At 39.3% G+C, this 288,358-nt stretch overlaps 2 protein-coding genes across 5 annotated transcripts; one reads left to right on the top strand and one right to left on the bottom strand.

The window, feature by feature from the left end:
- Positions 1–47,517: 47,517 nt before the first annotated feature.
- METTL15 (methyltransferase 15, mitochondrial 12S rRNA N4-cytidine) lies at positions 47,518–150,015 on the bottom strand. 4 transcript variants are annotated; one of them, XM_080618050.1, is made up of 6 exons: positions 149,985–150,015; positions 147,591–147,870; positions 101,882–102,021; positions 58,119–58,310; positions 55,889–56,067; positions 47,518–48,516 (listed from the first exon to the last, which is right to left on the bottom strand). In XM_080618050.1, exons 2-6 carry the CDS (start codon positions 147,852–147,854, stop codon positions 48,071–48,073), a joined length of 1,221 nt encoding a protein of 406 aa, XP_080474176.1. In that variant the 5' UTR covers positions 147,855–147,870; positions 149,985–150,015; the 3' UTR covers positions 47,518–48,070. The 4 variants fall into 4 exon arrangements, with proteins under 4 accessions (XP_080474176.1, XP_080474175.1, XP_080474177.1 ...); XM_080618049.1 differs by lacking the exon at positions 149,985–150,015 and adding an exon at positions 149,246–149,329; XM_080618051.1 differs by lacking the exon at positions 149,985–150,015 and adding an exon at positions 149,246–149,329 and having other exon boundaries at positions 101,882–102,018.
- A 762-nt stretch (positions 150,016–150,777) lies between these two features.
- Positions 150,778–186,667, top strand: KIF18A (kinesin family member 18A; the record flags this gene model as incomplete). Its single annotated transcript, XM_080617638.1, has 16 exons — positions 150,778–151,617; positions 152,279–152,436; positions 153,537–153,641; positions 154,622–154,732; positions 160,781–160,978; positions 162,039–162,215; positions 163,083–163,157; positions 163,447–163,556; positions 167,859–168,021; positions 168,804–168,968; positions 170,113–170,234; positions 171,491–171,729; positions 181,536–182,019; positions 182,540–182,644; positions 184,701–184,810; positions 186,525–186,667. Exons 1-16 carry the CDS (start codon positions 151,290–151,292, stop codon positions 186,665–186,667), a joined length of 2,793 nt encoding a protein of 930 aa, XP_080473764.1. The 5' UTR covers positions 150,778–151,289.
- Between the last annotated feature and the right edge of the window lie 101,691 nt (positions 186,668–288,358).

Here is a 288,358-nt window from a genome sequence, read left to right as displayed (position 1 = left end):
TCCGTACCTATAACAGCTAAAAAAATAAGCAAGATTATAACCAATAAATGAAAATACAAATTAAAATAAAAGTGATTCCCAGCATGTGAAACAAACAATGCAAAAAAGTAGGCTTTCTAGGTTGGTATAGTAGAAACAGCAGCACTGGCTTTCCAGCCCAGCCAGCAAAGTGCTGTGGAGTTATTTGTTCCTAGAATGGGACAGGATCTATCTCTGTTTTCGCCAATGCTGTGGTCCTGTCTACTGACATGAACCTGCAAGGTGAATGCCAGTAGACATTCATGAACTATAGAAAAAAGAATAAAGACGTTTTGAAAAGGTTTTCCTGCATGAAGTTGGCTCAGTGGCACTCACTCAGATGGGGCTGCTTCACAAAAGGACCACTTGCAAAAAGTTAATCTGAAATTTCTCTTTCAAATATCTGCCATGTCAGCTAAACTGTACAAATTTAAGCTTATATTAATGAGAATAACAAGACTTTCTGGCTTAGGCTAATGAACACAGTGCAAACATAAATACTTTCAAAGTGGAAAGTCATCCTTAACCCTAAATAAATAAAATACGGCCTTCCCCTCACACATATTCAATTGACAAACTTAGAAGCAATGTTGATTTCTTTATGTTCAAGATTACTTTATTAGTAATCACCATGCATACTTGTTAGGATCTGGGTTTTCTGCTGTTTAGCAAACCTCAGCTGAACTTCACATTTCAGATGTTGCCTTGTCTGTCCCTTAAAATAACTTCTAAAGAATTAGAGACAGTTGCCATCACCCTGTCTAGTCTGTCGTCCCTAAGTCTGTTTCAGGTCCATACCGATAAATATTACACTCATTTCTCCTGGTCCTCAATTGGTTTATTTTAATCTAATACAAACCACAGAAAGCTTCACAAAATCCTCTTCATTTTCCAATTTTTCCATTTCCTTGTGTACACTATAGTAGACAAAATTTGGGTTGCAAAGACGTCTGCTCAATGAATGGAATGCTTCTCTTATGATCACTTGAAGGATTGTTTGTAAAGCCTCCTCATTTCACCCTCTTCTGATAAGGATAACTTGCTTCTTACATTGGGTAAAATACCTAGCTGCACAAAAATAGCAGTCATCTTGATTTTCTACCTCACATTCATTTCACATTTTGTATTCAACCTCATTATGTGGGCATAGAATTTTTTTTCTTAGCCAACATTAAAGATATACATATCAAAATACATACATATAAAAACATACACATATTAAAATAATCACGCATCAGGAGAACACAACTATGCCAGTAGTTACTTTTCTCTGGTTCAATTTCTTCAAACACATACAATGAAACATATCCTACTACACGTTAATTAGATCCAGTCTGTGCACCTTTTTTCACATGTTCACAGGCATGTAGCTCTTCAGATTTTTATCCCAGGAAACTGCACTGTACTCAACATGCCGAGATCAAAATGCAATATTCAGAATTTGTATCAAGAGGTGTAACATGGGTATTTTTCCTGTGACCTGTGGTCTCTCCAGTCAGCTACTCCCAATCCACATTCAGCCTACAGCAGGACAAAATCTTAGTCTCAAATGGTCATGACTTCAAGGGAAAAAGACTACTACTGACTACCTCTATTCTTCCAAATTTGTACGGCCTAAATAAACTAAGAAATTATGTTTCTCCAGCACAGAAAAGTTTAATTCCAGAAAAGAGAAGAGGTCATACAGACAGCAAAAAAAATTAGCACTCTGCAGAGCCTTGTTTGGTTTTTGTGTTTTGGTTTGGGTTTTTCTTTTCCCCCCTAAGAAGAAGATCATTGTTGCCTGATGATAGGAAAGTCTTTGTGCTGGTGAGATTTAAAAGACATCTCCCAAACTCAGCTCACTCTAGATGTTATACCTGCAGATTCATGCAACATGAATGCTCCAGCTTCTCCGTGCCAGGTCTCTGCAACATTGGTTATAGGATAGAGAGCACTAAGCTCTAGAGTAAATTCACTGAGATCAATAGACCCATATAACATGAAAGTGGAGTGGAGATAAGTGACAAAAGGAGCAAATCTCACTACTCTCACTAAGTCAACTTTTGTATTTATTTTCATTTAGGCACATATAAAATACAGCATTTGTTCTGTACATATATATGAGGTTTGATGTCAGCTGCCATATTTTTAAGAAGATGTTTAAATATGATATTAGTGTCTAAGAAGAAGTTGCTAAGCCACTGGCCATCATACTTGAAAAATCATGGCAGTCAGGAGAAGTTCCCAATGACTGGAAAAAGGGAAATATAACCCCCATTTTCAAGAAGGGGAAAATGGATGACCTGGGGAACTACAGACCAGTCAGTCTCACCTCTGTGCCTGGCAGAATCTTGGAGCAGATTCTCCTGGAAGGCATGCTAAGGCACATGAAAAACAAGGAGGTGCTTGGAGACTGCCAGCATGGCTTCACTAAGGGGAAATCCTGCCTGACCAATTTGGTGGCCTTCTATGATGGGGCTACGAAACTGATGGACAGGGGCAGAGCAGTTGACGTCATCTACCTGGACTTGTGCAAAGTGTTCGACACTGTCCCACACGACATCCTTGTCTTTGAATTGGAGAGACATCAATATGATGGGTGGACCACTCGGTGGATAAAGAACTGGCTGGATGGCTGCATGCAAAGAGTTGTGGTCAATTTCTCGATGTCCGGCTGGAGACCAGTAACGAGTGGTGTCCCTCAGGGATCGGTGTTGGGACCAGTCTTGTTCAACATCTTTGTTGGTGACATGGACAGTGGTATTGAGCGTGCCCTTAGCAAGTTTGCCGATGACACCAAGCTGTGTGGTTCAGTTGATACGCCGGAGGGAAGGGATGCCATCCAGAGGGACCTCGACACGCTTGTGAGGTGGGCTGATGCCAACCTTATGAAGTTTAACCATGCCAAGTGCTAGGTCCTACACTTGGGTTGGTGTAAAAAGGACATGGAACTGTTGGAACAAGTCCAGAGGAGGGCCACAAGGATGATCAGGGGACTGGAGCACCTCCCGTATGAAGACAAGCTGAGAAAGTTGGGGCTGTTCAGCCTGGAGAAGAGAAGGCTGCGTGGAGACCTCATAGCAGCCTTCCAGTATCTGAAGGGGGCCTACAAGGATGCTGGGGAGGGACTCTTCATCAGGGACTGTAGTGACAGGACAAGGGGTAACGGGTTCAAACTTAAACAGGGGAAGTTTAGATTGGGTATAAGGAGGAAATCCTTTACTGTAAGGGTGGTGAGGCACTGGAATGGGTTGCCCAGGGAGGTTGTGAGTGCTCCATCCTTGGCGGTGTTCAAGGCCAGGGTGGATGAGGCCTTGGGTGGCATGGTTTAGTGTGGGGTGTCCCTGCCCATGGCAGGACGGTTGGAACTAGATGATCTTAAAGTCCTTTCCAACCCTAACTATTCGATGATTCTATGATTCTATGAAATGTATATGTTTGGGAGCAACTAGCTTTCATAGAAAAGCAGTGGGCAGATACTTTGTTTGGTCCTTTGGTAAATGGATATAATTAGGTAGTTTCCATTAGGTTGCATTATAAGCAGATGCAGGTGGCACTGCTTAGGAGGAAGCCACTGTTGTCACTGGAAGTGTGCATTAGTGAAGATTGTATCCATTTTGGAAGCACTGTGCATCTTCATATAGCCCAACACTAGACACTGAAAAGATGGCCAGGTAGACTGAGCTTCACTGACTGTGCCACAAATCCAAGAATGGGTATAAAACAAATTATTCCATTCACAAAAACTCACTTTAAAAACCTGAATTCTGAATAATTAGGGTAGAAACAGAAGGTTAAAACTCTGAACACACTTTCTTTGTGCTTCTTTACCCTCCTTGCTAATAAGCTCAAGGAAGAGTACACAGGAGAACAAATATTACTTTAAAGTGAAGTGACAGAATGAAGATTCTGGAGACTCAAGGTCTTGAGTCATTTCCCAGGTACGCCACAAAATGCTTGTGTGTCCCTAAGTCAGTCACTTTGTTTCCACTGACTTCAGGTAAAAGCTTTTATCTCATTTTGGCTCACTACTTATATATACAGTTGAAGTACACCCACTTTAATTTCTCTGGTTTTTTTCTCTGGTTTGCTTTATATATATCCATATAAAATTATGGATAGATCCAATATTGTCCTTTAGGATGCTTTCTAGTAATACAGTATTTTGTCCAATTCCCTAGTGGTATCATTGACTACAGGTGTCACAGTATAACCCAAGACCTCAGCTGCCACAAAATCCTGTTACAGTAAGCTCTGTACACACTGCAAACGGGTGTTTAACACCCTGTAAAAGGTCAGCAATAAGGCTATAAATAACTCAAAGGACTGACACAAGTTTCTCATAATAACCACTGATACATTCAAAAAAAGCATTATATGATGCATGTCTTACACAGGGAGTGGCACATCAGCAAGTGACTGCTCATCTTTATCACTTTCAGAGATACTGCTGACAGACTTGGCACTAAGTTGACTAGAACTTTCCTTGGAAATCTAATTATCCATCCTTTCTGGATTCATTTTAGAAAGTTTCCAAGGCTCTAGTTGTTTCAATCTGTGATTTCACTCCTGCTCATATTCCATAAGCAGGTCCATCAGCTGGAGACCATACTTGAAACAAGTCATGTTCTTATTATGACATCTCTTGATCTTTACTCACTTGCATCATATTTATGTTCTTAGCCTTACCCTAACACACTCATTTTAAATCAACTGCTATCTTTTCAAACAATGTTATTCACGTGCATAATCATTTAAAGGATCAGGTGCCTGGAGTCCTCAATATATTTCCCATCAACTTCCATAGGGTTTGGGTTGCTATTTTGTAAACGATTATATTTTATGTGTACTTAAAACCAAAGAGAACATTTTGGGAGAATTTGAACTTTTAAAAATGAATACTCTTTGCTCTCATACTAAATAATGTCTCTTACTGGAGAAACTCTCAGCCAAACTCACTGTATGCTAATTAAATTATTGTAAGAAAGTGCTTCATTTTCTGTGTTTACATACATATTGGTCAGAAAGCTTAGAGAAATGAACAATTCTCTATAAGATGAATACTTAACATATGATTAAATTGGCCTATTTACTATGAATCACCATAGAAGAAATACACGAATACATTTAGATGGACTGAAATCTGTAGTGCCACCAAAATGGATAAACGAATGCTTAGGTCATTATTTCAACAAAAACAATCTAGCATAAGCATTTATCAGAAAAAGTTCAACATGTCATTTCATTCTATGAAAGTTTAGTGTAATAGCTGCTTATAAAAGGTAAGTGGCAGGTGGCTTAAGGGAAGTCATAGTAGGTCCAAGACTAAAACTTAGACAAAAGCTTTTGCAAAAGTTATTCTCTATACTAAATGTGAAGCACTATGAGGTTTCTAGGGGATTACAAACTCTTTCTGTTTGTGGGAATCAACCAGCAATTTCAAGCCAGCTGAAACTGGATGTTGCACAGGAAGTCTGGATTGTAACTACCTGTTTTACTTTCACTCTGTACAACAGTGTGCTACCTGACTTGTGATCCCCTAGTCACCTCGAAGCAATCTATCTCTTTTGGTCACCCTGAAGTTTTAGAAAACCTTTTGATGTAAATATTAATGGGAGGTAGGGGAAGTATTTTTGAAGTGTCATGTATTTCAGCAGGCCTGCTGGCAATTCCAAAGGTGTCTGCACTTAAACAGTCTGCTACGTTAGTGCCTGTATCAGAAGCATGCTTCTATTTACTCCACGAACAGTTCTGTCACAAACCCAGCAGAGCAAGAATTGCCTCCAGTCTATTAATCTACCCATTAACGTAGCATTTTTGTGCAGTACTGAGGCAGAATTTATATCTAGAGATGAGTCCAGTCTAGTTCCCTCATCATTTTAAGATTTAGCTTTACAGATACCTGTCTGGAGAGAAGTTGCTTAGACAGCAAGGTATACCCCTCCTGCAAAACCATGACATGTACTGCCCAGTGGGGTCTTTGCCAACTCATTCTTTTTTCTTCTAATTCAAATAGTTCTTATCACTAGATATGCAGGATGCACCCACATGAGTACAAACAGAAGCCAGATACAGAAGATTATTTTTGTGATAAACCATTGAATGTTTAGCTAGGTCCTTGGTTCCATGTAACCCTAGATGCAGAGCTTGAGTAACGCGTGTAAAACAGAACAATACATCCCTGTCTCAGCATGTAGTGCATGCACATTCACTTCAAAGAAGGAACTGTCTTCTGTTCAAAGCTCTCTTCTCCCTGCATTCATACTGAACTAACAGTCTTAAAGAAAGCATGTCAACAACACTCACTGGGCATATTGCATTACACGGCACCACAGTGAGGTTCAAACCTCAATCACTAATGCCTGTATGGCTTTAATGAGCTTTTCTTCGGTAGGTCAGAATTATTATCTTCATGTCATAAATGGAAAACCAAGAAGAGGAAAAGGAATTTCATCTCCTTTGTAAGGTCACTCAACGTGTCGCTGATGAACTTGGGTGCAAACTTGGGAACTTTGTGTAACACACACTATTCTACTGTGGGCAGCAGTGATTCTGACCTCATGAAGAACAGCCTTAACAAAACTTACCAAAACCAAGATTCAGTGCTTCCTCAACACAGAATTCTAGCTAGGGCCACTTACGTCACAGGGTAAGAGTGACTAATAATGAAAATACTGAAATGACAAAAATAGACTTCGTAGTAGTAGAGAAAGTCAATCTATATTTTAACATCCGTGCATTCTACTTGAGACATTTCTAAAAATAATCTCCTTACTGTTGTCATTGCTTTTCTTGACTCATGGGATGCCAAGATAAAGATAACTAACTGAAGCATCAGCTGTGATGGTGCCTTTAATTATTGACGCATGGTTGTTACTTCTCAAAGCTCACACCCAAAATTAACTGCAACAGGATACATCTTTAATGACAGATAAAGTTCAGGAAGGCACTGGCACACTGGTATTGCTTTATACCCAGAAGAGTCAAACTCAAAATGGTAAAAATTGTGGACTTCACAGTCACAATATTTGTTTGTTTCCTGACATTCCTCTTACAAAGGCACAAACAGATGAGAACATTTACGATATCCCAATTCTAGCATCAAATGCTTTGCAAAGACCTTTGACTGTAAGCTTGCGTGGGAGTAAACTGAAGAGTTACTTAAATAGCAATACGGAACTTAACAGCTCATCAACGTGTGAACATTTTAATCCTCATCCAATAGTCAAATCATGGCCAAGATAACAGCACCACAGGTTTATTTTGTATTCATTTAAGGTTTTATGCCAGTAGTGGAACAAAGTCACTTACCGTACTCTACCATTCTTTCTTTCTCCCTTAATCTTAATATCCACCTCTCCCAGCTCTCTAAATTTCCAGTCAGAAAGGCAGAACCTTCATTAGATGCCAAGGACAAAGGCCTCGTGAATCTCTATCTTGTTCAATGTGAAAGACAGTATGACGCTGTCATTGTAAACAGCAATGCTAAAAGAGCTGATCCACAGAATATGATGTATTGAGAAGAAAAGCAAGGAAAAAATTAAAAAAAAAAGAAGAAAAACAGAAAGCAAAGCCCTCATCTTTACTCAGATTCATGAGTGCCCACTAGATTGGTATGCAAACAGTAAACACCGCTTTCCTCTGAAGTCAAGGCTGCCACTTCATGGTGGCTGTCTGTGAACTGTCATTTCACAGCAGGATGCCAGGGACACAGCCATCAAGCACATGCCATGCAGTAAACTAGAAATACATATGCACCCTCAGCAAGTTTGCTGATGACACCAAGCTGTGTGGTTCGGTTGATACACCGGAGGGAAGGGATGCCATCCAGAGGGACCTTGACACGCTTGTGAGGTGGGCTGATGCCAACCTGATGAAGTTTAACCATGCCAAGTACAAGGTCCTACACCTGGGTCGGAGCAATCCCAGGCACAGCTACAGGTTGGGCAGAGAAGAGATTGAGAGCAGCCCTGCGGAGAAGGACTTGGGGGTGTTGGTCGATGAGAAAATGAACATGAGCTGGTGGTGTGCGCTCACAGCCCAGAAAGCCAACCGTATCCTGGGCTGCATCAAAAGGAGCGTGACCAGCAGGTCGAAGGAGGTGATCCTGCCCCTCTACTCCTCTCTCGTGAGACCTCACTTGGAGTATTGTGTGCAGTTCTGGTGTCCTCAACATAAAAAGGACATGGAACTGTTGGAACAAGTCCAGAGGAGGGCCACGAGGGTGATCAGGGGACTGGAGCACCTCCCGTATGAAGACAGGCTGAGAAAGTTGGGGCTGTTCAGCCTGGAGAAGAGAAGGCTGCGTGGAGACCTCCTAGCAGCCTTCCAGTATCTGAAGAGAGCCTACAAGGATGCTGGGGAGGGACTCTTCATCAGGGACTGTAGTGACAGGACAAGGGGTAACGGGTTCAAACTTAAACAGGGGAAGTTTAGATTGGATCTAAGGAAGAAATTCTTTACTGTGAGGGTGGTGAGGTTTCTTTACTTTTTTTTTCTTTACTTTTTTCTTTACTGTGAGGAATGGGTTGCCCAGGGAGGTTGTGAATGCTTCATCCTTGGCGGTGTTCAAGGCCAGGTTGGATGGGGCCTTGGGTGATATGGTTTAGTGTGAGGTGTCCCTGCCCATGGCAGGGGGGTTGGAACTAGATGATCTTAAGGTCCTTTCCAGCCCATATGCCATTCTATGATTCTATGCATGGATTTGGAGCACAGCATCATTAAATAAATTCAGATTAACACTGATAGTCTACTTGGAGGAGGCGGGGAATTAAGAAGGAAAAAAGGAAATTTTTAGAGAAGTCCTGAGGAAAATACTTGCCAAACAGCCTTCATGTGAATCAATTATAACATTAGTATGATAAAGCAAATTGCTTTTTCTCATTCTACTACAGACCTGATGTATAGTAACAAGTTAAATACCTTTCTCATGAGAAAATGGTGAAAACATTAAGCTTTAAAAAATTCAGAATTGTGTTAAGTGTTTTGCACTTATAACTCAGCACATTCATGTACATTTCTGGTACACAATAGTTTCTTTCAATAGCATCTGTGTGTCCAGACTTATGCAAAAGAAAACACCTTCCTTCACAGCACAATGGAATGCCAGCGATTAATTCATACCATACCCAAAAACTCTATTGGAAAAAAGCATCTGTAATTATTTTTGTATTGCATAAGCACAAGAGTGCAACAGAAGTAAAAAAAAAAAAAAAGGCTTAATTTGTTGAGTGTACTACTCTAGCTGCATTTATTGAATTAAAAATTCAAAATTCTTAGCAAAAGTGTGTTATGTTTTACTGTTTCAGACTGATTAATCAATATTTCAGAGTAATATCACAATATTTCAAAATAATATTACAATGTTTCAGTGTAATTTTACAACACAAACATCTTGAACATATGTGAATATTAAACGGGAAATACATATTCATTTCTACATTATTAGTTTCTGTTCCTTCACATGCTTGTCTCCACATTTTGGAATAATATCCGATCTATGTTCAAGTTTTTCCTACAGAGAAGATATTCATTTATGGGAACACAATTCTTTCCATGGCAACCAACCTTCATGTGGGAGATTCAGGATGTGTGAGCTTAATGACAGGTGAACACGCACAGAAAACGTTAATGGTATTGAGATGGAGAGGATGATATAGACCTGTGTAGTTCTTTAAGTGAAAATTACTGTGAAATTCTGTAAAATAGCAGCTTTGGTAAACAGAAATAAAAAATACTTCTCTCATGTTCATTATTCATATAATCGTAAGTCAAAGCACAATACATGAAAAAACAAAACATCTCCCAGTTTATATAAAGAACGAAAAGTAACCTGACATCTCATATACTTTTGTGTGGTGTCAGCATTAACAATCAGGCCCCTGTAAAACCACTTTGACACCAGTGGAAGCCATCGGAGCATTTGAGGTGAAGCCACCTCCAGCTGCACAGCGCCTTGGGCAGCATACAACACCCTCCGCCTTGCACAGGGCACACCAAAACAGGGAACACTGGGGTATTCCAGCTACTTCCCAAATCCACACTTTTCATCCGGCCACTTTCGTTTATGCAGAGCCTGCCGGGGTGTGCAAACACTAGAAGCCAAGAGCAAACCCTGGCAGCACTGAGGACGCTTCCAGTGCAAAGAAGCTCCTCTGGAAAGACAAGTTATGCTACAAACTAAAATAAACATGGAGAAAAGCTTCTAAACCAGTACCTCTGATGAGACAGATGTGTAAAATCTATCAGTGCTAAAACAGCTAATCCACAGAAAATAATGTATTGAGAAGGAGGAAAAAACAACAAACAAACAACCCCCCCCCCCCCAAAAAAAAAAACAACAAAAAAAAAAACCAAAAAAAAAAACCAAAACCACAAAAAACCAAAAATATCTATTTTGGTTTTTTCTTTTTTGTATAATGTTGATATTAATAGTAAATAAATAGAAAGGTAGGTACGAAACTGTTAAATATCTAGAGGAATTCATTTCCCCTTAACACGCCCATCATGGTGCAGGGCTGTGGCTCCACACAGCAGTAAGCCTCTCCGAAGAAGAAAAACCAAACCAAACCAAAGAATTATAATAAAATAATTAAAATCGTACCTCAAAGTCTTCTTACCGTGCAGTGAAGTGCTGTAACTGCTCTTCACCATGAGTCCTCTTCAGGGGCAGCGGCACTGTTTCACTGTGGGCAGCCTGGGACACACAAAATGGCGGCAGCCAGCTGCCCCATCAGCTCTGAGTGCTGCTCTAGCCACAGTCCCGGCAGCACCACTGCTCCTGGACACTCCCTTCCCTGGCACCGTCCTCTGTCCTGCAGCTCCCAGGCACCCGGGTGTGTTCCATGCTGCCCCTTTGGACCCATCCTCTCATGCCTAACTAAACCTAACTCTAAGCCTGGAGCACTGGGGCTAACACACGGGACAGCCCCTCACCTCCACCCAGTGTCAACCATTGTGTTTGGGATGGCGTATTCCCCAGAATTCCAGAAAACAGGTATTAAGTATGCAAATAAGGAAAAACTAAAATCAGCTCAGAAGGTAAATGACTGTTGCCAACTCCTTTGCCTTGGTTTTAGCAGCAACAGAAGTACATGCCCAGCACAGGTCAGTGTATCAGAGAAGGGGTGCAGCACCTCAGCAAACCAGCCCATCACAAAACACTACCAATGAGCAGTTAGCAGCAGTTTTTAGGTGATACATGTGTCAAGGACTTCAAATCAGGAGATGGAGGAAGAAAAGGATGCTGTCCAAAAACGATGCATGCATTTAAAAAATGAGCAAAATGTTTTAGAGGTTTCCTAAGTTTTTGTATCTGTAAAGAGCGTATTTACCTGTAGAGGCACGTAGCTGTTTAAGACAAATACTATTTTAACCATTTTTTTATGTCTTCAGAACCAGAAGCCTGGGATAAGCACCACAAAACAGGAAAACTCCTTCAAGAGCTACATGTTGAACTGAATGATTATACTTTCAACAATTTGTAATGGACTGAAAACTAAACAAGCCCAGAAACAAACAGCCTGAGTCTCAGTTGAGTCGTTGACAGCACCCTATCACAAGACTAGGTCCTATATACTGAACTGCCTTATGAGAAGCTGAAAGAATTTGAGCTCAGTTTATAGCACCTTAGTTTAATATAGATTAAGTGTTCAAAAGCCTGGATTGACATAACCCTAGCTTCAAGCTGAACAGTATCAACTGTTAAGGAAAGTGAAAGTTGTGCCACAAATCTGTTGCCAAATATTCATGCAAGTTTTTCAAGCATACAAACACAATTTATATTCCAGTAGCACAAACCAAAAGCATTCAGTAATACACAAACGTGAAAGAAGTCCTTATAATCATTCCCTTTAAATAAGCAACTGAATTCTAAAACAAAACTGCTGTTTTCCTTCAGCATTTTCCATCTACCCATAAGCACAGCTACAAACGTATTTCATTAAACAGAAGGTGAAGAGCATAAACAGGCAGATGAATCGTTTACAATAAAAAAAAAATAAATTTTGCTCATCTCATGCCCATAGAAGGTGAAAATAAAACGCAGGAAGAAAGAAGCAGTTCAGCATCCTCCCCAGCAATAAGGGGAAATTGCATGTTTCTTCTGGAAGAGGTATTTTAGCACAGTAGGATGTTCTTATGTTGTGACAAGATAATGTGTGTGTAAAGCACTCCTATAATTCAGCTGTCACAGAGATGTGCCTACTCAAGTGCATGTGTGTCAATGGAGAATTAGCTTTGATCTGTAAAATACATCAGATGGTTTCCATTCCTTACGCTGAATCAACTCAGTTTGATAAGAAATTAATCTGACCATCTTTCTTATTGCCATTTTCAGAGTGCCTAATCTCTGAAAATTTTAATGTTTTTTAGCACTTCCCCTTTAGAGCATCCTAGGCATTTCAGGGTCATCAGGGTAACACACCACCCTGTGTAACCCACATCAGATTTTCCTGGGAAGTAAAAAAAAAAAAAAAATAAAGCAGTATTTAATTCTGAATAAACCCTAAACCTTGGAACTCCGAAATACATATTCTCTACTTTTGTAATTTCAGCATTAGCGATCCAGATGTGAAAACAGAATTATTTTACAACTGTGTCTGCCAGCACTATAAAGACTGACTTAAACCTGCAATAGTTTAAGCAGTTCAATACACAGCTGCTACTAAGTTTTTTTCACTATAATCATCCTTCCAAATAGAAGTTAACTTCAGTCTGGACTCTAAGTTCTTCAGCACATGCTCCTTTATAGAAACAGTGAGCAAAAGTGAGACTGATTTTCAGAATTCAAGTCACAAAGAAAGGAAAATAGGATGTGCACTCCGTAAATCTAGAGTGAAAATTTTCATCTATTTTGAGGAGTCAATATGCTTTGAGGCTGATGCTTGCTTAGAGGGACTAGGATTTAAAAGCTGTCTCTTTGCTCATTTACCTCCTGCACAGTCAATGGGATGCACCAAAATACTTCTAAGAAATTCCAGCGTCCTTTCTGGACACTGAGTATGCTTCAGTCTTAAGTTTAGCTGCTGCTGCAATTCCTCTGTAACTTTTCATGTGGCATGTGGGGATAAAAAGGCTAAACATCAGATGAGGAGAAAAAAAATCAGCTTAAATAAGGCCTTCATTTCAAGTATTCCACTCTGCCCTATATGTCAAAGTGCTCCAAAGTCTTACACCCAGGCACAGATAAGTTCTTAATTAGGAATCTATTGACAGAGGTTTCCTACAGTCATTTAATGCAGCATAAAAAAGAGGACCTAGCATGATAAATGAAAATCACACCCATACCTGTTCTTAACTTAAGCACTTCATATGTTTGGCTCTTCCTGTCTCTGACCATTTTACTGTTTCTAAAGACTACCTTCACAGAGTGAAAACATCCATTTTGAGGAATCTAGAAGTCTTTGCTGCCCAGTACTACACTTCTATAAATAAGCATGCCTATAAGTTAACATAATAGATATGGTAATACTTGTGATGGAAAATAAACAAAAGAGAATATCTGCTCACAGATGGGCTATTTCAGCATTCAGTGAAACTCAGGTGATGGTGCAAAAACAGATGAAGTGGTGGCAGTATTCTTTAAGCCTTGCAACTGATGGAGGAGTGTAGAGAAGAATGCGAGCTGTGGTGAATCAACCAGAAACAAGTCATTTGGATAGGAAACAGGAAAGAGAACAACTGAGTCTCTTCTCCATCTCTCTGTGGCCTTATATCTATGTGTGCCTATTAGTTGTACTAAACAGTAGGTCCATCTCTGAACAATAGCTAGATCTTTGAACACTGAAATAAATCTAATTCCCATACTCGCACAGCCTTCCAAAAAATATTCTTTGATGTAAAGAAAGCACAAATTAATTAGTTACACACATTAGCTAGTTACGGTTGTAGTTTCAGCCAGACCAGGTAAAGTAGAGTGATATTTCAAAATCCAGCCTGTAAGATTTTTTTGCAAAGCCACAGGAATCAACAGCTTGTCACCCACCCTTCACCCATAGAATCAGCTCTTCTCTGGTGTTCCTAAGGCAGCTCACCTCTGTTTTCCCAGTGATACCAGCTTCTGCTAACTGCTTATGTGCTTTCCCTCAAGCACCTGTGTATGTTTTTCCTCACTTTGCAGTAGGAACACTCTCCCTTCCTGCAGAAAACAAACTACCACCTCCTAGGCCTCTTTCAAAGTGCTCCTTCACCACTGAGTCCCACTTTGAAACCAGCAGTGCCAGCTCATGATGACCACTGCATTCTCAAATTATTCTTCTGAGATCTTGAACTTCAGGCACATACTGTGATTTTACTACAACAGTAGATGGAATTTGATCTTGAATCTGGATCAAATGGACTGTAAAAGATCTAGTAGTAACAGGCATGCACAGAACTAAAGTTGTGTAGGACGAGATTTCTTGTGAGAAAGTACCAAAGTACAATGCAAACATGAACACCAAAAAAAAAAAAAAAAAAAAAGAAGAAAAAAAGAGAGATGGCCAAAAATGTGTGCATGCGCTTTTGAGTTCATTAAAAATGTAGAATTTACATCACAAAAATTTATCATATACAAGCTGTAGGTCTGTTTCTGGCTTGAAAAATAGAAATTTCCAAAGCCAGAATCTGAGTAGGCAGAATAACTTAATAGATCTGTCCTCAGAATACATTCAGAAAGAAACCTATATACTTTGTTGTCTGAAGAGTTTAATGGCTTTCAGATACACAGTGCTGTTCAATAATCAAACAGAATTAAAGTGCAATTAATTACACAGTTTGAAATTTAATATATTAGTTACTTGATGGTACCATTTTTCTCCCTCATAGACCTCAAGCTGTATAACCAAAATAGAAACTGTAACCACAGCACAGCATAACTTTTTAAAGGCACAGATAACAGACAGTGGCCATTATCTTCCTTTAATAGCTTACACACCAAGAACTCAACAAAGGGTTACCACAAGTATCCAAATAATATATTACAGTGAAGGTGAAAACAGGCACTCCCTACTCCCTGATGGAAAGATAACTGCAGTAGTTGAAAAAGTAACTCCTCATAGGGCAAGAAAACCTGAGCAAGCTACCAAATTACAGAAAACATCAAATAAACAGTGTTTATTTCATGAAGGGTTGAAGCGACCAGACAGAAAAGAGCCAGTCATTTTTTTGCTCCAGAATGCAAAGACTGTTAATTCATTTTTGTTAAGTAAAATCGGTGGATAAAGAACTGGCTGGATGGCCGCACGCAAAGAGTTGTGGTCAATGGCTCGATGTCCGGCTGGAGACCAGTAATGAGTGGTGTCCCTCAGGGATCGGTGTTGGGACCGGTCTTGTTCAACATCTTTGTCGGAGACGTGGACAGTGGGATTGAGTGCGCCCTCAGCAAGTTTGCCGATGACACCAAGCTGTGTGGTTCAGTTGATACACCAGAGGGAAGGGATGCCATCCAGAGGGACCTTGACACGCTTGTGAGGTGAGCTGATGCCAACCTGATGAAGTTTAACCATGCCAAGTGCAAGGTCCTACACCTGGGTCAGAGCAATCCCAGGCACAGCTACAGGTTGGGCAGAGAAGAGATTCAGAGCAGCCCATGAGCCGGTGGTGTGCGCTCGCAGCCCAGAAAGCCAACCGTATCCTGGGCTGCATCAAAAGGAGCGTGACCAGCAGGTCAAAGGAGGTGATCCTGCCCCTCTACTCCTCTCTCGTGAGACCTCACTTGGAGTATTGTGTGCAGTTCTGGTGTCCTCAACATAAAAAGGACATGGAACTGTTGGAACAAGTCCAGAGGAGGGCCACGAGGATGATCAGGGGACTGGAGCACCTCCCGTATGAAGACAAGCTGAGAAAGTTGGGGCTGTTCAGCCTGGAGAAGAGAAGGCTGCGTGGAGACCTCATAGCAGCCTTCCAGTATCTGAAGGAGGCCTACAAGGATGCTGGGGAGGGACTCTTCATCAGGGACTGTAGTGACAGGACAAGGGGTAACGGGTTCAAACTTAAACAGGGGAAGTTTAGATTGGATCTAAGGAAGAAATTCTTTACTGTGAGTGTGGTGAGGCACTGGAATGGGTTGCCCAGGGAGGTTGTGAATGCTCCATCCTTGGCAGTGCTCAAGGCCAGGTTGGATGAGGCCTTGGGTGGCATGGTTTAGTGTGGGGTGTCCCTGTCCATGGCAGGACGGTTGGAACTAGATGATCTTAAGGTCCTTTCCAACCCTAACTATTCTGTGATTCTATGAAAATAACACACATACACACAGTCATTGTAGAGTCAGTAGTGACTAAAGAATTGTGTTGAAATTTCCAAATGTGTCACAGCATCTGAAGTGTAAAGAAATGATACAGTGTCACCCTCCAGCTTCCTTCAAGTAGCACATACAGACTACGCAGAAAAGCTTTGCAGTACAAGTGAAAGGAATAAACTTCTGGCCATCACCTGAGAGCTTTTCAATAGGCTGCGACCTCTTCTGTGCAACCAGGAAGCAACGTTGTTACTCTTCAATCGATTTATTTATAACTGTCATAAACCAGGATTCGATGGGTTTAGAGTTTGATGGAGATACATACCACAAATCTTTTACAAGCAGAAATGTGGTCTATAAATTTGCTTTTCTTCTACAGCTCTTCTAAAAATAACACAGAAACACCATTTTAATACAACTTTTTGAGCTTGCCACTTTTCTTTGTCTTCAAAACAAAGTTTTGCAGACAGTAAGTGCACTAGAAATACTAATTCACTGTTTAGAAAAAGGGTATTCAGTGAGCAAAATGTGAATCAATTACATCAATGTGTATTTCCAAAATTCACACAGACAACAGTGTCACATGTAAATGAATGACAACAAAACCATCCCTCCCCAAATACCCAGAATGATAACTAGAAATGCACAAAAAAATCTTCCGTAATCTTCTAGGCAAATTATTGAGGAATCAGTTCTGAAGCCATTCTTCATTAAGCACAATTAATTGCAAATTCTATGGTACTCATAAGCAATATTAACTAGTAAAATAAAACTGCTATGAAAGGAACTTCATTGTCTACTGTTATATTAGACATACCTACAGTGACCTTAATAATCATAACCTGACCATAAGTCATCACATCATTATAGATTTTAGCTTTAAAAGCTAGAGGTTTCCTTCTGAGAATTACCTTAATGAAACCAGTTACGTATTCTTTTTATCCACTATATACACCGTATCATATGCATGGCCTGTACTCATGACCTTAGTTATGTCAGTTATCACTTGTTAAACCAGCTCTTAGATTAAAAAAACCACAAGCAACAAATCAATCAACAAGATCAAGCTGATGGAAAACACAAGATGGAGACCCAAGGACTGCCATTCTTCCCACTAAGTCTTTGCTTGGCAGCAGTGCACACCATCCTGTTGGAGCTACAGCTTGGAATTCATCATACAAGCAACAAAAAACTGCAACCAATTTAGACTTAAAATTTATAGATTTAAGACAGGGACCCACCTTGGTAAGATCTGCCATTTCTGTGTATGCTTCTCTGCAGCAAATGCAGCTGACTTGCCTCTCCCCCTCAGCATGAAAATAGAGGACTGACTCAGCAGGGTTCTCTCTGGATAAGAGCAATGCTGCTTGCTTCATTATGAAGGGAATTCCTAAATGACCTTTGTGACAACCTTGGTTTGAAGGCAGACCTATGGAAAGTAAAATGTTGAGGCACTTGAAGGCCCTCTGGTAACTCAACACAAAATACTCTCCGCATGGACACAACGAGCTCTTCACACAGCACTTTAGCTCTTCCCTAGCAGCCTTATCTAAAATTCAGTCTTAAATTCAACGCTGTTAGCATTGTTCATGCTTGAATTGTGTATTAGCTATTGTGTTAAAAGCTGAAGCAATGAAGTACTTTTGAAACAAATTTTGAAACAACAAAGCATTTTCAATTTCACTTGAAAGCAAAAATTATAGAGTGAAATGTATCTGTATGATCTGTATGTATGTATGCATCTAGAAAAAAACATACCCTTATAGAGGATCATTAAAAGACCCTCTCAATATTACCATAGAATCATGGGAAGGTCTGGGTTGGAAGGGACCTTAAAGCTCATCCAGTTCCAACCCCCTGCCATGAGCAGGGACACCTTCCACTAGACCAGGTTGCTCCAAGCTCATCTAACCTGGCCTTGAACACTTCCAGGGATAAACATATAGGTTCTAAAGTTCTTAGACCTGAGAACTAAACTTTGTGTGCAGAATGGTGTGTTGTTGTAAAGCCCTACTGAATCAACTGACACATCAATATAATAGTTTGAATTTACCACAATTATTCTCTCTAAGGTTTAAAATCAGACTGAAAGAAAAAAAGATTGAGTTCAGCTGTACGCAAACAGGACAGACCTGAAGTGATAAATACAGATTCCAAAATATCAGTAGAATAGTGTTTTAGTAATTTATAGCTGAAGCACTAAGAAAGAACGACTGAAGCAAAACAGAGGTATGAACAGTCAGTGTTCCCCTTACCACCTTAAGATCTACTGAAGTCAGCCACAGCATGTCCTTGGATTTCAGCTGGCATGAATAGGTTCTTCACAACTTCATGACTTTGTTCCCAGATGGTGACTCTTCATTAATTTTTAATAAAACAGTAAGATACAATAAAATGAATCACAGTGACAGTGAGATGCAAGAAATAAGTAGCTCCCCAGTTCAAATGTATGATGAAAGCAATGAAATATAAATTTACAACGAATTCTATTACTGAACTTCTGTTGTCATCAGCAACAGGCTTTAATAGTTGGAAATATTTCTTTTATTCATTGTCTTATTTTAAATTGTTCTTACCTTCCCTGGAGTACCTGGACTTCAGAAGGTTCATATTTTATCAACGTCTTTATTGTGAGTCAGTGAATAGCAAGATTCCCAGCTGGGCTCTGGCTTCTGCTCTTCAGCTGGATTTGATCTGACTCTCATGAGCTCAGTCTTACGTCATCCAGAAAAATTATTCAAATAACTCTAGCCTTGAAGTTGTTCACTGAGAAGTTGATTTTTTCCCCCTCTTTACACTGAGAACAAGCTGTGTTCTTATTAGCACAGTGTTCAGCCAGCTTCCCACCCTCCCTTTTAGATTCTGGGCCAAGGTCATTTTTACATTATCTGCTACAGACAGACTTTAAACACACCAGACAGATGTTATTTCCATTTTAAAAACATAGCTATGGCAAGTGTTTTGAATCATAACAAAAGAAATCTGAGGATTCTGGAATAGTTTTAAAGTAACTCAAATTACGAAGGGAATCCACATGATGTTGCAAAGAAGCAGTAAACGATCGGTCATGTTGAAAGTAGAGAGCACTAGAGAGACCAGTAACCCCGAAAATTCTGCAAAAGCATATTAAAATCTTGGGAATAAAAGAAATACGATGACTCCTATATTAGCAGTGTTATTAATAACACTCTAAAATTCCTGTCCAAACAACTGCTTCAGAAGCAGCACTTGCACTTCTTACTTCCCAGAAAAATTCTACCACAGGTTTGTAGTAAAACTTGTCTCAGGACAGCAAAATTATTCTCTTGCTCAACAAGGAGAGCCTTATGTTCACTTGCAAGATCACTAATGAACGTTATGTATTGACAGCTTATTTGAACTATCCTAGGGAATTCTGGGAAGCAAATCATATATTCCATGCATCTCATACTTATTTAACTAACTACTTTGTAAGGAATGGAGTTTACTTTTTAATCTTCTGCCATAGGCAGTCCATGTCAGTGGTGCCCAGGTGAAACCATCCACATGTCAGACCACTGAGTAGGAACGGTTCATGCTTTCCATGCAGATGCAACATCACATTTCTGAATCTCACTTATTTTGACTTTAAAAAGCCCACCCCTATCATCAGGCTGTGGTGTGATCTGGTTATCCAAATTACAAAGGACCTAACAATTTTCAATCCTTTTTCCTTTGCTGTTTTCAGAGGCTCCCAGAATGCTAATACCTCAGCATCTTGGAAAGCTTCGCTTTTCTCACCAATCTAGAAGGACCAATTTTCTAATTTCTTCCTTCCTACCACTTATCTTCCCTCCCTCGTTGATAAAATCCTGTTGGTTTTTTTTTAATTCTTTTTTATTTAATCTTAGCATCTTTTCCATGGTATAGTCAGGAAAACTTTGCACTTCAGCTCTTCGTAAATGGTGCCAATTCTAGTACTCTTGCATTTCCTATTTGACAGAATTGTCCAGTCCTAGGAAGTGCTGAGGGCTTCTAACTCCACTTAAAAAGGAGATTTAAACAAGAGATTTCCATAGCTAAAAAAAATATCAGGGCTTATCTGCCAACATCACTGCTGAAAAACTCTTTCTGCTTTTCTAAGATTAAATTATCTTTTTCTAAAAAATTGATTGCTTCCAACTGTTGGTTGGGAGAGATCCCTGGCTCATGCCAGCTACTTTGTGTCCAAGGAACTATCAGGGAAAACACTGTCTGACCAGGCCAAACAAAAGAGGCAAGGAGTCTTCTAACAGGAAACAGCATAGACCATCAAGTTTCAGTGCTGGGAAATATTCCCTGTTACTGTTGGACAGGATTTACATCTTGGCACTGCCTATAAACCATAAAACCCTACTTTGTACAACGCTAGCTATACACTAAATATTTGAGGCCCAGATAAAAGCTCTTATAAAAAGGCTGCATGTAATGCTCTCTCCTTTCATTAACAGGACAATAAACAAATATACAGGAAAAATATTATTACCTTCTTTTAAATTGACTTTTCTCTTGAGTCCCAAGCTCATAACAGATCTGAAATAACTGCAGTTCTGTTGGCAGCCTTACATGATTCTCTCAGATGATACAGCAGGGCAAGGTGTACCAGCTCATTCTTCAGTTCAAATTCTCTAAGACTAATAACATTGGATTTCATGATGAAGCCACTGGGGACTGAATGGCAACTCTACCAGATCCTTCAATACAGGAACAGAGTGTTAGTTTCTTTCACTAAAGAAATAAAAGACATATATAAAAGATATAAATACACCATGCAAAGTCATATCTTAGCACCAGTAATTTTTTCTTAACACACTGAGCAGGCATGCACCTGGCTGTGGGGCCCACATTGCATGTTCAACATTTGGGATCTCCATTATTTCAGCATACAGCCTAACCCCCATTTCATCTATGAAAGCCTTAATAAAAAGTCAGGAGGCTGTTCTTCTGAGTCAGCTGTTCTACCTTTTATCCTTCCACTTTTCCATTTCATTCGTGCCTGCCCCTGGTGGGTTACCACCTGTTTTGCAGCTGTTGAGTCTCTTCCTTTGCATATCAGTTTTCAAACCAGACCTTCATTCTGGCACCAGGGAGCAAATTGGGGTCCCACTAAAACTTACTGTCCGACTGCCTTCACACAATCATAGCCACAACCCCAACCACTGCTGTCATGATTCCAAAAAGACAAAAATCTGTAGCAGTTTGAAAACATGCTTTATTCATCCAAGATTTAATAGTCTGTTTGCTTCTTACAGAAGACTACATATTGTGACATTTTGCTCAGTCTAACAGATACTACAAACAACTCTACTTAAAGCTGTGACCCTTATTTTTGTTTGCTGGTTTCACATAATGTGAAAAGACATATTAACAGTCTCTCCAGTAACAGTGAGAATTACTGCAATGGATTTATTCCTTGCCTAAGTATTGCTTCCACATACATGAATTTCCAATGAATCTCGGCTCTATTTTAATAAAAACTCAGACTTATGCGCTCATATTTCTCCTGATCAGGCTTTGATTTCACTTTTATTTTTATTCCTGTCCTCTAACAGCAAATGTTTTTTATTGAAGAACCTTGGAAGGAAACGAGTGTCTTTTCAGGACAAAATGATACGGGCATTTCAGAGATTATTTTTGTGGAGTAACTGTTGTTACCATGATTTAACCTTCTTTTAACAATTAACTGGTATGCCAACAGGCCAAATTGAGCTATGATGACATATACTGAGACATTAAATTTCATTGTATTAAGGGAATGTGTGCAAAACAGGTTTGCAGGTCTGTTGTCCAGCTAAGTATGGAGGTCATATGTTTATGTTTTTATACATGATTTCTAAAGTTTGCTTTTAAGATTTTCATCTTTGAAAAAAACCACAGTATTAGTATCTTTGGATTTCCCCACCAAAGGTATTTTTGCCTAGGATAGCAAATATTGATCCTTGCATGGATGCAATATATTATGACGTGCAAGTTGTACTTTCTTAAAGTGCTTTGTAACGATATATTCTGCCACCTTCATCGTATTTCGTACTTACCTGTAAAGCACTTAAGTTGCGACTTCTTCACAGTTCCATTGCTACAGCCTGTTGATGAAGAGATGCTCACACAATCTGTGACTGAATGTAGCTGGCCCTCTTCCTCTCCATTGCCATCCACATGCACCACATAGCAATCACACTAACTGCCTGCGTATTTCTGTGATGAGAAACAGGAGTCTGGATAGATGCACTGAAATGAAAGAAGCGTTCATTCTGCATTGAGGGAGCAGAGGAAACAGCAAAACCCAACATCAGTGCTCTTCCTAAAGATGTGTGTTCTCTCTACAACTATAAATGCACCTCTCTCCCTCTTTATCTCTCAGTTTCTTTTTTCTGATGCTGCTATTTCTAAAAAGCATAGTTTTGGAGTGCAGTCTGTATGAAAAGTCACATTGTGCTAAGAGGGACAGATCACTGACCCACAAAAGCTTTTGTACAGTTACCAAGCTGCCTCCTGCGCACACTTAGGGATTCTCCAAAGTTATCCAGGCTGAAGAAATCTTATCAAAGTCTTTTGTACTATACCAACTGCAGAAGCTTCAAGGGGAATTTTATGCTAATGATTCTCTTTAATCTCCATATAATTCAGGCCAACTAAAAATAGATCTTTTACAAACAATGAATCATCATGACTTCAAGTGGATGCAGACTGCCACAATAAAATTGCAATCTCTGTTCCACAGCACCTTTCTTTCCTCTCTCCATGTAACAACCACCCAACGAGTCACTGACAAAAATTAATATCATTGGTTTTCTTCTCCCCTTTTACTTCAGCTATCAGTAGTACAACCAGAGTCCAATAAAGAAACTATTCCATCTATCATATTCATTTGAAGGACAATTCCAGAAGATAATTAGAATTTAACAATTTTTATTTTTTAATTAAGAAAATTTGACATAAGATTGTTAAATCTCATGACAGTAGCAAAAGCCAAGGTAATTTCTCTTCTGAAAGAGAGAAAAAAAAGAGCGCCTTATCCCAGAGCAGGCTGTAGTCCTACTTTTACTGCTGTTCCAGCCTCCTGGAATGTGAGAAACCAGAGATACATGCAGTGACTGAGCCGATTTGTATGACTAATTAGCATCCATGTTACCTTGCAGATCAGATATGTTTCACAAGACTTCACACAGTGGTATTCTACATGTAAAGATTTCTCCTGGCATGTCACTACCTGGAGACAAATAGCTTTGCAACAGTATCTCTAAGATAAAGCAGGTCTGTGTGCAGCAAGGAGCTAGCTTTGTATCTCTCCTTAGCCCATTTTACTCAAAGCTACCATCACTGAATGGAAGCAGAAAGACTCATGTTGAAAATGTAAGCAGTAATCCATCTGGCAATTGAGAAACTGCTCACGTCTCAGTGACAGTATTATTGGTTTCCTAATATAATTCTTGTGGATTCCTTGAATTTTAGTAACACCCTTCTGGAATTCCCTTAAGACTGGTACATACGATAAAGGTTTGTATGCATTTTTCTTAGACAGCAGGTGGAATAAATGAACAACTAGAGAGCAAAGGCCAACTATTAATACCATAGAGGTTTATGGCTAAGGGAAATCCAGGTGTTGGCTGATGAAAAGTAACCATAAGACAAGCTGAAAGATTGTTTTCTGGACTTTTAAAAGCCTTCATGCTTGAACTTCTCTGACATTTGCTTTTGGATCTCATTACATTTTATTTTATCCTTTTTCAATGGAAGTTAGCAGTGTGATCCCAGGGTTAAGTTATGCACCTTACTGACCGCAAGACATCTCTCTCAATTTACCCAACTTCCAACCCATGGAACTTCATGGCTCTGATGTGGTAGGGTCCTATAAGTGAATGTGGATGTCAGTACTGGGTAGCACGCTGGAAGCAAGTCCCCATGAGGAACAATACCCCAGCTGCTATGCAATGCTAGGAGAACTCTTTTACCCAGCACACAATCACCAATTACAGACATTTTTAAGACTACTCCATTTTACAAAGCTCTGTTTAAAATTATTACAATATATGCACCAATAAAATCAATGGGTACAGAGGCAAAATGCCAACCACGAGACAATGAAGAGCCATCATGATGTCTGCAGCTAAGCAGACAGCCCAGGCATAGACACACACCCTGTAGGCCACCTGGAAGACAGACCCCCTGCCAAAACAGTGGGCTTTGCTGAGTTCTCCATGATTCTTATGGAATCACAGAATGGTTTGGGTTGGAAGGGACCTCAAAGCTCATCCAGTTCCAAGCCCCTGCCACGGGCAGGGACACCTTCCACGAGAGCAGGTTGCTCCAAGCCCTGTCCAACCTGGCCTTGAGCACTGCCAGGGATGGGGCAGCCACAGCTTCTCTGGGCAACCTGTGCCAGGGCCTCACCACCCTCACAGTAAAGAACTTCTTCCTTGCATCTAATCTAAACTTTCCCTGTTTAAGTTTGAACCCATTACCCCTTGTCCTGTCACTACAGTCCCTGATGAAGTCCCTCTCTGGCATCCTTGTAGGCCCCCTTTAGATACTGGAAGGCTTCCGTGAGATCTCCACGCAGCCTTCTCTTCTCCAGACTGAACAGCCTCAATGTTCTTGAACTGGGCAGCAGGAGAGGCAGCTGTTTGAGAATAGCCATTCTCTGGTCTGCCGTCTTTCCCAGTCTAGAGCACGAAGAGTTTAGTGAGATTGTCAGTACTTTGTACGAGAGTGATAAGAGTGTTTTTTCAGAGACTGCAGTATTTCTCTAGGACTCTGAATTATACCTGAGCAATGCTTAAATTTAACATTTTAATATGTACCTCTCAAGTGAATGTCTAAATCTCTAGGACTTGGTGATTTTTACAACTATGACTAAGAAAATTGGTTTCTCCTATAGAAACATAGTTCTCAGTTCACAGGTGCTCTGAATGTTTGAGGTGTAAGTTAAATTGGAATTGTGCCTTTATTAGGATTCAGGTTTTTATATTTTCTGCAGGAAAGCATTGGCTATTCCTTCTGGGCCAGGAGTAAAAAATCAGTACAGTGCTTTTAGTTCTGAAGGAACATTTCCTATGAAAGCAAATGTACAGAGACAGACATTTCCAGGAGAGAGAAATTAAGATATGAATAGTAATACACACTGATACAGCAATTCATTTTTGTGGTCACAGATGACAGTGGGAGAGAATTCGGCTGCAAGGAGACTGTTAAATTCGAAGTTTCCTACCATCAGTAAAAAGAAAGGATAACAAAGAGTTAAGCAAAGTCAGGACTCTGAGAAAGCATTAAATATAAGCCAAAATAACATTCACTGGTATTTGACAGACTGTGGTCAAAATAAGAGGCTGGCAATGGAGCTGAGAAAAATCATCATCTAAAATTCAAATACAAAAAATCCTCCAAGAGGCAATAGGACCACACGAGCAGAAATATGTGAATACGTAATACAGGCCTAAGGCCATCTTTTCATGTCTTGAGTACTACCTTGCCCCACAAATAAGCATCTTGAGTTTTCCATTATTTCCACTGTACCTGGGGGAAGAGCAAACTCCTAAGAAAGTGTACTGGAATCTACTTATTCTACAGGTCAGAAGACTGGTAACAAGATTTTAAGTATCCATGTTATTTTTCACCTAACTGCTGACTTTTTAATCTCTTCCAGACTACAATCTAGGCTTTAACCTATACTAGGGAAAAACAGACTTCATGTTCCTTGTGCATACTGTTATTCCTTGGAGTTTTCTTTCTCAGCAATGTAACAGACAAATTATCCCTTTACTTAAACTTGCATACAAACTTAAATTTATGCCAGAAAAGTCTTTCCTAAGTGTTTGCTGAAAACTTTCCAGATTTGTATATTTCATCACATTCATACCACAATGTCCATTTTGAATGCCCACAGAGCGTGTTTGTAAAGACAAGGGTTGCGAAACTTCAAAGTGTTACATTTACTGATCAGTTTCTAAGAAAATGAACACTATCTTCACCATAGCCCTTAAGCAAATGATGTTCCATGGTTTTTTTCAAATACTAAACACAAAAGCCATCGATCTGTTTCTCTTCATGCTTCCTTTTTTTTTTCTTTCATAGCCTTTTTACTGTGCTGTAGAAAATAGGATGTATTTTTCAGATTAAAAACTGTTTTTCAAGTTCTGTTTTCACATAATGTCCCATTGTGCAATGAGCTACACACAATCTTACTGCTACCCCAAGAAAGAAAAGTGGGGGGAAAATCCTACAGTACCTTTGTCTCCTAACTTGATTATTTACAATCATGAAATCTGAACCAACTCCCTCTAGAAATATTAAAAATTGATGCACTTTGGTGAATTACTATTAATGCTTTCAACTAAACTAAAGAAAACAGTCATACTTGTTGTCGTGGTTTAAGCCCAGGCTGTAAATTAGAACCATGCAGTCTACTTCCCCACACACACACACCTTTCTTCCCCCTCCTGGAAGGACGGGGAGGAGAATCAAAAGAATGCAACTCCCACAGGTTGAGATAAGAACAGTTTAATAACTAAGGTATAACACAAATCACTACTGCTACCACCAATACAAATAATGATAAAGGAAATAACAAGGGAAGAGAATACAACCGCTCACTGACCACTACCTCGCCACTCACAGACCTATACCGATACCTCATCCCCCACCTAGCAGCGTTCCAGCCCTTCCGGGCATTCTCAGTTCTACCCTGGGCGTGACGTGCTATGGTATGGAATACCTCTTTGGCTAGTTTGGGTCAGGTGTCCTGTCCCTGCTTCCTCCGAGCTTCTCCTCCTCCCTGGCAGAGCATGAGACTCACAAAGTCCTTGGTCAGTCTAAACATCAGTGTTATCAGCTCTGTTCCCAGGCCGAAAGTCAAAAACGCAGTGCTGCAACAGCTACTAAGAAGGAGAAAAAAATTACTGCTACTGCTAAACCCAGGACACTTGTACATTGCTTGTCTGATGGGCAACTATTAACAACAACATCATTACCCTTACTTTGTTGTCCTCTTCATTTTGCAGTTGCTCTATCCTCTCCACTCTAAATAGAAACACACACTGAAAAAAAGAGAAGAAAAGGAATTACCTTGCCCCATAGTTCTCTGATTCTTCTCTGCTTTGCTTTATTGTTCCCTACCATTGCATATACTGGATAAACATTCTTAAATTGAAGAAACAGCAGGTTCCTTTCACTCCCTTTACAGAGGAATAACACAATACCTGTGCAGAAGAAGGGACCATCTTATGTGTTCTAGCATTCCCACACAAGTCGTATTTAACTTTCTTTGAATCGGCTCAAGTACCCATAGGAGTTTCTTGGGCTTTGTGTTTTTAAGCAAAAGGCCCTAGCACTTAGCATTTTGGGAATTATTTATCAATACGTTCCTCAATCCATACATTCCTAGGCTAAAACTGTTACTAAAATGAAAACAGATTTCCCGATAGATTTTTTTTGCCAGACACTGGCATTGATTCCAAACTTTGTAGAATACCATGTTGCCAAAATAAATCATATCAGATCTGCTACTAAGGCATTTTCAGTATGAATGCTGTGAATCAGTCGGCCCATGGGCTTTAAAGAATATGCCCATTTCCTAGGCCTCACCATAAATGAGGACATAACTTCTGAGACAACACAAGTCTTCTCTGTCAGCAGAATTGCACCAACACAACAGACACATGAAATTTGTGCTTCTACTGTTATCACCAGTGTGCAAATATTTCTATAACTGGTATCCTTGTGAGGTTATCAAGTTTACTGTTTTTATACTTTTTCCCTCAAAAGCATATTCCCAATTTTTTGTTACTGAGGAATACTGCATTATTGAACAACCAGGTATCAATCTTTAAAATGGTAGGCTTTAGAAATCTGTAGCATAAAACCAGCTTACATGACTTTAATGGAGTTTCAAAGCACCTGACCAAACCTGAGTAACTCCATTCTCCTTTGGAGATGTCCTTACTACATCGACACAGTGCACAAACTAGTAATACCCTTCTGATTAAAAATCAGAATCATTTCTTTTCTGAGCATTCTGATCTTAGCAACCCAGGGTGTGTACAGCAATGTATTCCTTGAGAAGACAGTAAAAAAGCTACCTTCTTCCTTCTTTCCACCCCCCCAGATAGTAAATATATCTTGTCCATTGCAAGTTTATTTTAGTAACAATTATATTGGTGTGGGGATCAGAGGCACACCACTTACTAGTATTATTTCGTATCAAGATACTAACAAGGCCAGGTTGGACAGGGCTTGGAGCAACCTGGTACAGTGAAAGGTGTCCCCGCCTGTGGCAGGGGGGTTGGAACCAGGTGATCTTAAGGTCCTTTCTAACCCAACCCATTCTAGGATCCTACGATTCTGTTTCAGATGGTCCCATTACAACGAGTTCTAGACATCATCGTATATTTATCTCACTGGCCTGCTAAAACAATGCTTTTTTTGGGGTAAAAAAAAAAAAGCAATCTATTTTTCAAGTAACAGATGGATAAACAGATGGATGGAAAAGTCCATTGAATAGTGTGTTGGCTGCCTGTCACTGCCTGTATGACAGCCAATAAATATCATATGGATTAAACCTGCAAACTAACATGTCCTTATTTAATGAATTCTTTCGGAATGGTACATGTTTGCTTGCCAATACCCATATAAATGGAATGCCACTTTGGATAAGGTAAGGCAAGGAAATCAAACACCTAAGCACCGCTTGTGCTAGGGTTAATAACCAAAAGCAAACAGGGAAGGAAGCCCCATGGTAAAGTGTGTACATTTTTACAGATTGCCTATGAGAAAGCACCTCTTGAACACCTGAAATCAGTTCCTAGAAAGGACTTAACCTTTAGTATGGTTTCACTTTTAAGCAGTGTGAAAACCCTGTTTTCACCTTGCTTACATTTCTTCTTGAAAAGCTTTAATATTTCTGGTTTTCAGACTTTCATAAAGGAAAAGTGCTTAATCCAGTAGGCAGTCATGAGATACCTACCCACATCACACCAACAGTATTCATCCTCTTCTGAGAGATTCTATTTTGGGCTAAGGGAAAAAAAAAAACAAACTACTGACATGACATGGAATTCCATAATTGCTTAGGCATTTCCTTGTCACCTGCATCCTGCATTACAAATAACCACAATGTGCCTGCCAAAGCCAGCACAGTTGTGAGGAATGGGAGGCTTCTGCTCACTTGAGGGTGTTCATCAGAACAGAGATCACCCTGTGTAAAAGGGTAGTTCATTTACTTTTCCTGCAGCTTACTGTCTTAATATTCACTGAGTAATTTCTAGCTCTTCTATCAAGACAGAGTAGATAGATAGTTCTTCCCTTATTCAGCAAACTATTACTGGTTTTACGGAGATACAACTCTTTACAGGCTTGGTTCCACAGGCTGCAAAGTAAGATGGAGAGAGATTAAACAATTTTCCCACACTGCATTGAAAAAAATCTGCCTTGAAAAAGGAGTTCAGCTCTCCACAGCAATGCTCCAATGCCTTCACCACATGGGAACCTCATTCCTGTATTTCTGAAGGGAATACCAGAGCAAATATTCAGGCTGAATAATGACACATGAATTTAACCATTAAAAATATTTCACTTTGAATAATTTTTGGCAGGTAACAGAAATAGATTTGCTGACTTGAAAAAAAAAATAAATCCTTAAAAACAGTATTCCTGAAAAGAAAACGCAGCACTCAATGATGCCATAAAGCGTAAAAAATTTAGTTGTACCAAGATGGAACACAATGGAAAAAGAAAACATAAAACAATTTCATTACAAAATGATAATTTATTAGCTCAATATGAATAGAAGGGTTAATTTCTGAACACGTATAGACAGTTTCAAAACACTGAGAATATTCTTTTCCAACACTGTTTTCAGACATATGAGCAGGGATGTATCCAGCAGATTGGTGTATGACAACAGGGAACTGATAATAATTTGAAAAGGAAATAAAGCTGAGTAGAAAAAACCCTGAATTGGTTCGAAAAAAGGTCGGACCTATGGAAGACATGGCAAAGACTAACTTTCAAAGTTAGTCTGGCATACGAAAGTATTAGTATGAAGAGATTTTTGCCTTTACATAACACCTTTTCCCTGAGGAGCTCCAAGCCCTATAAAGAGGTTAACAGCTTCATGACATTAATTAGTTTAATATTATTCCATTTATATTAAATGGGGCCAACATAACATAATAGGAAGGAAAACTTCTTTAAGAGCATCACAAAAGCCTGTGAATATCCCTTTTATCTTCAGAGTTCCTCACAAGGCTCTAGTACAGCCAGCAAGACTGTCCTGCTGAGCATTCATCAGTCCATGTCAGTGTACCCAGAAACAGGTAACTTCGGGTTTTTAAATAACAGTTGTCATTTTTCAAGCCTCTTTGCACATATGAGGCATGTGTTTGTGAAGACATTACCTAGATCCAGTCTTGCCTAGGGCTGGAGAGCTCCTGCATGGTTGGTTCAATTTTCTTATGCACTACAGCTGCCTCTTGAGTGACTGCACACCTCGAGATCTGACTGAAGAGGTGAATTAAAGGTGGAATATTCTCTTTTAGTGTAGTATTACATGTCTATGGATCTTGCTGTACACTTAGTCATCCCTCCACATGTGAATAAGCCCTCCTGTGAAAGAGCTGCTCTACTCTGGGCATATTAACTATGATAGACTGTCAGAAACCATAGTGAGGTTTTTCCCCTCTTTTCTTTAACTTACTTATAGCAAAGAGTAAAATTTTTAAAGTAGTAGAAAATGTAACAAAACCACTACAAATATAATTGACATGAAGACCAGGCATTTTATTTTTATCTCTCAAAACTGAAGTTTCAAATTTTGCCAAGTGAAATCTTGTCCAAACTTTTTCTTTCATTTTTCTTTATTTAAGCAGAGGAGCCTTACATTGCCAAAATACCTAGATAATTCCATGGAAGCTTAGATTAAAATTAAATGAGGCTCAGATATGTATCTGAACTAATTTTTACTCCGTGGCTTGTTAGTCTCTGGAGTCTTAGGAATGCCTGTGTCCCAGTTATTTAAGGCAATTCCAAGTTCCCAAAATCTGATAGGATCCAAGATTTCAAAATAACATCACAGAGTACAAATTTACTCTACTGAATAAGAGCAATACAAAACAACCAAGTGTTCTCAGCCTTCTGGATACACACAGATTGAAAGCTACTGATGACTTAAGATATTTTCATATCCCAGCAGGGATGGGTTATTCTATGGAACAACAGCCAAAGCAATGCATGAAGTACTTGTTCACAGAATAGCTAGTACAAACAGTGCAGATTATTGCTGGCCATTCCAAACATTTCTCCTCCTATTCTCTTTTTTGACTGATTTGTTCTCAATATCCCTGTTATAATCAGACTCGGTTTTCTCTAGCATCTAGAGGATTTTAGTCACTATGTACCTGACTACTTCATCCTTGCTTTTTCAACATACACTCCACAGTTAGGTGCATCTATTTTCTTCACCTCTTCAGCTTTCAGGCTCATGCACCCCACCTCCAGCAAATTAGACCCAGATCCCTAAGAACTCCAGACATATTTCAGTGACAGTTAATACTGGATTATTATACAGGTTGATGCCACCGTCAGCTGACATGACCTTTGAAATTATTAAGCAGCTACACAGGGAATTCCCCCTGAAACACAGCCATAGAAAACACAGCAAAGACACAGTTCCCACCATTCTGCCAACAGAGGATCATCACCAGGAGTTCCGTATGTATCACGACTCCCCAGGTGGATGCTGTTCATATACATCTATTGCCTCCAGACTACAGCTGACTAGTTCTGCAAGCAGTCTGGAGGACACAGCTTGTCTGTGAAGACAAGTCCAGGCAGGTACAAAGCAGCAGCCAGGTGATGTACAGCCTCATCATAGATATACTGTCACCTCAAAAGTGTACTCTACTCATGTTTGACCCTGAAACATCAAAGCTGAGTTACTGCAGAGAAGGGCTTGACAGTAAGCCACGTGGCAAACCACGGAAACAGGAAAATCTGGCTTTTAAGGCCTACTTTAAATACAATACAACGCTAGCTATCATGATAAATATAGCTTATCATGATAAACCCTTAGTACAAGCATGTTATCATCATTTGGAAATATTAAAACCCCACAGACACAGAAGGATGAGGCTGTGTGCATTTTATTACTGAAGTTGCAACCCTAATGCTGGTTTTAGACCTGAAGCTTTGAGCTTTTTGAGGGAGCACCTCCTGTATGAAGAGAGGCTGAGAAAGTTGGGGCTGTTCAGCCTGGAGAAGAGAAGGCTGCGTGGAGACCTCATAGCAGCCTTCCAGTATCTGAAGGGGGTCTACAAGGATGCTGGGGAGGGACTCTTCATTAGGGACTGTAGTGACAGGACAAGGGGTAACGGGTTCAAACTTAAACAGGGGAAGTTTAGATTGGATCTAAGGAAGAAATTCTTTACTGTGAGGGTGGTGAGGCACTGGAATGAGTTGCCCAGGGAAGTTCTGAATGCTCCATCCCTGGCAGTGTTCAAGGCCAGGTTGGACAGAGCCTTGGGTGACATGGTTTAGTGTGAGGTGTCCCTGCCCGTGGCAGTGGGGTTGGAACTAGATGATCTTAAGGTCCTTTCCAACTATTCTATGATTCTATGACTCTTTAAACAGTAATATTCACACTGAATACAAAAACCTGATCAATATTCTTCTTTGCAAACCCCTAAAGGGTTCAGCATCTAAAGGGACAGTAACCCCCAATACTGCTGGTTTTCTTTCCTTTGTCTTTCTTTTCTTTCCCTCTCCTTATGTTAAGTCATTAAATCTATCTTTTTACAACAAGACAACAAAAACCTGCAGGGAAACAGCTTGTAGGATATGAGCAATGTAGGCTTATACAAGTTTCTACCTCTTATTTAAAAGTCGTGGTGATCTACCTTAAATTACTTACTTTTTTTTTTTTTCTGATCGAAGAAAACCAAAAGAAATCCCAAACTCTGCTATTCAAACACCTAAAAATTAAGAGCATGTGGGGGTTATCAGAGTGTTTAATTTCTACTATTTTTCAACTTATGTAAATGAATAAATAAGTAAAGCAACATAAAAAAATTCAGCTCCTCCTTTAGTTCTCTTCAACTTATTAGTTCTAATTAGAAATGCTGAAAAATCAGGAATAGAAGGCTTAATACATAGTATTTCTGGATTCATTCAAACTATCTAAGAAGGAAAAGGACCCATATAATTCTGAAACTTATTTTGGGGTTCCAAGAGGTTTAAAGGAAAATCTGAATTTCAGTGTGTTGAGCTGAATCCCTCAAAGTTTTCAGATTAACCTTTCTGTGTATTAATAACAAAGCTGTTTAAACAAAACTGCCATTTTAAGAATTGAAGCTAATATTACAAGTACCATGCAATCTAGTCTTCCCAAACACCTCCCATAATAAATCCCTTCCAAGCCTCCAAGCTGTGATTCAGACAGAGAAGAATAGTTCAGGGGTAACAGCACGGTGAAGCCTTGAGTCATGCACACTTTGTAGAAAAAGTTGGCGTATCATTAAGTAGTACAGGAGGGAAGAATAATTGATACGAGCCTAGTCAGCCAAGAGGGGACAAAGCCTGCATTTGTGATGTGTGACTCAGTGCAGTCTTCAGCAGCAGCCTTGCAGACAAACAGCTCTCTGCAGGTCTAAAAGAAGTGGGGTCTTGCAAGATGTGAATCTGGAACTTTTCTTTGTCAATTTCCTGCAGCCCAGAATGTCTCTCTGCAGTATCACTTACGTGTAAATATGAGTTGAGCGTTATGGGAGAGAATTCAAAACCAGCTGGGGCCTCCTTGTTACTTTGGCTATGACATATATACTACAAAGATGACAGACTGGTTTGGGTTGGAAGAGACCTTCAAGCTCATCCAGTTCCAACCCCTTGCCATGGGCAGCGACACCTTCTACTAGACCAGGTTGCTCCAAGCCCTGTCCAACCTTTCCTTAGCACTGTATAAACTAAAACAACCTCACAAAGATGAAAGAAACACATTTTAAGCATCACAGATGAAGAAACTGGAGTTCAGTAACATTATTTGCCATCTCAATTGTCATTTTAATTGCAGAAGTCCATCTGTTTCTCTACATTCCTGTTCATACATGGCTCTTTCAACCAATGACCATGTCACACAGCAATAGAAAATACTGATATTAACTAATGTTGTTTTTAGTTAAATATGAACATAGCTGGGAAACACAGTCTAAGTCCTTCAGCAGAAACAAATTCATAGCCTTCAGGAGTCATTTGTCATTGTAGCACTCTTCATACAGTCATTAATACCTCTGTAAAATGGAAATTTAATCTAAACTCAAATTAAAAAAAAAATAAAACTGAGATGAAAAAATGGCCAAAACCTCACTCCCTTGAATCTGCATCTTCATTTTGTGGTCAGAAGTTTCTTTGCTTCTATTCTAAAACCAATGCCGGGGGGGGGGAGGAAGGAGGGAAGATGTTTGTTTTCAGAAACAAAACCTATTCAACTTCCTTCAGCATTTTGACTGGAAATACTTTGCATTTTCCAACGGTCATCATTTTGAAGAGGTGTCATGTTCTCACTAGGAGTATCGTGGCTTTCAAGAAGCTGTACATTATTTCAGTAATATGAAGAGAAGAGAGGTATAGGATGCAGAAAGGACAAAGAGAGAATTTGAGAAGAAATACTTTGGCTCTTCGTAAGCAGCAACTGAAAGGTACTACCATGTGAAAGCTGATCTGTGTAACATGAGGTGTTTATCTCTTCAGTCTACATCTAAAGACTTCAGCATCAATAAAGACCTTAACAGTGGCAATTAGCACTATTTCAAACAAATTACACAAGTTTGCAATTCATTGCTTAATTGATACATCACTCAACAGAAGGTATTTAATACTCACATAAACCAGGGTTTTATTAGAAATGTGGTGGCTTTTTTATTTTATAGACAAAGTAGCATGCTAATGAATACCGTTATAACTATGATCCCATTCTGAGACTACGCTGGTGTAATGACAATTTTATAGCAGGAACTATATTGGAATTATACTAATGAAAGCTTTCTTGTCAGTCAGCTCTCTATATGCATGCCATTTATAAATAAGTACATAAATACGTAGACCTATACATATTTATGATCCACTTTTTCCCGATCAGAAATTACTCAAAACTATGACTATCATTTAATTAAGAAGCTGAAGGGCAACGGAAGCCTTCTCTTCCCCCTAACAAACACTGGGAGGCAAGGGAATTTCAAAATACTGTATTTGCAGTCTCAGATTAGTTGAAGCTTTGGTGTGCAGCATTTCCACAAACCACGCGACTTCTGAAATACGGATTTAGGCACCTAACTTGTACCATTCCTGGCAGAACATCCCGGCTTACCTGACTTGTTGCCAATCAGCCAGAGAACAGATCCTGAGCCCCGCCCTGATACTATCCTACCCTCTGACCACTGCAGTCCAGTGAGCACCAAACTTCCTTTCATAGTAATCAATACACAATTTACTAACAATGTCACTATATTCTACAATACTGTATTCCCAATTTAGGTATTTTGTAATGCCAGATAACCAGTGAACTGAACAGCACAGCAAACCAGTTCTCGAACTTCAGCTCCACGGAATAAGCTACCACTCTGAGTAACGGTTTGTATTCCTCAATTTGGGAACTGCACTTCCCTTTTGATAAGAGGAAAAGCCTCATTATAGCATACTCTAAACATCTACAGCAGATGGACTGTTATTAACAGGAAGACAAAAATATGTTTACCTAGAACCATGACTCTTGTTTTTAAATACATATATATATGTATTTAAATACATATATAGTATATATATAAGTATATATATATTTAAAAATACAATTTAAATTTAAATAAGGATACCTGGAACTTTACAGAAAGCAGACTACTGAAACAGGTGATAACACTGACATTCTTAAGCCCTGGACAAGCTTAAATAAAGAAAAATATTCATCAAAATAATTGATGAAACTCTGCCAAGATTATAAAAGAAACCAACAATATATTTCCACAAGAACACATTAAACCCACTCACGAACTAATCTTCAAGGAAAGGAATCTTTCCCGAAACAACCACTTAGGTTAAATGGAAGGAAATTATGAAACCGAATCACAAAGCTGCAGGGCTCATGTTCATATTACAGAGAAAAATAATAGGAACCAATCACCCACTCCATCTTCTGTGGTTGCTACTGCTTCTTATTTGTTTATTTTTTAAGAAACTAAACAGGCAAAATGAAACTCTTCTATTAATGAGTATGTGTTGACTCTTGTGAAAAATCAGTGACAACTTCTCCACAACTGTTTACATTAGCTATTTTTAATTCATTGCATAGGCTTAAACAGCCTGAATGACCAATGAAAACATTTAATAGGAAAGTATTGTAAATAAGTTTAAGCTCTTGGGTGTTTTTAATTCTTCAGTGAGTGATGCTGAGAAATAAGCATTCTTCCCTTCTCTAACTTATTGTTCACCAGATTCTGTGATTTGTGAGGATGGCTGCAGCTAGCTGTGTACTGACAGCAATTTGTTTACTGCAAACAGTTTATTCCGTTAAAGCCACCTACGTGTTGGGCTGCACTTGAACATGAGCCCCTACTGATGGACCGTCCTGGCTGTGAACAGCACCAAATGGAACAAAAACACACCTAGAGATATCAGTGAAGTGTTTGACTTCATTCTAGATGAGCTTCAAGGTCCCTTTCAATATAAAACCCAATGCTGTACACGGTAAAATGTATGAGGAATTTGTTAAAATATTTAATAAGAAGCTCATTTCTGCACGCAGACATACACTTCCTCCCACTTCACACACTCCTGGTTGAACATCAGAAAGAATTTCCTATGTGCATTTAACTAGATTCTGGATATTTTTTCATACACATCTGATGATGTGGAACATTTCCAAAATACAAGGATTATCATTAAAAATATAGATGAAATTTTGGGCATCTTTGTAAATAAGATTTCCATCTTACTTCTTCTGCACAGTGGGTCTTGTTGTGGCTCACTACCCACACAACTTCTGCTGTGGAGCCGTAGTGTTAGCTTCCTATTGCGCCCATTGTGACCATAAACCCCCATAGTCACCGAGGGCTTTCAGCCATCCATAACCCCCTGCATTTTTTTTAAGCTAGTGGCTAAATCTTTTACTGAGATTTTGATAGATCTTAAGGATCTGTGCTTTGTCCCTTAGAAACAGCTTTTTAATTAGCTTATTTACTTATTGATGAGTGTAGCTGATAGGAAAGAAAAGAAGAAAGGAGAATACGGAAAGCGTATGTTCCCAACCTATTAACCTCTGCTATTCAATAATGCTCCAAAACCTCCTTAACTTCAATTTTTTTCTCTCTGTAGATGGATAAAGCAACATGTTTTACATCCAGCATGGAGGGCATATAAACATCTTTGCCCGCTGCATTTCTGCAGAAAATGAGCCATAGATCAAGAGATATGTGTATTTACAGACTTCGCCACAGATGATGGATCCTCCAGCAGATTAAACTCAGACGAAATGACAAATAACTGTTGCCACACTGCTGGAGATTGGCTACATTGCCACTTCCCATGAAGGAGTATGGGCTTGCAACAGTTTTAAATTCTTTGGGCAAAACCCCAAACCAACCCAAACTATAATATCTGCCAAAGCTGTCCCTGTCAACCTTCTTCTGAAGCGATTTAATATTGCTTTACTGGTGTGCTCCACTGCTGCTCATCAGATACTACTTTAAATAAGTCTAGAAAGAAGGACAGCTTAAAAAAAAAATTGCTATAAAGACACTTGCTGGCATTGCAAAGAAAAGCGTTAAAGAATTGGCACGCAATGATAATTTAACATGCTTGCAAGTCAGCTGACATGCTGTTAAGTAGAATATCAATGATAAACCCCCAAGCTGCTACAGTTAGTATGTTCAAGACAAGGACAGTGTGATAGACATGGTTGCTCTGTCCCAAACACAGCAAAACCATTTTAACACAACTGTCAAGCTAATGCATTTTCCTCAACAAGGATTCATAACTCTGGTTTAACTATACTGCTTTCATTTCCAGGGCTAACATGTCATCTGCACAGTTATTGAAACAAATTCATCTTGAGTAGTTACAGATTGCATGCATTTAAGTTAATTCATCTTAGGTGAAATCACAGCAAAGTCACGATTCCCTTTCGATGCAAATTATGTGCTTTTCATGAAACATTCAGGCACATAACGACTCCTCATGCCTCACAGACTGTCCCCAAGTTCTTTGCCAAGATAAGGAAAATGGTATTTTGATGCCCCTTCTTGCCATTACAAGCTGTCAGGGCATGCACTGCCCAGGCAGGCAGGCAGGCAGCTACAACTCCCTTCTCCTTGGATTCTGCAAAAGAAGCAGTGGCTGAGGTGAATGGAAATAGAGCTAATAACAACTGTTAAAGGGAGCAACTGGGTACTAGTCACACATTCTAATGCTTCTCAAGTTTTCTCACAATGACACTTTAAAGCCTTGGAGCACTTCAAGCTGCTGGATTTAACACTGGGTCAGACCCCATATAATTGCTAGCTGCCCACTAGTGTAGCATAATTTGGGCAAAAAATAGAAGCATGACTCAGGTGATCTGAATTATTTCTTGACATTAACCACAGAAAGTGATACTCCCAAAGAACTATCTTTCAAATTAAACACTTCTCCCCATTGCAGAAGATATACCCCTCCAATTTAAACTGCCCAAGAAAAGTCATGTGCAGTATTCTTTTTGTGAATGATAAAAATTATACTCCTTCTCCAGTAATAACCTTCGATCTTTATCATGACCCAAGGCTACTTTGAATTACTCAATCACCAATTATACCCTGTACTGTCAGAGGTATCCCTCCGTCTCTTCACTGACTAATCCTTGCAGACTTCAGACAACAGTCAGACCAAGCCACATTCAAACATCCTACTGCTTTGCCACACAGGGTTGCCTTAGGACAGGATGATGAGCTAGCAAGCCATGGTCTCCTTCCAGCAAGGTACCTCCCATTGCTCAGGAAGCCCTTTTGGAATTCTATCTGTTGACTCTGGCTATCAAGACTAAGGAAATTGCCCACTGGGGATGTCTGTGTTTACAAACCTGTATCTATAAATACTTTCAGTCATTAATTTAATTCAGTAATCTATCACCTTACAGGGACATAAAGCATACGAAATACTTTTAAGGATCCATTTGTAAATGTTCGGTTTTGAGAGGCTTTTATGCTTCAGAGTGTAAAAATTAGTGGGTTAAAGATGACCTGCTCAGCTAATTAATCACACATAAGCAGGTCGCGGCAAACAGCCTCCTTTCCTTCCACTTCAAACCGCTGCCGTCACATGTTCTTAACTGTATCATGATTGGATCCATAGATACTAAAGATACATGCCAACTAATACAAATGACTTGGCTCAGATTTCAGTTTGTAAGACACTTAGGAGAAGCCCTAAACATTATATTATGTTCTCAAATTCTAGGTATTAATTTAAAAACAAAGATATCTGATCCCTATCTATTGTACTCCTAAGACAGTAACTAGAATTGTAGCTTTTCAGCAGGCACTGCTCAACAAGAGATAATTGTGCTAAGAAAAGAAAAACCAAGAGCATCTCAAATGGATCAGAGGCAGTAATCTATGCAGGGAACGTGAATTCCCACAGCAGCGAGGTGTGCAATGGCATACCTGGATGTGTTCTGTGCATTTATTTCATTACACAGTTCCATAACAATTCCTTGTAAACTGCTAATTCATAGAATCATAGAATAGTTAGGGTTGGAAGGACAGTGGAGGCTCTGTCACTCTCTGCTATGCATACACTTTCTAGAGTGGCAAACGGAAGGCAGCAGGAGTAGCAAAAGGGCTGAAAACATTCAAAAATCAGAAGTAAGGTTCCAAAAATGAGATGTATTTCCCTAAAAATACCCACAAACATTACCTTTGGTTACCACACAGACTTGTGGAAAAGATAAGGAGCCCCAATTCATTCTTGGAAGTTCTTGGTTTTGTCTGCAGCCATGCAGGCTGGAAATCAACTTTCATATTTCAGGAAATGTGAGACTCTCATGCCCATGGGAAAACATGGAACAACATTAACTACAAAGGTAATGAATGTTGTCAGTGCTGAATCAGATGCAGCAACTTGAACATGGAAATACTTTTTATATGCAAAACCAAGTAAAATTACAAGTGTGGGTTTCACTTAGAGAAAAGAAAACCTTAAGCAAAGTTATTCTATAGCCTTGTTATTAAATTAAGAAAAACAAAGGTGAATGTCTGCTGAGAAACATTGGCTATTCTGTAGGATAGAAGAAGGGATTGGGAGTAAGGTCAGTTCAGGTGACACCGTAAATATTCAGTAGCCAATGTTACTTCTGTACTCCTAATACATAGAGTAAATTACTTCAATAGAGAAATGACACTGAAGTGATTACATCTATATTTCCTCATCAAAGTTAAAAGCAACAAAAAAAAAGGGCAAAAAAATCGAGAGTTTTCTTTGTACAAGCCTGCATTTGAAGAAAGGAATTCATTGCCTTTCCTCAGGAAAACTTAGTGCTTCATTAACTCTTTGTTATACAAAGGCTGCTGAAACAAAACAGGAACCTGAAAACTAAGCTACGACTTGAATAGGCTGAGTGAAATATTTGCCAACTATAACTTATAACTATGGAAGTGGCTGAACTGCAAAAGAGTATTTTCAATATGTTGCTGAATCACTGAACTACTAGGAAATGTGGTATTTACAGAGGACTGTGCTCCCCTTGGGATATAACTGGGTCCAATGGTCACTGCAATTAAATTTATTCATTACTTTTTGTCTCAAAGAAAAACATTAGCTGCTGCTGCAGGATTCCAAGAACGTTTCCCTTCGTTTTAAAAGAACAATAGTTAGCTTGCCCCAAGAGAAAACCAAAGTTCTCCAGATCAAGCAGCAACCAGAAAACACCCTCTGCACTCAGCTTGTAATATGTTTTCCAAACAACTAGAGCTCTACCAATAAAGCATTGGCTAATAAATCTAAAACCCAAGATATTGTAACATTTTAAGGGGAGGCTCAGATTTTAATCTCCATGTCAGTCATCACGCTATCAGGTACAGCCGTGCTCCCACCCAGGTATGCAGGGCGCAGCCCAGCACTGCTCTGGTTACTTAAGACATACACAAGCAAAATTGGCAGGGTCTTGGTGTGAAAGTTAGTGTGACACATCCCTAATCATTCCTTAATTACCTTAGGTTTAGAATACTATTATGTGCAGTACAACGATATGGCAAGGTATTTGCCAAGCTCATTTAATTAATCCACTGTTTTAATTTCACATCACCTGCTCATTTTTAACAGACTAACAGTGATAATTACAGCATGTGTGCGATTTAGGTCTTGAGCCCATGTTTTTTAAACCAATGGGAGCTTTTTATTACCTTTAATAGGGGCAGCAATATATAAAAATACAAATACTGCCCCATCCCTGGTAGTGTTCAAGGCCAGGCTGAACGGGGCTCGGAGCAACCTGGTGTAGTGGAAGGTGTCCCTACCTGTGGCAAGGGGTTGGAACTGGATGAGCCTGAAGGTCCCTTCCAACCCAAACCAGTCTGTGATTCCATCTATTTATATTACATATAAATAGCTTTTTCTGTCACCCTCGTGCCACCCAAGAGAAGCGGTAAAAAAAATATATATAAGCTCCAATTCAAAGGATTTTTTAACTTACTATTATTTTCCTAACTTTGGTATTCTGAAACTCACTGCCATCATGGTTAAACCACTGGGAAATGCAGTGTAACATACACCAGTGGACTTGCCTCCACATCAAGATGTTTGTTAATTCAGCACCATTGTACATAGTCACTACTGTAGGAGCCTAGGCAGTGAGCCTGGACTGCCCAATCTCAGCGGAGCTTCTTCTGCACAGTGTTAAGTCTTTTGTGTTTTCCACCTACCAACCTATGGGACTTGCCTCTGTTCCCTCAGCCTTCATTGCCTCCCAAGATTTCAACTCCCATTTCTACGTCACAACTTTGAGACATATTGGAAATAAAATGTGAGTGCAACAACACTGTACCTATAAGTAAAGGTTGCAAGATCAGGCTCTCAGGTTGCACATGTACTAACAGGAACGCATGCATCATTACTCTTGAGAACAGAAGTTTTGCACAAAACAGTTTTTCTGCTATTTTCATTTTCAGATACTTATCAGTCAGGACCATCAACACTACTTATTTCAGTTCTTCACAAAGTCTATGAGAAATGGTCTTTAACATGAAACTACTTCTGATTGAGAAAAAATAAATATATCATTTACGGGAAAGGTGTGTAGAAATGGGCTTAAAATACAGTTTGAATTTAAGAAGCTTTTCTAGCCTGAATTGCTGATGACTAAGTTATTACTAAGCTTCCACACATTTTCGTCTACAAGTTACACCACAATGCTTTGAGAGAGGATTTTTTTATACTAACTTGTGATATAACCTTGCTCATGTTATGTTGCTATATTAATGTTGTAAGTATAATTAGAGCAAATATTAAATGCTATTAACATCAATAGCCTAGTAGAGACTTTTTCTGAGCTCTAGTATACATTCAGTGCAAATATAAACCATGGCCAACCTCAAAGTGAAAAGCAGATTACATTCTATCAGGATCACGTCCAGGCTCTAACGTGGCACATGAACAAATGACAATGGAGTACACTAAACCCTAAGTTTTTTGTCAGGTATTCTGGCACGTATGAACTCTAAAATGTGACTTACGTAGCGTCATTTATTTTCATTGTGTATCTGTCATATCCCATCATGTTTTACTGTTTACCCAAATTTTTCCACCAACATAAACATTTCTTTTTAATGAATGTAAACAAAACATGAAGTACATTTGCCAATGTTACGCCTGTCAATATTCCATAAGCATTAAAGAATAACTGGAACTTTTATACATATATATTTTATTCTAATAATAAATTACATGTGTGAGAAACATACTGAGCAAGTTTGGGTTGTCGTTTGAATTAGCTATCTTGATCGAAGGGTTTTCAGATAAGAAGATGACTCACCCTTTATTCATCTAAAATTCCAGATAGCATAATTAAAACAACTACTGACCTGTAAGTTACCCACCTGTTTTTATCTTGTTATCTTCGTGTTGACAATAAACATGCTGTTAGTATAATCACCTGCAGGTGCACTCCAAATAGAACAAAGCAGAGGTATTCCCAGGACAGACAGAGGGAGCTGTATCTCCAGTTTTACTGTTTAAAGAGACAGCTATAACCCAGCTGTCACCTTTAAATTTGCAAACATAAATTTCAGAAAACTCCAGCATGTTTTTCAGTGTTACAACCAATCGAAGTAGGTTTTAAAAGCATCAGGAAAAGTGTAATTTGCCTAAAGATCAAGGTGCAATGAAAAGGTTTTAGTTTTTATAAACATAGCTATGTCAGCAAGATATTCAGGCAAATGATCACCTGCTCTGTTTTTTTTAGCTCAGATTTCACATTAACAAATATTTGCTCCTTTCCCTGTCTTAGTGATGTGACAACAATATTGAAAACCATGGCATTTCATCACTAAAATATATGAAGACGACAAGTATTCAACAGCTTTAATTTTAATAAAGTTGGATGGACACGTGTTACAGCTTTCTGAAAAATGAAAGCCCTTCCCTCTCATTCACCCTGGGATAAGCTTACACAGGATTCAGAAAGATAAACACAATCCTAACTGCAAAGGAGACAGAGGGAAAAATATACAGAGCTGGATTTAGAACTGTATATACCTTCCCACTAGAAGCCCTGCTCTGTATCCATGGACGGAGACTGAACTATCATACTGCTGCTGCTTAGCCCCAAACAGGTAAAATCAGACAATGAACAGAAAAGGAACAGAATACTGCATATATGAAAATGTGTTAAAATTGGCTGACAACCTCATAACTTCTTTTTTCCTAAGGTGTTCAAACGTTACTGCTTTTTTCTTTTTAATTAAACGTGTTTTTCTCTTCTATCTTCTACAGTGGCTGGGAGAAGGGGGAGGGAAGAAGTTGTTCTACATTCATTTAAATCAGTTGCAAGATTCACTGTAGCACTGCAGTCTTAATTAATCCAGCTTTAAATTCGGTATACCTTAGGTGTAAAACGACCTCCACATTTGGGTTTACTTCAGAGAGACCTAGAAATAATAACATTGCATATTATTCTAAATTACAGATTAGTTTTAAGCAACTCCTATAGGAAAACATAAATGTATGGATATAGAGACCACCAAACAGTGTTTGCAATCCAGGTGTAAATGGTCCTAATACTACTGAAGGGCCCTTCCTGGAGAGATTTTGGAGCGTAAGTGAAGCAGGCCTGAACCCCTTCATTACCCTTGCTAGAGGTAGAGATGTTAAATAAGATGGGCAGCAACAAATTGGCTTATGAGTTCATTAGTTCTGTTTGCTCAAATTTGTCTCATTTTTCACCTGTACTTTTGTACAGTGATACTCCAAACAATGAGTCAAGACTGATACCTGTTATTCAAAATTTAAATTAATCAAATAAAATCCCCAGCAACCTGTATCTAAAACTGCTTATTGCAATCATCCCACCACTGCAAGTCACCTTTCCTCAGGGCACTGTTCCTCATGTTTTCCCTCATTGTGCTGTCACACTATTAAGTAGTATAAACTCTCCAATTAATACCATGTCTTCTCCAATACAAAGAGTAATATTAGAGCAATTATATGCATCATTAACAATCATATAATTGCAGCCCTGGAAAGCAGCATGCAAAAAGTCCTATCCAATACTTGCTACTAGAAGGCTCACTTGCCAACAGCATTTACCGAAGTATTTTCCCTGTTCACACTACATTAGGAATCTCTCTCCTTCTGACTTCCATCCATCAAATACCAATTCATCTGTACAAAAGTTGATGTTTCAGATTGGGATTTTTCCAAGTCAAGTGGCAATCTCAGCAGGTGTGACTGTAAAAGACTACTGAGAAATTAATCACCTGTAATATTAAAAAAAAAAATAGATAAAAGAACCTGAAAAGATATTAAACCCTGGTATTACTTGAAAACAGTGTGATTAAGCCCTTGCATTCTGAAACAACGAAACGTCCTTTCTCTTTAGGAAGCAACAGGGAAGTAGTAGTTTTTGGTAGGCCCTCGTGGGCTATAAATGTTGCTAATTGTGCTTATACTTTAAAATTATATTTTTATAAAGTACTATGTGTTTACTATAAAAACTTTCTTCACAGGTAACTGTGTCTAGTTTTCAAACAACTACTCTGTGCAAATCCCTACAACAGGTAGGCACTTTCGACAGCATATCAAGTCTTTATGTTCAGTTGGATTAAATAATTAAATCATGTTTTCTAATAATTTTAATGGACAGTATGTTGACAACGCATATGAGTAGTCTCACAGCTGGTTTTTGATCCTTTTTAAAGTTTCCCCACACTCTTTGAAGTACTAACATGAAAAGATACACACTTTAGCAATATGCTCTGCATGCACGTATTGTTTGGCAACACCGTCATCTCTCTACAACTACCACTTGATATTCTCTACAAATATTACCCATATTGTATGTATGTCTCTACTCATTAGGTGTTTCTATATTCCTCATAAACATGGTCTACAGTATTTTTTCTTGTTGATAGATAATCTGGCATTCCACTGTATGAAAATGTAGATAGCCCAGGTAGAATGGCAAATTTCAGGAATGATACACAATTTGTACCTTTACAGCATGACCTGGTTTTCAGTGAGACTAATTCTCCACCAGATACCATCTCCTTCATAAATACCATATTTGATGGTGGTAAAAAAAAAAAAAAAAAAAAGTTTAGTTTTGCTAACATGTCACATATACTATGCTAGGATAATTTAAGTTATGCTACGTACACGTGTCCTGGTAAGAACATGAAGACCTAATAGCCTTCACATAACTTCACCTACTAAATTAAATGCTTAAGGATACAAGAATACTTTGACAGATTCTTTTTCTGGCAAACCCAGAGAATTCTTTATTCAGGTAAGCAGAGGTTACAATTCCAGGACTCTCCATACCACAGGTTTAAAGCTGAAAGCAAGATGACCCTGAGAAAAACAGATCCTCTAAAGAGCTCAATGACTGATGCAGTGACATGACCACACAACTCCAACCCAGAGATAAAGAACCTCTTATTGTCCCTAATCAAGGGAGTATATTTGCAAAACCTGATCTACACTAGGTTCAACAATCATAAGAAACTGCTTTTGAAATCAGATCTGAGAGTGAACGGATTTGAATTATTGTTTTAAACATTAAGGAATTGTAATGTTTTCATATAATTTACGGGATACTGATACTTCTGTTGTAATTGGATGGTCTTTTCCTGAAGGGTGTTCCAGAAGAATGCACAGCATGGCACTACAATTTTTCCAAGCCCATGTTGGACGTACAATTTTTCCAGCTCACAACTGGAGTACATTTCAGTATTGAATTTTAGCTAAAAATAACATTAGCAGTTTATACTTAATGTTTGCATGAAAAAAAATGTCTATTTAAGGTACAGTCTCCTGCCTCTAAGATGTCAACAGTAAGTAATTTTATTTGAAGTGGAACGTTTTATTTAATATTTAACAGCGGGTAGAATGAAACTAGTTGAAAAATATTGAAATTTCAGAAAATAATGAAATGCCCATCACCACCCAACTTCATCTCAATGACAGATATTATCATGTATACCTAAGAACACATTACATGACCAAGGAATTAAACAATATTGAGTCTTTTATTCCTGAAGAGATGGATCAGAGGTCAAAGAAATTGAAACTTACACTATTTTCCGATCCTTTTTAACATGCAAAGACAGCAAAACCATGGTCTTTTATTAAAATATCCAGTTCATATTGACTTACTAAAAAAATTAGTTGTTACATGTCCCACTACCTAGTATAGCATCCAGATAGGAAAATGGGGCTACAATGGGCCTTTGATAAAATACTTCAATACTTACCTAAGTAGCACCACTTCATAAATGATCACCAGCAAACAAGGACACTTCGTAAGACCCACAACGCCTTTTCTGAATGGGTTAATTAGAATTTCATACACACCTAAAGGTTGTACTGGATCTATGCACAGAAGTTAGGGTCACAGGAACAGGCCAAGTACAAATGTGACTGCCTTCTTGTAGTGTCCAAGTGCAAACAGTGCTCTTATAAGTATCTTTTTCCCTCAATATACATTTATTATTTAGAATCCATAATCATTAAATAACCAGGTGATCACTCCAAAAAGTAAATATTTATTTAAAACAAAACCTAAGAGCCAATTTACAAATTCCTGGATAGAACATAACATACAGATACCAGTTTATTTTTTTAAGAACTAGCTCTTTCCCCACAAGCATCCATGCAAAAAGTCAGTTGAGAAACAGAGACTTAGGTATCATGAATTCTTAGGTTAATTTAAACTTACCCTAGCCTAACCAGCCATCTGACTGAGGTGTGTAAAACCCTGTAAGAATGGATCTGTCTCAATCAGCTACTGAGTTGAGATTGTTAATGTCAGGGATTTGAATTTAATCTAAAGGAAACACTATAAATATATGAAACCTGTAATTTCTTTTGTAATTGGTATTCTGTAATTGGCTTGATGCTCTTCTTAAAAAATGTCTTTTTTGTATAATTAGTGACACCCACCTATCTGCATTTAATTTATTTGTTTTATCTTCTGATGCTCTACACTACATCCTACTTTGAAAGAAACACAAAGGTAAGAAAGAAATGTTTTCTAACAGCCTAAAATTTATTTTTTTTCAGTTTGATACTATCTATTCCAGTTAGAATTCTGGAAAACAAAATGTAAGGAAATAATACAATTATACAATCATCTGTTTTGTTTTAGAGTTTAATAGCAGCTCTCAGCTTGGCTGACCTTCCTCTTGGGTTTGTTTGAATATCCTTGGCCTGGGGTGTGAGAACTTTTTTCTGTATAAAAATCCACTTTGAACTGGATTTTCCAGGGGATATTTCTTCCGTATCTTCTTCTTTGGAGCAACTTTTCAGAGCCTGTCTTATCTTCTGTTTTGCACCAAGACTGTACTTCTCTGTCATGTCTATTCCATGAAAAAAACGTTTGATGATACGATCTTCTAGTGAATGAAAGGAGAGGGCCACGAGGCGACCTCCAGGTTTTAAAAACTTTTCAGCTGTCTTCAGCCCTATAAGGAGTTCATGGAGTTCATTATTTACAAATATTCGCAGAGCTTGGAAAGTTTTGGTAGCAACATGTGCAGGTCTCTGCAGCAGATCCTTCCGTGCATACAGTGCTGATGCTGGAAAAGCACCTGTTGGAGATTTTGAAAGGTATATGTTAATATCTTGTTATTTCCACGTTGCTATCCTGACATGAGCCCACGCATATATGACAACTTTAAGGGAAAGCATACTTACAACTGAACCCTGAGTGATGAGCTTTCTTCTTTATAATGTATCTTTTATCTCCTGCTTTGAATTCACATTGCTGAAATTAAACTACATTGAACTGAGCTGGCTGGTGGTTGAGTGCTGGGCCTTTTTCCTAGAATCTTTCATAGCAATTCCTTCCCCAAACACATCACAAAGTTAAAATACAAAATGATGGTTTGATGGTTGAAACCAAGATAGGGAAAAAATCAAGATAGGCTGGATAAGCCTCACTTTACAGCTCAGTGTAGTGAGTGTCAGTTCAGTATTGACGGTGGTTGGTTCTATGCTTTCAAGGAAAAAAATAAAAAATAAAATATATGATGGGAACAATTTTAATTGTTGCCTTTTAAATATCTCTACCTGCGAAGAAAGCGTAGTCAAGATGAAAAGAGCATCTACCTAGTGATAAGTATCTTTCAATGAATTACTTAAAGTTTAAGAGACATCCTTGTTTGGGACTAAAAAAACACCTGTGTGTTTTCAAATGAAATGTATTCACAAAAATACCTTGAGAAATTCAGAAAACACAGCTGATGCTCTTGCTTTTTCAGCTTGAATCTTCAATATCTTAGTATAGATCTGATGGACCAAAGGGACTGAAGTGCAAGAGTCTTACCACATCTCTGAAACCTGAGTAAACTTATAAACTATTATGTGAGTCAGCAAAGGAGCCTGGTAAAGATAAACTGAATGAATAATGCTAGTGCATAACTGAAAAGAACTAATCTTTCAAACAAGAGGGCCCATTAAAGACAAGGAAATACAGTTGGTATGGACATAGCAGAATGCCTTAATTGCATGCCAGTGCTAAACTAAAACAATGCAATGAGTTTAAAGTTAATGCAATTCATAATTAAGTAATTGATATTCCACATAGTGGAGTAAAAGAACATGATACCTCTTAAACAAGTTGACTAAATTTACATCTACACAGGTGATTGAAAAAAAAACCTTGAATAGACACATCATAATCCAGTAAATTGGCACAAAATAATTTATTAGTGGAACTCTCAAGAGTTCTAAGGGTAAGAAAACTTAAAAACTTTTAACTTTTAAAAAAACTTAAAAACTTAAACTTTTGAAGGTAAGAAAACAAATACTTAGGTCAGAAAGCCTAAGTATTTGGCATCACAAGCACAGAAGCAACCACCAGTATTCAGCTAAGGTAGAGGCCAATAATGGGATTTAAAAATCCAGTAATTATTAACTATCTATTATCATGTATGCAATGTATCTAATATGCATTTCTGCATCCTCAATTTTCTCAACTACATCCCCTACCTCTTCTGACTCCAATGCCAACAGTTCTTGAATTCACTGAAGAGACTAATCGTAGCTATGGCTGTTTCCTAGTTCTACACCCTTTCAATATAGAAAGTGGAAACAGGATCAACTTCTCTCAGCAGAAACTATTGCACAGGAACTTTAAACTCTGTTTTACAAAATTCATAAATAAATAAATAATATAATGTTTTACAATAAATAAATAAATACTGTTTTACAAATAAATTTAACATGCAGGAGCTTCGCTCCTCCATCACTTACAAACTCCAGAAAGAGGTACACTAGCTAGCTAATAGAATTTCTGTCTTTGGGAAAACAAAGCTCTATGCGTTTCTGTAAATCATAAAAAGCATCTATACCCTCATTTTAAGAGTATGAAGCCTGCTTTGATTAAACAGCTGAACTAAAAGGAGAACTAAAAGGAGAATCACAGAAGGCAAGATCTCACAAGAAGCCAACTGACACTGAGCTTCTACTACCTGGGACAGTATCTGTTTATGTATTTCTTTACATACCTAAAAATTGACTATTTGGCAATGGAATCATTGAAACGGCCACTGATTGCTACTTGTGTGTGAAGTAAACTGTCTCTTGAAGCCTAACATAACGGAATGTTTTGCTGAGAAAAATAAACAACTTTCTTAAAGTGGTCAACTAACAGCTTACTCACACTAGTAGTATGCTCAGAACTTTTGAATAGTTTTTAAATGAAGCAGCAATGTTTAAAATCATCATGTAATGTATCCAAAACCACCACAGGATATGCACTAAGTGGCTAAGTAGCTTCATATTCTCCGTAAGACCATAAGCATTTTGCTTCAATGGAATCTGAAGTTGAAACATCATATACTCAGGTATCTTTTGAATTCAGTTACAGAATCCTTGAATAAGAAAATACTTACAGAAGATCCTCACAGATCTTTCTCTAACAAATCTCTTTTTCTAAGCCTATTTTTAAAACCATTAAAAGCACACCTCACTCTTCCCCTCCTCCCTTCCAAATCCAAGCCCACTGTTATCATGTTCACTTTAGGAAAAAAGTTGTAACTGGAATTAAAAAGCACCATTCCATTACAAAATACTAGGTACGATAAATTATATTAGGGTTAGAAGACATGCTACATTTTTTCAGTTCAACCTCTAATGTTCCTGCCCATTGCTGAACAATTTACAGCTGTAACAAGAAAAGCATCAGTTTTATACATAACTGTGGGTTGTCACTACCCGTCTAGAGCTGGTGTTCACCCCTCAAAGCAGATCCAGAATTGTTAACTATCATATTTTAGCAGACTAACGATTTCCTAAAAATACTGCCAGTTTCTGGGGAATGATCCATTTCTGATATTCTAAGAGTATGTCAACTTCCCAAAGTATCACGGATAAAAAGGAAGCCAACCCGCAAGAGTACAGAATGTAATTTAGGTACAAAACTGACTGTGCTACTTGACTGGAACCTAACCATAAAAACAGAAGCCTAGGATGAGATCCTTGTTTTAAATTCCTACAGCCAATCTCACTGAAATTTTAGTAAAATATTGCAAGTTTCATCTCCTGCTATTTTCCAATTGCAATGCTGAATAGGTGAGCAAAAGAAAGGAAATACTCAGGCTAGCAGCATGAATGGGACACTACCATGTCTTTGGAAGGATCTCCATTTGTCCTGCCAGGGTTGTTGAGTCCTTCCTACAATAATCCTCTCTGATGATTAACTGGGACATTATCACTGTGAATTAATTTATCACACATGAAGAAAAATAAATTAAAACCCAGCTATATTCTGGATGTATAATAGAACTTTACCGCTCACAGCTGAACGTGTATAAACAGCACTGTGGGCCATACATAACGGTACAGAACACTAATATTCAGGAAACTGGTAAAAAGATGCAGCCAATTGGCAGCATTCTTCAAATAATCCCAAAATCTAACCATTTCCAAGTTCAAAGGCTTACTGGTCTGTCTCCAGAAACTGGGATTAAGTAATAAATCTGTAGTAGTGATTTCTGTCACACTGACCTTCACCTTTTTAGTAAAGACAGTAGATTTTGATCTATGATCAAGAAGTGAAAAATTTTCCTACCCCACTCTTAGTCCTTTGGTATAGTTAAATAAAAACCTATTCGTCCTTTCTGCTAAGGCACAAAATCTCTCACCCAGCCCCCTCCAATTACCATGACACTAGAAGAAAATCCTTCCTGGTAACAGGCTGTACAATGTACAGAAATATAAAAAACTGCATGGGAAGCTTGTAAAATGAATTTCATTCATAAAAACACCACGCTTCTGGCTAGATGACTGGTTTGAAATCCCAGGGAGAAAAATTATCATTCTTAGGTGTGGGATGCCATGACGTTACTCACACTTGTAAAAATCTAATAGATTCACGTGTCGAAATGTATTGGAATTTTAAAGCTTGTGAATGAAATGAACAATGTGCTGTGTCTGTCAATAGGAATTATTAAAGTCCCCAGAGTGTTTGAGAGTGGGAGAGTTTAAAAATTAATTCAGATCGTGCACCTGTTTGCAGGAATCTGTCTGTTGAATTAGCATTGCATTTAATAAGTTTCTGTGATGTAAGGAATGTCCTTTTGTCTAGGCTCCCTCAGTATGGTGCTCATCCTCACCCATCTGAAATTCAGGCAACATTACAAATTCCAAACTGATAATTAAAGTCTATAAATGTGAAGCAGTCTGAGACCGACTTTACCCATTAAAGTTCCTTTTAAACTTTTCAAATGTCTTTAATATCTCCTCATCAATTCTTTTCAAGTCCAAGTGATTACATGACCCTAAAATGATCTGTTAATAGATTACATATGTAAATATCACTGAGAAAAAATTAATTCTGTTAGATAATAAAGTATATTACCCACAAAAAAAGTAAAAAGAGATCATAGGTTGTACAGAATAAGCATTATTAAAATTACATTCTAAAAGATTCACTATTTTAACTGGTTTTCCAGCACAGTGAGTTAAATCCATTGTTTCAAAACAACTCCATGAGCTACAGCAAAAGCCATCAGAAGCACTTAATTGACTTCCACACATCTATTCACAGACCTGCAGCTGAGAACTACTAATCTTTAGCATTTACAGAGCGTTCACCACTGCAGATAGCTGTGTAAAAACTATAAACAGCGACTAAAGTCTAGCTGTGATGCAGGAAGAGATGATATTCACATGATTGAACAAAAAACTCCCCCTTTTTCCCCACGTGAACTGCAGACTGCATGCTCACAGGCATCTCATTATATAAACAGGTCAGAAGCCTTTTTGATAACATGTAGAAAAAAACCACCCACACACACACAAAAAAAAAGCACCAAACTTCCTGTATGTGTCTTTCCTGTAAGATCTTATTCATTGGCACAGTTTCCAGAGAGAGAGATCTTTTAGGCTCTATATTAAGAAATAGAAGGAATTATTTTCTTGAATTGGAACAAAGAAGAGCAAGAAATCCCTTGGATATCTGAGTTAGCCTCAAGCTGTTGTAGATGATCTTGACTTAAAATCTTATTTATATATTTTTTCAATCTATACCTTAAAATGATAATTCTTGCTAATACATGCTTTAGACATGGCTGATTCTGTATCTGGTTTGTTTGTTTGCTTTTTAAATGGATCCTTCACTCTTACCTCCAAATCAATTAGCAACAGCAGTACACGTTCTAACCTACTGGTAAGAAAGACCAGAAGTCTAGGATTTTATATACAGAAATTAATTTTTCCAGTCCAAATCCAGCTGTCTTGGGAGTCTGGTTATCGGCTGGACTGTAACACCAAACTTTTAAGTTCTAGAAAATCTATATAGTAATCTATAAAGAAATATGGACTATACATAAATTCTCAGATACTGACCCCAGCAGAGAAAGAGACAAATACCCAGCCTCAGTGGATAGATTTTTTGCTTGTTTTCTTGCTCCTATACTAGGCAAAATAAAATCCTGTTCTGGAGAGACCCTCATGCCTTTATAGAGTCTGCAAAATCTAAAGTGCAACATTTGATTATTCTAATTAATACTTTATTTTTTAAAGGACTTGACATTTAACTACAGGACATCAGAGATTTTACTCTATGACCTGTTAGTGAAGAGCTTTCTTTGTGCTGTGCCACCAAGAGGATGCTGTAGCTGTGGTCTCTGGCACTCGAGCTCTGGCTTACCTCAATCACTTCACAGGTATTTTACATAAGAATACATATGGATGGAAAATTGTAAGTTAAACAAATATATTATAGTTACCAGAAATTTTCTTAAGGTATAATCAGTTCAAAACCTAGTATGATCCACCACTGTGCTCCTTTACTGGAGGAACCCAATTAAGATTGGAAGAAGTTCTACCCAAACAGAGATCAGTGTAACAGTCCTAAAATCACCCACCTCAAAAATTTGCATATACTTCAAAAATACCAAACAAAACATACATATTTACTGTGTTGGCAACTCAGTGCTGGATTCATTGACTCTGGCATGTGTACTATCTGATGCATACCTGATTCACGTATCAAGGTGGTCTTCAAATATAGAACAGTTTAAAGTGAGAACAAAAAATCCTTCTCGTTGTCACAAAAAGTAACCACTAAGTGATGACCCACATGCAACACATTAAACATGAAGAGATCTTCAGTCCCTGTATTTGATGCACTAGTATTTTGCTTTTCTTAGTTTAAGCTAGTGTACAACATAATTTCAGAAATTACTGAGTTGCTTGTTCATAGCCTACAACACATGACATGTTTAGCATAGTGACGTGGTTACTTCAATCTCAGTAACGGTAGTATTAATCAGCAGTTTTTCAAAAACATGAGATACACGTGTCAAACCCCTGCATTATTTGTTCATAATGTTGATGACAATGACTATATTAAAAATGTAACTTCAAGTTTCATAAAAGACTCACAATATTTAATCTCTTTGTTTCAGATTGTTCCTCACATTTCACATTCACTATATTTACACCAGGAACTTACAACAGCAATCAATGTCTTCAGGTCCTTTAACCATATCATCTAAAAATTGGGCCTTGCTTGACTGGACGTTTTGCTGAAGTATCACAACTTACACAAATTCAAACCTTTTGATTTGTTTGTGGGTCATTAAATGTATGTCCTGTGAACTCCCACTTTAACACAATTTTTTTAAGAATACAATCTATTTTTAAAAGGTCTTCAGGATAATGACACAACATTTAACACTATTCTTCAGTAAATATTAAATCTGGACAGCCATTTTAAAAGTCTGTACTCAAAGGAGTCAGCATCTTGGATTTGTCTGTGACAAGACCCACTAATTTTAATTTCTTGGTTATAAAAAGAAATTAACATTACATATTATAATGTTAATGAATAGGATTTGTGTCTTCAATTTTTTCCTTGAACACTTTCACTTGAGAACACAAACAGGAAGGTTCTTGATGTGAGCACAGTTCCCACGTAACTGCATTTTGTTCAAGTTGTTTACAGTGAAGAGCAAGTAAGATGAAGTGTTTCAATAGTCGCTTCAGGCTGATCTAGTTGGCATTCACAAGATGAAGCAAGCTAGGTATTGCTTTACTTTTTGCTTCCTGGTTCTTTAAGCAGACAGAAAGGAACTGATTTCATTCATAACTGGAAACTTCCTTCAAAATATTGAAATGTAGAAATCTAAAACTGAGAGGTATATGATGCGTTAATATTTGAAAGCTTATTGATAGTGGGGATAAAGGATTCCCTAGGCTCCTGTCAATCTGTGTTTCAACTTGGTTGGCAAAATGATAAATCACTTCATGCAAAATCTATCATTAGGCTAATCATCAAACTATAATACAGAAAGTGGGAGCTGAAAAAAGAAAGAGAGAGTGCATGCTGACATCAGAGCAGAATAGGCAGGATCAGATCCTGTATGATTTCAAGTACAAATAGATCCCTCTGGGACTTTGGGGATTAATATTTTTTTCTCCTCAGCCACTGTGAAGAATTAATGAGGGTACCTGCAACAATGCTTGCAAGCTGCTGAGTCCTGGTGATGGGGTATATGCTGCGTGCCTGAACGATAGCTGAAGCGATTTTCTTGGCATGTCTCTCCTCCCCATATGTTCTCAGGATGGACGCAAGCGCCTGTTGATCTAAAGCATTCACAACATCAGCAGCAGTGGGCATGTCAGGGTACCTACGCACAAGAAGAGCCAATTAGTTCACTGACGTCAGTTTTCATTGACAAGAGGTGAAGCTTCATAGCATTGAGACATAAAGTCAAACAGACACACTGCATACAAGTGCCTTTGAGGTTTTCAAATAAGAGACAGCAACCCTATGAAAACAGAGATAGCTTGAACCTTTTCAATCTTTTCTCTTGCCACTTTAAATGGGGTGTGCTCCTTAACACCAGTTAGAAGACCCAAAACTTCCATATCATAAACTATGCTCAATGAGTTGACAAGAAAAAATACATTTCAGTATGATGGAAATGCTGTGTGACTTTTTATTTAGCCACCTTCAAAATATAAACCTGACCCTTACTGGTTCCTTTTAGTCACCTTGCATTACATGTTATTTTCTAGTCAGAAATGATTTCAAGGATCTTTTCTTTCACATCTACTGCTACAAAAACAATTGCTCATGAAAATTATTTAACTTTACTTTTCAGTAAAAGCCATAAGCATTATATTCAAATACTGTTTTGAGAGAATAGAAATGTCCTAACATTACAAATGACAGGAATTATTACAGTATCAACAGTATAAGCCACACATTTATTGTTTTTTAAATCTCTGCCCCTTTGCTATTGAAATAGTTCAAGGTGTTTTATGACCATCATATGTTGGTTTACCAATCAGAAAAAAAATGACAACCTACTTAATAAATTCTCTTCTACAAAGACATGAATGTGCAGAATATTTTTTCAGGCATTTATTATCCTCCTGTAGTATCTTACAAAAGATAACAAAACTTGGAGGCAAGTAGTATCATAGCAACAACCGTCAGGTAAGGCTTTTGTTATGCCACAGGTATCCTTTGTTCTGATGCTCCTGTGTTCCATGCACGTATTCTCACGATGCAAATACAAGCCTGGAGTTCAGATTCTTGCAATCAGAGGTCTGAATCTCAGGAGGATCACATGAGCTTTTCACACAGAACCGGAGAAAGCGACTATCATGAAATTTGCTGTGTTAAGATTTAACATGAATGTGATAAGATAATTCCTTAGAAGCTGAGGCTTCTCTTCAGCTCTGTGTGAGCAATGAAAGATCAAATGACATTTCTTGAGACTACAGGTTCATCAAAACACAATGCAAGAAATAATGCATTAGGCAATTACTGCATCATCTATACAGCAGAGGTCTCTGGTTGGTCACATGAAAAGCAGAAGCCTACAGAAATATATTGGGTTGTCTGAAGATGAAAATTGTTACATAAAGAAGAAATTATCGTTCCACCATTGATTTTCATGCTAGACACCAATTCTAGCAATTTAAATAAAGGTAATTTATTTAGTAATTGTTAATTTGCTAAGTAAGCAAGCCTGATGTGCCTCCTCCACATAGAATGTGAAAGGAAGCTTATAATATTGCTACAGAAATCTTACAATAAATCTAAGGGCATGGAAGACAACATTATACTAGTGTGTTCAAAGCAGCATTGCTATTTGATTTCAATTGGCAGATATCATGGACGGGATTGATTTTATTTATTTTCCATTACCTTCATTTTAGAGAGCAGTAACTGGGTCAGATGGCCATTGCAGAAAAAGAGGAAGGCTGCTCCTTTCCTGAGGGAGCAACTGAACGTGCTCAAGTGAAGGTTCCACAAATAGTAAGTGTAGCAGAAAAGGAAAGGGACTGCACTAAGGGGTTGTGAGACTACAGACTACGTACAGTCTGAGAAACTGCAGGAATAACAGGGAGAAGACATGGCTCTGAAAGTGAGATCCCCTGTAGCTCCAAACACACTGAAACTTTTAATGGCATAGTCAACAAAAATGTTACTGGTTTAACTACGCATCAACATTCCTCTTATTTCAAAGAAGGGAAAGATGATAACCAGGGTTCTAAGTATTGAGATTGAAAAAAGCTTTGTGGCAAAAGAAAGGCAGTATTCTCCTGTTAAATTAAATGTGTTTTGATGATGAAAATTCTTCATTATAAGTAGAAATTAAATGAATGGGGGATGCTGAGCATACAGTTTTTGAGTTTCAAGGAGAAATATTTTATTAACGGGTACCTGTCCCAATCCATTCTCATGTCCAAAGGTCCATCCTTCTGCAGGGAAAATCCTCTTTCAGGTGTATCAAATTGCATAGAAGAACAGCCAGCATCCAAGAGAACTCCATCTAGAGTCTCTGGCTCTAATCCAGCAGAGATTAACAAAGCCTCTGACTGGCTAAACTGTCCTAGAAGAGCTCGAATCTGTTTCCTGTGAGAAAGCAACAAATAAATAGGCTTAATTTTTAACACTGCAGTGTCCTTTTGTACAGCAGGAATTAGATAGTAGCACTTGCTTGTCTCAGAAGCAACAGGACTATTCCCAAAGTAATAGTTTAAGTGCTTTTCATATGTCAACACTGAAAACTGGTCCAACCGACCCATCAGCAGCTACTTAAGCTCCTTTAACTCTTTACTCCCTTCCTTCTTGATTTCAAGAAATGGAAACCTGACTAAAGCTTCATCTTTTCAGCACACAGGAACTCTAAGGGATGCCTTTCACATTCATCAGGAATGCCACGACCACCAAGGTGCCTGCTGTGCTGAGCAGGGCCCTCAGTCAAGTGAGGCCATAGTGCAAAATAGAATGAACAGTTCTTGGACCTAGAGAAGGAGCAGACAAAATGGAACATGACTGCACAGCCTTGGGGTTAATACCACCTACCAGGAAAAAAATATCCTTGGCTCCTGTCATGGGACAAGCACCTTTGCTTTTACTGGTATTTCCTGTTTCAAAAACCATCGAGCAGATGAGGCACACTGGATTATAAACAAATACTTTAGTGTAGTTTCAAGTCAGGCACCTAGTCACTGGAGTGAGTAGAGTTTTAGATGCATTTTTGTGCTTAGCATTCTTCTCTCATAAATTTAAGGTGGTTCTTGCTTAATATTCTCATACTGGGCAGGGAAAGTGGCACGGCAAGGACAAAGATGACATCTCTGAGGTGCCAAATGCTTTCTTGGGTATCTAAACCTGGACTTAGGTTCTTGCTTATATATGAAGTGACTTACAATTTAATAATTTACCTCTCAAACTGTCAAGGAATTTCACAGATTTGAAAAGACTAACCATCATGTTGCCACATTTTTAAGCAGTACCTGTAAAATTACATATTTCTGTCCCTAACAAGCAGCCAAGTGCTGATTACAGTTTGGATGACTGTTCTTCAGCCCCACTGACTGGCTTCAAATTATTGTAAGATGCACTAAATTAACTCATAGGATTTTATCTAAGTTACATGGGTAGCAGTGAATGGATGGGGAGCAACTCCTTTAACTGTGTCAGCTACAAAAGGACAACTGCCCGTATACCTTTTCACACTTCAACACTATAGCAATTTCAACACAATTTTGTCAACTCCCGTGGCTATGGTTTTAAAATAGTGTATGAACCTATTCTGCATCCATCCAGTTGGGAATGAGAAAATGGTACCAAGATTTTATAGGGAAGAGAGAGAGAGCACGTAAAAAAAAAAAAGGAAGAAGTTATGAACGCAACCATACAGAAGAACATTTAAGCCACACACCGGTATCCTCATTACAGCAGAACGAATCAACCTATTTAGCAGAGCACAAAACCCGAGAAATACCTTGGATGAACAGATTTCATGAGGGATATCACCATCACACATACGCATTTTTGAATCAATTACTGTCCAGCACATAATTAAATAAAACTATTCAGCTTAATGAGAACTGACAGTTCCTGAAAAGCACAATGATCCACTTCACATATTTAAACCAATTTAAGCTATTTAGTTATAGCTTTCAGACACTATTTCTCCTTAATATAATGAGAGGAATTTTCTTGAAGATCTGTACCACTCTGTCCAACAGGGCAGTGTTACTAACTTTAAAGTACATTCATTTGCACAAGTTGTAAAATTCAGTATGTGGCAGATCGAAATAAATGAGATCTGGAAAAAAAAATTACTAATTGCAATTGTCCAGTTCCCCCAGCAGACAGTAATGCATGGACTAGTGTAGTATTGTGCTACCAACCCACCTGAAAAATTACTCTGAACTATCTTTGTAACTTGCTAGAATTTTTATTAGGTTCCTTTAAACAAGTCATAAATAAGTAGATGGCTAAGATGCTTGGGACAGTGCCTTTGATTTGCAGCCTGCCAACACTTTGTGATTAGGAGAAGATAATTAGCAAAGAAACGTATTTAAAGTAGAGTTGAAATTTACTCTTTGGTCAAGAGACACTTCATCTGGAAAGTGTTTTGGAGTTTGCAACTAAAAAAAATAGTGAAAAAGAACAAGATGGACATTTTGATACCAGCCTTTCAGTGGTGAAATTCTAGCTTCTGTTTATAACCTGTTTGTTAGACACAGCATTTCTGCATCAGTAGTGAATATAGGTGTCTCAATGAACCGAGCTCTTTACTAAAACCAGATGCTGCTCATGAGATTATAACAACATTATATTAGAATGTTCAGGACAGCTCTCTGAATTTCTGTTTCTTTGTGGACTAGAGGAAACAATTTTAACCATCTTTGGTATCTCATGCATTTGAATTAATCAAACCAAGCACAAAGCTATGAAAGATTTATTACCTCATGAAAGGATACAAATATCAGCCCCTTTTTGACAGGACAGTAATAAAGATTATAGTGATGGCAAGGACTAATCTATTAAATTATGGGCATGGCACAGTTTTCTATAGAAAAATATTTTACCAAGCAATCAGAAGCATTTATTAGAAAATAATAAAACACTTCCCTTGTCTACTATTCTTTATGCCTATGTTCAAATAATAACTGTCTGCTACACACAATTTTCTCTAAAATGCTTAATTTAGCCTCAATTCCTTTTGCCTTCAGATTTTTAATTTCAACATCTGTAAATCCTGTTTCTAGAGTAACCTAAAATAAATAATAAAACCTGTGTACCCTATACTAAAAATGCTTATTTCCTGCAGTCACATGCCTTCTGCTCTCCCTAGGTACATAGAAATGCTTTTTGCTCTCTTTTTCAGTGTTCCACTGTTACATTCCTTTAGGCATGACAGGATTTATATTCCAGGACCCCACTTAACTAGTGGGAAAATCTGCCTATTACCCTCTCTGTCTTAACATATTAGAGAACCAGTGCACAGTGGATAAAGCTGGAAAGGTAAACCAGGAAACACCCCTAAATACCAAATAAACCAGCCAAGCTTATAGTTCTAAAAGCCCTGAGAAGAGAGGGCATATCAAAACATTACAGACCAAGACTGAAGAGGGGTTTCAAGTTTCTATCAAAAGCTGTTAAGATGAAAAAGGGTCACATAGAGAATATTTTAGTCATTTTAGGTGATCTTTGAAGATTACAATCTAACTAAATCCAATTAACCTACTGAAGAGAAAGTATTTAAACTTAACACTTGAACAGTACTTCACAGATTCAGAATATTCTAGAAACAAAACAACTGTGAAGAGCTTTTAGCCCCTCTCATATATGAGGAAATAAGATTTGCAGGATTTAATACTGAATGACTTGAAGGTTCCTATGTAGAAAGCTAAGAATTTCAGAGATTATGGTCTGAGGCCATAAAAAAAGCAGACAATACCTGTCATATGTTTAGATCTCATTTGGCTTGTGTTTGTGTGTGCAGCAACAGCATGGTCCTTTTTTATAAACTCTCAACTGCTACAGTCAAACAAACTCTAACCGCAAAATATTGAATGTGCTTACTCCCTCTTTATTAATTGTGACATTCTTCAAGAAAAAAAGATTTTAAAAGCACTGGGAAGATGGACTTTTAAAAATAGTAAGTTATTTCAGCTGCTACATGTTGGGGCCTTAATAGATTTTACTGTGCTACAACCTTGAGAGCTTGCTGAGTTCTTGTACTGTTTGCTACTGTTGGAAAAATAACACAGAAACTTGAGTTCAGAACCCTTTGTTCAGGTCATAACACAGCATATTATATTATACTATGACACACAGCATAGTAATTCTGATACATGGCATTGGATCCACACTTCTCAATTATATGAAAGAACTGAATGAGAAAAAGTTTGAAGTCTCCTAATGCATTTCAGGCTCTTCTGCTTCCAGTTAACCTCTGGTATTCTACAACGCTTTATAAAAATATTTCTTTTTTATATTACATGGCTAAGAGGGATGAGCACAGGAACAAAGTAAAGCACAAACACAGCTTCTTCAAAACAAACAGAAAAAGTCTTTCCCCTCATCTAGTTTCTCTCTGTTGTCGCAGAGGTTGCTGTGACACCAATCACCCAACTAATTCCCCAGACAAGTATGATTATGCTTTCATGGTTCAGCATTTTTTATGCGTATATACCCATACTCAATCTTTTACCACTGCTTCCCTTACAAAGTCTATGTATGAATACACAGAAAGTCAGAAAGCAATGATCCTACAAGGATGCTGGGGAGGGACTCTTCATCAGGGACTGTAGTGACAGGACAAGGGGTAACGGGTTCAAACTTAAACAGGTGAAGTTTAGATTGGATATAAGGAAGAAATTCTTTACTGAGAGGTGGTGAGGCACTGGAATGGGTTGCCCAGGGAGGTTGTGAATGCTCCATCCTTGGCGGTGTTCAAGGCCAGGTTGGATGAGGCCTTGGGTGATATGGTTTAGTGTGAGGTGTCCCTGCCCATGGCAGGGGGGTTGGAACTAGATGATCTCAAGGTCCTTTCCAACCCTAACTATTCTATGATTCTATGATTCTATGATCCCTTGTCAACACCTTCTACTCAACCAGAATAAAGTTTCTTTGAGAGAACTGGGAAGAATAAGTTTTCCAGCTAACTCTGGCCAATGCACATCAAACAAGAAGACCAATCTGGTGCTTTGGTTGATTCGGTAAACCCTCTGAGACTGCCAAGAGGAGTGCCAATTAGCACCAGCCTTAATGGGGGCATTGGTACAGACCTGGTTTGATGTCACTGCCTCACTTCACCTTGGTTAATCAGCTGCTGTCAGATAGCTGGGACTATCCCTCACGGCTGCACTGCACCAGGCACACCTGGAAGCACACCATAAGGTATTTCAGTCATAAATCCCAGAACTTTCAGCATCTTAACTGGAAATTGCTGTGCTTATTACTCTGTAACACCCATCATCTTACTCTGCCTCTAAGAAATGGTTAGGATGGTTCAAAACAGTTTGCTCATTATTTTTATATTCATTTTTACTTTTATATAAAGCATGCATTCCACTATTTCAACCACAAGCACAATTTCAGTAAAAACTACTGCTCTAAATTGAAGGAATCATAAATACTGTTTCAATTAAAGGAAAATACCATTATTTAATCAAAAGCACAAATACCAACAATAATTTCCATACAGTACATCAGAAATCTGACCACATTAGACTTCTTTCATAGCACTTATGTCTAATCCCATCAAAAATATATATGAAAATCTAAATTGCTAATGAACAATGTTCTTTGGTTAAATTACACATTAAGGAGGCAATTTCTCATTGAGCAAATAAAAGAGTAATAGAATAAAACTTGTGATTATTAAGGCAAATTTTTAAATTATATGCCTCATCAAAATTTGAGAAAATGTATTTTTGAGCTTCCTAAGTAACACAAAGTTTTGCTGAGTAATAAGAGCAAATTATATTATTTTATGCAATTTGCAGCTAACAAGAGCTAAAACTTTTCTTATAAAGCACATAACATTGTTTGGCACCTTTATTACATGATACATGTAAGATATATAATATTCTGTCATCATTCTGTGCCCATGAAAACAGGCCATTAGAATGTTTTGCTTTTCACCTTGAGGCCTGACAGCTCAAAGTGTAAGAATACCACCCATCAGAGAACCATAAATATTTCTTTACATTTACACTGCCCCATCTGGGGATTTAGTTTGAGGCATGTGTTAGTTGAGCCTTCACAGCAATAGGACAGTCTAGTTTGACAAGGTTCAGTGGACATAATGCAAGAACAGGTGAATACCTCTCAGGTCTACCAAATACTCATGGTGACCCTTAGCTTTATTAGTACTGATTTTAACTTTCAAGCTGACCAGCTTTCTTCACACTCCTGGCTCTTCTACTGGTTTGCATTCCCTCCCATGTTCCCACACAATCTCCAAGGAACACAAAGTACTTTCCCATCTAAATAATTAGAGAAATACATAAAAATCTGTTCATAAAACAAAGGATTATAAAGAAAGTGCAAAATAATCTTGTAGTCAGCTCCCAAGATTAGAATATAGCTATCCAGCTGCCAAGGGTATTCATTCATTAGCTGAATAAAAGGTTTACTTTCTTGACATACTTATCTGCATATAAAACATGACATTGACAGAACCTACACTGATGATTTACAAAGCAGGATGCAATGAACTGCCAAAAGGCTACTCCTACCTATAGCACGCACATTCCATTGTTTTAAAATTAATCCTATTACAATTTGATTTATACGTTGTAAGACTGGTATAAAAACCCAGACATACAGCATGTAAAAAAGCATCTCTCTTTCCTCCCTGCAGAAGAGAGTAGTAAATGAAGCTATTGTTCAATTTTCCAATTTAGCTAACAAAGCAAATTTACACAATACTTTTCCACATCACAAATCCTGGTATTCTGAAGTGGTCTATTCATGAAGAGAGCTTGCTCAAGAGCACCCTAATTGTTGGTTGGACAGACCTGCTGCTACACATACTTGGAAATATATTAACATAACCTTTGCCTGATTAACAAATATGAGCCTGAACCTGAAGGCTTAGTGGCAATATTATGACATAAGAAATGGAAAATAATCTAACCCACAGAAGCTTTTTTTTCCTTCAGCAGCTGACAGTATTGGAGTGGCCTGATAAAGCCCTAGAGGATTTTTATTTCCTTTGACAAACTATTTCTTTGACATAGTAGTTAAAACTTAGAACATTAAGGATGAATACACCTGGCATCAGGAATTTATTACAAATGAAACAAGATTTTCTTCCCTCCTGTCATTCTTATATAAGCTATCTCATAATTAAAATCATAGAATAGTTAGGGTTGGAAAGGACCTTAAGATCATCTAGGTCCAACCCCGCTGCCATGGGCAGGGACATCTCACACTAAACCATGCCATTCAACACCACATCCAGCCTGGCTTTGAACACTGCCAAGGATGGAGCATTTACAACCTCCCTGGGCAACCCATTCCAGTGCCTCACCACCCTCACAGTAAAGGATTTCTTCCTTATATCCAATCTAAACTTCCCCTGTTTAAGTTTGAACCCGTTACCCCTTGTCCTGTCACTACAGTCTCTGATGAAGAGTCCATCCCCAGCGTCCTTGTAGACCCCCTTCAGATACTGGAAGGCTGCTATGAGGTCTCCACGCAGCCTTCTCTTCTCCAGGCTGAACAGCCCCAACTTTCTCAGCCTATCTTCATACAGGAGGTGCTCCAGTCCCCTGATCATCCTCGTGGCCCTCCTCTGGACTTGCTCCAACAGTTCCATGTCCTTTTTATGTTGAGGACACCAGAACTGCACACAATACTCCAAGTGAGGTCTCACGAGAGAGGAGTAGAGGGGCAGGATCACCTCCTTCGACCTGCTGGTCATGCTCCTTTTGATGCAGCCCAGGATACTGTTGGCTTTCTGGGCTGCGAGCGCACACTGAAGCCGGCTCATGTTCATTTTCTCATCGACCAACACCCCCAAGTCCTTCTCCGCAGGGCTGCTCTGAATCTCTTCTCTGCCCAACCTGTAGCTGTGCCTGGGATTGCTTCAACCCAGGCGTAGGACCTTGCACTTGTCATGGTTAAACTTCATAAGGTTGGCATCAGCCCACCTCACAAGCGTGTCGAGGTCCCTCTGGATGGCATCCCTTCCCTCCGGCGTATCAACCGAACCACACAGCTTGGTGTCATCAGCAAACTTGCTGAGGGCGCACTCAATCCCACTGTCCATGTCACCGACAAAGGTGTTGAACAAGACCGGTCCCAACACCGATCCCTGAGGGACACCACTCGTTACTGGTCTCCAGCCGGACATCGAGCCATTGACGACAACACTTTGCGTGTGGCCATCCAGCCAGTTCTTTATCCACCAAGTGGTCCACCCATCAAATTGATGTCTCTCCAATTTACAGACAAGGAATTGACTCCCACCTTAAGCATTAAACTGTCTGCCCATCACTTGGTCAGTGTCACATCTCCCAGCTATATGCTCCTAATAGCGGGAAGCAGAAATGAGAAGCAGAACACAAGAGGAATGCAAATGAGGTCAGAAGTGGAAGTAGGGGCATCACTCAGCTGGAAATTACAGAAGCCACAGAAATCTGCTCTTCAAGGCTCCTTTGCTTCTACTACTCATTCTTGACACAATATGGTTACTTCAGCTTGTTAAATTGTACTTGTTACTTTGGAATTTACAAACTCTGAAAATTTGTTCCAAATTACAAAGCACTTGAAAATTAAATCAATATTGGCCTCTCATAACATTGACAGAAATACACAGAAATTCCATTCATAGAAAGAAAATCATGTACTCAATTCTACCAAAGTTTCTAAGTTTTACATGCATATTTTCATAGAACTGTAGAATGGGTTGGGTTGGGTTGGAAGGGACCTCAAAGGTCATCCAGTTCCAACCCCCTTCCACAGACAAGGACACCTTCCACTAGACCAGGTTGCTCCAAGCCCCGTCCAACACTGCCAGGGATGGGTTAGCAACAGCAACCTCTGCCAGAGCGTCACCACCCTCACAGGAAAGAACTTCTTGAAAAGGAATATTTTACTAGCTCATCAAATTGAAACCTTAAAGTCAGAATTTTCAAATACTGTATCTGAAAATCTACTTTACTGAAAATCTAATTACTAAAATAACAAATTCTTAGTTACACTGGAAAACATTAAGTTCTGAAAACCTACTAAAGTTAGACAAACAAATGGAATTTAAACAACTAAGAATGGTTTCAATTTAAAAAGCTGTCTTAAAGCAGCAATTCACTTTCCCAGCTACTTTGAATGTTTTCTGATTTCAGTTTCAGAGTGCAATCATAAAATTGGTTTGTTTATGAACCATTAACATCTTGCTGCTCTGTGGACACCACGTTCTTAGCATCCCTGTAGAATCCTACAGGCAATTCTATGCTAAATTCTGTTATCTCCTTCATAAAACCTCTTGTAATAACATCTGGAAAATTTAGCTGCATTTCACCTGTGACAGTCTTTCCTGACAATCAGTGTTCTGTCTATTGACATTCTTACTTTATGCAAGTCATTAGATGCTGCATTCAGATGGGACTTTCCTCCTACACAGCAAACATCCAGAATCTGTGCAAATTATTTCTTAAATAAACATAGGAAATAAAAATAGTTACTGGTTTTCGTGAAACACCCTGCCTTTAACCATCTTTGTGGGTTTTTACGTACACAGATCACATGCACGGCCTAGTCACTTGCCCCTGCAGGCAACAAGAAAGTCTCAAGTTGTAAGTATATGAAGTAAGAGAATATTTAATAGATTAATGTTTGGTCCTGAAAGTACACACACAATTTTAAATTACTGCCATTTCTCTCTACTGGGAAAATAAATATATCCAATAGAGATTAAAATAAAAAAGTCCCCCCACTTGTGCAACAAGATATCCAGAGGTAAAACAATAGCGAGTCACCCCCACCAGGTGTCAAAGGGAACTGAGCAGTTACAGAATCAACACTGATTTTCTTTCAAGCAGCCAAAATTAACAGCTTAAGTTAAAAAGACACCATATAGAAGAAATTATATGGAAATATACAAATGTGACTGCCAGACTATCAGAATAGAAGCTGCTGCATAAGTCCATTTAAACTACCAGGAAATATGACCCATAAAAACCCATAGTCAAAAAGTATTTGTAGTCAAGTTTCTATTAACCTAGAAGAGGCAATGTCACAATCTAGTTACAATTGTTTTGAGTACCCCTGTAAAGGGGTACAAAGTTCGTAAAGAAATGGCCAAGGAGAAATGTGAGGAGCTGAACTGCATCACATGTGAAACCTTGAAGTGCCAGAAAAAAAAATGTTGCATGAGCTGAAAGCTCATCATCTGGCCCTAGCCGTGAGGAAAAGGAACGTGAAGTTTTATTTGGCCATAAAATGAACAGTAAACCATAGCATGAATACAGCCATAAAAAGGGAAACAAAATCCTCGGAAGTACAAGTCAGAAATCTTTTCATCAGGAATAGAAAAGTATTAGTGGTAAGACTTCATCCGGAGTATCATATGCCATTACGGGAGCCTTACCTAAATAGAGCAACTCAAAGTAGAACTGGCACAGAGAAGCTCTAATAGGATGACTAGAAGAAATGAGAGCTATTCTTATGAGATAGAAGTATACAAAAAAAAAGGCCTAGACTTGTTGTGCATACAAAAAGAAGGCCAAGAATAGATGTTAATATTCTCCACAGAGTATTTTAAATGCCAGGGAGAAAAAAGGGCTAACAGACATTAATCAACTATTAGTTAATTTTATTCAACTAAAATTAAATTAGGTAACTACTTTACCCGGAAATTTAAAGAAAGTTTCATATAATGAAAAATGAGACTCTGGAATAGCTGGAGCGCTGCATATAGAACTCCTAATTACTTTTAAGATAGAGCACAGTGAAGGAGATTAAATTATGCAGTGGCTTCTAATACCAGGCAATTGGATTCAATGATCTACAGGTCTCTTACAGGAGATTTATGTTTGAACAGCTATTGCAATTCTCCATTGTAAAGTTCACCCCTAAAATGTTTACTTAAAATTATCACGACATATACATATTATACTTGCTACACACGTATAACATGCTACACACGTATAAACATACTCCAACCTAAGAATAACATACACTTTAGGTGTAAACAGGTCATTTTATTTTTAGAAAAACCTAAACTGAATATATAACGTTAGCAGTGAAAAGGCTTCTTGCTCTTAATTTTCCTCAAAGTGATAACCAGAGATTTTTGAATCAAATAGAATTCCAGTATTGACTGCAAACTGCTATTTTCTGGTACCAAACTCAAAAAAGACACTGCACTCAGATAAAATGATTTGTACCTTTCTGAAATTCAGAAAAGAAAGCAACTCCCAAACCCTTTGGCTGCTACAAAAGGATGATTAGGATACCAAGGTCAACAACTTTTGATTACTACTGAAGGAGAAGTCCAATATTTGTTTTTCTATAGAGAGTGACAACATAGTCTAAAGGCATTAACTTAATGTGAGATAACAGGAGAGTTCTGCAATATTAAAAAAACCAAACCAAATCAAACCAAACACACACCAAAAGAAGAAAAAAAAAAAGAAAAAAACACCTGAAAACATAAAAACCACCAAAACCACCCTCAACAAAGCCACAAACAAACAAAAAAAACCAACAAAAACTAAAGCACCCCAACAACCAACCAAAACCAAAAGAAATCACCCCACCATACTGGAACTGTATTTCTTCCCAACCAGAACAAAGGAGAACTGGCTTACCTGAACACGTTTTAACATTCTGCTCCATGACTTCAGACTTTGTAGGCTCTATTTCTCTACATTTATGAGCAGTTTTCCATCTGTTTCACATAGTAGCTGATTCCTCAGACTAGTATTTTCTTTTGTCCTACTATCTTTTCTAGAGGCTAAGATCTTATAAGTTAACTAATTACAGCAAATTTCCATGTAAACCTGAATGCCCTTGGAGATGCTAGAAAATACACAATAACATGATTTTGACAGGCTTCAGAAGACAAGTACAGTCTACTCAAGCATTTACTTAAACTGATGGTTTCCAAAACGAATTCTGCAAGAATCCATTTGATCCACAAATGTTCACAGTGTTACAGAGAACTTTTTTCTGAGGTGTCACCTTTTACTGAAGAATTGCATAATCAGAGCATAATTTAACAGGAGACCTCTGGAGGTCTTCTGGCCCAACCTCCTGCTCAATGCAGGTCTAATTAGATGAGGTTGCTCAAGGCCAGGGCCAGTTGAGCCTTCAACACCTCCAAAGATAAAGATTCAACAAGCCCTCCAGGCAACTTGTTCCAGTAATACCCCCCTTATTGTTATTTCCCCTCCCCTAATATCTTATCAGAATTTCTTGCCTTTTAACTTGTGTCTCAGAAATTCCAAAGGACTCCAGCTATATGCTGGCCCTTCAGGCAGGTAAAAAGCTTTAGTGTAAACTGCTCATAAAGTTGGTAAAAGGTTTTAAACAAGTTAAGTCTTCCAGAACACTACAAATTACTCATCTTGTTTTGTATTCCACACCCCCCCCCTGCCCTGCCAGAATTATAAAGATAAGTCTGATGTTAAGATGAAGCAACTGTGTATTTAGTTCGATCATAGAACCACAGAATGGTTTAAGTTGGAAAGGACATTAAGATTGTGTAGTTCCAATCTCCCTGCCATGTACAGGGACACCTCACACTAGACCAGGTTGCTCCAAGCCCTCTTCAACCTGGCCATGAAAGCTGCAGGGATAGAGCATTTACCACTTCTTTGGGCAACCTGTTCCAGGGCCTCACCACCCTCACAGTAAACAATTTCTTCCTTATATCCAACCTAAATCTCCTTGTTTAAGTCTGAACACATAAAGCCAGCACAGTTTAACACACCTCTGGAACACTGATCCCTGGTTGTGTTTTGTCACACAAAGCAAAACAATTAGTCCTGAACCATTTACGGATTTACTTCATGCTTCGTACAAATTACTCCATCTTTCACATGAGAGTGAGAATATAAGACTCAAAGTTCTTAAGGTTGGATTCTTGGCAGGGTATAAAATAATCACTCATCATGAAGACTTGAAAAATTAAAGAAGCTGGTTCACAGCTTGGTATTTTTGTACATTCTCAAAATAAATGATTTTTCAGTTCAGATTCAGGTTTCTCTTTGGAAGTGTCAGAAAACAACAGTTTCATTGCTCTCCATTTGCTACAATGCTTTTTTAGTAGAAAGAATTTGTTATGGAGAAAAATAACCTTCACTGGAAGAAAGTTTCATTTTTGTTCCTAAACAAATACATTTGTGTTCCTTTTCACAAGCTGGACTACTGACATCAGTATAAATACCAAGCACTTCAAGCAAAAAAAATTACCCTTTTGTTGTTAGTAGATTCCTCTTTGCTGTGGCAAAAATATGGAAAATCCTTAAATTCCTCAAAAGGCACTAGATGGCTCCACTGGCGTTCCTACAACCTGCACTGTTAACGTTTCAAATCTTCCATGGGAAATACTAAATACCTTACTATTCCATTTCAACAATAAAATGTATTAACTAGCGCATACTCTTTCCTGTGGTGGCATACTGTAATACTAAGTGCAACTCCATTTGAAAGACTTCTGTAAAAGAAACTTAAAAGACACAACATTTCCAATAAGGAAATATCAACTACAAACAGAGCAGAACTCACTATCATTAGGAGAAGCAAACTTCCAGTTTTACTCTGCAAAACACTGCCATGAACTTGGCACAGCAAACTCCATGCCCACCACATATCTCCTGCAATACCAATGACCTCTGTGTTAGATTCACAGCATGGCTATCACACTTGTTACAAACTGTGTAGCTCGAGTTGAATTACAAAATTAATCCTCAAGTGATCCCAGAATTATTGTTTTGTCTTACAAAATAATCCAGAAACTACCGCCCAGAGAACCTCCTCTGTGAGTCTAACATTCATCCATTTGGACAGACATCTCCATGTAAAGCACTTCTGATATCATACTGCTTTTGTCCATAAAACCAGTGAGTTACTTGATAAACAGATTAATGAATAAAGCATGATGGAAGACGATGTATGCTCAAAAGATAATCAGAGAGTTCTGGTTTTATTAGATGTTAGATGGGTGGGTAAGACAATTTATTACAGTTACTTTGCATCCTTCTTCTTACAAAGAAGCAGCTAAGCAAAATCATTTCAGGCAAAGGCTAAAATCATTTCAGGCAAAGTCTTAAATCATGTCAAAAATATTTTGGGGTCTTCTCAATATATATGGTCCTCACCATTTATCTTTACTGCTTATCTGATCCCACCTATGTGTGGATCATTGACAAACACGAAGGTCCTGTCTAGAGTGACATACTGCACAATAAAGGCCTAGCACATCTTATACATATATATGTATACATATGTATGTATAGAAGCTATGAGAAGCTTACATACATATAAATGTATGAGAAGCTATGAGCTTCTCTCATAGCTATGAAGCTGGTCTTCCAAGACACAGTCAGAAACATGTGTGGACAGCAGTGACACACAAGCATTTTAGACAAAAGTGGCCCCTCTGATCAATCTTGCTTAGTGCACTTTGGTTTGCATCAGAGTGGCTTCAGCACACATAATCTGAATTCCTGTCCAAAGAATCTAAATATGAAGTGTTTAACGTGCTCAGTGCACTAAGGGGAACTCAGTCCTAGGGATGAGAGTATTCCATTCCAAAACAAAGTGTGTATCTCAGGTCAAAAGCACAACCTCTCCTGTTGTCTTACACTACATGTTAATGCAGGCATAGCTTATGACCGTGGATTTCAGGAATTCAGATTAAAGATTCCATTACAGAAAAGTTTGGGTTGGAAGGGACCTTAAAGCTCATCCAGTTCCAACCCCCTGCCACGGACAGTGACACCTCCCACTCGACCAGGCTACTCCAAGCCCCGTGCAACCTGGCCTTGAACACTGCCAGGGATGGGGCAGCCACAGCTTCTCTGGGCAACCTGTGCCAGGGCCTCAACACCCTCACAGCAAAGAATTTCTTCCTAAGATCTGATCTAAATGTACCTTCGTCATATATGCCCATGTTTCCAGGCAGTACCTATTTCACTTTACAAAACACCTTGAAAACCAAAGATTGGAAAACCAGAATAGAACAATTTGCAGTTTGAAGGGACCTACAATAATCATCTAAATTGAACAGCCTGACGACTTCAGAGTTGACCAAAAGCTAAAGCATGTTATTAAGGGCATTTTCCAAACGCCTCTTAAACACTGACAGGCTTGGAGCATCAACCACCTCTTTTTTGAGGCTACTGACAAACCAGTACATAAGGACAAAAAAAAAAAAACAAACCCAAAACCAAACCAAAAAACCACAAAAACATTTGGTTAAGAAAAATAAAAAATCCAAAGCATGGACCGTGGGTAGTGAATATTGAGTGCAGTCAGTTATAGATCCTGAGTGTTCTGCAGAACATCGTAGCACACTAGGAAGTCATAGTGCATATTTATGTAGTTTAAAACACACCAAACCAGTAATTATAAACAATCTGTAGCCAAGATGGCTGGTAACCCAACAGGATTTTTACAGGCACTAACCTGGGCCTGGTACAAGTCATTTTTTTTATATGCTTATAGAACTGTAAAGCTTCAGAGAATTGGAGAATTGTATCTTTCAACCATCTTTCAAAGGTATTTTACCTTACATAAGAAGATGTAGGAAAAAAGGCAAGTATTTCACATTATAACTAATAAAAGTCTGATAAACAAAATTAAGAGTCAAGTATTTTACACAACAGAACTAACCAGGTATCACCTGAAGTACTGGACCAAGTTTTTACAGTCACTGCTTTAAAAAATAAGTCCAAAATCTGAAAGAGATCCAGGGACCAACATAAGAGGTGGTTAGAAAACATGACTCATATGAAACACCGTCGTGCTCTGTTTTCGTTTTCTTCCTGAATCAAAGAAGGCTGGAGGGGATTTGGATGGTTATCACTACAAGAAGTTGTGAAAGACATCAGTATTCAGTCATTCTGTAGGTCAAGCAAAAGCAAGTCAAGGAATACTGGGCTAATGTGGAAGCAAAGCAGCTCTGCACTAGACATTAGGAAAATTCTTCATGCATAAACCACACGAAATCACTAAGATTATCTACGCAATTCATGTTACTTAAGAAGGTTTCTAAGAACAGGGAAGGAAAACACAATGTAGGAATTCAAGAAGCATATTTGATTTCATTTCAGATCAAGAAAAAAAATCAACCAGGTAATTCCTTGACATCATCTAAACCCCATGTTTCTGATATCCATGATTTTTTTTTTTTTTTCTATTTCTTTGCAAATTATTCAGGGTTGAATTTATTTCATTCCTATGTTTGATCTGGAATTCTGCAGTAAAATGTCAAGTTCGTAACATCTGATCAATTTCTTAGAAAAAGTGACTGATCAGTATTTCGTCTCTGTTGTTCCATTCTCTCTTCCGTCTTATTTCCTGAAACTTCTAAGACTGCACCAGGAGGTTCTTTCTTTTACCACAGATTCATTTCTTTGTGCTAGAAATACAGGCAGAATAGCCTAGTTCATGCCCTTATCTCCTATCCCTGCAGCCAACAGTCTCCCAGGTATAATTTCTGAAAGGTAGAGAACATAGTACCTACTCTTTTCTGCCTGTTCATTAGTAAGATGATATTCTACATTGATAAAACAGATTTTGGATATACAGAAAACTTTCTACTGCAGTCCGCAAAAGTCATCTTTGACTCTCCTTCCTTCATATCATGAATGCCAAAGTATCTTTTGTCCCTCCAATAAACTTCAGTTTATCTAAAACCTATCCAAAAAAAAAAACCTCAGAAAAAAATACAGTATGCAGATAACTACTTGGCTTATCTTTCAAAGGGGTGTAACATATAGAACCCACATTTCTTTTTTTTGCATGTTATACATATTGTTAGACTGCTTCCTGAGAACCAGAAGGCATCACCCACAGGACTTAAATCATCCTTGTTTCCTTTCCTGCATGCACAAAAATTGCATAGATTTTTTTTCAGATTATCTTGGCTGGCCAAATATGACAAGAAACGTTACACAAGCCCCTGTCAATTAAAATCATGGTAAGAAAATATCTAATGTAATTAGACAAAGGCAAGTATTGCCCATTTTAAATGGGGAGTTGAAAATTTTATCTCCAAGCTGAACACAGATGTCACAAGAAAAAGAAGAAACCAAAAAGCAAATAGTGGGTAATTTCCAGGAGAGTCCATACTGTGCAGAAGAGCCGAGTGAGAAGGGACCAGCGCAGACTTAGAAGTGTTTTCACTGATTGATTTCATGCTTAAGTGGCAGACAGGTGTACAGCCACAGTACTCTCCATGGCAACTGTAAAAGATGGCATTATATGCTTTTGATGTAAAGCAAAAAATGGAGCAAGACCGAAATGCACAACCATGCATAGTTCAGGGTTTTTCCCTCTAAACAACAAAACCCAACATGTCTTTCACTCAATACTTCCACCTAGAGCTAGGTACCCTGAAGCATACCCTGAGGACTCCTCTAAAGCTTCTTCTTGCCTTCTCCACAAATTTTAATGACTGCCGTTGAATGGTCAACCTATATTTAACTTCTGTTCTTTGCTATTTTGCCTGTCACGTTCCACATTTACATCTTCTCCATTTATTTCATCTCTGAGTCATTATTCCTCTTAAAAATGTCCTATCCCTTCAATCATGAATTATTCAATTCACTTGGCCTCTGGTATTTTTCTGATGCTCCATTTTTCTCATCAAAAATTACACATAGTTCTTGTCTTCTAGAATTGCTTTTTATCCTTTAATTGCTATATTTTTTCAATTGTCCTCATGTTCCTGAATTTCCTGCTTTCTTCCATATTCTTCCCCACTGTTTCTCCACAAAGGATCAATGCAAGCCTACAAGTATTCTCAAGACTTAATTTCCACGCTGTCTAAACAACGAGTGGACATTCACCACAGCAAATACCCCTTAAAAAGCTTTTCCTATTTACTAGCGGAAAGAAGTCTTGTCTGTTCTTAGGATGCTTATTTCTTGCTCTTATTTCTCATTTACCAAAGTATAACCAAAAAGTTATAAGCCATGCTTCTTTTTACAGTACATCAATACAAATAAAGATGAAATTAAATATAGCCATGTTCATTACAAACAAATCCCATATAAGTGATAGGAAACCACTGAATTTTCACAATTCTGAACAAATAAAGATCAACCTCTGAAGCTGTTTGCGCTTACGTCATCATTTTCCTAAACTGCAGCTGAAGTTAGAGAGCTGGAACACTGAGTTGTAGTTATGACTTGGGTCTGCACAAGAAGCGTGCCATTACAATACCTCACCAATTAGACTTCAAGTAAGTATTCACTCGCGTACCTTGCAATTCCTGTTAAATCTCGTTCCTGATAAAATAGTGAATGTTAAGAAAATAAAAAATATCTGAAATTAATTTGTGGACCATCGCTATTCTGCCATACGCCGTTCATTTCTGTGACAATGAGAATATTCAGTGTCTGAATTAAAGATATTCAGTTACAAAGGTTAATGTAGCATATTAAGGTGATAAAAATTCTTGAGCAGATTCTTCTAAAAGGCTAGCATTTGTGATAAACACACCTGATTTGGGGGGAGGAAATGCTGAGGGGAAAAAAGGAATTAAAACTAGAGTGAAACTGTGCACACATCACCTGTATTATTATTTTAACATATGAGCAAGGAAATCCTGGTTTAAATCCTTCACAAATTCTACTTCAGGGCAATTCCTACATTGGTAATTCCTTCATTCAAGAACCTTATCACAGGATTAACAGGCACTTATAGGTATTAGACATATCCACATTGTAGGTACCTAGATTCTGCAGGCTGCAACAGCCTAAAAATTAATTCATTTTGAACAGTTACTTCAGAACTTTTCAAAATGTGACTAATTTCCTTTTTCACAGGAAATTCCCCAACAGATGATCTTTTCCCTGATTCTTGCATGAGCTGTATCAACAGAAAGCCTACAATCACTGTTCAGATTTCCAAAATGACTGCTCCAAGTATTGCTTAAATATCTGTAGATCATCAGCACCTAGAAAAGGGCAAGAAAATAATTTGTTGCCATTTTAAAGCTGGATTAACATTAGAGTATAATTATTACATTTAAGATTGCAAGTAGTCAGCCTTTTACTCACATTCAGTTAGGTGTATGTACAGAAACAAGGTAATAACTTCAAAATGTGCATATTCCAACGAGCAGAAGACTGTTAATGACTTCTGTCATGAAGCACAAAAGCATAAACAAGCCATCTGTCCACTAGAAAACTTCTTTAAAAAGAATATTGAAAGGATCATGCAGGAAAACAACCATGGTTTTTGATGTTTCAAACTTCAAAGTGTGGATTTTTCTTATGTGGTGGCAGTGTGTACGCAGTTCAGAGTGAACATTCAGACAGATGCAAACAAAATGTGTGCACAGGATAACCAACAAGGCCACTGTGGCTTTCTGAAATGCTTGATGTCGCCTTTCATACAGTTACTTAAGCAATAAAATCCTTTCTCCCTCTCTAATTGCCTACTTGCCTTTCCCAGTATAACTGGAAACATCTCACACGGTTTGCCTGCTCCTCAAGATAAGTTCAACTATTCTCCTTTCTGTTCTAATGGTCTCCAAATACCGTCACCTCTTAGGCAGTCTTTCCATTCAGTCCCTTCAGTTCAGCTGAGCAAACCAACTCCTTTGTCAGTCCTCACAACTATTTTTTCTATCCCATATGTTTCAATAACTTTCTCAGTCATTACTCTGCAATAGTCATGGAATGGTGTGGGTTGGAAGAGACCTTCAAAGGTCTGCAATGAGCAGGGACATCTTCTACTAGATCAGGTTGCTCAGAACCAAAAAAGAAAATGTTTGTCCCTATTAACTTTGTTTTTCCCAAGCCCACCCCCACCACCCCATTTTCCTTTACACCTCTTACATCTCCCCAGCTCTCTCTACCTTAAGTCTTCAGCCCCTTTTGCAGCCTACTGAAGCTACTGGACTGATCTGTGAGCATGACTCAGCTGTAATGACATTAAATCCTAATAAAGGCTCATGCATTTGACAAGGCAGCCCAGGTTAAACCATACTGCTCTCATACATGTATACAGCAAACAGTCAACCTGCTTAAAGGTGTGTAGCTCAATAGCAGGTCTTGTGAACTCTGACAACTTTTATTCCGTTGCTTTTGGAAAGCTACATTTAGCAAGTTATAAAAAAGATCTCTTCCCTTACTTCTATATCGAGAAAGAATCCTAATTGGCCAAAACCAGTCATAAAAATTTAACCATGTTTCTGAAAACACGAGTGCCAAAGGGTAATGCATCGCTAATGGCTGCCAGTGGAATAAATAGCAGTTCTGACGTCAAAACTTTGTTACACTCCAATAACTGGCTCACTTGGGGTTTCAGGTACAGCAAGCTACATGTGAGTTTTAAATAAAGTTATAAAAATAGAATACATGGTGAACCATATTGTCACTATGCAACCCGAAACTACATGATTTATGTCTAATAAAATGTTAACAAAGGTGAAAGATGGTATAAAAATAGTATTTTCTACCTCCTAATATCCTCTTACTTGGATTTGAGAGGGCAAAACAAGGCAGATATTATTCCTCTTTCATTTTTCAAAACACATGGCCAAAACCAGAGTAAGCAATTCCAGATGAAAGTGACATTTTTAAAACATTTCTAGTACCTTTACCCAAAAGACAGTCTAGTAAAACACAAGTAAAAATCTGCATTGCAACAGATCTTTGATTCCCTCTCTCATGAACACATTAAACAGCAAGTGGCATTTCCCTGCCTTTCAATTTCCTCTAAAGAGCAACTATTTAGCAAAATACTCTCTTCACATTTAATTTTGTAAAAGATGCAAACCATGGGCCATGCTTGTTTAACAGCTCACAGGCTCAGTGATGCAGACACCCAGATGATGGACAAAACTATGGTGCAAATATGGAGTGTGGAGCTTAACACTTGAATCCTTTCAGTTATGCCTACGCACAAATAGAGGTTTAGCTGTGCAAGCTGTTGCTGCATCCACAGGGAATGGGCAATGCTATTAAGGTAACACACAAGGCTAGGGATAGAAAGACTGAGAGCAGGTTCCCCAAACTGTTATCTGAGGTCCCACATAAATAAATTACACTATCAAACACTAGCATTAGTAATTAATGGTGAGACACCAGCACAGGTTGCCTGAGAAGCTGTGGCTGCTCCATCCCTGAAAGTGTTCAAGGTCAGGTTGGACGAGGCTTGGAGCAACCTGGTCTAGCGGAAGGTGTCCCTGCCCGTGGCAGAGGGTTGGAACTGGATGAGCTTTAAGGTCTTTCCAACCCAAACCATTTTAAGATTCTATTATATGATTCTATGATTAAGTATTAGTTATCTTCCCCTTCCTACACCTGATCATACAATCTTGCCAAAATATAAATACAAATGACAACATTTCCCATTTCAGGACAGCTGAAATCCTGAGGACTTCCATGAAAGAGGTCATATCACATCCAAAAATGAAGCTGAAATATGCAGTTTTACCAAAATTTTACGATCACTTAATTGAGCGCATCCAGCAGCTCACATTCTAGAGCTGGAACTTGACATGAGATGACAGTGTGAGATACAGCTATGATGATGACTTAGAAGGAGATAAAAGCCATCCAGCAATTAAACCTTCTACTCTGTAACTTGGGTATCAAATGTACATTATCCTGAAGATTGCTAAGGAGGAGACTGCAGGTCCCCTAAGCCTCACCCTGAGATTTATCTCTGGAGTGATGCTTTTCAAAGATTGCCACATGGGGTCATCCTTTTTTGGTCAAGTTATAAATCTCTGAAAACTGCTGTCTCCTCATTGCACAGATGGTTCAGTTGGGGCTTCCAAAGGGCTTAAACCAGGAGAGGAGGCGAGAGGCCTGATCCTCCTTGAGCATATTCTGACCTTGAAGTGGAAAGGGTTCTTCCTGCCATTACTCCTCACAGAGGTCAGGATCCATGGCGCCACCCACATGGAGCAAGGAGGCTGGTCCTTTTAAGAGGACACTCCCCTGAGACAGTGGGTGCTTCTCCTCTTTCTTCCAGCTTGGGCAGAGCCTGTCAATTGTTCATGTAGTCACTAATAAATCTCTTTCACTTGAATGGCAAGTCTTGTTCATCTCAAATCATTTTTGTCTCAAGCACCTTTTTAAGTATTCCTGGGAGAATAGGCATTATTTCCATTTCAGAGATCAGAATGTGCGCTGATTTAAATATTTGTACCATGTTCTGCCTATCTGAAAATACAAAAATTTCTGTTCACAATTTAAAAATGAACAAGATGTTGCTCCAAGAAAGCATGCAGCCAAAATAAACCCAGTTTGTCTGTGGCCCCTGGTAGAACTGATGAATATTTTGTTATCAAGTGTTAAGAAACTGAGTTTTAGACTTAGAATATGTGATCATTTAAATGCCAGTGATACTAAATAATCAAAAACTGTAATGGTGGTAGCATCTAACATCTGTTCCTTTCAAGAAGCAGCAGCATTAGGACAGCACCAACCCAAAGAAAAAACAAGCAACCAGGGAAAAAAACTGCCAAAAGAATTCTTACCTGTTGATTACCATGAGTACCTAATGTGTGGCAAAAACAAAGCTTACTACATATACTTCAAACTTTTCACTGCTGAGTTGACTAGTACATTTTCTGTACTTGATTCTGAGTGCAAGAAAGGTAGTGGCAGCAAAAACTGTCTGCAAGTACCTTTTAAATAGGAAATTACACCCTATTATATATTGCAAGCATTGTTTTTCAGCCACAGAACAGCCCTAATTTTCCAGTAGGTTTTTCCCTCCAGTGAGCAGCAGCAAATATTAATAAGAAAAAAAGAATAAAAAACAACAAACTGCCCTTTCGAAATACAATTCACTGTGAACTGTAAATTTCTTCTCTCGAAATAGGGCAGCTGTTAATTCTTTCAAACACTTTCAAGTGACTGTTTTGCTTGCCATATTCATTTAAATTACAGCACACAACCTTCTAATGTAATTTTGTTTCTGATATTGCAGAAAAAAAAGCTACTTTTTAAACACATCATTGCGTTTAAAAACACAGACCTAGTTTTGTTTGTTTTGCTTTGGTGTCAGGTGCATCGTCTCCCCCCTCAATATGAGCTGATGGGCTTGTCTAGACTGGCAGAAATTCATCTCAAGAGGGAACAAGTGTTTCAGCCATAGGTTTTCATCAAGAACAAACAGCCAGAGCATTGACAGGACCATCTAAGACTGAGCTTGCCAGGAGCAATAGTGAAGCAATGCGTATTTCCTGCCTTGACTACATCCCTGTTTTTATCCACATCTCCAATCTTGTGCTGTATTGGGATTTCTATCTTTTGTCTTCCCACTGGGGAAACACAAGTTTAAATCCTTTCTTATACAACAGAAGCAGCAAAGTATCTCATCACTATGAGTAACACTCCAAAATCTTCATTTGTTTATAAGCCATTAAACAATTACCATTAAGAGGGGAGAGGAAAGAGCTCTAGGGTAGAATGTGGGCAGGAACAGCACTGGTCCCTGCAGCCTTGGTGGAACCCTTCCTTGCCAAGGAGTGAGTGGGCAGCTCTACATGGTACACATCCTTCCACTGCCAAACTACCCTCATCTTCTATGCCATCGTGTGATGTGCTCTTGCCATCACCTGATGTAGCCCAGCAAAGCTCCTATACTTTCACTGCTTGCAAACAACATGTGGCTCCAGAGTCCAAGTTTGGTAAGTTCAATTAATTCTTTCAACTCTGCCCAAGTACTTTCCAGTAATACTCAAAGAAAGTCTGTAACAACCCGGGACAATCCATGATTCATTAGTGTAAGGCAAACACAGATCATCCAAAAAATGTATCTTAAAGCTCTAGGTGACTCCATGAATCACATTATAAAACAAAATAAGCATTAGAAAAGTTGACACAACACCAACTTTCCTCTCCCAGCTGCTCCACTTTGGTCTAAGTTCAAGCAAAGACCTTAGGCAATTAGTCCATTTTCAGGTCAACACATAAACTTCTTCAAAATAAGGCAGGTTTATTCTAAATATATTAAATAAGAAAATCTTCCCAGTGCTGTCTGCAGGTGGTGACTAAATTCTGCCTACAATCTGAAGACTGTTTCAACTTTTCCACATGATACATGCTTAGCCTTCTACCACAACCATGAGAGTTCTTTCACTTAGGAGAATGGGTTGTCCCACATATATAACCTCTTTTAAATACAATTAGCAACTATAGTAACATTTGTATAGATGGGAGGCTTTCCTCCTGGAGTTTCCTTTCTATTTAATGGCACTCAAAATTTACGTGAACATCATAGGTGCCAATCAAACAAAAAATGCTATCTCTCAGTTCTGAGACCTTCATTTTGCTTTTGAAGTTCTTTACTTTTGTCAATCCTTACAATTATTAGGATTTTTTATTATTATTTTATATCTAAGCGAATTTTCCCTAAATAAGGAAAAAAACTATATATATAAACAAAAAAGCCTTTTTAATAAGCCACAGATACTTCACTATGCTATTTTATCACATTATCTTTAAGACAAAAATCCTTATATCTTATGAAGTACATCCTCCATCAAGAACTCTCTTCTTGGATCCAATTTTTTTTTTTTTTAGGCAAAAGAAAATACCCTTTAAACAAAAGACTGACCAAGTTTTTGATACACTGTCCTGGGTTCAGCAGTAGCAGTCATTTTTTCTCCTTCTTAGTAGCTGTTGCAGCACTGTGTTTTTGACTTTCGGCCTGGGAACAGGGCTGATAACACCAATGTTTAGACTGACCAAGGACTTTGTGAGTCTCATGCTCTGCCAGGGAGGAGGGGAAGCCGGGAGGAAGCAGCGACAGGACACCTGACCCAAACTAGCCAAAGAGGTATTCCATACCACAGCACGTCATGCCCGAGGATGTAACGGAGAGTCACCCGGAAGGGCTGGAACGCTGCGGAGTGGGGGTCGAGGTATCAGTCAGCGGGTGGTGAGGTGTTGTATTCTCTTCCCTTGTTATTTCCTTTATCATTATTTGTATTGGTGGTAGCAGTAGTGATTTGTGTTATACCTTAGTTATTAAACTGTTCTTATCTCAACCCGTGGGAGTTGCATTCTTTCGATTCTCCTTCCCGTCCCTCCAGAAGCGGGGGGAAGAAAGGTGGGAGGGGGAAGTAGACTGCGTGGTTCTAATTTACAGCCTGGGCGTAACCATGACATACACCAACCCATTCTCTCTATTAATGCAGACATTTAATTATCAATGTATTCTAACCTTGCAAGGGAAACAGAATGGGTATGTACAAATCGTCAGATGTATTTTGGAGTCCCAACTTTCACAATAGAATAAGAAAAACCACAGTTGTATACTCACAAAAATCAGAGCTCTGACAATATATGAAGATAGCAATATATCTAATGCATCAGGACAGATGATGACCATCAGTACCCCCTGGAAGCTTATATGCTTGATATCAGCAGCTTACTTAAGTGAACTTTTTTTTCAAGGTCATAATAAGGGGAAAAAAAAATAAAAAATAGATCCTTTTTGCCTTTTAACGACTTCTAATGCTATACAAAGAAAGGGAGAAAGAGGTCTGACTCAATTATAAGTAGGATACAGGCAAGACAGTACCAAATCTAAAGGGTAATTTCACTGATCTCTTGCTTCCTCAACAGGGAGGAAACAGATTTAAGGAGATGAGGTGTAAAAAGATAATATGAAAAGTTTTATAAGATTGCTTCTAAAATTAACCATCCAAGCCAATCTTTGGCTGTCTAGGCACCCTATGCCATGTTTCGATGCTTCAGTTTTTATTTCGGTTGATCTTTATGTGATGCTCTGAGCAAAAAATATCATTATAATCTTATTTAAATGGTTATAAGGTAATTTATAGTTTTAGCACTGCATCTGCAGAAGACTTTAACGGGGGCGAGGGAGAATGAAGACAGTGTCTACAGCAAGCAAAGTGTTCTTAAAATCAAGAAACTTTAGGAAAAACAGTTACTTTTTTCTGCTTTACCGCTTAAAGCCAGTACCCAGGCACAAAGAATAATGAGCAATTTCTCATAATGTGAACTAGAGGAGAGATCAGATCAGAACTTGGTGAAGAAATGGAGATTCAGTAGCGCCTTCTCTCCCTGCACTGTTTTCACGGCTTATACAAAAAGGACAGAAAACTTGGAGCAACAAACTGAAAGATCAAGTTTAAAGAAAACTGAGAAAGGTTAATTCAGATTCAGGTGAAGGAATGAAGTAGCCAAATTTAAAAGACAGAGGTAAGTACTCAGGCAATGAAGGAAGATCTTGATTAGTAAGCTTAATATAAAATGCATCAGTTTTCCACATCCTGCGTTTCTCCTGTAATTGCTTTCATTGTTGGAAATCTTGATTATACCCTCATTTTCTAAGGGGTATTTTTCTGCTACAGGTGAAGCACTCTAGTTGTTCCACCTCTCAGTGGCAACCTTTGGTGTCTTGTGGTTACTGTCAAAGCAACACACACTCCCCAGGCATGTCAAGGCCCTCAAGCTCTGAAAGTCTGATTCAAGTCTGCTAATTTGAGCACTGGGTTTGTGGATAGAATGCTTTCTTAGCAAGCAACAGGAAAATAAGGAAGATGCTCTTGATTTGTTGAACTTCAGACTCTTGAACAAAAGCCATGCTAGATAACAATATTTTTCTTTGGCAAAACAGCCTAAAAAAAGGTATGATTCTGTTTGTGCTGAAGATCAGTTCCTGGTCATAGTGTAAATTCATTCAGGTTCACTAAAATCATATAAATACACAATAAGCAGCCCACATTTTAATACTCCTTTCCTAACCTCCAATAAACATGAAGCGCAAGAGCATTTGACTACACAAGTTGATCTCTGAGAGATAAAAACAACGCAACAATGAAAGCTGCTAGAGCCAACTGTTGGAAAGCATTCGTTCCATAATTACGAGCCATAGCATAAGAAAAGGCTAGAACAAACCATATGACCAAAACCACTGTTGACTTCTCTCAAACAGAAACAGGGAGAGCTCATACGGCCAAGAGAAACCCTTTTTACTTCTAGCAGCATTTTGCATAACACTAGGAGAACATAGCTTTATTTTGCTACACATTCATAAAAATTATTAAACATATTGAAAATAGTATTTAAATGTATTTTTACCAATCACATCATGTATCATAATGATCATTCAGAAGATGGTGTGACATCATTATATAAACCGCATATTCTTAGCTCCTAACCGTAGCATGTAAACTTTAATAGACATTTCTAATTTGTTTAGTAAACTGCATAACATGTCACATTAACAATTTATTTACTTTCTGTTTGAGACACAAGAACAATTTCAGAAAAAACAATGACTGCAATCAGAGGACATTTAACTGCTGTAGTTTCAGCTTTGTTCCTTCCTTAACTAAAAATAAAACCAAAATGCCTACTGTTTCAACATTCAAATCATACAGTATTGCAGTAAATGTACAATCTTCAAAGTCCTTTAAAATTAAACAGGAAAAAATGTGAAGAAATCACACTAACTTCAGGTTAGTTTAGGGATAACAGTAGCTGTCATTTTGACCCACAGATTCTCCAATGTTTAGTTCAAGAATATTAATACATACATATTGTTACATTTATCTCCCAAAACTAAGGAAATGCTTGCAGTACTGTGGATGAAAGCTCACATACATGAAATCCCACCCTTGTTAAAGGCTGGTGATGGACTTACAAGTTACGTACACTAAGTCTAAACTTTCAGCAGAAAAGACTTAAAGCTTGTTAAGAACCTGGAGAAGCAGGGAAGTGAACTCAGAACTGGTTTTGCTGCTTTTCTAGTTCTGTAATATTTGAAGATATAACTTTCTGCTGCAATGACAACCTCCAAAGAGACTTAAGAATAACAGAAAAATACACATGTATTAAGACTGATATCCACTTGAGTGAATGTACTTGAGAAAAAGCCATACAGCAACATGTGATAAATTTAATAATCACTCCTTTAAAGAATAAAATTTAGGTTTTACATACAATTACAACAGAAAAAAATATCATTTGAATTGGTTCTTTGTATTCCTAACAATAAACCAAATTGCTATAGTATCAAGTGCAACTAATAAAATAATACTTATTTTGACTTCTATAATTTATTTTCTTTGTTCATCAGCATCAATTGCACCACAGGCTCCTGCTGTTTATTGTCCTGGTCGATTTTAAGCCCTTAGGTGACTTGTTAGCAAATGACTTGGAAATAAAAAGTGACGCAATAAGCTGCGTAAATCCTTATTAATCGTTAACTCACTCTACCTCCAAGCCACCTGCAGTACCTCTTAAAGTTGATTATGGGACAGAAAGACGTCAGAAAGCCAAAGCACTGAGAACATTCTGGTTCTAGTTAAAGGGTGCATTTTTTTTCATATATAGCTCTATTGAGATTGTGATTCAAGCTTAGAACAAAGAGTTTGACTAAAGCACTTTAGAGATGTGTTAAACCTATAACAGGTAGTGACTGGATTGAGTATTGCAGCAGGAAAGAAGAAACAAATTATCTTACAAAAGTTTTTTTTTGTCATCAAAAAATGAAGAAAACACCACAAGAACTGCCTTCCTGTTGACTTAGGATATGACCTAAACCGATCAAGATATACTTCACTTTTTTCTCTCAGTCATGCAATTCTAAAATCAAGTGCAAATATCTAGTCCCTCTCTTATCTGGCACAGAAAACCTTTGAAGATCACATGCTGCTTGAGAGAGGGGCTTCACTTCTGAATACAGCAACGCTTAATAAGAAGCACTGAATCTTGAATCACAATTCTTTTTCTCCTAATTTTACCATAGGTATTAAAGAAACAAAGAACCAAGCAGTCATTCACTTGCAATTTTATTTGTACATAGGAACCTAAAAAAATTTCACCCAAAACCCCAAACACCCCTCTGAATTTGCTGTATGAAAAAATAAGTCAGTCATAATGATTTGAGGATTTGCTGGCATTTAAGATCACAATACAGCTGATAGTTTTCGAAGAACTAGAAGAATGCAGCTGAGTGCAGCTCCACCTCTGACAAGTATAACGCTCTCTGCTGAGTCTCAGCGAAGTTGTCAATGACACTGCTGAGGTAACCTAATCTTAAGAGATCTTTTCAGTAACTGCTGTGTTATGATGTGTTATGCATAGTGTTTATCCTCTGCAATGGCTTTTAAAGGTAAAAATATAAATGACAATTCGTATTTGTCAAAGGCAATTTAAACTTTTCAGTACTAAGAGTATTAGAAACCACATTTATTATATAAATAGAAAATGGAATTGAACTCTTCATGAAATTTAGCAGAAATGGCCTTCCAGATTTTTAGTATCATACGATCTCCATTCTCACATTTTACTGCTTTCTGGGAATCACTAAACTTTCCTGTAAGGAAAAAAAAAAAAAAAAAAAAAAAGGAAAGACTACAACAAATATGGAAGCACATGAAAACTGGACAAAGACTGTACGGCTATGAAGGAAGAAGGTTCTAGGCCAGTTTTATACAGCGCCAAGGGGAATAATTGTAGTAAACTACACAATACCCATACTAACAAAGATATGGAATTGGTAAAAACCTTTTGGTTATCAAAAGAAAGCATCCCAACAATATTTGACGGCCTGAGACGATCTCAAACAGGTTTTGGAGGAATGACAGTAAATAGTGCATTAACAGCTTGCTCTTCATGGAAGGAATAAATCTTTTTAACATTGACACCCTAGATCCTAGGCTAGACAGTGCCATCCCTGGCAGCATTCAAGCCCAGGTTGGATGGGGCTTGGAGCAACCTGGTCTAGTGGAAGGTGTCCCTGCCCATGGCAGGGGGTTGGACCTAGATAAGCTTTAGAGTCCCTTCCAAACCAAACCATTTTGTGACTGTGTGATTCTGCAGGCTAAGACTTCAGGCAAAATTGCTGATGATCCTGCTGGTAAGTGAACACGACACGCAGCAGATGAGAAGTCCAGGATTCAGGAAGACCTCAGCCTTTTTAGGCAATGGGTAAACAGGAGGCCTTGAGAGGCTCTCCTGACACACAAAGGAACTAAAACTGGGAAGGCATATGTCATGAAGACATGGCAGACTGGAGAATGGCACAGATTATACCTAGGAATAAATTTCACTGAAAAGGCTGAGTTAGTAAAAGACTTTGCCTGAGTATTTACTGGACAAAATCTGCTCTTAAGTGCCCACTATCAAAGACTAGGGGGAAACATGCTAAAACCACAGTATAGGGGAACTGAGCAAGATGTTCACATACAGCAGCTGGACATGTACAAGCTAAGACATCAGATGATACAGCCACAAGTGTCAAGAGAGCTACCTAATGCTATCATGAAGCCACTCCCATCAGCTTTAATGGCATCATGGTGAGCAGGTAGCTGATGACTGGAGAAAGGTCAGTGCCATGATAGCTTCAAAAATCTGTCAGGAAGGATTGCCCAGAGAACCACAGGATGGGAGAGCTCACCTTAATCAGTGTGGAAATCATACAGTAAGTCCTCGTGGAAACTACTACCCAGCACATGAACAGCAAGAGAAAAGCCAACACAGATGTACTGAAGGCAAAACACTCCTGACCAACCTAGTTCCTTTCTAAGACTGACTGACTCTGTGGCTAACAGGTAAACAGTAGATTTAATTTGATTTTAATGCAGCTTTGGGTTGGTTTTTTTCTCCTTTATTACTCTGGTAACCAACATGAAAGGTACAAACTGAATGTATGGGCAAAAAGCTGGATTCGAAGGCTATCTGTACAATGGATCAATGTGGGACCTGTACCTGGAACCCTAACAAGAGAGAAGAGCTTTCTTCCAGATCGAAAACTCTGCCAGATTTCCCAGGGGAAATGTAATTTTGAGATGAAATCTTGAGTAAAGTTCAGTAGTAAAGTGTGAACACTACTTATGTGGCTGCAGAATAAAGGGATAAATGCATGTTTGTATGCCATAACTTTATTACATATTAGGCTAGTTCTAATAGTCTTGCTACACTGACTCACTGAGAAGCTTCCAGACTGGCACCCAAATATTGACTTTTCTTTCTGTAGTAATGATTAGAGAGAGGAGAGGACAATACATTTTTAGTTCTGCACACTTCTATACCTCCATGATCAGTATCTTATTAACTATGAGAATTAAAATGGAAACACATCCCTTTGAAAACAAGGAATTCCCCTGATTATAGAATGAGATTGAGTTCTTGTTTCTAGCCTTGGTAATATAAAGGTCTTCGAGCCATGAAACTATTGCACAGAAAAGGACTACAAAATATTAAAGTTTTTAAAATTCAGTAGAATTTAGTTTTATTGATATTTCTAACTGCAATATATCTGCATTTATAATAAACTACTGTCTCAAGAAAACAGCTATTAAAAAGCACATCAAATTAATATCAAAAGCCTACAGCAGCTCCCTTTTCAGTCCATTTGTTACCTGAAAAATATCCAGAGAAATAGAATTCAAGGTTCCTTCAGACACAGTTTTGATGCCCTGTCCATCAGGTATGGGTCTGTACAAAACAATGGAACAGATGAGACCAAGAATAGCATCTTCCATGCCTGCTCCTTATTTTGATTAAAAAAAAATAGAATTATGTAGTCAGACTCCAAGTAATTAATTTTTATGGTCTATGTCAACCACATGCATAATCCTAATGTATCTAAGATAAGAATAAGTATTTGAAGTACAATGACTCAATCAGAAAAATAACCTGAACTCCAAACAACTTTTGTATTTACATTTGTGTCTTTCATACTTGAGCGTAAAGCTCAATACTGACATAAAAATGCGTTAACATATTTTCGTTTAGTTTCCTGTTTTCCTTTTTATCAAATATGAAGAAATAAAATTAAGAATCAAAAGCTATAAGGTTCTGTTTTAGTTACTTAGTTGTCCTGGGTTCAGCAGTAGCACTCATTTTTCTCCTACTCAGTAGCTGGTGCAGTGCTGTAGTTTTGACTTTCAGTCTGGGAACAGCGCTGGTAACACCGATGTTTTTAGTTGTTGCTCAGTAATGTTTACTCTGACCAAGGACTTTCCCAGTCTCATCCTCTGCCGGGGAGAAGGGGAAGTCAGGAGGAAGCAGAGAAAGGACACCTGACCCAAACTAGCCAAAGAGGTATTCCATACCACAGCACGTCATGCCCACTATATAAACTGGGGGCAGTTACCAGGAAGGGTTAGGTGGTGAGTGGCTGTGTTCGCTCCCCTTGCTATTCCCCTTATCATTATTATTATTGGTGGTAGCAGCAGTGATTTGTGTTATACCTTAGTTACCGGACTGCTCTTACCTCAACCAGTGGGAGTTACATTCTTTCGATTCTTCTCCCCATCCCTCCGGGAGCAGCAGGAGGGAGTGGGGGTGGGAGTAAGCGAACGGCTGTGTGGTACTGAGTTACCGGTTGCATTTAAACCACAACAGTTCTTTTTGGTGCCCAACGTGGGGCATGAAGGGTTGCGATAACAACAGATCTGGCCACAGTGTGTCTAATTGTATTTGTGATAAGCATTTATTGTTTTGGATTAATAGTCACTTGTCACAATGCTGACTTACTGGCTCTCAAAGTTGCTGCTCTTGATCTCAGAGTTTCAGCATGTTGTACCTTACTTACAGCCAGTATTTGCTGTCTTAGTGTTTATCAGCTGGGGCCCTTGGGCTAAAGTTCTTGTTTCATTGTACTTTATGGTAATGACTTGTAATACAATAGACTCATTGATCATGAAACTGATCTAGCTTATGTTCCCAGTGTGGTCACCACCTCTATACTTTGGGAGGTATATAGTAGAAGTGTATAGCAATTACACATCTTTTTCCCCTCCTCAGGTGGTCAGCCTATGAGGGAGACATTCCCACACACCCTCGCAACAAGTACAGCAGCTACTCAAAGTCTGACTAGAACAGATAATGCAGCTACTCCAACTCCAAGCACAGCAGCTACACCAACCCCAGTGACAAGTACAGCAGTGTCATTTGAGAGTTCTGAAGGTTTTGAATGGCCTTTGGGTACCCTTGAGACCTGCCTGCTGATTATGATGGGTGGAGATCACCATGGTGGCATGCATACAGTGTGTTTTACCCACGACCATTTTGTCTGATCTCAAAAGTTAATCAGAGTCAGGTTTGGGTCTTGTCTAGGGTTAGACAACGATATAGGAGGACCATGAGATTTTCCCCAAGGCTGGACAGTCATGAATGGCAGGGTGTATGGGAAAGTATGGGCGAGTATTTAGTCTACTGGGCCCTTCCAGTGCTTTGGAAGCGTCGGAGATGGAAGGCAGCTGTGTGGAGTCCTCAACGACAAGTTGCAGAAACTGCTGAAGAGGAAGGTGAATTATTTTGAGCCTGGTGGGCCAATGACACCTCATGCCATCAGGGCAGAGATGCAACACAGAGATGGACTCATGATCGAGGGGTGGACTTAGCAATGGACACTATTAAGAATCCAAAGCTTAAGGTTCTATTTTAGTTACTTAGTAAACAATATGCTTAGCTTAAATACCAACAAGTCTTAACCTTCCCCTAGTAACAAGCACCTTTTTGACCACACATTTATATCACCTCCATCCTCCTATGAAACGCTGGAATCTTCTACTCAAAAATTATGACCTATGTACTGATAAAATGAACTTCTGCCTTCATGGTCTGAAACAAGGAGGAGTATTCAACACATTTTATGTCCTCTCATTTTGTGCAGAGCTCCTCAATGCCTCCTGTTGTATATGTGAACAAAAATATACAGTTCTTGACAAATAGCAAGCTAAAATACTAACTGTTGCTGAGGAATTTGGACATACCATCTCCACAACAGGACAAAAAGATTAGTAGACAACTAACTACCAAGTGCAAAAAACTTCAGATGAGAATCTATGTTCTCTTCCCCTTCTCTCTCTCACCGAAAAAGCAGAACCTTGAGTTTCACTGTCATGAAAAAATAAAACAAACAAAAAATTGAAAGGACTACTGTATCAGTTTGATAGAAAATGGTAACTAAATGGTTATAAAAGTAATACAAAAGGACCCAAGTTACCTGAACACCTATAAGAAACTTTCTCATCAGAACAAAGATTGAAAACTGTCTGAAAAGTCAATGTCTCCTCTCTGGATCATGTAAGTTCAAAAATTATCTCAGCATCCTGATTATTTACTTTAAAAAATGACATTTGTCCCTTTTAGAAAAGACCTACAACCCAAATTAAGCTTCACAGAACTGTCCTCAGAAACACTCTGCATTTAAGAACTAAAGCATTAAACTTTAAAGTGTTGTGCTTATACCACACTGATACAGATGAATTAAAAAAATACAAAAACATACATATATATACGTATATATATATTTATGGACATGTCTGAAAATGTCAAATCACCCACATTCGGCTCCACATCCTCAATTAACACCTAGCGGTTTTTCGTCTGTTTTAAATTATTTCAGAAGCTTCTCATTCCTCTTCATCTACTTAAGAAATAAAGGTCCTCTCATTCTGCAAGGCCAGTTAGCATTTTACAGTTGTCCTGGGTTCAGCAGTAGCAGTCATTTTTCCTCCTTCTTAGTAGCTGTTGCAGCACTGTGTTTTTGACTTTCAGCCTGGGAACAGAACTGATAACACCGATGTTTAGACTGACCAAGGACTTTGTGAGTCTCATGCTCTGCCAGGGAGGAGGAGAAGCTGGGAGGAAGCGGGGACAGGACACCTGACCCAAACTAGCCAAAGAGGTATTCCATACCACAGCACGTCATGCCCAGGATGTAGAAGGGAGAGTCCCCGGAAGGGCTGGATCACTGCGGGGTGGGGGCAAGGTACCGGTTGGTGAGCAGTTGTACTCTCTTCCTTGTTATTTCCTTTATCATTATTATTACTATTAGTGGTAGCAGTAGTGATTTGTGTTATACCTTAGTTATTAAACTGTTCTTATCTCAACCTGTGGGAGTTGCATTCTTTTGATTCTCCTCCCTGTCCCTCCAGAGGCGGAGGGAAGAAAGGTGGGGGGGAAGTGGACTTTGTGGCTCTGATTTATGGCCTGGGCTTAAACCACGACAGTTCTTTTTGGCGCCCAACGTGGGGCACGAAGGGTTGAGATAACAACAGACCTGACCAAGGCACAATGCTGATTTATTGGCTCTCAAAGTTGTTTCTCTTTGATGTCACAGTTTCAGTACGCTGTAGCTTACTTAGAGCCGGTATTTGCTGTGTTAGTGTTTATCAAGTGTGGGCCTTGGGCTAAGGTTCTTGTTTCATTGTATTTTACGGTAATGACTTGTAATATGGGCGGGCTCCGGCAGCAGGGCAGGATGGACGTGGCCGTGGACTCGTACCTGGCCGTCCCGCTGCTCTTCACTGTCCTGGCCCTCGTCCTCGCCTCCATCTTCGTGAGGCTGCGGGGAGCTGAGGGGGAGCGGCCCCGGGAGCCGGCGGCGGCCGAAGTGGCCCAGGAGAGCGGCCCCGGGGACCAAGCGGCGGCGGAGCAGGCCCGGAGGCCGGGAAGGAGGCAGCTGCCGAGGAGGGGAAGGAGGCGGCTGCCGAGCAGCGGGAGGAGGCGGCGGAGGAGCCAAGCCCCACGGCCAAGCCCAGCCCCGCGGTGGCCGAGAGCATCCCCCAGCAGCCGTCTGCCGAGCCCCGTGAGCCCGAGCCCCAGGAGGATGCAGGAGACCCCGCAGCGCTTTCCAGCAAGGCAGAGGAGGAAGATCTGGACTCGGAAAAAGAGAAGCTGGTGGTGAGAGAGCCGGCAAGCACAGCAGCTACACCAGCCCCAGTGACAAGTACAGCAGCATCATTTGAGAGTTCTGAAGGTTTTGAATGGCCTCTGGGTACCCTTGGAACCTGCCTGCTGATTGTGATGGGGATCACCATGTTGGCACACACACAGAGTGTGTTTTAGCCATGGCCATTTTGTCTGATCCCGAGAGTTAAGCAGAGTCAGGTTTGGGTCTTGTCTGGGTTTAGACAATACAGGGGGACGGAGAGGTTTTCCCCAAGGCTGGACAGTCATGAGTGTCACGGTGTGTGGGACAGTATGGGCGAGTATCTAATCCACTGGGCCCCTCCAGTGCTTTGGAAGCGTCGGAGATGGAAGGCAGCTGTGTGGAGTCCCCAATGACAAGTTGCAGAGACTGCTGCAGGGGAGGGTGAATTATATTGAGCCTGATGGGCCAATGACTTCAGGCCATCAGGGCAGAGATGCAACATAGAGATGGACTCATGATCGAGGGGTGGACTTTGCAATGGGCCTCTCCTGCTCTGAAAGACTGTTACAAAGGATGGAGCCCACCATCATGGACCGAATGGACTCAGCAGCTTTATAGGGATTGGTCTGTGCACTAAGATAAGAGTGCACTGAGATGAAAGTGATGGTATATTGAAAATGTGGGATCTGAGCATGACGTGAATGGTATGGAATAAGGGGTGGATACTGTCCTGGGTTCAGCAGTAGCAGTCATTTTTCCTCCTTCTTAGTAGCTGGTGCAGCACTGTGTTTTTGACTTTCAGCCTGGGAACAGAACTGATAACACCGATGTTTAGACTGACCAAGGACTTTGTGAGTCTCATGCTCTGCCAGGGAGGAGGAGAAGCTGGGAGGAAGCGGGGACAGGACACCTGACCCAAACTAGCCAAAGAGGTATTCCATACCACAGCACACCATGCCCAGGATATAGAACTGAGAGTGGCCCGGAGGGGCTAGAACGCTGCGGGGTGGGGGCGAGGTACCAGTTGGTGAGCAGTTGTACTCTCTTCCTTGTTATTTCCTTTATCATTATTACTATTAGTGGTAGCAGTAGTGATTTGTGTTGTACCTTAGCTATTAAACTGTTCTTATCTCAACCTGTGGGAGTTGCACTCTTTTGATTCTCCTCCCCGTCCCTCCAGAAGCGGAGGGAAGAAAGGTGGGGGGGGAAGTGGACTTTGTGGCTCTGATTTACGGCCTGGGCTTAAACCACGACAACAGTTTTCCTAGAAACACTGATGAAAACTTGTGATGGAGGAAAACAGACATTCAACAGAATGTTTCTTTGTTTCTTGATCACTATCTGCGGTCTAAAATGTGTAGTTTCTCAAGCTAGAAAGTAATTAAACTGCTTGGCCTACGTTGCTGTTATCTAAAGATGACTGAGTCAGATACAGGTGTAGATGATCATACTGATTGCCCTGATCTAGCAGTATCTCAAACATAAAGTAAGAAAAGGAATAGAGGGAAGCAGGAACAACTCAGAGAAGCAGAATCACTTCCGCATGCTTTGCGTGACAATCCACTCAACAGAAAGTCTGAAGGAAATGACAACATGACACATGTCTCAATTTAAATTCCATGGACAATATAAACCAATCCAAAACACTATCACATGGTATATGACACCAGGGCCCACCTTCAGATCCTCCCTACCGCCTGCTAGAGACCAGCTCTGCACAAATGTACCACTTACGCACAGTAAGATCAGAAAGTAAATGTATTTTAGAATCCTACTGTGCCTTGGAAAAATTCAAGGCCACCCACTCACAACAGGTTACTACCTACAGTCTAAAACTGTTCCTATTGAACTTGCCTGAAGCATGAGGCTGGAGTAGATGACATCCTAAGATCCCTTCCAATGGGAATGATTTTGATAGTGGGAGAAATTGCCTCAGCCAAAACTCCCATCCAAATTGATAAATACCAATTATTCACAAAACTCTAATTTTCACATAATACTGAAATGTAAAATGAGTCTATAATGGTAAAGAAAAAAATCTGGAAGTAGAACAGTACATTGTTTTAAACTTGATGCTTGTAAACCTTCCTTCAGAGCTTCAAATTCACCAACACCTAACATTTTCCTAATAAAATAATATGACACTGCAGGTTCTCTCAAGACCACTCAAATAAAAATGGCTGCAATTTGTTTTCCTAAACCACTAACATAAATTTGACTCATTTGACTGGAAATTACATTAAATCCAGCACTGGCACATGAGATGTTATGTATGAAAACAGACAAAACCCCAGATTTATGACATGACATTAAAAATAATTTTAATAATTATTCTAACTATCAGATCATTTTGCCAAAATAAATATATATAGCATTAAAACAACTAACTGAATCTTGTAAACAGAATGAGTTGATAGACTGATTAGTATTTAATCAGTCTCCAAATATTTATATTACTAAATAAAAGCTTTATTGGGAATGTGAACATAACCACACGCCTTGAAACTAGAGCCATTGTATATACAGAGGCAGTATTTAGGCATAGCCATGTTCTTAAGACACCTTATTCCTTTAATATGTAAATAAGATGCAAATAAGGACTTCTCTTATGCAAAGAGTATATGAAATTTAAACTTGGAAATAGTCTGTAGCCATCCCACCTCAATGCATGCGCCAGACATATCTCTAGTTAAGCAAGAGTCAGGTCAGGACAGCATTTGGCTGCAACTGAGGCAGAAAAAGTTAGAGCTCTGAAGTGATTTGATAAATTTATGTATTTAAATTCAGCAGATAGAGTGCTTTCCCTTGTCATTCAGCCTTAAAATTCTGCTATGATACAGTGCTAAAAGAATCCTGTGATGGAGAGATAAGAGATGTTGATACAGCATTCATCAATTAATCAATCCTTAACATCCTATACCTTAAGCATAAAAAGCTCTGCTCCAGCCTTCCAAATACACATATTAACATGCTCCAGTGAATATAAATGCAATCTTTCCTGCCCTTACTGACTGCAATGTAAGTAAGAGCTGTATTCTGGCTTGCCAGGCATACAACAATTAACTCCTGCCACTGGAAGTAAACACTAGTTTTAAGACCCACTGCATGGACAATATTGGCACTGAGTTTAGGACCCCGTGCAGCCTTTCCCATACATAACGATGCGGTGGCAACTCACACTTTCACACACATGCCCACCCTGTCAGGTGCAGTGTATGAGCTTTTTCACATCTACCTCTGAGGAAAAGAATAAACATGCTGGAAACTGAATCTGATCAAAGGGGCACGGTCAAATACCACCATGTCAAAGGTGGGCTTAGTACAGCCTGCAGGACAACTTCTAGAAACGTTTCTCCCTTATTCCAGGTAACTCACGAACTTGCTTTCCTGCAGACTTCCCCACCCCCCATAAAAAAGTAGCACAGGACTTTATAGCTGAAAGATACAAAGATAAATACACTTTCAGCTGAGTAACAGACACTACTGAAACAGCAAGGGTAAAATCTTAAGATATTTCGACTAACTGTTGCATCCAATCTTTTCAAGTTTCAGGTTGACACCTGAAGACTGGCAGTCTGCTCAACCACAACAGCCAGATTTGTCATCTTTTTTTTGGCTTTCTACTAGCAACGTCTTCCCAAACTTACTTCTATTACTGAGCTAAACACTGTTTTAAAGCAACATTTGGATTTGTGCACCATTTCTCTTCCATCTCCTATTCTAAGGAGGTACTGGTTTAGTCTACCTCGTCTTAGATTATGCCACATTTTGAAGCTGCTTAGGTGTTCATATATCTATGACTACTTCCGAATGAAATGTGCTCTGTTTAAGCCAAACAAAAGCATTCTGCCCATATGAACAGGCACACGTATTGAACAGATGTAAGGTACATGTTAGTCACTCCATTGCAGCTCCCTGATCTAAAATCCCTAATAAAAACAATAACTGGTCTTTCCCAGCTGCTTGGCAGAGGTATTATTGGTAACTGTGAGTATATGACTGAAGTAACAATTCAGAGTACTAGCATAGGACTGTTAAGAAAATTAAGAAAACAATCCAGTAACATTTAGTTCAGCTAATTAACATGGTCAGTTATTTAAGAATGATGCTGAGCAGTACTGGTATTGCATGGCAAGGTTTTGGTAACATGAGGGCTTCTGTGAGACAGGAGGGGTGAGGGGAAGGTGGATTAAGATTTGGTTTTGTTTCTCACTATTCTACACTGATTTAGTTTGGTAATAAATTAAACTAATTCCCCAGATTTGAGTCTTGTTTGCCCATGACAGTAACTGGTGAGTTGATCTCTCCCTGTCCTTATCTTAATGTACAAGCCTTTCGTTGAATCTTCTGCCCCCATCCTACTGCGGATGAGAGTGATAGCGCAGCTTTGCTGGACACCCGGCACCCAGAAACATACACAGTAAAGAACATTTTAAACAAAGAAACAAAAGCATCTACATATATAAGTCATGCAGCTAGAATTCACAAGCACTTCAAATAAGCTTACTGCAACTGAAAGTAGTTCTGTTTCTCCTAGAACTGGACAAAATGCATTCTATTTTCCCTATAACATACAACACAGAGCTGATGGTTCTATCTCACTTTTCTCATAAACTTAGTGCAACACTAAAAGCTAAACCCACAAGCACCATCACACCTCAAAATCACTTTAAAACTACAATAAAAAGGTAGTTAAATCACATGAGAAATTTTAGACTATTCATCCTTACTTTTAGGGCTCACTTTCTTACTCTGCTCAGAGGATTACAAAGAATATACTGTCTCCTCTGTGTAGGCTTTGCATAGGTTTCTCATACTTAAAAGCTTGTAGTGATATTGGTTAATTGCCAGATTTCAGCCACCTCTCTAACCTTTCCCTTTCAGTGGGCGTGAAAAGGTTTACTTGTAATATATATTGCTGCTGACTGAATTTTATCTTGTTCTCCTGGATTCTCAGCAGCAATTCCCAAGTTAGAGGCTTCCCCAGAAAGCACGTCAAAGGATTCCCACCCACACACTGAATATCTAACAAGCTCTGACCCATTTTCTCCTTATTAAAGCAGCACTACATAGTTTAAAAAAATAATAAACAGAGCCTAAATGAATGTGAGATTTGCAGTTGGAACTCTGCCCTCTTCGGATTTCAGTTCTGACAAAATCACTACCGAGAAGCAGAGACATTTAAAATACAAATATCAAAAGTATTTTCCCTCAGTATTCTCCTTCAGTGACTTATTACTCCAGCTGTCTTTCAGCTAAGCACAAGGAGGAAGACTTTATTTATTAGTTCTAGATATAGAAAAATTCCCTAATTTAGCCATACTTATCTCACCTTCCAACCATATCTTTGGGCATATTTCTACAACTTGAGCTTTAATAATCTTGCAACTCAGTGCATTGTGATACAGGATTCTTAAAAAATGAAGCCTCATAGTGAGTAACAGTTGGAACGATTTGATTTTACTACTATTAAAAATGTTACCTAACCAGAAGAAATAATAGCAATTAACACTGAATATTTTGAATTTTTTCATGTAGGACGGACTACTGCAAATACTACTGCAAAACTCAAAACCTATCATGAAGTTGATATGCTGGAATTTACTAAGATCCCCAATTAAATGGGTACAATATTCTGTTTTAAGTAGAAACAAAATGGGAACAGAAGATTCAGTTTACGTATGACTTCCAATTTGCCCACTGCATTCACAATTTCAGACATAGCAGGAACCAGATTTTACTGGTTACAACTGCAGAACAGCTCTTGTGCCATCAGCTTCAAAGAAAGTGAAGCACTTCAGCAAGTCAAATAACCTCTTCCAAAACAGGAATGTTAAGCAGAAGAGGTAAAAAAAAAAAAATAAAAAATATCAACTGGATGAATTCCCTGAGCTTTCAATGCCAATACAAATTTAAATTAAACTGATAAAATCATGATAAAAGATTTATTTCACACAGTGCAAAAAATAGACAATAAACCCCATAATATTAGATCTTTATGACCTAATGAATACTGAAAGAAAAAAATCCACTTAGGAAAGCTACATGTCTCATAACAAGTAAATCCTTTATGCTTAAAACTGATTTGTAAGCAAATCCCAGCTTCATGTGTTCAGTTATAAATTATACACCTTTTCTTTCCCCCTTTTAATTAAACTATGTTTTATACAACTGACTTTCCAGGTAAAGCAGATTGATAACAAGCACAAATATCATATATGAACATTCTTTTACCTTAATTTTCAACAGAAGCTATTATGAAAAAGGTAAATTTTCCTTCTGAAAAAAAGGTCCACCTGTTCTTTTCAATAGGAAAGTTGGGAGATGAGGGGAACCACCACAACAAGTAAGACTATTCTTTATCTTACAGTAGTACTCAAGTGATATGGATTCATCTTTCAGTGATGAAGACTTTTCACTAACAACACTATGTTATCTAATAATTTGCTTCATTCTAATGATAACTTGTGACTGTAGAGGCAGATAACACGAAGTCTGCAGTCCAAGTAACCAAGTTTATATGATTTTACAACCAAAAGAGGAACTAGGAGACCTCCTTTGTTTATAAAGCCATAGTAACTTACATCCACTGCAATACTCTATTGATTAAAGCTCATCTTTTCCCAAACATACGCAAGCAGAGAATCAACAATGGCAATCAATGCAGAACAGCATCAAACCTGTAAAATCTCTTCATCTATTTAGAAAACAAACTTGCTTAACACCCAGGTGTGCATAGGATACTTTACAGATAAACATACGTTGAATTAGAGGACTCTTCATTGTCTTACATTGTGCGAATGGTTCTGAAAACTTCCATTAGGTATAAGATTAGCTTCAATTTGAACTACAGTTTTTTGGTTTGGGTTGTTTTGGGGTTTTTTGGGGTTTTTTTTTGCTATGACACAAGAACAGAACACTCTACAACTCCCATGACATCGAGTGGAGTGTGTTTGCAGGCTTAGTTTAAAAGAAAATGGACTTTCCTTGACAATTATGCTCTCAACAAGATAATTCTCTGGAGAAATAACAGTTGAGATTGGAATTCCAAAAATTTATAAGTATACACTTATGTCAATTCAGCCCACAGAGAACTGAAAATTTTGAGAAAGACATTTATAAGTGGTCTTACTGAGTAGGATAACTAGAAACTGAGCTCTGATTTCTTCTCACATGCTTACATTTTTCCCACTGGGCCTCCGACATTGGCACTGGAAGAAGCGGATGCACACTTTACCTTCTGCATTGCTTGAACAGTATTGCTGTCACAGAATTTCTTTTTATGTGGGGAAAAAAAAATGATTAAAGAACCAGGTGTTTCTCTATCCACCTCTACCAGTTTTCTTCTTACTGGAAAGATTTGTTTTTCCTCATGTAAAAGCTCTTTGAAATAAATAATCATAGAATCAGAGACTGGTTTGGGTTGGAAGCGACCTTAAAGCTCATCCAGTTCCAATACCTTCCACTAGACCAGGCTGCTCCAAGCACCGTTCAACCTGGCCTTGAACACTGCCAGGGATGAAGCAGCCACAGCTTCTCCGGGCAACAATGTTTTTCTGGGCAATGTTTTCAACCTGACAGTTTAAATTTCTTTAAGTATTATTTCATATTATTTAATTTTGTATCTATGTATTTCTACTTCCTGGTCAAATTTGAACAGCAGCAGTTTCTGAAAGTTCACAGTCCATTTTACAGACTGCACACTTCTGCATGAATGCTCTCTGACTGGGCTGTTTCTTGAATAAAGGAACTTGTATGACTAGAGAAAACTAAAAATTTGCATTTAGCAATTGTTCATTTAGCAAATTCAGCACTCTATTTTAAAAGAAAGTTGAAGCATGAGCTTTACACAAAAACAGTAGCTTATTCAAATGTTTAGTAGTTTCTAAAGCCAGTGGCAAAATAGAAAGCCTAATACTGAATTAAAATTTGTTTCAAAGAAAATATTCATAAGCAATATTTAAATAACCTTATTATTTAAAAGTATATTATTTCATCCTTTTTGATGCAATATTTACCACAAAGTGTATGTTTTGTGCAATCCTGTCATCAGATTAATCTCAAAGCAAACAGAACACATGAGACTTTCTTAAAACAATTGTTAAATATGAAATTGGCCACTTTGCACATACTCAAAATTAACCGTTTACAGAAAAAAATGCATTTAACTCCAAAAATCTCAGAAGAACTTGCATGCAGATATTCCTAAAATGAACTGGATGTCCTATTTAATGGGGTATATACAGCATACAGTACTATTCTACAATAAGCCATTAAAAACTATTTATCAAAACTGTAAAGATACATTCAATTGTGGATATAATACCACAGTATCAATCTTATCTTGACCGTATATGAGACAGGAGAAGACAACTTACGGGTACGATTCTGAAAGCTGCTGAGCTATGTTATATGCTGTGGGGTCCCTGTCCAGTGCATAAATCGTGATGTTGCTTGCTTTCTCTAGAAGAGCTGTAGTGTGACCACCGGCTCCAAACGTCATGTCAAGGAAATGCTGCTGAACGAAAGAGACAACACCTTTACCTTTCAACCACAATAATAATAATAAAAAATGTTTGTTGATTTAAAGCTTCTTTTGCTGATTTCCTCACATGAAGGAAAAGACACCATTCAATATAGTCACAGTGCAGGAAGTCTCAACAGGAGGAAAGGAGAAGCAGAAGGGAAGCTGAGATAAAAACTCTGGAAAGGTGAACGCTACTCTCCTGGCTACGTGCTTTCCATAGGCTCATTCTAAGGGTTTCTGTGGTCAGAGTCTATATGACCAAGAGGCTTTGCTCCTGAAACTTTCCTAAGAAACAATGACCCGGGAAACAGTAATCCCCTTTGAACCAAAGCAGTTTGACTCCATAAACAGGAGAAACAAGAAAATTAGGTAGAACTTAATGCTGGTTTAAGTCTTTACCTGCAAAATTGCAGGACTGTTTGTAGAAGCTGTCCCGTGCACCTTTCTCCTTTGGCCTTTGTTAAGTATTTGTTAAGCACAAACACTCAACAGCTTAAAAGGCAAGAACTATATTGTTAACAGAAATAACTGGCTCTTCACTTAGCAATGAAAAGGTTGCGTGACTGCAGTTCCACTTATAAAATATTTCCTTTCAAATTAGTAAAAAAGTATCTATAATTCTATACCATAGGGAAAACATACTGAAGTATAGAAAGCGACAGAATTTTATTGTTTTATAACTGCATTTAAAACCAAAGTAGAAATGTGACTAAACAGCATTTTCTCTAGTTTCTGCATCTCTGAATAGCCATAAATCTTTTCTCTCGGCTCATTTAACTGACCTCCCTTGATTAGGGGAAACAGCAGACTCCACGCAAGCTAAACTGGAACAACAAAATTCTCCAAACCCTTCAGTACATATTTCTGGTTGGGCTTTTTCTAAATCCTCAAATTACTTTTTGTGTGTGAAACAGTTTTTGAAGACCACTTAACAAGTGCAATCATATTAGATATAGAAATTAATGTGAACTAAACTTACTGACAAAGTCTACACACCCTAAGTTAAGCACCTACAGACCTAAAGCACCTTTTAAGGGAAATTTTGCTACTTATCTCTTGAAAAAATTAATACTCAACCACAAAATCCCTTTGGATAAAAAAGAAATTCAAAGGCAATGAAGACAGACACAAACATTTTTCAAGAAACAGTTTTTAGAGAACATAAATAAAGGCTTTTTAATGGAAATCCTATCATAAAAAAACCTGAATATTTATGAGAAGAATAATAATACAACTCTAATGTGGTTATGAGTGCAAGTTATGATCCTTTCAAATATTTAGGTTGTCACGATTTAATTTCTTTGTTCTATACCTTCATGTTTCCTACACCTATGCTCTAAAAGCAGAACTTTCCTATAATATTTCACAAAGAAAAAAACCTGAGTTGGCTCATCATCCAATATTAAATTGCACCACTCATACAAAGAAATACAGAATGACACAGATTATTTTTTTAAGCAGAAGACAAAATTCTACTACAGAGTATCATGATATTCATATTATATAAATGCTCCCACTATTTAATTAAGGATTCCGATTTATCTTCTGCCATAAACCCAAAGTATATTCACTGAAACCAATTTATAAGCACAAAACTGAAACAGTCAAAAAAGTATGGGTATTTTTTAAAAGACAACTAACCACAAGAATTTAACTAGGTTCTGAAAATACTTACATACATTAAAAATTCCAAGTACTGATAACATACTTTGCCTATAAGCTCTGACATTATCGCTGTTGGTCAGATTCAGAAAACCTCCTCTCATGCCAGAGGCTCCATTCAGTATGGGTTTTTTTTGCACTGTACTGTTACTTCTGCTAACCTTGTAAAAAACCAGTACTAGCTATTAAGTGGGCTATTAAACTAATTAGAAAAATTTGTGTTCTCTCTCCTAAATGAAAATTACTAACATAAAAGTGTAATTGTTAACTCTGAATCTAGCAAAACTTAACATGAAATCTACAAAACATGCAAATCCTCTTAAATTACTATTAAAATTTCCAAAAAAATGTCTCATATTCATTGACTTCCGCTCAAGTTATTTCCACTTAATCCTTACCCGAAGTAAGGTACATGAGCAATAAACAGACATTTCACTTTCATCTGCCATTTCTGTAGATAAAACCCTTCAGGAAAATGTGAAACAACAGTAGAAAATTAAAACCACCTTTTTGTTTCTTGCTTAGGATTAATCCATTTGGAAATGTGGTCACACCAGTCTCAAGTGTCAATTAGGACTGCACTTATTCTGCAACAACATAAAACAATCAAAACCAAAATTACATCATAATTCCTCTTGCAAAAAGTGAGTTTAATCGACAGGAGTAACATCTTCTGCGTTGGGTTTGGTTGTCTCACCTGTCCTCACACACACCTATCTGCCTCTGCTTTCACTAATTTCAACCTTGATAAATTTTAAGCTTGGTAAACCCCTTATACATAATGAATATTAATGAACCATACAGCAGATCTTATAAATAAAAATAAATGCTAGTAGTGCAATAAGTGCTAGTAGAAAGACGAATAGAAAGGACAAAGCTCATTTTACCATGATATAGCGACAAGCTCTCAATATTGCGACAGCATCAAAAAGTTTCAGTTAAGAATTCATGCAAGCATTCACTTTGAATAAACACATGCTCACCAAATTATACTGTCCTTTCTGGAAGAACCAATACAAACCAACCAAACCTTTAAGCAACAGCAGAAAATTGTAACGTTGATCTTTAAACTGGGAGCATTACACAAAAGAGGATACAGCTCTGATTTGAGCAAAAGTGACTGCAGGAGTGAATACACAGCACTGGAACAAATACTGCATCACCAGCATTAACAGAATAGGCCGAAGCGGTTTTGGCCTCCTAGAAAACCTAATTAAGGCTACATTAAGTATATTTTGATATATTTCTGTAAGGTAGCCCTTCCATGGAAAATCTCTGAACTGCACAGATACACATGCCTGAACTAGCAAGCAAGCACTCATACAGATGCCTCACAATTTACCTGTTCCACTCAAAAGCAACACTTTGCACCTAGAACCTAAATAAATAAACAAAATCACCTTAAGTTGTCAAATAATTTTATTATTAACAACCATTTTGGAGCATTGATCACATTTTCAATAACCCACTTTACTATACTGCTTCGTAATATGGTTTTTATACATTCCATTCATCTTTCATGCCTTAAATAAAAGATGTTTCAGTTTTTCTTCCTTCTTCTCTTTTGTCTAGTAGTTTTTAATCAAATAAAATTAAATGACATTTTATCCTCCTGGTCCTATAAATACCGGAAAAGATTATTACATGAATTCCTCCTGCAGTGACTCACCATTCCATAGTTAAGTTACGATAGCCCCATCAGAGTTCCCCTTGAGAATTTTCTAATCAGTTTGTGACTGTGCGTTTTAGAAACCATTTCGCTCCTTCATGACATACAAACAGAAACAAACAAAAACTTTATAGTCTTCATTTTACAACTAGCTCTAAGATCGAGATACAAAAAGTTCATCTTCCTCATTTTTGTGTACGAGACTTTTCACTGACAAGCTACTGCCTAATAAATACCTTTTAGGTACTTCATTTTACTATGACTTAAGTAATTTGTAATTCTACCTGTGATTATGTTCCACAGCTAAAAAGGTTACTCCACCATACCTGGTAGCCTTTGCAATTATTTTTCCTTCACTATGTAGCAAAAAGAGATTGCAGAACTTATACAAAATTGTAACTCAAACATGATGCAAATTGAAACTAAAGGAGACTTACTTTAAAAACATGTAAATCACCAGTTTTGTCATTAGTGCCAGTAATTTCTAGTCTCTGCTTGCTTTCTTTATTAAATACAAGAACTTTGCCATGTTCTTAAAGTGATATGATCCTTTAATGTGCAACTTTAGTTTCTGCTACTAACCTTAATTCTTTCAAGCACTTGATGGTGGTCAGCTGATCTGTCACTAAACATTTTTTTCTTTCTCTTGCAACCCTGACATAGCCTCAAACAGCTCTGTGACAAACTGTACAGAAATCTCAATATTCAAGACATACTGAGTTGGAATATAGTACATGAAGGAGCATGCAAAACAGTCTTCTATCACAGGTCTTTTCCACCATAGCCCATATGGTGGAAAGACAGACTTCTGTTTACCTTTTGGTCTAGACAAACTTTGTCTCAGCTTCTGCATGCTTATACAACACCCAAAGATCATTATTATGTGATTATTAATTCAATTATTAAAGATCATTATGCTGTGATTATCTAATACACATAAAGCATTCCCCATGGCTCTTTCCAACAGACAACATTAATTCCTTCTAAAAACCAAGAGCCTGTTATGCCCTAAAAACTACCTCGGACTGCATTATTTTTTCTTCAACCTCCACTTCTTCTATTAAAAACCCCCAAAGGATATTGTTAATGACCATCCTCTTGGCCTTCAGCAAGTGCGATCACCTGAAACACCTTAATCCCAAATTCGCTAAGGAAAAAAAAAAAAAAAAACCACCAAAAAACCCACCAAAACTTATCAACCCCAAATCAATCTTCCTGGGAAAATGCAGTTCCTTCCTCCAGCCCCATTTCTCACTTCCTCCAAATACTTAACACACACTCACAGAATGGACAACTGTACAGTTAATTCCCCTCGGATGCTCTTGAATCACATTGTTGGTGTTTTTCACTTCTTGCATAAAGAAATCTTTAAGTGGCAATCATTCAAGTATAGCAGGATAATGTACTGAGCACAACATTTTGCAGTACCCTTCAGAGCACATTTGTTGGAGTATTCTCTTCACAAATTAAATGTCCGTCAGACCCATCAAACACACCATGAGGAAATCACTTAGAATGCAATGAAGACAGCTATCATGCCAGTCAAACAGAACAGCAAGCAGCCATGGAAAGAAAAACTGGTACTACATATATTACAATGCATGATCTCTATACAATATAGAAGCAACTCACCTTGTAATTTGCAATATATGTACCAAAAATTGTTCAAATTTACTTTTAAGAGGAAAATGTTACTCGGTAGTAACCCAAATTAAGGGAGAATCCTACCCAGTCACCTCTTTCAGCTATTAGGAGATACTCCCTGACTTGCAAAAGAGCAAGCCAAGAGTCATGCTGATCCTGGAATAGAAAACAATGTGAATGTAAAGTTTACAATACAAGCAGAAGAAAAATTAGCTTTGAAAAACTACAAACTTGGGACAGTACCTTACCAATATTATACATGAATACTATTTTAAGTGTTACATCCCCAATGGAGGGCTTCCCACCCAAAACTGAGCTTCACAAATGATAAACTAGAATCACATAACTTTCCTGTGGGAGTTAAAGAAAAGAAATATATCCAAAAACCCTGCTGCCACGGCAGAGAACACAACTTGTCCCAACAGCCCCTCACCCTCCACGTTCAGTCTTCCAGAATAAAAGTCAGGAGCTAGAGAGAATAACAATTATTAAATCAGCATCTTTTCAGTGCTAGCATAATATATTTGCTTTGAAAGTAAATGGTACTCTCTGCACTTTTTTACAGGCTTGAAAAAAAATATCACCAGAATGCCTGTTTATTTGAAACAAACTTTATAAAGAAAAAGGGAAGAACAACTATCCAGCACCCAAACTATGCCTTCTACCTTTTCAACTCATTAGAAGAACAGAAAATGCCTTGTATCTACTGATGAAGAAAGAAAAATAATACAGAGAAAGACTCATGCAATTGAGGCATCAAACATCAAAATAACAATCCTTCTTGGCCTACTGTTATACTGGGTATTCTAACAATAAGTTCATAAAAATAAATGGCTATGGAATTAGAGCAATAGCATATTTTGATGTTACTAAAGCCACCATCCACAAGCGTATTCCAAGCCAATCATGACTAGGTCATGGCACTTCTCTCTTTGCTCTCACTGATCTTTCTTAGTGGGATGACAAGCCAGTATTTGTCACAATAATGTAGTTTCTATATTTGAAATATGTGCTAGTGTTTTCTTGTAAATGCAGAGGTCAAACTACTAGTACGCTTGTATTTTGAACAGAGATGTTTGTTAAGACTAACAATATTTCATTTCTCACTGCATCACCAGGCACTGTTGGTAGGTATCAAAGTACTTTTATTTCTATCTATTCCATCGCTTGGTGGAAAAAAAAATCCCAGGAGCAAAAAAGTAGTATCATAAACAAAATAATCAACACATTGCAAGATGGTTTTTGCTTCTTCATTCTCCTGGTGTTTCTATGATGATTCATGCTCTTTAAACTTGTCTGAATTTCCTTGTTATTCACAACAGAAATTGCTCATTGTCACAACACAACTTATTTTCCACCCTGCTGTATTTTTAAAATATCAGCTCTAAGTGCATTGAAGTATAAATATACCTGATCTCTTGTTCAAACATCTTGACTTTGCCACAGCTTACCATCTGAATACACTATAATACAACTATTTCATATACATGTAAGGAGAATAACAAACTGAGTTGAAGTGGCGAGCAGTGACAAGGAATTCTATAGGAATCATTTGCTAGGAATGCTTTTTCTTAAAGGAATAGTTGATCTGCTGTGTGCTTTTATTTCCATATTTTTCACAACTAATCACTGCCAAGGTAGGAATTAATACATACACTTAAAAAATAACTACTGGAGTACATACAGGCTATTGTTTGGATACATATTTTAAGGTCCACAGTAGGAAAAGGCAAAATCTCTTCTCAATTCTTTAGACTTTTCCTTCCTTTCTGCAAAGCTCAAAATTCACCAGCTCAAAATTGAAAACTAATGCTGACTGCTGCCCTTTGTTAATACCAACTTCACTGAAGCTACAGTTTCAATAAACAAACAGAAAATTAATCAGAAGTACAAAAGAGATGCTAAGGAGGAAAACTATATACATACCTAAATGTATTTCCTCCCAACTTCCAAAAGTAGGGACTCTGTTCTACCACAACACAACACAGAACTTACACTTCCTACAGAAGAGGATGGGATTCGCCACAGAGACTGCAAATCCTATTCCAGCCAATAGGCTTAACCAGGAATGCCCAAGATCCTAAATGGGCTTCTCTTAGGAGACAGCAGGAAACACTGCTTTAAGGAGGCAACCTTCTCAAAACCACATCCACCCTCTATAGAGAATAATAACACATTAAGGTTGGTATGTATGGAATGAATGGAAATCTCACGTGTGAACAGATCTATTCTGATCCCCACAGACTATCACTAAGAACACCGCCAGTAAATACTAGCTGCATGAAGAACTAAGATTTGAAAAAATTAGTATTTAACAAAACTCACTAATGTTAGAACTGTTCTGCTTTGCAGTCTCCTTTCCAGATAGTAGTAGTAATTGATGAGAACAAATAAATATGGTTCATCATCTTCCAACTCATTTTCTGAACTTCAATAAAAGACCAATTATTACTTCAGTGTATGAGCAAGTATTTTTCCTCCCAAAATACATTTGATCAGTATGACACAAGACAGGAGAAAAGGTTCTGTTGCTCTCAAATCTATGATACTGACCAGAATTAAGTTACAAACATTTCATACAGGCCTTTCTAACAGCAGTTCTGACATTCTTTGGTATACAATAAAAAAGTATCAGCACTTGTACATTGTTGAGGTTTTTCTTCAATTACACTTTCTAATTCAACAAAATGTTTTACAGTAAGAGATTACTGTGAAGGTCCTTATAAAAACCAGAAATTTATGGTCATATTCAAGTGCCTTAATTTTAAAGTAATTGTACAAGTGAGTCAAGAAACAGAAATCTATTCAGAAAAGAAAAAACAATTCTATCCCACTAGAAATAAACTTCCCATGTTGCAAAGTGCAGCAACATAGTACATACTATTTTTCTGTTCCTAAAATTATAATTAATTTCTTTTTGAATACTCCTTTTAATGCACAGGAGAAACAGCCTTTACAGATTACCCTTCCCATTGGTACATGCATACTAATGAACAGGAAAATATATATATATTTAATAATTTTATATAATGCATAGTCCTAGCTTTCTAATCAATAAAGATTACACTAATTCATTTTGTCCAAATTAAAACTTAAGTTAAACCCCTTTTGTTTTGCAAATATTAAACTATGTATGTACATGCATTCTACGCTGCATTAACAAAAATTAACTCAGGTGGCAGAAGCTGGACAAGCACCTGCCATGGAGCTCTAAAGGTCAGCTTTCCCTCATGCCTTAACATGGCAAGGAGATAGCTCCATATAAACCAGTTAAGCTATTACTGGAACCAACACAGTGTATTCCCACACTACCAAAACCACATTATACATATTCCAAGTTATGGAATGTGATTTTTAATTAACAGAAAAGATAATTATTCTGAGATAAAATTATGTTCCAACTATGATGCTTTCATAAGAAACTGAATGGATGGAAACAAAATTTGTTCTGTGTAGCTATTCTAGATGAATGCAGAACAGTCTAGGTTTGGTTGTTTTTCTTCACACCAATATCTGATCCAAACCTTATTTGCTGCTGAAATTGTTCACCAACAGAAGGACATAAACAGTACATTTCTCTTACCTTCTTCCTCCATGTCTCCTTCTTAGCATGCACAATTCAAGCCTATGAACATAATTTCCACAAACTGTTGATTTTTAATCAAATTATGGCAGTGCAAATATTATCCCATACAATTCTCAAAACAATCATCTTAAAAATACCGGCTTGGTATGCCAAATACAGTAATGGAAAGGGCAAACTTACCATATTTTTGTATTTCTTTGGAATTTTTACATTACAGGAAAAAACCAACAAAAAACCAAAACAAACCATTTCACCTGAACACTTACATATTTAATATTCGCACTTCTCATAGCACTTGCCTTTAATCCACTAAATATATTCTGACAATATTTTTTTATGCTAAAGCAAACAACCATTGTGTCATCTTCTTTCACACATGGACTGTGACCCTTCTCAAAGAAATTTTAAGATAAGCATCTGCAAAGAACAGCAAAACTACCATGAGCCTACAAGATATTATTTGAGGTACACACAGAAAACTGTTCTGCAGCTTATCATGTTCAAAGTCACATGTCAACATCTACTGGAGTTATTTTGACAGATCATGTTTATGACCAAGTATAATGAAAAAATTAGATTTAGGACTGTCTTTCCTAACCACATGTGCTGAACAACACAGTCCAGAAAATGGTAACAACCAGCAGGAAGCAAAACTTTCATTTTGTAAGAATTTAGAAGGCACTATTGAGGTATAACTTTGCCAGAGTCAAAAAGGAAGTAATTTCACATCTCTTACATAAGAGTTCATTTCAGGTATTACTTTGCATTTTAACCTATTCTTACAATTATTTATGAACAAATTACAATGATCACTGCATGCAGCAAAAAAAAGAATATAGTTTAAAAGGAGCTTTGAATGGTTTGCCTTAGGTCACTGTTTTAGTGTCACATATTTACATAATAAAAAAAAATGAAAAATGTTTCTTTAAAAACTTGTTTACAAACAAAGAAACAAAGTTATTAATTGCAATGCCTTGTAAATTTGCACATGGATAAAGTCAGTTGCACCATCTCAGTTACACAGAACAATTCAAAATGTCAGCATTGACTTTGGAACTTCTTATTATGGTAACAAACAATCTATTCAAAAGACACTAATGGAAGTGGGATCACTTTTCATCTGAAAGACATATGGAGTCTTTTTCCTGTCAACTGAAGTTCATGGCTGCACTCAATTTACAACTCTGATCAGACTAACATGCTTAAAGTCCTACAACATGTAATAATCTCACAAATGCTCTCTCATCATTAGATAATAATTATGTAGCTTTGTAGCATTACAAATAATAATCTCGTAACAGTTCTTCTGTAATTGTGCCATTATATGAAAATAACTTTGTGCAAATATATGCTCAATTTTGTTTTGAGCTTAACACAGGAAAAAAAAAAAAATAAAAGAGAAAACACACAAACAAACTCTAAGAAAACCCCATGGCATTCTCCAGCAGAAAAAAAATCTCCTTGAAACATTATGTATTTTTATTGTTCACCTTTGGCTGAAGTGCAACCACAAGGCCATAAGTTACGCTTAGCTACTAATTCAACTGCATTATGAATGGAAGTTGTTGCTGTTGTTATGAAGAGTAATCTACTTTCAACATCAAAAAATATACTCATTCAAACTCTATCACTACTTTTCTCTTCATAGTATTTTTCCATATAATATTCCCTACTGGTTAATTCATGGATATTTCAAGAAAAGTTACATGTTATCCGATATATTATTATTCTAGAAAAGAAGGTCAGAAGGCAGTGATCTGAGAAGAATCTCCCATTTGGTTTTGACATTTTTCATACAATAAGCTTATTAACATTTTTTCCAGTAACTAACTCAGCAAGTTCTCTCCTTCGCTGAGCTAGTCCTTAATTTCACTCTTCATAACTCAGATCTGAATATATTAAAAAGAGGTTTCTGAAACTCACCATCCAAAGGTTAATACTTTAATTATATATACAGAAACCCAAAGTAACATGGCATTTGTGATCTGTTAGGAAACATTAGCTCCCAAACATCATGAAGCACTACGTTTTCTACAAACTATGTAAACAGAAGTTCAATTTCATAAGAAAGGTATGAGAAAAAAAAACAATGCAAAAAAAACCCCAACCATAATATTTTGCATCCTCCCTCTCAAGACAGATCCACACTACTACCCTGTTGGATAAAACTGGAAACACATGATGCTTATTTACATACTCTGAACAATGTTACAGAATCATAGAGTGGCCTTCAACTAGACCACACTGCTCCAAGCCCCATCCAGCCTGGCCTTGAACACTCACAGAATTGAAGTCTTAGTCATAGTATGCAAAGGCCACAGTGTCGTCCTTTGGCCCCTTCATTTGTCATTACCAGTTATTTCAGTTGTTCAAAACTGACATGCTCTGGGGTGGTTTTTTATTTTTTAGCAGTCCCCATGGAACTGGGCAGAAGCAAGTCAATATGATTAACAGAACTGATTTTGTTCTTTAGGATACTGAAGCTCAGCTGACTCGCAAATTAAACATATACTCCACAGCTATTTCTCTTTAATTTTTCAAAAAGAAAAAAGTGTATAAAGCAAAATCAGGTTATTCATATTTCCATATTTCACCAGAATTAATAGACAACATTGTCCTCCAGCTGCAGTGTGCTATGTGTTTTTTCTCAAAGACAGCAGTGCTTAAGAACTGTGGGTTTGGGGCACGTTCAGTAAAACATGACATATTACCAGCTTTCCTTCTGATATTAGCGAACCCAGGCTTTGTTACTTCAGCTCTAGGATCAGTATTTCTTTGAAAAGGTCAGGCCTGCCAACTATCTGCTTCCTGCTCAGGATATGAACCGTTCAGGACAAAGCTGGAAAGGAATGCAATGCAGAGTTGCCAAAGGTACCCTGTAATTTAGATTCTTTTCTACTTGCAGATTGTTCAGTTGATAAGCAGAATAAATCATTAGAAGCAGAGTTTGAGCAGCTGTGTGAAGATTTATACCCTTATCACACCAGTTCACCTCAACTTATGAAGCACCATTTGCTTCCATAACACAGGCAAGTCAAACACCATGCTGATAATGCCTCATTTAGATATTGCAAGAATGTAGGCTAAGTGTTATCAAAAGGGATATTCCACTTAGAAGCACAGACCACTGCAGAGGATGCACTGTCAAGCGACTGTCTGTAGCAACAAAACACTGTGCTGTAGGCTAGCATACCCTAAAAGCCACATGAATCCAGGCATCTCCAGACCTTGGCTGATGCTATGTACCTTGCACTGGACACTAATTAGGTCTGCTAATATTATGATGTAGTAAAAGATTTCACATGCCACGATATAATACTATTTTTGCATATGTCATTTTTGTATTGTGTTGATCAACCAGACCTTGTTCCAGCCATTTCAAGATTTACTAGTATCCAAACAGATCACATAAATGGCTATATGAATACAGACTTACCAGCAATCACGTTCAGGGATTAGACCATCAGCCTTGTTTACAATGCTTTTTAGAAAGAGAAATGTGCTGGCTCAAATTCCTACTTTATATTACAGCAATATTTGCAGTATGGCAACAACAATATTAGTAAAGTTTATCCTTACAATTCATGAAAACAGTCATTGCTAAACAGAGGTAAGCTTCTGCTCGCTTCAGTCTTACAACTGACAGCCTAAAGCCAATAAAAGTATTTTCTATAAATCACTTGGTTCCAACACATTTCAGTGTCCTTTCTAGAAATCTTACATTACTTTTAGCAGAAATAATTTCTGCCTGAAGAGGGAAAAGGTCAAATGTGAAGCAGCAAGGGAAGATGAGACACTGCTATTGAGAACGCAGGTTACATTAGTCATCTTTTCATGAACTTAATACAGTATTTTGGTAACAGGGTAGAATTCAGCCATGCTTTCACGAAATATTGAAAAATATTCACAAATAGTTGATTCAATTTTTTATTTTGCATTCAAATATCTCAGAGTTATTTACAATGAGAGATTTTTTAAAAAATACTTTTGTAATTTTGTAAGATGTTTTACAGCAATTGTTTTCCATACTGTGAAAAATCCCTATGGAGTTACTTACCAAGTAAGTGGCTATCTTACTGTAGCTAAACATAGCTGCTCTAAACCAACCAACAAACACCAAACATTTTTCAGTAATTAGAAACGCAGTGCTACTAAACTTCATAGAGCAGAGAAGATTTAATGACCTCCAACACACCGTAACTGGAGATGCTCATATTCTTGTTTAGTATGCAGGTACAATACACTAATACATAATTAAAGAACAGGCAGTTACTGATTTATATTTATGTGAGATCAGCTTTACAAAAAGGAACATACTTCAGACTCACAGGCAATTAAAACCAGATTAATTTCCTACCACATATATGATTGCAAACTCGTAGTGAGAACAGTAAGACTTATCATTTACTTTAATACTCTTTGTTACATCAATACAGCAATCAAAACATAATACAGACCCTGAGAAAAATCCTGTCATTCACCACCGGTGAAAATAATTAGCATAAAAACATTGTAGAACTATACTGTTTTCACATAATTCATTTATTACAGAAGGCACCCACTCTGCCCTTCAGAGCATATAATCGAACACCAGGAACTTCCAACACCTTGTAGAAGCTCTTCATGCAACTGGTTCAATAGTAGTGTAAGAAATCTTAATCAGCAACATGTAATTATAGTAATAAAACATGTTTAAAGTGTTGACATAAGTGACTGAAAAAACATGCATCCACAATGTAGTCTGAACAAGTGTCTCTTTACTTCCTTTTTAAGGCAAAAAACATTCTCAGTTGTGCATTTTAATATAACATGCCATGCTGGAAATGACTGAATACAATGTCATGACTAAATAAAGCAAATTCTCTTTTTGGGGAGGTATTATTTTTAAAGACAACATGTTCAGCTGTCAATTCCAAAAAGAATAGAGGAGTGCATTAAGAACATAATAAACTATATTTTACATTGAAGTTGTTAAACTACTGCATGCATTTAAACATAAAAGTATAGCCAGCCAAAAGCTGGAAGAGGCAGCATACCAAATTCTTCTCTTTCTGACAACACTCTCTGTTTACAAAGTAAGTACTACCTGTGGCAGCATGTTACAAAATGAGGAGCTGGTTTGGCTTACCTCTCTTAGCTCTCATTGGCTAAAAAAAAGCAGCACAGATAGATCACGTCTAACTTTACCTAGATTGTTGTATGTAACAGTAGCTGAATCAACCAGTTCTAATATAGCATTAGTTTGAAACACAAATGGGAGCAATGCTACTCAAAATTCTGCTCTCCATGTAAAAAAATGTTTTATATATCCCTGCAAATACACAGAAAATAGAGAGCTTTTATCACGAGAAGACAGACTGCAAATACAGGAAGCTTTCTTGCTCCCCTTTGTCTATTATTTATTGCCTGCAAACAAATTGGTTTACTCAGTTTTGCTATAATCACGCTTGTATGCCATGATCATTTATTAGAGGCCAAAGCAATTACCATTAGCACAGCTCATTTGCTTTATGAACTGTACACACATACAATACAGATCCTTTGAAAAGAACTTCTTATCTAACAAGACAAGATCAAACGAGTGTGACAACAGTAAGAAAGGCCATACAGATAACAGTAACAATTCCATGTAATTACATAGATTAGTAGTCATCTCCCTCTGAGCAAAGCAATTAACCACATGTTTATCTTGAGACATAGTTTCATTTACCTCCAAAAGACTATTTACTGATTTAACATTATGAGCATCGCCTAGAGTGCTTAGCTGGCTCCACATCAACATGCACAACTAGATGGGGCTGTTAGTTTCACAATTGCTAGCTTCATCCTGCATTCCCATCCAAAAGTTAGTTGCACAAGAAAAAAAAACTTAAAAAGCAATTATAACTTTGAATCCTCTCTTCCCCAAGCAGAACCTGAGCCACCAAAACCTCTCCTTAGATCTAACTCTCTGCACATTCCATCCTGTTGAGCTCCTCAAGACATCAACACATAGTTAACTACCCTTTTCCTACTGCCTGCTGTTGCATACACAAGCTTGCACTGTCCTGTATATAGCAAATCTGATAATAAGGTGCCAATACACCAGAGCAGCAGAGTTACAGAGGAGGGTGGCAGCACAAATTGGAACTACCAACATCTCAGAAACTGTACCAAAATTCACCAAAAAAAAAAGGCAAATTCAAGTACTATTGGTAAAATGGGAGTCACAAAAATCACATAGGTACAGTTGAACAACAATAAAGGCAGATTAGAACTTTAATGAAGGTTCATTTATTAAACCCCATCCAACTCCTAATATCTCAGCTGTTTGAGCTTTTCTAAGAGCAATGCAAAAGTCAGAAGTGTTCGTCACTACAGCACACAATCATGACTGTCAATTTATATGTGAAACTCATTTCCATAAGAAGAATGCATAGGTCCACTTTTCTTAGCAAGATAGTATTTTATACCCATTCTGGGGAATAGTTCCTTTAAGGAAGCTGGAAAATAATCTAGTCCTGAAACACTGAGGACTGGTATTACATCCACAAGGATCTGAAGTATACACTTCACTGAGTACATTTTGACAAAGAAATTTCTGACACTTCAGATAACCCCATTAATCAGCATTTTCTGTTAAAAGTAAAAATTTGGCAAAAATGTCTGTGTCAGATTTTAAAATACCACTAACCTATTTCAATAGGTTAAATTTAAAAATATCCTATTTCAAAAAGAAAGCAAGGGATTTTTTTCTATTCTCCAATCCCATTCTGCTTCCTACAAGAAATCTGAAGTATACATTTCACAACAGAGAACAGTTTGAAGGTTGATTTTAATATGATGCCTGCCTTATTGACATTTTCTGCAGAAAGCATTAAAATGTTTAATTTATAATGTGCAATAAAGACTGAAGGACCTACCTCCTGTTGCTATATTAAGCAGTCCTCAAGTTTAGAATGGCATCAACTGGTGAATAACAGGAAGAAAACTGGACCAAGTCCCATTATCAGCATTCTTTACAGGACACACCATGGAAGGGAGGTAGCCAGTCAGTATCACAGGTATGTCTACACTACGAAGAATTACTGGTAATTCTGCTCAAGAAATAATGTCACACTACCAAAACATTTATACCCCATATCACCCGAAACTCTTAAAGTTACTTTCTACAGCATCAGTGATCAGAAATTTCATTCTTAAGTAGCTGCACAATAGCCGCTCAAGTCAGAACAGAACAGATAGATTTCATCCTACTTTATCTATCTGCTACACTCTATCTGCCTCTATTCTATCTGGATAAGAAACTACAAATTTCCTCTAGAAAACCCAATCAATTTGGTACATCTTCTATTGAAAAACAAAACAAAACAAAAAACCCAAAAAAACCCCAGGGAAAATAACTAATTTTGAAACTTCCGTAAGAACAAAGACCTCAAATTTCCACACTCCAGTAACACAGAAAATGTGCCTCACTTAGATGAAGAGAAGGCACTTATAGACACTGCAAACTGAAGTATCCTGTGTGGGACACAGCAGTAAAGTCTGTGAAGTAACAGGTAAGCACAAATACATTCTCCCAGCTAAGAATATAAAAGGTCAAAACACGACATCTCAAAACATAACTACAATGTAAGCCTGTTGAACTCCTAAAATATCACCGCATACAGAATCTTAGCACAAACAGGTTAACACACACACAAAAAAATCTTCACACCACACAACTTGTAATCACCACCAAACAAAACTGAGATACTGAAAGCAGTGAATGCTATCCTGGGTTCAGTCATTTTCTTCCTTCTTAGCAGCTGGTGCAGGGCTGTGGTTTTGACTTTCAGTCTGGGAACAGCGCTGGTAACACCGATGTTTTTAGTTGTTGCTCAGTAATGTTTACTCCAACCAAGGACTTTTCTGTCTCATGCTCTGCCAGGGAGGAGGGGAAGTCAGGAAGAAGCAGAGACAGGACACCTGACCCAAACTAACCAAAGGGGTATTCCATACCACAGCACGTCATGCCCACTATATAAACTGGGGGCAGTTACCCGCAGCGGCTAGACTGCTGCTCACGTCAGGCTGGGTATCGGTCAGCAGGTGGTGAGCGGTTGTTTTCTCTTCCCTTGTTATTTCCCTTATCATTATTATTATTGGTGGTAGCAGTAGTGATTTGTGTTATACCTTAGTTATTAAACTGTTCTTATCTCAACCCATGGAATTTACATTCTTTCCATTCTCCCCACCCATCCCTCCGGGAGCTGGGGGAGGAAGAACAGGGGGAGTGATCGAGCAGCTGAGTGGTTCTGAGTTACCAGCTGGGCTTAAACCATACCAGTTCTTTTTGTGGTGCCCAACGTGGGGCACGAAGGGTTGCGATAACAACAGACATGACCAGACTGTGTCTAATCATATTTGTGATAAGCATTCATTGTTTCGGATTAATAGTCACTCATCACAAGGCTGACTTATTTGTTCTCAGAGTTGTTGTGCTTGATCTCAGAGTTTCAGCATGTTGTACCTTACTTACAGCTGTTATTTGCTGTCTTAGTGTTTATCAGCTGGGGGCCTTGGGCTAAGGTTCTTGTTCCGCTGTACTTTATGGTAATGACTTGTAATATAATAGACTCATTGGTCACTACCTCTATACTATGGGAGGTATATAATGGAAGTGTTTAGCAATTACACATCTTTTTCTCCCTCCTCGGGTGGTCAATCTGTGAAGGAGACATTCCCTTACCTTCCCAGCTCCCCCACCAGACTATTTACAGCATCATTTGAGAGTTCTGAAGTTTGTGAATGGCCTTTGAACACCCTTGAGACCTGCCTGCTGATAGTGATGGGGATCAGCATGTTGGCACACCTACAGAGTATGTTTTACCCAAGGACATTTCATTTGATCTCGAAAGTTAAGCAGAGTTGGGTCTGGGTCTTGTCTAGGGTTAGACAACGATACAGGAGGACCAAGAGATTTTCCCCGAGGCTGAACAGTCATGAGTGGCAGGGTGTGTGGGATAGTATGGGCAAGTATCTAGGCCAGTGGGCTTCTCCAGTGCTTTGGAACTTCACCACTAAACAAGTGCAAAACCCAGAAAATATAGTAAAACACTTAAATGAGGTGTGGCGTCATTCTGGTCATATCAGAGAGGGACAAATCATGGCAACGTGCTGGGTCTTGGCCTATGCTTACAGAGCCCAGTTCAACACTATCCACCTTCAAAGGGAAAAAGATGTCTCTGGATCTGATGGCAAAGCAACAGACAACGCAGCTACTCCAGCTCCAAGCACAGCAGCTACACCAACCCCAGTGACACGTACAGCAGCTACTCGAACTTCAGCTGCAACAGACAGCGCAGCTACCCCAGCAACAAGTACAGCAGCTACACCAACCCCAGTGACAAGTACAGCAGCTACCCAAACCCCAACAGCAACAGACAATGTAGCTGCTGGTGCTACTCGCCCCCCCAAGCACAGTGGCTGCACCAACCCTGACAACAGATACTGCAGACACTCCAAACACAGTGATAGTCACTGCCGCTGAACCAAAGGACCAATGCGTGCCAATATCGGTTGCCCTGTACACAAGGGGAAACGCAAACAAGAGGAGAACAAAGGTGAAGGATGATCATCCCATGAAAGCTGCAGCTTCAGTCTCTGGTGAGCAGGTTCCCAGATGGAGCGGAAGAGCTGATTTTACTCCAGCTCCTGTGATAACGAAGAATAATCCCTTTCAACACGACTTAAGTGTCCAACGTTGTGATGACTGTTAGAGGGACCCTGCCTCCAGCCAGGTGGAGGTAGGGGACAATCAGATTTACTGGACTGTGTGGGTCAGATGGCCTGGCACATCAGTCCTGTAGGGATGATGTGTCAGGCCATCTGGTATACATCTGACATACAGAAGTATAAGACTCTAGCAGATACTGGTGCACAGTGTACCCTGATGCCATCAAGCTGTCAAGGGGTGGAACCCATCTATATTTCTGGAGTGACAGGAGGATCCCAAGAGTTGACTGTACTGGAGGCTGAGATCAGCCTGACTGGGAGGAAGTGGCAAAAGTATCCCATTGTGACTGGTCCAGAGGCTCCATGCATCCTTGGCATAGACTACCTCAGGAGAGGGTACTTCAAAGACCCAAAAGGGTACCGATGGGCTTTTGGTATTGCTGCTTTGGAGACTGAGGAAATTGAGCAGCTGTCCACCTTGCCTGGTCTCTCAGAGGATCCTTCTGTTGTGGGGTTGCTGAAGGTCAAAGAACAAGTGCCAGTTGCGACCACAACAGTGCACTGGCGGCAATATCGCACCAACCGAGACTCCCTGATTCCCATCCATAAGCTCATCCATAGACTGGAGAGCCAAGAAGTGATCAGCACGACCCACTCACCCCTTAATAGCCCCATATGGCCAGTGCGAAAGTCTAACGGAAACTGCAGACTAACAGTAGACTATCGTGGCCTGAATGAAGTCACACCACCATTGAGTGCTGCCGTACCGGACGTGCTAGAACTTCAGTATGAACTGGAGTCAAAGGCAGCCAAGTGGTATGCCATGATTGATATTGCCAATGCATTCTTCTCAATTCCTTTGGCAGCAGAATGCAGGCCACAGTTTGCTTTTACTTGGAGGGGCGTCCAGTACACTTGGAACTGACTGCCCCAGGGTGGAAACACAGCGCTACCATCTGCCATGGACTGATCCAGAATGCACTGGAACAGGGGCAAGCTCCAGAACACCTGCAGTACATTGATGACGTTATTGTGTGGGGCGATACAGCAGAAGAAGCTTTTGAGAAAGGGAAGAAATCCAAATCCTGCTGAAAGCCGGTTTTGCCATAAAACAGAGTAAGGTCAAGGGACCTGCACAGGAGATTCAATTTTTGGGAATAAAATGGTAAGATGGACGTCGCCAGATCCCCACAGATGTGATCAACAAGATAACAGCAATGTCTCCACCAACTAATAAGAAAGAAACACAAGCTTTCTTGGGTGCCGTGGGGTTCTGGAGAATGCACATCCCAAATTACAGTTCGATTGTAAGCCCTCTCTATCATGTGACCCGGAAGAAGAACGATTTTAAATGGGGCCCTGAGCAACAACAAGCCTTTGAGCAAATTAAACGTGAGATAGTTCATGCAGTGGCCCTTGGACCAGTCCGGACTGGGCCAGATGTAAAAAATGTACTGTACACCGCAGCTGGGGAGAATGGTCCTACCTGGAGCCTCTGGCAGAAAGCTCCAGGGGAGACTCGAGGTCAACCCCTCGGCTTTTGGAGTCGGGGATACAAAGGATCTGAGGCCAGCTATACCCCAACTGAGGAAGAGATACTGGCAGCCTATGAAGGGGTTCGAGCTGCTTCGGAGGTGATTGGCACTGAAGCACAGCTCCTCCTGGCACCCAGGTTGCCCGTTCTGGGCTGGATGTTCAAAGGCAGGGTCTCCTCTACACATCATGCAACCGATGCGACATGGAGTAAATGGGCTGCACTAATTACACAACGAGCTCGAATAGGAAATCCCAGTCATCCAGGCATTCTAGAAGTCATCATGGACTGACCAGAGGGCAAAGATTTTGGACGGTCACCAGAGGAGGAGGTGATGCGTGCTGAAGAGGCCCCACCATATAACAGACTGTCAGAAAGTGAAAAGCAGTATGCCTTGTTTACTGATGAGTCCTGTCATATTGTGGGAAAGCATTGGAGATGGAAGGCACCTGTACGGAGTCCTCGATGACAAGCTGCAGAAACTGCTGAAGGAGAGGGTGAATCGAGTCAGTTTGCCGAGGTGAAAGCCATCCAGCTGGCCCTGGACATTGCTGAATGAGAAAAGTGGCCAGTACTTTATCTCTATGCTGACTCATGGATGGTGGCAAATGCCCTGTGGGGGTGGTTGCAGCAATGGAAGCAGAGCAACTGGCAACGCAGAGGTAAACCCATCTGGGCTGCTGCACTGTGGCAAGATATCGCTGCCTGGGTGCAGAACCTGATGGTGAAGGTACACCATGTAGACGCCCATGTACCCAAGAGTTGGGCCACTGAGGAACACCAGAACAACCAACAAGTGGATAAAGCTGCTAAGATTGAAGTGGCTCAGATGGACTTAGATTGGCAACATAAAGGTGACTTATTTTTGGCCCGGTGGGCCCATGACCCTTCAGGCCATCTGCGTAGAGATGGAACATACAGATGGGCTCGTGACTGAGGGGTGGACTTAATGGGCATTATTGCCCAAGTGATTCACGACTGTGAAACGTGTGTTGCAATTAAGCAAGCCAAGTGGTTAAAACCTCTTTGGTATGGAGGACGATGGCTGAAGTACAAGTATGGGGAGGCCTGGCAGACTGACTGTTATCACACTCCCACCAACCCGCCAAGGCAAGCGTCATGTGCTTACCATGGTGGAAGCAACCACTGGATGGCTGGAAACATATGCTGTGCCCCACACCACTGCCCAGAACACTATCCTGGGCCTTAAGAAACAAATATTGGGGCAACACAGCACCCTAGAGAGAATTGAATCAGACAATGGGACTCATTTCCGGAATAACCTTATAGACACTTGGGCCAAAGAGCATGGCATTGAGTGGGTCTATCACATCCCCTACCATGCACCAGCCTCTGGGAAAATCGAACGGTACAATGGGCTGTTAAAAACTACACTGAGAGCAATGGGTGGGGGAACTTTCAAACACTGGGATACACATTCACCAAAGGCGACCTGGTTGGTCAACACCAGAGGATCTGCCAACAGGGCTGGTCCAGCCCAGTCAGAACTTTTACATACTGTAGAGGGGGATAAAGTTCCTGTGGTGCACATAAAGAATTAGCTGGGGAAGACAGTCTGGGTTATTCCTGCTTCAGGTAAATGCAAACCCACTCGTGGGATTGCTTTTGCTCAGGGACCCAGATATACGTGGTGGGTAATGCGGGAAGATAGGAAAGTCCGATATATACCTCAAAGGGATTTGATTTTAGGGGAAAACAACCAATGAACTCAATTGTATGCTGTTGCCTGCTATGTAGCATTTTTATATCCCACCAACTAGATGTCTTCAGGTCACCAGCGACTAGCCCTGATTTCCCTCCAATCATCATCCCAACAAAGAATGAACTTTGACAAAACTAGACAATCTCAGCAGTGACCAGACAAGTTCCACGGTGTCATCAGCAGGCAACAATCCAACACTGCACACTGTCTCTCCTGCTCTGAAAGACTGTTACAAGAGATGGAGCCCGACATCATGGACAGGATGAACTCAGCAGCTTTACAGTGATTGGTCCATGCACTAAGGAATGATATCTCTCTCTTTGTGTGTGTGTGGTTGTATATGTGAGACAAAAGTGATGGCATATTGAAAAATGTAGGATCTGAGCATGATGTGAATGGTATAGAATAAGGGTTGGATACTGTCCTAGGTTCAGCAATAGCAGTCATTTTTCTCCTTCTTAGTAGCTGGTGCAGTGCTGTGGTTTTGATTTTCAGTCTGGGAACAGCGCTGATAACACCGAAGTTTTTAGTTGTTGCTCAGTAATGTTTACTCCAACCAAGGACTTTTCTGTCTCATGCTCTGCCAGGGAGGAGGGGAAGTCAGGAGGAAGCAGAGACAGGACACCTGACCCAAACTAACCAAAGGGGTATTCCATACCACAGCACGTCATGCCCACTATATAAACTGGGGGCAGTTACCCGCAGCGGCTAGACTGCTGCTCACGTCAGGCTGGGTATCGGTCGGCGGATGGTGAGCAGTTGTTTTCTCTTCCCTTGTTATTTCCCTTATCATTATTAGTATTGGTGGTAGCAGTAGTGGTTTGTGCTATGCCTTAGTTACTGGACTGTTCTTATCTCAACCCATGGGATTTACATTCTTTCCATTTTCTCCCCAATCCCTCCGGGAGGGGGGAGGAAGAACGGGGGGAGTGATCAAGCGGCTGCGTGGTTCTGAGTTACTGGCTAGGCTTAAACCACAACAAATGCAATGAGTATTTACACCAAAACTTGTCAACAGAGGAATGCTGTGTTGAATGTCACCAATAAAATTAAGAAACAGAAGACAGACAAAGACATTTACCACGTAAATCTCTTCGAAAAGGAACATAACTTTTAGCCTTTCTGCCTTTCAGCACTAAGAAGTTCATCATGACCCAGCAGCATGCACTTGCAGCCCAGAAACCAAAAGTGTGCTGGGCTGCATCCCCAGAGCATGAGCAGCAGGTTGAGAGAGAGGATCTGTCCCTCTACTGCACTCTGGGGAGACCCCATGCTGCAGTCCTGCATCCAGCTCTGGGGCAACAACACAAGAGGGACATGGAGCTGTTGGAGTGAGTCCAGAGGAGGCCACGGAGATGCTCCAAGGGCTGGAGCAGCTCTGCTCTGGAGACAGGCTGAGAGAGCTGAGCTTGTTCAGCCTGGAGAAGAGAAGGCTCCAGGGAGACCTTAGAGCAGCTTCCAGTGACTAAAGCGGCTACAAGAAACCTGGAGAGGGACTTTTTACAAGGCCATGTAGTGACAGGACAAGGGGGAATGGCTTTAACCTAACAGAGGGGAGATTTAGATTAAGACATTAGGAAGAAGTTCTTTACTGCGAGAGTTGTGAGGCCCTGGCACAGGTTGCCCAGAGAAGCTGTGGCTGCCCCAGCCCTGGCAGTGTTCAAGGCCAGGTTGGACAGGGCTTGGAGCAACCTGGTCTAGTGGAAGGTGTCCCTGTCCGTGGCAGGGGTTGGGACTAGATGAACTTTTAGGTCCCTTCCAACCCAAACCGTTCTATGCTTCTATGAACATTTGCTCCAATTTAACCACAGCCATGAAAATCTAGCAGGTTTCAAAACTGAGATTTAGTGACTGCTTCCAGAAAGAATAGAAAAGGACAACATGTTCCACGTTCCACATAGGCCAGCAGTACTGCAAGCAAACAAACAAATAAATAAATAACCCACTACACACAACACTCCATTTTCATGTTCACTGCTGTACATAGAAGAATATGAACCCATGACAGGAGGTGATCAGCAATTTTCTAGAACGTACGCTATAAGAATCCAGTTGCAATTGAAAAACAAGAGTGACGTTTATCCCCAGCTGCTCTGATTAAAGCAGAGGGAAACAAAAACAGAACAGCTGATGAAAACTTATTCAGTATGAAAGTCAACGCACAACATAATTCACCTTGTCACATCAACTGAGTGTATTCACTACTGTTATCCTTCAACCCCACAACCTCCTTAACCAGGATATGACTGTATATGCAACCATCTCTAGAATAAAAAAGGTTGTGAAGCATGACAGGTACATAGACATGGCATATTCTTACCAGTGTCTGCTGATAGGCATGGCTGGCTATGACGTTCAAGCCCCAGGGGCTTTACTGAACACTAGTAACGCAGAATGCCTGACCAAAAATAATGGCATTACCATCATTTATAATTATTTACATCCTTTTACTCATAATGTATTTCATTAAAATTATCATGCAGACATTTCTAAACATAGTTTGATAAGGTGACTAGCAACTGTGAGCTTCATCTCCTAAAACAACAGTATGGATACATTTTCTTGTGATTAAGAACCACTGTTTTACACAGCTTTTAGTACTTGCTTGGAATAACTGCATGGCTGATTCTGAATTTGCCCCTTGTATTCCATTCTTTTGATTTTAGTATTTATATATTTTCATATACAACTCAAATAGAAAAATCCTAATGTAAGCAACCTGACTTGTTGAGGAAAAAAACTTATCCTAAACCACTTAAGAAAATTCTTTGCAAAACCATAAAAAAACCATACATGGCTGAGAGTAGCTTTCCAAGTGTACTTCTTGCACTGTTGGTTAATTTAATTATTACAGCCTCCAAAATTATTCTAAAATTGGTACCTTAGTTGTTTCATGCCCCCTAGGTGTCAAAATTTATCTTCGGGATTTTTTAAATGCCAGCTCCATCAGGTTCTAAGCACTTAACCCTTGCCCACTTAAAGTCAGGTCAAGAAGACAGAATTTTTCCGTAATACTTGCAGAAATCAAGTCTTAAAACTAATTATGCTCTCTACCAGCAGCCAAGAGACTAACAAATACTTCCAAGACTTGTGTTTCTCACACCACAGGCTTTGGTTGTTTTTTTTTTTTTTTCCCTTACCTGCCTGGAAGAATGACCTACTCTGATAGAAATTTTGTACAACATTTGTAAAAATAATCCATGCACCAGAGAAAGGCAAAACTATTGGCTGTAACATGCAACATGTCAATGCTCACAGAAGACAACCTCTACATATTTTACTGAGATGTTCCATGAAATTAGAGGAAAAATAACACATATCACCATTAATTGTTTGCTTGTTATAAAGAAAGCGTTGTCCCACACAGTTAAAAAGGCATGACTTCTTAGTGTCATATTTCCTCTATCTAAATATTTCCTCTACCTAATGCAAATGAAAATCCTCCTACTTGTGGGATATTCCAGACTTCCGTACTGAGACACAGAAATCCCATTAATAGGTCAGAAATCTCACTGCTGCTTCTTCAGTACTCTAACTTACAACAGGCCAATTCTGCCCAGCAATAACCTAAGCAAAATAAGTTTGAAGTGCTAAAATCCCAAAAATGTAGGTACAAATGGTGTGTGGGAAACAGGATGAGAGAGAATAGGAATCTATCACCACTTCTAACTCTATATTACATGAGCAACAATACACTTGGTCATGTGATCTTCATCTTCCAAGGAAGAGCCATTAATACTTTACAAGGGAATCACTTCACACAACTTTATCATTGAAGATACTACTACTACTGTTACTGTACAAACCACAATATGACAATTCCCATATTACTGAGTTCAAAATCCAAGCTACAAGCCTCCATCACAGAAATCTTCACTTAAATCTTCTGCAATGAACAAGAAATGTTTAGCTGAAACAGATTTTTATCTGGCTTCATTCTACCCAGAAATTAGATACCTCCAAGTAGAGTTTTCTTCTCCTCAGCAACTGTTTAGGCAGGTGGAAGCTTTGTTTTAAATCTTTGCTGCTTTTTTTCAAATGGAAAAGATGCTTTGAAATATGCTGCATTAATGATTTTATTGCTTGTTGCTAGGACAAATACTTTGGGGACCACAGTCAAAATATCTAAACATATCTAAATATGTTCACAAAGTGAAGTAATAGAATAAATACCTACATGAAAAAGTTAGAACCATAAATCTATTTTAAAATGCAGGCTTTTAAAACACTTGATATTATATGCTAAACCAAATTAATAGGTATTTCAACAAAGAGTAAGTACAATTTGGGAAAAAGGAAGAAAAGCTAGAAAAGGAACTGCATAAAATCAGGATAAAGATGACAGGAAAAATACATGTAGAAAATCCCACAGAAAGGAAGAAGGCTCAATAAGTCTTGCACCCTAAGAGAAAGTTGGTGCAAGGGAAACTGACAATCTAGAAAACCAAGAAAGTCATATTCAAAGAACAAATTTCAGAGCTAAGTGAATGATTGTTTCAGGAGAGAACAGGACCACTTTCATCATTGCTGCTTTATATAAAAGTGGGCTTAGATGAGGACAAGAACAGAGGAAATGTGGAAAAGGAGTCCCTTAGGACACATCTCTCTGGTCCAACACAACATCTGAAGGCTCCAGCAATTTTCTGTGGAGGACTATTAATGTTGCTTTTATACAGCTGTAGCAGATGGTATGATTCACTTATCTCAAAATACAAGAGGTCAGGGAACTTGATGATATTATCAGGCATCAAGTTAGAACAAATAAAAGAAGTCCCTTTCATGCAAATATTGAAACTATGGATGTCACATTGAAGGGAGACGGCTAATATTAAACACCTTTCTCAGAGAGATTAAACTGGGAAAAAAAAACTATGCTAGTCATATCACACAAATACAACTCTTTGTTTTTTTCCTTCCAGGTTGCTCCAAGCCCCATCCGACTCAGCCTTGAACACTGCCAAGGACAGGGCAGCCACAGCTTTCTCTGGCAACCTGTGCCAGTGTCTCACCACTCACAGCAAAGAATTCCTTCCCAATGTCTAATCTAAACCTCCCCTCTTTCAGTTTAAAGCCACTCCCTCTTGTTTTGCCACTACAGACCTTTGTCAAAAGTCCTTCCCCAGATTTTTTGTGGACTTCTGATGTGAACCAGACCTGTATTATGATGGTCTCATGTGACTTAGCAACAGCTTTAAATGTTGCTAAAGAGTTTACAAGAGAAGAAAAACTGTTCAAGAGAAAAAACATACATAACCAGAACATCTTCCCTCTCCTCAAGTCTCTCTCTAGGAAGGAAGTCTCGAGGAAGGAAGTCTCGAGGAAGGAAGTCGCGAGGAAGGAAGTCGCGAGGAAGGAAGTCGCGAGGAAGTCATTTCTTCACCATCTCAGCTTCAGCACTTACCACATACAGAAGTGGCAGGCAGAAGTTCCAAAAGTTCAAAAGTATTGTCTCAAAGGTTTTAAAAATAAAAAACTGAGTTGACAAGACAGCCACCATCCACCCATCTTTTCCCTCCTCAATTCTCAGCTGTAGCAAGTAAGAGTCCTACACAAAGCCAGCAAGGGCTTTTTAACCAATGCAAATAATTAAAAAATAAATAAAGCCCTGGAGGTTTGGGTTTTTTCCCCCCCCCAATGAAAGGCAGATCACCTCAAGACATGTCCTGTTCCCTCCTGCCCCCATATAGCTCTTTGCCTCCTCAAGCTGCATCATGCAAACAAGCACACACACAAAGGCACTGAAGAAGAGGATGGAGAAAGGCTCCAGTGACATTGGAAACCACTGCCATCATCTGAGGACGTCACGCAAGCACTGGGACAAAGAAAAGCCACTCGTTATTATAAAACAGGGAAAAACCCGAGAGGAACACTAGAAATTAAAACTAACAAAACTGAAGACGTAATCTGTAAATTAACACACAAACTACCAATTCTTTAACTTTTAACTTTTAATACTGCATTATACTTTAAAAAGTTGAGGATAAGTGAAAAACTAATTATCAGTGCTAACAGGACAGTTCTTAATGAACTAAAAAAAAAAAAAAAAATCCTCAAAGGACTGTAAACATCTATAAATCCACAGGCAGGGTAAAGAGCATAATTACCAAATATGTGACCTAACAGGAAAAAAAAAGATGCAAAGTACTATAAAAAAAAAATCACAAAGAGGGTAGTAAAAGATAATGGCAATGGCATCTACTCAACAGAAGCAAGATCTTAAACCACACAAATTTTAACAGCAATGAACAATTAATGCAAGTTGCTAAAACAAAAATACTTCAGTGGGATGTCAATCAGTAACACTGAGCTGACAACTGTGCTTTAATTAAATTTGAGACTGTTACCAATTAGTTAGTCTAGAGCACTACAGGCTTCATGCTGTGTATGACTCAGTGCACTGACTCATCCAGTCAAACTTTTCTTACAGAAGAACTAGCCAGGCACCCACAAGGATGCAAGATCAAAAAGGAAAGTAGTTTCATTGACCTTCTTAGCAAAAACCTTGTTTTAAATTTAGATGACCAAAAGTACATACTGACACAACTGCTCAAACAGCTTTATGAAGGACAGAATTTCAGGAGCACTGTTTTAACTCCATTTCAGGTAAAAATCTCAAAAAATCAAAATACGAATAATGCTTTGTACAGTTTGAAGCTGAAGCAGCAGATTTTAGGTCTGCTTTTTTATAAGCTGCTCAAGTAGCATTAATTGTTACTAATAACATATCTATCATTTTTCATTGAAAGATCCTGTCTTCTGCCAATTGAAAGTCCTGAGTAATTTTAACAACTGGCAGCTGAATTTTTTTTATGCCAGAAGTCAGGTCTTCAGCTGATTGGAGGAGGATTGGAAAGAGTGACAAAAAGCCTTCAGCCATTTTCCTGTTCAGGGAAAAAAACATGTTTGCTTAGATTTTACAATCATCATCATGCTAAGCATTAATGGCATTTTCAAGTTCTGAAGGACAAATAATGGGAGGATAACCCTGAGTGAAAAACTCTTCTACTGATATTCTCATGGACCTCCAGACTTCTCTCTCAGTTGTTCGTTGTGGATGCTCAGGCTATGATGTCTAAGCTGCCAAGCTCAGGATCTTGGGAAAGGAAAGCTGTCTCTCTTGCTCTCCCAGATTCTACTGATAGTCCCAATATAGGTGGAACCTTTACAGTGGGTGAGAGGTGTCCAGGCCCAAGACAAGCAACCTATTGAGAAGAATCCCATCAGTCCTTATGTACAAACTGATGGAAACATCTCACTGTTTCTCCAAACAACTGGCTGCTCACTACCATCTTCAGCTCTAGATGCACACAGGCCCTGTTGTCACAGGTTGGACCAGCTTCCTTATTGATCTGAAGACAATTACAAGTAAACTGACAGTTCTTGTGTGAGCTCACTCTATGTCTGCACCACCAGCAGAGCAAGGGAGGAAGGAAAAATGTACATTCAAATAGCAGCATGGGCAGTGCATCTGAGATATCTTGAGCCCTATGGCAAGACAGCAACAGACAAACTTGAAATAGAACTCAGAATTGTATTTTTGGCTTAAAGAGTGGAACAGGTAACGGTCCTGACAGTTAAAATGAGCATGAATGTTGCAATTAAGAGAGATTCTTAAATTAAAGCATGTTTTCCCCAGAACCTACAATAGGATCTACAAATATCAGTATTTAACATTAATTTTTACCTTTGAAAAAGCTGTAACTTCACTGGGAACAGGTATATTTCATCTCCTCACAGCAAAGTCGGAGAACAACAACCTGCCACTGACTAAAGCTATAGTTTCACAAGTACTGAGGGGAGGATATGTGCAAAAAGCAAGCAATTCTGAAGTATATTCTCATGTGCAAGTCTTCCTTCTTCTAGTTAATTTCTCCAAGCACTGGTGCTTACTAGGTACTTAGAATTACAGAATCATAGAATAGTTATGGTTGGAAAGGACCTTAAGATCATCTAGTTCCAACCCCCCTGCCATGGACAGGGAGATCACACACTAAGCTTCCAATTTAACTTAGCAGCATGGCATAGGAAACTCAAACAGAAGGAAAAAGCTGTATTGTTTTCTCCCATATTAGCATGTTTAGCTGATTTGCAGAATAGTCAGGGAGGGACAGGAGCATAGGGCACAGGTAACACAGAGCTTGGGGCACAGGTAAACTGGACTTGTCCCCTTCAGTGGCAGCAAGACATTTCACTGGCTTAGCTGTTCAGCCTGGCTCAGCTGTTCAGCCTGGCTCTTCCAGCAAACCTTGCAGGAACAAATCAACCATTTAAATCCAAATTTTCTTTTGAAAAGAGAAGCAATATCAGAAATTGCAATATACAACATGGTAATTAAAAAATGCGTTCAGCTGATAGATGAACACTGGGAAACTCCACCACATGACTCTCGTGTGATTTTCAGGAGCTCACTAAACCAAGCAGGTAAGTCACATTATTGGTTCTCATTTTTCTGGCTGCAAAGCTCAGGAACTCAGATCTGGTTTGCTGTGACCTCAACAACTGCGAGTGGATGTCACTCCAGTGTGTGCTTTCAATCAAATATTTAACTCAAAATATTAACCTCTTAGGAAAAGGGGCATTTCCACTTGGGCACCTAAAGCATTATTTTGGTATACACCTCTAAGTTCTCCAAAAGAGAGACCCTACATGCATGCCAGTGGGATTTAATTCATTCCATTTCCACTTTGGTTCTTCAGGCTGAATATTTATCAACAGCTGGAGCACAAGGTGCATTCTCAGAATCCATCTCCTGGCTCAGTTTGAAGAAATCCAGTTTGTGCACTGCAATGTGAACAATCTGCTTCAAGCAGGGACAATCAATACATTTTCTTAAAAGCAGATTCTTTACTCAAGAACAGAAATGCTAATGCAGATGAACCCTATATTGTGTTAAAAGCAAAGTGGTTTGGGTTTTTTAATGTATTTTTTTAAATATAACTTTTAAATGTAATCATGCTGTAAAAAATATTTTTTCAAATATTATCTAAAAGCATTTTCCAAAGAAAGCTCACAAAATACAGAAACAATTGATGCAATCTGGGAAACCTTTCAGTGCCAGAACTATAAGTGACAACTAAACCATTCAGATGTCTTCTACTGCATTATTAAACCCCTACAAATACAAAAAATACAAACTGGAAAATAGAGGATATAAATGATGCCTGATGAGCCAAGATCCATGTTTTGTGTGTATAATTTAGTCATTTGTAACAGTTTTATTACACAATACTCCAGTCAACCTTCTTGTGGAAGAGTTAAGATTGAATATAAAATACAGACCACTGTGATGGTTAGACTGGTAGTTGTGTAAATACAGTCTGGAGCTGAACAGCAAAAAGAAAAGAAAAAAAAATGTTCCTCAAGTGCTAATTTACATTCCATAGGCCAGGAAAGCTGTTAAAATGTATCTGTTATAAAAATCTACTGTCTAAGTGCTTCTTCATGTTTTTACTGTATCAGATCAAAATTCTAAGCCACACTCAGATCATCTGCAGAAATTCATATACCAGAGTATTCACAAAAATGAAGGTAAACTTTTTAATGCCTCACCAAGAATTCAAGAAGTACAGCAAATTTTATTACCCAACAGTGCCTGCAACATTCTTCACAAAGGAAACCCAATCAGATCACCTCACCATAATAAAACAATAGAGATAAGGCTGCAAACATTATATAACTCCTTAAAACATAACAATGAATCGTATCTTGGATATTGTCCCAAATGATGCAATTCATAGGATTCCTATTAGAGTTATAAAAGCTGTGTATACTAGAAAGCTTTCTAAAGACAAAAGTACTACAATATTGCGGGGAAAAAAGCCTACACAACTAATTAAGTGCTAGTTGCGGCCAAATAAGAGGTTACTACTACAGGAGTGCTTTACATTCTACCAAGAACAGCTTTTCAACAGGATACGATTTCCCAAGGTCATTTTGTCATTTTTATACCTCATAAGTTCAAGGCCTTGATCAAAAGATTTATCAATCTGAGTCCTTGGTTCCTCCATGACATCAGCATTTCAATCACCAAAATACTAGCACATAATTATCCATGAGAAAATAAAGTTTCTGTGAATCTTTCTCCTCTTCTGCTCTGTCACAGGGCACACCTACTGCTCTGCTACAAGTAAGAGTATATACCTCATGTAAGCTGAAAGATGCTCAGCTTCTCAAAGCCATTTAACAAGGGCTAATTTTAAAAAGCAAAGTCTGACTACCTACTCTAGGTTATTTCCAAAGCATGTATCTATAAGTTTTAATTATATTTCTCAGTTCTAAGCACTGCTTCCTTAGTTGACTCAAGATGTGGCTTACGACGGATAAGGCTCCTGCATCCTTTGCATTTATGCCAAATCCGTTTATCGCAGCTGCCACTATGCCCTATCTACTGCACGTGTAGATCAACCATGTACCATGTAGAGAAAGGGTATCTCTATTTTCACACTTACCTAAGAATTTGTCTTTGATCCCTGTTAAATATACAGGCATTAAGAAGGCATACTTATTGTGTACACCTGCCAAAAGGCAGGGGTTTTGAAATTATTTTAAATAAAATAGATTGTTAAACATTGTGGCACAGTGAGACAGGCTATAAAAGTTGGTTACTTGTGGGACTGCAACAAAGATTTGTTAGTAGAGAAATCTACTTCTAGAAAAATGCTGGAAGGGTTTTAGTATTTCTCTAAATAAATTAAGAAACTGTACACGGTCATAGCTGAAAAAAGAATACTAAAACATACATTTTGCTGTTATTCACATGCAAATAAGAAAAATTATCCTTGAACCAACAAAGATGATCCAAAGTATTCTTGCATTTTTATCAGGATATGTTTATACCATTGCAATTTAGCAAGAAGCATTATTTAGCCTTTAGCATATTAACAACCTTTCCTCCCTCTTATGAGAATTTAAAATATTTTGCAAAGATGTTTTTTCATAAGGTAAGTCAGACATATCTGTTTTTAAACTAGAGAATTTTTTTAGGTTTTAGTAACTGTTTCAACACTATTACCTTACAGAAGGAAAAATATTATTACAAATCTGGAGAATCACAAACCATACACAGACACCTAGATATTCTGAAGCCCCTACCTCCTTTTCTGAAACAACTTACAATTTGCATTTTCCTCTCTAAGGAACTCAGAAAATGAAAGATGACTTAGTATTCCAGTATATGTTTCAATGTCAACTTAACTTCAATCAACAACAAAACAGTGCCATGTTATAATATAAAATTAATTAACAATGAAAAACGAATAAAAAAAGGAACTTCTGGAAAGTTCCTTTTACGGAAAAATAAAAGCATTTATGGCGAAAAAGTGGTCAAGGTTCCCCTGTAGAGCAAAGCAGTCATTCCAAGCTTCCTTGCAGCAAACTCCAAAGTGTTGAAAACATATGCATTTTCAAAACCTACCTATCTGCACCCACCACCAAAAAGGTGATGGTGGTGATACTGCTACGAAATGCATGAGCAGATACATGGTACAGATTATATATTGTATTAGTCACAACTCCCATCTAAACCTTTATCAAGCATACAAGAGCTGAACTTGACAGTGAAAATACCATGAAGAATTAAAAGGTCTTATGCCTTATGTCATCACCTGCCAGAAAATAAAGATGACCAAAAAAGAATAAAAATCTTACACTTCTCTATTTTTGCCAATTGCAATATACTACACCATACAAACCATTTTTTCTGGTATCTACTAGAGAAGAGAAAGCAGCATATAAAGGACACAGCGATAAAGAATTTTAGTTGCAAGCAAAAAATACTTCCTACCAGCACTACAGAGTACGTGTCTTTCATCTACATGAAAGATTACAATTTAAGAAAACAAGGATTGATAAGTGGAACACAACTAGACTGTAATTTTTTCCAAAAGCACCTTTCAGAGAATATGAAATGATGAAAAAGTTATTTACACTCCAAGTCTAACAACCAATGTTAAAGACATCTAAATAAACATTTGGCATTTGGGAAACAACCTTCTCACATAATGCATTTAGTACAATATAAAATTATTTTCCCGTATTGGTCTACTCAACAATTCAACATAATGCAACCGTTATTACCCATTTTTCACATTCATGTCATCAGCACACTAACAGAGGAAGCTACTAAATTATACTAGGATTCAGCTGAAACATCTGTAACATCACTGACTAGGTCTGCACATTCAAGTATTTCAGTAACTTGCATCCGCTATCAATCACCTCTACATCATTCCACACAGAGGGGAAATAGGGTTATGAATATATTTTGAAGCACACATCAATCCTAATCACTCAACAGCCTCAAAATTAATTTCAAAAGTATTTCTTCACAAGGGTTTTATTTTCTGATTACAGCTAAAGATGAAATAGGCAAGATACCCCCCTCTTCACTTCTGAACATTTTTTTCTATAAAGACATGAAAAAAAAGGCATTTTACCTCTTCTCTGTTACTATTTTTTCGCCTTCACTTATTTTCTAACACTGCAGACCTTGATGCTTACTCCACTTGTAAGCGTGAGCAATTTATCTTAAAATACATGACAGCTTTCTTAGCCATCAAGTGTAGGTCCACTATAGGTCCAAAAAGTCCATTTGCTGGTAAACCACGTCATTCCTCATACATCCAGAAGCAAAGCGAGCTGCATCCCAGACCCTCTAGTGTACACCCAAGTGGCATTCCTTGCGTAGTGTGAAACCTGCTAGCCAAACACTGCTTTTCAGGTGAGTGAAGCATTCACAAATATAACCAAGAGTAAATTACTTCAAAGCAACAGAACACACAAGCCCTTTCTCCCTCTCCTCTCAGATCAGAGGTAAGAGAAGCAAACAAAAACCACCACCACCTGCCTTTGTCACCTGCCTTTAGACAGCTCTGGCAGACCTCACTTCAGTATGCATTATTTACTTTACTCATTTCCCTACGAGTAATGTTGTCTGGAATTAGATTTAATGACATTATGACTCAAGCACACCATTAGTAAGATCTCCATAGGAAATTAAAATTTCAATGTCTGAATGACTTCAGCTAATCACCAGACTTTGCAAGACAGAGCCGATTTCCTCAGCTACCTCAGAAGAAACTTTGTTCCTCAATTATAACTGAGGAAATACTTAAGATACAATAAAACTTTTACAAAGGCTCAACTGAACATATAATCCAATCTTTAATATTTATGGTTAGCCAACCCAAAAAAAGCCATGTACATGTTTTTGATAGGTCTTGGCTGCCAGGTGTCTACAGCAATTTGACATTAGATAATGCAACTTTCTATAAAGTGGGAGCCTGGAACAATACTAGTTCATTTCAGTGTTTAAAACTGAAACTATTATTACAACAGTATTTTTCCAAGCTGCTGAGTATCAACACACATCACTGGAATGAAGATGTGCTCAAAAACTCTGGGAAGAAGTAAAAAATATTAAAATAAAATCAGACCATACATTTGGATGATTTTAGATACCTGTTAATTTTAAATATCAAATTTGGTAGTTTAACCTTTTATCTTTATGTAGAACAAACCTGTGCAAAGCTACTCACTACAATGATTATCTTAAACTGAAAGACAAGAAAGTAAGAAAAAACCCTGCAGATATTTCCCATACTTCAATTGTGATCTTAAACTCCCAGTAATATTTTGTGTGGTAGAAAAAGTCTGTATTCCTGTTTGCAAACTTGAATACAAATATTTAATAAGAAAGCTTAGCCAAAAGGCTGACTAAATAAGACACACAGTACTAGATCGGGAGGAAATGAGTAGCTACATTTATTAATTATCACCCTTTCTGCAATCACAGGCTCTCTCAAGTTAAAATTTAAAGGGCTTAGATTACTTTCTGGCAAATTTTATTAGTTTTCCCCAAGAGGTGCAAAGACTAATGCTGTCACAACAGAAAAGAAGAGCATATACAGCGTCATTACAAGCTGAGTCACCCAAAAGCACTGAATCTTACTTTATTATAACACAGCATCTTAAATAGTCTCCTGAAGCACTACCATTTGTTATGCGGTAAGAGTGGCAACAGCAAGCTAACGCAGTATTACTATAAAATGAAATCTGGTGCATCTGCGGAGGTGCTCTCAGTAGGCAGACCAAGTCCCTTGCTGATCTCTTTGGAGAGAGCAGCTGCAGGCTTCCCTTCCTTTACTGCAATCAAGACAGATGCAGAACAAACTTGGTGAGACCCGTCGTCTTCTTGTTGCTGATGGTAACGTTTAGCTATGCCTGCTGAAAGCCATGCTGCAGGTGGGAAGAAGAGGTGGTTGGGCGCATGTCCAAGAATTACAACCGAAAACATTCTTCCCTGTGCAGCTGTAGCCATCGAGTTATTCTTCCCACTTGAACAAATTTTTTAGTTACTTTCTCTCTAAAGAACAAAATCTTGGGAGTATTAAAGAAGTAGAATTGGAACGGACTTCTTCACCATATTTGTATCTTACCACCATTCAGGTCCAATATGTCACATATTTCCTGATATTACAATCTAATCACACAGCAGTACTAGGTTCAAAACAGAAAACCATTGTGCAGTATTTTCAAATATACAGTGTATGTTTCACTTCATCTGTCATTAAAGAATTTGCAATCCCTGTATTTTTGGGGAACCCCCTACAGAAGAAAGCAAAGCAAGAGACTTCTGACAATTAAACAGCATGACTGAACTTGAGAAACCTAAGGTAGTGGAAGGTGTCCCTTCCCGTAGCAAGGGGGTTGAAACTAAACGAGCTTTAAGGTCCCTTTCAAACCAAACCAATCTGTGATTCTATGACTTTCTCCATCCCCTGAAGTGACATTCATGAAAACCATCTCCTGGCTTGTTTTTTTGCCTGTCCCCTTCTCTCCTATCTTGTGATGGAACTCACCCAGATGCAGATATTGTAAAACTTGTATGACATTTGCTGTTATTACGCTGTCAAATACTACTCCTCCTCCTTTGTTACTTTTGATGGAACATCACAGCAAAGAGCCACGGGTTATATGTCAAGGAATTCACGCAAAAGGGGTCTGGTTTTCCAAATCCTCATGGAGACACTACAATCATAAAACCAGGTAATATTACTTTACTTGAAAACTTTAAATGATTACTTTAAATGATAACAGGTATTTGAGGGACTATTTTGTGCATATTAATCAAAACCTTTTTGAAAATGTTTTCCATTTTCATGCATTGCCTTCGAATGCTAACTTCACCCCAAAATATCCCTTTTGAAACATGATTTTAGCCAAATAGTTTAAACAATGCTCCCTATCACATGACATTCTATTTAACAAGTGTCCTACTACACACTGGAGGAACTGAATATACTTTGCATACATATGCACACTACACACATTTCATTACAGATCTCCCTACAAAGCTGTGATCTGAAACGTGGCTCATTCTCTTCCCACATTCACAATATATACAACCAGAAAACAAGGCAAGAGAAGCGTGACTGAAAGGGTACACAGGAACTACATCATCAGATGAAATAACTCTCAATACCTCCCAGAAACACTTAAAGTATCATGAACAAAAAGTGTGCTCTGTAAATCCCAGATTATCTTCAGAATTTCTCTATATTAATTTATTGCCTCTTGCACATTCCAGTATATTCCTTCTTCTAGTTTTACAACAGCTTATTTTTATCAATCACCACATAAATCACTGTGCTGCTGCCACAGAAAAATTGACCGTACAATTTGCATAGAGAAAGACATTTTCAGCATGCTTCCCACAAGCAAAAACCAAACACAAAGTTATCTCTACAACAAAGAACACTACATAAACCATTTGCTTTATGCTACCTACTTGAATTTTACAAGTCCAGTGGAAAACAGGCTAAAATGGTAAAACCAATTACTATGTCCATGGAATGCTGTGTTTTTCCAAAACAAGCATTTCAGCATTTATCTCATGATGCAATCAATATTCCATGCCAACCCTGGCATTTCGGTTGCATCCTACAAAATACCTTGTACAACTCGGGAACTCAGAATTAATTTTTCCAGGTCCTTTTTCAGTTCCTGTTTATCTTGGACACCCTGCAGAAAACTTCAATTCTGATAGCCTTTAGTGTAAACGGGCTGTTCCAATTACAAATTATTTGCAGATGGCTTTGGAAGTACTACAATAAGTACACTGGTCACCAGCATAGCCATGTAACTATTTATACACCATGATACTTGGAAACCCTTCTCACGAAACAGAAGTCCACTCTGCGGGGTGCTACACAGAGAAAGGTTATTTTTGCCCTTAAGAGCTTACACTCAGTGTAAAGCAGAAAAAGAAAAGGAATACTGACATACAGACATGGGTACAAAGAAACTAACACAACAATTTCAAAACAACAGACTTGGCTTTCGTGCACCAGCAGTCTACCTCACTTTTCTCTGAGTGTCATCTAACTAATATCCTGACATCTTGACTAACTAGATCTGTGGAATAGGAAGGAGACAATTATGCTCCAGATCAACAACATCCAACAGTGGCAACAGAATTTCAGGAGGTGAAAGGCTACTGTCTTCAAAATAATTGCAGAGCTGAAGCAGCATTTCAGTAACAAAAGACCAGTATTTGACTGTCAGCAATGTCTTATGCTTCCTCTTGTTATTTGGAAGGCCACGCTCATAGTCTCCATCAGCTGAAAAAGAATCATTTGACATTTGGATGCATGAAAACAGTAGCTGTCCTGCAAACTACGAAATATGTACCTGGAAAACTGGAAAGCTCATAGCAAAGCTTGATGATTTTAAGAAATACATGTCTCTTTCCAGAAGATTATTTCCAAGACAAAGAGGATATCCCATTCAATGAAAGCTTGGTAATAAAAATAATCTGAATAATTTTATAAAGAATCAAAGACAATACTTCTGCAAGAAGTCCTAGCTAACTCAAGATGATGCCAGCCAAAGTCTGGGGAAAATTAACTGCCTTACTTTTTTAGACACTGGTTCACATAATGTGATAAAAACATCATATGCTATTAACTCCATTTCTGATGAACCACTGTAACACTGGAGAAAAGGGAATGGTTCCATTCTTTCTCTCTCACCTCAAGTTTGACCACCTACCATTTAATTTACAGGTATTAAAAAATGCTTTCAGAACTATCATAAACCATATAACACTCCTGGAGCTTAATGATTCTCCATTTTAGTCTATTCTAGATTATATTTAAAGCAAAACCACAAATACATCAGATTACAGGCTTCCCCATACAATCTGAGTACGGTATAACATTTATCATAAAATCATAGAATAGTTAGGGTTGGAAAGGAACTTAAGACAATCTAGTTCCAACCCCCCTGCCATAGGCAGAGACACCTCACACTAAGCCATGTCATCTAAGGCTTTGTCCGACCTGGCCTTGAACACCGCCAGGCAGATTTCTTCTTGTTCTAGTTGGAATTTAAAAATTATACCCAGAAGTGTCCTGTTTGTGCTTGAGCACTATCAAAATAGCTTCCTAGAGCTCTGCAACCTGTAAGAACTTTTGTTATTAGACCCCAATGAGAATAATTAAAATCACAAAGTTTCATCCTCTCTCATTCACACTAGAACACACAGTTAACGAAATTCTTTTTCGTTAGTGGAAGTGATCCTTCGAAGTGGAAGAGATCCACACCTCTAGTTAAAAAACAAGTGACTATTGCAAAGGAAAAAATAAGAAAATGCAAGGTGAAAATTAGGAAAACATGCTTCTGGTTGCGCAAAGACATTCACTCTGAAAATATGCTTGGTTCTTTAAGAGAACAGAGAAAACTCAAGCTGCCCTGACAACTGCAAAAACACTGGTCAAGTACACATAAAGAACACTAGTGGACTGATAAGACTAAAGTGTTGTTTAGTCAATACAGTAAACTTAAAGAGGAAATTACTTGTGCGTGGATTTATTGCAACAGACTTTCCATTGAGAAGTGAGGTACATTGGTAAAAACGAATTTGTACGCATGCTTCAAAGACAGGACTTCTACAGGGACTTTGTAGGAACAAGCTCTAAAGCAATAAAAGATTCAAAGATAAGTGGAAATGCTATTGCTTAAACCCCTGACAAACGGATTCCACAAAGGAAAAGACAGTCAACAAGAACATTCATTAGGAGGGTATTAACATCTTCATCTCAGCTGTGTCTCATTCTTAACTAACATTTATTTTCTTAGGGTCCCCTATAAGTAAAATGAAAACCCCATCGACTGACCAAAACCAAAGGGAAACTATTGTACATCTAATTGGATTTTCTTTATATTGGCGATTCTTTGTCTTAGGACACAAAAAAGAGAGGCCCAAATCAGCTTTTTTACAACAAAGAATATAACCGTGTTAAAACCAAGTAAAGGAAACCTTGGTGTGCATAGAAGCAAGCAGACAAACAAAATCCACGATCAGAATATTACCTTCCCTGCCCACCAAACAAAGTGCTCACAGACTTCAAAGTTATGACTGTAACCTCAAAAACATAAATCGATACAACAGTCCCTGTTGATATGCATTTTAACACAAACTGGTATCACCACTGTCAGTGAGAAACAATCTTAACTTTTGTTTGAAACTTCATTGGTGCTTACTCTATCAAAACTCAGTTAACACAGCACCCTTTTGCAGACTACTTATTTTCAAAACTTGAAGCTTCAGAAAGTGCTGCAAATGGACAATTTACTCTGTCTTTAAAAAAACATGGAAGTGCTGCTTCAGTTAAGCTGGACAGGTTAGTGATATTATAAATGCTTCTGTTCAAGGTAACACACTTGTGCTGTCTTGTATGCGTCATTAGTGGTCCACCAATACCTCAGGAATCTGTAAAACCACGCATACAGAGACCTGAAAACACCTTACCTCAACAATAAGTTAGTTTACATTCATAAATATTTAAATTATCAAAAAGCCTTCAGGGACAACAACAGCTACTCTCCACAGTTCACAATCATGAATAGCTTCTTTTGGAAATTCTGTTGCCAAATAAGTTAGTGTTTTTTTGTATCAACAAACAGTTTATTAAAAGAGTCAATTCTTATTTAAATAGAAACTTACACAACTGGAAAAAATAGCTTCAAATACAGCATCACAACTTGTATGTTCATTTAATGTGTGAAAATTTCATCATAGTTGTAAGATTTGTGAACTCAAAGTTCCTAGGATATTTCACTAGTTCAGGTATTTCCAGCAGTAGGACACATGCTAGAGCAATGTCTGTGTGTCAGTATTTACACTATTCTGATTCCCTTTCATTTTCAAAACTCCTAAAATGATACAGTCTTCCAAACAAAAGTTCTCACAAAGCAACACACAAGATTTTACGGAGGAAAGAAGGAGGCCTCTAACCCAGGAAGCTGAGAAACAGTAACAAAAACAAAACAACAAAAAAAGGAGGAAGAGGACAATTAAAATCAAGGGGCTTGCTCCCAAATCTGTTGTCCCCACCCAGAACCGCTTTGCTGTGCTGCAGGGGGCTGATGAAGAAACACTCGCACCAGAAACAACCAGCTGGTGCACTGCTAAAGAAGATCTTTGCTGGTGCTGCCAGGAAAAAGCGGCGGGTCGTAGTAGTAGGGGACCGTACTTTGAAAGGGACAGAAACACTCATCTGTTGGCTTGACCCAGTCTCAAGACAGGTGTGTTACCTACCACGGGCATGGATCAGGGATGTTGCAGAGAGGCTGCCTGCTCTAGTAAGCCCCACGGACTATTACCCACTTCTAGTGATCCATGTGGGTGCTAGTGATATAGATAGCAGTAGCCTGGAGAACATACAGAAGGACTACAGAGCCCTGGGAGAGGTGGTTAGGGGCTCTGGAGCTCAGATTGTCTTTTCGTCAATTCTCCAGGATACAGGGGAGGACCCCAAAAAGGCTAGGAGGATTGGCCAGGTTAATAAATGGTCAGGGGGTTGGGTGTCTTGAACACGGGACTCAACTTTGTAGGCCAGGTCTACTGGGGGCTGGTGGAGCTGCTCTGATAAAGAAGGGGAAGATTGGTTTTGGTAGGAGACTTGCCAGGCTGGTCAAGGAGGCTTTAAACTAGATGTGTTGGGGGAGGAGGGCATCATTGCATCCCAACACACCCAGTCAGTTGCCAGCACCTATAATAAATGCTTGGAGCAATGCAGAGATATTCCAGCCGCTCCAGCCAATGACTCGGCTTCATTTGGAGCTCAGCTCAGATGCTTCTATACAAACACTCGTACAATGGGGAACAAACAAGAGGAATTAGAGATGTGTGCATGTCTATGGGGGTATGATAAAATAGGCATTACCGAAACATGGAGGGATGGCTCCTATGACTGGAGTGCTGGAATGGAAGGTTACAGGCTCTTTAGAAAAGCCAGGCCCAGCAGGTGGGGAGGGGGAGTTGCTATTTATGTTAGGGATAGGCTGGAGAGTATGGAACTCTGTCTGGGGATGGGTGAGCAGTCAACAGAGTTTGTGGGTCAGGGTTAAAGGGAGAACAGCTACGGGGGACATTACTGTGGGGATCTGTTACAGGCCGCCTGATCAAGAGGAATCTGCAGATGAAGCACCCTACAGACAGATAGGAACAGCCTCACGCTCACAGGCCCTTGTTCTCATGGGGGACTTCAACCACCCTGACATCTGTTGGAGGGACGGTACAGCCCGCCACCAGCAATTCAGGAGGTTCCTCAATTGTGTGGAAGACAACTTCCTTCTGCAAGTAAATCAGGAGCTGATAAGGAGAGAGGTGCCATACTTGACCTCATGCTCACCAACAGGGAAGGGCTTGCTGGAAATGTGACACTCCAGGGCAGCCTTGGTTGCAGCGATCATGAGATGGTCAAATTCAAGATTCTCAGGACAGTGAGAAGAGCGTGCAGCAAGCTCACTGCCCTGGACTTTAACAGAGCAGACTCTGGCCTCTTCAGGAACCTGCTTAGTAAGGTTCCATGGGATACAGCCCTAGAGGGCAGGGGGACCCAAGACTGTTGGATGATATACAAGTGTCACCTACTGCAAGCTCAGGACTGTTGCATCCCAACTAGAAGGAAGTGCAGCAAGAGAGCCAGGAGACCTCCTTGGATGGATAAGGAGCTGCTGAGGAAAATTCGAAGGAAAAAGGAGGCTTATAAAAGGTGGAAGCAAGGACAGGCAGCCTGGGAAGAATACAGGGATGTTATCTGGGAAGCTAGAGACCAGGTTAGGAAAGCTATGGCCCAGTTAGAATTAAACTTGGCTAGGGATGTTAAGGATAACAGGAAAGGATTTTATGGGTACCTAGCGAATAAAAGACAGACTAGGGACAATGTAGGCCCCCTCCAGGAGATATCAGGAGAACTGGCTACCCTGGATTTGGAGAAGGCTGAGGTTCTTAATGACTTCTTTGCCTCAGTCTTCACTGGCAAAGTCTCTGACCACACCACCCAAGTCTTGGAAGGCGAACATAGGGACTGTGAGAATGAAGACCCTAGGCCCACTGTAGGAGAGGATCTGGTTCGAGACCACCTTAAAAACCTAAACGTACACAAGTCCATGGGACCTGACAACATCCATCCACGGGTCCTGAAGGAGCTGGCGAATGAAGTTACTAAGCCACTGGCCATCATACTTGAAAAATCATGGCAGTCAGGTGAAGTTTACAACAACTGGAAAAAGGGAAATATAACCCCCATTTTCAAGAAGGGGAAAATGGATGACCCAGGGAATTACAGAGCAGTCAGTCTCACCTCTGTGCCTGGCAAAATCTTGGAGCAGATTCTCCTGGAAGGCATGCTAAGGCACATGAAAAACAACAAGGTGCTTGGTGACAGCCAGCATGGCTTCACTAAGGGGAAATCCTGCCTGATCAATTTGGTGGCCTTCTATGATGGGGCTACAAAACTGATGGACAGGGGCAGAGCAGTTGACATCGTCTACCTGGACTTGTGCAAAGCATTCGACACTGTCCCACATGACATACTTGTCTCTAAATTGGAGAGACATCAATTTGATGGGTGGACCACTTGGGGGATAAAGAACTGGCTGGATGGCCGCATGCAGAGTTGGGGTCAATGGCTCAGTGTCCGGCTGGAGACCAGTAATGATTGGTGCCCCTCAGCGATCGGTGTTGGGACCGGTCTTGTTCAACATCTTTGTGGGTGACATGGACAGTGGGACTGAGTGCGCCCTCAGCAAGTTTGCTGATGACACAAACTGTGTGGTTCAGTTGATACACTGGAGGGAAAGAATGCCATCCAGAGGGACCCTGACATGCTTGAGAGGTGGGCTGATGCCAACTTTATGAAGTTTAACCATGCCAAGTGCAAGGTCCTACACCTGGGTCAGGGCAATCCCAGGCACGGCTACAGGTTGGGCAGAGAAGAGATTCGGAACAGCCCTGCAGAGAAGGACCTGGGGGTGTTGGTCGATGAGAAAATGAACATGAGCCGGATTCAGTGTGCGCTCGCAGCCCAGAAAGCCAACCGTATCCTGGGCTGCATCAAAAGGAGCGTGACCAGCAGGTCAAAGGAGGTGATCCTGCCCCTCTACTCTGCTCTTGTGAAACCTCACTTGGACTATTGTGCGCAGTTCTGTGTCCTCAACATAAAAAGGACATGGAACTGTTGGAACAAGTCCAGAGGAGGGCCACGAGGATGATCAGGGGACTGGAGCACCTCCCATATGAAGAGGCTGAGAAAGTTGGGGCTGTTCAGCCTGGAGAAGAGAAGGCTGCGTGGAGACCTCATAGCAGCCTTCCAGTATTTGAAGGGGGCCTACAAGCATGCTGGGGATGGACTCTTCATCGGAGACTGTAGTGACAGGACAAGGGGTAATGGGTTCAAACTTAAACAGGGGAAGTTTAGATTGGGTATAAGGAGGAAATCCTTTACTGTAAGGGTGGTGAGGCACTGGAATGGGTTGCCCAGGGAGGCTGTGAATGCTCCATCCCTGGCAGCGTTCAAGGCCAGGCTGGACAAAGCCTTGGGTGGCATGGTTTAGTGGTGTCCCTGCACATGGCTGGGGGTTGGAACTAGATGATCTTAAGGTCCTTTCCAACCCTAACTATTCTAGGATTCTAAGATTTGACCACAATTTTTTGCTCACTGAATGCACTTCAAACTTGCTATATCCCTTTGCCACTGTTGGACAATGCTGGTTTTAAGTAAAAATAAACACGTACTTTGAACTTTCTACTTCTTTATGGATCATTTCAGTCTTTATAGTGAAACTATTTATTGATAAGCCTAAATAAGATTCTATGCAGTTAACATATAAAGTGATAAAATCAGAGCAAAGCATCTGAAATATGAAAATTATTTAAGCATTTAAGTTGTGTAAGAAATCCTTTCTCTTTACTATTTTATTTAAGATACCTCAGATGAAAACTGTTTCAGCGTGTACCATTTTTGCAAAGGCAATGCGTACGAGTATACTTACCTTACACCAGTAGAATGTCAATACATCAAAACTGCAGTGTAGGGAGACCTGAGCTAACCCAGCTACCACAAGGAATATTTACAGACAATAACAGTGAAAGAAGATGACTTGTAGTACTCCCCACATTACTGATGCTAAACCGTTTCTGGTACCATACACAGTCATTTTCTAACTACTGTACCTCTACTGTGCACCATATTATGCAGTGTAAGCAGATGCTAAGGAAATGCAGTGCCTCAAACCAGGTAAAACCATGGAAGTAACTATCTCTGAACAACGTATGATGATGATTATGATGATTTTTAAAACCTATATAGTTACTACCTCTTATACAAAAGAAAACAGCACATCACAAACTGATGACACCACACAAGAGAACTCCCTGCTACTATTATTAACACAACCCTAGAAATACACAAGAGCAATCCAGAAAGACAAGCACAAAAGCAAGAGATTATTCAAATACTTACTACAGCTTTAACAAATACTGCTTATTTGGGGATTCAGGAATACAGATACCAGATTTCTATTATTATGAATACAGAACCTTGATTCGAATTGCAAAAATTTTAGAACCCTTAAAACATGCAACTGATTCTTAAAGATCACCTCTGCATTCCTCTAAACAAAAGTTACTCCTATACTGCACTAATTCTTCTGCTGGACTGCTACTGAATCACAAATGTTAGTTAATCATTTAACTCACCTGGCCTGGCTGGGGGGATAAACAATTAACAACCTCCTCCAGCATCACTGGTATGTGCAATCTTCCACAATCATTGTTCTCCGTACTTTGAGGCAACTCTTTAGGTTCATATTTCTGGATGGTTTGTTCCTTTAACTCACAGTCCGACAGCTTTTTTGCTGAAGAATGGATCTTCCTGGCCAAAATAGCCACTTCTATTGAAGTCAGCTTTAAGCTGCTCAAAACCAAAGATTTGTAAACTTGGCACAGACGATGAGATAACATTTTGGAGTTGATCAACCTAGAAAAACAGTAGATGTCAGGAACTACTCCGAAACAGATACTTAAAACAGTAGGTTTGTTTAAAAAACAAAGTGGAAATGGTGTAAGTAAAGCATTACACAGTCCTAAATGGGCAGTTCTAAATGAGAATGTCTTACTTTAACTTATTTCATAAATTTCTATGTTATTTTGCCAATCAGTCATATTCAAGCAACAATGGTTTTCCTTTCATAAGAAATGCCTTCTTTTCCCTTACACTGGCAGGACTCTATCAATGTCCCAGAGACTTTAACATTAAATGACTAACAGCATCTGAGCAAACCAGAATAGTAACTTCACTTTCAGGTTGCACCCCTCCATTTTTCCAAAACTAGACATTTGCTCTGAGTAGCAGCACTCTGGTTGCCAAGTTCTCTGTATTTCTAGTTACAATGGGAATGATTACATCAAATACTACAACCAGATTTAAAACTGTGCTGTAATTTATTGTTACAGATATAGTAAATATGTGGGGTTTGTTATCATAGAATGGTTTGGGTTGGAAAGGACCTTAAGATCATCTAGTTTCAATCCCCCGCCATGGGCAGGGACACCTCACAGTAGACCATGTCATCCAAGGCTCTGTCCAACCTTGCACTGAACACTGCCAGGAATGGAGCATTCACCACTTCTTTGGGCAACCTGTGCCAGGGCCTCACCACCCTCACAGTAAATAACTTCTTCCTTATATCTAACCTGAACTTCCCCTGTTTAAGTTTGAACCTGTTACCTCTTGTCTTACCGCTACAATCCCTGTATTACATCTCAATACTTTAAACATATCCAGAGCTAAGAATGCTCCAGAGTAAAACTAACTGAAATAATACTCAAAACCCTGAGAAAACTGAAGTGTTTAGCTACGGTTTGTCTAACTACACGGAGAACTGCAGATTTTTTTCACTCTGTCTAAACCACTCCAGAACCAAGCCAGTAACCAACTAGTAGAAGGCTGCATAATTTAATTTCCATTAAAAAAAAAAAAAAAAAAAGTAAGAAAGTTTAACATAGGTGATAACATGGCTTTATTTGTAAGATCTCTGGATTTCTTCATGGAACTGAGACCTTCTGTAATACTGCATTGCATACCTCTCCCACCAGACAGCAAACTTGCAAACTTTGACATAAAAGCATTTGAAGCATTTGAAGAAGTGCCACCCTACATTTATACTATTAGCCAAAGGGCAATCTTATGTTAACTAACAAATTGTTATGTGCTTTAGTTTACCAAACCAGAGGGTTCACATGTTATTTTGCCTGTGTAAATAAGATCACGGAAAGTTATCTCACAACAATTTAAGTCCCAGCTTTTAGATTCAGGAGAAAATACCAAGGGGAGGAAAACACTGATCCTTCACCTTAAATCTGAAAGCGTGTGTCACTCTAGATAACCTCTCACAGACATAACACAGGTCCAAGGTTCTCCAAGGAACTGCAATACCTCCACAGAAAACATGAGCAGAATGAACACCACCACCCACCCAACTCCCACTGCCCTACATTGCTGGAAGGAACACCCAACAAGTGGTGTTAACACAAGGAGGACACTGCTTTCAACCAGCCTCAGCCTACACAACCGAAGGATTTGTTTCTCCTTACAAGTCAGCAAAACCGCATTACTTTCTTACAGCACTTTAAGTTACTTTCTTAAGGGGCATTCGGGCAGAGCTTGAGGCTGGACTTGCATCGAGCGTGACTGACAAAAACGGGACTCTGCAGGGATTCTTCCTCAGAGATGACTGTAGAAGCGGCACTCCATCCGCACCCCGGCCAGGGCACCCCGGGTCCCCAGCACCACACCGGAGAAAAAAGCCAGGACACAAAAGGGACCTTGTGTACGGCACAAGAACCGCCCGCCCTACCAGGCCTGGAAAAAACCCTCACAGCGGACTAGGCCGCTGCCCCTCCACACCCCTCGCCGCAGCCCTCTCTGCTCCTCACAGAACTTTCGCTCTCCCTTAAGATTCAAAAAGGCTGGAAACCGAGCAACTTCCACTTCGCCTTCACGCCAGCAGAGCCACTGCCAACAGCAACCACCCGCAGCCCCTACGGGAAAAGGCTAAGCCCCAGGGTCCGCACACCCACACGGGGCATTACCGAGCTACCCGCCCCGGCAGCGACTACGCCACAAAGTACCAGGCCCCAAAGCACACCGACCAACGCGCTTACCATCGACGCCGTCGCGCTGCGAGCGTCACGAGAGCGACGGCCAATGAGGAGGCGGGGAGGGGCGGGACGCCTGTGTTTGAATTCGGCGGGAGCCGGGAGCGGCCGTTGCTGCGCTGCAGGGTTGAGGTGAGTGGTGGCCGGGGCGGGGGTCGGGACCATCCGTTTCTCCTTCTTTGGCTGAGGTGAGGAGTTGATCCGGTGGCGCAGGCCAGGGGAGGGCTGTTTGTGGTGGGTTGAGAGCGCCTGGCGGGGCTGTGCCGCGCTTGCCTGTTTCTGGGCGTTTTGTCCGGTTTGTGGCTTTGTTTTCCGGTGTGTTCCAGTCAACCCAGTGTTTGTGAGGTGACTTGTCTGAAAGAGGGGGCGGCTTGCCTTGAAGCTGCAAAAGCGTTATCAAGACTCTACTACAGAGTCGCTGTATGGTGTTAGGAGTGGCCAACTTTCAGCTGTCAGTTATGATGGCCTATTAAAAGGAAGCTCTAATTTGACTTATGTAGAGAGTGTTTTTGTATTCTTTGTGAATTATGTTAACATGAATCCCACTTTAACTGTTTCTTTAAACCCACGTCCAATGCGAGTAAACCAATAGACCAGGGAAAGTAGATAGGCAGTTACTGATTTTTATTTAAGGACAAAAAAAAAAAAACCAAGCAACATAACACTTCCTTTAGCGTATGGAAACCTGGTGGCATATCTGCAACCTTGCTCTCAAATGAAGGAAAGACTGTAGATGTTTTACGAGTTCAGATTATTGAAATAAGTTTAAGAATTTGGATAGAGCCTTGGGTGACATGGTTTAGTGTGAGGTGTCCCTGCCCATGGCAAGGGAGCTGGAACTAGATGATCTTAAGGTCCTTTCCAATCCTAACCTATGATTCTAATTTCTCGGAGAAATGCTAATTCATTTTCTTAAAGCGGTGCTGAATTGGATCATCTTTTCAGGCCAGTTACAGTGCTTTTGAAAGGGCTAGCTAACAGAGAGAAGGGGAGATGTAGCACAAGCGCAAGATGCTAGTCCTATTTAAAAGCACGGACTATTCAAAAGATTATACTTGAAATGTAAAGTCTTTCCAGCTTTGTTTTTTTGTTTGGTTTTGCTTTTGTTTTGGTTTGTTTTTGGTTTGTTTTGGTTTGGTTTTGTTTCATTTTGTTTTGGTTTTTGTTTGTTGCAGGAAAGATTCAGCTGCTTGATCTGAAAGAGTCCTGGAAGCAAAGAAGAGGGACTAAAGGGATGTTATGTCTGCTACTAAGGAAGAAGATGTCTGTAATCATGTCAAAGTGGTGGTCCGTGTCCGTCCAGAGTCTCAAAAGGAAAAAGACAGCAACTTTACCAAGGTCGTTCATGTTGTTGACCAGCATATATTGGTCTTTGATCCAAAGGAAGAAGAAGTTAGCTTTTTTCACGGAAAGAAAATGACCCATAGGGATATTAATAAAAGACAAAAGAAAGACCTGAAATTCGTGTTTGATGCTGTTTTTGCGGAAAGCTCAACCCAGTTGGAAGTTTTTGAGCATACTACCAAAAGCGTGATCGATGGCTTCTTAAATGGATATAACTGCACAGGTAACTTTACTGTTTATCATCTGCAGTTCAAAAACTTTACAGAATTCCTCCAAGTTCCTACCATTGTTTCTGATGGCTGCAGGGGCCTTAAGAGAGGCTGAGATGTAAAGAATAGAAAGATTTTTATTTGAATTTATGGATATGAGAGGCTGACTTTTTTGCCTGTGGAAGCTGTATTTGGAAAATTACTTCATGTTAGGACTGTAATACACTTTAGAATTTTATTGGATATATGCTTGCTTATGAAGGGATCTCTCTGTAAAGAGTTACTCAACCAGAAGCAGCTGTGTCACTGCCTGCTTTCTGGATTCTCTTTAAGAGCTTGGTTCTTTTAATTGGCAAATGGAGTGTGGTGGAGAAATGAAATAACCTACCTGCAATAAGCTGATAGCTTAGGATTCAGGGAGAAAGCAAAGTTTCATGGTAAATTGCCAGTGAATAAATTTTGAACTGAAAATTGAAAAGTAAATGCAATTTTCTTTTTTTAATAGTTTTCTAATTATAGCTGTAAAAGATGAAGCCTAAGTAAGAAACTTGATCAGTTTATGCGGATAGCTCTGCAGAACAACAGAGGTCTGGGGATGTCCATTTGGTTTGTGTTCCTGATTAGCTTACTGGTATAAAGTGTGTCTCTTCATTGTGTTGTTCTGTGAAACTTCAGTGCTTGCATATGGTGCAACGGGAGCTGGAAAGACTCATACGATGCTGGGTTCCCCTGAAAATCCTGGTGTGATGTATTTAACCATGATGGCACTTTATAATTCCATGGATGAAATAAAAGAAGATAAAATATGCAATATTGCTGTCTCTTATTTAGAGGTGAGCTCTTGTATTTGGTATGTTGCTTTTAAGAAAGCGTATTTTAAGGAAAAAAGCTGGGTTTGCCTATCTTCAGCCCATTCTGGGACTTTACAAAATGTGTCTGATAGGAATGAAGCTAAACTGTGCTGCACAAATTTGGTGTTATTCATGAGCACCTGTTGCTGGTTTACAGAATGCTGTCCAAAAAGAACTATCTCTTCTGATATCTTCACTGAGCATTCTAATGACTTTTGTTTTTCTGATCAGTTACATCCCTCTGAACTTCTGTTGATGTGTAAAAGAAAACTCTTTTCAGGGTTATATTTAACAATATAACTTAACAGTAAAGTCCTATAAGCCCTGTGAGGTCACACAACAAAGTATCTAATCCCTTTTTGATGGTGTTTTTCAAAGTTTTTTGTTTATTCATTTGAGATACAGAGCAACTGCTTGAATTAGAGCTGATATGTCAATGGTTAGCTCTTTACAAATATTCCGTTTGTTCTTTGTCATCTCTCCCCAACTTTTTTGCATCACAGTTCTGTTTTTACAAGTAGCTTTCTTGGCACTGCTGTCAAGTAGTAGTAGTGAAATTGTTAGCTTCTAGCCCCCTCAAAGGCTTAATGGAAGAGAAGTTAGTATGACAGGTGGGGAGGGAGAGAAGGAGGAGGGAACAGTTTGCTTTGCCATGTGCTATTTCAAGTGCTTCCACAGACCAAGTAATAAAGTATTTAAGAAGTTTAACAGATTTATATAGGGATTAAGAGGTCTTGCTGAAGTTTATGGATTATAAAATGTAATAAAGGTTTATGCTTTCTGCAAAAGTGGGGGGGTTTTGTAAATTAAAATTTCTTTTTTTTTTTTTTTTTAATAAAGAACAATTATTTACTAGGAAAGAGTGGCTCCCACTTCAACAGCTAAAAAAAATCATGCCAATTAAATTAATTGAATATTTCAAGCTCAGTATAGGAGAGCTCTTTGGGAAAATTGCTACAGAATGAGTTTGTTATTTTGTCTTAAAGAAGTGTTAAAAAGACTGTGTTGATTTCTGGTTAAATTTAATCCTTTCAAGTGTGGCAGGACAGTTATATTAAAAGATTTTCAATTCCCTTTCAAAGGTCTACAATGAACAGATCCGTGATCTGCTGGTGAACTCAGGACCTCTGGCTGTTTGTGAAGATACCCAGAAAGGGGTGGTAGTTCAAGGGCTAACGCTACATCAGGTATGTAAATAGATGTTGAAATTCAGGGTGCTTCACAGTGTATTTGAGAAAATGGGTAGGATCCCATTGCTCTGTGGAAGTTGTGTCCAACTAAGTGATTTCCTAGTGGGCTTTTTTCCTGGCCATAATTGCCAATACCTTAGTAACTTGCAAACATAAGTAATGATTCAAAAGCATGTTGTGGGAAAAAAAGTGCTGATATTGAATACAGATAGACAAAAGTATTCATTGCTCATTATCAAATGGGTACCATTGGTTGGATGCTTACTTTCAAGTTATGGATTTTTTGCTAAAACATCTTAGCATTTGTTCAAGAAATTTACGGCCTTCAGTGCCATCTTCAAGTATTCTACACCCTTGCAATGTCTTAGTGTTGGTTTTGTTTTTAAATAGCCTTGTTTGATAAGTTTCATATTAAATTGCCTTTCCAGGCCAGTGTAGCAATTCTTTGTCTAAGTCAGTGGCAGAACCTGAAAATCAACTCTGGACCTATTTTCCTGCAGCCTTTTAGCGTGTGTTACATGCTATGTAGCTTCCAGCTTTTGTGTACAGGGAATAATGATTCAAGAGGAAACTGTTATTAGGTTGGCTCACTCTGTAAACACAGTCCTTCCCAAAACTTGAGTCTCCTGAGGAAAAATTGAGTATACTATTGTTTAATGCATTAGTGCAATAAAAATTATGTCAATCATTCTTAAGTAAGGCTTCTTATAGCAATGGAGAACTTTAGCAGATTTGTTTGAATTCTTCACTAAAAAAAATCTCTGATTTTAAAGTGCTTGCTTTTCTCAGTTAAATAGCAGTAAGGTACAAATGGTGAAGTACTTCAAATTCAAAACAGAAAATTTTTCTTAGTTTTAGGTAACTAAAATTTCAAGTTCTTCTATTTTTCTGAAGGTGAATATTAATGTCTTTTAGATCAGTGTAGAATTTCTTACAGTTGACTAAAAGTGCATTTATCTTGTACTCTACCCATAAAGCCTAAATCAGCAGAGGAAATCCTTCGAATGTTGGATTATGGAAATAACAATAGAACACAGCACCCCACAGATGTAAATGCCTCCTCTTCCCGGTCCCATGCTGTCTTTCAGGTAAGATGAGACAGTAGATGTACAGTGGTCATTACTGTGAGTTGTAGGTTTTAATTAAAGCTGAATGCAATGGAAGCATTTTGGTCTTTTTTTAAACTAACTGTTGAAACTCAGGGTTAGAGAATAAAATTTTCCAGTTTCTTGTTCTTTTTGACTCATTCCTTGTAAATATGTAAAGATTCATAGTGATTTCACTGAATTAATCTATTCTAGTGTAAATATCTCTAGTTCCAATCGATTGAACTAATATTACTTCAAAGAAATAGCTTTTCTGGAAAGCTGTAATCTTGAACTTTGAATGTACTTCCATATCGCAATCTTATAAGCTGAAAGTTGATGGGGTTTTGGTCTTAGTTTGGGGGGGTTTTAATGCTTTCTGTTTAATGAAACCATGAATGCTTATTAGTTTCATTCCATTGCTCAGCATTTTTCTAGGAAAAATATTTTACATACTGAAGTTATATGTCTTACTATGAACTGAGAATCTGAAGTAGCACTTTCTCATTCCATTTACTTTGGAGAATGTTGATTTTTATACTAAAATTATTTCTTACTGTTTCTGTATGTACCAAATTTTAGAACAATTAAAGCAGTATATGTTCTCTGAAAATATCTCCATACACATACTTGTGTCATCAAAATGAAATGCTGATTTTTAGTTTCCATCTATAAGAGTTTTAAATCTGTTGTAGAAATCTGCTAAAACTTAAGACTTCTCCAAAGATTATTTCTATTTGATAACCACCACCTTATCCTTCTGACTCCTCTTACATGCAACCTGTGATGCTTTCCAAAAATAGTATTTAAAAAGCAGCTTTGTTAACTAAACTTCCTTTACTGCTGTTCCTAGTGCATACTACAAAGCACATTATCTTGGCTAATTAAATGTTACGATTCTGGATTGCAAAATAGTAAAATAAATTTGTATTCCAAGGAGGTGGTTGGTGACAGCCAGCATGGCTTCACTAAGGGGAAATCCTGCCTGACCAATTTGGTGGCCTTCTATGATGGGGCTACAAAACTGATGGACAGAGGCAGAGCAGCTGACGTCATCTACCTGGACTTGTGCAAAGCATTCGACACTGTCCCACACAACATCCTTGTCTCTAAATTGGAGAGACATCAATTTGATGGGTGGACCACTTGGGGGATAAAGAACTGGCTGGATGGTCACACGCAAAGAGTTGTGGTCAATGGCTCGATGTCCAGCTGGAGGCCGGTAACAAGTGGTGTCCCTCAGGGATTGGTGTTGGGACCGGTCTTGTTCAACATCTTTGTCGGTGACGTGGACAGTGGGATTGAGTGCGCCCTCAGCAAGTTTGCTGATGACACCAAGCTGTGTGGTTCAGTTGATACACTGGAGGGAAGGAATGCCATCCAGAGGGACCTTGACATGCTTGTGAGGTGGGCTGATGCCAACCTTATGAAATTTAACCATGCCAAGTGCAAGGTCCTACACCTGGGTCAGGGCAATCCCAGGCACAGTTACAGGTTGGGCAGAGAAGAGATTCAGAACAGCCCTGCAGAGAAGGACCTGGGGGTGTTGGTCGATGAGAAAATGAACATGAGCCGGATTCAGTGTGCGCTCGCAGCCCAGAAAGCCAACGGTATCCTGGGCTGCTCCAAGAGGAGCGTGACCAGCAGGTCGGAGGTGATCCTGCCCCTCTACTCTGTTCTTGTGAGACCTCACTTGGAGTATTGTGTGCAGTTGTGGTGTCCTCAACATAAAAAGGACATGGAACTGTTGGAACAAGTCCAGAGGAGGGCCACGAGGATGATCAGGGAACTGGAGCACCTCCCGTATGAAGAGAGGCTGAGAAAGTTGGGGCTGTTCAGCCTGGAGAAGAGAAGGCTGCGTGGAGACCTCATAGCAGCCTTCCAGTATTTGAAGGGAACCTACAGGGATGCTGGGGATGGACTCTTCATCAGGGACTGTAGTGACAGGGAAAGGGGTAACAGGTTCAAACTTAAACAGGGGAAGTTTAGATTGGATATAAGGAAGAAATTCTTTACTGAGAGGGTGGTGAGGCACTGGAATGGGTTGCCCAGGGAGGTTGTGAATGCTCCATCCTTGGCGGTGTTCAAGGCCAGGGTGGATGAGGCCTTGAGTGATATGGTTTAGTGTGGGGTGTCCCTGCCCATGGCAGAGGGGTTGGAACTAGATGATCTTAAGATCCTTTCCAACCCTAACTATTCTATGATTCTATGAATTACAGATAAGAACTGCCTAACAGTGAAACAGTTTAACTGTGCCTGCAGACTTAAACAATGCTTAATAACTGTAGGCAAAAGTTTGTATTTTGACATAGATGATGGCAGTGCAATTAGCTGTAAAATTACCATGCCTGAGCTCTACTGTCAAGATTTATGAGAAATGGTTGAAAACAGGCAGTATATGTCTTAAATTGATCTCATGGTAGATACACAAACTTGTTAACAAACGTTGCACGTGCACCAAAAAACTATACTGACAAAATTACTATACCTATTATCTTATTACAATTTTGTTTGAATGTTTGACAAAATAAAATGAATGGTATTTATGCTTTTTTTAAAAAATTATAATTTGAAACTATTTCCAGCTTGCAGACATGAAAATTAAAGCAAATATGAATGCTTGCGATGAGAGGATTGTTTTCTTTCTGGCAATACAAGTAAAAATGTAATGAAAAGAAACATCCTCTTGTATTTACATATTGTAGGAACAGCAAATACATAATTTTTGTGTGTGTGTATATATATATATATGAATATATTTGGGATGCAGCCTTGTTTGCCATGCACTGAATGAAAGATGTTATGCTCAATGGTTTTGTAAATGCTTTTCATTTTATGTTCTAAAATGAACAAGCTTTGGGTTTTTTATTTGTGTGCATATTAGATACACACTATGAACTGGTGTGTTGCATGACAATTTACTAATAACAATCATTTGGTTATGAAATACTGTTACAGTAAGCATCTGACTTTAAAGAGCAAGAAGAGTATGCTTTTGTAACTCATAATATTAAGTCCTGAATGATTTTTCTCTGGTTTCATTGTTGTTGATAATAGAATTATTAAGATATTTAAGCTAGTGTAAACATTTGTGTCTTTGAGCTTGAGATGAGAGACAAAGTTATTTTTGGACTAATCTCTTCATGTTCTTTGTTCTTCTGTGTCCCTGTAACAGTAGTGGCAGCAAAGTACCCTTGAGTGTGTGAAGTGCACTGGCTGTCTTTTAGGCAGTCTCCATACACAGCTGCAGTCAGTTAAATGGCATGCTTGATTGACCTTGATTTCATGGACAAATATCTAGGGTTTACAACTTGTTCATGAAGCAAAGGACCTTTCAATATAAAGGATAGGCATTGCCATGTCATGGTGAGAAGCTTGTTCTGCTCTGTACTCAGCATTCAGTCTCAGTGCACAGTTCATTCACCAAAACTGTCAGACTGATTTTGTTGAAGAATGCTACAGTTGGCAAAACCTTTTTCTGGTGTGCTTTGCAGTATTCCTAATCCAGTTATTCCTGTCATGAGGTAATCCTGAATGTTTGTTCATCTTTTGAGATGGTCTACCTGTCAATCAGGATATTTAATTGCTTTTGCTTAAGTTATATTTTCTGCCAAGTGCACAAAGTATTAGTAAAAGTAATGATTACTTTTGTTAAACAATTGTATTTTGAATGTGTGATTTGTACAAATATCTACTAATATGTTGTGTTCTCAGAGATAAACAAGTTCAGCCTTTGAATAATAGCATACTTCAGAGGGAATGGGTTTTAAGCCTTTTTCACAAAAGTGACTTTATGCTTGAGAGGAGAGGATTAATCATTTATCTAGAAAAATGTGTACATAAATGTTTAATAGAAATGCTGCATCTGCATGTGGCACTTGAAAGGAATATTACTGTTGCTAACTAGGTAGGTCCATTGAATGCACTGGAAGCTTAACAGATGTTAATTAGTGTGTACTCATTTAGCAAATTCACAACCATACACTTTTAAAGTGGGTTCTTAAATACTCCATCTACTTGATGCAATTAGTGGTGGCATCTGTAAGAAGTAATTACAAACTAGTCAATTAGTGCTAAAAATAACTGCTTGTGTCAGTTTCTATTTCCACTAATTTGTGGCATTTAGCAAAACGTGTCTTACCTGCTTATTATTTATTTTATTGCCTCTTTGCTTCCACAGGTACAACTTATGAGAAATACCTATTGCTGTCTTGATTCCTCTTCATTTTTAAGTTTTCTGTTATTTTCAGAGTTGCTTTTGTTTGTAGAGGTGTGTTCATTTGTTTTATGCTGGAGATGATTTTTGTTGTTTGCTTTATTGGAGCAGGATGTTTTCTGGGACTGACTCAAAACAGTAGAAGTCTTGTCCCAGGACATTCTGAGCTGATTTTTGCATTACTGTACCATCTGTCTTAGGTTTGAAACATCTATCTAGGTCAGGCAATTACTGCATTTGAAAGTAAAATCCCAATTGCCACACTGTTTTATTGAAAATGTTTTGCTGATGGACAGAGGAGTGGGAAAGTTCCTGCTTTGGGGCATCTCCTGTGTCTTTTGAATTTTTATAAAAGATGTGCTGTACAGCATAGTTTGGCTGTCACTCCACTTTACTTCACTAATGATAGTTACTGGGTTCTTGTAGAACGTTAGTTAGCTGGAAATAGCTACTTTACCAAGGTAAGTACCGGGGAGTAGTGCATTTCTTATTTCTTTTTGTGTATTGAACTAGAAATAGAACCTACTTGTACTGTTTGATAGCGAACCACATCTATTTGATATAGGTATTTAGTGGCAAATTATGAGAATTTTATTCGCTCCCAATATTAGCAAATTTTTTGGATGTTATAAATTGCTGTGAAGATTTCACTACTCATGTAGAACACTTAAAACTGCAGAACTGGTGAGACATTGTCTTTATTTGTCAATTCCTTTACATGTATGGCAACTCTTTCCCAACTCACTGTCTCAAAGTGCATTAATGAAACTGTCAGTAACCATTAGCCTTGCAAATGGCAAGGCAGTCAATACAAAAGAAGGGGGAATTTCTAGAGAATCCTGAGCAAGTAAAAGCCATGTAAGGATAACAGCAATTCTTCTTATTGACTATGTTATCATGCTTTGCCTACTTGTTCATAAACATGAGGAAAGAATATCTTCACTAGCAGAAGGAAGCAAAAGCATTTACTTTATATATGTCCTGTACCATGCAAATTTCAGGAAAGAAGGGGTAAGGGAGAACAGCTTTCCAGAAGGGCTTGGAGTAATATGTGTGTTCACAGCAGTAAATGAGTATTGTTCCCTTATTAGTGGTAGTTACAGTTAAGTCTAAATCACTGAAAGTCCAGCCTTTTTCCTGGTCTGTCCCTATCCATATATCTTGTCATACTCTTAAAGGTGCCTTGAAAAAATTAAGACCTTTTTCAGTTTGAAGTGAAATAGTGTGTTATACATCTTGAGTGCTGAGGAATTGAGGGCTGTTTTAGCTATGAAATTCATTTGAAGCCCTCCAATCTTTGCCGGTCTGGTAAGCCCTGGCCTAGTTGCTTGCTTAATCCTCTGCAGCAAAAGAGAGGAGAGGGAAATAACCTGTTTTACTTAAGTGAAGGGGCTGGAGGGGGAAGCACTTACTTCCCACTGGCAGACTTATATCCAGCCAGTCCTCAAGCAGTGGGTACTGTGGAGAAACTAATAAAGCTAGAGCAAAAGCTAAACACTGGTGTGCCACCAGAACTGTTGGGGTCACAAATATGAAAGTACCATACAGTCTGCTATGTTAAAAATTAACCAAATCCAGAGCAGCCTGCTTCTTTTTCCTTACTAATAGCTGAAGCTGGCAAGTTTAAGGGATCAGTGTCAGAAACGGATTCACTATTTCCCATTAGGCCAAACTGCCTATTGGTGTTAGAGGTATACTGAAAGGTTTAACTTGGATTCTGAGAAGGATGCCAATATTGCTGAAAAGTTATTACACCATGAAATGAAGTTATTACTTAGAGTAACAAGACTCATTAGTTGTTACTTTTTAAATATGTTCTTTTTTTTTTATTGTAGATTTATCTAAGGCAGCAAGATAAACCAGCCAGTATCAACCAAAATGTTCGTATCGCCAAAATGACTCTCATTGACCTGGCAGGATCTGAACGTGCCAGTGTGACAAATGCCAAGGGGGCCCGTTTTAGAGAAGGAGCAAATATTAACCGCTCCCTGCTAGCTCTGGGAAATGTCATTAATGCCTTGGCAGATCCAAAGGTATGTGCTTCTTTTCCATCCAGTTCTCACCTCCTAGTGTTCTGAAAATACTCTGAAAAATGGTAAGCTTTCATTGACTTTAGTTCACAGTACCAATGGGAGAGTTCTCAAAAGTAGTGTGCAGCCACCTAAGGATAGTGTCAAAGATAAATGTACCTCCTTTTCTTAACCACATTTTTCAAAATCAAGCATGTGTAGAGAAGGTTTCATGAGGAGTATATAGCCTTATTAAGGCAAAGACTTTTCTGGAAGTTTATGCCCTTTAATCTTAGGAGAGGAAGCTCTTAGAAGAGAAAGCACCTATCCAAACTTGGATAGGTGTTGCATGCATCCATACACCCACACTCACTGCCTTTTCCCCCCTGTTCCATTCACAGTAGTGAATTAGTCTTGTCAACTAGCTCACTAACTCAAGGGAAGGAGTGGGAACAGTTGTGCGGAAGAAGGACAAAACCTCCTGAACTTTAGCCAAAGACAAGTCCATTGCCTTACAGCTACACCTTTTTTGTTCTCTCATCATCATCTTGTTGGAGTAGGAGGCAGAATTTGAAATCTGTATGTGGACCAAAAGTGAGCTTCTTGATGTTGACTTACTTGGTGCAGGACTGGGGTAGTAATGATCTAACTGGGATACTGTGAGATGAAGATTCTGTATAAATGATTGGAGGAAAAAAAAAAACCAAAAAAAAAAAAAAAAACCCAAAAAAAAACCAAAAAAAAAAAAAAAAAACCCAAACAAAAAAACCTTCACAAACCCTACTTTGGATTGTCTGGAAAGATTGTGTCATCTCCATCCTTTAAAATAGTCAAAACCTGAGCTGTCATAAACCTTGGCAGCTTACAGTAAGTAACCATGCTTTGAGCAGAGGGATTGGGCTAAATGGATTTTGAGAGGTCCTTCCCAACCTCCATTTTTCTGTGAACTGTAAGTGGTTTAATGTAGTCTGCCTTTCCTGTTAGTTGCCCACATCACAAAAATAGTTATGTATCTGGGCATCAGAAAGAAACCTGGCTAACACAGCTGACTAACCCAGAAATTGCATATCAACTTTCTTTTTAGAGTAAGAAACAGCACATTCCTTATCGAAACAGCAAGCTCACTCGCTTATTGAAAGATTCTCTTGGAGGAAACTGCCGAACAATAATGATAGCTGCCATTAGTCCATCATCTATGTTCTATGATGATACATATAATACTCTTAAGTATGCAAACAGAGCAAAGAATATAAAGTCTTCGGTGAGTATGTTGGTATTTATTGATCCATCAAAGTATAACAAAATAGTATTGAGGGAGTTATTTCTTTTAAAAGATCTTTTAAAAGATTGCAATTACCTTCACTTCTGCCCTAATATTTTGTTCTGTTAGCTCATGTTTATTACACTTAACTTACTCAGATGAGTGAGAAATGGAGGTACTAGTTCTGGCCTGAAAGCCACATAGCTTCATTAGTAGGATGATGCTGCCAGTTTGGAAGTTTGTTTGTGAGCATCAATTTTAGAAATAATTCTTAGCTGGTAGAATTCGCACCCAGTTTTAGTATCTTACTACTTTCTCAGAGAACTGTAAAGCATATTAAAGAAATGTCTAAGCAGTTGTGCAAGAGCCAGTCCAGGTTTGTTACAGGTAGAATTCAGCTGGAGCCACAAAGCTTAATGAGATTATATTGATGCATGAAAAGCTACTGGAGTGACCTGTCATCTCCTCTCCATTTTTTCTATAATCCTTTGTAGTGTTTCTCCTAATTTCTTCCATGTAATACGGGTTGACTGTAGTTTCCACGTGTTGCAAATATAAAGATAGTTTTTATAAGAAAAGGCAGAAGATAAGACATAAAATAGTAAAACTAATCTGAACAAGTGCAAAATGTGCGTGCACATATAAATAACTTTTTATTGTTCTGTTGAGGGAAATGGTCGTGGGAGTGCAACAGGTGACTCCAGAAGCTAGGGGTCATTTTTATTGTGCAAATGAGGATTTTATTCACCCCTTTCTTCATAATACAGTACAAGTATAATTATGTAGTACTTACAGACAATGTATTTATTATGCAGGAAAACATGAAGGAGCCTTCTTAAATTCTAACTTGTTCCTTTTCTTTAACAGTTGAAGAGCAATGTAGTTAGTTTGGACAGTCACATAAGCCAGTATGTTAAAATTTGCGATGAACAAAAGAAAGAGGTATGTTTAAAAAAAAAAACAAACAAAAAAAACCCCACTATTGTTACAAATGTGAAAGATTAATTGTTATAACTTTGAATAAAAACCACGAGTACATATTTATGGGATTAAACCTATATGTCAGTATTGTCCTAAATCTGCTATATAGTCTGCAGGAGCAAGGTACTTTGTCCTCTAAGAATATTGCTTACTGACATTTGTGAAGCTTTTCAAGACGTAAGTTCAGAACAATAGTTTTACAAAAACATACCCATTATATTCCAACTAAAAGGTACCTTTTTTGGTTTAGATCCTAATGTTAAAAGAGAAACTGAGAGAATATGAAGAAAAGCAAGGAAGCATTCCTGGAAATCCTGATGCTGCAATACTTCCAACCAACCAACAAGTGATAATACAAAGGTAAGTGAATCAGATGACAACCTTGCTTCAAAATTGGAGTTTGCATAACTTGTAAAAGCATTTGTAAAACAACTTTCTATTATAGGTTTCCTCATTTTTAGCATTGCTTTACTTAGGCTAGGTGTGGCTTTGCATAATTTATCACTTCTTTATAGAACAGCTTGGTGGTGGATTTAAAAGAAAGCAAATAATGTATACTTGAAATATCCTGATATTAACCTTCTAGTAAAATTCAGTAAAACACTGCAAGATAACCGTAATCCTCAAGAAGCCGACATAACTCGCTCTGACGTCACAATTGAGATCAGTGATGAAGGGTCTTGTGTCAATAAGTACTTTCTTATGAAGTATTTCCTAGATTGATTTTTTTTTTTTTTTTTTTTTTTTTTTAAAGCTTATCAATAGCTTTGTTATTGTAATGAAGAAATTTCATGTCAAATTAGGGTATTTTTGTCTTAAGGCTACCGATATTATTCTGTAATAACACGCAGATGGAATTCTACCACTAGTAACACAAAAGATGTTAGAAAAAGTGTTTTCATAGGAAGCTTTAGAGCTCTGTAGGGCTAAGAAGTTCTTTTCTACCACCAAAAGCTAACAATTTTGGAGAAAAATGACAACCTTCTTTAATCTTGGTTGTATGAAGTACTGTTTTGCAATGTAGATTTTCAGAATAACATCAAATATAAATTTTATCAATTTCTTATCCTATTTTGAGCCAAAAAATACAGTAAAGAACCCAAAGCAAACAAGCCAAACTACTAAATAGTCATGCAAATGGTCTGTATTTGTGGGCTGAGCCATAACCTAACAACAGAAATGGGATGATCAATGTAGCAAAGGTTGAGTTCTATGTAATACAGAAGTACAATGCATTTAAGAAAGGGGAAAATGAGTTGAACTTAATATCAACAAAAGCTTCCTGATAGATCTGTCTATAGAACAGTCTTACTTACGGGATAATAAGTCCATCTCACAGGTTTTTTAAAACCAGGCAAAGTCCTTTAATAACAAGAAAAAATCCTTTTTCTGGTAGGAAGCTTATCTTCATGACACAAAAAATGTGCAAATGTCTCACAAGTAAGAGTAACTTACTATAGTTTTGAAGGTATTAATAAAGTGGTCAATCTAGACTTCTAAATAGGTTTTGAGGAGAGGCACAGTATTATTTACAAGGCTCTTTATCAATAACTCTAGGAACATGTTACCAAATGGAACTTAATTTGAAATTCCAAAACTATAGTCTAAGTTCTAATGGTGATGTTTCTCCTCACAGTGTACTTTAGTTTAAGTAATTGGGCAGACAACACATAAGCAGCAGGAAAGAGCATATGAATGCTAGCTTTCAGCAAAGCTACTTAACAGGTCTTTTTTGTGGGTGGGCAGAATGTAGTTTGCATAAATGATAGCTGCTGCTGCCAGATAGTATTCTGGTAATAAGTTTCCTGCTAGGTTTAAGAGAGGCAAGAACTTGAAGTTCTTCTTTCCCCAGAGTTTAATTTATGTTTGTAGGCTCCTCAGTTTCTATTGCTTTTATATTTCTTGGTCTCTTCTTATTCTTGGTGATGTTCCTGTCTATCTTTTCTGATGTGAGAGTCTCTCGTAAGAGCACACAAAAAATAACAGATTAAGACATGATATATGAATTTGTTGCAGAAGTCAGTCTATTCTGTAAGAAGGTTAGGTTTTTGTGTGAAAGTCTTGCTGGATCTGTTTCTGCATATTTCACCATGTATTTCTGAGAATTACTCACCTAGGTTTATTCAGTTAACTTCTTATTGGCCATTTGAAAAACTTTGGTAAAAACCCATTCAAAGCAAAATTCTATCTGAGCTTCATTTTACTGGCTGTCCAGAGGTTTCAATAAACCTCTCATTCAGGTTTATTTTTATTAAATTTTCAAAAGAAGTGTAGGCTTCCAAGCCATATTGAGAGTTCTGACAGTTTTCCTGCATATTTTTGCACTGTAAATCTTTAAGGTTAATTTAATTTCTTGTGATTTGCCCTTTATTTCATTCTGTGTGTGGGAAGAGTCAGTCAAAGACAAGGTCTCTAAAATGTCTTTTAAAAATGCTGGACACATTCCGTGCCAAGATTTCTGGTCAGAGAATGTTAGGGTGTTAATGTTCTGGAATATCCGTAGACACACCAGGTAAGCTTATCCAAATCCCTCTAGATGTAGGCAATAAAGTGGATATTTCATTGTGTTCTTCTTCACAAGGATCCTGTCAGGTTCATCCTACTGATGGTATGGGTGATGAGTTGATTTCCCCCATGTTTGTTTACAGGTTTTGAAGATATCCGGCTGTCCTTTCCCTTTCATTTAGAGGTAGAGAGCCTTATTCAGAATCTTATGTTTCAGTCAAACTACCTATTGTTTTTGCTTTACTTTTACCTGGAAGAGGCTTGCTGATTATACCACTTGCTTCTTCAAAACTATAGGTCATTCCTGCTCCCTCTGTCTAAAGCTTGGTCATACACTGTCTGCAAATCCTTAGAGTCTTGAGCCTGTTGAGGTAGCAGTGAACTCTGGAACAACCGCTGACAGGTTCACAAGGTCTTTGAGACTAGGTAGCACAGAGTTCATAGCCTGGATATGACTACAGGATCACTGTCATTTTTAAGTGAAGAAGAGAGGGTGGAGATAAGAATAGAAGTGTGCTTACTCAAGGAATGAATCCAGTTCAAGGCAAGAGCTTTGCAAAGGCTTCTTGATGCTATATTTGGGACGCTGATCATTATATGTACACAGATTACCTGTAATGGTTCCTCACAGTGACTGTACACAGAATCTACAGCCTTTCTTACATTATGCCCAGGGTTTTACTGTGAAGTAAATTGAGAGAGAGGATTCACCTTCATTTCGTATTGCTGTGTTTCCCAGACAGCTGGGAGGAACCATGTTTCTATGGATACTATAGTAGTGCAGACTGTATAGATAGTAACAGCGTAGGGTAAGAACTCTGATATTCTGCAGCTATGTTATACCTTGAAGAATTATTATATCTAAATTCTGTGTGGGCTTTAGTACATAATTTACCTAGATATGTGGACACTTAAGTAAAACCCTAGAACTGTAGAATTTCTAAAACTGTACATAAGAATTCTTTTGTTAATTCTGTTCACTTTTAAAATGACAGTAATAAAACACTGAAATGAAAGACTTCCCATTATTCAGACTTAGACTATGTAATGGAATTGCTAGTTCTGAAACAGTGGTAAGAAGTCAACTACATGGCAAGAATATCTTTTCAACTTGCTCTCTGGTTGCACCTATGTGTTATTTTATAATATTTGTATGGTATTTAATATTGTTACTGTTTATACTCAACACTGTATAATAACCTCAAATGTTGCATGTCTTTAGAATGTTTGCATGCTACCGGCTCAGTTTAAAGCACAACAGCATGTTAAACTGTGCCTTGATTCTTATGGCAAGTTCTAACATGTCAGTAGGATGTTGCGACATGGCTTGTATGCAAGGCTGGTCATTACTGAAATATGTGGTATCTTTTGGGGCTCTTCTGTACTGCATTTTGAGTATTCGGGAGTGAAATGGGAAAGTACCACCACTGAAACTTACATTGCAATATGGTAATGCTTCTAGACTTTCTCTTTATTCTTGTTATTCTCATTTACATTGCAGACTAGGGATAAGCAGATTTTGAGGCTACTTAAACATTGGTCTCCTTATTATAAGTTTTAAGTACCTTCTATCATTAGTTTGTTTTTCCCACCTGTAAGTCTAGTATGTGTTAAAACATGATGCATGTTCTGATTTGTCATCCATTGGTGATTAAAATTCTACAGCAAAACTTCAGAGAAAGGGAGCAATTGAAGACTTCTGGTTTTAATTTTTTGAGAGATAGCTAGCAGGTTTTTGAAGGAGACCTTGTGTGTCTATGGCAACAGTAGTCTGATATGTTTAATAAATTGGTATAAGGAGAGACCATGGGTATTTAGTTTGTTTTGGAGGTAGAGATAAGACCTATGTGAATAAGTTAGATATCTTTCTTTTGAATCCCAATGTCATCTTCATAAAGACAACAAGGCTTATTTCTAGTGTTCTCTCTTCAAAATTTCATGTCCCATTTATAGTTCAAGTACATAAAATCATTACTGATGTGCTGACACTTTATTTAGTCCTCATCTAGAAAAGGCTTTATACTTTTTTCCTCTTAATTTTTGTATATTTATTTCATTAACCTCAAATTTAAAGTTCCCCTTGCAAAAGAGATGATCATTAAAAAGAAGTCTTCAATAAGTAATCAATTATTTATTATTATCTTTTGGTTCTAATAGATACAAAGAAATCCTGAAAAGTGTATTTGCCAACCGTGAAGAAATCAGAAAAGAATACCTCAAGTTGGAAATGCAACTAAAGGAAAATGCACTGAAGACCCATTACCAGAAACAATGTCACGAACAAATTCAACTGATGTGCTCTGAAGAAAGAATAGAAAAGGTGAGTTTTCTGTAACGTAATACAAGGTATCATCTTAGTTTTGCTGTACTAATGTATGTTTTTTGATCAAGTAATTATATAATCACTTAATGCTTAAAGATTAAAATGAGACCAGTTGTTACTTCTCTGTGACAAACTGAGTTAGTGTCCTAATTTTTACAGCATATTGCAAACTACATGTCTTCTGAATAGAAGGAGCCTCCTTTGCCTTGTTAGGACACTGCCTCACTCATTCCGTTTGCTGGTGCTGGTTTTGTGCCTTTTTCGTTGTCAAATTTCAGAGAAGCATCAGAAGAATTTTGATGCTTGAGCATAGAGGCTTTTCCTTTTGTGAGACGTTTTGTCCTTTAGTGAGTTCTGCTTAGGACATATTGCTTTAGGAAAACAAAGCAGATCAAATTCCTTCTTCCATGCTTGAGTAGAAATCATTAGGTTATTTGTATCTAGAAGTGTGCCTGTCTGTATGTGCACAAGTAGTTTTTCAGTCTTTCCAACTTAAGATAATTGTGTCCTGGAAAAGAAATTGATCAAATAAGGGTTTCCAGGGAAAGGACAGGGTGGGGGGAGAGGGGGGAAGAGGAATGAAAACATTTAAAGTAATGCCTGTGAAGAGACTGTACTACTTAACTTTTTATTAAACTGAAAAGAAATGCAAAAATTTGTTATTCCCATTTAAGTATAACTATGGAGAAGGAATTTATATATATATATATATAAAAAAATAAATAAAAATACTTGTGAACCTCGTTTGAAAGCTTTCACCTTAAATGCTGATTTTTTAGGCCACTTGCAAGAGGGACCAAAGGCTTGCAATGCTTAGAACTCATTGTGTGCACATACAGCAGAAGAGAGGGGTAGAGGCTGAACGTTTTGAGGAAAATACCAATTGGCTGCATCGTGTTGAAAATGAAATGCGTCTCCTGGGTCAAGATGGGTGCATTCCAAAGGTAAAATACCTTTCATTTCAAGTACAGGTTTCATGCATTATAGGCAACATCTGACTATAGTTAAGAATAGATTTTAATTTTTTTTCCCCTCCTTTCTCTGTCTCACTTCTATTCATGGCTTCTGCCATTCTTTCAGTGTGATCTCAAATTCCAGTGTTAGTTGTTTCTGTTCTTTTGCCCTAAAATGGGTAGTTATTTGTGCAAGTGTTCCTTGGTCATGAAAGTAGATGATGATGTGCAAAAATGCATGCTAAAATGGAGTAAGCATGCCATTGCAGGGCAGTTCATATAGCTGCCAGTATTCATGCTGCTCCTGGCCATTTAATTCTTATCTTGCCTTTACAGTAGCTCCTGATGCTTGTCAAACCATGTAACAACCTAATTCTTAGCCTGGCCAAAAAAACCTTTGGGAGGTGCTAGGAGAAGAGTGGGAAGAGGAAAAGAAGTAGAAAGTTAAGTTCTCTACCGAGTTTTAGCAAGTAGAGTCAGCTCAGTGTGGCCTCAGGCAAGCACCAGAGCTGGGAGGAGAGATGGTGGTCTGTACAGGAACAAAAAGACAAGACAGCTGGGGTGTTCCTCTGTGCCTTTTGGTTTCAGCCAGCAAGTGGAGTGGCTTAAATGATACTGTAATGAGCAGTGATCTGACTCATATATTGGAATATATTTCAATACCTGTATTCTTATTGAGATGACTAAAATGTGTTGATTCCTTAAAATAAATTAACTTTAGGATATTTCAAACAGGATACTGGCATCTCAGGAAGATGACTAAGTACAATAAGGATTTATCCCAGATAATGTCACTGAAAAACTCAGATATGGTGTGAGCACAGGAAAAGACAAGCATATTTTTGGGCATGCATAGATAATCATAGATATGTACCTCTTGGATTCTTAATGCTAATTACAGCACATTCACTGTTGGTCAAATGACTCTAGAAAGCATTAATTGTGCATGTAAACTAAAATCCAAAAAATCATACTTTTTCACCATAAAACTTCCAACAATATATATTTCCATCTTTACTCTTCAAGATAGGATGAATTAATATTACTTTCAGTTTAAATTTTAGTTTCTCACTGTAAGTCTGATGTGCAGTACTTTGAGTTTGTTTTTGTTTTCTTTTTCCTCCTTTTGCCTAAGGAACTCTGTGAAGATCTGCAGTGTTGCCATTTAAACCTAGAAGTTAATGACCTGAAAGCCCAGATGGAGCATATATTATCTCTGGTGTCTCTTCAAGATCAGCATTATAAGCAGACAGAAAAGTAAGTTACGGTTTGCGTAACAGGTGTGATAAAATTTATATGCTGGTATTTGTAACTTCAGAAGACATACCTGTAGAATTTAGTTTTACTTGAAACAGAAGCAAAATGTTTCTCAAACTTCAATGTTAGAATTGTGTTTCAGGTAGAATGGAAAATAATAATAACTTACTAAATCTTGGCCAGTATCCACAATTGTTTAACAGAAACTGCAGGTATACTCTAGTGCTTCTTATTTCTATTTAATTTTCCTCTTTGCATAGATTTTCTAAATTGTTCAATAGACCCAGGTGTCTTTCTTCTGTGTCGAGCAGCAATATTGATTTTTTTTTTTAAGTGCTTGTGTTCTCTTTTAATATCTTGCATTGTAGACATTGATAAGTTTACCTGTATAAAAAATAGTTACTATTGAACTCTAATATAGCTAGTCACACTGGGGGGCGGAGGGACGCGGAATTTGCAGGTGAGCACCAGCTCTTTATTAGCAGTCTCTTGAAAATGTTACTTTTCTTCCTCTCTTGGAGAAGATGCAGTTACCATAAATGTGACAAAAAGTAATACATAAGCAAGCTTTTTAAAGCTACATAGTTAATAATTACAAAGTTGCCTCTTTGGCTTTTATATATATATACATATATATATATATATTTACTCCTCCCCATATTTCATGAACCTACTGTTTAGTCTTGCAACTGACTCCACAGTTAATGAATTCCTGTGTTCAGGAGGAATTCCTAAGCTTTTGTCACTTTAATTTGACTTGCAGGTATGTGTGGATCTTAATGTATTCCATTCTTTAATTACAGATTGTAGTATCTTAATTTGGACTAGGCTTCTAATAAGGTTCTATGCACATATAATTAAGATCTCCTTGGTTTAGTCCACATTATTTGTTTAATATTCTTGTTCAATTACCTGATCCTTAATTTTAGAAAGTCATAATTCCATTGAGAGGTACTGACTTTCTGTTGTGTATGAGGGACTGCAGATCTTAGACACACTTGGTAAATGCTTAGAGTGTAATACAAGTATTTTCCAAAGAGAAAAATCACTCTACTTAGTAATGAATATTTCCTATTAGTGTCATGGTCTTACTTTAAAACAAAAATTAAAATACATAGCAGAACCTGCGGGGTGGGAGGGGGGTAGGGGTGTGGGGAAGGGCAAAACCTTCTTGTGTTCATAATAGTGGCAGTGGTAGTAAGGAACAGATTAGTTATGATGTAGTTATATTTGTCTTGCCTCTTGTTATTTTACAGAGTACTAAATACTTTGCTTCCAGTTCTTCGCAAGCAGTACCTGACTTTGAAAGAAGCTGGCTTGACAGATAATGTATCAGAGAGTGAATTTGGAGAGGTTGAGCAGCTGATACAAAGACAAAAATCAGTAGTTTGGGCTGACCAGGCTGAAGAGAAGGAACAAAATCAAAACCATGAACAAGAGTTGTCTGCTATCTTTACATTCCCACAGCTTGTGAACAGACCAAACACCCCATGCTGTAAGTATATCATTTATTTATTCTCTCTTAGAAATAGATTATGTTTCCTACAAAAGCTATGTCACCCACAAACACAGTGAATGCACACTTCTAGAAATACCGAAGCCAAAGGTAAAACTGAGCCTTGGACCCACTTTGTATAAATTATATACCGTTCTTAATTGCATGTAGAAAAGTTTACTTCTTCAATGGCTAGACACTCTGCCAACAGATAACTCCCTCTTTATCTTGTTGTAACATATCAATATTCCTAGATTCTGTGAGTGTTGTTAATTTCATTTGAATCTTTTGTGTGACATTGATGGGAAAAGAATCTTAGTGACAAGAAGTATAATAATTCTGTTACTGATCTGAAATCTTAAGCAGCTACTACAGTTTGCACAGTTTCAAGTAATAGCCTTGAGGGGGATGAGATTTCCTATTAATTACAGGATGAATTGAAATCAATTTGGAACAATATTTTATAAGCTTATATTTCCAAAAATCAAAGGATTCACCATTTCTACCATGGAATTGACTGCTTTACTGTATCCCGATGGCCCCATTTTTTCACTGTAACTCTATGTAGGTGGCTCTTCTTCAGCTGTAAAGTGAGTTGCTCTAAAGTGTAGACTGGGTAAAAAGGGATGAAGAATCCTTGCAGAAGGTGCTGTTATAAGAGATGACAAGCAAAAATCTCTGCCTGATAGTGCAGCTGCTGGGGGCCGATGCTTTTATCTTGTGCTCATAGCCAATACTCAGTATACTGTGGCTTTGAAAGACATCTGTAGGTAACAGGGGAACATAAACAGTAGAAGCTCTGCTTAGAAAAAAATATTCAGAGAATATCTGTAGAGTATAATTTTAACCTTAATGTATCCTTACCTAAAACACTACTGGGGTTGACACAGTCGCTTCCATACATCTTGGGTGATGAGGTGGAAAAAAGTAATCATTTACCAGTGTTTTAAAAAAAAATTCTGTTGAGCACAAAATAAAAAAATAACTTCTGAATTGTTTGAAATCACATTTAAAATATTTTGAACTATTGGCTGACATTATGTTATGGAAATATACAGAATGCCTATAACAAACTATTCAGGGAAGAAAAAAAAAACAACAAAAAACCCCCACCAAACATGGAAAAAAAAAAAAAAAAAACCCACAGAAACTGGGAAAAAAGCCTCGGCATGAGATCATGTGAAGTAGTACAAGACCAACATCCTGATCAGAAATAGGAAGGTTGTAGTAATTTCTTCTTTCATTTGAAGATGAAGAAAATTATTCAAGAATCCAGTTCCTTCTCCCTAAAGTCATCTTTGAAGTATGCTTGGCAAATGTTAGCAAGAGCTGACCTAAGAACTTGGTGAACAAGTACAAAAGAAAATTTGTGCTTAAAAGCTGATGTTTAGCAAAAGCTGATTAAAGCTCATCAGCTTTGCCAGAGCATATGTAGTGTTAACTACAGAAATCAACATTTTTCTATCTTGTTTTTTCTTTAACCTTTGAAACCTTTAAACACCTTCTGTAAAGTGTCTTGCTCTGAGAATCAGATATATGCTACTAGCTGACTGTTATTCAGCAGCTTTGTCCAACCAACTAATGTTGCTTAGTCATCTGTATCTGGATGCTGTAGCACTACCATGGGTAACAGAAATAACTCTCAGAAAATTCACTATTTGTTTTAAGCAAACGCTCCTTGCTCTCTTGGTTTGTTTGCACTGTGCCATACAAGTAATTTGCTCTAACAAATTGGCTTGCAGTGTATGCTAACACACTCTACATGTTGTGATTGAAGGAGTGTTTAGTAAAGAGCTTAACAGAGAGTTTGAATCTTAAATTTCTGATTGCACTTAAGTGAGGTAGGCTTTCTTCTTCCACCACTTCAGGAATTTTTAAAATGAAGCTATATGCTAAATGATGCTATATGCATGGAGACCTCATAGCAGCCCTCCAGTATCTGAAGGGGGCCTACAAGGATGCCAGAAAAGGACTCTTTGCTAGGGACTGTAGTGATTGGACAAGGGGTAATGGGTTAAAACTTAAACAGGGGAAGTTTAGATTGGATATAAGGAAGAAGTTCTTAATTGCAAGGGTGGTGAGGCACTGAAATGGGTTGCCCAGGGAAGCTGTGAATGCTCCATCCCTGGCAGTGTTCAAGGCCAGGTTGGACAGAGCCTTGGATGGCACGGTTTAGTGGGAGGTGTCCCTGCCCATGGCAGGGTGTTGGAACTAGATGATCTTAAGGTCTTTTTCAACCCTAACTATTCCATGATTCTATGATTCTAAATACCCTCAAATACCTCTCCTATGGGGAAAAGCTAAAAGAGCTGGGGTTTTTCAGTCTGGAGAAGAGAAGGCTCTGGGGGCACCTTATTGTGGCCTTTAAGTCCTTAAAAGGGGCCTGTAACAAAGATGGGGAGAAACTTTTTTGGCAGGGCCTGTTGTGATAGGACATGGGGTGATGGTTTTAAACTAAAAGAGGGAGATGCAAGCTGGAAAAAAAATTGTTAACACAAGGGTTGTAAAACACTGGTACAGGTTGCTCAGAGAGGTGGTGGATGTATCATCCCTGGAGATGTTTAAGTCCAGGCTCTATGTGGTTCTGGACAACCAGATTTACTTGAAGATGTCCCTGCTTATTGCAGGGGGGTTGGATGAGATGCCTTTAGAAGGTCCCTTCCAACCCAAACTATTCTAGCATTCCATTAAATTTAAAATGTAGTATTTGAATTATCTTACAATTTCAAGTAAAAATAAGTTTACAATATTTGCACAACATTTCTTTATCCCACTGTGTTCATATTATACTTTACTGAATATTGATTTTTCTTGGTAATTTAATTTTGATTTCTTAAAACAAGACTGAAAACACATTTTCAGAACTTCTACTCTTGCTGTCTTCTACTATGAAGCCTTAAGGTGGGGTTTCTGTAATGTGTCTTAACCATACTTTCTACTCTATTTTGATATGGCTAATTTTATTTTTTTAAGCAATTTTCATTGATGTATATTCCTATTTTAAAGTGTCCACCCATACTATTCATTCTGACCTTAATCGTAAGTTCGAGTTGTTGTTTTGTAGAGGACATGCTGCTTTTTCCACTACAATTTTTGTTTACAAATACACAAAAGGTTGTTTGTGTTTGCTTCATGAAACCATAAATGTGATCTCTCTGTATCAAGGTATTGCACAAGCAATGAAAACAATGTTAAATTCATTTTAAAATATATTTGGGCCCCCATTCTTGAGTGCTGGTTAATGGAGGCCATACAGTATTCATAGACTATGGACTGATGGGTGGAGAGCTCTGACTGGTATTTGCAAGTATTTCTGTGAATGGGAAAGTTGTTGGCATTGTTTCAGGCATCCCATTTCCGGAAGCCTTACTGTACATTACCATTGAGAGAATGGAATTGATTTACAGGAAAAAAAAAAAAAAAATGCAGGCATCCATTACCTCCCATTGTCACAAACATCCGAAAGGAAAGTCAATTTATTGTTTTGGCATGGCAGGAAAAATTGGGGTGTAGTTGTATGCAGTAGAAAATTGATTTAAAGTAGGAAAAGCATGCGTCTTGTGTATAGGAAAGATTTGTCTTGCGTTGACCAGCTTTTTCATGTTATCCTATGACTTTATTTTTTTTTTCCTCATGCTATGTAAAATAGTACACCTGAACACCAGGACTCCCCAAGGATGCAGCCAGGATTTTAGCTTTTTACAGTTCCCAGCTGTTGTTTTGAAAGCAGTTTGTGACCAAACAAACTGTTGGTGGTCACAAAAATGCATTTGGGTCACATGGATACTCAAGAATTGAAATACATTCACTAGATCTCTCTTGTAATTTGGAATTCTGTGAGTCAGTTGTTAAAAGGATGAAAATGAATGATTAGTATGGTAATTGGATCAATCATTGGTAGCTCAGAAATATTTATTGAAATGAATACATAAATATTTCATTTCACTTTAGCAGAACTACCTGGTAGACTTAATTTAGCACAATTTCCAGAAATAATCCTCATGCATGTATTAACATGAGTGCCAGAAGAGAAGTTTAGGCCATTATTCTGTCCCAAATGTCAATTAGAAATAACCCAATTCATCAGAGTTGTTTGTCATGAACTCTACTCACTTTTGCTGTGACTCATGTTTCACAAATACTGTCTTCTGCTTTTCATTTTAACTCACAGGGCTGTAAATATCTACTATCACTGTTTTTTTTTCTCCTGACAAATCAGGTCTTCTTAGTAGTCTTTTGAGACAGATAATACAACATGCTTTATGACCAAAAACACATTGTACTGTTTGGGGGGTGGTTAATCAGTGGAGGGTGACTTTGGTTTTTAGTTTGTGAGACTCAAGAAAAATAATATTTAGAAACTCTGACAATTACATTTCATAATCTTCAGCCTGAAACAAAAGATCAGCAAATACATGATCTATTCTTTGAAATACATTTGGAATAATACTTATTTTTAAAGAGAAATGTTGCAGCTGAAAGCACCAGCTACCGAAATACACGTTCTGAAATTTTCTTTCAAGCTGCTCCATCAGGATGTAGGTTAACTGCAGATGTTTTGGTAAAGTAAAAAGAGATTCATTTTTGTATATAAAATAAAAAGTAAACTTAGCATCACTGAATCATGGTGGTCATTCTGATGCAAAAGATTGAACTGGCCACAAAACGTGAAGCAAATACAAACTGTAAACACTGTAATTTCCCTACCTTTTTATGGAACAGGTTTGGAGATTTTTTGGAGTTGGAAAGTGGTTTTGTCTTTCAGTAGAAAAGTAATGACGATTAATGGTGAGCATTAGACATCCATTCTGGAACTATTTACAGTTGTTCAAGGAAATAGGTTGTCTTCAGTGTGCTGTCTTCACTTCTTGCCAGTAACCACTCCTAAGACAGTGATAACAGGTTGGATCTAGAGGCGGCTGACTTGCAATTTCCAGTTCCAATACAAGGGAAAATCCCATTGAACCAATCACATGTAATACTTTCCAGTAGACACCTTCTAAGTTTCTGGAATCCTGTATTTTTGTAAACCATTTATGGAATTTGACATAGCATGCTGTATTGAGTTCAGTGTAATTATTCTGTGGGAGGTAGGTATTGCTCTTCGTGTTAAACTTAGGATGCGATATGTATGGGGTATCTACTGTTAATGTAAGAAATCTTTATTAATCTTATGGTATTTTATTACTGGTTTATATATTTCTTCAGTTCATAATTAGGAATGTATTGTTGTCTTAATTTACTGTGTTTAGGCAATTAGATAAAGCATGTGTTAAACATACATACATACATCCCACCTGCAAGCATTCAACAATATCACATTGAAACGGAGTATCCTGGGAGAAAGCATTGCCTAAAATTGTCATGTAAATAGTTATGTTTTAGTAGACACGGCCTGCTATGAAATGAATGTCTCTTCTGTGTTGCTTTAATACTGGAAATTTATATCTGCCACTTAGAGCATTAAAGTCCTTTGGTTTGGAGCATTTTCTTTTTCCCTGCTTGACTAGGATTTAGGGGAACTAGTTGTCCTTAGCTTTCATTGTCCCACTGAGATATGAGCCACGTTGTGACAGATGACCACATGACTGCCTGAAATATTCAGTGCTTGTTTAGACAAAATTATGCTAAAATTGTTTGGACTTTAAATATTCTTACATACTTTTAAATATTTTTCTGTATTTTAAAATATTTTTATATTATATATTTTTAAATACTAAAAATAATATTTAGGAAAGATAAGGGTATGGTGTTTTAGTCTAAGGCAAATTGCTTTAGTGACAGGTTGTGGTACTAAATTCCCTTTAAGATTTTTTAAATATATATTAATCTTAAAGTATGCTTCTCCATATTGATGCTTTTAATAATATTGAGTAGCCTTTGAAATATTTGAAAATAGCTTTTTGCAAGAAAACTCATGTTTGGGGTGGTTTTTTTTTTTAGGAGAAACACTTATGACCACATGAAGTTATCTGAAATCTACAGGAGTCATGGGATTTTTTAGTGATTGTCATAACCATTTTATTTCATCTTCTCAATGGCAGCTATTAAAAGCACCTGCAAAAAAAGAGCAACTGTCTTCAGTATGTTGGTTTCTTACTAAGACAGAAATAAAATCACTTTCTTTTAAGGGTTTAAATGCTTTTTTTGGTGTACTTGTTTACTTTTAGATCATTACTGTTTGGAGTTGAATGCTATATAACAGCAACATGGAATAACTGAGATGGAATTGGGGTATTGGAGTTGCTAAACATGTGGTTTATGCTGTTTAGTGAAACCAAGTTAATGATGTTGCTAGGGGTGGTTTTGATTACTTCGTTGTTTATTGTATTAGGAGTGACTTGATGCTTTCACAGAAAGTTATGAGAAGGGACACTTCTTGAATATTTTATATTCTTTCCAATACTTAACTGGCGAGTTTAGTGGTTTGGTTTTCTTTTTTTTTTTTTTATTTTTTTTATTTGGTTTAAAATATATTTAATTCCAGAAATAAAGAGATTTTAAAAATAGATCTGGGTTTTTACTAGCGGCTTATATTTGCCCTATATAGAATTGCTGCAACTATCTTTTTATTAATGTACTTGTATTACAGTATGAAATACTGTTCATTATGATGAAATTCAACAAATTATTAATGTTGGCAATAATTTTGTGTTCTCTACCTATTTAGTTCATGGTTTCAATGCTGCATTTACAGTTAATTTAAAAATGCTTCCAGTATTTAGTCCTGGAGAAGCATCTAAAACTTGGCACTCACCAAAATGTTTCTCCATCAGACTTCCTTCCTAGTAACTTTAGGGCATTAGCAAAACCTCAGTGTCTTACAGTAAGCAAACTTTCTGCAACAGGAACCTCCCTGTCCTAATGTAACAACAGACAAATAGAACTCTAACCGTTATTTTACCCTGAAGCACACACTTTCAGATGCATATAAGCAGGAGAAAATCTAATAAATGAATATTTTAAAATTTGTCAGGAGACGTTTAGTGGCTAGTTACTTCAAATGCTAGACTGGAATCCTTAGATAAAGCTTATTCTTGTATTTAAGAATGTCCAAAAATCTTTAAAACAAGTTGTGGCCTTAATTTTGGTAGTAATAACTAAAAAATATGGGGGTTTTTTGTTTTGTTTTTGGTTTTTTTGGGGGGGAGTGGTTCTTCGGGGGTTTTTTGGTTTAGTGGGGTTTTTTTTGTTTGTTTTGGTTGGGGTTTTTTGGTTGTTTTTTGGGTTTTTTTGAAAGAAAGAAACATTAGTCTTCTACATAGAACAATAATAAGCATAGAACCAAAGTTAAAGAGCAAACACCTTAAGTCATAGCTTTGGTGATAGTGTCACAGAGATCATATTAAAAATGGTTCATAAATAAGTTTCTTGCTTGTCAGTGACAAAATTCTACCAAGTCTTAGAGAAAAATTTCTTCATCAAAGTAGGCCTGTATTATTTATAGGAGAGGAAAAAATTACTTGAGGAGCACACAGGACCTGTTCTACTACCTTTGCCATTTCACTGATCATGGAGAATATTCTGAATTAGCTTAAAGTTTAGAATACAATCAAGCTACTGGATCTCAATAACCTACTGCACTTCACCTGGTGAATGCTGACCATGAATAAGACTAAGATTAGGTATAAGAATATAATGTATTTTGCTTTTTATCAACAAAAAAAAGAAAATCTTTTTTGTAGTGAACTGTGCATGGGCACATACACAAACTCAATTTCATGTCAAGTAGTCCTCTCAGGCCTGAGTTTGCCATGCTTGTGTTTCTTCAAATCTGAAAAGAGCATAATAGAACTGTAATTGTTCATGTCCAAGAATCTTTTTCCATAAGCACTTAAGCTAAAGTTAACCTGCTTTTACTGTTTTTACATTGTTGGATATTTGTTGAACCATAGTAGTGTAAACATGGTGCTTTCTGAAACTGAGCTGTTGAGTTGAGGTATAAATGTTTGTTTTGTTTTTTCAATGGTTTCACGATTGAATTAAGGTCTGTCAACAAAGAATAGATTTGTGGCCTATTTATTGGCATCTAATTTACTTGCCAGTTGTGCACATTTTGATACTATCCATTCCATCCTCCAAGAACATGTCTAGGCCTTTAAATCCTTTCTTGTCTCCTCACAGCTCTAATTTGTATCTTGTAATTGGGCATCATCTTGTGTAGCTGGGCATGAGGAATCCATCATATGGTATATTTAGTTCCGAAGTGTGAACAAAAAAAACCGTGGTGCTGAGACCATCCTTCATCCTTTGACAGCTTTCTTTCAAGAAGGCTCTTATTTGGGCCTTTTCCCCAAGACTTGTGATTTCTTGAGGGTACTTGAGGAATTGGGATTCTTAAAGCTTTCTGCCTATGGCAAATTGAAATACAGCTGGGCAATGAGACCAAAATTAAATGGGGCTGAGAAGAGCCAAACAGACAGAAGACTTGTAATAATTTAAGCTTTGCTTTTTGTAAAAAAATCAAACTGGGGATGGAATAATGTAATACATACGTGTTTCTGATCAGTTTTTCTCCTCTTCAAAGAATTTTTATGGAACAGCTAAAATAGCTAAAGTGTTAACACATGAGAGCGAAGTAAAGAAGCATTCAGACTGAGGAGTTCAAACTAACTTTCTTAGTCTGAGGCAAAAGTAGCATGGAACTTTAGAAGAAATAAATATTTATCGGAACTATTATATGAATACCACAGTTAATTCTTGAGTAACTTGCAGCAATTTTAAAAAGCGGGAGCTCTTTTTACAGTGTAGTTGCTTTCAGGAATGTGGTAGTCAATGCAGAAAGAGCATGTATGATGCTGTGGCTACCAGCTCAAGTGGGAGCAATTCACATACTTTTTTAGGATAGTAGCTTTAATTTTTGACGTTTGTGCTAGAAGTGAAATCTAGAAGCACTTGAGGTTTTGACAGCCCTCTTCCACTCTTGGTTTGTTGATAAAAAAATAAACTATTATATCTTCTTTAACTACTGAAGTCACCATTATCCTAGCCGTTTGAGCAGTGGTCTGTTTAAATGATTCTCCTTTACTGAAAACTTCAAGAGAACGAAGGCCTTTTCTCTCTTTGGAGATTGCTGTCATAACTGCGTGCTTGCACGTGACATTATTATGCTACTTCAAGAAAAATTGTATCAATCAGGATGAATGGGAATGGTCAATTACTGCTGTATTGCCTGCTTTGTTATTTTTAAGGGTGGGGGTTTTAGTAAAGAGCTTTTATTTCCGGAGTTGATATATTGAGATGTCAGGATCCAAGTAACTTCATTCTCCTTTTCTAAAACACTGCTTCAGCATTTGCTATGTCCAAGAATTTTGTCTCCAAGTGATTCTATATCCTTCCTTTTACAACTGTCTCATTCTACTGCATGGTACTTGCTAGGGAAAAAAAGGCTGTGACCACGAGGCAGCTGTAGATGGCTGTCATGGTACTATCTTAATATTTTAAGATGGTTGTCATGATAATGTGATCTTTTTTTTTTTTTTTCATTGCTCTTACTCTTCCAATCCCTGTTGTCATGTGTCATATCTTACTTGTGATTACTTGTAGTATCTCTGGGATTAACTATATCAGCCTATGCATATTTATAATACTTTGAGTTCCACAGAACAAATGCTACCATCTGGACTATGCTGCAATAAAAAAAAAAAAAAAATCAGTTAAATGATCAAATTAATATGTAAATGAAATAAATAAGTTTTGTCATAATTTCTGTTAATGTATTTCAGCAGAGAAGAGGAGAAAATGGGCAGGATTTTTGGTAGCAATTGCAGGTAAATGTGCTAACCACTGTTGCCTGTGTTGCACAGATACAACGTTTGGTACACCGTCACAAGAAATGAGTAAAAATACACAACAAACAGTAGAATTTGCAGTACCACCACAGAAAAGAACCAGGCGGAAGCTGATGGACTCTCCAGTCACAGCTCGAAGTCCTGCTGCATCCAAGCAATCCAGCCTGTGTCATCTGGAGGATTCCCTTACCAAGGAGGTCTGCCCTATTGTGTATACACCAGAATTTTGCAGGAAGCCAGTAGGGAGCTTGTCTACAGAGACTGTGGTAAAGAAACCTTTATACCTTGCTGGCCTTCAGGAAGCCAAGGTGTGTGATATAGATATGCCAGTGAAAAAGGAGAGTGTTTTGGACACCACATGTGACATAATTCCAGAGTGCGCCATAGCTGACATGAACTCAACAGTAATTCTTTATGAAGGGACAAGTGAAACAACAGAAACGTCTACTGAGTCACCTGTAAAGGAGTCACAGCCATGCATCAATAGCATTCTGCACAGGTATTTTCCATTTATAAGGGCAAGGAATATTACTCAAACAATTTAATTCTGTTTACAACTGTATTTTTCTGTTTAAGTCAATTTTATTTGTAAACCCAGTATTTCGAAAATCAAACCCTCAATTTTAATTGGCATCAGAACAAATTCTGCCATTATTTGAAGTGAGTGTTATGTTGGTGACAACAGATGAAGCTAAAGGCTTATTCTCTTTTACAAGATAGGTACCAAAAAGAAAATACAGTACTTGTGATACGGTTTGTGAAGCCTCAGGCAAGTTTCTTTTTCTAAGCTCTATTTTTCCTGTCTGTAAAATGGATGCTTTAGCCTCTTTCACATTGAGAAATGCCATTGTTAAAGCTGCCAAATATGTGTGGGGTTCTGTAAATCTCCCTCAAGTAGTATTAAAATGAATTTCCCATATTGTTTTTCAACTTAACATATGTTTACTTACAGTTGAGAACAATTTCACTTGACTTCTACCCAGAACAGGGTTTACAAAAATATAATTCTTTGATTTCAGACTTGAGCTCTCTTCCTTAAAAAACAAAAATCCTACTTCAGTACTTGAGAAGCCCTCCTATATGGCAATGACTTCTGCTGCTGAGAGAAAAAGAAAAATATTAAGGTAAAATTTAACTCAATCTTCTATATGAATGAATTTGCATTACTTTCTTATGTTCTCATGTAAGTTTTGCTATTATATTTGAAATCTGAAAACCTCTTATACCGGTCATATGGACCTACTAAGGAGATGTTCTGGCTCAAATACTTTGAATGATTCAGTTTATGGATTTTTACCTGGCAAGTTTTGAGGAAACAGCTTTTTTCTTTTTATCTTTTTCCAAAAGCCAAAATTGAGACAACCTTTTTTAAATCATATTATTAGTTGCCTGTTGCTAGACAGTGAGTGGAGCTGCCACCTCATGGATATTCTAAAGAATGTTTCAAGACCCTTGGAACAAGTTCTATAGATAGATCACAGGACATGGAAGAAACTTCTTTGGTTTATTTGCATCTTTGAGATAGCAAATCTTCCTAGTAGATTATCAGATTTGCCTGATCCAATTTCATGTTCCTGTTCTAGTTGTTACTAATTCTTGTTGTAAACTATTTTCTAGGATTGCTCCTATGATGAGAAAACAGGAAAATCTCACGTTTTAATTTCTTCAAATAAATGATTATTAATTTAGCAAAATAGATCTCCTGATCCCTGAAACTGAGCTAATTTTCTAGATTCTCTTTAGGGACAGGTATGGGAACTGTGTTGGAGCCTGATTTACCTGAAGGTGAATGTTCTATGACAGACTTGAGAAGTACTTTTTTCTAATAGCTGTGTAATGATTTCCAAATTTATATATGCTTAGATCTTCCTTGGAGATAAAAATACTAGCTCTTTCTGCTCTTTTATCTCATTCCTACTGTATCTCAAACACGTATTTCCCTGTTTCCAAGTTAGAATAACACTACAGGAAAATCCCCCAACTTTTATTCCTTTTGTGGAGATTATTTCCTCTGCCTGGGAGTATAAACTGTCTGTAAAGCAAAGTTCTCTGGTTTTGGTTAGCAGCTTATGATGAAGAGAACAAATGAAAGCTTCTTGTTCATGAAGGAGGAAAGGAATATGCTTTTCAGATATTGCCTTTCCTTTCTCTTCTTTTTTTCCCCTTTTTCTCTCATGCTTTCCATGTTCATTCCAGTCATTCACCTCCTACTAGCATTAGAATAAAATATGAATTTCTGACATGTTCTCTAAATCAGAAATATAATTTGAAACAGTCTGTTGCTAGGACAAGGGATAAGAAGCAAGTCAGTCGTAATACAGAGGCTGCTTTTACTAAATAGCATTATGTTCTTATTGGCATATAGTTCTCTTCCAAGAAGCATGCATGAATAGAACTTAGGTCTGGGACAAAGCAGGTCTTTGTATTTACAGCTTACTATACATTTTCATTTAGGCAGAAAATCATTAGTAAGAAAAACATTGTAAGTTAGAGGACGATAAAGTCAGAATAATACAATATCATTAGGGGAATAGGAAAAGCATAGAAACTTGGTACGTAAGTATAATTAGCTTGCTTATGAGGCCGTCTTACAGAGTGGAACTGGGGAAGTTAGTGAGGCAAGTGTGAAAGGGTGAGATTAGATAGGTTCATAATTTTCACTGTAAATCTGAAGTTCATCACATAAAAGGCTATAAAATGTAGATGTTTTGTCTTAATGAATTTGAAGCTTTAGCAACTTTCTTCTATTTTAGCCAAAAAGTATTGCTTGCTATGAAGCCCCCCCCTCCAACTGTGTTGGAGGACGTAGAGAAGCTATCGTAGCAACGAAAAATGTTATTTGATCAATAAACACAGCTTGATCATTTCAAGTATTTCATACATGTGTTAAGATTATTTCTTAGTATAATTTGCATGCAGTGACCATCAAGCTGGCTTCTGGGGTTTCCCAAAAAACTGTAGCATATTGGTCTTCATTTTAAGTAGTAACATTAGTTCTTACGTTGACAGTTGAAATGGAAAAAAAGGAAAAAAGGGGATAATATAGGCATCATAAATTAGTTTATTCTTTGCATTCTGTTACATCACTTAATATATTTCTACATCGCAAAGCCTAAACTACTAGAACGGTAGCTTAATCCTTTTGCTGAAAGCAAGCTCTTTTCTGACTTCTCTTTCCAGTTCTACATCAAATGCTGGGCTAGGCAGCCTGCGAGATACTGTTTCTGCAAAACGCATTCGACAGGAGGTCTTGTTAAGCCACACAGCTTTGCGAGTACCCAAAATGGCAGGTAAGTGTCAAAACTCAAATATATGATGCTGTACTATAACTGTGTTGGTACAGGAGGTCCACAGTTAAGGTGGATACTCAAGGTTTTGTCAATTTAACAGCATGGGTTGCTGTCATCCATACACTAAGCTGTCAGCTTGAGTAGTACATCTGTTCATTAAAAACATATCTGAATATCTAAGCGGTTATCTAGGTCATATCTAATCAAAAGTCAGTGTTACTACAAGCATGTTGGGAAAACCCTTTCTGAAGAGTTAAGGTCTTCCACCAAAAATTGTTTGTGTACTTGTTGAGGAATTAGTGAACCCATTTTATCTTTTGCCAAGAGTGGTTTACAGCAAAATAACATCCTCTAATCATTTCCGTACCTGTTTTTAACTGCTTGCTTTGTTTTATAGTACTGCACTAATTTGTTTTTACAGATATAGGGTGAGGATATTTTCCCCCAGAGTTTTATTACTTCAATTTTGGGTCTATTTTGTGCTAACACAATAGCAGAGGAAAAATTAATTTAAAACCATATTTAGGAATTATTTTGATTCTAACAGATTGCTGATAATGCTATCAGGTGACATTCTGTCAAAGTCTGCCACAATCACATGGCTTCTCACTGAGGTATATCTTTACTATAACAAAACCAGTTGCAAATAATTTTTTTCAATTGATGTGTACAAAGGTCTTCTGTTCACAGCTGTCCGAGAACCTCTGTCTTTCCTAGCGCATGGCACACTACATTGCTTGGCACCTGCAGTACATTTTAATGTACTAAATCCTTACAATTTTTCTTTTCTCTCTCCCCACTTGTCTCCTTTTCTATCTTCAGAAATACACTTAATGATCTTCGTTAGTGCAGTTTAGAGGAGATCAAAGATTGTTTAAAGTTTTCATCTGCTGCTGTTATGAAACAATCTGATCATGTAGCTTTGCCCAATGGCATAGACAATATGCACTTTTACAGCACATGGGTGTTTTTCTGTTAGAACTGATGTGAAGGAGCAAGTACCTATGAATGTGTTGTTCTCCATTCATTAGAAATGTTGAGTCTCTATTAAAATAAACTTCCTGATCAGTGTAAACCTGAGGCTAAGTAGTATCTAACCAATAATTACTTACCTGGCAAAGTGCATGCGTAGTTACATCAATTTCTGCTACTTGAGACTGGGTTATGAAGTTGCCAAAATCAATTTCTACTCTGGTATTATTGAGAAACTCAGTAATGAAGGACCACATTGTGAATGAGAATAATTTTTTTGATTCTTCAAAGTTTAACTGAATGTAAAATACATCTTGCTTTCAATAGCATGCATTTCAGCAAAAGAATGAAATATGACCAAATCCCTTAGAGGAAGAGCTGCTTTTTGATTAAATAGCCAAAAATTTTCTAATGATTGTTCATTTTTCAATATTGTTCTATAATAATATGGATTAATAAAACTTACACCTATTTTTACATTTTTATATAAACTACTGTGCCCTTTCAATGACATCTCATGCCAATTGAGTATTAATTATTGGACTTTCTAGGCAGTTAGCACACTGGATGACTGAGGTGAGTTATTACCTTTTTGCATGTCAAAATTAGGCTCTCAAGGACAAGAAATAGGTGTAAAAATTCTCAACATGCTCTGGAAACAAGATATCCAGGTAGGCCAGATTCTGCTTATGTTTATTGAATGAATGTCTGCTATTTGTAATAAATGTTGTTTCTTCACTAGGAATGAAAACGAGGAGCTGGAAGCAAGAACAGGATGTGCCAAGAAACCTAGTTAGAAGCTTTTCTGAAGGAAATGTAGCATTTGGTGTTAAATCAAGGACATCAAAAAATCTTTTACTTCGTGTTTGTAAGAAAAAAAAATAGGATTTACTTCTGAGTTTATCCATATTTCAAGCAGACGGGATGGACAGCAAATGAGGACAGGCAGACTTTTGTTTTCCTTCTGTGAATTCTTTTGTATTAAAGATGTCTCAGTAACGCACTATTTCAGTAAGAACCACTTCTTGGAAATAAAAGGATTTTGTTAAATTTTAAAATAAAGTAAGTTATTTGTTTGTCTCCTGTTAGCTCACAAATGTCTTTGGCATATTAACAAATAAATAAGGAACTTAATTTCAGCATACCTTTTGGCATAATCTTTGTGAGCATTTCCCTGTGTTTGGCTAGTAGTTTAATACTTCAGATGATGCAAGTCTTTAAGGAGATCAGTCATACTGTGATTTTTAGATGCTACCTTAAATTGCTACCTACAGTCAGTCTTAATTTTCAGTGTGAATTTTGTGATACAAAAGTTAGAAAATTTGTTTTGACCTGCTAAATTACTTTGACTGCAACTTCTTAATGCTAAAATTGTTTTTTCATTTGGAAGCGAGTCAAACAGATGCTAATACTAAAAGCCATTTCTGGTTAGCATTAGGTTGCCAGTTTATTCTTAGATATGTTCTGATAGATACTACCAGTGTAGTACCAAGAGACACAAATACTTACAAAAATTTTTTTTAATTAAGTATTATATGTAGATGTTTTTAGCCTTTTTTTTTTTAGTCTGTTGGTTGTAAGTGCTCCTGTTTTGTTGTTAATTTTTTTTAATTCAGTTGTAAATAGGATAATTGTCAATGACTTTAAATAAATGTTTAATTTTAATAAGCGATATCATGTCAATTGAACTTCTAGGAAAAAAATTTGCCTCTTCTATCATGAAAAACGCCTACATTAATCTTGACAAGTATTGCTAGAAGTATACATAGTTTATATTGTATCCTATGATCAGTGATTAATATTCAGAGACAAGGTAGTTTATATATAGCTGTATTGAAGCCTTGACAGCCTGCCGATCCTGAGGAGTGTGGTTCTAATGTGTTTGGTCTGTGCAAATAAAAGTGTAGGTGTGAATTGCCCCAGACTGAGGAGAACTAGTGGAAGAAGTCCAGTAACTAGTACAGAGGTTTTAATTGCCTGCCTGAAGCAATGAGCTTTTAACCCAGTCAGTTAAGCAGCACCAAGTATGCTGCAGAAAAATATTCTGGCTTGCAGCAATAGTAATGGGTTTAAAAGTTTCACAGGCAGTGATGTTTGTTCGTCACAAGCTCTCATGTGATAGAAAACTAGACTCTGTGATCTAACAGCTTTTATAATATTAATTCTTAAAATTGTTTCAGTATTCCAGATGTTTATAGTTTTATTTTTGCTGTCTGTAGTCTGTGATTTTTAGACAAACTAATATAAACCTTCCCAGTTATATCTCCCCATAGCTGTTGAATGTTGACATGTTGATTCTTGACACATTGGAGGGCGTTTTTCAGAAGGCTTCTGAAGGAAATGGTCACTGTACAAAATTTCAGGGCCACTTGTTGGGACAAGCGGACAATGTTGCAGAGGTTGACTTCATCAGGGAAGTTCAAAGAGCAAGGAATGATTCCTTCAGAAGTAGGCTTTACTAGTGAAAAATGAGATCAGGAAAAATTTAATCCTCCTATTAGCATTCTAAATAGAATATAGGTAATATAGTTGTGGTAAGCATGGGGACATGCTGATAGCATAATGAGGACTCAGAAATTACTGGCTGTGGAAAAGGCTTTTATGTATAAAATTCTAAACCTCAGAAAAGCCTAAAAGCTATAATTTGGGACTTGACCACATTTCAGTAGAAAGGATGGGGGAGTCATTTAATATTTCTCTGTCATGATGAAGAACAAGATTTAGTAATTAATTTTAACTTAGGATTTTGGCAGCTGGTGCAGCTAAAATTGTAGAGGCCACACATTTTTTTATTTATGTGATGTCTTCCGAATTCTGTGTTTAATATAAAGTGTGCAAAAGGAGCTAGTTTTGTTCATACGACTACATGTCTGCAAGAGGCATGTTGAGCTTTGCTTATGAAGGTATTTGTAATGTGCATTGCTTTTGTGGCATGTAAGACTTACACATAAATGTTCCTAGCAGTTTTGACAGGTTTTCAGACGAGCTTGTACGTGCAATATTTTGGTACTCGGTCAGAACTGATAAGATCTCATCCTTTCTTAACGTGTTTGGCATACCCCTGAGTAGAACTGATTCAATTGACTTGCAACAATTTCAGGGACTAAAAGAAAAAAAAATTTAAAAAAAAAAAAAAAAAGATATGTTGAGAAAATTAACACACTGAGCTGAGAAGTGACTCCTGTTCCTAATTGCCAACCAGATGCTGATCACAAGGTTGTCAGCTAGGTATGTATTTAACATTGATAACTCACATAAATGCTTCCAGAAATTATAACAAATTGAAGCAGGATTTCCATAATTTAGATTGCTATTGATTAATATACTGCTGTATTGTACATTTATTTATGTACATTGTGACATACTATGAACACATCTAGACTTCATAAGCAGAAGAGTACATACATACTGCTTCAGAGTACATTCCACAGATGGTACTGGTACAGATCATGTTAGTGCCTAGTAAGTTTTTTCAGATTGCCAGTTTCTTCTTAGATAGAAAACAAAGAATATTTGGGAAGCAGAGGAGGTAGGATATAACTGCATTTGCCATTTTGCTTTGACTGTTACCTGTTGGCCTGCGTTTACAAGCTAATTTAAGTGATAGCATTTATCAGAAGTATACATTTAATTGATTTCACTCTGTTGTACCATGCAGTGTTAAATCATGCCAGATGGGATGTAATGGAGTATTGCACAACATGACTCAGGCTGAATCAAGAATTCAAATTATTTGGGTCAGTTTAATCTTCCTTACTGTAAAAAAAAAAAAAAAACAAAAAAAAAAAAACCACAAACAAACAAACCACAAACAGTAGTTTAAAACTAAGTTTCCTTGAAGACAATATTGTGCTCCTCTATCACAGACATCCCAGATAGCTTATACTTTATAGCTACTAAGTGATTCATATTTGCTATGTGATACACCTGACAACTGTTTTATGTTTGAACATAAACATAGCAATAGAAGTACTGATCTTGGCTTATCTTGCTTTCTTATTCAATGCAGAAAACTAATTTCTTTAAAACAGATGCTAGCCTGAGTCACAAATGTAGGTCTAATATTTGTGTCTCTAATTGAACATTCATGAGTTCAGTGCCACATATCAGCATTGTGCAAAGCAGTCCTTCATATGCAGATGTCTTATTTTAGTGTTTTGAAAAGTTCATATGCTAAATTATTGGAGTATAAAACTCTCAGAAAATCTGCTGATAGATAAATTGCAATGATGTGCTATGTACTGTATTTTGGAGAAGTGCAAGAAGGAAAATATTTTGTAAGAATTAATTTTTTGTAAAGTTACTTTCTTTGGAGTATTTCTGAGTATACCTTGCAATATAAATCTTAAGCACCTTTTTAAACAAAGAGGTACATACATTGTTGCCATAATACCTTTTGTAACTGGATGTGAAGGGTAGTATTTGCTTTAACATGGTAGTCTTCATGTTGGAGTAGTAAAAGCCCTTGGATAGCTCAAAGGGGTTTGTGAAATATTCAGTATTAAAATTATCATTGCTCTTCCATCAAACAAAAGCAGTCATGAAAACTTCAAAATCTAGAAATATTAGTGTACACCTAGAGAGATGCTGTCTATGGTCTGCATCAGAAATATGTCATGCTCCAGTATATCTTATTTTTCCTTCTGAAAGTGTTTGCTATCAACAGGAACTCCTATGGTTTATGTCTAGCTGCTGCATCTATTTGGCTGAACCCATTTTAGTACAAGTTTGGAGCCTTAGTAACCTGTTCCTGGCCAGACTTGAGGACAGCTTACTATTATCAAAGCTAATAAGCTATTATTAGCTTACTGTTACCAGGTTTTCAAAGCAGCTTACTGCAGACCATTTTACCAAGAGGTCAACATTTCACAGGACCAAATGGGAAGAAATTTGTTTCTGAAAAGCAATTTTTTGCAAGTGTGAAAAGGATGGTAAAGATTCTGTCCCACTGGGAAATTCTTAGAAAAAACATAAAAGCTGTAGGGTATAGTTTGTACTATGATTCGTTTACTTACTTATTTTCATTGCAGGAAGTGAATTTATAGGAGTTATCTGAAACATAGGCTTGGGAGGCAATGAATATTTGTTGCTAGGGATAGATTTGGAGAGCAATATTGTTATTAGTGAAGCTATAGACACTGAAGCATTTATAATGGACTCATTACAGCTTCATACCCATTTTGCAAAACATGTTTTCATGACTAAGTCCACACAAGTAGCAGATATTTCAGTCATTTCTTTGGAGTAACTGCTTTTCACCACACACATGGGCTTGCATGGCTGTGCTCCAGCATATTTGTACCAAGTGCCTGGGTGTGTTAAAAGCCTATTGTGTCCATTGATTTTGGTAGAATTGTAGCAAGCGTTGTTTCCCCAATAGTAAACAAAGACCTGTGCAAACTTAAATCCAGACATACCTGCAGATTTCTGTAGGTTATATAAAACTTAAAGATTGCAGGCCTAAGAAATCATATCTGCTGTCCTGTCTGTCTGGCAAAGCACAAGAACTTTATTGGGTTGTTAGGAAAAGTCATTTTTGGTGCTGGGAGAAGTTTTCATAGCAGACAAATATTTCTGGATACCCTCTACTGAGGCAGCTGAGCCTTTTGCTCCTGCAAGTTTGGGTACTCTGCTGCAGAAGATAGCAGGTATGATTTGGAAGCCTGACAACACAATGCAAAAATAAAGATTTGTTAGCTAAGCAGTCCACCTTGAAAATCATTTGGACTCCTGAGTAATTTGTTTCGCTTTGGCTTTTTTACAATCTGTCTCTGTAAATAAGCATAGAGAAACTAGAGAAAGTAAATGTTCTTAGAAAATTCATCCACTACAAGTGTGAAAATATGTCTTTCCTGTAGGAAACTCCAACAGCTGCCTTAATAGAGAGTAGATGTGTAATGGTAAATGGCCTGCTTTATTTCTCTGCTATGTAGTGCTCTTGGGAAAATTATTCTGGATTTCCCTGTTGCTTTAGGTTTAATTGTGCCATACACACTAGGGCTTAAGGGTTTATGTAGCATGACTGACATCTAAATTCTACAGGAAAGTGATTGAATCTAACATTTATTAGAAGCTACAGTAGAGTAAATCAAGCTTTAAATGTGTTTAACAAAAACAGTTTTCATTTTGTTGTTTGAATTCTAACCTTGATTACTGGCGTTGTTTTTAACTGAATACCTGTAAATATATTTCAGAGTGTTACAGTAAGATGATAAAAACAGTTTTCACAGCTACCTAGCAAATGTATTTACAGGCCACTACTTCCCATTTCACTGAAGCAGTTGGCTCTTTAATGTCTTTAAAAAGAAAATGTATTTAGATAAACTAACTTTGGATACTGTAGTGGTTTTGTATTCTGAAAGAGACTGGAAACGGGTGAATTAGTTACCTATATGATTAATATGGAACATGTTTGCATTGAAATTCAGTAGCTAAATTTCTGTTGCTCATTCTAACCTGCATCAGGTCAATGACATAAGGGAAAATGGTCTTTAAAGAGCAGAAAACACTGTAGTCATTAGAGACTAAACTTTATGTAGATAAAATAGTGTCAGGAGGCACTGTGATGCAAATTATACTTCCAGACACCTAAAGCAATGCTTTGACCTGCCTAAGTCTGAGCTAGCATAGGTGATCCCCTGAAGTTATCCATCCCTCACCTTTGACAGCCTTTGTAAGAATAAAAAGCCCAGATTAGTCACTAGAATATTTGACTGGGGAAGGGAGAACTAAACCTAAAGTAAATGTTTAAAAACAAAGTGGAAAGGGTAGTTGAACTCTGAAGCTGTTCACCTGAGGTATCTATCTAGCGTCTATCCCCATATCTCTAGTGGAGAAGGGAGGGAAAAACCAAATACTTAAAAAGCCAAATAACGGAGGTTTAGATTGGATATTAGGAAAAACTTCTTCACAGAGAGGGTGTTCAGTCATTGTAACAGGCTGTCCAGGGAAGTGGTGGAATCACTATTTCTGAAAGTGTTCAAAAACTGCATGGATGAGGCCCTCAGCGACATGGTTTAGTGGTGGTCTAGGCAATGCTGGGGTAATGGTGTGACTTAATGACCTTAAAGGTGTCTTCCAACCGAATTGATTCTATGATTCCAAACATAGAAGTCAAAACGTATACCTTTGAATATTGGAAGTGAAATGTGGAAAGCTATGTTTTTATGGAGAAAACAAAATAATTTTAAATACAGAACTTGAAAACAATTTGCTGAAAGTGAGAGTTAGAGTTAGCTACTTTCCCACCTACGTGACGATTGACTCTCAGTGGTTCAGTAAAAAAGTAGTCAGTGAGAAAAGGCCATGTTAGAGATCTTAAAAGGAGGTATGAATCTTAAAGGAATACCTGAGATGTTAAATGAAATTTCCTTGTGAGAGCTTTTCTTGACAAGAAATAGATACATTGATATTTTGAGGGTGAAGGGATGGAAAGCACATTTATCAAGTTTGCAGGGACCACCAAGCTGGTGGGATGCATCTGGCATGCTCAAGGGCAGGGCTGTCATTCACAGCTGAAGGAATTGACCAACAGGAACCTCTGTACTCAGCATGGTGCCCAGGGTTGAGTACAAGACAAAGGCTGAAACAGTAGGTTTTGGGTTTAGCTTGGCGAAGAGCCTAATAGTGACCCTGCATACATCAGAGGAGGTTGAGAAGACAGGGCAAGACTACTGTGGTGCATGGTTGGAAGAACACAGTGATCCTAAATTGAACTAGAGGTGTTTATAATGGGGAAGATAACAAAGTGCTAGAATTTGTGGCTATGGAATCTGTCCTTGGAGGTTTCAAGAAAAAATTGGACAAAGCCCTGAGTTACTTGGTCTGAAATCAGTGTTGACCATGCACTGAGCAGGAGGCTGAATTTGATGACCTTTCAAGCTCTCTTCCAACCTCAGTGATTCTACGATTCAAAAGAATGGGATGAATTGTCTCAAACTGAAGAGCCAATAGAAACTATAACAGGGTATTTAAAGGAGTACTCATAGATTTCTCTCACTAGTCAAAAATACTAAAGGTCAAATATAGAACAGCTGAAGAAGTGTGATATGAGATCAATTGCTTCAGTTGTCCCTAATTTAGTGACTTGCAAAGAGCCAAAATTGAGTGGTTTTGTTGGTTGGTTTGCTTAAACTAGGATTCTATAGTAAAGCTTAAAGGATTCAATAAGCAATCTGGTAGGATATATTGACAAAATGTGATAAATAAACCTTAGGGCAGATGCAGTTGTTCAGTAGAGGGAAGTCATGTTTCACAAATCTATTACATTATAGTCTCTGAGCTTATAGTTAAGAGAGGACTGCTTAGTGTAGTCCACTTAAACTTCCAGAAAGCTGCCAGAAGTTGCCTCTTGGCAAAGGTAGTGGTGTGGGAATCTGTAAGAGTTAATAAGTGCTTCCAAGGTCAAAACCAAAGGGTGGGAATAAATGGTCAGTTTTGAGAATAGAAGGTTATTGGTGTAGCACAAGTTTGCTAGATCCATAGAGTTTAATATATCACAGATTATTTCAGGAAGGGGTCCTAAAGTAAGCTGATGAAATTATTGATCCAGAATTACTCAGGTAGTTGAAAAAAAAGCCAACTCCGAAGAGCTGTAGGAGCATCTCAGCTACTGAGTGACTGGACAATAAAATAACAGATGAAACTGAATGTCAGTGAATGCAAAATAATGCACAATAAGGAAAACAACCCAAACTATATGCATGACGAGGGGTTCTCAAATAGATATTATGACTCAGGAAAGAGACCTTGGAGTTACTGTAAAAATACCATGAAAACATCAACTCTGTGGTCAAAATAGCAAGCAAATGAATAGAGAACAGATTATTGTGTAAATCCTTGGCATGTCTGCATCATAGTGTTGTCCTACATGTTTCAAACAAATGTAGTAGAACTACAAAAGGCATAAAGAAGGATGAGAGGAGTGATTAAAGTACTGAACAGCCTGAATACAAGGAATGATTAAATAGATTGGTACACTTCAGCCTGGAAAGTAGGTGATTGAGGAGTTATCACAAAGGCATATGAAATAATGAGTCATGGAAAAGGGACTAGGCAATAATTATTCACTGTTTCTTAATGTACAAGAACTAAAGGGCAGGTTCAAAACACATGAAAGTTCTTCCCTGTGCAGCATATTTTATGACAGTGAGCTCTGTAATTTAAAATGTGATGGGTGCCAAAAAGCTTTGAGTTCAAAAGTGATTAGGCAAACCTGCGGAAGAAATGGTTATGAGGAGCTGCTGAACATAGATTGGTTTGGTCTCAGTGCAGAGCAATGAGCAGATAGGAGGGAGGGAAAGTTCAGTGTCATTAATATTTTTGGCTCTGGTATTTCCATTATTATCTGCTGAGGGGTGCAACAGAGATAGAGAGAGGCTAGAAGAGGCTCCTTTCCAGAAAGCAGTTCAGAATAGCAACCTGACTTGAATTCCTTTGGCAATATGCTTGCCTGGCAGGTTCCTTGAGGAGCTTCAAGTTTGACCCTATGGATATCTCCTTCCAAGCGAAGTTTATATTTATTTTCCAGATACTGTGTAAAATTCTAAGATTGCACACTAATGAAGAGCAAATTAAAGTTTCTGAACTTTTACCTTAGATTTTTGCATATCTCTGAGACTTAAAGTCCTACATGAAAGTATACCTTAAATGAGGTGAAGGGGTCCAGAAACTGTAAGTGGGGGGCACCAAGTGAGCTAGCTTCTGATCTCAGTACTGTAATGACTTCATGTAAAAAGATTCCCCATTTTGGAGAGAATTAAAACAGACAAAAACATCTAAATGCCAAATGCTAAACAAAAAACACTACCTACAAATATCCTGATGTTGCTGCAAAACTTGAAAATAGTGATTTTTGCATACTCTGGCCCTGCTTTTTCATCTGGTTCACAGAGTTCTTATTCCTTCCTGGTGACCTTTAAATCATGCATTTCTTAGCCTTCCTAACATTCTGTGACACTCTTCTGCTCTTATGCACATATTAGAGAAAATGAGAAGTAAATGTGTGTGTGTTGGACATTCTGAAAGATACAGGAAGATTAATTTTGTGATTGCTTTAGGATATTTAATCTGAGACTCACTGAGTCGTTAAAGAACAAGAAATTAAGAATGAGTTACACAGTAAATATTTTTAAGCACTGAAGATTCCACTGGAAAACTCTAAGAGCTGCATTGCCTTGACACAGTTCTTAGCACCCCTGTTTTATGGATTTATGGAAATTCACTGAAATATATACTGAATATGCCACAATACACTGAAATGATAAAACATTTCCTAAATAAACAGACTCCCATGTGCCAGGAAAGTGGTTCATAGGCTGGGGAAGTTTTTGTCTTTGAAATTAGTCTGAAATTTGTTAAAGAATACTTTATCTGAATACTCTCCCACAACTTCATACGGTTTATACTTTTTTCTCCCTTCTCAGAAAGGATAATTTCTATCAGGTATTACATTTGCCTGCAAATCCATTTAAAGACATTTCAGTCACCTTGGCTCAGTTTAAGTTAATGAGCCATTTTTTTTTTTGTTTTCTGCTATTTCATTCATTTTCTTTTTCTCTCCCATTCCTCTCCTAATAACAGCCCCACACCACCATGCCTGTTCAATTCTTCATTGGGAATTGCAGAAGCTTGAGAAAGCAGCACAGAAAACAAGGTTTTACAATTTCAAATCAATACAGTGTTGTTACTAAATTTTACAATGCTTTGTCATAATCAATAGAAGCTAGATAAGCTGAGTTTTTCAGCATATTAAGATAGCTTTGCAGGAAAAAAATGTTCTTTTTAAAATAAAACCATATTTGTATCAGCATTGATAGTTTGTGTTCTAGACATAGTGGTCACGGGACTTTATACAAAGCAGAAAATAAACTTTGATGGGTAGAGAAGATGGTAGACAAAAGAAATGGTCATTGTGAAAGTTACTTGCTCATTGGTTTGACCTCAGATTCCCCAGTTCATCTCTTCTGGTAGTAGGAACCCGGCTAGTTTAACATACCCTTGGTTTTTTTTTTAGTTTTTGCTAGGAATTGTATAAAAATAAAAACCATCCAAGAATTAAAGTATCTAATCTGATCGCTACTACTGTACACATCACAACTCCTCTTATCTATTATGTTAACAACAAAACATTGTTGCTTAGAGAGTTCTTGTTGGTTCCTTGTGTTTAGTCATGATACACCTATGCGGAATGCTTTGCTGCCTTATCAGATTTGCTTTTCTTCCCTCGCCATGTTCCAGAGGTGTAAGGTGGGGGCATGGCTGTCAGTGTGAGTCCTCTTGATGATATGGTTTGTTACTGTGATGAAATTACAGCACGGTATTTCTTGCAGTATTAAGTTTATTGGAAAATACACTTTGGGGCCATTTGAGACAACTAATCGTGGGCTTGGATTTGGTGGTCATAGCAAGGGTACAGAGAGTAGCAACTTTTTTCATGACTGAATGAATGTGTCTATTGCTTGTTGTTGATTGCTATGATCAACCTTAGGGAGCTATGCCAAAATAGTGTTTTCAGTTGTGCCTGGCAGAGGTGTTTTGCTCTGTATGTTATCTATGCATGTGGCATGAACCCCAAGAGAGTAGTGTCATTTTTTGCTTCCTCTTTTATTCTCTCTTAACATCAGAGTTTATTTTCTTCCAGTGAGGTCTCTGTAGGCATTGGTGGCAAAAGGCTGAAATAGCAGCTGAAACCAGACCTTGAAAGTTAGCTTGTAAAAAGATGAGCTTCACTTAAGTATTTTCAAATACATGTTGTTTAACAATTGAGCTGTAATAGATTGTCTAAAAATGTAGCCTGATTTTCTGAGGTTCCCCTTTATAAAATCAGTTAATTACAACTAAATCTGATTCTGTCTCACAGCATCTCTTTGCCACTGACCTGTCTGTATATTTTCCTCAGTTCTTGGTCTAAGACTTCAGTGACGATCAGGACACTCATGCTTGATAATTTGTGTCCCTGTAACTTTCACCCTTTGCACACAAGCATCTTCTATAGTCTTTAGTGTTAATAAATGATATGTATAAGCCTTTCTTCAATATATATATCCTTTTTCCAGTTTTATTCTTCTGGTGCACAGGCTGGAGTTATTTTAGTCATGGCTGGAGTAATCCAGTGAAGAGGATATAAAGCTACAGGAAATCTCATTTCATGTGTAAGATGGAAGTGGTCTTGTGAATGACACAAGAGAAAGAGCACATTTTTTGATTTTTAGCCCAAGTTAAAAGTTTAGCAAGTATAAAAGTTTTTAAAGTAAAAAGTTTAAAAGTTTGTAAGTTTAGCTTATATCTGAACTTCACTCTAAGGCAATGAACAGGTCATTCAAAACAAACTTTTTCAAGTCTCTGAGTTTTCTGAGTGCTCATTTTGAGACAACTGAGGCTTGATCTTGAAAAATGTTGAACATGTGCAGTATTTTGCATTCACAGCAGTAACTGATATAATCAAGCTCTTTGCTCTCAACATATAAAAAGGCTTTAAAAAACCTTAGCTTTTGGAAAACTCAGGTCCTTAGACTTTCAAAACTGGCAAACAAAATTAGCTGACGCTTCTGAATGCTTTGACTTTTATCTTAAATATTCCATTCCCCTTGTGTAAAATAGTGGTAAAAATATCCTCTTACTTCAAAAGGGTGTTGAGAGGATCAGCTCATTAATGTTTTCAAAGCATTCAGATGCTGTAGTGAAAGCACCACACAAAATCCCATAAGGAAGTTGTTAATTCTGTATTCATTGTAGGCTATGGGTGACAGTAAGTCAATAAGACATAAGATCATATACTGCATGTGAAGGATATTGCAGGACTTTGCAGCAGTCTTGACTTCAAGGAATGCTGTCCATCCAAGGCACTAGGTGTGCTAGGAGCTGTGCAGAAAACCATGTTGAAGCTGTGGGGAAAAGGCATCTGAACTGTGGGGAACGGGTGCTCTGAGGCAAATTCTTGTTGCATGGGGAGCCTTAAAAATGTGATTTTGAGTTGACCTTCAAACAGTCAGTCATTCTTTAGTCAATGCTGTTAATGCATGTTTGCCAAGCAATTGAAATAGAGATGTATCTGTTGAATGACCGACACAGGATCCTGTTGACCTGGTCTTAAGAGCAGCTCTACGCTTTCTGAACCTAACACACTGCATTTCAATTATCTGGCAGAGAGCTTTGCACAACTGTGCAGAAAAATTAAGTAAAAATCAACATGGCAAATCCATTCTAATTGCCATCCTTAACCTGAGCATCCTATGAAATCAGGTAATCTGGGGGTTTAGTGATTTGGAAAAACCAAACTTGGTCTCATGGAGTTAAAAAAAAAAAGAAAAAAAGAAAGCTTCTCAGAATTACTCAAACTATATGAAACTTTAAGAGCTGTAAGCATTTAAGCAGGAACTCTAGTTAACAGTTGTACTGAAATCAGAAAGTTCTTAAAATGGAAAGTGAAATCAGAAGGCGAATAGAAATCTAGAGATGGATGTAACAAAACTACACAGTTTCTGTAACCTTATTCAACATTTCTGAAGGTGTAAACTGAAGCAGTGAAGAATGAAAGAAGATACTAAAATGAGTGGAATTGTAGATGTTACTGATCCATGTGGCCAGCATGTTCCCCAGCTAAAGGAGCAGAGGTGCAGGAGCTGATGTCATAGGAGCTCAGTCTGGCATATAGTAAGAGGCAGGATGAGCCTGTGGGTGACCACAACCCTCTGTGGGAAGCATGGCATATTCCAGCCAATGGTGACAACCACACAGCAAGATAAGAGTGGTTGCGAAAGTACACGTTCTAGTGGCAGGTCAGATGATATGTGTACCACAATAACTGGCACTTCAGGGCAACCTTCTGGAATATGGATGGGTAAAGACAGAATAAGACAGTACAGGGATTGAAAATAAATCTCAAAAAAAACAAAGAAAAAGGGGAGCAAAACAAATAAAACCCCCCACCACTCCTCATTTGGCAGTGAAATGAAGATACCAGAACATCATTTATGCAGAAATTTAATGTTAACTTCTTGAACTATTACATTTCAGTGATCCAGCCAAATAGATGCTTAAAATTTCCTTGAAAATTTAGGAAATTTGCATTTACTTGGCACATTCTGAGAGGATCAAGTGCTGCTGTGTGTTCATGCACACTGGGAGCCATCAGAAGAAAAAAGGGATGATCTTGGGTGGCCAGTGCAATGTTGTGAGCAGAGCAAATGGATTTTTTTATCTGTAGGGCAGGCGCTAATGATTCTGAAGAATATCTGTATCTGCCAATTTCCACATGTCAAAAAAGAAAAAGGAGAAACTTGAAACCAAGGGAAGCTTTCTGTTGTGATATGTATTGTTGACAGATTCAAGCTTTTCCTTGTAAAGACAAAGCATATGTTTTCCTAAATTGTACACTCAACAATAGCTATGTAGTGCGTCACAGCCAAAAATTACCACTGTGTAAAGGATTAAATGACTAAAATTGAGAGTCAAAGTGAGTTCTTCATTTAAATTCCTCATTGAGGGCTTGTATTTTTATTTAAGTTAATTTTTAGTAAACTGTTTTATAAAAAGCCTAGCCAAGAGTAAAGCTCTTAACTTTTTTAATTAATAAGAGGAACCTGGAGCAGGAAAGGGGACATGCTTTCTAGATGCTGTCCACTTTTGCAAAGACAGTTAGAGCATGTGAGACTCTGCCCCTGTAGACTCACACACAAGTAGTATTTTTGCTCTCATCATCATCATTATTTCTAAAAGTTTTTTAGTGTTTTTTCCACACCAGACAATCCTAGTTACCCAGAGACTATTTTTAAGATAGCCTTTACATAATTCACATTATGTCCCATTAACTAACAAATAAGCACCAAAATATAACATCCAATAAATTCACTAGAAAGATTAATGAAATGGGTAGTAAAAGATAAAAATTAGAGAATGAAATTGTATTGTTTAAAGCTATGTGCAATAAATTAGTGGTTATCCATACCTAGGCATGACTGAAAATGTTTGGGTATAACATTAAGAGTAGACCTGGAACAATGACAATCTGCTTTTGAAATTTCTAGGGGAAAAAGTGAAGGTATCATTACTTGATTCGTTCTATCCGTAAGGTAACAAAGCAAGAGATTCAGAAAGACTGCCAGACTATCACTGTAGGGTTTTTTTTCAACACATAATTTTTAAAAGGCATGGGTGATAAAACAAAGAAATAATGCAAACAGTTGGATGGGGCATCTGGGAAGAATGGAGGTGATAAACTGCACAACTGTTCCTACAGCTGCACAGTGTACCCTGACACTAACAATGTTACTGCTATTGACAGATACAACTCTGAGAAGGTGTTAATGCTTTCGGGCATATGCTAAGTTATTAACCCGTGCTTCTTCCTCTTTATCCTTTAGAAATTCAGAAGAAACTGACTTATTATGGCAGCAGAATCTGCTTTCTTTAATGTTTCTTTTTTTGTTTGTTTGTCTGAAACGTTAACTGTTACTGGGAGAAAACATCTTAACTTCCTGTTCTCGTTTAATAAATCCAAAGCATACTGTTAAATCTTCATTTCAGTTTCTAGAAGGAAGCTTCTTCATACAAGCAAGTAGGAGTCCTCTGCTGCTTGCTTGGTTTTCTCCATAGACGCAAGCTGACAAAGGTTAGTTAAGGCCACTGTGCGGCTTTTTGCTCGCTGCTGTCGCAGTGCGTGTTGGACTGTGAGCGATGCTGTATTCTGATCTCTCTTACGTCTAGACAGATATTCATAATGAAATAGATGTCTGGATACTGAAGTAGACTTTCACAGTCCTAATGGGATTGAAGCCTACAGAGGCTGGAAAAAGAGCAACTTGCATTGCACCCTCCAGGGCTGCTGAATTTCACAAGTAAGATGAGCACAAGCAGTCAGACTGGTTTTGTCTTATAACCTCACCTTCTCCCCACACACTTAAGCCCTGCTTGACCTGACTTGCCTCCCAAGACTCAGCTTTATGGAGGACTGCACAAGCATGTTGACAGAGACAACTGAGAGAAGCTTATCTAATATAAATATTAAAAATTAAAATCTCATCAAAATTTCCCAAAATACAGGGCTTTTTTTCAGAATCAAATTTTAGTCTTTAAATTTTGTGCACAGCCATGTTCTTCTAATGAATGATGGAACATACGTTTACTTACATATTTTTATGCTGCTTGGCATGTAGAAATCGTTCCTAACTAAAATAAGAGTAAATGTAGCTCCCAAGGGCATCCTCTTATGCTTCAAAGGTTCTTGAAATAGTAAATCACATTTGGAAGATGCTCATGTGAGTGGTAGCAGTGGCAAGTAGCAGTGGAGAGATCAAGGGCATAGGCAATCGCTTTTTGCTCTTAACAAAGTTGGATCAACTAAAGAGACCCATCATTAATGTCAGAAACAAGCTGTAAGGTATCTTCTGTCTTTTGAGCTTCCTGTAGCCAGAGTATGATAAAATCGCTGCAGAAGTCCTGTGCTTTCATCCTCATTTACATGTAAAATTGCTGGTTTTTTCCTCTGTATTTTTAAGAAAATCTGAAATCTTTAGGAGTTGAGAAATGGGTATTTCCCTAGTGGTCTTTTTAAGATCTGGTGTCACAGGGGCCAGGGTTTATTTTCATCAGGTCTTCTTAAGCAGCTCCCAGACACACACTGTGCCTAACCCTGCCTGTGCTGAATACAGCCTCCAAGCCAACAGACCTCCAAGTAACTCCTCAAAGTTAACTAATGCTTGTAGGTCACTTATGTTCAATGTTTCACTGCTCAGTGTTGCCCAAGTAGCTACTCTGTATGAGTGTAGAAAACTTGCAAATGTATTCAGCAAACATACATTATGCATTTTCTCTTGTAACTGATGACCTTTCATAACATACCTGTATGTTGGGCATTCATCAGTTGTAATGTGATCTATAACTCTTGTAAATGTATCTCTACAAAACCCATTAAATAATATATAGGCCTACTGAAAAAAAAGTACAACAAAAGCAAGGGGTACAGATTAATGGCTGTCTTTCCCTTCCTTTTTAGGAAGGTAAAATTCTAATCTGTCAATATTTTAAATTTTCATTTCTGAAATTCTTTTTCAAATGAAAAACATTTTAAAAATTAATTTCCTAGAAAGAACTTTTTCAAAATGTCAAAGCTTATGAAAACATTTAATATTCACAAATAGAGATATAGCTTTAAAACAAAATGTAAAATTAAGGCAGTGATGACATAGAATACAAAAATTTCAGATGCTTTGAATTTAAAAGATTTTCAGAAATGCTTTTGGGGGTTGTTTGATCAGCAAGTAATGTATGTATAGAAAAGAACATGCATCATTCACTGCCTATAGCTTTTACCATAAGCATGTGTATTAAGACAAGGAACCTTTTTGAAATCTTCAGCTTTACTAATAGCATTTCAGTCAATAGAACTATTTACACTAGCTGAATTATTCCCTATGATTAATAGGGCATACAGTGACATTTTCTGATAAGATAGATCATAAAAAAACTTGAAATATTTATATTTTGGGCTACTTTGAGAGGGAAGAAGATATTTCATCTTGGGCAGGTAGGTATGAATGGCATGCATTTAGCTTTAGGAAATAATGTATCAGTGAAACTTAGGTATTTGTATTAACAGCAGCTTAACCCTGTACTCTGAATTGTCCTCACTTCAGTACACATAGAGTGACTGTTATGGGCTTTTATGGTCTGATTTCTCTGAAGTTGTACATCTGTTGTTAGGGTATACTTGAACAGTAAACTGAATTTCTGTATTTAGGCTTTAGCAGTGTGTAATTAATTTGCAGATATCACACACCTGCAGAATAATATACTAACATTCTTGGCAGAACATTAATTCATAAGACTTATTAAATGCCAGAATGCATTTTGTTCATTTTGTGGAGGATAAAAGAACCATGAAGGAAGTCTATAACTTAAACCTTGCAATTTTTTTTAAAGTCAGAACTGTGCTTTGTATGTGCAACAGGAGGACAAGGATAATCCAAGCGAAATCATAACCTCTGGAAAAACAACAAATGTTAACTGCTGCACAGTTGTACAGATGGAAACCACGGCAAAACGAATGGGGGTAAGCTCAGCTGTAGCTGGACTGATGTTCCCAGGTGCCATAACGGTAAAAGTGATTGTGTTGGTGTGCTAACAATATCTGTACATCTACTACAGCATGCACAGGCTTAACTTCTTGTAAATTAACTGTATTTAATAGCATTAATTTGTGACTCTGTAGTTTGTCCTACTCCACAGAAACTTCTATGGCCTTATTTGTTATATTGTTTTGACTGGAGAATATAATATTCAGACTCAACTGGGATGGTTATTTTAATTGTGCGGAGTAGCTGCCATAAGCAGAGTTGAAAGGAACATGGAAAGATTTTCTCAAGTGCAACAAGTGAATGGTCCCCTCTTGGCTTTTTTTTACCTCCTGGATTTCTTTTAAATATAGCATTTCTCATCATCATTAAGCAAAGCCATTGTAAGAGAGAGAGTAAAAATAGGCCTATCTTCCCTTCAGTGTCAAAATGTAATTTTGCATTAGTATCTCTTTATTTGACCATAATGAGAAAGTAAAAAATAATGAATACATAAATAAATAAAAACACAAAGCAGCTAAATCTTCACTGATTTTTTGATGAATATTTTCGGTGAGGACTGCTTAACCTCTGCTTTGTCATCTTGTCTGGTACTGGGAGGTATTTCACAGAGTGCCACAGTTTTCTAATCTGTGTGCCTACCAGTCACCTGTCTCCCAGTAGCAGTAAAAGCTCTGTAGGAAGGAGCTCTTCACAAATGCCCAAATATATGTTGGGACTTTTATTACCTTTTATAAGGCCAAGGTAGGAATATGGGATATATTAGAGGGGAAAAAATACTTGATAGACACACTAAAATATGCAGGAAGGATTCCTGTTGTTTCAAAATGCGTAGCGGATCCCAGTAGGGAGGTAAAGGCTTTCTAGACAATGTATTTATTGTGCGTTTTACCACCATAATCTTTTCATTTGTACTCAACTTCAGGATACATTCCAGATTAGCAAATGTATAAATCTGGTGTTTTAAACAATCTTTAATCTGTAAATAATGTCAATGGTAGTGGACAGGTACCTGAACTAGCTTAAAATCAACTGTAATGGCCTTCTTTGCAATTTGGTGCTTATCAGAATTCAGTTTACTCTGCTTAGCTGTTGTAGGCTTATTTTTCTTTTTCTTAATTAGTCCAATGTTCCACCTTGGTATTAATTGCCCGTATCACTTTTCAGAGTAAAAACAAAATTAGGGCAATTGTCTCATAATTGAGAAACATCTCAGTTGAGGAAAACTTGCTTATTTCTCCTTGCAATGCCTTCTTAATGCTGGGGAAGGTAACTTGGCCTCTTGCAGCATCTGAAATTCTTTAGTTGTCATCAGAATGGCCAACAGAGATTAAAAAACTAATTCACATTGTGCCAATTGAAACCATGCAAGAGTAATTAACATAGTCTATCAAACAAAGAACAACAAATACCTAATGACTAGTAAAATAAATCCTTGTGGCTTTCAATTACTGTATACATTCCAAATAAAATTTAATCAATGCAAACCCAGTTAACATTCCTATCAATAAGTGGCATCTTTTGTTAAGCCATTTACTTTCTTGCTTTCTTTGCGTAAGATAATGTTGTTCTGTAATAAATAGCCACATCTAAAGATTATTATTATTAGCACTACTAAAATTAGTGGTTATGGTGTTGCTAATTTGCATTTTAAATTCTTAGAATGGCCATGTGCTATTGCAGAAATAGCTGCTACTTTTCTAGAATTTGACATTTCATACGGCCTGAGGACATCTATTTCTCATTGCTTCAGGAGTGGAGGTGGTCATAGTTTTTCTGGGTGATGTCGTCCACATTCAAACTTCCTCACAAGTTCAGATTTTTAATGTTATATGAACGATGTATCAGGTCACTATTTATACCTGAATGTCTGGCCATAATGATTTGAGTTGGCATTAACAATTTCAGTGCCTTTTCAGTATGTCTTAAGACAGAAATCTAATCCTTCCACAAGTCACAACTTGATACTGTTAGACGACATAATATTGTGACTAAAGATGACAGTGATATGGTATATGCAAATAGACTTTCCAGTCTTTGTCTAACATCCTCCAGGGATTCAGCGGCCACCTTGACTTGCTCCTTCTTCCCCTGCCGGGATAGTGATGGCTGACCCATTCTGCTGTTATCCAGAGAAGGACAGTGAAGAAAAAACTTGTGATTGCTGATTTGGCAGACATCTGCATAGCTCTGAATCAAAACTTTTACCTAAACTAAAATCTACCCACTTTATGATGATTGCAAGGGAATTCGCTAACACTTTATCTGTGAACAGGAATTCTGGCTTGTAGGGACATTCTTTTCAGAAAGCTATGAAGACGGGAGAGGGGCAAATGATTTCCACCAAGGGCCTAATAGCTAGACTTCTGGGGACAGCTTAGGACAGTTAAGATAGAGTAAGATTTAGTGGATTTTGTTGTGTACAGAAAGCTTCCTTCTCAGTTTGGTTTTTGAAGTTTTGGGTTTTTGTTGAGGCTTTGTTTGTTTAGTTGTTTGGGGGTTTTTTGCCAGCGAAAAATGGGGGGTGTGTAGGTTATGATGTTTTTCACTTTGATCGAAAGTATTTTTGTGTATCTTGGCTTGAACCTGTTTTGGACCTCGAAGGAACTTCTTCTTCATACTTTTCCTCAAAGTATGAAGAAGAACACTGTATCATTCTTATGTATTATTAGTCTTTTAAAGATGCAAAAACTGATGCACAGTGAGAACGTTAAGTATCAGATGCCTTGGTTAAAATCTCAAAGTGAATCTGGCAACAGCCAAAATATAACTAAAATATTTCACGTTGAAAACACATTACCTTGTTTCTGACACTACATCATCTTTCTTTTTAATAGTGCTCTGGCGTAGATAATGAAAGCATGCCCGTTGAAGATGGGGGTTGTTTGTAGAGGCTTGCTAGAACTAATGAAAAGAGTGCATATATATAGGGGAGTTCATAATACTCAGAAATGATCCAAGCTTTTGCCTTACTTTGGAAATAGAACTATTTTACAAAACCATTATTCTGAGAGCAATTGTTGCTTAGCTGTTGTTCAAACCTTTTAAAGTTGGCTTTTTGTTAATTCATATTGAAAAATAATTGATCAGATTCAGGCTAGTGGGTTTAGTTTCACTCTCATCAAATGACAGGTATTGGTTGCTAGTTACAACACCTTAGCATCTGATACTCTCAAGGCGGCTAAAGAGGCACTATCTCATTTCTTTTAGGATTAGTATTCAACAGCAAATTCACTTTCTATTTTAATGCAGACAAGGTGAAGATATGCTAACTAGCAATATTTAATAAGATACTAGAGCCAGGACCGAACATTTGAAAAGTGACTGGCAAAATAATATTTAAATAATGTTATTGCGAAGATTGTGCGCTAAATCTCTCAGATAAACACTGGGTGATTACCCTTCCCCAGTGCAGACACCCTTAACCTGTGAAGACCAGTTTTCTCGTGTGGACAGACTGGATCTCTGCTGGTGTCGGACCTCTGTCTGATAGTACCTATTGCATGGCTGGTTGGCCTCAGGAAAATGATCTGCCTGGTGGCCTCAGGAAAGGTCTCTGTTCCAAATTTTCATGAAGTGCAAGTGCTTATGCCCAAGTTACCCTTGTTCCCACGAAGGAAGACCATGAAAAGCAGCACTGGGAGAGCCTTGATTTGGTATGGGGGGTAAGAGACTGTGTGAGCTTCTTTTAGCTTGAAGCGTGGATATGGTCCTGCCACTGCAGACTGGTGAGCTCCCACAGAAACAAGAGAAATATCAGGGAATTTTAGCCATTGACACTAAACTCCAGTGCAAGGATGTGTTTTAAAAATGTGTTTGTCTTATTTTCATGGTGACATACCTGACTTTCTGACAAGGATTCTTCTTTCAACACTGATACAAAATGGCAGAATATCACTGTATAGCAGTCTGATGGTGAAACATTTTTTTACAAAAGCAGAGGGCAGAAATATTTCTCAACATTAGACTCATGTTTATATGGGATGCTCAGTTCATGAAATACTTTCAGGTGACCTATAACCTTTCTGTCTGCTCTGAAAACCCCCTTCTCCCCCCTGCCTCCCGTTTCTGAGCTCAGATGTGTCTGTAACCGGAGCCTGGAGTCACCAGGACACAAGTGTTTCCAGGCTGTGTTGACCTCGGCGGTGGGTGGAAGCTGCATGTTTGGTTGTGCGATACCTTTGCTTACCAGCTTTCAGATGTCACCCTTGTGCAGTATAGGGAAAGTGAGCCAAGATCCCCATCACTGGGAAGAGGCTCCAGCCATCTGTACAATGGCAGGCATGCCCACTTCTTGGTGTACTGTTTCCAAACAGCAAATGCTCTTTTGCTGCTCTCAGGCACAGGGCAGCTCAGCGATCGGAGTGCTCCAAATGCTCCCGTGATCTTTTTTCTTTGCACAATATCCTAAAACAATAAATCTGTCAGACAGGAGGTATGTGTTTATACTGCACCTGCTGCTATCCTTGCTGGACTGATACTGAGACAGCATACCACTGTATTAACGTAGCTGTGCTACCCTTTCCCATGTTACCGAGAAAAATCCTGCCCAGAGTGTAATGGGCTGCAGTTCTGCTGTTGGACCATTTGCCATGGTATACTTAATTACAGAACATCAAAGGAATAGTGAAATGTTATCTATGTTCTGCTAGCACCTCTCTGGCTGTCTCCTAGAGTACTTACTTTGTCTATGAGTCTGAAGGGACACTGAGATGAGGTGGGCCCCAGCGTAGGTGCTGCTGTTAATGCCCTCTTTCATATTCAGGCCTTAGATTCCTCAAACAAATGTTACGGGGTTTTTTCCCTGTAGGTTGCACCTTTGTAAATAATGAAAATGCAAGAAACACAATCTGGTAAACTAATAATTTAATAAGTTAGGTAATACAACATGAAAGAAGCAGTACAGAACAAAAGATTCCTTGTACTGCTCAATTATTATGTGATTGTCTAGGGCAAATTGTGCATATGCAAATGTGTTTCAAAGTAGGCTTGTGCTTTTGAAACTGCCTTAACAGGCTGTTGGGATGGTCTTGAGCCATGATTTGACATGTGGCCAGTGACCTGAGGCACTAAATAACTTGTTTAAAAAGCATTTCATCCTCTGATGAATCTCTAAACCCATGATATGGTAAATGAGGAAATATGATGGCACTAAAGCTTATTCTAAGAAAATATAGTGTCTTGTAAGTTGTGTGTGTGGAGGAAAAGGTCTCTGTGCAAGCAGAACTAAGGCTTTTGGGAGGAAAGAGTATTTGACAGAGGAGAAAAGAAACAGTTGTGGTTGAATGCCTTTAAAAGTGCCAGTGAAGTATCTCTGGAAATTGAGATAAGACGTGGTTTGATTAAAATAGCCTATTCTTGCCATTTAGACGTGTGATACTATAGATAGGAGTAGGAATATAATTGTGTGTAAATGTAGGGGCTGAGTATCTGCATATGTGCACACAGGGAAAGAAGGGAATGTAAAGAAAAGACATGAGGACCTAAATTGATTGCTGGTCTTTTTTTTTATTTCTACTAAGTTACTAAGTTACTAAAGCACTGTTTTACATAGAGTATTAATTTTAAGAAACACTCATAGTTAATGACAATTGTAGACCCAGGAGTTCTGGCTATGGTCTCCTATATGTCTGTTGTTCTATGATTTATAAATTTTATGTTCTCTTAGTGATATAATTATGTAGTTTATTTCCTGGCATGGGTTTAATTTTTGTTCCTTCGCAGTAGGGGAGCGTGGCTACACATTGGCTGCCTTTGTCTGAAACACGTTTGACTCTTGTTTATCAAGAGCTGTGGTCTTCCTCTGGCTTTCTGCCTAGCGTGTGCCTGACAGAGCTTGAAGCTGCCAGTCAGGATTGTGTTTTGTCTGCTGCATAATAGGCAGGCAGTGACACTGCATAACTCATTCACAGGGTGTCTCTCTGTGATGTCTGCATCCTCTCCATCTCAAGCAGCCAGGATTTCCACAAGACTCCATACTTCAGGTTTTTGTTGCCTTGCAGAGCAGGTAAAGACTCCAAGCTCTCCTATCTTATACACAGAGATTTCCAACATCTTCTCTGACATGAGCACTAATGACTAGGAGAAAGTGGTTTACGACAGACAAGTATGTGCAGTGACAATAATTCTGCTCCACGAAATGAGTAAAAGCTATAGTTTTCACACCCTCAGCACAGCATGCTGCTTTACCTGAGAATGCTTTACCAGTGGAGGATGTAATGGCCTGTCCATGAAGACCAATCAAAGATTAGCACACACCCTTTTTTAACAGGTGCTTCATTTAGTTGCTCAGTGCCTTGAGCAAATTACTTGGCTCAGAACCCTACAGCTCTCTCCTTTCAAATTTAATTTGCTGTAACTGGATTTAAGTGAAGCATCATCTCAGTATCATCACCACAGCATTGCTTGAGTTCTGCTTGCACAGACACCTTTACCTACACACACATGACTTACCAGACACTGTATTTTGGCAAGGCTGAAGAAAGCAGCTCAACAAAAAAGTCCTGCCCTAGGAGAAATTACACTCCAAGGTAAATGTGATTCAAAAGAAAAATCATTTTCAGCCTTAGACCCTTCAGAATCTTAACTTATGCTATAATCCCAGAGTTCAAATATCTGGCAAATATGGTAAATGTTTGAAACCTAAATATAGGCTAAAAAGCTAAAGATGAGCTTGAGTACTTTGAATCTTAGGAACTTCGTAATCTTAGCCTCTGCTATCTATAGCTTTGTGCTGTGTGTTTTCTTTTTTCTTGTGGTTTTGTTTTGTTTTTAATTCAAATGAACACTCAAAGTAATGGGGTCAACTTTATAAGTATCAGAGTATCAAAAAAAAGGTAAAGTGTTAAAGCAATATAAGCTTATTTTCATCCCCTAGAAAGAAAAGTAAATTCAAAACCAAAGGATTTTACTGCAATTAAAACATTTAAAGCTTTGATGCTAATAGCTTTGTTTTAGTCACAAAAACATGCGCTTCTCTACCAATGTGATTTTTTTTCTTAATAACTCTTATGAAAAACCCTGTGAGGAAGAAGTATCAGGCATGACAGGCATACTTTAGGCATTAGAAGATAAGCACTAAATCACTTCAAAAATAATCGGTGTCAAAACCGCCTTATGTATTTGTAGGCACCATTGTGATTTTTAAAGTACTGTGTTTATTCATTTTGGCAGATTAGTATGTGCTGGACAGAAACTACAGCTGTGCAGATTTTGGCTATGTTTCAGGTGCATGCATTTCTCAGAGAAAAGGCAGCCCAATGTATCCTGATCTGGCATTCGGAATGAGTGGGTATTTCTAGACATAAAACAAAAGGCACAAAGCTAGTAACTTCCAGCTGCTACCTGTTCTAATAAGACCAGTTTTGTGCTCTTAGAGAAAACTCTACAAGGATTTTTAAAGATTTACAAGCACTACTGCATGAATTTGCTTATACTTGCTCTGGATTAGAGTGATGGTATCAGAGTTGCATTCTGTGCTAGTCTCCAGTAAATGATAGAGCATTACCTATTATCACATTACTGCATCAATTTGTATTCTGGAAGTCTACAGTTACCTAGCAGTAGACTCCCTTAAATTATTTATTATTATTATGTATATTTTCTCTGATTCTAGTGCCTAGAAGCTTTAACCATGGAACAGGACCCAAAACCAGGAAAAATATACAATGGAGAGAAAGCCCATGTCCCAAAATGCTTGCAAGGTAGCATGGCATGATAACATATACCAAGAAAAAAAGACAGTACTGGCCAGCATAGCAGGCAGGGGTTAAGCACATCAGTAGTCTGCCTTTTGGTTTTGTAGGCATTGTGAAAAAGAATATACCTAGTGGTAAATGGCAGCAGATATATCTTCTGTGAATGAAAGCTGGTAGGCAAATAGAGGGTCTTTAGAAGTGTAGAAGCGAGTAATTTAGGTTTGCAGTGGCTGGAGGTAAGAGGATTAGCCAGCACAACCAATGCAAAGGTGAAGTTACATGGGCAGACAGGTCAGAAAATATATCTTGGTAGAGCATTCAGGGTAGAAATCAGTGGGGCAAGGCTGCATTTTGTCAGGGTAGGATGTTGCAATATTTAAGGTGGTAAGAGTTTGGATAAAAGCTCTGCCTGTGTGAATAAAGCTCCAATTTCAGAGGTCTTAGGCAAAAAGAAACGAGAGATACTAGGATATAATCAGAAGTTAGAATACGGCTGCCTTTCCCATGTCAGGGGGGAACCATTAACTTAGTTTTCCCCTACGCTGCCAAGCTAAGGTTTTTCTTTTCCAGCCTCAGGCTATAAAAGGAGAAGTCCACAGTGTTAACATATGCCAGCTGGGCTGACAAGAGTCAGTTTTATGGCAAATCTCAGAAAACTTTTGTCTAAAGTTTCAAATGAGGTGCCAGAATCATGGAACTCCATCAGAATATCAGTGTTTGGGTTTGGGTTTGTTTTTTTGTTTAGCTGGTTTTTGATTGGTTGGTTGGTTGGGTTGGGGCTTTTGTGATGTTTTGGGGATTTTTTTGTTTGTTTTAAGTTCTGGTATTCAGGGCTTCAGTAAATGTTAAAAACAATACTAAAATGTGTAACAAATTAGAAGTTAATTAGATGGAACTGGGCATTTATTACGTGATAAAACTTACAAATTTTTATGTGACTTCTGTAATTTCTTTTGCTGTCTGATTAGAGATTTCTGAATACTTGAAACTAGCAGTGTATCATATTGCACATACCTACTTATATAGTTCTGCTAGTTGCATTTCTGCAGATAATACACCTTGGTGTAATGACACAGTTCTTAGTTTTACACAGCTCAGCATAGCAGCACCAGTGCTTTCTAGGAAAGCATTTCACCATCACTTTATACTTCTTGTTGTAGATACAAATTCCCAAAAGAATCTTTGGCATCCCCATGGTTGTGCTAGATGGCTACAGATGGTAGTAAGAACATCTTCTGTTACTAAATGCAGTCTGTTTCCCAATAGATAGCATTTTAGCTACTTTATATCTGAAGAAATTACTAGAAGTCAGGGCACCTAAATCTCTAATAAAAAGTCAAGCTGTTAATGGTTTGACAATTTCACAATGACTTGACAACCAAAACTAAAGCCTAGGTCTTTCCACATCTAGCCTTATGCAAAACTTATGCACTTACGTGGTGTCCTGGGTTCAGCAGTAGCAGTCAGTTTTTCTCATTCTTAGTAGCTTTTGCAGCACTGTGTTTTTGACTTTCGGCCTGGGAACAAAGCTGATAACACCGATGTTTAGACTGACCAAGGACTTTGTGAGTCTCATGCTCTGCCAGGGAGGAGGAGAAGCCGGGAGGAAGCAGGGACAGGACACCTGACCCAAACTAGCCAAAGAGGTATTCCATACCACAGCACGTCATGCCCGGGGATGTAACTGGGAGCTACCCGGAAGGGCACGTCCTCTTTTCTGTCAGGCTCTTTTCCGGTGGGCGGTATCGTATTCTCTTCCCTTGTTATTTCTCTTATCATTATTATTATTGGTGGCAGCAGTAGTGATTTGTGTTATACCTTAGTTACTGGACTGTTTTTATCTCAACCCGTGGGAGTTACATTCTTTCGATTCTCCTCCCCATCCCTCTGGGAGGGTGGGGGGGGAAGTAGACTGCGTGGTTCTGATTTACAGCCAGGGCTTAAACCACGACAAGTGGCCATTTGCATCTTGTTAAGAGTATCTGGTTCAATCTCCAGAATTTAAAAATGAGAATGATTAATACTCATACAGATCCTTGCAGAAGCTACTTCCTTGTCTTCCACATGAGCATTGCCTTCACTTTGGGAAAAGCTGTGTTTTTTAACTTTAGCTAGACAATATACTGATGATGAAGCATGATGTTAATTTTTGTGTGATTTACCAAGTCAAGTCAAAACCTCACAACATGGGAAACTTTACTGCAGCCAGATGATTCACAGGGGAACTATGGACTGCCTTGTCTTTGTCAGGATATTTACTCAACTAACTCTGGTTAAGAGGTCACCTTTGTTGGATAGCATAGACATGGCTTGAGCTCCGTAAACTAACTTCTTGACCTCTGGAAGCTGCTTGTGGTTGTTTCATATCTTCAGAGTTTACAAGTTTAGTTTATTAAACCTTAGCCACTTCTATACATTTCACATCTTTTGCTTTAACCTCCTTCTAAACAAATTTAGCACGCTCTTAATTGAGAACCATTTCTATCTTTGATACTGCGTCCCCATCTAACCCTGGCTTTAGCATGTGCTCCCTAACCTTCATGACAGGGACTGAAATTGCAGTCTGTTGGTATCAGTTTTAAACTGCATTGTTGAACAACTTGACCCCATTATGCTCATGGCATTTGAAACTTCAGAGTGCCAGTAATTATGGAGGTCCCCCTGCTGCACTGTCTTAACTGTGTTGTGTGTTAAAAGCTATAAACATAACCTTCCACTCTATAGCAAATACACCTTTTTGCCTTGAGAAAGGGCCTGTAGAGAACATTTTATCTGGCATGGTTAGCAAACGAAGGGGCAGCAGAGGTGCAGGAATTTTCTGTTTCCAGCAGGGCTGAATACGGACAATGTAGTTTTCTTCTCTTTCTCATAGGGTTTGCTTCAGCTTTCATTGGCCATGCTCATGTTTAATTATGTGTGCTCTTGTAATTCAAAATCAGGTAAGAAAATTGACTATGTATAAGCTAAAACCTGCGGAAGAGAGATCAGTTTAGTTGTTCAGACAGTTCTCACACATAAACAGTGGTGATTTATCTCTTGAACTACTGGGAACTAATTTAGCATTTCACTCTAATGCTCAACAGAGAATGCCTGTGTGCTGAGCCTCATTCAGCATGTAAGCAATAAAGCTGTTGTGCTTGTCCAGCACTGCTCAGCAGTAGAGCTGCCAAGTTTTACAACCATTAAACTGAGAGGTTAGTCAGGCTCTTATCCATAAAGCAGAAATAAACTTGATCTGCTCTCCCTACTTCAGGTAACTGACAGAGAACAAGCTAATTAAGAGGTGACACATCAAATCATAGAATCAACTGGGCTGGAAAAGACCTGTAGATCATAAAGTCCAACCATTCCCTCAGCACTGATTACAAGAGCACCACTAAACAATGTCGCCAAGGACTTCATCCACATGGATTCTGAACACTTCTGAGAATGGTGATTCCACCACTTCCCTGGACAGCCTGTTCTAATAACTTGATCACCCTCTCTGTGAAGAAATTTTTCCTAATATCCAATCTAAACCTCCCCTGGTGCAGCTTGAGGCCATTTCCTCTTGTCCTGTCAAGAGCTAACAAGTATGTAATGGGCTAAACTCTGATGCTTGAAGACCACAAGTGGACTTCAGTGCCCTACTAACGTTGAGAGTGAGGCAAATTATGCCTGGGCAAGAAATATGTCTGTCATCAAGTTGAAATTGGACTAGTGATTCTCACTACACCTTTCTTGGAAGATGCTTCCCCAGAATCATTCTGAATGGTCTGATTAGACCAAAAGTATTGCCCAGTTAATGGGAGACTTGTATTTCTCTGTACTCCCAAGCCACCAAGGACTTTGCAAGAGGATGAAGTCCAGCAATCTGTGTTTGGGAAGGGTTTCTTATTGGTGCTGGGGGTTGACTCTTTGTTGGTGCTGGGGATGAACATGTAGATTTGAAACCCGCATTTGTTGGTTACATCCAGGAGCTCTTATACAAATAAAAGCCTTACTGAGTACTTACGCAAAGGAGGGGCTGGGCTAAGTGTAGATGAGCAAAACAGGAGATGCAGAAGAAAAATGGCCAAACATGGAATTTGTTTTCCTGGTTTATCCACATAGGTCAATAGCAGTTACTTTTTTCCTCACAAGAGAGTTTGAGACTGTTGCTGTAAAAGTTATTGTTTGCTTTTGAGCATGTAGGCAATAAAAGAAAACTACCTGCATAGATTGTCCCTTCCAACCTAAACTGTTCTATGATTCTACATAGATGTCCATTTTATCCATTTGTGTTGAGTGTTGTTGAGCAGTAACCTGTTGGTAAAATGGGGAGAAAGGGCTCTCCAGCTGCAGGTGCACTAACAGTTACCAGTGGAAGTCACTATTCTGTGATAACCCCTGCCTGGGCATTGTCTGGAAGAGTGACACCTTCTTTCAGGTCAAAACACTGCTAACCACTATGGTTTGGTAACAATTTGACAATATCAAGCCCAGGGCTATCCTGTGTTTGCTAGTATATATAGTCTAAAATAATACTAACAGCAATAATGTACACTTCAAAGCTCATCTGAGGTGATGAAAAAAAGCTTCTTTTTTATTATGGCATGAATAGATAATTCCTGATGGTAATCTGTTGCAGTGTATCAATTTTATTCTGTAGTCCATTACTAGTGGATTTCTTTTTTTAACAATACCTCTAGGTAAACATTTTTCTGGCAAGTCTCTGTCAGTGCAAATGGGGTGACAGCACCCCATACCAAATCAGAGAAGCATCTCTTCTGTAAATGCTACTGCATCTGAAATAATTAATGTGTTAGAAATGACACACAGATGGAAGAAGCTGAATATATCTTGTATAGTTTCTTTAGGCTCAGAAATCTAATTGCTTATGCTACTGCCCAACCCCTTGTAACACATAGCTGTCAGGAAACCTCTCTCATGCAGAGTTGCAGAATGTCAGTATTTTATTTGGAAGAAGGCATTACAGATGGAGTAACATTAAGCAAATACACTGTATTTGAAGTAAAATGTTTAATGCTTAGGTTAGTTTTGCATTAAGACAAATATAATGTTACAATGTAAACATCCATTCTCTCTTTAACAAGGAAGATCCTGCTATCTATAACATCAAGAGCTCCTCCTAGGAGGATTTCAAAAGATGTTTTGTTCTTATGGAAAATTTTAGTTTTGCTCTGTGGTTCAGCCATGCAGTGGGAGAGAACAAAATGCAAACAAGTGTAGAAAGCGAACACAAGATCTGAAAGGCAAAGGAAACCAGTCATTTAATATATTGTCTTTATTTTTCAAATTGTTGCTTTTGAGTTTCCTGAATCTTAAATTAAGGATTCTCTTCATATTATTTTGGTTGTAAATTATTTATATGTTTCCTCATCTTTTATGGTACTCTGTTTCTGGGCTTCCTGCGAGATCTCATCAGCTTCTAGCGACATGCTGAGACAGTGCTGTAATCCGTCAAAAAGGAAGGGAGATGGGGCTAGCAAAGTGATGCTCTGGGACTTGTACTAGCATGAATTGTCAAAGATGAATAAATAATGGTATGTTTTCTCATTTCTGAGAAGCTGTAGAAAATCCCTGTAATCTTGCTAGAAAAATTCATTAACCAGCATTTTTATCCTTCATTGTTAAATCTTATGTACCTCTCTTGTTTTCATCAATCTTAGGGAAGAACTTTAGCATTTGTACATCTTCCTTTTCAAAGAAGGCTTTTTCCCAGAGCATCTTCGCTGGTATTTTTTTCCATTTTATTTAAATTATCTCAAGAAGGAGTGATGCTTCTGTACCCTTAAGAGATGAGGATACAGTCCAGGACATCTCACAGTCAGGTGCATTTACCCTGTGAAATTAGCCAAGATAGTCCTGTCTTCCTTGCGTCCTATTACTGACAGGGCTCTGTGTATCTCAGTTCTTCTTCCTGCACTGTATTTTTTTTCAGACACTTAGAAACAGTTATTAGGCACCTGTAATTTTGCCAAACTGTGGCCAAGACGAGATTGTGCAGCAGCACTGTCAGCGAGCACAGGCTGACCAAACCTTCACAGGTTTTTGTGCCCAGAAACTGTGTGGAGCCTGCGATCCCCTCCAGGATGCCTTGCCAGTGGCAAGTACAAGCATAGTTTCTTCATTCTCCTAGCTGTGTTTGGTAGACTCCCATTTCATTAGCTCTCCATGTTTCCCTCTGGTTTGGACCCATTCATAGTCATAAAATCTATTTAGATTCTCCTTCAGTTTCTGGAGATTGCAATTTTTAAGTTGAGATAACTGAGGCACAAAAACGCTTTTCCTTTTACAACCAAGATGATCCAAATATCACTGATGGAGCTGGACAGCCTGTTGCAGATTTTAGGACAGTTGGGATACGTTCCTCCTGTGCAAGATATTTCTAGAACCACGTGGAAGTGAGCAACCTTATGGAAATAATTGGGTGTGGCTACTTATTAGATGGAAATCGTACTTCTCATGGACTTCTTCAGGCCCACAGCTGCATTCTTCACTGCTGTGCTGACTCTCAGATTTTCTGTGGCTGACTTGCAATCAGATTTATTGACTAGGGTAGTCTGACTTGCAGAAAGTGTGAAAGACAAAACAGTAACTGTGGGAATAAAAAAAAAACAACAAACCTTTTTTTTCTTCATTGCTGGCAACTTCCTTGGTCTGACTTTTTGACCTCATCCCAAGGTCAGTTAAATGCCTCAAAGGAACTGGAGTGATTACAAATCAACTTTGCCATCATCCAGTAGGTGGATGGAGAACACTTCATAAAAAAAAAAAAAAAAAAGAAAGTTTCCAGGGAGGCCTTCTTAGTAAGTGACTTCACCACGAATTGAAGATGAGACCTTTTCATGAGGCAATTTACTGGTTGGTTCAAGTGTTCTCAGACTTGGTGCCCCTAGATGATGTCGTCCTAGCACAGTGGTGTCAAGTCAACCATCAACACGCTCAGCTGGAGTCCTTCTCCTCCTTCTTTGGTTTCCCATCCTCTGGTCCAGTACATTATCTGTGAAGTGTCTTGCTCACTCCAGACTGAAGAGATAAGTCATTATCGAGGAATAATACTTTCTGACTGTGGTTCATAGCGAAAGGAAAAAGCAACAAAAAATGAGCACTAAATGAAGATGATCCTGTTGACTGCAAGAACTATCTTTGAAGACTTCCAAACAATCAGAAACTTCAGTTTGTTTTCAGCATATGCTCCCAGGTGAAGGTCATCTGATTCATATCCGTCAAATGTTGAAGGGATGAGTCACAGTCAAACAAATCACACTTTCCTAACTTGTCTTTACACATACGGGAAGGAATAATCTCTCTCCATTTTAAAAGAACTTTTCCTTTTTTTTTAGTAGACAACACTCAATAACTTAGGCCCATGTTACCTCTTTTTCTTGAATTATGAATATTTATTCGTCTCCATATCCATAAATAATATATAACCTACAGTTGCCTCATTTTTTTTCTTATGACCTTTATACACATCTTGTACTTTAAATCAAACTCATAGTTACAAAAAGCTCTAATTTCCAGTTGAAATTTAATTCAACAACCACAAAGAAGAAAGTCTTCAAATAATAGCTAATATTAGATCTTATATTCTTGACTGCCAGTCAGCCAACATTGGACATGAGCAGAAATATACTACTCCAGAAGTCATCAGTTTACGCCACAGTATTTAAGATAGGAAAAAATGTGTATGTTCCTGTGCCCTGTAATACTAATCCTGTGGCTGCAGTATTATTGTGGAGGCGTGAAAAGTTACCCCTGTATGCACTAAAGCTGATGGGATGCTGTACAGATGCAGCAGCTGCTTTCCTGCTGCAGGAAAATCTCAGGAGGAGTTGTGATTAGCCTTTCGGCAATACCACAGGGGCCTTCTCCTCATGTGCCACCCACTCTGGGCTGCATAGCCCCATGGGCAAATTTTTACTTCAGCATTTATGTTCGCTTTGCAAGTTCTAAGGGCTGAATACATTTAAAGACTGGCATTTGCTATAGCTACGCATTTTCTGACAGTAATCATACGTTTCAGCACACAAAAGTGCTCATTCCTATTCTGTATTACCTTCCAAAATGTGTTGGCACAAGAGCTGGGATCATGGAATCATAGAATCATAGAATGGTTAGGATTGGAAAGGACCTTAAGATCATCTAGTTCTAACCCCTCACCATGGTCAGGGACACCTTCCACTGGACCAGGTTGCTCCAAACCCCATCCAACCTGGCCTTGAACACTGCCAGGGATGGGGCAGCCACAGCTTCTCTGGGCAACCTGTGCCAGGGCCTCATCACTCTTGCAGTGGGGAATTTCTTCTTAATATCTAACCTGAACATCCCCTATTTAAGCTTTAATCCGATACCCTTTGTCCCATTGCTACAGTCCCTGACGAAGAGTCTCTCCCTGGCATCTAAATGCTTCCCTTTGGATCAGATTGCTCTGTGAAATGGAACCCAGCAAATACCTATCTTCATCCAAATCCACTTCTACATGGAGTTCAGTTCGCAATCACCTGCATGCTTGCGCCCCCACAGGAAAGGGTGCAGCTCACCCCAGGGTACCTGTGTGAGAGTAGAGGTCCAGGGGTGCCTGTTATGCAGTGATGGCTTGAGCCAGATGAAAAGCCATTAAAGAAAAGCTCTCAGAAAGGTGTGGTCTGAGCTGCGACCTGAGTGTAAAATAAATGTGTTTGCAAGACATGTTCAGGATATTAACTTTCTTTGCAGGGAACTGAAACTCTTTCCCTGATTCTCCCCCAATGTATACTAAAACATCTAAGGAGTAAATCTGAATGCGACAACCATTTTTACCAGAACCACCTGACCCTATTTAACAAGATGCATTAATTCAGACTTAACACCCAAACATGCTTAGCAAACGTGTACAGGTGTTGTCTCACCTACTACATTGTAAGAATCTGAACTGCTGATGAACCTGGGGCCAGAGCCGGATCTTCTGACTCACAGCACTTCCTTTTTGTTAAGAAAAAAAAAAAAAGCCCACACTTATTTTCCATAATTATGTCATATAATTAATGTTTAAAAGACGATTTAAAAAATTGATATGAACTTTAATCCTGTTTATTAGCTCCATTATGATGAGCATGGGTTTTGAAATATCAATTTTACTATCACCTGTTTGTGCATAAAACAAATACATATCTCTAATCTTTTATTTTGGACACCTATATGAAATATTTCTAAATTCTCTTTAAAAGAACTTTGAAACGGAACTGATAGGAAATACCAAAACTTCAGATTTTATGCTGAATTCTAAGCTTTGATATTTCTAGAAGATTGGACCTGCCTGTGAAGGGATGCCAATCTCTTTCCAGCTCCTCTGATTTCAAATGGCCATTTGCCAAGACAAAGTAGTTAGTAGAACTACTGAATGTTGAAATGTAACTTATAGTAATATAAAATACAAAGAGGAAAAGGGAACTCTCTCAAAGCTGCATTTGACCATGAGGTTAATTTTTCAGGTAACTAAAAACTTTGAGGCCCTTTAATGCAAATAGACAGGCTGTATCTTTCCCAGGTAATTATAGAGCAGTTTTTCTGACTGCTGTCATTTAGATCCTTTGGTCAATTCATGTGAAATAAATGATGCCACTTAGATGCATAAATGGTATTGAAATGTCATTTTATCCCACAGAAAAAAAAAATCTTTGCATATCTTAACTTATTCTGTTTTATCTCATACCTCAAATATCCCCAAACAGCTTCAATTTTGTATTTTCTCTGTCATAAAAATCTCTGTGCTTGTAGGCCTCAGACTTTATTTTGTTTCTTATCCCATGTTTACATCTTCAACCTCAGAACTGGGATGTGTATGATTTTCTACTTACAAATAATTATCTAAACACAGCTTTATTCGACTCAGCCGTTAGCCCAACTTGATCTTTTTGCACAATACTTGGGTTCAAAAGTGTTTATTAGCAGGCATCATGTTCTTGAGTATTCAGTATCCAAGATATATACCAAAACCTCAGTTCCAAGGGCCAGGATTTTAAAACCTGCCTGCAAAAGCAGGGATGGTAAAAAAGAAAGTGTGATCTATGCATTCAAAGGGAGAACCGAGTTATTCTGAGAATTTAACCCCAGCTGTAGATGCTGTGTTCTTGACAATATAACCTTCTTGGTTATATGATATTGTCGTGGTTTAAGCCCAGGCCGTAAATTAGAACCACGCAGTCTACTCTCCCCGCACACACACTTTCTTCCCCCCCACTCCTGGAGGGACGGGGAGGAGAATCGAAAGAATGCAACTCCCACGGGTTGAGATAAGAGAAATACCAAGGGAAGAGAATACGATACCACCCGCCGAAAACGAGCCCGACAGAGCAGACAGTGTACTGTTCTGGGAAACTCCCAGTTACATCCCTGGGCATGACGTGCTGTGGTATGGAATACCTCTTTGGCTGGTTTGGGTCAGGTGTCCTGTCCCTGCTTCCTCCCGGCTTCCCCTCCTCCCTGGCAGAGCATGAGACTCACAAAGTCCTTGGTCAGGGTAAACATTCTGACCAGCAACTGAAAACATCGGTTTTATCACTATTATCCCCAGGCCGAAAGTCAAAACCACAGCACTGCACCAGCTACTAAGAAGGAGAAAAAGTGACTGCTGCTGCTGAACCAGGACAGATATATAATATGGTAGTATGATAAAACCATAAAACCTTCTTTGGTTGCGATAAACCATGTGAATATAAATTTCTCTGAACCAGTTCTATTTACATTTTAGGCTTAAACAAATGATACTTCACCCAAAAATGTTAATAAATCCCACTGCAGGATCACTGTAAAACTGGAGTGTAATATGAAAACATACAGAGGACCTTTGAGACACAGTATATTCAATCCAAATTCCTGGAACGGTAGACATTCAGAAAACAGTAGAATGGTGGACAGCGTTCAGAGAATAGGATCTTGTCCTAAGTTTTCTATCTGACTACAAGACTGATCTTGATGCAGTGAATCAGTATCTCATTATGGGCGAAAGATCTTCAAGATAAATTCTAGAGCACATAGAAATTACTGTTAAAAATAATATTTCTTCTTTTTTCTTTTATTAAGTTTCATTTAGAGTTAGATGTTGAAACAAGGTGGTGTAATAAGCAGACTGAATAGGATGTCACAATGGATGACTTGCCTTAATGTTTTGTTACTGCTGTATCTGTAATGAACACTTCTGGAGCCCCACTTGAGAGCTGCTTTAATATCAAGTTAATTCATGTTGATGGCTACTGCCTATTAGTCACCACTTCCAAAAGGAATGACAACTGGATACTTTAAAAGAAATACTGATGATTCGCATTATGAAAAATGCCAGTATTGGATCTATTTTGGTGTCCTTGAGACACTGAGCTTTGAGAAAATGACATGTGGAGCTCAGCTCTGCGGGGGCACACCTGGGCACAGGGAGTCCAGGGTCTATTTGAGGGTCTCATCAACCTTCTTCTATTTCATAGTAGAAAACCCTTGACTGATAAAAGCCCTGTTTGGAATGAAAGCTGCGAACTACTCCCTCTGACATGGCTGAAGTTACACCACCACGTAGGATGGTCAATTGCTTGGTGAGGGTCAATTGCTGAGGTGAGTAGCTCGAGAGAGGGCGCCTTCAACACTGGAGCATCCAGGAGCCTCTACCCAGAGCGGCGACAGCCACCGAGGGAGCCTCAAGTCCTGGCCAGGCCTTGCCCAGGAGCCGGCAGCTCAGCTGACGCGAGCAGGGACTCACAGGGGGCGGAGCCAGGAGGAGCGGCACCAGCCCTGACTGGGTAAAAACCTGCCCAGGGAGCGCGGCGAACAGGGCGGGTCGAGGCAGTTTGCGCGGGCGGGCGAGCGGGATGGTTCGCACTCGCCGTATGACCAGGGCCCGCTCTGGGAGCTCCGCTCCGGCTGCCCCGGCGGTGGCCAGCGTAGGCACCCAGACAGAGCCGATGAGAGGGGAGGCTGCGGTGCAGAGCTCGGAGTGCAGAGAGTGCCTGCACTGGTCTCCTGAGGGAACGGTGCCCAATGGGCAGGGCTGCACTCGGTGCTCCCTGGTGGAGGTCCTCCTGCAGCAGGGGCTGAGCTGCGGGATGCTGTCAATAGGCTGCAAGATGTCAGGGAAGCTGAGAGGCAGCAGGACTGCCTCCTCCAGGCCCAAACTGTGCAGGGGCCTCAAGCATCCATCGTAGCTCATGGTGGAGAGAAGGAGGCCGCTAATCTAGGAAGCTGGGAAACAGTAACAAAAAGATACCACAAAAAAAGGATGAAGAGGACAATTAAAATCAAGGGGCTTCCTCCTAAAGCTGCTGTCCCCACCCAGAACCGCTTTGCTGTCCTGCAGGGGGCTGATGAGGAAACACACACCTTGCCACATGAACAACTGGCTGGGACACTGAAGAAGATCTCTACTGGTGCTGCCAGGAAAAAGCAGCGGGTCATAGTGGTAGGGGACTCTGAAAGGCACAGAGGCACTCATCTGTCGGCCTGACCCAGTCTCAAGGGAGTTGTGTTGCCTACCATGGGCACGTATCAGGGATGTTGCAGAGAGGCTGCCTGCTCTAGTAAGCCCCACAGACTATTTCCCACTTCAAGTAATCCATGTAGGTGCTAGTGATGTTGACAGCAGTAGCCTGGAGAACATACAGAAGGACTACAGAGCCCTGGGAGAGGTGGTTAGGGGCTCTGGAGCTCAGATTGTCTTTTCGTCTATTCTCCAGGATACAGGGGAGGACCCCAAAAAGGCTAGGAGGATTGGCCAGGTTAATAAATGGTCAGGGGGTTGGGTATCTTGAACACGGGACTCAACTTTGTAGGCCAAGTCTACTGGGGGCTGGTGGAGCTGATCTGACAAAGAAGAGGAAGATTGGTTTTGGTAGGAGGCTTGCCAGGCTGGTCAAGGTTTCTTTAAACTAGATGTGTTGGGGGAGGGGGGCATCGTTCCATCCCAACACACCCAGTCAGTTGCCAGCACCTACAATAAATGCTCAGAGCGATGCAGAGATATTCCAGCCGCTCCAGCCAATGACCTGGCTTCATTTGGAGATCAGCTCAGATGCCTCTATACAAACGCCCATACCATGGGGAACAAACAAGAGGAATTAGAGATGTGTGCACATCTACAGGGATATGCTATAATAGGCATCACAGAAACATGGTGGGATGGCTCCTATGACTGGAGTGCTGGAATGGAAGGTTACAGGCTCTTTAGGAAAGACAGGCCTGGCAGGCGAGGAGGGGGAGTTGCTATTTATGTTAAGGATAGGCTGGAGAGTATGGAACTCTGTCTGGGGATGGGTGAGCAGTCAACAGAGAGTTTGTGGGTCAGGGTTAAAGGGAGAACAGCAATGGGGGACATTACTGTGGGGATCTGTTACAGGCCGCCTGATCAAGAGGAATCTGTGGATGAAGCAGTCTACAGAGAGATAGGAACAGCCTCATGCTCACAGGCCCTTGTTCTCATGGGGGACTTCAAGCACCCTGACATCTGTTGGAGGGACGGTACGGGCCGGCACAAGCAATCCAGGAGGTTCCTCAATTGTGTGGAAGACAACTTCCTTCTGCAAGTAATAGAAGCCGACAAGGAGAGCTGCCATGCTTCACCTCATGCTCACCAACAGGGAAGGGCTTGCTGGAAATGTGACACTCCAGGGCAGCCTTGGTTGCAGTGATCATGAGATGGTCGAATTTGAGATCCTCAGGATAGTGAGAAGAGCGTGCAGCAAGGTCATTGCCCTGGACTTCAAGAGAGCAGACTTTGGCCTCTTCAGGAACCTGCTTAGTAAGGATCCATGGGATACAGCCCTAGAGGGCAGGGGGGCCCAAGACTGTTGGATGATATACAAGTGTCACCTACTGCAAGCTCAGGACTGTTGCATCCCAACTAGAAGGAAGTGCAGCAGGAGGGCCAGGAGACCTCCTTGGATGGATAAGGAGCTGCTCAGGAAAATTCGAAGGAAAAAGGAGGCTTATAGAAGGTGGAAGCAGGGACAGGCGGCCTGGGAAGAAGACAGGGATGTTGTTCGGGAAGCTAGAGACCAGGTTAGGAAAGCTATGGCCCAGTTAGAATTAAACTTGACTAGGGATGTTAAGGATAACAGGAAGGGATTCTATAGGTACGTAGTGAATACAAGACAGACTAGGGACAATGTAGGCCCCCTCCAGGAGATATCAGGAGAACTGGCTACCCTGGATTTGGAGAAGGCTGAGGTTCTTAATGACTTCTTTGCCTCAGTCTTCACTGGCAAAGTCTCTGACCACACCACCCAAGTCTTGGAAGGCGAACACAGGGACTGTGAGAATGAAGACCCTAGGCCCACTGTAGGAGAGGATCTGGTTCGAGACCACCTTAAAAACCTAAACGTACACAAGTCCATGGGACCTGATGAAATCCATCCACGGGTCCTGAAGGAGCTGGTGAATGAAGTTACTAAGCCACTGGCCATCATATTTGAAAAATCATGGCAGTCAGGCAAAGTTCACGACAACTGGAAAAAGGGAAATATAACCCCCATTTTCAAGAAGAGGAAAATGGATGACCCAGGGAATTACAGACCAGTCAGTCTCACCTCTGTGCCTGGCAAAATCTTGGAGCAGATTCTCCTGGAAGGCATGCTAAGGCACATGAAAAACAAGGAGGTGCTTGGTGACAGCCAGCATGGCTTCACGAAGGGGAAATCCTGCCTGACCAATTTGGTGGCCTTCTATGATGGGGCTACGAAACTGATGGACAGGGGCAGAGCAGTTGACATCATCTACCTGGACTTGTGCAAAGTGTTCGACACTGTCCCACACGACATCCTTGTCTCTAAATTGGAGAGGCATCAATTTGATGGGTGGACCACTCGGTGGATAAAGAACTGGCTGGATGGCCGCATGCAGAGTTGTGGTCAATGGCTCCATGTCTGGCTGGAGATCAGTAACGAGTGGTGTCCCTCAGGGATCGGTGTTGGGACCGGTCTTGTTCAACATCTTTGTCGGTGACATGGACAGTGGGACTGAGTGCGCCCTCAGCAAGTTTGCCGATGACACCAAGCTATGTGGTTTGGTTGATACGCCGGAGGGAAGGGATGCCATCCAGAGGGACCTTGACACTATAGCAAGGTGGGCTGATGAAATTTAACCTTATGAAGTTTAACCATGCCAAGTGCAAGGTCCTACACCTGGGTCGGAGCAATCCCAGGCACAGCTACAGGTTGGGCAGAGAAGAGATTCAGAGCAGCCCTGCGGAGAAGGACTTGGGGGTGTTGGTCGATGAAAAAATGAACATTCACCAGTACCCCCAAGTCCTTCCCCTCAGATGTCCAAATCAAGATATTTTCTTCTCTATTTTGTTTGTCACCCCATAGCATTATTACTGACGTTAGTCTTTGCCTATGTGTTAGGCATAGGGCATGAATTATCCTAGGCAACTATTTTTCCTTGAGTACTTACTTGAGCTTACTAAAAGCCATAGAGTACCAGTTCTAATGCATATGCGTATGTAAAATATTTCAAGATAAAAAATATCTAGCAATGCTTTTGGTCTTTAGATAAGGTTTCTACTTCATTTTATTGAAACCTTTTCATATGGCTTATTAGAAGCAATGTATTGAAATAATCTGTTTAAGAACTCTTTCATGGTGGTTGAATACATATTGTAGTGGAATGGGGTGTAAGGATGACTGACGGCCTATGCATGTGAGTGCCACTTGATTAGGAGGTGACATTTCATCAGAGAAGTTGAATGGAGAGATGTCAAGCAGTATAGAGGGGTTAATTTAGGAAGTTCCCCTGAGCTGAATCAAAAAAAAAGTTTTAAGTACGTGTTTAAGTAGCTAAAAATCTAGAACACTTTGTAGACTCCACAGTTTGCTAAATTTAAAATTAGTTCAAACTTATATTCATGCTATGATTCTACTAAAGTCTGAGAAGATCAATAAGGGAGGCAAATATCTTTCAGGAGATAAGTGCTCTTTCATGGAATTTTGGACATTAAAAAGTTCTGTACATTCCAAAGATATCCCTTAAAATGAAATGAGTTACCCTTCTGTCTCAGACGAATGGTTGCTTAGACTGATGACATGGGAAAGTTAAGTGCAGGAACAAGGTTTGTGGAGGAGGAAGTTTGAATTAACCCTGGAAAATAGTAAACAAAACCTTTTCTTCCTTCTCTCTCACCGCCCTCTTTTCACACAGGTGACAGTTGTAGAAATGTGGTTTCAATATGCAAAATTCATTTTGATTAGACAAATTACAGTATTTTAGAAAGTTATTTTGGTGTTAGTGCTCAGATACGAGCATCACACTATTTTAAATATGACACTTTCAGGTAAATAACTTGAGCTGATCTTGCAAGATGCTGAGTGCTGCTGTGGAGGTCTCCTTCCTCCTTTCCTCCCCACAGACACACAAAGCATTGTGCCTGCACAGTGCCATGCGCATTGTGGATGTGTGTTGATAAGGGATTCTGTAAGCTACTGTAATGTAAACAATGAGAGCAAGATAATTGTTTCTCTTCTGGCTTTCACACTGATAATGAGATGTGGTTACTACTTTGCTGCTATTGTACTGTATCTAACACTTTCTTGGAGAACTCCCTTAGAGAATTTCCCCCAGGAAGAAAAATAGTGTTTTGTTTCTGTCCTCTGTGCATCGGTTGTCAAATTCAAGGATGCCTGCCAACGCAGCTTAGCCTTTTGTAATCAGAAATTCATTTCAAACAATGCTGCCCAATTCCAAGCTAATCTGTTGTATGTTATTCAAACCTTCAACGTATGTAATTTCGCAAGGATCGACGTAGCCAAGTACACAGAAGCCTTGAGCTGGCATGTCAAACAGAATGTTCTCTGTTGGAAGTGAACATGATTTCATAGTCATTGAATAATTAGTGTTTTGAATGTTTGTGTCTGAGGTTTTGCAGTGTATTCCAAAGCCTAATTTTACAAATGTGTCCTAATGCTTCCTGATTATGACCATAGAACAGCTGTTTTGTGTAAATTAACTGCAAGCAGAAAAGCCTAGCCCTAGTTTAAGTCAGCTGCATAAATCTCTTGAGTTTCTTTGGTTTGGGAATTTCTTGCCTCTCCTCCACTATACATTACTTTTATTCTCACCAATTCCAATCACAAATTAGATTTTTAACTTGCAGTGAGATTGGTGGCTATGCAGTGCCTCTTGACATTTCCTTCTTTGCTAAACCTGGGCCAAGGTCACACAGACATTTTCTGGTCTGCCTGTGTCCTGTAACATCAGTGCAATCCAGCAGTCTTTCAAGAAAATCTCCTAATAAAAGCCCATGACAGAGCTGGCTGGGGAGCCAGTAACCTTCCTCTTTCAGTAGCTGGTGAGTCAAAAGAAGATCAGAGAAGTTAGAGCGTTATTCATTACCTGCTCTTGGAGCTTAAATTCAGAGCTGCCTACTTGTCACGCAGACATGTTGTTTCAGGAGGCTTAGCTGCTCTGGGAACAAGGCTAACAACTAAACCACCTTACGTGCTAGACAGCCAAAACTCCCACAGACAAAGAAAGGATAAAACTGAGTAAGAGCAGGCTGTTGTCCCAAACTCTGTTTCCTTTGCTCAGTGAAGAATTACTATGCTATGTGCTATAACACCTGTTTTCTACACAAATCCTTCTCAGACCAGCCACCCAATATTCCCTAACATGAAGAAGCAAATGAAGGCTGCATCTCTCCCCTTCTGTCTTGGGGAAAGGTGGCAGAAGGGAAGCAGAACAGGACTTCTTTAATGAGCTCTAATATTAGTATGTTATCCTCTCTGCATTTCAGTTAGTAACCTGCAAAAGCAACATTCTCTCATCAAGTTTAGCTGGTAATGTGACATGCCCAGGTTCATCTCATTTCAGATGGTGGGGCTTCTCAGGTGATGCAGGGAAGCAGGATTTGGCATTGAATTTATGATCATTATAAATGGATTATGCACCCTGAGCTACTCTGAAAATTCATAAAAAGGGTTTAGAAGCTTGTGTTATATACCAACCACTTCTTTTCCTTTACCTCTTTAAAGAAATTTTGTTAATACATAGATTAATAAATGGTTTGGTGTCAAAAGTTACAGTTTCCTCCATTGATAAGGCAAATTTCTAGGGGAACAAGTGAAATGATTTGCACCATGAAAAGGCTGGGCTTACATTTGAAAGAAACTTTCCAGACCTTTCTTCAGCTATATGATATTTTAGTAAATACTTACTAAATAATGCAATCTATGCAATCAAGTTCCAACACTTTGAAACTTGCACAATACATTGAAGTTGATAATGTTGGGCATTTCATCAGGAGAAAAATATGTGCAACAAACTCAATAGGTCCTATATCCCAGCACAGATCTTCCTTGGCTGGAGTGCGCTGAGGTTTGGTCCCTGGTGCTCCGTGCTGATGCTGCAGTCGTCAACACTACTGTGATTGAGGCAGCACAAAACCCTGTTTGTGCCCAGACACATCCCTCCAAGGGCTGCTGTGAGACAAGGGTCCCTGCTTCTCTCCAGATGCATCCTCAGTGTGACAGCACATGGGGCATAATTCAGTTTCTCTTTCTGTTATGAAAGTCCTCTCCTCTGATAATTTGTGTTACAGTAGCACCTAGAGGAATTGGGCATGGAGGTGCCCCATTAGCCAACTTTGCGCTTCCTATGGCTGAGCTGTAATGCAACTCAATCCCTTGGGTGTGAGAACAATTTTTAATTAAGTAGTTAGAATACTGCATTATTTGAGGATCATTCAGCTTCTTCTAATCCTTATTTGATTTAGCTTTATTTCGCTACTGTACATTTCAGTGCTTGTTGTTATCTTTCTCTTTGAATCTGCTTAGAAATCCGTTTAGTCTGGGTAATTGCTCCTTCACAAGGCACTTCTCAGTAATGTTCAGCTCAACGATCTCATATCAAGAGATGATGTTAAAATAAAGCGACTGTCATAGCAAAGTTAGGGGGGTTTCTTTATGAAAAAAAAAAAAAAAAGAATTAAAACATGCTGTTTGTTCTTGTTTCTGATTATCCTCCATTACAGGTAATGAAATAATGTGAATAAAAGTTGTACGTATCATATACTAAAGGGAACTCAGACAGTCATCAATAATACCAGGAATGACAAACATAATCTTATTTAGTTCCATCTTATTGCTGCAGTCAGAACTTGGTTGTCTGATTGCAAGAAAGAAACAGAAGCATCAATATTTCTACTTAAGTCTTAAAGTCATTCCCAAATTAACAACATTGCTGATGCACCTGCATATAGAGAGTACACTTTCTTTATCAAAAGAATCCTGTGCAGTGAATAGAAGGAATTTGAAGGTACTGCCTCAGACTTTTTGTCTCTGAATGGCTTTTATGTTGTTGAAAAATAAATATTAAAGTTAAAAAAACCTCAAAGAAAGAAAGAAAAAAGCTCTTATTAGACTGATAGTTTCTCCACTTCTCATTTGGTTCCAAAAAATGGAGCCTTGATTTGCAGACTTACATGCCAATAGCCAGAAAAAGCAGGATTGTTCCTGCTCATGGTAAATGAATGGGCAGCTCCTGACTCAGCTGGACTCTGAGATTCAGGGCTGAGAATGCCAGCCTGTGCCATGCTTTTGTCAGCATGTTAACTTCTAATTTTAGAGGGGAGATGCTGGTCTTGAACCAAGGTGTGCAGGAAAAGGGACCACAATCTGGTTTATATCGTTTGTGTTCACTGGCATTCATTTCATCCTGTGTTTCTGTATGGTTCTGTAGAAGCTTATGTTAGAGGAAAAAAACCAAAGCCCTTAATAGTATCATTTGCTTTACAAGATTATGTAAACTAGTAGCTTAAGCTATGTTTTAACAAAACATCTTAGTCTTGAGTTAGCAAATAATTGTTTCTTTAAGCTCATTCACAGATCCAGGTTTCTGTGATTGAAATAGGAAGGTCTTACTGTTATTTTAAAGGAATTGGTATAGATGGCAAAGAGCAGATTAATTTATTATGTCATTTGCTGAGTTACCCTAGTTTGAAGATGTTTGTGATTTCCTTACAGTAAATATGACAATGCAGTGGGTCATTGGTAACCTCCAGGAATGACAGCAAGGATGAATACTAGAAATGGGTGCCTGTTACCAAAGGTGGCAGCTCCCTGAGTTCAACTCCTATCAGTTGCATCTGTGATACTCTATGTATTTGTTGCTTTTAAAAATCTTTTAGCTACCGCTATGGGTCAATAAAGATTCACAGTATTTCAGGTTGGCCATAAAGACATGATAGGTTGACTGCACAGGGAGTGCTCAGGAGGGGAATAATGGCATGTCCCACAGCCATCCACCTGGGAAACTCCTTGTCTTCTTGCTGCCCTCCAGATATAACTCTGTCTCTGCTCTTGTATATAAAGGGTAAATGAAACCAAAATTAATGGTCTCCAAAAATTTAACTTTAAACAGTACTGACACAAATTTTTGGCCTATGCATGTGACAGTATAGCATGGGGTGGTCAGGATTTTTTTTTTTTTTTTGTTTCTCCTTTTTTGTTTGTTTTTGCTTCTTTGTTTGTTTATGGTTTTTGCTATGGTATTACTCATGCCTTGCTCTGGAAGGAGTAGCAGCCAGCTACCCTTAAATAAGAGAGATTTGTTAATATAGCCATCCTCTGATGCTAACAAGCCTGACAGGAACCTGTTTTTTATAAGTGTTCCTAGCTAGGAAAAATGATGGCGAAGGTGGTGTGATTCAGACCTCGGTTGAATTTCTTAGGTCGTTATCAGCTTAGCTTCAGGACTTTTTACAATCAGAGCAAGGTAGATATTAATGCTTGTGGTCAGTGATCTGCTTGTAATAGACAAAGTGCTACATGATAGTTTCATGGGAAGATTGATGCTGCCGTCTCTGAGATGTTGCTGACTCATCCATGGCATCTAATGGATGCACTTCCCTGAATTAATTCCTGCTTCCAGTTCCATAAATATGGCTAAACTAAAAGATACCTCTTAGGAAACATCCTGTCTTCATCTTAATGTCACTTACTCCAATGGTTAATTACTCTTACTGTTAAATATTTGCATCTTACTTCTAACTGAAATGTGTCTAGCATCAGATTCCAGTTACAGGTTATTATGCTTGTGTTGTTTTTTCAAAAAAAGCTTACATTGGAGGTTTTGAAATTAAACAAGCTTTCAGGGTTTTTTTGCCAGTAAGATTTTCAAGATAACACCCCAGTCTTTTCACCAAAACATTTTTTCCCACTTTTTTTTTTTTTTTCAGTAAAGAAGCACTTTGGAATTGATAAAGCTTGTTTTAAATTATAGTACTTTTAAAAATAGTGGCAATGCTTTAGCTTTGACATTCCAAAGCTATAAAGGAGACACGGATTGCAGGGTATGATCACACATTTTATTAGACTGATGCAGACTTGGGAGGGGGATATATAAAAAATTGGACACATAAACATTCCCTGAGATGTCGAGAGCTTTTTGTGACCAACTATGTACCTGTGTCTCAGTCAGTTTAATAGAGACCACTTCTTATAATTCTTCCTTTTCTGTAATATTTTACAAAACCAGGGAAGGAAATGTTGTATAAAGAACATTTAGGTATCTTCTATCAAAAATAAGATTTTTGAGAAAAATAATCTGCACAAAAGTTATGAGCAATGTTGTTCAGCTCAAAAATAAATAAATCAAAAATGTGCTATATTTTCTGTCAGGCTAAAAGTGTCAAGCCAGAGAAACTCCTGTTACAGTTGTCTGTCTTGTCTTTCATCACCTCAACGTTTATTAAAGGAAATAAGTACCACTAAATGTATTCAGCAATAAAGTATTATATAAAGGCATATAAAAATTCAATGACGGGTGAAAAAATGAGTAGCCAATCATTATAGTTTTCTCTAACCGTTTTGACAAGCACTTCGCCCCCCTCCCCTGTCACCACCTCTGTCAATGTTGGAGGAGGCAGGAAATTGCACTGGGGGATCAAATAACGCAATTACTCCAAAAAAAAATACTAACTGTTTTTGTTTAAAAGCAGGCAAAGAGGTGTTGATTCTTCCCCATTCACAACATTTACTACGTATTTGACATTTGAGCTGCTATAACTGGGAAGAAATGACTCCATCCTGAGGGGAAGGATGTAATTTCTGCAGCTAATTGGCTGGCTGAAACCTTAATTCATAAATCTGTGTGCCTGTTCTCATTTACCATGGCTAAAGATCCCAGCCATTTATAGCTGGTGGTGAGGACAAGAATACTTAATTTTCCTGCTTTCTTTGAAGTCCATTCTTAAAAATCACTGAGATGTAAAATTCCTTTTCAACAGGTCTTCCTTTCTAAACCTAAGCACCATAAAAAATATATAGAATGTCAAACCTGCCCTAAGAAATCTGTCACACAGTGACTGAGAACAACTTCAATTAAATCTTCTTATTAAGTGAAGAAGTAATTTACACTCAGATTTCACCAGATGAGGTTAATGTAATTATACTAGAGATGTTCCAACAATTCACAGCTCCCAATAGCCTTATGATCACCTGCATATTAGAAGCAAAAAAGCTTCCCATTCCTCCCATGCATGATGCATATGGAAAGCTAGATAGGGACTTTTCCAGAGGAGGCCACACCTTCTTTCTGAATGGGTTTTTTCCTTTAGTTTTTTTTCATGGTAATAGATGTCCTAATTTTTATTTTTTCAAATGCACCTTCTCTGCTCAGTTTGACCTCATTGAATGTTAACTTTTGATGTTAAGATTTAAAAGGCGATTTAAATTAAAAAAAAAAATCTCCAGATGGATGGTACTGAAACCATAAATTGCAAAATAATAGATGATTACATTACCAATGCACTGTAAGATTTACCTCAGAGAGCATATTTCTTCTAGATAAAAGAGCCTCCGATTTTTTTTAATTAGAAGATCCCTTCAGGATTGGTCCCCCCACATCTTATTCAGTGACTTTGTGTTTCAAACTTTTACAGGTTTCCTGAGATCTACATATAAGAAGCCGCACGAAACTTCAAAAAAAATTATTGGTTTATGATAATTGAAAAAGCTTCTCCCTAGTGGGGGAAAAGAAGTTTGATAAGAGCAATTCACAGTTTAGACATATAAAATGAGCAAATTGTTGTACCCTTTCGTGCTTAGAGCAAATCTATTGTATGCAAGGCTGTCTAGAGGAGTAAGCTATATGGAAAATTTAAATCTGGTATATTCAAGACCTTTAAGATTTTGCACACTGCACTGTCTAAAATGTTGTGGGACATATATGCACTAATGATGCTCATACAGACCACATAATTAGTTGTGTGTTAAATAGGCAGACAAGTGTACAACCAACCAAATATTCCCTCCAGTCAATCAGCTGGCAATGGTGCATGAACATTTTAATGTTATATATTCTATTCACGAAAGTGGAAGAGAGAGAGAAAATGCAAGAAGGTATTTTGAAGTCTTCAGATATGAATCTTAGAATAACTAAATACTGGTTTTATATTTACATTTTATACTAAAAGTCACTTACTAATAATCTGCGGGTTACTTGATATGTATTTGCATAAAGAAAAATCTAGGCTAAAAAAGAGGTCTTTGAGGTACTGGTCTTCTCCTTGATTTCCCTGATGCACCACAGCAGGAATTTTCTTAGTGATATTTTATTCATTTTTCCCCTTCTAATTATCTTTGATTTTTCTTTTCCCATCCTTCCTTCTATGCTGTATCACAGAAAGTGCCTTTGTGGTGAGCAGAGGGGAATTCCTTCAACATATTTCAGGGAGCATGAAATTCAACCTGGGATTTTGCTGCAAAGGCTGGAGATGAAAAGTGCTAACTAACAAAATCTGCTCAAGGGGAAAGCACTTTCTCACTTTCATAATGAAATATTCATAGTGTAAAGTTTCCCCCCCTGTGACAACCACAGGTGAATCCCAGACTGAACTTCTGTGGTCTCTAGAAGTGGGACTTTGGCAATACCCCTTCTGTCAGGCTTATCTCAGGGCTGGACGCAAAATGTACTCAACCAGCTGTGTGGCTACAAACTCCTACATGTATGCTTTCTGTATTGCGTGACTGAGAGTGACATGCTAAGATCCTTCTGCCACAGGCCTAATTGTCTAAGAAAATCGCCTGGAGGAGATCTGAACCTCAGCTCTTCAGCCTGTGCATGCCTTCGTCCTGCTGAGACCATGGGCCTAGCTTCTCAGGGCATCACTGAGCAGTGCAGACAGCTATGTGCTGAGCGCTGCACTTCCTGTGCTACTAGAGTCACCAGTGAGGCTTGCTTTACAAGATAGCCTCCCTGCAAAGGTAGATGATGAGAAGTTTTAAGTGGCTTTTTATTTCTTTCTCATTTGTTTGTTTTGGTTTTGCTTTGTAAAGGCAACTGTGGGAGAAAAACAACTTTTCTTTTGAACTGGTGTCAGCACAAAACCAAACAACTAAAAATGAATCTCACCTTTTCATACCATGATGCAGCAACAAAAAGTGGGTTTGTTTTGTTTGAGCATTTTCAGTTATGATTTGGTTTTGTTTTGTTTTTTTTTCTTTGTAAAGCCTGAATTTTTCCGTCATGTGCATTAACCATTTTATTAACTTCATATAGTCAATATGTAGGCTGTACATAGGTCCCAGACAACATGCCTTCAAGGTGCTTCAGCCCAGCAGAGCAGAAGGTAAGCCTACAATACTGTAAGACCTGCCTTAATCTGATTTTCTCCAATTGAGAGACACTGAAATAAAGCTACAGGGTTTGAAAACAGATGCATAAGCAAAAAGAGACAAATCATATTCTGAAGATTAAAAAATTATTAGTCTCATGCAGTATTAAGGTTTACTAGACTACTATGCAGTATATAATGTGTGACACATATTTCATGCAATTAACAAATGGTCAGAATTTCAAAGCTATCCCAAAGGGGCAACATGAATATATTCATTAACAACCATCAAATACATAATAAATACGTTCATCATAAAAAATAATTTGTTCCATTTGTAAATTACATTTTATATATATTTGTTTATACGCATAGAATAAAGCCGAACACACAAAATTATTTCAATGTTCTAGGTGATATAAGACACTCCTGTATTTCTGAGTGGAAAACTATCCTATGTGCATAATCTCAGGCTTTGAACAAGAAATGGGAAAATATAAAACTAAATTCTTCATCTGATCAATAGTTCATTGAATTCCACTTAAGCAATGAAAATTAAATGCTCCACAGTACACTTCAAAAGACTCTTCCTATCTGACCTCAAGGAACAAGTTAACTAATTTTTTGTGGCTTAATTTACATGAATGAAATTCCACCTCTGTTGATATTAATGAAAAAGTCCATGTGCTTTCAGTGGGGCTGTAATTCCACATCCATAGGTACACCATGACTGATGATGTCTGCCACATGTAGCTCCAGGAAATGTCATTTATATATATTTGTGCAGTGCCCCATGCAGTGAAGGTTGGGCTTGGCTGAAATGAGCCAATGAGCGGGGAACATAATATAAATAATAAATGATACCTGCTACACAACTTTGTATAGCAGATTGTGATTGTGTGGAAAGGAAATTCATACAGTATGAAGAAATATTATTTAATGACTTTCCTGTCCATTTTTATTCACCTGCCTGCAGGTTTAATGGACAGTTTAACATACAACATCACTAATTTTCTTGATTGCTCAAGGACCTTACAAGAGCTAAGCATAATTTTTTTTTAGTTTGGATGTTATCAGCTTAACTGACAAAAAAAATTGACTTAAACCTCCCAGACTGTTGGGATTTTTTTTCCAAAAACACTGCTGTGGCCTTGGTTTGTATTTGCTTCTTGCTCCTGTAGATGTGTTGCTATTCATCTTTCCTAGAAGTGGCAGGTAAACTGTCTTTAGAAAACATAACCTGGCCAAAGGAGGGGGTGAAATGTCTTAGCCTCATCTCTCAACCTTCTGACCCGTCAGTGGAACAAAAACCCCAACACAGTTATGGTGACCACCAAAGGAAGTATTTTTATTGGGTAACTGTAACACTAGCATGGCATAGCAAGAAAGAGCTTCCTGTTCTCAGCTTTGCTCATTGAATCGAACTGCCAAGCTCAAAAGCAAATTGTAGAAATAAGAAAATCAATATATAAGTATTAAAAAACTGAAAACAGACAAAAAAAAAAAGAAAAGAAAAAAACCCACAAAAACCCCAAACCAAACAACAAAAAACAAAACCAAAAATACTTTAAACCCAGAAAAATCAACCCAACCAAAGCAAAGAAACACCCAGCCAAAACAAAAAGTCTAGAGCTGTCTCTTTGTCCAATCCAGACAGGCTATATTCAAGGGCAAAAGTCCAGCGTGTTCAGTCCTAGATCATTTTACATTTTTTTGCCCTTTAAGATTTAAATACTCACTGGTAAGTCAGATGGAGGTGAAGGATAGCAAGAAAAGAGCCCCACATTGCAATGTGGTAAAATCATTATTTGAAATCCAAGGCACTGCAGTGAGCATCTTCTTGATGGTCAGATATAAAATGAGATAACATCTGGGTATACTTTCTTTGGTTTATAGGGAATTTAGCTTACCTGCAGCAATTTATTTCTAAAATGTTTATTTTTATTATCTAGCTGAGACGATGTTGTGAAAGCTTGCAGAAATAGACACGGAAGCTGACTCTGAGGGTTCCCTGTGCCTTGCAAAGAAGTAAAATGCTTGTTGCTGTTCATTGCTTTTGACTAATAGAAGGAAAAGTATTCTCTGAGCAGACTTGTATACTTAATGTTGTGATCAGACAGAGAGAAGGATACACATTGTTGCTTCTCTAGACTAACTAGCTACATGCCACCAGTGTCTTATCCTACATAGCAGTTACATATGAGATAAAAACTTCTCTTGGCACGGTAATTTCAGTCAGGCAATAGGAAACTTGAAATTTTTTTGTACAGATGAGAGGCTGCATATGCAAAACCCACATAATAATGGTGATTATAATGAATGCTATAAAAAATTCCTGGTTTGAGAGCTCTTGCCTTCATGCCTTGTTTTGCTTTGGGATTTGTATAAACTATACTGAAAAAATGCAAAATTTCTCTTTGGTACTATAATCTGCATGTCTACCTGGATAGTTGGCACTATAGGTTCCATAAATGAACATTTCCCACAGTAGGTAAAGTCCATACATCAATGGTACCCTTCAAATATATTGCATTACCTTCAAATTCTCAAGTAGAAATAGGAAACTACCTGTGTGTATGTAAAAAGAGTTCCAGTGCCTTTCTCCTCTGCAGACTGAAGATCTGACATTGGCATTTGCAAAAGGATGTTAAGGACTCAGGAGCATGACTTGGAAATTAGATGAGAACATAAGGAGCTGGGGGGAGAACTTTAGACACCTGAAAAAAAATATACTGGCAGTATACTAATGTCCTTCCTCAAGGTACACTGTTGTTTTACCAAGCACCCACATTAGCTGCTTCCAGCCTCTCATTGTCATCCATGGCAGCTTTAACCTTATTCTCTAAAATGATAATGTGCTAAAATCAAACTGCCTATTAATGCACCTAAAAACTTATGCTGCATTGCTTCTATCCAATTTAGTCACGCTTCAAGATTTGTCAGTTAAAACAGCATCTCAAAAAGATAGTATTTGCTTCCGGAAATTTAATATTGTAACCATGTGGAGAGCCATTAGTGGCTAACTTGTGGCACCCTTCATCTCTCATTCCCTTCAGAACTGTGTTTTCCGTCTGCACTTCCCCTTGGTGTCTGCCTAGGAATATTACCATTACCAGAGCAGCAGATTGCAGCTGCTCTATCCCCCCAGTCGAGAGCATCCTCCAGACTGCTCTAACCAGACTATAATGAAGAATAAATGCCTCATGCCCCAATTTGAGAAATTAGATTAAACAATTGAACATATCCAAAGAAATTAAATGTAGCCCAATAACTCTGAATGGCTTGGAAAACTCTGTGTATGGGGTGGAACTGTAAGTCCTCGGGTAAAAATGTGGTATACTCATTCAGAAATGAGTACTACCTTAACCTGGTTACCTTCAGAGAAATTTTAAGAAACCAGAATGTCAGAATCTCCCTAACAAAGCATCATCTACCCCTGCATTGTAATGAGTGCTGTCTGTGTTGATATCAGTCACCCCAATTGTTCCCAAGATATTTCCCCTCTCCATCCTTGGTATTCATAGCAAAACCAGCTCAGAGGAAAAAGAAGACCTGAGTACAGGTCACTGACAGACGGTCGCCACCAGGTTTTGGCTCAGCTTTTAATTCAAGCCTCATAAATGCAAGTCTGAGCCCCAACACGATGCCATGGGCTCAGTCCACCCCCCGTGGTGTCCCATGGCTTTGTTGGGAAACGGAAGGAGAAGGGGTGGTTGCAGGCTCAGTGTACATGAGTGTGTACTGGGTGGGGGATCACTGTTTCTCTTCAAAATCATTAAGCCTCTTCGTGCTTCAGCTTACAAGAAGATATTTGAAGCTGAAAAGTGCCCTCCTCCTTAACTTCCTTCTTTCCATGCTTACTGGAGGCTTTTGGATGGTGTTTGCGTATCTTTCATCCCCTCTGCTCCTGAGGGGTTATTTAGTCCTAACTGCATGACATTTACTTGGCTTCAGGTCTTTGAATGAACGTGAAGCCAAGCAGGGAAAAATATTCTGGCACAATTTCATCATAGACATGGTGGTGTTATAGATTATACTATTTATTTTCTTTTTCATGTGAGTAACAGAGCAGCAAGAATTTAGAAAAACAGTTCTGGCAAGAAAAATTTCTTTATGTTAAATAATTTTTAAAATTTAAAAAAACAAAGCAAAACAGAAACAAAAAAACAAAACACGAAAAAAAAAAAAAAAAACAACACAAAAAAACCAATAAAACCCACTACCAAAGAACCCCAATAGCTTTGGGAGCAGGGTTGTTATTCATTTACCAGTTGTCACACCTCCTAGGCCAGCTGCTAAGCAATGAAGTAGGAAGTAGAAATAGCCCCTCCTCAAGAATGGAAGCAGCTAGCAAAAACCTCATGGGTCTTTCACCATTTTGACAATGAAAAGAAATAATAATTGCAATTCTGTAACACTACAATTTTTCTTTTATTTCCTCACAGCCACCTCAGTGCATCACATTTTTTCATTCACAGCTAAGCCACAAGACTTATAAGAATTTATTACAACGATGCAACATAAAACTGTTCCTCAATCTGATATGTTAGAGAAGGCCTGTAGTGAAGACAGTAGGATTTGAGCTGATTCAATGGTAAGTTTTCCATAGCCATGACCAGATACGCACATTACAAATGCTTATAATACTCGATCTGGGCTCTCCTGGGGAGCATCTATTTGGCCTAATATGGCTTAGTGTAGAAGTTCCCCAAATTAGCTCCAAGTGCCTATAAAGTCTCATTCATATCCTGGACACTAAGTGCATAGGGTATTAAGTACTTTGTCCAGACTAATTCTCATTCCAATGTTAGTTTATAGATCTGTATTCTGATTTCAGTTGGCTGAAGCAGACATGTAGTTGACTTCTGCCCAGAAATAGAAGGTACTGGAAATTTCAGAAGAGTGTTATTTTCTTTGGGGAAAATAAAAATAAAATGTAGCCTACATTTGCAGGTGTAAATACTTTCACCTACTTTTCAGCTGATGATTTAAATATTAAACCTTATTTGCCCAATTTTTTTGCTTTTAAAAGTTTGTCCTTTTGACTGTGATGAGAACAGATAAGACATGTGCAAAGAACTCTTATAAATGTACTTTACTGCTAAAAATGTTGCATTAGCAATTTTACCTGCAACCAGATAATCCAGAACCATCTTACCAGCACATCTGCCTCTGTTTCTTTTGTGCAAATCTAATAGTTGCATATGAGCTTCAGTAGGTTTCTCTGACATAGCACTAATGAAATGAAGAATGTGGTGATTGTAATTATCTTTTTTGGCAACAAATATATCATAAATACTGGTGGATCCAAGTCTGATTAACTACAGATTCTTCCTTTTCAAAAATTTTTCTTGATCTCTTGGCTGACCTAAGAAGGTAGAAATCTTTAGGGCCACTGTACTGATGTGCTAGCTAAACCAGGTATCCCCTGGGAAGTTATACTAATTGATGATATAATCAGCATTTTAAAGTTCACAGTGGGCAACCATGACTGAAACTTCTTTATTTTGTTGGTGCTTCTAATGAATTATTTTAGATATGAAGCTACAAGTTTGCTAATGTTAAGATTCTGTAAGTTTTCTTTCTTCAGAAACACTAGGAATCTATTACTTGGAGAACTCAGCTGCTCAGCCAATTGTTCTGTTTCAGGGTAATTCTCTTTAGCTAGCACTCACAGTTTACAGGCTTTGTTCACCTCTGGAAGTATGAAAGGGTGTTGTTTGGGACCACACGGCAAAAGAACAGGGTCCTCAGAGCCTGGAGTAAGCTAAATCCTCCAATAGGTCAGAGGCATTTAGGGCTTATTATATAAACAGTGACAAGGATCAAATAATTTGCACTGTGGGCTTTCACACGCTCTAGGGAAATTGCTGAAATTATTAAAAAAGAGGAGAAATCCTAGCAAGTAATCCGTCACCTTCACAAATATTTTTCTCTTTGCATCTAATTCCATGCAGATGTGGGAGAGACATGGCAAAGATGATTTGTTTGAATCTCTGCTAAAAGGAAAGTTCAATTTTTTTCTTTTTTTTAATATTCTGCCACCTATTGGTAGCTGTAGGTGCTTTAGGTGTTGTACACAACACAGTGCTACAGACTGCAGCCAACATAATTCATGTCCCTGTCTCTCTTATTAACACATTCATTTACTCTTCTTCCTATCTAATTTACTTTGCGAAAGTTGCTATGGATCCAATTATGTCAGGGGAAACCACCAAAGCATTTAAACGATGCCACTGTTTCTTGGTTGGCCTGATGACAAAACAAACTTGCAGATTTTGGACTGTCTTTAGCCCTAGCAATGCATCTTAAATTCTGGAGCTCCTCTTACCAGGTCTAATATGAACACTTCTGTAAATCCTGTGTGCTAAAACCATTTAGGAAATCAACAGCATTTCTGCCTATATGTAACAAGAAACATTAATTTCTTCGGTTTATAATGCACATTGAATAGAATTTCATATCCATTGTGCCTGGAATGTATTTTGAGAACTCTCTAATTCTTTGGAAATCATATCAGTCTTGATTAGCTATTTATGTTCAGAAGCAGAGCAAGGTTTACTTCATCTTGAGGGAACTCTGGATGAGTTTAATATTTGCTTGTGTTTTTTGAAGATGAATGGGAAAACCTGTGATTTTGATTTTTGTGTAATATACCCCATATGTCTACTCTTTGTTCAGTAAGCCACTCAATGAAGAAGTACACAATGTTACCTTTATCTCATTTTTAACTCCTAATGGTTAGCATCACTTTAAAGATTCCATTACTACGGAGGGAGGAGGGATCAAAGGCCAGGACTGCTCAGTCCCTCAGAGTTTGTTATTTGGGATTAATCTCTCTTTAAAGATTCTTATCTGTGGATGTGAAACTTGAATCTCTAACACAGCAGATGTGCAAGTGATTGATCTATCTATTATATGTTGGATATTGAGTGTCACTGGAAAACAGGAAGGGAAGAATCAGTGTGAGAAGAAACAGAATATTGAGGCAAGTAAAAATGGGTCAAATTTTCCCTGTTTGGGTGTGAACCAGAACTTCCAGTCTAGGACTGAGTTGAAGATATCAGAAATAGAGTCACAAAGAATGGGAAAGATGAAAAATAGTCAGAAAAGTTGGGAGAGTAAACTGGAGTGGCCAACACCAAGGTTTACCCATTAACAGACCCTCAAATGTATTTGGACACATAAAAAAGAAATGCAGAAAATCTTCCCAGTGGTTACATTTGCAAAGGTGCTTTAGCCAGACTGTGGAGCCAAAAAAATGAGTCCAAACTCTGACTGATAAGGGCAAATGTGGAAGGTAGAAGGCCAAAGTGTGAAAATAAACAAGAAACTCTTTAAGTATCTTGGAGAAAAAAAAAATAAAGATTATAGTGTGACAAGTGAGTTACTAGAAAATAAAGACAAGAGGTAATTAAAGAATACTGCTGAAGAGCTCATGGATGTACTTCTGTCAGTCTTCTCTGAGAGGCTGCTGGAAGGCACAGGTTTTCCTCGAGCAACAGAGAGGACACCGTCTGGGACTGAGGTACTGCTTTAATACATTTTGCAAAAAGCAGATCAGCTAAGGCATAAGAGGACACCAAAGCTAGATGATGAAATAGCTCAGGGATTGGGCTTTGACTCCAGAGGAGCTTAGGTATAAAGCTTTAAAACATTCACATGTAAATAGCCAATATGTATTACATACAGTGCCTATAGCAGATACATTTATAATGGAAATTTAAGTGGTGTTTTTTCAGTATCCTTCAAAAGGAATGATGACCCCAAAGAAGTACAAGTTTGTGTTCATTACTTCTAGGAAAACCTGTAAAAAAAATCATAAGTGATGCTTGTTCAAGATGCTTGGCAGCAGACATGAACTGAAAGAGGAAATCCAGCCTCTCTGAAGGAACAGTACCTCTTTAATCTCTTGATTTTTATTTTTATTTTGTATTTACAAATGACTGTTAAGGAAGTAGAGAAAGCATAAAATGAGACGTAAAATGCTATTAAGTTTAAAGAGATTAGTGGCCAGAAAATAGAAGCTGCTCTAAATCTAAACCTGGCAAGGCATCAGTAGTGGAATGACCTTTGAAGTAGTTGATGGGGAGATTTGGTGGGCTCCTGTCTGTGTCCAGCCTTTCTGAGCAAGCCAGTGAGCTGGCACAGACACAGCTTTCCTGGGAGGGCAAGTTCTGTGGCATCTTCAGCTCCCATTACATTCCCTACTGACCCTTCCAGCTAGCTACACTCACAAGGAGGACTTGATTTCCATGGACAGGTTTTATTTCCATATTATGTGAGGGCTTTTGGCTCATGTGTCCAAGAGAGACTGCACAGAAACAGCAAATTCCAGTGTACATAGAATTGTAGAATGACAGAATCACAGAATGGGTTAGGGTTGGAAAAGACCTTGAGATCATCTAGTTCCAACACCTCTGCCATGGGCAGGAATACCTCACACTAAACTGTGTCACCCAAGGCTCTGTCCAACCTGGCCTTGAACACCGCCAAGGATGGAGCATTTACAGCTTCCATGGGCAACCCATTCCAGTGCCTCACCACCCTCACAGTAAAGAATTTCTTCCTTAGATCCAATCTAAACTTCCCCTGTTTAAGTTTGAACCTGTTACCCCTTGTCCTGTCACTACAGTCCCTGATGAAGAGTCCCTCCCCAGCATCCTTGAAGGCCCCCCTCAGACAATGGAAGGCTGCTATGAGGTCTCCACGCAGCCTTCTCTTCTCCAGGCTGAACAGCCCCAACTTTCTCAGCCTGTCTTCATACGGGAGGTGCTCCAGTCCCCTGATCATCCTCGTGAGCAGAGTAGAGGGGCAAGATCACCTCCTTCGACCTGCTGGTCACACTCCTTTTGGTGCAGCCCAGGATATGGTTAGTTTCTGGGCTGCGAGTGCACACTGCCAGCTCACGTTAAGTTTCTCATGAACCAACACCCCCACGTCCTTCTCCACAGGGCTGCTCTGAGTCTCTTCTCTGCTCAACCTGTAGCTGTGCCTGGGATTGCTCCGGCCCAATAAACTTTGGTTTCTGTTGTAGGCAATACTCCTAAACTTATTATTTTGCTCAGTTGCAATCAAACTTACTGCACTGATCTTTGATCCAGGACTGTAGTTACCTATAGGTGCCAGGACTTGGTGTTTGGTGCTTAGGCTTCCTATCTATTAATTCAGGTGCCCTTTTCAAGGTGGCCACCACCATCTTCATGGAGTATTTCCTTATAGGTTTGTAGAAAACCAGAAATTAACAGCTTGCTCATAAGGATCTATGGGAACGCTGCACTCCTGACAGACCCACAGCTCCCTAGCAAGCTAGAAGAAGATAAAGCAGAAGTACAAGACCCCCACAAAACAAAAGAATGGGTAGACACAGCGTTGGGAAAGTGGTGTTGGTAAATGCACATCACTGCGCACAGGAAGTGGCTTCTTAATTAATGAGTTGTTACTACTCCAAAGGAAGACTTGTGTGTCAGTGTAGTATGAATTCACATATCAACGTAGTCCCAGTTCAGTGAAATTCTGTTCAGTATTGAATTCCAAAAGGAATGAGAGCAACACAGGATATAAATCATGTGGGGGAAAAGTATAAATATATGATTCTATTTTAGAAATTAGTCATTCCTTTTTTTGAAAGCACCATTTTTATTCCTTGTCACCAAATGTGAAAGGAGACAGCCAAGGCAGAAGTGATTTAGGAATGAAGGAGAAAAACTATGGACTTTCACACAGAAACAAATTCATCTAGAGCTGACACAGCAACAGCTTTGGATACGGTTAGAAAGGCACTGAGCTCTCTTGGTGGTATGCAATTCTTAGTTAGAAGAAGAGGTAGCTAAAAAAAAAAAGGTGTGACAAAATTCATATCTACTTTCTATGAATTAGAACCTAAAAACTAGAGGAAAATACTGAGGGAAACGAGCCCTTCCAGAGCATACATGTTGACAAATGAACAGAACACAGACAAGCAAAATAGACTCCATCTGCACTAGCCGTGACAAAATGGGGTATGGTTTTTTAGATTTCAATCCTACTCAGCACATTCGAGTTTTTAGATTTGTAATGAAAAAGAGAACGATGTCATCAGCTGGTACTTTCTCAATCAGCTGCCATTGTGCTCTTTGGTGGCTTCTACATCCTTTAAGAAGCTACTAGACACGTTCCAGTTAAACACGCCATCCTGTGAACAAGGTATCTGTGATGCTTTGAAAATCACTAAAAACCTGGTCTTGGCTTGTTATGTGGATGAGACTTGCAGGATCTACAAAACTCTCTCAATCTGCTGGCTATTGGCAACTGAAAATATAAGTGCAATTATAGCTTTGACACTGGTATTCAGTCTGCTGTGACAGAAGTTTCCTTACTGTTGCTAGTTTTAGTACTTTAAGTGCACTAGTTTGTGAACCCACTTCAAATTGTGGATTCACTTGCAGTAAACTCGTGCCCTGCTTTGTACAGAACATCCAAGGCAGAAAGTGCCTCTGCTGACCCATCTGCCGAGCAGACCACACAGTAACTAATAAATTTCCCTAGGGAGGGAGAGCAAGATCATGGAAATTAAAGGCTGCAGCACATGTTTTCCTTTTCTCTGCTTTGCTTTTATCCGTTTTCTCCTGTAATTCAAAAGAGTTTGTCGTGGGAGTAATTGACATAGCCTATAATACAGATTATCAAGGCCAGTACAGCTTTCGTTTAGTGATGGTGGAGGGACTTATGTATAACTATTTTGGTGGAGAGACAGCAAGTAATATTGTGAAAAACCTATTTTCCTTATAGAAAAACTATCATGGGAATTGATGCATTTAATAGGGAGTGAGGTTCTTGGGGCAGGCCCTTGATGGGCAGTGCAACAGGGCCAGGCTGTGGCTATAACTCACCAGCTAAGAGCTGCTCAGGTAAGAGCTGCCAAAAGGACCAGGTTGGCTGTTGTGCCAGTCAGTCCTCAATGCAGGTTATAGGTGGAGAGCTGGGAGAATAAAAGCATGTGCGGGAGCAAACACCCTCAGGGATGGCCTTCAGCAGACATAAAGCAGACTCCAACATCTCTGATTGCAGCAAAGACTGAAGAAGCTGAGGGAAAGGACTGGATAAATCTGTCCTCCTAGACTTTCTAATACACCCATGAAAGAAGACATAAAGAAAGAAGAAAATCAAATAGCCTCTATTGAATTTCAAAGCCCACCTATGCAACTGGGTTGCACAGAGAAGAGTTAATTGCTGGCACCTGAGTAAAATGAATGAACTTGTAAAAGCCTGTGGCAGAGTTGCTCCCCACACCAGCTGGTACTCCTGTACACTGTGCCATATGCAACCTTCTGCATGTCATCATGGGCTGTGGGCCACCACTACTCCCAGCAAATAAGATGGAGATAGGCACAGGCGTGAGCTCTAGCACTTGCAAACCCACATTCTAACATCCCTTCTGGTGCCCTCCTCAGATGTGCCAGGGCACAGTTGGAGGGACAGCAAGAGCCAGAGGCCACCTCTGACTGGCAGTGTGGTTTGGCCCTCTCTTCTGGGGTATGAGCTAGCACCTAAGTGTACAGGTAAAAATGGCACCCTACTGTTTATTCTTGGCATCCTCAATAGCCTCTTTTACCACTGACCACAGGTGCTACTCTGGTGACCGAATGGGAAGCGCATCAGTGCTGGCTTGGAGAATAAGCTCGTGATGAGAGCAGACCTCTTCTCACGTCCAGTCCACACAGCTGGGGGAAAGATGTGCCTTTGTGGTTCAGCAACATAAAATGTCATGTAGTTTGGGGTTTCAGTGAAGTTTGTCTTATGAGCAAGTTCCTTGCTGTTGTGTTTTGGTGTAGCGTGTGTCCTGATCCTGAATCAAAGCCCACAGGTTTCTGCTGCTCCTGAAACAAGCATGGATTGGACTTCTGAAATTGTATTTTCCTTATGTCATAATCTACCAGACCTTAACTTTGTAACTGTCTTTGGACTAATAACTGAAATAGCGGTGTATGGCACTTCAACATATTTGGGTTAGCTACATAAACAGTTTGCACACAAAGTAGTCACCTATTTTCAGTTAGATGAGGAGGGCAGCACAAGCACAAAAGCCACTTAGAAATAACCTGTATCACAAAAGACTCCAAAAGGGATGCTTTAAATTGTGTTCATTCCAGAGAAGTTAACTCATAAGAAGAAGCATATGTGGATTAAAAAAATTAATAATAAAAGAAAAAAATTAGTAATAAAAGAAACATCATTCACCTCACACCTTACTTTTCAGAGACAGAGCTCTTTGTAGTCCTTTTTTGCTCAAATCTCACCTCCATACTTGTCTCACATACATTTCTCCTGCTAGTTGTCTCTTTTACCTTGTTTAAATATACAAATATTTTTGGCTCAGCTTGGAGCACCACCGTGAAAGCTGCCTGGCATGGCCCAGTGAAGACCATCTTTACCTGTTTTTTAACTTCAGTAGAGTTTCATTACTGAGAATGTAATTTTCCCAGACTGCACCAAGCTGGTATGTGCGTGTGTGTAAAGAAACAGTGTCTTCATGCTAGAAAACAGGAATTCAAAAACTGGCTAAGCGCTATTTGGGTGAAGTAAGCAGGTCTGTCAGCCTGATGCTGGCAATGTGCTTTTAGCCATCCTTATGAAAATCTGCTGAAACTTGGCCAACTTGTAAATCCCAGTTAAATAAAAAAATAACAGAAAGAAAGAAAGAAGTCTGTATGCCTGTGCTCAGCAGCGTGTGTGAGCAGTGGTGAAGCACCAGGCTGGAGAGGCTGGGGTGGACTCTACTCCAGTTGTCTCTTCAGGCTGCTGGGCGATACATCCCTATCAAGCTCTCCTCCTCCTGGTGCTTATGCTATTATAGGTTCAGAATGAGAGAGTTGTGGTCACCTTTTATATTTCCTGTACCATGCTTCCCACAGCAGTGTCTGAACCTAGAATCATAGAATAGTTTGGGTTGGAAGGGACCTTATAAGTCCAACCCCCCAGCAATGACCAGAGACGTCTTCATCTAGATCAGGTTGCCCAGAACCACATCTAGCCTCCCCTTGAATGTCTCCAAGGATGGTGCATTCACCACCTCTCCGGGCAACCTGTGCCAGTATTTTACCCCCCTCATTGTAAAGAATTTCTTCTTCACCTCCAGCCTGATTTTTCCCTCTTTTAATTTAAAACCATCACCCCTTGTCCTGTCACAACAGTCTTTCCCCATTTTTCTTATCGGCTCCTTTTAACACTCAAAGGGCACAATAAGGTCTTCCTGGAGCCTTCTCTCCTCCAGGCTGAACAACCCCAGCTCTCTCAGACTTTCCTCATAGGAGAGGTGCTCCATCCCTCTGATAACTTTCATGGCCCTTCTCTGAACCCTCTCCAACAGGTCTATGTCTTTCCTGTATTGAGGACTCCACAGCTGGATGCAGTATTCCAGGTGGGGCCTTACTAGAACAGAGGGGCAAAATCTCCTTCCTTGACCTGCATTCTTTGGATGCAGGCCAAGGTGTGATTGGCCTTTATGGGATGCAAGCGTATGTTGCTGACTCATGTCTAGGCTTTCATCCACCAGTAACCCCAAGTCCTTCTCCTCAGGGTACTTTCAATTCCTTCATCCCCCAGACTGTATTGGTAGTGGGGGTTGCCCCGACTCATGTGCAGGACCCTGCACTTGGCCCCATTGAACCTCATGAGGTTCATATGGGCCCAACTGCTGAGAGGTTGCTATGCAATACTAATACTAATAGAATCCTGGAATGGTTTGGGTTGAAAGGGACCTTGAAGCTCATCCAGTTCCAACCCCATGCCACAGGCAGGAACACCTTCCACATAGACCAGGTTGCTCCAAGCCCCATCCAGCCTGATCTTGAGCACTGCCTGATATGGAGCATTCACCACTTCTCTGGGCACTCTGTGTCAGCACCTCACCACCCTCACAGGGAAGAATTTCTTACTTATATCTAATTTATATCTCCCCTCTGCCAGTTTAAAGCCATTCCCCCTTTTCCTATCACCACATGCCCTTATAAAAGGTCCCTTTCCAGCTTTCTTGTAATACTGATGATACTACCACCACCACCACTACTACTACTACTACTAATAATAATAATAATAATTTTGAGCTAGGCTTTGACTGTATGGCAGCTAATATATGGTCAGGAGACCATAATGCTACCATAAGCCAGTGGCAAATGTATGGTACAAGTCCTTGCCTGAGCCATTTTGACTTGCTGCGGGTTTAATGAGCTGAGTTCTGGATTTTGAGCTCCCATTCTCTAACTGTCTGTGAGAAAATATCCCAAATTTGTATTTCTTTCTGCCCACTTACCATGCAGGTTATTTTTGTAAGGTAGTTGAATATGCCAAAGGATGTTTTCCATCGAGAAGGGCAGTTTGAGATGTATTGCCTTTACTGTAATTTTGTAGTGGGACTAATTTTCTCAATAAAACTGAGGAATTAAAGTCAACAGTCATCACCAAAATCTAAGTATTGCACTAATATCTTACTTCTATCAACTGTCAATATGAAAAGTCAATATTATGATCAGTTCAAATGCAGAAGAGGTCACACTCACTATAAAAAAATCTGAAAATCACTGTATACAAGAGATGTTATTGTTTTCCACCACTAACAGCTAGTGCAGTTTGCAGGAGTTTGCAGTTACGGGGACTTGCAGGCCTGTGCAGCTTGCAAGTCAGCTGAACATTACAGGGCTTCTAATTGATATGAAAAATGTCATCAGAAAGGTTCTCTGCCCTATATTTTATGTATGAACAGTGTAGATCGGCACACCACTTCAGGAGAGGAAGATTTGAAAGTAAGTACCAGAAAGAGACTGTAACGATAGCACTTGTTCTGTAATGCCATGCAATAATCCACCGAGTATTTGATATAAATATACTACTATATTAAATGCAAATAAAATCTGGCTAGACTTTTCACCTGGATAGTAAAAGATGAAGAGCCAAGACCAAGCTCTGGACCTTGTATTCAGCCTTCCAGGTAAGCCTGAGTTAAAGCACTGACATCCCAGTTACCAGTAAATAGTGTTTTTTCTTTTGTGGATACAATAAGGCACACTGAAGAGGCTGGGAGAGTGTAATCATGAGTTAAACCAGGCAGGTTGTTTTTTGGATGTGGAACCATTGACTTTTACAGTTCTAGCAAGGATGCCTCTTAGATGCAGAGGTGAGAGTTACAGCCTTCTGACATGCCCCTTGCACTAGTATTTCCACTGTTGCCTACTGTGTGACTGGTGCTCGTCTGGGTGTAATCTCCCCACGCTTCAATTATCACTTGTACAATAGGGATGAGAACAATCCTTGCCTGCTGTCTGTCACCTCCATGTCTCTATCTGTACCAGCCCTCGCTGTAGGATCCCAAGCCTGGCTGAGCTTCTAAGCAATTTGGCAACACAAAACAAAAGAAGCAGTCATTTACAAAAGATGACAGGGGCACAGCCACCTTGCAGACATTTTAAATCCTCTTAATATTTGCATTTATTTGTCTTTAATCCCCAGTGCCATAGAGTTCATGAAATGGATGTGGAATGTAAAAAGCAGGGAGTTTCAGTCCTTTCAAATGAATGGGAGAAATCCAGAAAACCAGGTTTGCTGCTTGGATTCCAAACTGCTTCGCTATTGTCCAGTTTCAGAGCACATACATTTTCCCTTAAATCAAGACTACTGTTTGCTTGCTGATCAGTGTCCAATAACAGGTCAATATGGAGAAATCTAGGGGCATCTTTTGCTGCTCATATATCTTCTAGCCATCCTTAGCATTTGAGAAATGGCAGAAAGCGAGCTGATGGTTGAGTCAGTGGGATAAAATAGAATTCTGTGGTCTGGTCCTTCCCTTGTTGAATGGCTGTTGCTGTCAGCGCTGGGAGTTGTCTGTTTCTTTCAGCTGATCCTGGAAGATATGAGGTCCTTTTTGAGCCATTTACTTTCAGGCATCTCTGCTGAAAAGCAACACTTCTTTTTAGTTTTAGTTTCTCAATTCTTAATAGGCATAGAATATCTTGGGCTGGAAGGGACCTTAAAAATCATGCTCCAGTCCTGTCAAAAGGAGGTATTACCCTTTTTTGATGTAAAATACAGAATATGAAACAAAACTGACCTGCTATCTTGAGTGAATAGATAGCTGCACAGTACCTGAAAGTGTGAAGATTCCCAAGCCCCAAGGAATTATTGCTGTTATGCTATTTCTCATATAGGGCTACATCCTGCCTTCCTCATTAATTGAAAACAACTGCTAAAACATCCTTTACAATAAGCACTTCTTCATATCAGACATATTTCCTGGATCTATAAAACAGCTTTTAGAAAGGGAGAACTGTATTTAAGACATTAATATAGTTCCACAAAATGATGCTTGCTGACATATGGAGCACTTTTTGAATAATTCACTTTGAAATTAACACTATAATACCATTTACCTTTTAAGTCCTATTTACTGGAGCTGCAAAGAATTGTTCTCTGGAGATGAGGATAACAGCAAACACCAGACTTTCAGACCTTCTTTGGTTTAATAAAAATGGTCAGATGATTTCATGCAAAGAAAACCAGTAAGCAATGAACACAGTAAAAATTAAAGGGGACAAATGCCAACCTCTCCTCCTCCTCAGGTCAGGTTGCTGGTTTCAGCAACAGGGGAGGCTTGCGGAGGTCGTGCCGTTAGGCACGTGCTGCCACTCCAGAGTTTGCTCCCCTCAGCTGCAGTGACATGACTGCATAGGGGACTGAGCCGTAAACCGGCTACTGGAGCGATCTGGGTTAAATTTAATCCTTAGGAAAACAAGGATTATTTTAAATGCAGATAAATTGCTCACTGTGATTTGCAGGGCCATCCCACAGACAGCCAGCAAAGCCCCACTGCAGCTTGGAGGTGGCCGCTAGGCTCCCTGGACCTGATGTGGCTTGGCAGGCATCCTCCGCTCCCCCCATGGATACCACAGTGCGGAGCATCCGGGACCTCCTTCAACAAGTCCAGCAAACAGACTCAATTTGAAACTTCAGGTTTATCTTTCTTTTCTCTCTTTCCTCTCCACCTTTCTGCCATGGCAAAAGTTGGTGACACAGTTTAGACAGAAGGAAAGAAAGAGGTGATGGAACTTCTGGCCATTAAAATTGTTTGTAAATTTCTCAGTCAGATGTTCACAGCAATGTGTGCTTATGAGCATAGCTGCAACTTTATTTTCATATGGTTCATTAATTACTTGCTTTTTAGTCCATTTTAGCTGTAATTAATGAGGGGGAAAAAAGGGATCTTGGTGAAGTGCTTTTCTAATGATTTCAAAATGATGTTTCATAGTAGTTTTTTCTGACAATTACCATGGATGTTGATTTTTGGAGGTAGAGTGCTAAATTTTTTATTCACTCAACACCTGTTTAGCACTACTAGAAAAAATGTTTTCAGTACAGTCATTTGATGTTGTTCTTTGACTGAGATGACTGCCAATGAGGATAGCCCAAGCTGCAGCTTATTTTTTGCTGAGGTAATAGTACAGAGCAGACGTGTATACCCATTTCCCATCACAGTTTGCGCTGACATTTTTTTATTTCCCATTATTTTATTTCCCATTATTTTGTTTCCCATTTTGAACCTTCGGTATTGCCAACCTGAAACATTCAAAAACTTGAGTCAGCTTGTGAAGATATTGAGATATCCATGTTATTTACCTGTGGGGGTTATTTTCTTTAGTAAGCCCTAAGATATAAAAGCGTAAGGTGTAAAAGCATGTTGGCTGTGCTGTTTGCCTAGTCAGAAGACTGCAGGACCTTACTATTCCCTGCCACTGTTATCTGAGGTTGCTGACAATCTGGTAAAGCTGGCACCACTGCCGCGCTCAGCCCGGAATTACCTGTACAGAATGTCTTCTGTTTTCATTTAGCTGAAACGTACAGCCACTTATCTGTGCTTCCTTCCAGGTATACCAGTCACAGCGTACCTTGGCAAGAGTAAGAAACTGTCTGGTTCAGACTGCTAATGGGCTTTCCTTTTAGAAACTCTGTCTTCAGTGGGAATCACAAATTCTGCATCCCTGTATGAGTGGAGGGATGGATAATAACATCTAGATTTGTCTGAATTCTATGTATCCCAGAGGGATCAAGTTTGATTCCCTCCCTTATTTACAATGATACAAGGAAAGCATTTCAATTCTCCAAATGCTCCCTCATGTGGCTTCTTAGTACTAATACTGAAACATTTATGTGTTCTCGGAGATTACAACTCTATGCCAGGAAATATGCTGAGACAACATAAGAGGTATTTCATGTGACCTTTGACACTAGAAAATGATGATTCCAGATCCTACATGTAAAATGTTTCTCTTTTATGTTGTTAAATTAGCTGGAACGCAGTTACATGTGCTTGTGCCCCTGTGTTGGGGGAAGGAAGAAACCTGCGCTTCGATTGGGTTTGCCCACTAGATTAGCTCATCAGATGTCATGACAATAGGTAAGGGATAAAAACCTGAAAATACCAGAACTGCTTTGGTGTAAAGCCTGAAGTGGAAGTCCAGTGCACTCAGCATCCAAGGTGAAGTGTGTTTGCTTAATGCACAGCCTCACTTCCACAACATTTGCAAGAAGATAAATATAGAAGGTGAAGAGAGAAAAGGAGGCAAATGTGCTGTTGCTTTGAAACTGCAGTGGAGAAGAGGATGTCCTTCTCCTTCAACACAGTTTAGGAGATGCTCCTTTGAGCTCTGACACTTCCCACTTGGTTACGACGTGGGAAGCCACTGCTGAACCTCAGTAAGCAGATGACAAAGCAATCTGCGTAAGAAATATGCTGTTCCCTTCATCTTAATGGCCTAGCCATCTAATGACCTGGGACAGCATTGCTTCTTTTCTTTAATGCTCGGCCTGTGTCAGCGCTATTCCTGGCTCTGCCATTTCTGGTGCTACTGCTGGTACTGAATGCTGAGTAAGGAGTCCACCTTTGGGCAGCTTAACTTTGGGAGGTGGGAATGGACGGACGCCCCATGGGTTTGGGCTTCTCCTCTTCACTGTTATTGCCACGCTGAACTGCAGTGTTAATGTAGGAGTGATTATGGCCTGGCAGTCTTGTCTTACATGAAAAACTCTGGAATAAGAAGCAGATTTTTTCCCCTTATATTTGAACACTGGAGGGACATGGCGATGTATCTCATAGATATACTTAAAGAATAGGTTTCCCAAGAATCATAAAATCATAAAATAGTTATGGTTGGAAAGGACCTTAAGATCATCAACTTCCAACCCCCTGCCATAGGCAGAGATGCCTCACATTAGACCATGTTGGCCAAGGCTCTGTCCAAACTGGCCTTGAACACTGCCAGGGATGGAACATTCACACTTCTTTGGGAAACCTGTTCCAGTGCCTCAGTCCCTCACAGTAAAGAATTTCTTCCTTATATCCAATCTAAACTTCCCCTGTTTAAGTTTGAACCCGTTACCCCTTGCCCTGTCACTACAGTCCCTGATGAATAGTCCCTCCCCAGCATCCTTGTAGGCCCCCTTCAGATACTGGAAGGCTGCTATGAGGTCTCCAGGCAGCTTCTCTTCTCCAGTCTGAACAGCCCCAAATTTCTCAGCCTGTCTTCATACAGGAGGTGCTCCAGTCCCCTGATCATCCTCGTGGCCCTCCTCTGGACTTGCTCCAACAGTTCCATGTCCTTTTGATGTTGGGGACACCAGAACTGCACACAGTGCTGCAAGTGAGGTCTCACGTGAGCAGAGTAGAGTGGTAGGATCAGCTCCTTCGATCTGCTGGTCACATTCTTTTTGAAGAGGACTTCAGGTTCAGCAGGCACCGCTTGCCAGTCATTTAGGCTGATTACAGGCAAGGAAGCAGAAAGGTGTGAGTGAGGCAGAAAGCCCAACTGTGCTGAAGAGAAGACATGCTTAGGGAAGACATTGTGGTGTTCATCTTCAGAGCTGTCACCCAGTGCCAAAGCATTTGCATTGACAGACACATGCAGGTGTTTTGGTGTCGGAGGTCAAGAAGACTAATACTGTCACTCAGACAATCCAGGAACACTTGCTTTACATCTCTGCCTCACACATCCTCTAGGAAAAGAGTTTTACCTTAAGGAGCTTCTTGAGTTGCTGGCTCCCTAAAAAAAAATACATAAAAATCAAAGGACTGCGAAGTTAATACGTTTTATACTGGACAAAAGGCTTCAGGGAAGACATTATACACAGAGGAGATCTTATAAGAGTATTCCAGTATGTAAAAGGGGCCTTCAAGAAAGATGGAGAGGGACTTTTGATAGGAGCATGTAGGGGAATGGGTCTAAACTGACAGAGGAGAGATTTTGATTAGATACTGGGGAGAAGCTCTTCCCTGCGAGGGTGGTGAGGTTGCCCAGAGAAGCTGTGGCTGCCCCATCCCTGGCAGTGCTCAAGGCCAGGTTGGATGGGGCTTGGAGCAACCTGGTCTAGTGGAAGGTGTCCCTGCACATGGCAGGAGGTTTGGAACTGGGTGAGCTTTAAGGTCCCTTCCAACCCAAACCAGTCTGGGATTCTATGAAAATATTTCTCTCAATTAGAAACTTTTCCTTTCGAGTTTGAGCTTTTTAAAGCCTCTACAAATAAAATTTTCTGACCTTGCAATACTTTCTTTTGACCTTTGAAGAAAAATCTGGCAAAAGTGAGAGTCACATGTGACCATTTTGGGAACACAGCTCTGCAGTTTTCACTGGCAGAAGTTTTAACCAGCCTTTCTCAGGAAGATGTGGTAGGTGGCCATGTGGTCCATATCCAGATGTTGTCATTGAAAATGTTGCAAAAACATGCAGTGTTGAAACCTCCCCAGCAAAACTCTTCACGAGATGATGCTGTGCTTGTAGGGACCTGAGCAAATGTGTCCCACATGGACTCACACTGTTTGGTATCACTTCTAGCTCTTTGGGAAAGTAAGACAATGCCTAAAAAAATGCAACTGTTGAGGGAGAGGAAAGGTTTCACATGTTGGAGGGGTGAGGAATCAGTTACTAACCAAAATCTCCATGTTATTTAATATACAGTACATGAAAAGCTTGATTTTGATCAAAACAAGAAAGTATCACAGTATCATTCGTTTCTTCAGAAAGCCTCAATCATAGAATCATAGAATCATAGAATCATAGAATAGTTAAGGTTGGAAAGGACCTTAAGGTCATCTAGTTCCAACCCCCCTGCCATGGGCAGGGACACCCCACACTAAACCATGCCACCCAAGGCCTCATCCAACCTGGCCTTGAACACCACCAGGGATGGAGCATTCACAACCTCCCTGGGCAACCCATTCCAGTGCCTCACCACCCTCACAGTAAAGAATTTCTTCCTTAGATCCAATCTAAACTTCCCCTGTTTAAGTTTGAACCTGTTACCCCTTGTCCTGTCACTACAGTCTCTGATGAAGAGTCCATCCCCAGCATCCTTGAAGGCCCCCTTCAGATACTGGAAGGCTGCTATGAGGTCTCCACGCAGCCTTCTCTTCTCCAGGCTGAACAGCCCCAACTTTCTCAGCCTATCTTCATACAGGAGGTGCTCCAGTCCCCTGATCATCCTCGTGGCCCTCCTCTGGACTTGCTCCAACAGTTCCATGTCCTTTTTATGTTGAGGACACCAGAACTGCACACAATACTCCAAGTGAGGTCTCATGAGAGCAGAGTAGAGGGGCAGGATCACCTCCTTTGACCTGCTGGTCACGCTCCTTTTGATGCAGCCCAGGATACGGTTGGCTTTCTGGGCTGCGAGCGCACACTGAAGCCGGCTCATGTTCATTTTCTCATCGACCAACACCCCCCAAGTCCTTCTCTGCAGGGCTGCTCTGAATCTCTTCTCTGCCCAACCTGTAGCTGTGCCTGGAATTGCTCCGACCCAGGTGTAGGACCTTGCACTTGGCATGGTTAAACTTCATAAGGTTGGCATCAGCCCACCTCACAAGCATGTCAAGGTCCCTCTGGATGGCATTCCTTCCCTCCAGCGTATCAACCAAACCACACAGCTTGGTGTCATCGGCAAACCTGCTGAGGGCGCACTCAATCCCACTGTCCATGTCACCGACAAAGATGTTGAACAAGACTGGTCCCAACACCGATCCCTGAGGGACACCACTCGTTACCGGTCTCCAGCTGGACATTGAGCCATTGACCACAAATCTTTGAATGTCTGTTTTTATCCAGTTTTATGACCTGTTCTTCAGGTAACTGAAGTTTTGCATATGTTGAGACAGATATCCAGCATATTCAGGGGAATCTATAAACCAAGGAAGACTGTTTTCTTTCACAGGAACACATCAGACTTCAGGATTTATGCAAATGGAGCCTTTCTGAAGGAGCAAGTATGAAGTTGTTACATTTTTGTTTGCAGGTATGTCCTACTTGTTGTGACAAAATGTTTGTAATATGTTGAAGCTGAGGAAAAGTGATGGGCCTGCCCCATCTTATGAGAAACTGCAGACCAACACCTAACAGAGAATCTGTTCCTAAAATCACAAAGCAAAAGGTTTCAGCCCTACCTGGCCTCGCATGACACTTGTCACTTTTGTACAGTAAAATATAAACAAATCAATGACTAATAACTCAGACCTTTTCCAGAGGTAGTTGCAACTACTGTTCCTTTTTTGGTGAAAACACAATAATGTATAGGGGTCCAGGACGAAAGACAGAAGTTTGTCTGCTGTAGACGTTTCAGACACCTGCCAAGTAAAATGTGAGGGAAATGGAAACTAAATACCATAAATCAGCAAGACTCTTCCACTTGTGCCAATTAACAATGATATCTAATTTGTTCCTCCTTCTTTCTAGCCTATTCAAATATCCTACTTTCAGTAACACTGTAAGGCCTTGTTGTTATGTCAGTTTGCAATCTAAAAATTATGTTAAATATAGCATCTAATGTAGTTACCACCCAGCCACAAACATCAAGGCTCTTCCCTACGGTATCGTTCAGTCACAGGAGAATTAGGAGAAAAACTGCACCACAGCCTTGCTCTTGGATTGCACGGGCAGTTTGGTGCATAGACAGTTTAGCAAGGTGAGAGGGTGTAAGAACCTATACAAAATACATTGGTATTTATATTATTCACCTCTTCAGTTAGTCATTTTGGTTGTGACCTTATCCAGCTTTCAGGGACTGCAATAGTTGCTGCATGCAGGTACTGCTTTGCAGTGGAGCAGGTGACAGGCTCAGCCCGTTGCCATCTCTTTGGCAGTACTGAATTTTGCACTGGGAGCTCCTGGTAAACAAAATGCAAATGAAATATTTTCTTTTTTGCAAAACAGCTAAAGCAATCTACTTTACCTTTTTGTTTAATTTGACTTACAAGCCAGTAAAGCATCCTCATAAATTCACTGTGCTCCATGACCCGAATTCATACTACTTGCATGTGAAATATCCAGAAATGATATGGTTCACTGTTTTGTGTTTATTTGGGTATTATTCACACAAGGTCCTTAAAGCGATGTGAAAAATGTATTTACGTGGCAGGAATATTAAAAATAGGCAACGGGGATTCTAACACTGGGAATTAAGAGGGCTCAGGGACTCCTAATAAAGATACCAAATACAATAGAAATTTTAATTACTAAAAAGGCATATGTAATTCTCCTTTTCTATAATCTCAGATCCAGTGATGCCAGCATGTGTATATGTGATTTAGACTACTTAGGCACCAATCCAAAATAGCAGATACCACCAAATCTACTATTATTCACTGACCTAATCATGTTTTGAGTGCTACTTACACAGAGAAGACAACAATGTGATTTAAAAAATAACAAAACCAGAACTACTTATAAAATATCTGTTGTCAAAAATCCCAAAGACTGTGCCTTCTGAAAAGCTTTCACCTGAATGTTTATTCACAGTAAACCTCATTTCACCTCTTTCACAATGTAAAGGGGCTTTACAATAGCCATAATTTCTATTTATACCAGAAGTCCTCTAGATATGGCTGAGTCTGTGTAAAAAGATTATAGTTTAGATGACAACTAAGACCCAAAGGGCTGTGACTGATGAGCAAGTATGACTTACTTACATCTATGATGAATAGGGCTGCTCTCCTCTGCTAGGGTGCTCACAGTATGTAGTTTACACTGGGATAAACCTGTACCAAGTGTACATTTGTTTCCTACACTGAATTGCAAACTGGCAACTCAGCAGCTATGTTGTGAAGACCTGAGACATTTCTGCAGAGGGGTGCTTGAAAGACAGCAGCCACAAAAAGAATCACAAGATAAATAGTTTCCTCTTGTCATTCAGACCCTTAGCGTATTTTAGGGAATATTTGTTGTGTGGACAAACAAGGCCACAAATACATTACAGTGCTTTAAGTTCCAACCCAAACATGTGAAAAGGGTTTTTGTTGCTTAGGACCATTAAAATGGGTAGAAGCTATGTAGCTGGAATCCTGCTTATAGAAAAACTTCAAAAAGCAGCAACCACAGCCTGTTTCACTGTGATTTTTCTTTCTATTTTTCCTTTTTTTTTTTGACCAGCCTGGTGGATCGTCATCACCAAAATCACAGTGCAATGCTGCATGATTTACTCTAATACCATCAGAACACTGCAAAAGTACTTCAGAGTAAACATCTGTGAAAAAAAAACCAGACTAATGAAATTACAGAGCATTCAAATATTGTAACAGTTGTTGGGATCGACCTGAAGCCATCACTAGTCTGGTAAAGAGCATTTATTCAAATGTCTTTGTAAAGCATTGGGAGTGTGAAGCTCATAGCAGTAAACCAGTTGATGTTTCAGTTCAATTTAGCTCATTATTAACGGTTAGTATTGAGTACATGTGCAGAGGTCTCCCTCAAAAGAATTCTGTCACTGTGCTCAAGCTGCACTGCAAGAGGAAGCTCCCTGTGGGATGGAACATCCAGCTCTCCATCCTGATAAACACTGCAGGCCTGAGCTAGAAACAAGAAACGGCCCCTTTCACCCACAGAACTGCTGTGGTCTCGTTCCTCCATGAGAGTGGCCAGCTGGTAGTTTTGCTCCAACCAGCAAGTTGAAATGAAGAAGCACAAACGGATTCTTCGTACTAAGCAAGTACAGAATACAGGGCTTGTGAAACAGAAGTGGAGCCTTGGCCAGAGTGCTAGCTGGTGTAAGTTACACCACACTCTGGGGTCAGCAGAATGCCCTCTGGCAAGCTCTTCAAACTTTTGCATTTATTTTTTGGTGGAGGAATTTCAAACAGAGCTAGAACCATAACCTTGGGATCTCAGCTCCTTGTTCCTTGCTGTAATCATTACATAAGTTCTTCTAAAGGTGAAGTGCTGTGGTGGGATCAGCCCCATACATGGTGTACACACAGAATGATGAAGTGTTTGATCTGAGGTGTATCAAGCTGAATATTTCCTGCTCTGTTGGGTTTAATTTCAAAATAAACAAAACCCTGTGAATGTGTTTTGAGTTCCCCCTGGTGTGTGATGCTGCATGACTCCTGAACCCCTGGCTGAGCTGCAGTGCTGTCAGAGGGTCCTGCCTCTCCCTGATCTCCTGCAGAAGTGGAACAATCAGAAACTGCTGGGGTTGCAGTTTACATTAGTCGTGGCCCTTATTTTCTCCTTATGTGCATTTTATGGGTCTGTGGAAGAAAAAGCTAACTGAGGTTAGAGGCCGTTATGTAAATCAGAGACACGTGTTTTTAGCAGGGATGCCGTAGTACATGCAAATAACAATAAAATCAGTGGCACAGACATCACTCTGGGGCTTTGAGTCCAGATTTTGCTCTATTACTGTGATGTAAATCTGGAATAATTGGGAGCTACTTGGTACCTTTGAACATTCCACCTTATACTGAACTTCAGGACTAGAACATTAAACATAAGAGAAATTTGATCCCCAGAACAGGTGAAAAAAAAAAAAGCTGCTGAAACAGTTGTTTAAGGGTAAAGCTTAAAAATGAGAAAAGGAAACCTATATTCTTTATCTGACTTGGACAGAAATGCTGAGTTTGAAAAAAACACTTATCTTTAATACTGGAGTTACTCTGCTGATTGGATGGAGGGGAAGAAGGGGTGGAGAATGGATAAAAGGAGAGAAAGAGGTATATTTTAAGGTAAACTATTGCGGCAGACTGAGTTCGGCTGTTCAAAAGGAACATGCTTTGGAAGACAAAAGCAGCTGTTACGTGGATGATGCAGAGAGAAAAGATGCTGAAATCCCACCACTGGCTACAAAAACAGAGGGTGAGTGAGCCAGGTCTGTTTAAGAGAGGACTTGAATCAAGAGGGAAACTAATATGCTCTTAAAAAAAAAACAACCAAGTGATGGAAGACTGGAAGAAAGTGGGGTGTTTGTTAAGAACATCTCCTTTTGGCAAGGGTGAGCTTGTGCTGCAAAAAATCAGTCCTGAGTGTGGATCCTCAAGAAAGTGATGCTGACTGAAGTTCACCAACAGCTCTGATTATTACTGCCTGGAACTGCAGCTGAAAGTGTAACAAGGAGATGAAAGAGTGTGTATTTTATGATCAGTCTTCTGAGCTGCCTGCAATACATATTTGTAGGAGTTAATTGAAAAATAGCCAATCTGGAAGAGATTTTTTTCTTTTAGACTCCTCTGAAGTTCATTTCTGAAAACCGTTAGTCACCAGGAGAGAAAGAACACGGGAGGGAGAGAGTGGCTTAGGAAGTGTCTGTGGAGTGTCTGAGGAAGGAGAAATTATGACTAAAAGAAAAAAAGGAGGAGAATATTTTCAAGATGGAAAAGTTAACAGCTTTCAGTAAGACATTTTTGTTCTTTTAAAAGATTCTATTTGATTTCCATTTACCAAAAAAAGTCAATGTGTGCATGTGTGGTTGTGTATAGTGATGATAACAACATGCTTTTAAAAATCCTGAAGTATTTGTGGTTTCCACTTCTCCAGTTGTGAATCTGCATCCCTACAGGCCCTGGTCCCTGTCTTTAATCAGTGGCTCACTTACCAAACGGAAGACAGACATATATAACTTCACAAGATTTATAGTTATATTCATTTCACACTAGCTTAATAGGCAGGCGTGTTTTACTTGGGTTTGCCTTGTAAGAGCCATTCCTAACACAGCTTGTAGGTGTATCAGCAAGCAGCTCCCACTAGCATTTGTTCCCAGACATTGCTATTATTTTTCATCATCATTCTATAAAGTCATTTATAAGGAATGGTCTCATATACAGCAATATTTTGGAAAGCACCTTTCCAAGGCTTCCCACAATGTGACCTCAGCATGCTCCACTTTATACCACACTTCATATATCTGCACTGTCTGGGTAAGGAGATTAAAGTGGTCTTTCATGTGCCTGTCAGTCTCTTCTGTCTGGAGATGTTTGTTTTTAAGCAGGATAAATAGAAACACATTAAAACTTGAACATGGGTGTGTATATGAATGGCTGGATGGTTCGCTGGGAAACTTTACTTGGAAAAATTTCCAGTGAGAAAATTGCTAATGTTTGTTACAGAACATAATTTGGAATAATATCATTTACATATATGAATATATAAATATCTATTTAAATATATCTGTCCCATTATGCAAAATACAAGCCACACAAGAAAAAACCAGTACCAAAATAAAAGAAGGTGTTTCTTTCTGCTTTTACATACACTGTAAAAATGTGCCTTCTCTTTTCCATACTGACACAAGGTTAAAGAGACAAACAAGCTGATGGCCTAAATGAGAAAACAAATATGTAATTACTGCATCTAGAAGTATATGTTGGGGGGTTTTGATTGGTTGGTTTGAGATCTGTGTTTTTATGTTTTCCATTCCAGACTACAACAGACCAGCCATTATACTTCGTATCACAGAAAGTGTGACACGGCCGAATTCTGAGACACACATGGGTGATTTAAGGTACAGTAAACTCTGTTACCCACCTGTTAGATCATCAAAAACCTAGAGTAATCCACCAGTAGAGTGATCTTAGTTCAAATCCTTTCATATATAGAGGTAATATTGCAGTAATCAACTCTTTAGGTTAAACTTCAAATTCTAATATTTATTACCCTTTAAAAAGTAATTATTTCAATATGAAGAGCTTGTTTATTGTGCTAAATGAGGGTTAGCTAGGATGTTGGCTCCTTTGACAGCACCCAGATTCACTCTACATGTATTGCAGGGTTCAAGCCCTGACATGTGAAGTGTAGAGCATTGCTTCATTTTCCTGTTCTAACAACAGTAAATGATGAAGTATTTTTATTAGTGGCGTTTATTTGGAAGAACTATTAATTTTGTTCATATCACATTTTATAGGTATCTTGTTTGGTAGGCATGTTTGGCATCTCTTAAATAGTTTTATGAACAATAAAAAAAAAAAAAATTGGATTTTTAAACAGTTCCTTCCATAAAAGTTAGTAGACCTTTGCTGTATATTTCACTATCAGCACATCAAAATCATAACACTGCCTTCAGAGAAACAAAGCTTCTAATCAGGATTAGGACCTTGATTTTTTTTCAGTAGTTCATATTTCATTTCTCCAGCAGTGAATTTCTGTAAGTCATGTCATCTGAAGCTTTAGTCTCACCTCCTATACATGCCAAAACCACAGGCAGAGGGATGCATCTCTCGTCAAACAGTGGCAGTGGTTAGTGATAACCAGAAAAGCAACAAACCAAAGATCTGCCCCTTTTCCTTCATATAAAATCCAGATAAGGGTCCTCAAAGCTGATGAGGCTGGGGTTGTGGTTTGACCATAAATGCCAGATCAGGCCATAAAAGTATTACGGAACAAAAGCTTTTAAACAAAAGCAAATTACACGTACTTTACCTCTGGCAAGACTTGTGTGTGTTAGTAGCAACCATAGCATGACTGCTATCATCCATCAGCACCATGATTAATTAGAAAATCCTTGGAAGAAGCAGCAGACGAAGAGCAAAAATACTGCACCAGGAATGTTTCCCTAGTGAAGAAATGTGCTGCTGAACACCACAATCTGTTTCAGTTTTGACAGAAAGATGTTTCTTGAGAGTTCGCATCTGTAGAATGAAAAAAAACTGTTTTACAGCTATTTTTATAATGGAGAGGTTTTATGCATTTCTTTTGCAGTTTAATAATACATTTGTAGGCCTCCATATATTCCAATTGCCGTGCAAAGATTTCCGGTGATATGCGGGGTGGAGGTGTGTGGGAGGGGGAAATTCCTGGTTTGCGTTTTGGTTTCCCTTGGCTCTTAAAAGAGAAGGGAGGCCTGAAAACTTTTCAGAAAGGATTTTTTTAAGGGTGTATTCAGCATTTGGCACTCAGGTTGTCTAGCCATTTATTTTTTTTTTTTGTTCCTGGAAGACTTCTATGGATCACAGGGGAGCTATTAAGCTTATGACATCAAAGGTGCCATGGAAACAAAACCTGATTAAGAGTGATTTTGGATAGTCTGTTTTAAGCTTTTTATTTATTTTTTTTTTTTAATGCTAACTCAAATGTTTGAATGAACATCTGGAAGGAAGAAAAAAAACCAAACTACAAGGATTTCCTCTTCTTATCATGGAGTCAGTTGTTTGTCTTCCTCATCAAAGGCTGCAAGCTCTGTCCCTCTAAGTCTTACGAGGAATGCTTCCAGCAGCCAAAAGACATCAGGCTTCCTCAGTATATCTCAAATAAGGGAGAACACGCATACACAAACTAGTACCATTGCCAGGGCCCAAAACTGGCACTTTTGTTTTTCTGCTTCAGCTGGGAGGAAGGACAGTTTTGTTCTCCCTGACTCTCTAGAAGCGATGGGCTAAATTAGCTCTAGGAAGAGACTCCCCATTCATCATTCTGATGTGAAACCCAAGCCTGTTTTCTTATGTGGAGTCTCAGGCTAAGACAACTAGCCTGAAAGCCTAGTTCACTGAAACCAGTGGGTGCTCTGCAAGTACCTTTGGAGAAACACAGATTTAAATTGTCATGAAGTCTTCTTTTGCCTTCATATACCCTTATAGTTCGTAAACATTTTTCTAATATTTTTATGCTTCATTCATACTCTAATTGGAAGATGTGTTATTATTTTCAGTCTGAAAACAAGCATCATGCTTAAATGATGCCCAGCTGTGGCTGGACAGCCGTTCTTCCTTTCTCATACCTTCATTTCAGTCATTCTCTGGCTTTGCCAAAACCCTTTCTACGGAGTTACTACAATGACATTTCTTTTCAAGCCAGAGATCTGTTTCCCACATACCTGAAACTGATTTTTATCAGAGCTTCACATGGTTCATAAGTCCCATTTTCCACTGTGAATATCCTTGTTTGTTTGTTTTGTCTCCTTTCCTCGGGAATTTTCTATATTACCCTGATGCCAGCTTCATCTATCCCTCATATCCTTCCTTTTGAATAAAGTGCTGAGTTGGCTGAATTCCAGTTGGTTGTCCATGTATTTCCTCACCAAATACACTGCTGTCATCCTTGAGCTCTGCTAGTATCCTATGGCCTCTCAGCAAGGCTCCTACAGGTTGTTTAAATGGGTGGTTGGGTATATGCACTTTTGCATGCATTTCTGAATTGCATGCCACAAGACACATGCATTGAAAGGTCTCTGTTGCATGTTCCTGTTGTGTTAGAAAGGCACAGTGCTGTTCAGAGCCTTGCCCACAGCACTGACCAAAGCCATTAAAACAGTAGTGAAGATCTACCCACTTCAGGTTTCACCGTTACTAAGGGCATAAGTCAGGATTTGTCAGCTGAGGTGAGAAGAATTATACCTGTAAAAATTCAGCATTTGCCAGTTTCTTCCTACTGCATATAGAAGCACTCACTCTGTAGGCCACAAGCAGCTCTGGAAACACACCAAAGAGCCGCCAAAAATCTGGCCTGAGAAACACGTTCAGTACAAATACTGAAAATGTGGACAAATCTGTTCTCCCATGAAAGTTTTGTCCCATTCTACCTTTTAGCCATTTTGCTTTTGAATGTGTTGAGAAAAGTTTGCTTCATTAGCTTTGTCAACTTGCGCATGCTTATCCCAGAGCTCTGCGCTCATCTGCTGCTGTGTCTCCTGTAGTATCTAACAAAAAGCAGATGGGTTTATTTGGACTCATAGTTACAATCAATTTTTTTTTTTTTATCTCCGCTCTCAGCCAAAAATATTGTATTGCTTTATTATATTGTTATGATGAACAGAAAGGGTGGTATGACTGTAACCTTGTTAGCAACTGTGGTGCTGTCACCTGGAGCAAGCAGCTGACCCTAAAGAGGTGGAAACAAGAGTGAGGCAATGGTGTTACCATGCAACTCATTTCCTTCCCATACTGTTAGAAGGTCACTGGCTAGTAGAACTGACATCTGAAACCTAAGAGGTGAAGCACTGAGGATGCAAGGACTCTTCCTAGGCATGGCTCATATAGGGCCAGCTGATCCCTAACCTACTTGACATCAAGCGTGTGAGCACAGCCACCACCTCTACAGGAAACAGGTGTAAGTGCTTCAGGGGAAAGGCTTAAGTGTTTGCTGTCGACAAGAGTGAATGAGTGCTGGTTGTGCGAGTGTACATGGGTATAAGCACACAGAGCAGTAGCTGACCATGAATGCTCTTTTATGCAGGAGATGAGCCTTCAGGCTTTTAGTGTAGCTACCAGCATGTTTAGTGTCTCTGTACCTCCTCACCTTTTTCAGTACTAAACTATCTTTCTTAAGCATTGGTTTAATCAACAAGCCGAAACTGCAACTTTTCTTTCACTGCTATGAGTACCTTGACTCTACTCTGGTTTACACACTCAATTTTATAACCTCGGGATTATTTTTTCTTTTTTTCTTTTAAAAACACTTTAGTTTCCTCTGCATTTTTGTGTTCAGCTGTTGCTTGCGTGTGCTTCCCTCAGCTTAGCATTGCAAACCAGTCCTGGCTCTTTTGAAAGCTGTCACTTCTGAAATGACAGTAGCCGCGTGAGCTGAGTGTTTGCACTAGCCTGTATGGAGGAAGGATGAAAACATATTTTTCTCTCTAAATTTTATTCAAGCTAATCTTTCTTCTATCCATATTGATTATTCTAGCAAAGTCTGACTCTCCTGTCATTTGTTGAGGTTTCATAGTGAAGTAGTGCTTTGACTGGAAAGGAACGAATAATTTCACCTTTTCCTGTGTCCAGCGCTTTTCCGCTGAACATGATGAAAAATTAAGGTGTTTCCTGTCTTCCACATTCTTCTCCATTCATAGATCAGAAGTGCATATTAGTTATGACCCTCATCTGCAGTACAGGGTTGCAAAAGAAAGGAGGCAGAAAAAAGAAATCCCTGAAGCCTATTGCTTAGCACTCATTGCTCTGGTCCCTGAAGAAAACTGACTCAGGGGAAGGTGCACAGTGGCTGAGGCAGTACACGCTGAATTGGTGGCTCAACACTGAAGAGTTCAGAGACATGATGACTATACTGACAACTTCTGCTTGCACGGTTGGTTTTGTGACATCTCTTCACCTTTTGCGTATGCAGTTTTGTGATGGTCTTTATAATTCATTAGAAACAATGAAGCCATGCTGTTCCGTGTTCTTAAAAACTACTTGAGCTGTCACAGGATGTGAGCAAACAGGGAGGGAGAAGCAGCAGTTCCAAAATTAAGGGCAGCTCCCAGCCACTGTTGGTTTAAGTCAGTAACACTGCTTGAGTTTTAAGTACTATGGGGCTGTTTTTCTCGACTCCTCTGGTTCAGCTTTGATTAAGAAGCCTTTCTGTGATGTTAGAGATACGTGGCCAGACTCTTTCCTGTATAAACTGCATGCGTAATCCACACGCAAAACTTGTCTGAGGCTTTCTTGGGAAAAGCAGTTGCTTTAAATGGCACTTAAACCCATCTGTTTAACTGGAAGGGCCTTTCTTTTATAGGCTACAAGATACATAAGTACATCTGTTTCTACTACCTTTAGCTAATGCATTTCCCTCCCTCCTCTAAGAAGAAACAGAGGAGACCTCTGCTTTCTGGTGCCCTTCTGCTCACATCGCTCTCCCTGCACAGGGCTATCCAAGTATCAACATCCCCAGAGATTTTGGCTGGTTGGGTGCAGTTCTGATGCTGGGTGTGCTCTGGGTTGCTCTTGTGAAGCCAGACAGGTTGCGACAGAAGGGCTTTGCCCATGTGTGCATCTCAAACACATGCACTGGGGCTCACCTTGGTTTTGACCACACGCACACAAGTGGTCGCTCGGGTGAGCTGCATGCCAGCAGAGCCCTTCTCGCACTAGCCAGCACCGGAGGAGGAGCTCCTGCAGACATGCAGTGCAGCTGAGATATTTGGCTTCGTGATTTGTGGTGGGAGAAAGAGCCTCAGCACAGTCGCCTACTCATTCGGAGGCTCTAAAAACTGCCAGTTCTGATGCCCAAAAAGCGTCTGCCCCCACACCCTCTGCTGCTGGTGTGACTCCTTATTTTCTGCTGGGGGGACAAACAGCCCACTCTGGAGAGTCTCATATCAGGAGTGGGGAGAAAGCCACCTTGGTGACCATGAAACACAGCAGTAACATGGAAAAAACTAGTGGTACGGGGTGGCTGTTCAGTCCAGGTCTTAGTCTGGGTTTCCAGGGATGTGAGCACAACTCTTCTGCCAGCTGCAGCTTGAACCCAAGCCTGGATGCAGTCCTGAGCCAGTAACTCAGGCCTGCTATAACCCCACTTAACTAACACACCTAAATCAGAAGGGTCATTTTTGTAAGTATTTAGTTATATAGGTTCATCTCCAGGGTGTTTAGTCCTTGGTTTGGATCACTCTGGACATGTCTGCCTTTCCCTGTTGACCAGAAGGAACTGGAGGCAATTAAAAATCAACAAGTATCTTAGTCTTCCTGCATAATAAGGACAAGTATTTTCTTTGCCTGGCTTGTCTCCCCAAACTATGAACTCTTTGGGTTGTTGCTGTCCCTCACATAATGCAGGTTTTGGCTTGTGGAAAAGTAAAACAAAGTAAATAGGAAAAAGAAACAAGAAAAATAGGTTAGCTTTCCTAGCCATGGGGAAGGGGATCGCTTCCAGGGTTCCTGGACCAGGGGACATAAGGAGATACAGCCCAGTCCCAGCCTGAGTTTTATGTTATGGGAGCAAAGAGACATTGCTCACCACGTGGGCTCGGGGCTTGCTGCCATCCATGCATACCTATTCATCTGGGTTCATCTGATACTGTCTTATAAGGTGCCTCTGGCTTCATCTGCTCTCCTATGCCCCAAATAGGATAGGAAAGAATACTCTGGGTTTATCATTGGGGTACAGGAATTTTGCAGGCAGCAAGCAACTCTTCTGCCTGCACTGGTGGATACTTTTTTCCACCAGGGTTCTGGACTGAAATCCTTCCTGGCAAAAAAATGTCTTGTAGGTCCCTGGGACCCACCAGCCATGCACCCCCAAAGGGCACAGCAGGCTGGATAGCCAGGCTGTGAAGGCACCAGGTGTGTAGGAGCTTCTGCCAGGGCTGCTCCCCTTTCCTGACCTCCCAAAAGTTGTTGGCAATCTTTTATCTTCCCACCCTCTGAAAGCTGGAGGTGATTGATTTTGCATGACTGTTCAAAGCATCTCCTGGAGCTTATTTCCTAAAGCCCCAGAGAAGGGGGCAGGGGTAAGAGGAATTAAAAAGGATAAATATTTCCTTGGGTTTTCTTGACATCAGTCATATATTTTCTGAATGAAAACTGCTGTATGGTGACATTTATGGCACTGGCATTATGTGTCTGACATCCTACAGAGTAGCAATTCCCTTAGAAAAGGCTTGCATGTCTGGAAAGCATTTCCTCCCCCTAAACTCTTTAATAGGCAGTGTTTGTTCGACACTTGGGCACACACATTGGATCCTTTACTTTGTCATTCACCAGAGAGCTCTCAGAAGCACCAAATACCTTTGAGTGATGCCTCTTAAGCTCCTGGCATGCCAGGTCTGGTGTGCTTTCCTACTAAATGGGACATTAGCAAAGCCCAAGCAGGGCTGGCTCTTACTCCCTGGAAGAAGGACATTTTGCACTGGGGAAACCGAGTCTTTCTGAATCTATGAGTTTTGGAGGCTTGAAGAGGAAGCTGTGACTCTGAGCTGTCTCTCTTCCCAGCAGAAACTCCTTGCACAGCACACCTCCTTTCATTGCATAATGCTGGTAGACTAGTCTAGATGTGACTCTTCTCTGGCAGGATTTGTCTTAGCTCCTGGTATATGGGGTGAAGGGATAACTGGAGGCTCAGCTCTAATTAGAAAAGCTTTGGTTTCACTCCCTCTAAATAGTCCTTAGGAGGAATCTGGCATTTTTAAGGCGGAGGAAAAGGAAATCTGAATTTCTAGAAGACTGTGAAGTATAATTAGAACTTGGCATATATTTACAGGCGTCAAATGAATGTGGAGACAGCTTGTGAGCAGCGTCCTGAGCCTGGCTGCTGGGAGGGCAAGGGCTGGGGGGATCAGAGTGGCAGAAAGCTGCTCTTCAGGAGTCTGTGTTTGCAAGATCCTGGGAGTCCTGTCTGTGTTTAAATGAGGTGTATGAGCAGGGAACTTTTAATTATAGAGGTCATTTTAATGATGCAAGTCTCGCAAAAATCAAAATATCTGATATATTCATAGCGATTTTGCTGCCTGGGTCAGTTTATGGGGGTTTGAACACAGGAATAAAATAAAAATCTCTAAATGCTTCATTCTGACAATTAAAATGTGTCGGGTCTATTTAAAAATAATAAATGTATCCTTGTTCTTTTGTACTTTTTTTAAAATAGTCATATACTAGCCAGCTTAAGTTTTTATTATTGATTTGAAATAAGTACTGTAGGTCCATTTGAAACTGCTTATGTGGGGTTAACCTGATCTGCAACCTGTATTCTGGGTTACTCCTAGATAAGGAAAGAATTAGAGCCTCACACACAACCCTCAGCCTGTTGTGTATTTCTGCTGGTTCCTGGTTAATCAAATGCGTGAAATTCAATACAGGAGTGCTGGCAGCTATTGAACCGGTTGGGAAATAGTGAAAAACTCTCAATATGTATGAAAATAACAATATAACATCTTTCTGCGCTTGTTCAGGTGAGGACCGCCAAGTGACAGCCTGAGGCCTAGACACAGCCTGTTCCCAAACACTTTTCTGCTATTATATTGTAGTATAGGATATTTACTTTGTCCATTAAAGTAGTTGGTAAGTTGGGCATCCTGACTTGCTTGGTTAGAATGATATCAAACCTTCTGTATACTGTTGGGTATGTAAGGTGGCTTCTGTAAGTACTGGAACATGTCAGCATTTTCTGGCAAGTGGTGTTTTCAAACAGAAGTTATTCTTGCAGTTGCAGTAAAAAGGAGAACTCTCAACACAGAAGAAAAATATATATTAAAAAAATAAAAGACTAAAAGGTATCAAATATTTAGATTAAAAAAAAAAAACGGGGTTGGGAACCCAAGGAAGTTGAGAATAAAACCCAGGAGTATAAATGATGTAAAGGAGAATAAAGCAGAGGTCTGCCACATCTCTGGTTCTGGGTGGTAAGACCTTGCTTCAGCCAGGAAGGCTGCTTACCTGCACTTCCAGGAGCAGTGGTCCCCATCATGGGCAACTGCTTGTTTGTGTCAATAAATGTGGCACCTGTCCCACTCCTGTGCTGCTGTCCACCAGCGAGCATTTCTGACGCTTTCTTAACACTCCTTAAGAGAGATCCAACAGATCTAATGGGTTAACGTGTAAAATCTGCCACTGCATCATCTCCTTTCCCAGGGAGAGTGTGTTCTGACATACCTGGGTGGCAGGAGGGGTGCCTTTCCTGGATGCCTTTCCTGGATGCTGGTAACTCCCACAAGTCCCAGAACAGATATTATTCAGTGTTTTGCACAGAGTAAAAGCCTAAGAAAGCAACTGTACTTACTGGTTGTTTATCCCTGATATGATGCATTGGGAGCTGTAAAGTGACTTCTTGATCCTGGCCTCTCCAAATGCTATTTTGGAAAAGATCCTTAAATTTTAGAGGTGCCCCAGCTCAAGTGCTTTGTTGTGCAGCTCCCTTGCCCTTGGCAGGTATCTGTGCACGTCACACACCATGCCACTAACCACGGGCACGCCAGTAAGTGTCAGTAAGCAAAATAAATCCCTGTGGGGCTGAGTTTGCAGTGCTAAAGGGCTCAAGACACAGCCTGCTCCATGGGGGCCTGGATCCTGGACAGGTTGTCCCAGGACCTCACAGGGTGTTCACAGCACCCAGCCCCTGTGACACTGGACAAGCTCTGCCTCCCGTTCATAGAATCGTAGAATCATAGAATAGTTAGGGTTGGAAAAGACCTTAAGATCATCTAGTTCCAACCCCCCTGCCATGGGCAGGGACACCCCACACTAAACCATGCCGCCCAAGGCCCCATCCAACTTGGCCTTGAACACAGCCAAGGATGGAGCACTCACAACCTCCCTGGGCAACCCATTCCAGTGCCTCACCACCCTCTCAGTAAAGGATTTCTTCCTTATATCCAATCTAAACTTCCCCTGTTTAAGTTTGAACCCGTTACCCCTTGTCCTGTCACTACAGTCCCTGATGAAGAGTCCATCCTCAGCATCCTTGAAGGCCCCCTTCAGATACTGGAAGGCTGCTATGAGGTCTCCACGCAGCCTTCTCTTCTGCAGGCTGAACAGCCCCAACTTTCTCAGCCTGTCTTCATACGGGAGGTGCTCCAGTCCCCTGATCATCCTCGTGGCCTCCTCTGGACTTGTTCCAACAGTTCCATGTCCTTTTTATGTTGAGGACACCAGAACTGCACACAATACTCCATGCTGTGGTTCAACCTTCTTCTGTCCAAGACACTCTGGTCCTCTAAGTGAGGGACACCCCTTTTGATATACCCACTGAGCTTGGGGAGAAATGCCAGTCCACCGTGCTGGGTGAGCTGTGCTGGACCAGAGAGAGGAGTAAAAGCCTTAAACATGGGACTTCCCAACCTGCAGTCTGCCCAAAGCACTGGGAGGATGGTCAAACAAGAAATTACCTTTTTTTTTCTTTTTTTTTAGCCAAAAATGTGCCTATGTCTACAACTACATTTTTAAGACGTTAGAAAGCAATATTGTGAAATGCTATCATTTGCCTTTGAGGCAAAGTGCCCCTTCCCATCTTAGAGTGGCTACTTTGTTTTTTTACTACTTACACTTAAGCCTCGTTGTTTGTAAATCACGCCCTTCTATTTTCTGTCATGCTCTTTCCTTTACCTGCTAGCCAGCTAACCCTCTCCCCTTGCCTGGGTTCCAGCCATAGTGAGTGTCCTTATGCAGGGCACCGACGCCCAGCTCCTGCTCCTCCATTCTTCTGTCCTGCTCAAGGAGGTCATGGCTTCCAGACCCTGCTGTACTCATGTAAGAGAAACCTTGGGGAAATCTCTTTTCACTGAATTTAGAGCAATGTGTGAGCAAAACATCCTTTATAAAGGAGGACACTCTGTGAAAACCTAAGACTTTCTGACTTCTCTATAACTAAAAAACCTTTTAAGGTACCTTACATATTAAAACTTGTATGGAACTTGATGGGACTAAGTATATTAGCTCCTCAGCTGGTGCTAGGTGGCTGAGCTGCACCAGCATGGAATCATAGAATGATCTTAAGATCATCTAGTTCCAATCCCCTGCCACAGGCAGGGACACTTGCCACTAGACCAGGTTGCTCAAGGCTCCATCCAACCTGGCCTTGAAGACAAGCAACCTTTCCTTCCTGAAAGGCTGCCTCGTACCTTTAATTACAAGCAATTGGAGCTCATACTACAAAGTTGTTAGAAGCAAACTTTGTAAATGTGCATTGTCATGGAGACAGTACAGATCAGCTGAAGGAGCATATGGTTCTTTACTCCTTCGAGCTATCACTGGAAGGAGTAGACTGAGGAATATATTTAGTGTTTTCTTTTCAACAGATGACTAAAGATAAGGAAATAAAATTAGTTTGAGAAAATCCTCCCCCTTTTCTATGTGAAGTTGGCTGCTCTTCACTCTGCATTAGAAAAATATTACTGAGATCTCTCTTGTTTTATAGCTGATCGCTGACAGGCATTCTGGAAAGGTCATATCTGAGAGCCTCTCCTCACAAGCATGCAAAGAAAAACATAAGGGGTTTTTTTATTTAAAATTATATTAACTTGCTGCTCTTAGAATCAGGGTCTGTGTGTGATATTTCACAGATAGAAGACAATTCTTCCTTAAAAGCAAACTCTCTTGGTCATAAATATGCACTCATGTCCACTTTCAGCCCTCGACATCGCCTCAAGGCCAGTGAAAGCCTGACTCCAATGTGCTTGAGCAAGCACTGGCGGAACAAGTAGTTCCCTGCAGCCTTGTGGACTTGCCTCTTCCCTGGCCTGGAAAAGCTCTTGGCTGCTCCTCTGCCCTTCTATCAAGAATGTCACTTGCTTTAATAGTGGGGTTTGTAATGAGATTTAGTAGAGCTATGGTGGAAATAAGGAAGCCCTTTGTCGGACAGGGTTGGAGAGAGATGCACTGGGCTAAAAAAAGATGGTGAAATTGTTGATGATATCACTGTTTCTCAAGAAAAGCTTTGTTTTAGGGAAAAAAAAAAAAAAGACACATTTGTTCAAGAAACAAACAAAAGCATCATGCAAAAATATATGACCAACTTTATGGACCCCATTCACTGGCAGCTGGACCACTGTAGTTCAAATTGAGTTGAACAACAAATGTGAATAATTGATTACATTTCTTTAGCAGCAAGTATTTAGACAGGAACAGCATTAGTATAACTCACTTGCTAGTTAACAGTTTAAGAAAACAGTGGATTGTTCTATGCCTTTATGATTCTTGTGCTCAGAAAGGGCAGCCTGAGTGCAATGTTCCAGATGGAATTACTTGACGGGAAACGTTCCCCTTGCCAGGCTGAACCTCATGTCTCCTCCCACAGTACAGGTGGAAGAGGAAGATAGGAAAGTCTTTCCACCTGGTTGTGGTCTGCTCAGGAATAGTTCTAATCTTCCCCATAATGTAATAGTTAGCATGGTATCTTATGAATATCAGGGCTGGTGCTGTTGAGTCTCTCTGAAGGCAAGCGCACAGGCAAAGATGAAAAGGACATCAGCTGGTGGGAAGACGGCACGTATCGCATTGCTCAGGCCCCTTGATCCCCTGCTGCTAAGGCCAAGGATGGGCTGACTGAAAAGGCTTCAGCACTTGGTTCTTGGGTGACAGAATTGCCTTTTAACTTCTTGCATATTATTTATGTGCAGCAGGACAGCAAATTGTCTCCTGAAGGGAGCAGTGTGGTTCGCGTGGTGGGAGGACACTGTGTGAATGTTTGAGAATCTGATCAGCAGCTGTGTCGGACAGCGTAAAGAGAAAGGGGGTTGTGTGAATGGGAAAGGGGTTTGGCTGCAGCTTTTCAGCCTTTGACAGGCTTTGTTTCTTGATGTTTCTGCTGTTTCACTGGCAGGTAGCTGACCTGAGGCCCAAGGGAAGGGGACCAGAACAAAGTTGCTCAGACCTGCTTTTTGCTTTCCGCCTCTGGGTCCACAGTCGTGAATGAGCTACTTCTCAGGGCAAGATCTTGTTTCACTCTCTGAGCATGGGTCTGTCAGACTGGGGGAGGGGGGTGGGAGGTGGAGGGAAGACATACACATGCACGAAATTGGCCATGATTGAGCACATGCAGATTTGACTTCACTGATGCTAAATGTTTGGGTGAATTGTGACCACCTTCTGCCTTCTGCTTCAAAATTGTGCCAGTGTTGCACTTGGAAAGGGGTTTTTAACACAAGACTGCCTATTTCGGTTTAAATTGCGTTGTGAAGTGCTAAACCAGGAACACTAAATGGGACATTCATGAGCCTGCAAAGTTGAGCAACCAAAAGAGGGCAGATGCTTGAATTAACACAGCTGAACAGTGTGGCAAAATTTCCAGTGTCTGAAAAGCGATGTTTTTAATGGGACGTGCTGAACTGCTTCATAATGGGGGGGGCCGTGGAATGCTACACCCCAAACAAAATGCACACACTATGTGACACACTATAATGACACTTGAAAGTTTTAACCATGTGTACAATTAGTGATATTGACTCGGTACCTCTGAGAATGACTTTTTGCTGGCACTTCATCCCATTAGGTTGAATCTTTCCCAAGGAGGAAAATCTAGGAGGCACTAGTCAGTCACTGACTCACTATCAGCTGCCTCCTTGCTAAAGCCTGAATGTATTCCATAGTAAGTTATTTGTCACAGTGACTCAGCATTGTAGGCTCCTTTTTAATTTCTCTCTCTCACCACAGAGCCAAGAAAATCTCCCACCTCCCCATGCCGTATGCTACTGAGATAGCAGTTTTGTATCATCGGCCAAAGGATAACACATTGAAATGTGTGTGAGAAGCCTTATAAGGGCATTAACACTTGCCTCCAGGTTGGACGTCACGACGGCGAGCCAAGGAGAGGTGCCAATAATAGATTCCTTGTGTTTGTACATGCCGCGGTGACTATTTGTGCCGCTCGTGGGAAACGGAGTGATATGCCAGACGGCAAAGTGTTTCATTTATCCAGAGTCACGGGGGTTGATCCTGAGTGAGTCTTCACTCAGACATTCAGCCCTGTTCCTGGAAAGGTCAGTGTGCAGATCGTGCCAGCCTGGGGGCTGGCTGCAGGAGGGGAGCTGGGGATCAACCCCGTACCCTCCGCCTTCCCTAGGTAGCTGCCCTTTAGCCCAGAGAAATCCAGATTAAACAATAGTAACTCTGAGCTGCAGCAGTACATGTGCCTTGACTTGCATATCTATACCTGGTTTCCCCTGGGTAAATGGGGGCTGATGAGGTGTGCTGTACTGCCCTATGTTCTCTACATCAACGTGCTGGTCCTGTTAATTGCAGGTGTTCCCCATCTGGTGCCTCAAACTGGTGGGCAAAAAGCTATCTATCAAGCCCAAATTCCTGTTCTGATTACATTATTCCTTAAACCACCACTTAACCCATAGGGAATGCAGGAGGACAGTTGTGTAATGTGAAAAATGGCCGGTGGTGCCTGCCTTGACGAAGGAACAGAGGAAAGCGGAATAACACTGCTGTTTCGCCCTGCCACCTGATGAGCCAAATACTTCCTCATGGCATCATCTTATGTTTACCCAAATAATGACCTGCTTTCATATTGCGTCATCCCTCAGGCCCCATTGGCCACAGGTGTAACCTCTGGAGAATTCGTAATTCAGGCAAAGAAGCCACATGGTTTCGTACTGACTAATAAACACTATTTATTTTGCTAGGAATTGGTCGGTGTTTAACCAGTGTGAGCAGTGTGGGAACCAGACCAAGTAACCAGGAGCTGCAGGGGAAAAAGGTGGGATTTATCTGTAAAGTTCTCCAAAGATTCTGAATGTGGAGTGTGTTGCATAGATCAATGTTTTATTTTAGTCTAAATAATATAAAGTCTAAATAACAAATAATATTTAGTCTAAATAATATAAATTCTAATATAAAGTATTCAAAACAGAATCCAAGGATGCTTGAGTGAGGTTTGAATCAAACCCATCTGGCTTCTTGGTGTAAGAGCGTAGCTTTCAATTAAAAATTAATGCTGCTGAGATCCAAAAAAAAGCAGACAAAAACCATTTCCACTTTGCACCCTACGTGATGGGTGACAGTCTAAAGGAAAAAAAAAAAGATTAATTAGGTTAAAATAGTATTTAAATGCCTACAAATGGAAGCCTGAACAACACTGACCTCTTTTCCTTTATGAAACCGATCATTCTCGCAGGCAGGGACAAGCTGTACTCCCACGACTGGGTGATCCCACCATAGGCAGCAGCATATTCCCTCCTGACCAGTTTGCTGCTGGGTGGGGAAAGCCCTGCACAACAGGAGTCTGGGAGCCCTGCACACAGATGTATTTGTCAGTACAAATAGGAGTGCCACACACCACAAGCCAGGCACCGGCTGCTGCTTCCTGGCCAAGAGTTTTGCACAAACAAAATGCTTGTGACTTATGCTCATGGTTTGGGCTCCTGCGCTGGCCAAGTGGGTGGGTGGATGGCTGTGTTCCTCTCCCTGACGGATGGCAGGGCTTCAGCTGCTGGAATTCTAAGGACCTCTTTCTGTGCTGGCAACTACAGACAGAGCTCTTGTGAATGACGTCATCCATCACAAAACCTCCCCAGTCACCTCTGTATCAGGATGTAGTGACCAGACAGCTCAATTGAGTTTTACATAGGTTTTTTTTTCCCTCTCTCCTTCCACCTCCTCCTTCCTCATTACTTGAGCATTTATTTATGAAGATATTTGCTGTGGGTGCAAAGGTCAAGTGTAATGTCCTAGGGATTAACAGCTGATGTTTACTTAACATTAACTGGGAAGGGAGGTGAGCTGGAGGCTGTCAGAAGAGCCTTGTGGTGGGTCCATTCCCCAGCCCTGTCAGAAGGGTACAGGTTACAAGCACCAGAGAAAACTTTCCAAGGCTGGGAGAAGAGTAAATAACCTGTCAGCCTCGAAAATCCAGGCTCCCTGTGCTCACCTGAATGGCAGTATGTGTGTGTATAAATAGCTATAGATGCCTATGCGTGGCTACTGCATTTTTTCCATTGTATATGCAGCGCTCTTTTGGTGCCTGCCCCTGATGCTGCATATCGCAAGCGTCTGGCTATGCTGTACCACGTGTGAGGCTGAGAAGCGAAGCAAAACATCTGAGGCATGTTACTGAAATGCTAACCAAAACCGAAAAAAATGTCTGGCTCTCAGGTCATTAAAATGTTCAAAATACTCTTATGGCAGGTCTTGGAAGCTGTTGTTTTCCAAAACTGCGTATTCATCCCCTTCTGGAAAGTGGGAAATAGGCAAACCTCAGAGTTTCTCCAGTATTGCTAAGCTGATAGATGGTTTGGAGCATCACAGCCCACAGCACCGCACCATCAGCTTCGCTGTGTCTTTGCAAAACTCTCCTCAAACCACCAAGTCACCAGGCAACACCTTGACAATCTCTCTCCCTTTTTTTTTTTTGTCCTCTTTCAAATGCTCCATCATCTTATTCCAGGAATCACTGTCTTTACTAAGAGTCTTCTGTGATCAAAAATCCCAGCTGAGGTGAGGTTTTCTGACTTGTCCGTTTTTTCCTGATCTTTCAGCTGGAAGTGTATAGAGCTTAGGCACTAGCTGCATAAACAATCGTCATGCACATACAGAGGCAGCACCAGAGGAAATACTTTTCCAAAGAAAATGACAGAATGATGTTTCACATTACTGTAGAAGCATCAAAGATCCTTTTGGCTTGTTGTTTTTACTTTCTCCTGATTTCTATGCACTTGTTTGATACAGTTCTGTTTTATATATAAGCGTCAAAGTATTTTTATGATGTTCTCTGATAATTGACGATAGCCACAGCAATGACTTGGAAGATAGTTCTTGTCTCTCCCATTACCAAAGGGGAAAAAAAATGCATCCCTGGGATAACATCCCCAGAAGCAGCCCTCAGTCTTAGTTATGTGGTAGGTAGAAGGGACCCGTTGCAGAAGGAAAAGTAGAAGTAGGAAAATGTTATGCCAACACCTTCGGTTTCAGGTGATGACGCTTCCATACAGAAACTTCAGTGGTGGTTCTGACTACTGATGCTGCCTCTCCAAAAGAGTAGAGCTGAAGGAAAATTGCAGTATTTCCTAATAAAATGATGAAAGTGTGCCATGAGGATGCAATAACATCTCCAGGGGTTGCTCAGTCCCTCAGAAGTGTTTTTTTTCTCCCCAGCCCCCTAAATACTACTTTTCTGATTACCCTTGAAAACAAATGGAGACAGGTAGCAAAGTGTTATTACAAACAATCTTAACGCTCTGAACAGGCCGCCCTTACCCAGGAGGAGGTAGGCTTGTTGCTTGATCTACCACCAATTAATGATAGCTCAAGTGGGATGTGACAGCCTCCAGCATTTCTGGGAGCAGTGAACCTCCTCTTCCCAAGCCTTCCTTGGAGACAGCAACTCAGGCACCATGGTAGTGTAATGGGCTTCACGTAGGATTTCATATCTTCTCTAAATAAAAATATCTTGGTATTGCTTTTGCAGTGCTAGGTGACCATTATCCTGTGCCAGCACTCAACTCCAAGGATAGTATCTCTAAATTAAATGTGTTGTCTGTATAGTTTGCAATGACAAAATGGGCATTGGCTTCTGAATACAACCTTGCATTTGACTTTGCTTTCTGCTATGAATTACAGAATGTTCAGTGGGACAGCAAGTATTTGGTTTTTAGAGCTACTGAAACTGAAATCAAACAGACAAATCAACCAGCCCTAAACTACCCTGATGGAATGTTGTAATGGCCACTCATAGGCCATCAAAGGGCAGCCATGTGGCTCAGCCCTTGCAGCAGGTACGGGCTGACACATCATGATTAATCGAGTGCTTGCAGGCTGGAAGGAGAGCTCTTGGTGATTCAAACAAGGCTGGAAAAGGCACAACTCCCATGGAAATTTCTTTGTGGCTAGAAGGCAGTTACCACCTTACTGGAGCAGCTCAGTCTGGGAGGGGGCTCTGCATAAGGGTCCCTTGTACCTCCCTGCTCTACAGGGCAGCAGCAGCTGCGGGGCAGGTCCCTGTCCCTTGTCTAAAATAAAGAGCATTTCGTGATTCATGGAGAGGATTGTGTGGGAAAGCATTTAGTATGTCCCTCCTTTAGTTGGTTCTCTTTATTTCTGGGTGTAAGCAGGCCACAGCTGCTGCCTGTACTAGCACTTTGCACTTCCATGTTTCCACCTGGCTGAAAGCCTCGCATCCTTTTTCGTGAATAAACACTCCAAAAGAGGCAGCCTTTCCATTTCAGAGATGGAGAAACCGAATTGCACTGATAAGGAAACTTCACCTCATATGCGAGCGTTGTAAGGGGACGATGGAGCCCAGGTCTCTTAATTTATTGTTTTATGCTTCCACTGCAAGTTCTGAAGGGAAGCTTTCATTTTTCCATGACCTGTAGGGATTGCTGCTTTTAGACGGGACCCAGCTGTCTGTGGTAGAGAAGTGCAGCTATGGAGGGAGCATCTGTCTGTTACGTAAAACGTGATGCGGACACTGAAATGTTCATCTAAAACAGCAGAGTGGGTGAGAAAAGGGCTCTGTGGAAGTGCAGCAGTGAAAGGCAGCAGCCACACAGGGATGCAACAGGGCTGGAGGATGCTCTACAGCTAATTGCTGCTTACAAGGTCCTAGCACTAAACTCTATGTCTTTTCATGTCTGTGATAAAACGGGCAGCCCAGCACACAGAAAGGCAAGATTACCTTAGCTAGAAATGAGCCTGCAGATGGATCCCTATGCCATCGAAAAGCTTTCATTTCAGATTGATTTTTCTGTGGGTGAAGCAGGGTTGCTCTCTCATGTGGCAGTTTTGTTCTGGGGGGCGGTTGGTTGCTCAACCCTTCGCCATTAATACTGTCACTTTCTAATAAAGGCATTGATTTGTAGACTTGGCGTGGAATACCTGGGGCAGCTGTCACTCTGCCCCAAAGTCATAAATCCTCATGGTCTTCCTCATCTGTCCTCTGTGATTAAAACAAGGGCTCCTTGGCACAATGAATCACTGAGACTCATAGCTATTCGCTTGCCATGTTACTGCCGCAGACCACTCTGTGTGTTGTCCAGGCACTGTTTGCCTGACATAAACAATAGATAAGATGTCAAACGTGCAGAATTGCTATGGAAGGAAACAGCAATGATCCCCAAAGCTCCAGGATTCTTATTTCCTTTTAAGCTTGGAAATTAAATGTGGGGGTTCTCTAAAACTAACACAAACACTGGGGTGGTTGGCAGTTTCCTTTGTCTGTGCATATAAAGCATATGTTTGTGTAGCAGGGAGAGAGATGCCATTAATACCTAATCCCAAGCATGCAAATTACTACTGGATTTTGTGTAAGTAATTTAGATCCCCTTGGGTTTTTTCCACAGTGTTCTTTCCTATTTATCAATTTCTTCCCTGTATCTCCCAGTTTGCCTGCGTCTTCATCATTCATTTAAAAAGCCATTCAGAGCACCAGAAACCAATTTCCTCCCTGAACCTGGTCCTGTTACAAAACAAGGCTACCACACCTGCAAGTGATGTTATGAAGATGTGTGTTATTTTGGACAGAGGGGTGTGTAGCAGGAGGTAGCTTAAGACTAAAAAGAAGCCAAACTGCATTTTGTGAACTAAGTGTTGTCTTCAGCTCAGCATCCCTCTGCAACATAAAAATAGATAGTTTTCTGATAGATTCAGAAAGCTGAAGTTTCACTTGCACTTTTGTTCTCTTCTCACTTCTGAATCCTTGATTCCTTTCTCCAATCAGACAGCTTAATTAGCCCAAGCCCACCCAACAAGTAGCTGGCTAGCAGCTACCCATCCCGCGCGTGCTGCTCTGCCTCTGAATCACTGGCTTGACTGAGATCCAAGGGCTCCGCTTTACTCTTCCTCCGGGGTGTGCATGTATGAGCGTGCAAGCGTACTGCAGGCACCCCGCGTTTCATCCCTATCTGCAGATAGCACATGTAAATCACCGGGGCTGTTACACAACCGCTACCTTACATTGGTACAAATTTGCTAGTCTGTTCACTCCTGCGAGTGTTTGCTCTGGTGCTTCTGCCCGACGAACCCCTGCGGCTGCCCTGCGGACAGAGGATTGCATCCTCCCAGCATCTCCGGGAGGTAAGGAGCTCCTGTGGCTCTTCATGTCTTCTCGGAGGTAGGATCGCTTGGCCAGGAGGTCATGGGGAACTGTGAAGTAGGTTGAGTTTATAGTTTTCGCAGGGTGTCCAGGCTCATGTTGCATGTTCCTGCCTATCTCTCCAATACCTGTGTCCTCTGTAGACCATGAGCGTGCAGGAGGTGAAGGTGAAGGAGTCTGAGATTTGCATAGATACGATGGCTTTTACACCCTGCTCTGCTCTAAGTTTACTGGGAGAAGCATTTTGACTTCTTAATACTTGGCCATTGAACCTTGTGAGTGGTAAAGTAGGAATGCCTTTGCCAATATAACCATAAATTTTGTGTGGGAAATAATGATTATGTATTAAAACTATTTCTGTCAACTTCACTATTTCGATGTTGCTTTGCTTCTCATAAGACAGAGGGAAAATACTGCCAACACATTTCAGATCCTGCTCTCTCTGTCTCACTCATGTAAACTGACAGCCGTGCACACAAAAGGGTCATTTCTGTAGGACAGCATGGCGGAGACATGAAGTCCTCCTGACTTTTTCACCCTATCCCATACAAATAATCTTCCCAGCCATGTTCTCACCGTAGCATCCCTGCTGGCACTTCTTCTCCAGTGTACCTTCAGGGAAAAGGCTTCAGATATCTCATTCCAGCTTTACAGGGCACCAGGAGCTGAGGAAGACCATTTTTTGTACCATTGCTCTCACTCATTTTCTAATTTCTATTTCTTTATTCTCTAAATTGCCGTATTTCCATTCCAGCTAATAGTCTTCGTGTGCATGTAAATGCATACAGGTGCATGTAAATATGTTACTCATATATATGCATGTGTATGGAAAGATTGGGAAGCAGTAGGCCACTATGATGCCCAGCTTTTCACTCTGGGACACAACACTCCTGCTTTATATAACCACATTTCTCAGATTAATAAGCCTTTCCACTTGCCAGAGCATTTCTGCTATCTCTGTAGATGTTAGCCCATACTCTCCTCTGCACAGCATCCCAGGCACTGCGGGGGATGTGCAGTGGTGAAGGGTGGCCATGCCCTGCCTGCCCCCTCTCCAATTGGACTTGCCAAAGCATGCTGTGCTACCACCAGCTGTGTCTTTGTAAGGTAAACTTGGAAAGTCTTGCCTGAACCCCAGCCTTGACTGCTTTGGGAGGAGAAGCAGGTTTCAAGGGCTGAGATCCAAACGACAGGCTCTGATTTTAATCTCTTCCTAAGAATTTTGGTCTGCACTGCAGGCAACACCTGGAGATGCCTCCTTTTGCCTGCAGTCCAGATGCACCTGAGATACTTGAGTCCTCGTGCTCTTGTGGCACCAGCGCCTCCCCGTGTGCTGCTTTACTGGACTGGCATGGGATTTCGCACTGAGGAATTCTTGCTATAGTCTCTCCCAGACCCCATCACTGCCCTCGCTATTGCTGAATCCCAGCTCCTTGCCACCTATTAACAATTCCTGCCTTCCAGCCAGAAACCTGCAGAGAGGGTGCTGTCTGAATCTAATCCCTCCCTCCTCCATGTGCTTCAACCCTACTTTGTGTCCTTTGGACAGGCTTCTAGGGACAGCCTTCCTGCTCCTGACTGCTCCTCTGGCTGGCCCAGGAACAGCCAGTTCCTACCTCCCTTCATAAAACACCACCACCTCCCAGGGCTTAGCATGCACCCTGACATCAGGGCACAACTATTTCAGGTGCTTCTTGCTTTTTGTGGTGTGTATGTAGCTGCACTGGGAAGAATGACTTGAGATATCGAGTGCATAAAATGATGCATATAAGAATGGGGAATGTTAACAACAGAGGGTAGCACGTTGTGGTTGTTTACTTCACGTGACTATGAGCATAGGTCTCTCCATACTGCTGGATTTCAGAGCCAGTGGTTTATTCATCAGTGGTTTTTGGCTGTTTATATTAGTAAGTGTAAATGACAGAGAATAAGCTCCATTAATGAGTTTACACAACAAAAAGCCTTTATAATAATAAGGAATTAGGTGGGGGAAAGTTTTTTAATGGCTTCATTTAGTTATCAATATAGACAAGCAATCATTGGAGTGATTTAAACAGGTTTTGTTTGGTTTTCTTCTTTACTGTTTCTCTAAGAAGCCTGAGGCACATAAGAGAGATCCTACTGTCGTGCAAGGTGGCTCAGCATCACAAAGCAATGGACCTATGTCAATTGAAGCAGCTAAGAATCTGCTTACATTTTTCAAGTGGCATTCAAGACTTTTTAGGTAGCTTAACGTTGTTAATTAACTATATGACTTTTGTTTGAATCATTTTATCTTACCATTTTTTTCTTGCATTGCTCTGCTCTCTGAGAACACTCTTTAGGCCAATACCCAAAAAGATATTCTTTTGAGAGAGGCTTAGTGATACAGGAAGGTGACACAGTAAGATACAGTGATTTATATGCTGTTGATTAAGTTTAAATAATTGAGAAGTATTGGTATTCTATTACTTTCTTCTTACCTACTCAGTCATGATTAATCATTTGTTTTTCATCCTATGGTTTTCCTTCTAGATTTTACTCCCAGATTTTTTCCTTCAGGGTACTGCCATGTACTTTAGATATAGGGGGGATTACTCCTGAGCAAGGAATGTCGAAAGATTTGTGAGGAACCCAAGAAAAAGATAAATGTGAGATTATGAGAGACAGCATCTTCACCACAACTGCATCTTTAAGCCAGCAATCAAACCCACTGAAAGGCAGGGATACCTTAGGCCAAGTTTCATTTCAGTCTCACGTATCTGTACAGACCGCAGAGACTGAAATTATTAATAACGATAGTCATCTTGAGCTTTGCCGACAAATAATTTGGTATTATCTTTATTGTAGTTATCTGAATCTTCACACCTCCCTTCCCTGGTAGTATCTGGGTTGCCTTCTCCTCCTCATGGAAAACAGGCTGCACAAAAAATGAGTCACTCATAAAAGATCAGAAAATATTGGCATACATCATCTGCTCTTCAGGCTCTTGCTTTGTCCCACGTGCTGACTGATTAAAAGCCTGATTACAGAGGGAAGGCTGGCAGCACAGTGAGGCATGGGATGGCTGCCGTGGCATGGAGGGCCTCCAGTATCCTGGCTGGATCACTGCCATTGCCCACCGCACGTGTGCACTTCCAGCCACCCAGCACAGCGCACCATGGGGTTCCTCTTGCTGCCCAGCTCCTGTAGCTGCAAGGCAGGACAGGGCTATAACGGTACCCAGGCACAAAGGGAGAGCAGGCACCAGGTAAGGAGTGCAGCTACTGCAGGGTCATGAGCACCGACCATCCCCTGCCTCCACGGCTGGGAACTCCCAGGGCATTTAGCCAACCTGATCTCATCCTATAGCAAGATGGACTGCCCTGCTTAATGGATGAGGGAAAGGCTGTGGATGTTCTTTACCTTTGAAACCATTTCCCACAGCATTCTCTTGCAGAAACTGGCTGCTCATGGTGTGGACGGGTATACTCTTCGCTGGGGGAAAAAACTGGCTGGGTGGCAGAGCCTGAAGAGTGGTGGTGAATGGAGTTAAGTCCAGTTGGCAGCTGGTAACAAGTGGTGTTTCTCAGGGCTCAGTGTGGGGGCTGGTGCTGTTTAAGGTCTCTATCAGTGATCTGATTGGACTGAGTGCACCCTCAGTAAGTTTGCAGATGACACCAAGTTGGGCAGAAGTGCTGATCTGCTGGAGTGTTGGAAGGCCCAGCAGAGGGATCTGGACAGGCTGGATCAATGGGCCAAGGCCAATTGTTTGCAGTTCAACAAGGCTCAAGGACGGGTCCTGCACTTGGGTCACAACACTCCCATTCAACACTCCAGGCCTGGGGAAGAGTGGCTGGAAAGCTGCTTCATGGAAAAGGACCTGGGTGTGCTGACTGACGGAGCTGAACATGAGCCTGCTTATGCGCAGGCAGCCAAGAAGGGCAGCGGCATTCTGGCCTGTATCAGAAGTAGCATAGCCAGCAGGACCAGGGCAGTGATCACCCCCCTGTACTGGGCACTGGAGAGTCTACACCTCAAATCCTGTGTTCAGTTCTGGGCCCCTCACTACAAGAGAGACATTGAGGTGCTGGAGTGGGTCCAGAGAAGGGCAGCAAAGCTGGTGCAGGGTCTGGAGCACAAGTGTGATGAGGAACTGCTGAAGGATGTGGGGGGGTTTAGTCTGTAGAAGAGAGAGGTCAGGGGGACCTTATCCCTCTCTACGAATACCTGAGAGGAGGATGGAGTCAGGAGGTGGCTGGTCTCTTCTCCCAAGTAGCAAGTATTAGGACAAAAGGAAACAATATTAAGTTGTGCCAGAGGAGGTTTAGATTGAATATTAGGAAAAATCTCTTCACTGAAAGGGTTGTCAGGCATCGGAACAGGCTGCCCAGGGAAGTGGTGGAGTCACCACCCCTGGAGGTATTTAAAAGATGTGTAGATGTGGTGCTTAGAGACATGGTTTAGTGTTGGACTTCGCAGTGTTACATTAGTGGATGGACTTGATGATCTTAAAGATCTTTTCCAACCTAAATGATTCTATGATTTTATTCTATGATTTCAAAACTTTTCCATAAAACTTCTTCCCAGTTCACTACCCCAGGGTGCAGACTACAGAGTAAGTGCCCTACAAGCGTGTCGTGACCCAGAGGTGAATATTAACCTTCAGGGTAGGTGGGGCAAGTCCGAGAAGTCTTAAGAGCTGGAAAATCTGATTGCTGGTCTCTCGCTGTTTGCCCAAGTCTCCTGCTTTCTCTTCTGATTTACGTACAAGTTGAACAACTAAAGCCGTTTTACCCCCAAATTGATAATTGTTCCTCACCAGTGTTTTGCAGTTAGATGATATGAATGAGTGC

This window comes from Psittacula echo (genome assembly GCF_963264785.1).
Source record: "Psittacula echo genome assembly, chromosome: 5".
NCBI classification, from domain to species: domain Eukaryota; kingdom Metazoa; phylum Chordata; class Aves; order Psittaciformes; family Psittacidae; genus Psittacula; species Psittacula echo.
Note: the sequence above shows the minus strand (reverse complement) of the source record. Positions and strands in the feature narration are given on the sequence as shown.

Excerpts from the sequence above, each read along its gene's own strand:
- METTL15 (XM_080618050.1), bottom strand. The coding sequence starts at position 147,854 with ATGTTATCTCATCGTCTGTGCCAAGTTTACAAATCTTTGGTTTTGAGC. Across the intron at positions 102,022-147,590 it reads TATCCCCCCAGCCAGGCCAG|CAGCATTTCCTTGACATGAC; the intron begins GTGAGTTAAATG and ends TCTTTCGTTCAG. Across the intron at positions 58,311-101,881 it reads CAGCTTTCAGAATCGTACCC|GAAACAGATTCGAGCTCTTC; the intron begins GTAAGTTGTCTT and ends GCTTTCTCACAG.